The 259,719-nt window shown below is 41.0% G+C and overlaps 7 protein-coding genes and 1 non-coding gene across 15 annotated transcripts; 6 read left to right on the plus strand and 2 right to left on the minus strand.

Annotated features, from left to right (window-relative positions):
• The first annotated feature begins 15,223 nt into the window (after positions 1-15,223).
• tm4sf21b (transmembrane 4 L six family member 21b) lies at positions 15,224-24,017 on the plus strand. Its single transcript, XM_054753055.1, has 5 exons — positions 15,224-15,415; positions 21,579-21,644; positions 21,725-21,876; positions 21,980-22,166; positions 23,915-24,017. The coding sequence occupies exons 1-5, from the start codon at positions 15,224-15,226 to the stop codon at positions 23,915-23,917; spliced, it is 600 nt and encodes a 199-aa protein (XP_054609030.1). The 3' UTR covers positions 23,918-24,017.
• A 19,295-nt stretch (positions 24,018-43,312) lies between these two features.
• gal3st4 (galactose-3-O-sulfotransferase 4) lies at positions 43,313-70,306 on the plus strand. Of its 2 annotated transcripts, none has more exons than XM_054753405.1 (4): positions 43,313-43,475; positions 50,544-50,660; positions 55,799-56,105; positions 62,245-70,306. In XM_054753405.1, the coding sequence occupies exons 2-4, from the start codon at positions 50,545-50,547 to the stop codon at positions 63,142-63,144; spliced, it is 1,323 nt and encodes a 440-aa protein (XP_054609380.1). In that variant the 5' UTR covers positions 43,313-43,475; position 50,544; the 3' UTR covers positions 63,145-70,306. The 2 variants fall into 2 exon arrangements, with proteins under 2 accessions (XP_054609380.1, XP_054609378.1); XM_054753403.1 differs by lacking the exon at positions 43,313-43,475 and adding an exon at positions 48,571-48,843.
• A 2,459-nt stretch (positions 70,307-72,765) lies between these two features.
• Positions 72,766-93,791, plus strand: LOC129167874 (trafficking protein particle complex subunit 14-like). 4 transcript variants are annotated; one of them, XM_054752516.1, is made up of 11 exons: positions 72,766-73,387; positions 79,610-79,693; positions 79,859-79,991; positions 80,087-80,173; positions 80,245-80,365; positions 82,504-82,651; positions 82,722-82,783; positions 82,854-83,026; positions 83,096-83,229; positions 86,753-86,913; positions 88,212-93,791. In XM_054752516.1, exons 1-11 carry the CDS (start codon positions 73,022-73,024, stop codon positions 88,378-88,380), a joined length of 1,638 nt encoding a protein of 545 aa, XP_054608491.1. In that variant the 5' UTR covers positions 72,766-73,021; the 3' UTR covers positions 88,381-93,791. The 4 variants fall into 4 exon arrangements, with proteins under 4 accessions (XP_054608491.1, XP_054608492.1, XP_054608493.1 ...); XM_054752517.1 differs by having other exon boundaries at positions 86,834-86,913; XM_054752518.1 differs by lacking the exon at positions 79,610-79,693.
• A 2,237-nt stretch (positions 93,792-96,028) lies between these two features.
• Positions 96,029-184,619, minus strand: LOC129195021 (IgGFc-binding protein-like). The gene is made up of 84 exons (XM_054800713.1): positions 184,570-184,619; positions 183,378-184,519; positions 183,016-183,063; positions 173,394-173,543; positions 173,060-173,325; positions 169,332-169,416; positions 168,669-168,821; positions 168,432-168,599; positions 167,999-168,099; positions 167,852-167,930; positions 167,215-167,316; positions 166,940-167,133; positions 166,722-166,863; positions 166,392-166,636; positions 166,162-166,310; positions 165,957-166,085; positions 162,839-162,977; positions 162,622-162,763; positions 162,346-162,542; positions 162,136-162,274; positions 161,883-161,927; positions 158,712-158,905; positions 158,498-158,639; positions 158,126-158,412; positions 157,889-158,037; positions 157,687-157,815; positions 157,478-157,616; positions 157,262-157,403; positions 156,985-157,181; positions 156,775-156,913; positions 156,451-156,531; positions 156,180-156,373; positions 155,966-156,107; positions 155,594-155,880; positions 155,357-155,505; positions 155,155-155,283; positions 154,946-155,084; positions 154,730-154,871; positions 154,453-154,649; positions 154,243-154,381; positions 153,477-153,581; positions 153,207-153,400; positions 152,977-153,118; positions 151,925-152,169; positions 150,380-150,528; positions 150,172-150,300; positions 149,896-150,031; positions 149,680-149,821; positions 148,126-148,322; positions 146,630-146,768; positions 146,440-146,556; positions 145,441-145,565; positions 144,480-144,625; positions 142,158-142,301; positions 141,866-141,973; positions 138,554-138,723; positions 136,946-137,148; positions 133,773-133,917; positions 132,143-132,390; positions 131,822-131,999; positions 131,623-131,731; positions 131,054-131,148; positions 130,189-130,365; positions 129,895-130,103; positions 129,686-129,830; positions 127,517-127,614; positions 125,919-126,065; positions 125,669-125,827; positions 120,312-120,439; positions 119,964-120,235; positions 118,952-119,160; positions 117,587-117,731; positions 114,486-114,733; positions 114,288-114,417; positions 114,033-114,222; positions 111,370-111,531; positions 111,162-111,292; positions 109,284-109,486; positions 109,050-109,185; positions 106,846-106,986; positions 104,204-104,297; positions 104,057-104,101; positions 99,295-99,338; positions 96,029-97,593 (listed from the first exon to the last, which is right to left on the minus strand). Exons 1-84 carry the CDS (start codon positions 184,617-184,619, stop codon positions 97,535-97,537), a joined length of 13,620 nt encoding a protein of 4,539 aa, XP_054656688.1. The 3' UTR covers positions 96,029-97,534.
• A 2,906-nt stretch (positions 184,620-187,525) lies between these two features.
• trnas-uga (transfer RNA serine (anticodon UGA)) lies at positions 187,526-187,607 on the plus strand. The gene has a single exon. It is a non-coding gene; the product is annotated as a tRNA-Ser (tRNA).
• Positions 187,608-195,216: 7,609 nt separating this feature from the next.
• On the plus strand, positions 195,217-202,749 carry serpine1 (serpin peptidase inhibitor, clade E (nexin, plasminogen activator inhibitor type 1), member 1). The gene is made up of 8 exons (XM_054799804.1): positions 195,217-195,484; positions 197,229-197,473; positions 198,410-198,634; positions 200,541-200,735; positions 200,815-201,013; positions 201,101-201,201; positions 201,440-201,526; positions 202,457-202,749. Exons 2-8 carry the CDS (start codon positions 197,230-197,232, stop codon positions 202,579-202,581), a joined length of 1,176 nt encoding a protein of 391 aa, XP_054655779.1. The 5' UTR covers positions 195,217-195,484; position 197,229; the 3' UTR covers positions 202,582-202,749.
• A 702-nt stretch (positions 202,750-203,451) lies between these two features.
• LOC129194617 (tetraspanin-5-like) lies at positions 203,452-215,805 on the plus strand. Of its 2 annotated transcripts, XM_054799806.1 has the most exons (11): positions 203,452-203,831; positions 206,651-206,701; positions 207,757-207,903; positions 207,985-208,155; positions 208,675-208,800; positions 210,236-210,283; positions 211,195-211,311; positions 212,089-212,150; positions 212,435-212,488; positions 212,865-212,905; positions 213,031-215,805. In XM_054799806.1, the coding sequence occupies exons 1-10, from the start codon at positions 203,751-203,753 to the stop codon at positions 212,875-212,877; spliced, it is 870 nt and encodes a 289-aa protein (XP_054655781.1). In that variant the 5' UTR covers positions 203,452-203,750; the 3' UTR covers positions 212,878-212,905; positions 213,031-215,805. The 2 variants fall into 2 exon arrangements, with proteins under 2 accessions (XP_054655781.1, XP_054655782.1); XM_054799807.1 differs by lacking the exon at positions 212,435-212,488 and having other exon boundaries at positions 213,031-215,804.
• On the minus strand, positions 211,163-236,219 carry rap1gds1 (RAP1, GTP-GDP dissociation stimulator 1). 3 transcript variants are annotated; one of them, XR_008573771.1, is made up of 16 exons: positions 235,807-236,219; positions 231,733-231,840; positions 231,527-231,649; positions 230,488-230,613; positions 228,395-228,541; positions 227,554-227,682; positions 226,705-226,830; positions 226,140-226,283; positions 225,939-226,070; positions 225,730-225,864; positions 225,460-225,585; positions 225,248-225,387; positions 223,423-223,549; positions 221,790-221,918; positions 216,348-220,040; positions 211,232-211,726 (listed from the first exon to the last, which is right to left on the minus strand). XR_008573771.1 is itself a non-coding variant. In XM_054799801.1 (15 exons), exons 1-15 carry the CDS (start codon positions 235,808-235,810, stop codon positions 219,913-219,915), a joined length of 1,824 nt encoding a protein of 607 aa, XP_054655776.1. In that variant the 5' UTR covers positions 235,811-236,219; the 3' UTR covers positions 211,163-219,912. The 3 variants fall into 3 exon arrangements, 2 of the variants coding, with proteins under 2 accessions (XP_054655776.1, XP_054655777.1); XM_054799801.1 differs by having other exon boundaries at positions 211,163-220,040; XM_054799802.1 differs by lacking the exon at positions 228,395-228,541 and having other exon boundaries at positions 211,168-220,040; positions 235,807-236,217.
• Between the last annotated feature and the right edge of the window lie 23,500 nt (positions 236,220-259,719).

Consider the following 259,719-nt stretch of genomic DNA (forward strand, 5'->3'; position numbering starts at 1 on the left):
TGGGTATATAATACTCCAGCTTGGCAGTCAAATTCATTCATTCAGCAGAGCATAAAAATATCTTGAATGCAATTGACTTTTTGCTAGCTAGTGCTGCTGCTGTCAAAACCACCCCCCAAAAACACTGGCTTTTCCTCTATAGAAGCAGTGACAAGCACCTTCCAGCTCATGCACGCCTGACCTTTTCAGGATGTAGCTGTATTGCAAGTGCTACATGTGCCATGTTCCAACTCATTGTACAGTGTGATGCGACAGCCTCACTTGATCAGAAAATGAGCAAATTCAGCCATTTTTACTTCAGGCAATATTAAACAATTGTACTCATATAGAAAATACATTTAGAATACAGTTGAATGGACAAATATTACTACTTGTTTTATCTTATCATTATTCTTTTATTATTCTCTGTTATTCTATTATGTCGTCATGTCAACGTATCCTTGGGCAAGATACGGAACCCCCCGGTTGCTCCTGATGCTGCGTCATCAGTAGGTAAATGTGCTAACAGTGTCAAAGCGCTTCGAGTGCCTTGGAAGTGGAAAAGCGCTATACAAGTAAAAGACCATTTGCAACTATGTCTAAAATATGTCCATTTTTATGTATGTATGTATTAACAGCTCCAAATGAACCGAAAATTGAAATCAAGCTAAAAAGATAGCACATCTCTGAACATCGATTTAATAGTAGCATAACATTTGAATTGCACAAAGAGATACAAAGTGACTTATAAAACTTTTCTTTGTATTTTTGTTTATTTAGACAACACATGCACGCATAATAAAGACGTTGTTATGATGCTTAGAGTGTCCGTGAACGCATCTCGCGCCTAGTGACAATGAGAAAGTGTCGTTCCGATGACCAAGTCCTAAATATGCCTCACACTCTTATTAAATGCATTTGAAGTATTAAATGTGAAGGTACTCACCACTCATGAATGATAGTGAAAGATCATGAGCGAACAGGTAGAAGCTGAGTCACCGTGTAGCCCAGGGTGACCAAACATTGTGTTTTCCCAGGACATGGCTTCTTTTCACATCCTGCCCTGGCCTTCCTGTTTTGTTTTTTTTTAGAAAGTGATGAAAATGTCCTGGTTATAGTTGTTTTTCATTCGTTCGGCCATTGTGCCGGCATTAGGGCACTCAGCTATATAATATTATTAACCATTTTTTGTTTAGTTTTTAGTAGCGGGCTAGAGAAAGTGTTTCTCCAAGCCGCGTCTACACAATCCACACGCCTGTTCCAGTAGCGACTTACGGTCATACGTTAACTTGTTTTGAGATTGGATGTTGAAGCTAGTGCTTCCGTAGCCTGGCAAATGTTTACGTCTCACAGCACACAGCTACAGTACGTTCAAAGACCGCTGAACAAAGTGCAAAATCTCAAAAGCTTGACAAAAAAATCTGTGGAGTATAAAGACATAAACGTGTAAAAACTGCAGGCTTTCTAACAGTGGTACATTACACGTATGCTGTACGAGTGACCTGTATTATCGCGTATTTATTAATTATTACGGTGAATGTCTCTTCTGTTATTGTTGCTTAATTTATTGGTACATATGTTTCTTATTTTCTTATTCTTTTCTTGTGTTTTCTTTTTTTTCTTGGGAGAATGAACAGAAGAAGAATTTCATTTGCATAGTATAACTGCCTGTTTTACTATGCATATGACAATAAAACTCTTCGATCTTGAATCTTGAATGAGATGTTTTCTGCTGACAATTTTTGCAGCAAAAAATTAAATTAATATTTTGTTGGCCAAAAATTGCAAATTTGCAGGGTCATGAATGCTAAATCGCAAATGTATCCATTCTATAACCAAAAATCGAGCAAGGAAAATAAAGAAAAATGATCCATTATTATTATTATTATTATTATTAAAGTCAAGGCCAAAAACAAAGCAAACAGCATTAAAAATAAACGTTCTCACGGAAACAAACAAAAGTGAGCCTAAACTGATAGATGTCCTTGTGATCTATAGTCCACACAGACAATAAAGATAATTTAAGATAAAACAGATAGACAGCCCATTGTGATGATAATAAGTTGACCTTTAAACCTGATAAGAATGATTAAAACTGGCTGTGCAGTGTCGCCGAACAGAAAAGCATAATGTAATGTAATGTAAAGCATAATGACCACATATTAATTTACATAATAATGAAAGTGAGCAAATGAAGAAGAAATTGGAAGTAAAGTAAGTAAAAAGCTACCTGCCTACCGTCACATTGCACACTGAGTTGGATCATGACGCCGACCGGTTTCTGTTTGCTAGCGTGTCGCCGATAATGTAATGTTGCAGAAACATTTATTTCATACAGTGGCTTTCTACAGCCTGTGTAATGTCTTTAATGTAAGTGTGACATCATTATTCTTGCTAATCGGACAATAAAATACACAGAAATGTCATACAGGAGGCACTTGCAGTACCGCTGCAGCCTGAAGATGTCAGGCGTGTGTGAGCTGGAAGGTGCTTGTCGCTGCCATTCTTCCATAGCGGAAAAGCCAACGTTTTTTTTCCCTTTTTTTGACAGCTCTAGCTAGCAGAAAGGCAAATGCATTCAAGATATTTTTATGTTCTGCTGAATGAATGAATGAGTTTGACTGCCAAGATGGAGGATTATACAGTGGTGCCTTGGTTAACGTCATTAATCAGACTTAAACCAAAACAGACTGTAACCAAAGCAAATGTTCCCATAGGAAATAATGTAAATCCACTTAATCCGTTCCAGACACCCACAAATGTTAACACAAAACACAGTTTCTAGTCAATAATTATACTTTTACATGCAGAAAATGATGGAGAAATATTTACAAATGACAAATGAATGTACAACTGAAAATTTAACATCACTTTGACCTAGTTTTGTTGGAAAAAAAATGCACTTTTTTGGAATTTTGCCCATCATCCACAGTCCTTATGTGAGACATGAACACACGTCTTTTCTGTGCATTTTAAAGACATAAAACAGCTAAAAAGAGGCAGCTCATTAAGGCACGTAATGCGACACACCTATTCCGCCTACCTCCAACTTTCGTCTGCAGAAACGATGACCCATCGTAAACGGAGTCATGTCTGAATTGCAAATAAAGTTTTCATTTTTGCAGTCGTTCTTCATTAATGATTTATTTTAATGATATCATTATTTTGCTTTTTTTATTGTTTAAAATACAATTTCCACAAATTTTATATGATTTTATATGATTTGTTTGTGTTGTTGTATATTAGCTTGGCTACTTTAAAACATTTCCACACTCAAAAACAAAAACATCGTGAGTGCAGCGCTGAAGCGCTGCGGGCGAGTGTGTGGTGACGCTAGCCGGTGTGGTGTGACGAGGTGTCACTACGCCAGTAACGCAGCTGTTTGGCTTGACAATGTTAATAACAATAATAATAATATGCACGTCACATTATATGCAAATGGTGCATTGTTGGCGTTTTTTCAAAAGGCTTTATAGACAAAATAGGTGCATCCTATAACGTGTATTCTCACCTGCCTTTTTTTTTTTTTAGCTGTTTTTATATCTTTAGAACGCACAGAAAAGAGAAAGACGTGTGTTCATGTCTCACATAGGAATTGTGGAAGGTGTAAAAAAAGATGTAACCCCCCCCCCAAAACAACATAAAAAAACTCCAAAAGAGTCAGTGCCTCACCAGCCACGAACCCTGCATGTCACTGGGTAAAAACTAGCTGTACTAGCTAATTGGATGCTGCCTGTTACCACCTTGTGCAGAAGCAGTTGGTATTACACTCGGAAGAGGCTATCTAGAATTAGCTTGGAACGCTGTGTCCAGCAAATCACCAAATGAAGCCGCTACATAACATAACATACCATAACATTATATGATAACTGTTATCATCATTGTCAGCTAGGTGGAAGTATGTCAACACCGGCAGAAGATCGCTAACCACACCGACAGCCAATGTTCCCTCTAATTGTTCAAGTATCTGAGTATACACAAAAACGACCTGATCATTCCTTGGACCTCTGTGAGCGGCATCAGACGTGCACACTGTAGTATCGAAAAACCTGAGTATGTTCAAAACCTGACAAATGAGAACTTGGATTCTGTTCTATTTTGTCTATGAGTGGCTTCAAGCAGACGGCAAGGAGGATTCCACAATGTAGCTTTCTTTATTCTATACCTCAGACAAAATAAGCCATGGTCTCATACAATTAACCATCGGAATCTTGTAGAAAACCCCTAGTTTATTATTTAACTTTCAACGTATTAACTTGTTTCCCATTTATATTGTTAAATAGGTATGCTTGAATTTCCTTATCTGTTTTAAAGCAGCCCGCTGTGGCACTATTTCATCCTGGAAATGTACTTGAAATTGATGCCATGTTTGTTGTATATGTTTACTTTTGTCTATAGTAAAATAAAATCAAATTAATTCACAACCGACCCTTCGGCGTAACACTTCCTGTATGCGGCACGTCCGGCCATCAAAATAAAAGCACGGCAGTAGTAAAACATGCACGGTTCCGCCACACATTCAGTCCACACTTTTCACTTAAAAATTGGCTTGCTACTTCGGCTTTGCAGCATGTTTTAGAAAGCAACGCTTTTGCAGACGGTGTCGCTCTGTTCGTTTTTTTCATAATACAGTGTTAGCAAGCAGCATTAGCTACAGTATATGCTAACCTGCCATAAACAGCTGCATGTACCGTGTACACGTACGCGCTGTTAATAGATTAACAGGCTACCACAGGCTGTGGTAGTAAATACGTGCGAACAGGATCTTATCATTAGCTGGACAGTGCTCATCAATGTGTTATATGTTCCGCCCGCTTCTTGTTGTTTCCTGGCACTCACTCCTCTGCATTGCAAAATGCTACACACTTCAGGTTGGATTGTATTTTGCGCGCAGCGTGGTTTTGCGGTGAGCAGAGAGCTCGAGAGCAGTGCGCGATTGCGCACGCGCGCAGTTTAGAGGGAACACTGCCGACAGCCCGCAACTTTTTAGCAGACTGAAAAGGGTGTTGAGGTCTTTTTGGGTTTGTTCAGACTGGTGTCGTGTCGTCTCATTAGAGCCCACATGGACAATAAGCTGGCAGTCCAGCAAGCCAGGAAGAATATTAACAATGTCCATGATTGTGTCATCGTGGCTGGTAACTTTCAGAGGATAAACACCTCCTGGGGCACAGACTTAAAGGTAAACTTCACCCCATCCACTATCCAGTGTGACAAGAACACACGTCTTTCCCTTTCCTGTGCGTTCTAGATAGCCGCCTCGTGCTTCCAGTTTTTCACAAAGAACGGCTGTAATTAGAATTCACTTATTCCAACTATAAAGCCCTCTAAAAAGATGTGATCATGCATCAGAATATACTGTATCAATGTCATGGTGACTTACTCAATAAGCAGTTGTCCGTCTGGTACAGCTGGCCTGGGGCGTCCTTTTCAGTTGAGTTTTGGAGGAGGGAAAAGGTTTATACCACTTCAGGGTTTGTTAGTGCTAACAGTTCTTCTTTGCGATGCAGTCTCTTGGAGCAGTGTCCTCCACACCAGATACACAAAACCTTTCCATCGTGAATAAAAAAAAAACATTTTTGGTGTTAAAATACTGTTTGATACAACTGCCCCCTTGTTCGAGAACATTCTGACACTTATTAAACCAGTAGGTTTCCATTGTATCCATGTACTTAAAAAAATAATGACTTATTTCAGCTTCAGCATCTCATATTTGTCTTCTTGTTGATGTAAATAGCACAACAAGGATGTGCTTAGGTACCATAACATGGTATAGATTTTAAGCGAATCGGTATTCAGGTGGTAGGCCTACCTATAAAAGTACTGAATTCGGAACCCATCCCTAATTTGGAGTCATTGTGTTATGAGTCATTGTGTACATTCAATGACGGCCAATGATTTGCCCTGAAAGCATTTGTTCATAATATTTCATATTTCATTGTTATTTTTTCTCTTGTACATATTAACGTGCAATGCAAGATATTGTGACTGTAGTAGTTTAATTTGTAGCTAAACGTATTTTATTTTGCAGCACTGTAACGCGAAACTATTGTAAGGAATGACGTCACATCCGCGCGATCACTTTCTGTTAGTGCTTTCTGATTCTACCTGGCAAGTGTGGCATCCAAGGTGAAACATCGTAGAGGCAATGCCGCAAGGTCATTGTAAGACGGTAGTTTGTTGTTGGAGATGTTAAAAGCAATAGTGGTGTTATGTGACAAACTGTGTCGATCTATGCACACTATATACAAGTTAACTGGCCGAGGCGAATGCCCCCCTCTGCTGGACATTAACGGCACCGCAGCATGTTAAAGTAATGGAAGCAATAGTCTGAACTGTTTTATTTACAATGTGAACTACTTTACCAAATATGTACACGAACACCAAGTATTTTTGAATCACTTTATTTTTCAGTTTTTACTGGTATGTCTATGAAGAAATGTTGAAATAAACGGTCAATCTTGCAACAACTGTCTTTATTGGCTCCGGTTTCATTTGGTGTTAAGTCGGCGTTCCAACACGTTCGAGAACACTAAAGCTAACGTTAACACGAAGGAAGCAAAATTTTGCTTATTAGCTGACAACATACTGTAGCTATGCGCATGCGTGTGTGATCCGTGGCACCATAGACATTGATAGACGCCGCATCGAGCGCTGAGCCGTACGTCAACGTCGCCGCCATATTGGATGGTCAAGGCTGCGCCGTAAATGAATATAAGTAAATGTACTTACTTTCATAAAGCGCCTTTCTACAAAGAAATTTAACTTAATTCCTCTCGTTTATACATTCACACACGCACCAATGTACTCGGGAAACAGTTAGGCACCAAAAACAATGTGATTGTTTTTGTTTTTGTACAATGTGATTGTTTTTGGTGTCTGTTTCCCAAGTGTATTGGTGTGTGTGAATGTATAAACGAGAGGAATTATTTAAATTTCTTTGTAGAAAGGAGCTTTATGAAAGTAAGCACATTGACTTGTATTCATTTAAAGTGCAGCCTTGACCCATCCGATATGGCGGCGACGTTGATGTATCGCAGCAGTGGACAAATCCAGTCCATGCGGCGTCTATCTATGTCTATGGATGGCAGTACCCAACCAAGAGAGACATTACTACCATTAAGCAAACCGTACCGCAAGCATAATTGGTTCTATGCATTTGCATAACACGTCTACATCCAGTCGTTCTATTTTTCAGCAGTCACATATTCGGCATGTTTTTTTTTCACGTTAGGCATATGTAACCTATGCCATTTGTTGATCTATTTTACAACAGTGTCACCCCCCCCCCCCCCCCCACTCCCAAAAATGTTATTAAGATTTGAGAAATGACAACATAATTGATGTTTTTTTTCTTATATCATATCCATGGTGCAAGTGGATAAATTAGAAGCCCTCTTTACTTGGTTCCATACATTAAATGAAGCTTTTTTCGCCACTGAAAAAAAAAGACAAAAGCATTTGCCAGCAAGCTGTTAGGATGGATGGTATTCTCCGTTTAGAAAAAAACTCTAGCTCAGTGGTCACCAACCTTTTTGAGACCAATATCCCTGGTCTTAGCGTGAACATGCGCAAGATCTACCCAATCCCGCACATACTGTACATACTGTATATACACACATACTGTATATATATATATATATATATATGTGTGTATATTTATTTTGTAGAAAGTAAAGTGATAGGTATTTAAAGCTTTTGTGTTATTATTGATTGTTGGCATCAACATTTCAGCCTTTTCTCGTTGTGCCTTTTGCTGTATTATTTTTTTTAATATTTTTGCTGTTTTTTACATTTTATTTTGTTTCTGCGGTGATGCAATGACAAATGAGCCACGGGCCTCACTTTGGCCACCCCTGCTTTTGTGGATCTTCGTCGGGGTCTAGCTTGTGGCGTGGGCTCTATGAGCAAACTACACCTCAGTTTGTCGGCTCAGTGTCGTGGGCGAGCGATGATGAGGAGAGAGAGACTGGCCAATGCAACCCCATCGAGACGCAGCTGTAAGGTTTTTTTGGAGGCGCATGTCTATGGAGTTATATTTGTGCCTTTAATTTTGAGGTTGCAAAGGACTGTTAGTCGCTCTCCGGGAGGGGAGGGCACTGATGCAATAACACATTTTTGCCCCACTATTCTCGCGATCGACCGGCAAAGTCCCATACGAGGTATGATTATTGACCATTTATGTTCATACATTTAAAAAATAATAACTACCACAGCACATGACGTCGCAGAAGCGCTGTTGTAAAAATTTGCTAAAGGAGGAAGTGACGTAGGTCTCGCGCATTTGCAGAACCGATTGCATTTCCGGGACGAACTGCGTAGTGACAAGCACCATTAAGATTATACAGGGCACCAGGCTGCGACTAAATGGTCCCATTTTGTGACTAAAATTTGAGACATTGTGAGTACATTTTTCATCAGTGACCAGTTAATTTTCCAATGTTATTTTATTATTATAGAATATTATTTCTTACCAAACTTCTGCTCCACACTTCAGCCCAGTAGTTGACAGTAATGCGCAAATGAGCTAGTTTGCCAACTGACATTAACTCCAAAAAAAGAAGAAAGGAGAGAAACACCAAAGAGGAAGAAGGCAGGCCGATATGTGTGCGGGAGAGGTAAGGGGGTATGATTGTCACTACACAATCGGTACCGGAAAACGCAATCGGTTCTGCAGAAGTACAAGACTACATCACTTCCTCCATTCACAAATTTTTACGGCAGCGCTTCTGCGATGTCACATGCTGTGGTATTTATTATTATTTTTTAAATGTATAACATAAATGCCAATTACCATACTTCATGTATGTAATACGTTGGGGGATTATTTTCTCAGTAAACGTAAACGTCACATCTGGTCACGTATAATATACATGAATAAATACAAATACAATAAACCAATAAACCAACATCAAATACAGTGATATTTGAACGTGAACAACCATAAGCAGAGTGCAATAATGGATTCATCGAGAGCAGGGGTCGGCAACCTTGAGCATCAAAGCCATTTGGGCCCGTTTCCACCAAATTAACATCCACTTGGAGCCACAAAACCTATTTGAGCAATAAATTGTAGGTAACGCTACATATACACTCCTGATCAAAATCTTAAGACCAGTTGAAAAATTGCTAGAATTTGCATTTTGCACATTTGGATCTAAATGAGGTTTTAAGTAGAGCTACAATATGCAAAAACAAGAAGGGGGAGTGAGACAAAAAACATTTGGAACTTGTAATTAAACCCCCCCCCCTAAAAATTGAAATAGGTTGTTTATCAGCCGATCAAAAGTTTAAGACCATCACTCAAAAAATAACAAAAAACTCTCCAAGCCAAAACAAAAAATGTTCTCAGTAGGACTCAGTAATGAGGAGCTCTGCCGTTTTTGATAATCACATCAAAAATTGCTTTGGGCATGTCTAGGCAGTCTTGATCATTACACTGATTGTTCTGTCATGCTCGTTTTTTTTTGTTTTGTTTTTCTATTTTGTTTTATTTTTTTTACTGTTATTTATTATTTATTATTACTCTGATTATTATAGAAAATATGAGATGGAAAGAATTAAATAAGCGTTGCTTCTTCCTACTCCTTTTGGACATGTGGAACTGTGAATGGATGATTCATGAGATTCCATTGTAACCTTCATGTTCAAATAAACTAAACCAAACCAAACCTCTCCGTATTGCTTTAGTTGCCATTGTTCATTAGCAACAAAGGACGCTAACAAGCCAAATAGTTGACCAGCGTGATGATCTCTAACCGAGTTGACTAACCAGGAAATACTGCCTATAGCACTTGGGCAGAGAATTGGGGCGGGTGCCGCTGGGCCTCATACCTTGGCATATGAGTGTCCCAACTCATGAGTGTTTTTTAGATGCGAGCCATGTCTCGGCTGATTTTTTCCTTTGAACTGCGAGCTAAAATTTGCGCTATGAGCTGCCAGTTAACGGCAGGCAGAGCTGAGGATTATTGGGGGCTTGTGTCAATGTGACCACAGCAGAAGACAAGAGAATAATAATGGATTATATTTTTATAGCGCTTTTCAAGGCACCCAAAGCGCTTAACAACCATTATTCATTCACTCCTCACTCACACACACTGGTGGTGGAAAGCTACATCTGACGGACTATGGCCTACGGCCTCTCCGATCACCAAACATTCCTTCACCAGTGTGGGCAGGTGGCAGGAGGCAAGGTGGCTGAAGTGTGTTGCCCTGGGACACAACAACAGTGACAGGGGAGCGAGGACCGAACCGCCAACCTTCAGGTTCCTGGACAACCTGCTCTACCTCTCTCCTGAGCCACTGCCGGCCTCCAGAACGGCTGTAAATAGCATTACACGAGCTACTCACCAACACAACATATAACAGACATTGTAGCGATCTAATTTATTTTGTTTTTTTATCATTGCGCCTGAACGTTTCTCGCAGTCAGGTGGTTGGGGACCCCTGCCTCACAGCATGCTTGGGGATATGATTTTACACATTTGAAAATAGCGTAAGAACGCCACTGTTAATGCCTACATCAACAAATGTAACCGTTGAATCGTATCATTTGTATTGAATCATCGATTCGTTCCGGTTTTAAAATATGTCGTTTTTGAATCCTATCTTAACCCATGGCCGAGTGGTTAGCATGTTGGCCATATAGTCAGTAGATCGGGAAGACCTGGGTTCCAATCTCCGATTGGGCATCCCTGTTTGCTTGTTCTCCCCGTGTGTGGGTTTTCCCACATTCCAAAAACATGCATGTTAGGTTAATTGGCGACTCTAAATTGTCCATAGGTATGAATGTGAGTGAATGGTTGTTTGTCTATATGTTTGTCTATATGTGCTATATGTGATTGGCTGGCGACTAGTCCAGGGTGTACCTCGCCTCTCGCCCGAAGTCAGCTGGGATAGGCTCCAGCATACCCCCGTGACCCAAATGAGGATAAGCGGCATAGAAAATCAATGAATGGATGAATCTCGACCTGTGTATCTAGTAACAAAGTATCTAGTAACAAGCAAGTAAATGTAAATATGAATGAAGGCATGAAAGTGAAAATGCCACAGCCCCAGTGTGGGAGTACGTTGGTTTTAAACTGCAAGAACAAGGTAAGCCAATGAACACCGACGAGCTGATATGTCGCATTTGTTGGAAAGTTGTGCCGACGAAGAAGGGGAATACGACCAACATGCATGCGCACCTCAAACACAACCATCCGGTCCAGTTTTCCCAACTGGGAAAAAGAACTGCCGCTTGAGGTGCAGCGGAGTCTTCGTCCCGACACTCAGAGCCTACTGAGGTGTTTGGTGGGCAAAGCAAACATAAACAAAACAAGGCAAAATGGTGCACACTCACAGACAGTGTCCTTTGCTACATGTTAACCATTCCTGTTCGTTTATTACACTGCGATACTCCATTTTATTTATTGGTTTTAATAGTTTTTTGATTGGAGTGTATTTTTTGTTTTCTTTTTAGGGGTGCACCCCTAAATTTTCTGCTTGTGCTCCTAAAATTTAAAGTTAGGGGCCACGGTGTTCCTAGTAAAAAAAGGTTAGTCTGGAGCCCTGATTACATCATCACGGTCACATGGTATTCGTCAGAGTGGTAGAGCCAGGCACAAAGAGAGACATGTTTAATAACCTCATGGTCAATATTATCTTCTTTGCCTTTTAAACCCCTCATAAACCTCAGATGGCACACTCACGTTAATTATGTAAGCTAACATTAACCATAGCTGTCCAGTCCCCCGTTTTCCCTGGTGAGCTACCGGATTTTGCCCTTTCCCGTCGCCCTCCTGTGTGAATAGTCTCCTGTATTTCAACCTTCATTAAAAAAAGCAAAAATCCTCCTGTGTACTGAAGGCGACAATGGTGAGGCCAGGCTAGAGACAGGGAGTACGAAACCCTGGTTATGCAAGAGTCGCGTGTGCGAGAGAGATAAAGTAGATGGGCATGAAGACAGAGAAGGCATCCCTGCTAAAAGAAAAACACTGATACAGAAAATAGGATGTCGTTTGTGCTTAGCTTTACTATCGTGGAAAATCAACAACTCTGGCGTCTGGGGACAGTGGCTAGCTATGGGCCACATGGGCAACTGCCCAGGGCGGCGTTCTCTGGGGGAAAGAACAAAAAAATCCTATTTACTAATCCTCATTAAGTCAGCGCATATGTGTGGCAGATGGGCGCCCTCTACAGGCGCCATACTCACACCCCCAACTAGTAGCAACTCGCTGCTCAAACCTAATCAAACGTCCACCACGTGATGTGGATCAATCCAAAGGAGCAGGGAGGGGGGCGGGTGCTACTGGGCCTCAGTCCTCAGGTTAATTACAGTACAAGGTAAAAAATGTAAATGACTACAGTATTTGCTAAAATATACAACATATTTAATTGCTTATATTATATTATATTAATTATATCAGAGACCAAGAGTCTCAAACATGAAAATGTGAAATAAAAAGGAGGGAATTGTGAGTGGATATGAGTTGGTTTCGCCTTGACTGCTAGTTGGATGAAGGTGGGAGATAAGAGTGCCGTTAATTTGTGTCAACAAAACATGGAAAAGACAAAGTCAAAGCCATCAGGTGCACAATTTAGCAGAGGAGAGAGACAGGTGTGGGGCTCCAGCATCACTTTAGCTCCACCACATTAACGAATGTGGCATAGACTGCTGTTCATTTGTTTTAATTGTGTAAATGTGGATTTAAGTCAATAAGGCAATTTAAGGGGAGCTTCTTGTGAAGTATTTTGGAGCACCTTTCTGTAGTTGGAAAAAAACATTTGTTAACAATTGTGGGAGGGTTTGTTGAGGTGGAGGGAAGCGGGGCTGGGAGGGGTTATACTTGAAGGATTTGTGCACTGCAAAAAAAGAGTTTTCCATTCTATTTATTTTGTTTCATATATTTTTTTTGCTTATTTATTAATATATTTTGTGGCAATTTATCACTTAATACATATATTTTTTTATTTCAAAAAATGTCTTCATAAAGTAAAACTAGTCGTGGGAATTTGTGTCAGTGGGGGTTGGGCGAAGGCGATGGGTTTGGGGGCGGCACAGCTTTGTTTCCGCCCAAGGCGTCATTCAAGCCAAAACCGCCACTGTCCCGGGATGTACCAAATCTCTTTGTGATAGATGATTCGATTCAAATCTAGATACACGATTCAAAAATGCTATATTTTAAAAACAGAACAGTACAGTGCACAAACGATACGATTCGATTTGATTCACTTCTACGGTTAATGTTTGTCGATGTAGACATTGTAAAATAAAGATGCCAAATATATGAAAGTGGCATTCTCAGTAGGGATGAGCCGGATACTCGTTATAAACGAGGATTTTAGCGTTTCAGCCATAGACATAGACGCCGCATCGAGCGCTGAGCCCTATGTCAACGTCGCCGCCATATTGAATGTGTCAAGGCTGCGTTGTAAATGAATATAAGTAAATGTACAGTACTTACTTTCATAAAGTGCCTTTCTACAAAGAAATTTAAGTTAATTCTTCTCGTTTATAGATTCACACACACACTAATATACCTGGGAGCCAGTTAGGCACCAAAACCAATGTATTTAATCATCTCAAATGGATTATATATTTATGAAAATAAGGACATTTACTTGTATTCATTTACAGCGCAGCCTTGACACATCCAGTATGGCGGCGACGTTGACGTATCGCAGCAGTGGACAAACCCACTCGATGTGGCGTTTATCTATGTCTATGGTGTCCGTCTTTCATCCACACGGAAACAACATTCCGGGTGCCCTGAAACTGTATTTTCTAAAAACGGGAAAATCTGAAAACGTTGGCTTGTCGTTGTCATGTCAACAAGCAAGCCGCTGCTTTCTGAAAACGACGTCACCGCCCACTCACCGTCACGTGACCAGAAGTGACAAGCCGACAAAACATCTGAATGCTTCGACCGGCATGACTCAACCCAGTCGACATTCTCCTGATAATTTTTGTCTTTTTTTAGTCCGTAATGACTCGCAGAAGTAATTCCACTTTGTCGTCAGTCTCGACAAACCAGTGAGTGGTTTCAATCATCATTTCTAATTTATAACTAGGATTAAATTACTACATAATAATAATAAATGTGAAAGAAATTTAATAGAAATAAAATGCATTAGAGCAATTTGCTTGATCAAATATACAGTAGTAAAAGGACTACGATCGAGCACAGCGGTTAATTGGGTAGGTATGACAAAGACGATAACGTTTATAAGGCAGATTTCAACAAAGAGGGCTCACATGGAAAAAATGAATAAGATGGTGTGCTTATCACACTAATTTGCCAAATTTACCCTTTAGCACAGTGTGTGTGTGTGTGTGTGTGGGTGGGTGGGTGTGGACGTTGACACCCCCTCCATAGCTCCATAATTCATAGATAAGGTCATCAAACCACAGCAATCAGATATGTACGCACGCACACACGCACACAATCACTGCTTTGTTATCGAGCTATTCACTATTGAGCAATAAAAAGCCATATCGTTATTTAATATTTCACAGGGTTACTACAATTAGGACCCGCTATACTTTGATCATTTAGATAGTTGAATTGAATTTCATTTAGCACAAGTGTCAAATAAAGAGCGGGAAAGACAGATTTGTTAGGAAACTAAAAATGTAAACTAATGATCCAAGGAATACCACCTCCTCAAGTACCACAAAAAGCTGCAAAAGCTAATAAAATAAAAATAAAATATATATATATATATATATATCCTCATAAATATTTTTTAGAGCAAACAAGCGTAAATAAATACCTCCTTAGAGAAATGCTATTATTATCATAAAAAATATATTTCCTTATTTTATATTGTTACATTATTTTTGATTTTTTATTATTATTTTATAGGATTTTATTCTAATTCTAAACCGAGTAGTTTTCTGTTTTCACGTTTTCACACAAAGCCATGATCCAAACCTTATCAAGTCATACAAACAAACAGAAGCAAAAATGAAGTAAATAAACAAATAAACTAAACTTGAAATGGAAGGAAAAATGAAACGAGGGACTTCTAACCCCTGAAAGCAGGTGGTACCCACCCTAGAAAATATGTGAACTGTTCACAGTGGAGTCCAGTTGGTTAGCAAACAAACATCTTTTACGACTACGGCAATCGTCCTTATCAACGACACCCCACCCACGGAAAGATCCAACATATATATTTCAACGTGTTTTGCACTCCCCTTTGTTCACATCAGCAGATTCAACATTTCCCATTTTAGCTGTTTGTTTTTCCCCTGCTAGCAAACATGTGTACGGGAGCGTGTTCCAAGGTGATAGCAGTGCCTCTCTACATCCTGGCGTTGGTGTCGGTCATCTGCAACATCATGCTCTTCTTCCCTGACTTTGACACAAAATTTGCAGCTGAAGAGCGGGATGGACAAAAACGCATTACCGAGGAGGTTAAATACATGGGGGGATTGATAGGAGGCGGAATCATGGTATTGTATTATTTATTTCTCTATTTACACACGTATATATCTGCTAATATTTAGGGCTGTCAAATGATTCAAATTTTTATTCAGATGAATCACAGTTTTAAATTAATTAATCATGATTCATCACATTAGCAACTATGTCTGAAATATTCCCATTTTTACTGTATTTAATTAACAGAAAGATAAAAGGAGACGGACAAGATTATATATATTTGTATGTATTAGCAGCTCCAAATGAACTGAATATGTCAATCAAGCTAAAAGATAGCGCACGTCTAAAAATCTCTTTGCCGAACACCAGTCTCTTTAATAGCAGCAGAGCATTTGAATCATACTTTAAACCATGTTATTATGAGCAATGAGGGGTTGCATTCAAAGACATCACGTAATTCAAGGGAAATTTACTTGTTTTCAGTGTGTTTTTCAGCATACTTAAATGCATCCACTTTATGTTTTTCTTTATCTTCCTGTTTATTTTCACACACGTATTATAACGCTGTTTTTGTGATGTTCAGAGTGTCCTTGAACGCATCTTGTGTTCTTTGAGAATGAGGAAGTGTCGTTCCCAGGATGAATGGACTGTGTGTGAGTTGTGAGTTATGAGATACATTCAGTATACGGTTTTGGAATTGTACTGCTGTTGAAGTGTTCAGGTCAGAAGGAAGTTAGAAAAGAGCGTCACACTCGGTGTGACTGTGGGGACGCAATAACCGTCTGCCGTCATAACAGGCGTGCTTCCTCTGGTCTGCATTAATTACACAAAAAAATGTAACATAATTAATTAAATAAATTAGTTACCGCTTTTAACGCGTTATTTTTGACAGCCCTACTAATATTACAACTTTATTCACCTTTATAAGTTATCTTTTGTGAATGAATAAATAATTGAATTTTGAATTAAATTTTTATTCCCTATTCTGACTTCATTTACGTAATTGTGAGGTTTGATCTAATAATATTACGACTTAAGTCTTGGAAAATGGCAAATTATAGTCAACTAATATGACTACTTTTTTGTGTAACTCAACATTTATTTCTTGTAATTTGACGGGTTAAATTTTATCTTCTAACATTCTGATTTTATACATGCAAACGACACATTTTAAAATCGAATATTTAACAACTTTATTACATGACTTTTCATGTAATATTATAGTCATCCCACACTCTAGCGTGGTTTTTCAAAAATGTATTGAATAATAAATGTAATGATAACTGTTTGGTGTGAATACAGCCTATTATTAGTCGAAACACACACACACACACTTATATACATACAATGTCCTTTTTATATATATATATATATATATATATATATATATATATATATATATATATATATATATGACTTTTGTTTTTGTCCTTTATACTGTATATATATATATATATATATATATATACTGTATATATATATATATATATATATATACAGTATATATATATATGACTTTTATATATATATATATATATATAAAGGACATTGTACGTATTCCTGGCACAAATTAATCATTTTCAATCATAAAAATGGCTAAATGAACGTAAATACAAATATAAGGCATTTAGAAGATGTAGTGTAATATCTGCGACGTTGTGTGCCCCTTTAAGAGGCAGGTTCTGGGAAGGGACATGTGTGACGTCAGCTAGCTACTGTAGAGTTGCTGAGTGTTAGCATGGTTAGCAGAGTGGAAAGTGCCAGTGATTGACGTGAGTTGTGGCTGACAGCAGCTCCTGTGTGAATGTTCTCTGCACCATTGCAGTAGTATTGTACTACACTGGTTACTAGGTGTCAGGAACGTTACATTGATGAGACAATTGCCACCAAGTGTCCTGTCAATGATAACGTGTGAGTCTATGTAATGTCTTATTTATGTCTGAGATGTCTTATTTTCTATTTTTATGTCAACTACATTGGGTAATACAAGTGTAAAAGTGACTATAGGAGTGTTAATTTATGTCTAGAAGGCTCTAATAATGCTATAAAAAACGTATTTAAAATGTCTTAAACAGGTTTTCTATGCTGTGTTTTGACAATTTAGTCACATGGTCGATGTACAGTATTTAGCCAGTAAGGGTGTGTCATGCATTTATTTAGTAATTACATACAAGTAATCAACAAAGGTGAAGTGTCCACAAGCAGGCGAGCGGGAGTGAGCGCCACCTCCGTAATGCTGTTTAATGCACATCTGAAAGTTGTGAAAAAACCCCCCCACAATGCAACCCAGCCTCTGACCAACATCGCCAAGAAGGTTGAGCTTGGACACACTCGCCTTCCTGGCAAAACACATATGGGTGTCCAAAGTGTGGTGCAGGGGCCATCCTGGATTATGGCTCGTTGCAGAAATAAAATAAAATAAACAAAAACCTAGCAAAAGTGGAAAATCGAGCAAAAGGGCATAATGTAACTAGAAAAAGGTAAAATGTTGATACTAATAACCACAGTAATAAAAACACAAAAGATTTGTCTTTTTAATTATAAAGATCAAAGGACAGCCGGACAGCCCTGACATAAAAAGACAAAGCAGACCAGAGAAAAACAGTAGGCTGTGTTATTCTTCTTCTTATTATACAAGTAGTATCATAACAGTGGTTTATTTGGTCTCCAAAAATGTTGACAATAATATCTTTGAGCGTCAGTTTGTGGGACAATAACCATTTCAATACACATCTGCATTGTTTTGTGACTCAGTCAAATAAAAAAGTTTGTTTGTCCAGTCATACTTTTTCATTGTGGTTTTCTTAAAATGAATGTTAAAATGTCATCTTGTCTCGATCTCCTGGACACGATCTCAGGCGTCTTCTCGTCTCGTGAGTTGGGTGTCTTGTGACCACCCTACTAATAACCATATTTAGAAGGTCTTACACTGTTTTTTATGCTCTCACTGCAAAATGAGTTAATTAAAAAACAAGGAATCTTACGACGTGAAAATTCACTTTCCAATTAACCGAGACAAACGAGGGACGACTGTACAACTTAATTCACCTAACTCAAGCATTGCTGCTCGTAATAGGACAAATTTAGAAACAAAAATAAATTACTTCTTGTAACATTAAGACTTTATTCATGTTATTTCTCTAAATAGTCCAACTTTACTTTTGTAAAATTACAAGTTCTGTTATTATAAGTGCTGACAATAATGTGGGAGTGCTTACTAATTTGACATTTATTTCTCGTAATTTGACGAGTTTAAGTTTATCTCCTAATATTCTGATTATATACATGTAAATGACACGTTTTAAAATCTAATATAATGACTTTATTGCGTGAATTTGCTTCACTCCCAATTTGCTGCCCGTAATATGACCACTTTAGACATAAAAATAAAACAAGACTTTGGACTCGTAAAATTACGAGTGCTCCAAATATTATGGTTTTATTTACAGTATGTGAATTATACAGTATTTTATGATCTAATGTAAGTAAATTATATATTTTTTCAGAATTACACAGTTTCCAAATTTATTTTTGTAAATTATTATATTACGGCTTTGGTCATACTACAACTTGTACTAGTCTTGTCAAATTTGTACAAAAAATTTGACATTCACATAACATACCATTTATTTCTTGCTTAATTATGACTTTAGTTTTGTACAATCACATTTTTTATCCGCTAATCCAGCCATCCCTTCATTTACTTGCGCTTCTCCGGGTCCGGGTCGCAGGGGAAGCAGTCTTAGTTGGGAAGCCCAGACTTCCTGGTCCCCGGTCACCTCTTCCATTTCCACCGGGAGGATACCAAGGCCAGCTCTGAGACATAATCCCTCCAGCGTGTCCTGGGTCTTCCCCGGGGCCTTCTCCCGGCTGGGCATGCCCGGAACACCTCAACTGGCTCCTCTCGATGAGAAGGAGCAGCGGCTCTACTCTGAGCACCTCCTGGATGACTGAGCTCCACACCCTATCTCTTAGGGTGAGTGCAGCCACCCTACGGTGGAAACTCATTTCAGCCGATTGTATCCGCAATCTCGTTCTTTCGGTCACAACACAAAGCTCATGACCGTAGGTGAGGGTGGGAACATAGATCGGCCGGTAAATTGAGAGCTTTGCCTTCTGGCTCAGCTCTCGGACTGGTACAGCGACTGCATTACTGCAGACACTGCGCCGATCCACCTGTCGACCTCACGCGCCAACCTTCCCTCACTGGTGAACAAGACCCTGCGATACTTGAACTCCTCCACCTGGGGCGAGACCACATTCCCAATCCGGAGGGTGCAATCCACCCTTTTTCAACTGAGAACCATGGCCTCGGTTTTGGAAGTGCTGAGTCTTCTCCTAGATGCTTCACACTCAGCTGCAAACTGCCCTAGTAAATGCTGAAAGGTCACAGCCGGATGAGGCCATCAGAACCACATTGTCTGACGAGACGAGATCCTAAAGCCCGCAAACTAGATTCCCTCAACGCTTTGGCTACGCCTACAAATTCTGTTCATGAAAATTATTAACAGAATCTGTGATAAAGGGCAGCCTTGGCGGAGGCCAACGATCACTGGAAACAGGCTCGGCTTACTGCAGGCAATACTCCCGGAGTATCCCCCACAGGACACCACGAGGGACATGTTTTCCAAACCCACAAAGCACATGTAGACCAGTTGGGCAAACTCCCATGTACCCTCCAGTATCCTTGCAAGAGTGTAGACCTGGTCCAGTGTTCTGTGACCAGGACGAAAAACACATTGCACCTCCTGTAGCCGAGGTTCGACTAACGGTCGTACCCTTCTCTCCTGCACCCTGGAATAGACTTTCCCAGGGAGGCTGAGGAGTGTGATCCCCCAGTAGTTGGAACACACTCTCCGGTCACCCTTCTTGAAAAGGGGGACCACCACCCGGTCTGCCAATCCAGAGGTACTGTTCCTCACTTCCACGCAATGTTGAAGAGACGTGTCAGCCAAGACAGTCCCTCAACATCCAGAGCCTTGAGGAATTCAGGGCGAATCTTACCCACCCCCTGAGCTTTGCCACTGGGGAGCGTTTTGACTACCCCAGATACCTCAGCCACAGTGATGGAACTGTCCGAGTTCATGTCTTCAGACTCTGCTTCCTCTATTGAAGGTATGTCAGTGGTCAAACAGGTCCTAGGTGACGGGCCAGATCCGCTAATCTTATGTCTTAATTCACAAATTGTCTTCAAATTAAATCGAATTATCGAGTGGATATTTGAGTTGGCCACCGTATTCACAATATAAAGCATACAGTAATTTGTTTGCTGCCTCAATGTCGGCATAAGATCGACGTAATTTATTGCTTTATTTACCTGACTGGTTGGAAGAAGTCCGGTGTAGCGAGCCAAAAACACCGTGAATCTGTAGGTGATTAATCATGTTACTGGCGCACCCTCCTCGGCATGATATGATGACGTTGCAAATGTTGCACTGCTCCGACCGTTAATTTTTCTTACAGAATTTCAGCATAACTTTGAGCGCCGTTGCACACTATCCATGGCTGAAATTGATGAACACAAATGCTTCCTGCTGTGTTCGCCGACTTCTTCTTTGTTGGTGTTATGCAGCCAATTTTTCCGGTCAGCGGGCTGGTCGATCACCAAAAGTAGGCGTCAAAATTTTTTTAAATGACCGGTCCTGGGAGAATTGGAATGTTAGTCCCGGTTCCATCGATGCTCGATGCCCAACCATAGTTACGACTTAATTTACTTTGAGTACTGCTGGCTATTTCTCATAACTTCAGACTTCATTGGCATAAAATTGTGGTTTTTTTGGTGTATCATTACGTTGCTGTCCTAAAATGATCTAATTATCTACTAGTATGATTATATTTACATAAATTACGATGGGTTTCACAACCAGTCCAGGGTGTGCCCCTCCTCTTGCCCAAAGGTTAGTTGGGATAGGCTCCAGCATACCCCCGCGACCCTAGTGAGAACAAGCGACATAGAAGATGGATTGATGGATGGATGGACGGACGATTGGTTTCACAATGTCACATGAGTTTTGATCGAGTTTTTAACTTTAAATACTGTTACAGTTTTAGTCAGTTAAATTCCAAGTTATTTTCTCCCAAACATTATTGTTTCAGTCCGAATTTATTGTACTTTTGCATTATTATTTTTTATCCCCACAAATCTTGCCATTTATTTATCTTTAATGGCTTTAGTCTCATAAAATTACAACTTTGTTTGCGTCAATTTGTACGAATGATTTTCCTCTGTGACAGGCTTTTATTCCTGCCATCCACATTCACTTGACCAGTTCTGGAAAATGCTGTGCTAACCGCTGTGGGGTAAGCATTAATATATTTCAATATATATTATTGTAAATGTATTTTTCCTTTGTTAACACTGTTAGCTGTTGCCTGTGCAGATGTTCCTGTCTATAGGTTTTGCCGCATTAGGCGTGGCGGGAGGCGTGTACAGTCTAAGCGTGGCCGCCCTTGGCCTCGCCAACGGTCCATTGTGCTACTGGAGTAATCTCCAAAACCCCTTTCCCAAATGGGGCGTTCCCTTCGCAAACAGGTGCTCATAACCATAGAAAGCAAAAGAGAGACCACAACAATGTGCTATGTGCTACTGTAAAATGGTGATGCATCATTTCATAAGATGTCATTATTTCTTGCAGTACTGGAAGCTACCTGAGCGACAAGAACATGTGGAAATGGTGTCTGATCCCTGAGAACGTGGTTGAATTCAACTTGGGACTCTTCTCCACTTTGTTAGTGGCGGCGTGTCTTCAACTTATCCTCTGTCTCATCCAAATGATCAACGGACTCTTCGGATGCATCTGCGGCACCTGTGCTGGGAAGGAGGTAAATAAGCAATAATTCATGTATTTGCCACCATTAGGGGTCGAAATTACAGAAGTTACGCTTCAATGCTGCGATATTTTGCGAATACTAATGATAGCAACAGGACATAGCGATTGTACAATACTTGACATATGGGAGGAAAACATGTACGAGATAAAATGTTAGCGGACTATTTTTATATTTCTAATAACGACTAATAGACTCACGATACAGCGTTATTGTGGGAATTAATATTTTTGGACAAGTAAAGCTACGATACTGTGACATTGCCTCATACCAGGAAATCACGTAATAACTGCCAATAATATTTTGTTACAATGTTTTTGCTTACAATTTCGATAGTATAATAATACAGCGATTTTGCAATAATCCATATACTGGATGAAAACCATGTACTGTATGATATGATTCATGGCAGGGAATTGCAGAGTAACATTGTAATAAAATATTATTGCAATATTTTTACAAGAGAGCAATTTTACATATTGTAAGAAACTATGTACAAAGTTTTTGGTAATAATAATGACGGTATCGTATGATAATCAATATATCAAAGGAAAATATAGACAATGCAATATTTTGCTAACAATATCGATGGCATTACGATACAGTGATTTTGCGATAATCGACATATTAGAAGAAAACATCTATGAGACATAAAATCACAGAGTAACATGCAATACACTGTTAGTGCCATGTGATACATTTTATGGAAGGGAATAGCAGAGTAACTGGCGATATAATAATAATGCTATCATGATACAGCAATTTTATGTTATAATCGCTTTATTGGAACACAAAAATCTACGATACATCATGAAATGGGGGAATAATTACGACAATATCTTGCGAACAATATTGCGATAGAGCCATTACGCAATACTGTAATTACAGACAGAACTGCACTGTGCAAAAGTAATGGGTCAACGCAAGCATATTCTCCCTGTATGTTTGCTCATATTGCGAGGTATTATTAGGGCTACACTGGAAAAAAAAAATCGGAGATTTTGAGAATAAAGTCGTAATATTATGAGAATAAAGTCGTAAATTTATGACTTTTTTCCCGTAAATTTACAACTTCATTCTCGTAATATTAGGAGAAAAAAAGTCGTCATATTACCAGCATAAAGACGTAAATTTACAAGAAAAAAGTTGTAAATTTACGAGAATAAAGTGGTAATATTTCCTCTTGCTTCAGGCAAGCTTTTATTTATAACGTGGCAGCAAAACAGAGCAGTTGAGCACAAACAGATTAGCATGTCTAGCCCCTCTCACTTCCGCCTTCCTTACCCCGCACCCTCCACATGCCCAAGGCCAAAGGTCACATAAGTTCCCCCTTTTTGTAGCTGTCTCAGGCAATGCCTGTAACATAAAGTTACAAGTTTTTCTTGTAAATTTACGACTTTATTCTCGTAATATTACAAGTTTTTAAATATTTAAATATTACTTTATTCACGAAATCTCATTTTATTTTAACACTCCGTCGTAACAAGCATTGCCTGAGACAGTTATGAAAAGGGGGGACTTATGTGACCTTTGGCCTTGGGCAAAGGTAATATTCCAATTTTTTTTCTCGTAAAATTACGACTTTTTTTTCTCTTTTAGGATTTTATTCTCGAAATCTCAGATATTTTTTTTCAGTGTGGCCCTAATACTGTGTCGTACTCACATGATTATGTGCTGTAAATGTGAAAAATATTCAAATGTAGTGCTTCAATGTGTAGTCTTTTTTTTTTTTTTTTTAACAGTGAGTCAAAAGAACCACCTTTGAAGACCACCTGGATCAACACATGTCCAATTCATTATTATTATTAATTATTTCTGCATTCTTATTATGTCTGTTCACGCATATTTTTTAATAAAGTAAAGAATGTTGTTGAAAAGAAGTGCTTTTACTAGGACTTATTTATACATGTAAATAGCATGGCGGTCAAGTGCAAATGCTATTATTGCTGGCTGCAAGTGGTCCACAGGGCAGCACGTTCCACACCACTGCTATCCTACTATCGATAACATGTAAATAATAATGTATGTCTAAAACATAAATAAAAATAAATCCATGCTTGGAAGTGTTCGCTCATTTTTTTTTTATCAGAAATATTTTTATTGAATTTTGACAAAGTAAAAAACAAATGCACACAATGTTTGCTGGTAGTTTAGGCAGAGAACGAGAGTGTGAGAAAACAAAAACAAAAACAGCAAAATAACAAACAAAAAACCCCAACACAAAAACACCCACAATGTAAGCCACACACAGCCCAAAAAGACAGAGGTCCGAGTTTGGTAGGACAACCAAATGCAAAACAACCAAAGCAAATACACAAGTGAGTTAAACGACAGATGACAGCAAATAGGCCAGAGCGGGAAAGCTATTGGGGAACTCAGGTAAATTTAAAGTTGTGGAAATATACTAAGAAAGGTCCCCAGACATTTTGGAATTTTTCTTTGGCATTACAAATTGAGTAATGAATTTTCTCCAGATTTAAACAAGACATGACATCTCTCAGCCACTGAGCGTGAGTGGGCGGAGTGGCATCCTTCCACTTTAACAGAATTGCCCGTCTGGCCAAGAGGGAGGCAAAAGACAAACTTCGTTGTCGTGTGGGGGTCAAACGCAAGTCGGGTTCACCTGTGGTGCCAAACAGTGCTATTAAAGGGTTGGGTTGCAAGGGTAAATTGCTAATTACAGAAAGTGTCTGAAAGACTTCCCTCCAATACTTCTCCAGACTAGGACAAGACCAAAACATGTGGATAAGTGTGGCATCCTCCCTCTTACACTTGTCACAACAGGGATCCACCTCTGGATATATACGGGCTAGTTTGGATTTTGACATATGAGTCCTGTGTACAACTTTAAATTGTAGCAAGCTATGGCGGGCACAAATAGAGGTTGAATTGATCATTTTAAAGATTGTATGCCACATGTCACCTGTCAAAGACATATTTAGGTCTTGCTCCCATGCTGTTTTAATGTTAGTAAGAGAGGTCTGTCTTATGTCCAACAGTTTAACATAAACAGTAGAAATTAACCCCTTGTGTGATGGTTGCAAGTCCAGAAGTGCATCAACAATGTTCGTACCAGGAATCTCAGGGAAATTTGGTAATCGACTGTAAACATAGTGCCTAACCTGAAAGTACCGAAAGAGATGGGACTTTGGAAGATTATATTGTTCCATTAATTGCTGGAATGACATGAACGTATTATCGATAAACAGGTCTCGGAGACACAATATGCCTCGTCTACGCCACTCCCGGAACCCCAGATCCAGCAAGGAAGGTTGGAAAAGATGATTGTCTGAAATGGGGCTAAAAAGGCAGAGATCTTCAAAACCAAAATGTCTCCTAAACTGGGCCCACACCCTCAACGTATGCCAGACCACCGGATTATCAATACGTTTGCTTGACGGAAAAGGGAGTGCAGATCCAAGTAACGCTAGAATAGAAACATTTTTAGCCACATTCAACTCCATCTCCACCCATAAAGGCCGGTCTGGACGGTACTGATAGTATGACCAGAATATGACCCATCGAATATTGGCTGCCCAATAATAACAGCGAAAGTTAGGCAACGCCATCCCACCCTCTTGCTTAGGTTTTTGTAGATGAATTTTATTCAACCTAGGACGCTTGCCCTTCCAAATATAGGAAGATATGACCGAGTCCAAAGTATCAAAAAAAGACTTTGGGATGAAGATTGGGATGGATTGAAAAAAATATAGAAATTTGGGAAGAATGGTCATTTTAATGGAGTTGATTCGACCGGCCAAAGTAGTGGAAAGTGGCGACCACTGCGTCAGACACTGCCTCGTGTGGTTTAATAGACTCAAAAAATTTTCTTTGAAAAGACTCTTATGTTTTTTTGTAACTGTGATGCCCAAATAAGTAAATTTATTTTCCACAATCTTAAAAGGAAACGATGCGTACACTGATGCTGGCGCCCCCTCATTGACAGGTAAAATTTCAGATTTATTCAGATTAAGTTTATATCCTGAGAACTGACCGAAATTCTTCAGAAGCAGTAGCAAAGCAGGTAAAGATCTGTCTGGATGTGAAATGAAGCTTAATAAGTCATCTGCATATAGCGCCACCTTGTGCTGTACTCCATTCCTCCAAATGCCAGATATGTTGTCACAGCTGCGAATTGCTATGGCAAGGGGTTCTATGGCCAAATCAAACAATAAGGGACTTAAAGGACAACCTTGTCTCGTTCCCCGGTAAAGATTAAATGGTTGTGACACCTGAGAATTAGTGAGGACGGAAGCAGTGGGACATAAGTAAAGTAATTTTATCCAGGTAATGAAATTTGCACCAAAGCCGAATTTGTGTAAGACCGCAAATAAATATGGCCACTCTATACGGTCAAAGGCCTTCTCCGCGTCTAAAGATAGCACACACTCCATGGACCCATCAGAAGGGAGGTACAAGATGTCAAACAACCGGCGCATATTGAAATTAGAATATCGATTTTTTACAAAGCCCGTTTGGTCATCTGATATAACCAGGGGTAAAATGTCCTCCAATCTTTTGGCCATTATCTTGGCCAGAATTTTAGCATCCACGTTTAGTAATGAAATTGGCCTATATGAGGAGCACTCTGAAGGGTCCTTGTCTTTTTTCCCAATAAGGGTGATACATGCTTCATAAAATGAAGCTGGAAAGGTACCGCGCCTGAATGAGTCGGACAGCACAGTACTCAACTGTACGGAGAGAGATTGGGAAAAAGCCTTAAAGAATTCTGCAGGAAAACCATCGGGACCTGGAGACTTCCCAGACTGGAGTGATGAAATAGCTTGTGCAATCTCCTCCTTTGTTATAGGTCTGTCAAGTCTACTTTTACTATCGAAAGGAATCTTGGGGATGTCTAATTGGTTCAGAAAAACGTTCATGAGTGCCGAGTTATTTGATTCAGAGGCATAAAGCTGAGAAAAGTAATTTCTGAATGTTTGATTTATTCTTTCATGATCTGAAGTAAAATTCCCATCCTCCATTTTGATCTTTACAATGTGTCCCTTAACTTTAGTACCTCTCAACTGGTTTGCCAATAGCTTCCCTGCTTTCTCACCATGAACATAAAACAGAGTCTTACTTGCAGAAAGTTGACGCTCAGCGATGTAAGTTGAAGCCAGATTAAATTGAGTTTGGAGTTCTACACGCCTTTTGTATAAATCGGGATTCGTAGATTGAGAATACTGATGATCCAATTTCTTAATCTTATCTGCCAATTCTAGTCGCTCTTGGTGGGCCTCCTTTTTCATTTTAACAGAGTAAGAGATAATTTGACCCCTTATATAAGCCTTAAAAGTATCCCAAACTACTAAGCTAGATATATCTGGGGAGGAATTTGTCTGGAAAAAAAACAATATTTGCTCTTCGATAAATTTCACAAAATCGCTCTCAGAAAGAAGAGTTGAATTGAAGCGCCAGTGCTTGTTAATCCGAGGGCGATTTGGGAGAGCAAGGGAAAGTACAACTGGGGCATGATCTGATATTACTATACCCTGGTAGGTACATGAGCGAACACATTGCAAAAGATCATTATCAAGGAAAAAATAGTCAATCCTGGTGAAGGTATGGTGAACGTGAGAGAAGAATGAATACTCCCTTTTGTTTGGATGGAGGAGACGCCAGACATCAGAGACACCAGAATTTGATAAAAAGGACTGAATATATGAGGCCGATCTACTGTTTGAAACCGGGTTAGGAGAAGAACGATCTAGCACTGGATCCAAAAAACAATTAAAATCCCCACCTAGTATGAGAGCGTGTGAGCCCAGGTCCGGAAGAAAGGAAAAAAATTGTTCAAAAAAATTCACGTCATCCACATTCGGAGCATAAACATTGGCTAGCACTAACATTTTGTTATAAACCTTCCCTGAGACGATAACGAAACGACCATTCACATCTGATATAACATTGTGATGCACAAAAGGAATGTTTTGGTCAACAAGGATTGAGACCCCCCTGGCCTTTGCTTGAAATGAAGAATGAAAATGCTGGCCCCTCCACTGTGCCATTAAACGTGAACTGTCAGAACCACGAATATGAGTCTCCTGCAAAAACACAAATGCTGCTTTAAGTTGCTTTATATGTGCAAATACCCTCCTTCTTTTAACGGGATGATTTAAACCCTTGACGTTCCAGCTAACAAAATTTAGTGAATCATCCATTATCAATCAAAGGTGCAAGATGGTTAGTATAAAAAGTGCAATACTTGGAACATACAAGGTAAATTAAAACAAAAACTGGCTGTGTGTGGCATATGCAAGTTAACCTCTTCAAAGTAAAACAAAAATCCCACCCCACCTCCCCCAACACGGCTGCCCAAAAACAAAGCAGCAAGCTCTTCAAAACAACCATACTTATTCCAATACAATCTTCCTGTCACTCACGAATCTTCAGCTCCTCTGTAAATTATTAAACAGCACTCAACACTCCTAGGAGCCGGGTCCCTGAAAACCGTCTTGTGTACCTATACAATTGTAGCGGTATGTAAACAAGGTAATACTGGAACTTGAGGTAGAAACTTCCAACGTGAAACAAGGCACTAAGATGTTTCCTTCATAACCAAGTGCGAAAGGGGAAATTCCCTGAAACAAAATAGTGGGACATACTCACATTACAGTGACATCAAGTATAACAAGAGCTATGAAAAAAAAATGTCCTGTGAATAGCCCGGTAACGGTTACGTCGCTACCAATCACACGTAGGGCACCGTCCACAAAAAAAAGTACATTTTAAGATGACTTAGGAAGTCCATCAAGGTATTTCTGCGCCTCGTTAACCGAAGGTAGCCACTTTTTGTCTCCGCCGGGAAGTGTAATACGGAGCCGTGCAGGATACAGAAGCGATGGTCTGAGGCCTCTGTTGTAGAGCTCCGCCATGACATCCCTGTACTCGGCTCGCTGGCCCAGAACTTCAGGACAGTAATCCTCCACCACTCGAATTTGCTGGCCACGGTACTCGAGCTTCCCTCTGCGTCGTGCCTCACGGACCAAAAGGTCCTTGGTTTGGTAGCGGTGTAGACGAATAATAACAGGTCGCGGCCTCTGCCCCTGAGCTGGCTTAGCCATTAGCGACCGGTGGGCTCTGTCAATCTCCGGCGAAGACGGTAGAGTCTCCTCTCCAAAGACCTCGACCAGCAAGTCAGCGAAAAAGGTTGTAGGTCGACCACCTTCCACAGACTCGGGTAAGCCCAAGATTCGAATATTTTGTCTTCTACTTCGGCCTTCGAGGTCAACGACTTTAGCCGAGAGCTTGGTATTGCTCTCCTGCAGGCCAGAGCAAATATTTTCCAATTCCCGCACACGCTGGCTCAGGTCATCTGCTGCCAACTCAAGGGAAGACAGCCGCTGGCCATGTTCACTCACGGTGGCACAAACTTGGTCAAATTTGTTTTCCAGCTGATTAAACGATTCTTTAAAGTCTCCTGCTAGCGACTGTCTGTGTTGGTCAAGTAGCTCGGAGATCGCTTCCATCGTCAGGCTAGTAGGCGAGTCTTTTTTTGCCGCTAGTTTGCCCCGCTGTGATGCCATTTGAAACAAGCCCGGGTAAAGTAGATGTAAACTCTCCAAAAAAGAGCAAAAAGAAACGTCGGAATGAGGAGTGAAAGAGTGAAAATGATAAAATAGAAGCGGAGCTCTCGCTCTTGCGTCTACTCCATGCAACCGTCGACCGGAAGTCCAGTGTTCGCTCATTTAGGAACAAAGTCGACGAGCTGTACTCATTACCAAAAGGATTTTACAGACTGCTGTATTCTTGCCTTCACGGAGATGTGGCTTACAGAACACGATGTAGCCGACTGGATCGAGACACTCACACCACGGGAAAAACCCAAAGAGGCGGGTGTGTGTATACATCGATAAGAAATACTGTAAATCCATGACTGTTTGAGGGTGCGCCTGTACTCCTGGCATCATGGACGGACTTACCATTAGGCCAGGGGTCGGCAACCTACGGCTCCAGAGCCACATGCAGCTTTTCAGCCTCCTTGTTGCGTCTCCCGTTGCTGAGCTTTATCTTTATTTTTAAGCCGAAATAGGTGAAGTGTGCATTCTCTAAAAGAATGTCAAATATCCGACTCGTCATAAGTCCATGAATGCATCCAGACTGCGTTCTGACTGCTGATTGGATGAGCAAGGGAAGGGGAGGCAGGCTAGTGTATGCAGTAAGTCTCACTGGAGAGAAAAAAGCTGAGGGAGCTTTGAGTTAAGCCTGAAGCAAGTTACTGCGTGATAAAGTATAACTAATTAACAAAAGCATAGCAATATCTTTTATAACGAGAAGCATGCTGTAGCTATGTGTTCGGAGCCCGTCACATGCTAATTGCTGGGATGGTGACGCCGGGGGAGGCAGATATTGTGCCACGGGAGCTGACTGTGACTGCTCTGAGGCGGGGCGGACCTCTCGGCAGAAACAGCAGAACAATACACTCCTGATCAAAATCTTAAGACCAGTTGAAAAATTGCTAGAATTTGCATTTTGCACATTTGGATCTTAATGAGGTTTTAAGTAGAGCTACAAATGCAAAAATAAGAAGGGAGAGTGAGACAAAAAGCACTTTGAAAAAGTAATTTATTGAAAACAACAATTAAACTGAAGTAGGCTGTTTATCAGCTGATCAAAAGTTTAAGACCACAGGCAATAAAAGCCAAAATCTGCTCAAAATTTAAATTTTCTGTCAGGCATTCACACTGTCATGTGTTGTTGTCAAGACTGTCTCCATTCTCGAGGATGTTATTTGTCTATTTTGCTAGTATAAATCTTTTTTTTCTTCTTTTCCCTGTCCTGTCCAGCCTTTAAAGCAGATAGAATTGTAGTTCTAAATGCCCTCAAGTGCTCAACAGATTTACTCTGCCAGGGAAAAGTGTGAGCTCCAATTCCCCTGTTATACAGAATTTATTTGACTTTCATGCTTGTTATTATGCAAATTTGGAGCGGCCGGACCGGAGCAGGAGAGGACAGAGAAGAAGAGAAAAGAAAATAAGATAAGAGGGGGACAAAAAAAAGACAGACAAGGACAACAGCAGCAACAACAATTGTGACAACAATAACAGAACAACAGAAACAAACAGGACTACATCAGCAAATGGCTGACGATTATAAAGACCCTTGAAAGGACAAAATAATATCAACAACCACAATGACAATACTGCATTGAAACAGTAGTCATGAAATGATGAACTATGATAGTGATCACAATGACAATACTGCATTGAGACAATCACACATAATAGCAGTCATGAAAGGATGAACTATGATAGTGATCACAATGACAATACTGCATTGAAACAGTCACACATAATAGCAGTCATGAAATGATGAACTATGATAGTGAACAGAATGATAATTACTGTAATGCACATCATTGTAAAAACTATAATCATACTGCTGACATCACCGTCGCTGTAATAAAACCAACAACATAATAACACCCTGGTTAACTCAGTGAGTAATGTGGGGAAGTACGTATGTACTGCAAGTGTACACATGTACGTGTGTACAGGTATTGCTGTATGTGTGCAAGTCCTCATATATATAAAGGTGCAAGAATGTATGAGCGCGTAATTGTCACTGAGAATGCATGAAAGGAGAGGGCCCCCCCCCCCCACCACCACCACCACCACCACCACCCAGAGAGCCCCGTCCCAAATAGCCAGGCCGAGCCCCAACCGCCAGAAAGCCACCAGGCCCACAGGGGCAGGCAGCACAAAGATCAGCCCCCCAAGAGCCAGCCCAGAGAGCCCTCCCCCTCCCCGGGAAGACCAGCAAGGGGCCGCAGAGAGGCAATCCCAACCAAAAACAGGGCACCGGCGGGCCGCAGGACAGCCAACCCCCGAGACCAGCGAGAGATCACACCCCACAAAGGCAGACGGGCACTGGGGGCCACATACCGGCAGGCCCAGAGACACCCCCGCAACTGGAAAGAAGCCCGCCCCCGCCGGAAGCGCCAACTAGAGTCCCTTCATAGAGAGAGTTACGACATGACAAGTCGAAAAAATACGGTCACGTGACTCATGGAGCCATCTTGGGGCCAAATTTGCGTTTGCGTTCGCCTTTTCTTTTTCTGCAAATATACCAATTGATACATATATTTCGGGACATCGGTTCGACTAAATCTACAACAGTATTCTTGGCCGTATTCTTGTTTATTCCCCAAAAATGCCGGGTTGTTGTGCATTTGGATGCACAAATAGACACGACAAGGGTTTCAAGCTGAACAGATTCCCTTCAGATGTCAACAGACGGACAATTTGGGAGAATAAAATCAACCGTTTGGGCTGGAAGCCGAACTCGTCTTCAAAGCTGTGCGAGGTAGGTCAACTGAGAGTGTTTGGCCCCATGTGTTGTATTTGGTGTTGTGAATTTCTGTTTAATGAGAATTCCACAAATACAAACTACAATGATTGCTTATGGTTGCAAAAAGTGACATGTAATACAAAAATATTTAACAATTGTTCATTGCTGGGACTGGCCATTCACCCTTTGTGATACTGATACATCTAAATTAATCAACAGTCACTCTTTCAGATCATATAATAAGGCTTAATTAAGCAATGCCAGTGAATTATTCTGAAAATGAAATTATTATCCTACTAGTACTAGATCTAATACTAGTCTAATTAGACTACGTAGATCTAATCCTGAATAATCTGAAGTGAGGAAAGAACGTGCTTTCAACTTCAAGGTGTGGTGAAACAAGGTGTGTGGCAAAATGATTACTCAAACAATTTTTGAGCAATTTTAAAGAGATAAATCGCCTGTTTTTTGGGACTTCTTCCTGAGGCTGTGGCTCTGTATATGTTCAAATTTGTAATGTCACAATTGTAAAGGATCGGCGTGATGCCGGGACGCGGACCCCAAGATGCGAGAGCACAAAGAGGAATTTATTACAGGGCTAGGTAATAAATAACAAAAATACAAAGTACAAACAAGGAAATAAGTTTAACAACACAAAATCACACGGAACGTACACGGGGAAAAAGAACTGCTCCCACTTTACCCCCTCTTTTTTTCTCTATCCCACTGTATGTATGCACAGCCTTTCTTTCCTTTTTTTCTTTTTTTCTTCTCTTTCTTTCTTCCTCTCCCCATCCTCACTCTGTGTCACCCTTTCTCCCCTTCTCATAATGTCACATATCCTCTTGTTCTGCCAGCTGTCTCCTTCATCAGCATCTCTTCACAGTGACATCATACACCCTCAAAGTCCAAACCCAACCAAATTCAAACAATTCACACAAATACACACACGTGCACGCACTTTCATACACATACACATCATATTCTACAATTGTTATTGATATCACCCCCACTCACAAGCACGCTCATCTCACATATGCAGGATTACTGTGTTACACTTGGCCTATGTACAAATTAAGCATACATTTAAATGTATTGTATATATTCCCATGATTTTTACTTCCAGGTACACATACTTCACATTTGATCTCGTCTACACACGCATCACCAAAAGCTAGTCTAGGATGAACTCACTACAGTTTGTCACTTGCAATGTCAGGGGAGTTGGGTCGATAGAAAAAAGACAAAAAAAATTTTATCATTTAAAGAACATCCAAGCATACATTGTCTTATTACAAGAGACTCACATGTCCAAGTCAGCTGTCCATACACTTCACTCACCACAGTTCCCACACACATATTTAGCAAGTTACAACTCCAAACAGAGAGGCGTAGCTATTTTAATTAACAGGCGGGTGAATTTTACATTCCACAACACTATTACAGACACAGAAGGGAGATATATAATATTGAACATATCTGTTGATAATGTACATTTCTGCATTGCCAACATATATGGTCCTAATGTTGACGACCCCTCCTTCTTTCATACCTTCTTCTCGTCTCTCTCTGCACACTTGGATTCAAGTATGATCTTGGGAGGGGACCTCAACTTAGTATTTAACCCAGAAGTGGACAGGTCTAGCCCAGCTGGGGGACATCGTGAGTCTCAATCAACATCAATACTGAAGAAATACATGAATGATTTTGGTCTTTGTGATGCTTGGCGCTCTTATCACCCTTCTCACCAGTGCACCACACCTACTCTCGTATTGACTACTTTTTGACAAGCAACTCAATCATATCAGATATTTCAAACATTCACATACACCCTATCACCATTAGTGACCACGCCCCAGTCTTTCTTTTTCTCACTAACCAAACTATAAGTGCACCTACTAGATGCTGGAGATTAAATACATCATTACTAAAAGACTCAGACTTCCTAAAATACTTTGAAAGAGAGTGGACAATGTTTTTAGACTTCAATGACCAACCCGGGATCTCTGCTAGCGTTCTGTGGGAGACAGCAAAAGCACTAATGCCCGGAAAAATCATTTCATATTCATCTTATAAGAAAAAGAAAGAGAAATTACTAGATCAGAGTTGGAGAAAAAAATCCAAATCCTCGAAGCAGCTCATGCTGACTCACAAGATGAGCATATTCTAAGTAACCTAAGGAAACTGAAACTAGACTTAAAAGAAATTACTGACAAGAAAATTCAGTTCCAACTGCAGAGACTACGTTTGGAAAAGTTTGAGCATGGCAATAAACACGGAAAATACTTAGCTAACCAACTTAAAGTCAATAAAGAAAAAAGCTCTATCTCCTCCATTAGAGACTCAGGAGGTCACATCACTCACCTCCCGGAGGAAATTAATTCCGTCTTTAGGAGCATTTATAAAAATCTATATACACCTCAGATTAAACCATCTCTCCCAGATATCGAAACATTTCTCAACAACATAGAAGTACCGAAATTAAATGACGAACAGGTGACAAACTTAGATGTACCTATTTCATTAATAGAACTCCAGAACGCTCTACACCGGTTGCCGAATAACAAAGCACACAAGAGTTTTATAAAGCATTCTGGTCATTACTAGCCCCAATATTTCTTAGAATGGTTTTGGAAATTAAAGACAGTTCATGCTTGCCTCCAAACATGAACTCAGCTACAATCAGTCTCCTGCTGAAACCGGATAAGGACCCAACACTACCTTCCAGTTACCGTCCAATTTCACTAATTAATGCAGATCTTAAAATGATATGCAAAGTGTTAGCTATAAGACTAAAAAAAGTTACCCCTCATATAATACACCCTGATCAATCAGGATTTATCAAGGGGAGAAACTCAACTAGCAATGTACGCCGTCTAATCAATCTGATTGATTACTCTATCATCCATAATTTAGAAACCACAATTGTTTCATTAGATGCTGAAAAAGCATTTGACAGAGTAAACTGGAAATTTCTCTTTGCAACACTACAACAATTTGGTTTTGGAGATTCATTTAGAACATGGATTTAAATACTATATAACGCCGCGAAGGCCTCTGTTCGGACCAACAATCACATCTCTCCAGAATTTACTTTACAAAGAGGTACTAGGCAAGGGTGTCCACTGTCTCCCTCACTATTTGCTATCTTTATCGAACTTCTTGCAGCTGCAATTCGACAACATATAAATATTAAAGGGATCCACACCAGAAATGTTCATCATAAGATAAGCCTTTATGCTGATGATGTATTACTCTTCCTGGATAATTCACATTCTTCACTTCACGAATCTATCTCACTCATTAACAATTATAGCACCTTCTCAGATTACTCCATTAACTGGTCTAAATCCACAGTACTGCCCATTAACTTTGGTTTCCAGAGCACCCCCTCTATACCACTGTGTTCAGGGAACATTAAGTATTTGGGTATTAACATTTCCTCCAACCTGTCAGACCTGATCCACTTGAATTATACTCCACTATTGAAGTCAATAGAGGATGATCTTGCACGTTGGAGAACCTTGCCCATCTCACTTACAGGCAGAGTATCCACCATAAAAATTATGATCTTACCAAAGGTTAATTATCTGTTTTCCATGATCCCCACCAAACCATCTATAATTTGGTTCAAGTCATTAGATTGATATATAAATACATTTCTTTGGAAAAATAAGCCAGCACAAATAAGTCTCAAAACGTTACAAAAATCTAAAGAATATGGGGGCTTAGAACTCCCAAACTTCTCCAACTACTTCCTTGCAAACAGGCTACAGTATATCTTAAAATGGATCAACCCTAACCCATTGCATTATTTATGGCTAGACATTGAACAATCACTTAGCCATGAAATCCCAATTTGTAACCTGCCCTTCATTAGCCAAATCCTCCGAAAAAATAATTGTTTTAAAAGTATAAATATAAGCAACACTCTGACAGCTTGGTGGGAATTTCTAAAAATAACTAAATTCTCACTCACTCCTTGCCAATACACTCCCGTCTGGAATAATCCTGACATCTTGCTTAAAAAGAAACCATTAAATCTCCCAACATGGCACGAAGAAGGAATAAGTTGTATGAAAAATATAATTATAGGAAACAACTTTATCTCATTTAACGACCTTGTTACACAGAATGGAATAAATCATAACAAATTTCTTGAATACATACAAATTAAATCTATAATTAAAGCAAGTTTCAGGACTATATCATGGGAAAGCAATACCACCATTGACCAATTTTTAAAAATATGCCCCTAAAACATTATCTAAATTATATGTTCTACTTTCAAAAACGACAACACAATCGGCGTTCCAATCTCCAAATGGAACTTAGATTTATCTACAAGCTGTGACCCTGAATTCTGGAAGCAAATATGTCTCAATGCTTCCCGGTTAATCAAAAATCCCAACCTACAGCTGATTCAGTTTAAAATCCTTCATAGAGTACACTACACAGGACATAGACTGTTTAGAATGGGCTTAACTGACTCTAACATCTGTACACACTGCTCAGACCATAGAATAGATGACTACTTACACTCCATGTGGACCTGTGCTCCCATTAAAAATTTTTGGCACGGAGTGTGTGAGTACCTATCTTTGGAACTTGGGTTCTCCATTCCTACCTCCCCTTTACTATGCCTGCTGGGCGATCTCTCCACAATTGATGTAGAAACAAACCAAACACAGCTTCTCATCACTGCATTAAGCATCGCCAAGAAAACCATTCTCATCAATTGGAAATCAAGGAAGAAACTGAACATAGCTCTTTACAAAAATCTTTTGTTAGATCATATAGCTATGGAGAGAATGTCTGCTCAATCTAAAGAACAAATGTCAGAATTTCAGTCTATGTGGGCACCAATAATTAATTCCCTGACCTGACTCTCGAGAGGCTGAGGGCGTCTGGCTCTGCCCCTGAGAATCTCGCTCATCTGGCATGGGGTGTGGTCCTGGTCACTGGGTGGCCCTGGTACTTCGGGGACAGGCGGGGGCGGGCTTGGTGTCTCGGGTCTTCTTTGCTGGGCTGCCTGCCTGTGGGGGCTGGTGGGTGTGGGTCGGGAGGGGTCCGGGTCGGGTGATGGGGCAGGGGCGGGCTGGCCGTCCAGGGGGCGGCGTTGGTCGGCCTCCGGGATGGTGGGTGGGCGGGGTGCTGCATCCTGCGGGTGCCGGGCGCCTACTGCTGCTGGGGCCCGTGTGCGGCTGGTGGCGCTGGCTCTCCCTCGCCTCCTTTGCCTCTGGGGGTGGGGTGGGGTCTGCTCTGGGCCCTCCTGCTCGGCTGCTGTTCTTCTGTGTGGCGCTGGCCGGGATCGGCGAGGGGATGCTTGCTCCGGGGTGGGGCGGTCGGGGGTGGCTTTGGTGGGGGGCTTGGGGGTGGGGGTAGCGGGGAGCTGGCGGGCGGTCCCAGGATAATCAGGATAATAATACATAATAGATGACAGTAAGACCAAAAAAAAAAAAAGAATGTATAAGTTAAATATGAATAAAGAAAGAATTTTTCCTTTTTTCTTTTCCCTTCCCCCTTTTTTTCTCTTTTCTTTTTCTCCACCCCTTTCCTTAAAAAAACAAAAGCAAAAAAAATATATATATACGTATACATGTATATATACAGTATATATACAGTATATATATATATATATATGCACATGTAACGAACCAGACAGAACATCATTGTGATGATCAAGACTCTTCTGCCTTGTATTTAACAAACATCAACTGCTTGTATTGTTTTTTGAATTTGCTAATCTCTGTACATTGTTTGAGTTTCTTGCTCAATCCATTCCATAATTTGATTCCACACACTGAAATTTGTGTGTGGCCGTGCTCCGCTCTATGTGGGGTCCGGTTCTCTTGTGGTTGCCGTAGTGTTGCTTCCTTGCCGGCCGTGGTGGTATGCGGGGGCTGCGTGGGCGCGGTTCCCGCTGTTCTGGTGGCGGTCAAGTCTGCCTTGAGGTGTATGGCTGGTCCTTGGTGTTTGGCGGTTTGGGGATGGCGCTGTGGACGCTACCTCCGGTGGGGCTCCGGTGTTGGGGGGCACTGGGGGTATCGCCTCTGGGGGGTTGGGTGGGCCGGACTGGGCATCCTGGCGGGCCGGGTAGGGCCTGTGGTGTGTCCGGCGGCCTGTGGCTCACCCAAGCCTGGGCTGTGGTGGGCTGTGGTGGGTGGTCGGTCATGTGTCCTTGGTCCCCCCCTGCTCGGTTTGGGCGGCATTGGGGTGTGGGCATGTGGGGCCGCCGTCCTTCCTGTTCCACTGCACCACCTCACATACATATAGGACTTTGTGGGGTGGCCTACGGTCGGGCCTGCTGGGGGGGGTCGTGCTCTGCCGGGCGCTTGGGCGTTTGTCGCCGCTGCTCTTTGTGCTCTGCTGGGCCGTTGTCTGTGTCTTCGCCTCCCCCGGTCTGTCTGCGGGCTTGTCGGGGGTGGGGCTCCGGTGCGCGAGTGGTGCGCTGTCAGCTCTGGTGGCATGTTACTGGTCTGACTTCTGGTGGCTGGTGGGGTCCGTCGGCTGGTCTGCTGCTGGTCTCGCCTTCTCGGCTCTGCGGCTTGGGGTGTGGCACTCCTGCTCCCTCTCCGGGGTTTGCTGCCCCGCGGTTGTCGGCTGGCGGTGTGTGGTGGTTTGCCTGGCTGCTCGCCCGTTTGCCTGCCCGCTTTCCTCCTCGCCGGCTTCTCTGTCTGCCTTGCTGGCGGCGTCCTACCGTTGGGATGGGGTTGCCTGGTGTCTTCCTGCTCCCCGGCGGTCCGCGCACTCCGCGCCGCGGGTTCTGGGTTGTATGTCTGGGACCCCGGGGTCCCCGGCTCCGCTGCTCCTCGGGTTACCAACGGGGATAGAGCGAGGCTTCCGGGTGTCGGGCAGTCGACCACTGTGTGTGTGCGCGTGTGTGTGAGTGCGTGTGTGTGTCCGTGTGTAGGTGTGCGCGTGCGTGTGTATGTGTGTAGGTGTGCGCGTGCGTGTGTATGTGTGTGTGCGTGCTTATGGGTGCGTAGGAGTGTGTATGTGCGTGCGTATGTGTGTGTGCTTTTATTTATTTATTTATTTTAGTTATTTATTTTTGGTGGGGCGGGGGCATACAGGGGTTTGCTCCGTGGGGTCAGGTGCTGGGTGATACATCTCTGCCGACCGTGCCTCGGCCGGGTGGGTGGGGGGTGTGCCTCCTGCATCCCTGGGGGACGGTCCTGTGTCGGGGGTCGGGCGGGGGCTGGCCCGGGGCGGGCCGGGCTCCGTTCCCTTGGGGTAGGGGTGGCGGTGGGGGGGTATTGGCGCTTCCGGCGTGGGCGGGCTTTTTTCCGGTTGTGGGGGCGTCTCTGGGCCTGCCGGTGTGTGGCCCCCGGTACTCGTCTGCCTTTGTGGGGTGTGATCTCTCGCTGGTCTCAGGGGTTGGCTGTCCTCCCGCCCGTCAGCGCCCTGTCTTTGGCTGGGATTACCTCTCTGCAGCCACTTGCTGGTCTGCAGCCACTTGCATATTGGAATCCAAGTCCCGGCATAGCCGTTCCTAACAGAACAATCCGGCCAAAGCATGGATTCCGCAGAGTTCGAGCAGTTTCGTTCCGCCTTGTCTCAACCACAAGCAATCTCTTAAAGAGATAATGGCGGAGTTGGCGGCGTTGTCCACTAGCGTTAACGCTATCTGTGAGAGCCTGTGTGCTACTTTTGCTCCGCTGACTTGGTCTCAGCAAGAGCCAAGCATTCCTCACCCCACACGTTAGACGGGTGAGTGAGTCATGTGAACTATTCTTACATCAATGTTCCTTGGTTTTTGACCAGCAACCCAGCACATTCTACTGATTCGGCCAAAGTAACCTTCATTATGAGTTTGCTTAATGGCCAGGCGGCGGCTTGGGCTATGGCGGTGAGCAAGGCCAAGCCCGCTGTACGTACTAATTTCCCCTATTTTTTGTCTGAGATCCAGACAGCGAGGCAGGCAGTAGACCTTTGGACATTAGACACGGGGGCCGCTCAGTTGCAGCTTTCTCCGTGGACTTTCGGGTGCTCGCAGCAGAGAGTGGATATAATGACGCGGCATTGCGAGGTATTTTTCGCAAAGTGCTACATGCTCGCATTAAGGACGAGCTGGCTATTAATGATACCACCTCACTGGACCAGCTCATCGACCTGGCAGTTTGTTTGGACAACCGACTAAGGGAACGAGACCGGGAGATTACGACGGTGGCTGATCAAGTGGGAGCGTCCAGGGCCCTTAAGCGTGGTCGATGGCCGATACCAGTGGATGCCTCTGCAGGACACCGTGAGAGCCCCATCCAGGAGTCACTGGAGTCGACCGTCGACGAGTCAATGCAGCTGGGGGGTCGGCGTTTGTCATCCGCCGAGTGTTCCCGCCGTCGACGACTTCATCTCTGCCTGTATTGCGGGGGGGCAGAGCACAGTATCGCCAAGTGTCCTGATCGACCTGCACAGCGCCCCAGATCACCCGCAGACTCAACAAAGCCATGCTAAACTAAGCTAACCCCGCTAGCTGGCATTCAAGGAGTTTCCGCCAACTGGTGTTTATCGACATTTCAACATGTTTAGGTCAGGAGGGGGCGGTTTAGTTTTTTGTAATGACATTCCGCCACAATTGAGCCATCCGCCGGGGAAATACACCCCCACCCAAACGTTCTCCTCACGATGACAGCATTCATTCACATTATGTCAATTTCTGCGATACTCCGTGTTAAACAGTAAATTCCGTTTTTATTGACCAATTCCGCGATTCCGACCACGATTCTGTTAACACATAATCATGACCCTGCTTCACAATGGGGAATATAGCCATGAACCAATTGTCCAGGATTTTGTGAAATGGTGTGACCACTTTTATCTTGCTGAAATGCAAACAAAACTAAATACCTGGTATTTGATTTTAGGAAAAAAAAAAATGCTACAGTGTTGACCCAGCGTCTATCCAGGCACAGGTGACTCAGCACAAATACCTGAGCACAATCACACCATTGTGTGGTGGGCTGTAAAAAGAGACACCAGCGCCTGCACTGTCTCAGGAAACTGTCCGTTTTTAACATTGACAAGAGTCTTATGATGATCTTTTACCGCACTTTTATTAAATCTATTTTATCTTTTTGTTTACTGTCTTGTTTTGGAAATGGGTCTGCAAAAAATAAGACCACCCTCAATCAGATTGTCAAATTTGAAATACTGATATCTATTCATTTACAGTATCTGTACTGGACAGACTAAAGTCGAAACAGAAATCAACGAAAGGGAGAGCAGTGAAGCACGCAAGCGTATTCACGAGGTGAGCTGTCTCTCACACCCCGCCTGAAAGTTCACCGCTCTGGAGTTGCTTATCCTTCAATTATTAGAAAGAAACGTACAGTATCACTGATCACGCATACTTTAAACATCCAGCAGCAACGGATTGTCATGACTACTTTTTGCTGAAAAATCTACTGAACTAAGTTGACGATCTACCTCGGGAAAGACTTTGTTTACGCTGCTTTAGCGGAGAGGTGTTACCCCGATGACGTCACTTCCGAAAATGAGGCTGAGCTGCGAGTTCACAATGAACTATAAATCAAATTTTTGCAAATTTACCGTTCGCATTTACAAATCGAACAATATACAACATAATTACAAACAATATATAACACATTTAAGCAAAGTTGACACTCATGTCAGGGACCCTTTTAAAGACAAATCTTAGTTTTTTATTATAAGTATCAGCATTTTAGCTTTTTCTTCTTACATTATTCCTTTTTGCTGTATTTTTCCACTTTGCTGTGTTTTTTAATTTCATTTCTGCAATGAGCCACGTTTGACAGATGGCCCTTCGCCCACATGGAACGTGTTTAAGCACGAAGACGAGGTGTTGCCAGGCGACGAGAGTGTCCAAGCTCTGCCTTCTTGGCTCTGTCGCTGGTCAGTGGTTGGACTGCATTGGAGAGGGGTGTATGCAGCTTTCAGAATTGGAGGTGGAGCTCCACTCCTGCTCGCCTGTGCATTAAATTACCAAATAAATGCATGACGCAAGAAACACTTCCTGTTTTTCAATTTTAATGCACACCCCACTCACAAAATAGAGCGACCATGTCGCTAAACTGTCAACACGGATCTCTTCTACGTATGAGGCGTTTGGTGAAGTGCCTTTAGGATCGGAAGGAAGACACCCCTAAACCCTTTATCTTCCAATACGATACGCCTGACTTTTATTTCCGCTACTAACTTGGAGCAATAGTAACTTCTACCGGGTGATCGGCGGTCTCTGTAAAGTTAGAGCTCAGCCAGGACAGCAGACAAGTCCAAACATCTCCGTGTTTTGATCTATCAAATCCTAAGTAACTTTGATCAAATATAGAATTACTACAGCTTCTGCTTGGACATTAACACGGCGGCAGCTGTTCCCCTCGTCACTCGTTGACGCTGGGAACACCAAGGTAGTTGGATTGCAAGGTTTATAGTGTGCGTAAAACACAATGTCTTCCATATGACTGTATTATCATATGCCATATCTTTTTTTACCCCACCATATACAGTGTGTGTGTGTGTGTGTGTGTGTGTGTGTGTGTATATATATATATATATACACACACACACACACACACAGTATAAATAAGTATATAAGTGTGTGTATTAAAATATATATAGTTTATATATGAGTAAATATATAAATCATTATTTACCATCTGCAACAAAAATAATACTAAAAATGGCCAAAAATAATAAATATTATCTTTTTAGATTTTAAAAAGGTGCTTGATTATTTAGCCAATGACAAAACCATAAAGTGTTTTATAATGATCAACAGTATAAATAAAAAATGACCCGAGGAGGAGGGGGGGGCGGTATCATGTTGTCAGAAGAAGAGGGAGGGATTTTTCAATCCTGCACTCAGGTTTCAAGTGCTTGTTGGCACCGTTGTGCAGCAGAGTCTTGCTAACCAAACTGAATGGACTAGAAAGCAACATTTATCTATTTCAATATTTGGATGTTTGGAAGATGAGCCTTAACTCACTGCAATTTTCTTCTATTGTAATTAACGCTATTCACCAAGACGAGGTAAGGATTGAATACTTATTCATACCTGTTGGAATACTTATTATTTCTGTTGGAAGTAATAAGTGACAATGTCGTGGCTTTTTGTTTGGGAGGGATTACGACAGACGTGCTGAAATGTAACAGTACATCTAGTTTGTAAATGTCGTCTTCTGCTGTTCTAATTCCCACTTAGCAGCTTATGCTGCAGGCATTAGGTCACAGCAATAATCTTGTTTCACTCAGCCTGCAACCACTCAATTGGCCTCAATGGGGACCGGGTTAACGCTCCCATAGTTCACTATTAACAGTTTACGCTTTACTGGATGGTGTGGTCCGTATTTTATTTTATTTTATTTTTACAATACAGAACAACAACAAACAAAAAAAGGGAACATTTGAAGTCAGACAGTCATCGTAACAACCGGGAAGATGGGTTAGAACAGTTTTTCTTAAGAATCCTATGGTCATTTTGGTATCTAAAGAAAGACGGAAAGCCAAAAACATTTCTACATACACAAAGTACATACCCGGTATGCTCCGATCAGGGTTTTATGCTGCCGATTCCGAAAATCGTGAGTGAGAGAGGCCAATACCGACACCAATCGCATGGATTAACAGTCGATTTTTCAATTTATTTATGAGGAGTGGTATTGGCCAGGGCTGCAGGGCAAATAGGTAGTTGTTAAAAAATAAAGATTTGTACGGATTGTCTTTTTTTTCTTTTTGCCTGTGTTTGTGTGTAACCATTTTTCTACTATTTGACACAAAACTGAATTTAATTTGATGCATGTTTCGGAGTAATGCATTGGAAATAAATTGTTCAATGATTTGTTTCTTAGTTTAACATAACAAAATTAACAGAATAAAAAAATACAAATACATGTCTTTTTTAAATACAACTCTGAGCTGCTTAAGTTAAAAGAGAATAAACTGAGTGTGCGGGTTGCATGGGTGTCCATCTTTCATCACTATTGGAGCTGTCCACTACAGAGGTGTGAAAAAGTGTTTGCCCCTTCCTGATTTCACATTTTTTTGCATGTTTGTCACACTTAAACTAATTTAAATATTAGTCAATGACACACAACTGAACACAAAATACAGTTTTTAAATGAAACTTTTTATTATTAATGGAGAAAAACCTACATGGCCCTGTGTGAAAAAGTGATTGCCCCCTGTTAAAACATAACTTAACTGAAATTAATTGAGATCTATCAGTCTGGAAAAGGTTATAAAGCCATTTCTAAAGCTTTGGGACTCCAGCGAACCACAGTGAGAACCATTATCCACAAATAGCGAAAACATGGAACAGTGGTGAACCTTCCCAGGAGTGGCCGGCCAATAAAAAATTACCCTGAGCGCAGCGACGACTCATGCAACAGGTCACAAAAGACCCCACAACAACATCCAAAGAACTGCAGGCCTCACTTGCCTCAGTTAAGGTCAGTGTTCATGACTCCATCATAAGAAAGACACTGGGCAAAAACGGCCTGCCTGGCAGACTTCCAAGACCAAAACCACTGCTGAGCAAAAATAAGATTCGGGTTCTTCTTAACTTTGCCAGAAAACATCTTGATGATCCACAAGACCTTTGGGAAAATACTCTGTGGTCTGACGAGTTGAACTTTTTGGAAGGTGTGTGTCCCATTACATCTGGTGTAAAAGTAATGCCGCATTTCAGAAAAAACATCATACCAACAGTAAAATATGGTGGTGGTAGTGTGATGGTCTGGTGCTGTTTTCTGCTTCAGGACCTGGAAGACTTGCTGTGATAAATGGAACCATGAATTCTGCTGTCTATCAAAAAATCCTGGAGGAGAATCTCCGGCAGAATGTTCGTGACCTCAAGCTGAAACCAACTTGTGTTCTGCAGCAGGACAATGATCCAAAACACACCAGCAAGTCCACCTCTGAATGACTGAAGAAAAACAAAATGAAGTCTTTGGAGTGGCCTAGTCAAAGTCCTGACCTGAATCCTATTGAGATGCTGTCACTTCATGCTGGAAAACCCTCCAATGTGGCTGAATGACAACAATTCTGCAAAGATGAGTGGGCCAAAATTCCTCCACAGTGCTGTAAGAGACTCATTGCAAGTTATCACAAACGCTTGATTGCAGTTGTTGCTGCTAAGGGTGGCCCAACCAGTTATTAGATTTAGGGGGCAGTCACTTTTTCACACAGGGCCATGTAGCTTTGGATTTTTTTTCTCCCTTAATAAAAAAAGGTTTCATTTAAAAACTGCATTTTGTGTTCAGTCGTGTTTTCATTGACTAACATTTAAATTTGTTTGATGATCTGAAATATTTAAGTGTGACAAACATGCAAAAAAAAAAAAAAGAAATCAGGAAGGGGGCCAACACTTTTTCACACCACTGTATGACTTATGACTCGACATTAAGTTGTACACTACCTTAGCTAGAGAACAGTGTGCTCAATGTCTGTATGCTATTTTGTCTTCTATGATTTGTCATTATATAAAGGCATAAAGTCTGAATTCAACAGTTATAGAGTTGAAGCAAATATTCTTTGACTCTGGTGCACTACTCAAAATCAGCTGGCGAGATAGGAGCCCCCTGTGATAGTGTCACCATCATAAGTTTTTGTTTATGTTCATTAAACAATCACACACAAATAGTGTTTTGAGGACAAGACATAATTAGTATAATAATTAGTCGGAAGACCAGATGCTAGGCGGATAACTCTAGCTAGCCAGCTGCCGCCAATGTCAGGTGCAGCCAGTGGCAGCTAGGCAGAGCGTGTAAATAAAGATGCACGATGCAAGATGCAAGAAAAGTCGAACGTCAATAGGTTTGATAAGGGAATGATCAAACACGAAGTATCGATTGGCGTAGCCAGTGTCAAGCTGTGGCAGTGATTAACACAGAAATGTGTCAACATGCTACCAAGGAGAATTTGCATTTGTCATGCACCCAAAAACAGTGTGAAAATTTGTGGTTGCTTTAATTCAGCAAGTGTAAAATGTATATTTTTCCCATAGATACTGGGAAAATGTAAAAGAATATCATGCAGTGGGGGCAACATTCAGGTGGAACATCAGTTTTTTAACTAAACTCATATAGTGCTCCTCATCTTACAGTGGAATGCAAAAAGTTTAATAGTGTGGCGCTCACGAGTCGTAAGGAAGAGATAGTGCTTTAATTATTCAAGCAGAGTAAGAACAGACCTCACAACCCATTGAAAACCCGGGAAGGTCATCACCCAAGACTCACAGTCACAGTCACAAAGAAAAACTAAAAACATCACACAGCAACGCAGCAAAATCTCACCCCGTGAGGTTAAAACGATCATGAGAACGGTGAGCAAAAATCCCAAAAAACACAGAGGGACCTAGTGAATGACTGAAGAGAGAACAAAAGCTACCATCAGTAACACACTACGCTGCCAGGGACTCAAATCCTGCAGTGCCAGACGTGTCCCCCTGCTTAAGCCAGTACATGTCCAGGCTCGTCTGAAGTTTGCTAGAGAGCATTTGGATGATCCAGAAGAGGATTGGGAGAATGTGATATGGTCACATGGAACCAAAATAGAACTTTTTGGTAGAAACTCAACTTATCGTGTTTGGGGGAGAAAGAATGCTGAGTTGAATCCAAAGAACACCATACCTACTGTGAAGCATGGGTGTAGAAACATCATGCTTTGGGGCTGTTTTTCTGCAGAGGGACCAGGACGACTGATCCGTGTAAAGGAAAGAATGAATGGGGCCATGTATCGTGCGATTTTGAGTGAAAACCTAATTCCATTAGCAAGGGCATTGAAGATGAAACATGGCTGGGTCTTTCAGGATGATAATGATCCCAAACACACCTCCTGTGCAACGAAGGAGTGGCTTCGTAAGAACCATTTCAAGGTCCCGGAGTGGCCTAGCCAGTCTCCAGATCTCAACCACATAGAAAATCTTTGGAGGGAGTTGAAAGTCCTGGTTGCCCAGCGACAGCCCCAAAACAACACTGCTCTAGAGGAGATCTGCATGTGTGAAAACCTTGTGAAGACTTACAGAAAACGTTTGACCTCTGTCATTGCCAACAAAGGGTATATAACAAAGTATTGAGATGAACTTTTCTTATTGACCAAATACTTATTTTCCACCATAATTTGCAAATAAATTATTTAAAAATCAGACAATGTGATTTTCTGGATTTTTTTTTCCTCATTTTGTCTCTCGTAGTTGAGGTACACCTATGATGAAAATTGGAGATCTCTCTCATCTTTTAAGTGGGAGACCGTGCGCAATTGGTGGCTGACTAAATACTTTTTTGCCCCCACTGTAAAAAGAAAAAAAAAGTTATAGTTTCCTTGTATGACGGGAGATAAATGTGAAGTTTATGGTGGGTTATGGGAAGTTAAACAGGTATAACAATTACTAGGGATAGCGCCAGTTTCCTGTGTTTTTTTTTTTTTTTTTTTTTTAAAGGGAGCTGTGGTGTAACCTTATGTTTGCTGGTGTGCCTTTATTTTGAAGACCGGCTGTTACCGGAAGAGGGAACCAGTTGGTTGCGGGAGTTTGACGTGTGGCGTGATATGCATGTGGAAAATATCTTGCCGTCTGTTTGAGCCCACATATTAAAAATACGACACCACTGTATAAAGTCGCAAGAAAAAAGTCCCATAGTAGCTAAAATAAAATTGTATACTTACGACAAAAAAGTCGGAATGTTGCAAGACTAAAATTAATTTTTACTTTAAAAGTTAAAAGAAAGTCAAGTTCTTGCCACTTGAAAAGGCTGAGAAGATTGTAGTATTCAGTAGATTTTTAGTTTTATTTCCCACTTAAACTATTTACAGAAGCTTGTGAGGTTAGCTTGATCACCTAAGAAGTAGCCAGGAGGAATACATCAAAAACTACTCAGACTAACCACGGTTGTATCTTGGAAGCAGCGATACTTGTTAGCACTAGTATCATAACCAGCATAAAAATAGTGATACTCTTTGATGAATACAAGTACAGTCATGCGGTGCTTATTCATAAGACAAATTCCATCGAACAGTATGTGTTTATACGTCACAGCAGTAGCTGTGATTTTGGAGCGACATCCTTATACAGGAAGTAGTTGAAGCCACTTCCGGTATTACGGAATCTTATTTTGGAAGCTACCGGATGTCTTGTACATCGTTGTCTTCGTCGCTGCTCTTCGTATGAGCTGGCAACCTTGGCGCAGATGCACTGCAAAAAAAAAAGAATAATTTTGTTGTCGGGTGTGTGACCTCTCACCATGGCTTAATAATCTTTGCACCGGCGGACCGCTCGCTTCAAGCTGCCACAATAAGAACCCTAAAAAGCGAGATGCTCCGAGGTCCCTGCGGCTCCAAACGAACAACACCGCCGCCGATACCGGTCCGGGGATATAGCAATGCTTTTCAAACGGAGAGCCAGGTAGCACTTGCTTGCTTGGAGGACAAAAACGGGTGCGAAATGGAAAAATGGCAGATATGCAATGCAGGGATTGTGTAGCGAAGCGAGGGCGAGAGGGTGTGGGTGGACTCCCTCTCACGCGAAGGCCTTTCTCTAGGATTTTTTGGCATTTCTTGCTAAAATGCATTGTTTCTAATATTTTCCTCTTATCCTTCCTTATATTCCATCTTTGTGTTACTAAAATACCTTTAAGATGCGATATTGTAATAATGCATGTTGCAAAAGCACACAAGACAATAGAGCGATTGGACAAAAATATTTGGACAGATGATATATTCTCATTTATATTTAACATTCATGAGTAATTTGATCATGATGTCATAAAAATGTAGACTTTAAGTGTTCATTTGTGAGGTTCCACAAAATAATCACACTTAGCATTCAGAAATTATGGACATTTTTGTAGGTGCTCACCAGTATTTAGGCATCATTATCCAGTAAGGAAAATCTGCCAGTTATACGCCAAGTGGATTTTACACAGAAAAGCGAGTTGTGTCCGCTTTTGCACAGTGACAAATTGTGTGATCAGATCATTAGGAGAAAAATCGCCAGCTCGACTTGGTCTGACTGAAAAGTGGCGAAAAAAAATCCTGATTTTAATAGTTGTGAAAGGGGCAAAAGAGATCATGCAACACTGCTGCATCAGAGCCATAACCGCACATTTGATATTTATCTTCCTGTGCCTTTTTACGTTGTTACAAGGTTATAGTTATAATATTAGAAAAAAAACCTCTGAGATTTTGAGATTAAAAGAGCAATATTTTGCGGTAAAAAGTTGGGGGGGGGGGGGGCGTTGCGAAAAAGTGACAAACGAGTTGTAATCGAGGAAAAGGCTTCTTGAGACGTCATCTGTACTTCTGTGAACTTCACAGAAGTACAGATGACGTCTCAAGAAGCCTTTTCCTCGATGGACAACTCCTGTACGACTGAGAGCCTACACAGACGAAACGAGTTGTAAAATAACTCGACAAAAACATGGCAAATTAACACAAAAAAGTAATATTCTGGGGAAATGATGAGAAGTCCTGAAAAAAGCAAATAGACTTCTTGAGAACACAAGAAAAAAAGAGGCAGATTTAGGACAATAGTCATAATATGGTGAAGAAAACAGCTGTTATGAGAATCAAGCTATAATGTGAAAGTAAAAAGTCAGATTTTTCCAGAAAAAGTCACAAACGAGATTATAAAGTCTTCATATTATGACAACAAAGTTGGAATGTTTTATGAAATTGAGCCATAATAATTTAATGAAAAAGTAATCGAAAAGTTATAGCATGAGAAAATGTTGATACTTAAGCCGCAGCATTCCAAAGAAAAAGTCGCAAATGAGATGTAATATAGAGTCGTAATATGACCAAAAAAGTTGTAATATGAGAGAAATGTTGCAAAGATAGGAGAAAAAAGTCGTAATGTTATGACAATAAAGCTGTAATGTTTCAAATAAAAGAGCAGATTTTTCAGAGAAAAAGTCCGATGCTTTCAGACAAACTTGCAATGTTAAAAGAAAAAAAGTTGCAAAGTTTCACAAAAAAAGTTATAATGTGAGAAAAAAGTCAGCTTGTTATGACTGTTGGGCACCGTAAAGACAACTACCGCCACTGAGTGGGGTCAGGTCACGTGACGTTCTTTGAACGCTGAACTCATGTGACTCTTCCCATCAGGATGTTGGGCTGGGTGATGTGTCGTCGTGTGGGTCCTCTATGGATGTGGAACACGTTGCTCGTCTTCGGGGTCATCGCGTTCGCCAGCCAACTGCTAGGATACATCTTCAACAAGAGGTAAAGCAACGATATTATTCTTTCTTTTTGTTTTGATTCACGTCCCAATCAATTCCCATCATAAAGTAGGAACAAATAAATGCTACAGGGCCATCTTTGTCTTGTAATTCCCTTTTTTGCAGTCGATATCTTTATCACAATGTTTGTTGCTAGCCAGCATACAAGACACGGTATCTGTAAAGCTGTAGTTTTTTTCATTACTACCAGGCCTGTCACGATAATTGATAAAACAATTAAATCGAACGATAGAAAAAAAGCAAGCAAACGCGGTCAATAATTTTGACGCCTTGATAGACATGTACGTACTGTATGTCTTTTCCATTTTCTCGTCTTGCTCAAGAAGTCCCAAAGGAGACTACTGTGCATAAATAAAAAATAAAAAAAACTCTTGAATCTTGCTGTAGCACACAGGCTGGATGACAAGAGGGTTCACTCTGCTTGTGTCTGAGCACATTGGTTGTATAGGTAAATTAAGGGAAAGAGTGAGCCTCCTGTCAGCTATTCAGCGTCGCTGTCACAGTACTGGAGGCAGGGGCTAACTACGTAGTGGTTGAATACACTGCATTATTGCTAGCTAGCAGTTAGCAAGCAAAGGCCAAGATGAATGAAAGCACAAAAGCTATAGTTTCTAAGACAAATGCCACAGTTCCAGTGTGGATGTGCTGTGGGGCTTTCGTCCCAGCGGTTGGTGCTTGCTGGGCCGTTTGAGCGGCGAAGTGAATACGTAGTGCCGGGCCGCGCGAGCTCGGGATACCCAGGGTATGTGAAGTGGTGACGCCACACGATAAGTGCTATAGTAGGCATCTTCTGTGCCTCACACAGAAACACTACACTTGAATACCATCTAGTGGCTCACATGTGACACAGTGGCCATTGAACGATAAACGTAATGATAGTATGGTCTAAATAAAATCGAAATTATCGATTATTGGCGATAATTTACAGCACAATTATCGACCAGAAAGAGTCGTTATCGTGACAGGCCTAATTACTACTTCACTTCTGCAACTTGCAACTTTTTTCTCAAAGAAAACTGGGAATATTTGACTTGTTACTGAGTGAATTTTTTGGCAAATTTATGGCGTTATTCCTTAAAGGAAAACTGCACTTTTTTCCCCACAAGCCTTGTGTGAGACTTGATCTTGAATGCACTTGAATGCAACTACATTGGTCTGAAAAAGTGTTTGCCCCCTTCTTGATTTCTTTTTTTTCTATATTTGTCACACTTAAATGTTTTAGATCATCAAACTAATTTAAATATTAGTCAATGACAACACAACTGAACACAAAATGCAGTTAAAACATAACTCTGGATAATCACACGTGTGTTCAGTTTGTTCTCAATCAAGAAAACACTTGCATAAGAGGGTTAACAGGGTTTCCACTCTATGTAATTGATCGTGGCGGTGTGCCAAAATAAAAGCCACCACACTTTTAAAATGAGTTTTTTTTAAACTTGAAAACAATTTTAAGTAATATATTGTTAGAATGGATATATATGCTATATAGATACAGTATATAGCTTATTATTTTTGCACATATTGACCACAAGTAGTTTGAAAACTATTTAAAACATCATAAAAATGTTTCACTGCATTTATTTTGATAAGCGTGCACCGGAATCGCCTGCCTGCCTTGCTGACACTTGCGCATGTCTGACCAGATAGACCAGATAAAGTGTCGACTTTCACTGTAGTTCTTATTACGAATGAACAATAGCCCGCAAAATGTGTAGGCAGTTGGCGACAGCTTGTCACACGCTAAGCCTGTCTATGCCAACGTGTGTGATTGCTCGATCATTGATCAGTCCACTTTCTGTCATTTTTGTTTACATGCCTGGCTGGTGGGATCTGGCTAGCTCATTTTTGTCCCACAAGCGAGTTACGAGCTACGATTATCATCACACCGTACTTTTTTAAAGTGTCGCTTAACAATCTTGCTTTCTTGTTATTATGATCATACCTGTGGCTTGTCTTCAAAACACTAGTTGTGTAGAATATTTGCTTCGCGTTGTAGAATTTTTATAAGTGTTCTATTTAATGACAGATGAGCACACTGAGTGGAGATGTGCTTTGTAAATAAAGTGCACTTTAAATGTCGGCAGTGTTCTCAGCAACTTTGCCATTAAATTAACAGTTTTGCTATATTTTCGGTTCATGTTCTGCTAGCTGTTGAAAAAAAGTTAAATAAGTTAATAAATATATAAAAGTCATAAAAAAATGCTATTTGTCATTAAAAAAAAATTGCAGACGCAGGAGCGGCACGACACAGCGACGGCAGTCCGCCCTCCCTTGCAGCCCTCCACTGAGGCTTTAAAAAACCCTGTTGTGTCGAGATCTAAAGAAATTCAGAAATTGCCATTATAGCTGGTGTAAAAGTAATGCTGCATTTCAGAAAAACAACATCATACCAACAGTAAAATATGGTGGTGGTAGTGTGATGGTCTGGTGCTGTTTTGCGGCTTCAGGACCTGGAAGACTTGCTGTGATAAATGGAACCATGAATTCTGCTCTCTACCAAAACATCCAGAAAGAGAATGTGAATGTGTGTGTGTGTGTGCGCGCATTAGGGCTGTCAAAAATAGCGCGTTAATTAACTAATTCATTTCATTAAATTACGTTAACATTTTCAGCGTAATTCACAACAATATTTGTATTGTGCGTGTATGTGGAGGGAAAAAAAAAAGATCATTTAGGATAATCCCTAATGGTGCGTATAGAGAAACAAACAAATCCTCTATTTCTGAAACGACATATTAAAATTCGCTGATCTCGTAAATTTTTTCAAACAGCTAAAACTATACATAAAGCAAACAATAACCTATTACCCAAAAATGTCAATATTTTTCAAAAAGAGAGGAGATGTATGATCTCAGGGAAAAACTAAGCTTAAAACACTTTAACGTGAGAACGCTAGAAACCCACAGCATTGTCACAAAATGGCGCGTTGTATATTGGACTCACAATGCAGACAAGGACAGGAAACAGTTGTGTAACAAAAAATAATTTAATAAGAAAACAGAAAGTACAAAACAATAACTCAGAATGACCACGAGGGAAAAAAATACTAACAACAACACCGGACCGAGTCGCGGGGAAAAAAAAAAAACTAAAAAGGTGCTGTACACACGGGTAACAGGTAAACAAAGTACAAACCAAAAGTCACTGCTACAAAAAGGTAACAGGAGAAGCTAAGAGCTGAAGAAGGTAAGACTAGCAATACAATGTCCACTGCTACACCAGCAGAAAATAACAAAGTGTCCACTGCTATACCAGCAGGAAATAACACGATGTCCAATGCTACACAAGCAGTCAAAAAATACAAAGTCCGATGCTACACAAACAGGCAGAAACACAATACTCACGGTGAAGACAAACGAGACCGGAACAGGGTACAAGAGACAATGGGAATCAGGTGTGCATAAGGTGAAGACGTTCTGGCAACTCGGTGAAGTTGCTGCCTGGTCTAAATAGTCCAGCGTTAATTGGACACAGGTGTGCCTGCTCCACCTCTGATGGCTGAGTGTGCTGTGACGGAAAACAGACATTAGGTGGCAGCAGAGCAGCACACTCACTCATGACAAGCATTCCAGTATGTGGAATCAAATGATGGAACGGATTGAGTAGGGAACTCAAAGCACCAAGATGAGCGATTTCAAGAAACAATACAAACAGTTGATGTTTGCAAAATACAGGGAATAAGAGTTTGGAACCACCACTTTACCATTACCATATATAAGGGATGAGCAAGTACACCACTATCTGTATCTGAGTCTGTTCACCCATCTAAATGATCTATATCCTATCAGTACTCGGAGTGGGCGGGGCATAAACCGGAAATGGGTGGGGCTTACGTCGGTACATTATTTTAAATCTGAAATTGATTGATCAGAAGCTGCTATATTTATTATTATTCAGCTATATGTGTACTGTTTATTTGTGTAAGTGATCTGTAAGACTTCAATTATTTTTAACAATCTGTATGAAGTTGGTGATTCATGCAAACATCCAGTGATGGCAAACAGGGAAATAATCTGTCAGCATCGTTCACTGTAGTTTTCTCACAAGCACCGTGTTCAGTACTACAGTTTTCCAACTGACTTTATATCACCAGCCAAATTACAAGCAAACAGACAAAAAAACTTGTTTTCAACTCTGTCTTGTCAAATGCATCGCGTACTCCTCTCTCTGGCCATAGGTAGTCTGTCTAGGGAGGGGCGGCCGCTGTGTGTGACTGGTCAACCACAGCGCGTTACCCAATGAAGATTTTCCTTCATCACGATTTCATGCTCATACTCAGTAAAAAAGCATTATCTGTTAACGGATCCAGCTCATCCCTACTATATATCTATCTATATAACATACAGTATATATCCATTCATACAATATATTACTTAGCATTGTATTATCATACAATATATTACTTAGCATTGTATTAAAGTTTTTTTTTAAAATCATTATAAGGTGGGGGTAAGGGGGAGAATCACTTTTTCACACAGGCCCATGTAGGTTTTTTTTTTCTCCCTTCATAAGAAATAAAAAATTTCATTTAAAAACTGCATTTTGTGTTCAGTTGCGTTGTCATTGACTAATATTTAAATTTATTTGAGGATCTGAAATATTTCAGGGTGACAAACATGCAAAAAAATAAACACTTTTTCACACCACTGTGTAATGTAATATATACACTCAACAAAAACAGAAACGCAACACTTTTGTTTTTGCTCCCATTTTTTATGAGATGAACTCACAGATCTCACAGATTTAGACAGATAAGTGAACAATATTTGAGAGAAATGGTGATATTGTGTATGTGGAAAAAGTTTTAGATCTTTTAGTTCATCTCACAAAAAATGGTAGCAAAAACTAAAGTGTTGCGTTTCTATTTTTGTTGAGTGTAATAAAAATAAATGTAAATTTATCCTCACACCATGTTACTCAAAATCGTTTACAAACTTATTGTCAATATTACAACTTTTTTCTCATAATGCTACAACTTTTTCTGTAAAATATCACATCTTTATTTTGATATCATTTTACTTTGAATGTATTACTCGCAATATTGCAACTTTTTTCCACAATTTTACGACTTTATTCTCATAACTTTTTTTCTTGCAACATTTTTTATGTTCTGTTCAGCTCCAGCAGCATCCAGCTGGCTGCCCACGCCATCTTATCGTCCTCTGACTCCCAGGGTCCTTCCCTGGGCTCGTGCAGTCCCCACACCCACATCATGTTCCTGAAGACCCACAAGACAGCCAGCAGCACCGTGACCAACATACTCTATCGCTTCGGGGAGGAGCACCACCTCCGCTTCGCCCTGCCACTTGGCTACCAGCTGGGCTACCCCCTGCCCTTCGTCGCCAACAGGGTCAAAGGTTACCAATCGCCCGGTGCTCAGGAGTTCCACATCATGGCCAATCACCTGAGGTTTAAGAAAACTGAGGTCAGTGCACTGAGGAGCAAGGCCACGAAAGTGAAGTTGAAAAAAAGTCATGAGAGCAAAGTCACAATATTACAAGAGAAAAGCTGCAAATTTGGTTTTCGTCATTAATCCATTCCAAAAAGTCAGCCGAAAACCAAAACATAATCAAAACTGAATCAAGTTTTACCATAAGAAATAAAATAAATCCAATTAATCCGTTGCAGACACCCAAAAATACTAACACAAAACACTTTTGATAGAGAATAATTATAGCTTCCATGCAAAAAAAACAATGTAATATACATGCAAATGGATAAATGAACATTTAACACCACTTTTACCTTTATTGAAGATTCTTGGTGAGTACCGCAATGACTGGAGGGAGGAGGGGAAAGGACGGAAGAGCCACGTGCATGCTTTCTCACTCCAGTCCATTACAAAAATTCACTTTAAAGAGTGGACGGTTAGAGCGGTATACTTGCTCACTTGAACTTACCCACCTGTGCGCTGACTTTCTGTAATATCTCCCTTAAACCGTTTCCTCTGCAACCTGTGTTAACGTGGAACCTTTACATTACAATCCTGTTGCACTTTGCTATAAGTTGTTTCTTGAATTCAATAGTTTCTCCCCTTCTTTATCAAGGTTCTGGCACTTGCTACTTTTTTGTGGCCATACTCAAGCATTGTGCTTATTATGAGAAAGAAATGAGACATATATGAAATTCTTTGTCGTTCTGTGTGCATTCTATGAACAAATAAACCACACACTCACACACAATAAAGGATTGCCTGGTCAGAATCTTTCGATCGTGTCCCAACTCGAAAAGAACCATGACCACTAGTCACCAACGGGCGGATGTTTTTTTGGGCACTTGCTTTGATACGTGGGCAGACTTTATTAATCTCCAAGAGAAATTCACATTTCTAGCAGCTCTGCAAATATGTCATAATGAACTTAATCACTCGATCACAAAATAAAATAAAACAACATGACAGACAAGAAAATAGAATAAGAATAAATGAACACATAAATAGGAAACAGATCATGTCAAATTTGTAATGCAATAATGCATAATAAATAATAATAATAGTACATAGGGTAATAAGTCCAGTCCTGTGTGTGTTTTTATTGCTCTCTCTGTTGTGTTAAAAAGCCACATGGCGTTGGGGAGGAATGATCTACTCAGTCATTTGGTGGAGCAGGACAGTGATAGTAATCTGCCACTGAAACTGCTCTTCTGTTGGGAGATGATGCTGTGCATTGGTGAGGCGCACTGTTTGGCCTGTAATTCTAGCAATCATTTTTGTAATCGAGGCGTACGAGAACAGAGGTAGCACTGTATAACGTCACAAAGTAACAAGAAAAAAGTTTGACTATTATAAGAAAAATGTTTCATTCGAAAACAAAATTGCATACTTTCAAGAAAAAAGTTGGAATGGTACAATAATAAAGTCATGAAGTTTCAACAATAAAGTTGTAATTTTGTCAGAAAAAAGGCAGAATGTTGCGTGAATAAAATTGTGGTATTGAAGCTATATGAATAAAGCTTCAATATTTTGATTAAAAACTCTTATTACGAGCAAAAATTGGCACTGTTATGAGGAAAAATGTGTAATGTCATAATTGTAATGAGAATAAAATCGTAGTATGACAAGGAAAAAGTTTTGAGGAAACAGTTTGATTTTCCAGTATTATGGGGCGATAGTAATTGAAAAATTGTAGTCGTAGCAGAAACCATTTGCAACGTTATTATTAGTATAGAGTATTATTATATAATAGTATATAATAGTATTATGACAAACAAGTTGCAGTGTTATGATAATAAAGTCGAATTGCGAGAAACAAGTTGTAACGTTATGAGAAAAAACAGGTTGCAATGTTATGAGAATAAAGTCGTATGATGAGAAGCAAGTTGCAATGTTATGAGAATAAAGTCGTATGATGAGAAGCAAGTTGCAATGTTATGAGAATAAAGTCGTATGATGAGAAACAAGTTGCAATGTTATGAGAATAAAGTCGTAATATTATGAGAGTAGAGTTGTAGTATACGAGAAGCAAGTTGCAATGTAATGAGAATGAAGTCGTAGTATTACGAGAATCAAGTCATAGTCTCCAAGAAACAAGTGGCAATGTTATGAGAATAAAGTTGTAATATGAGAATGAAGTCGTAGTATACGAGTAGCAAGTTGCAATGTTATGAGAATGAAGTCGTAGTATTATGAGAAACAAGTTGCAGTGTTTTGAGAATAAACTCGAATTGCGAGGAACAAGCTGTAACGTTTTGAGAATAAACTTGAATTGCGACAAACAAGTTGCAGTATCATGAGAAAAAACAGGTGCAATGTTATGAGAATAAAGTCGTAATATCACAAGAATAAAGTCGTAGTATACGAGAAACAATTATACTGCACAAGAAGCAAGTCGTAATGTTAAGAGGTTAAAGTCGAATTGTGAGAAACAAGTTATGAGAAAAACAGCTTGCAGTCAACGTTCCCTCTAAGCTGGGCGCATGCACAATTGCACACTTATCTAGTGTTCTCAGCGAACAAGAAATCCTTGCTACGCAGCAAAATAAATGTAAATAAAATAAAGACATAATGTATTCTGTACCATTTTGCATTCATTAACAGCGCGTTACTTACTGTAGTACATGCCGCTGTTTTGCAGGTTAGCGTATAGCTACTGGACAGGGGCGCTAAATGCTGCTTGCTAACCCTGTATAATGGTGAAAGAAACGGGTAGTGCGACAGCCACACACCAAGCTAAAGTAAAAACAACAAAAAAAGTCCTCTAAGGTGCACTGGCTGTCGGAGTATGTGGGAACAAAAGAACAAGAGTTGAGTTCTTTTTCAAATGAGGGCTGCTGTGAGCCAGTTTTCTGAGTGAAAAGTGTGAACGGTACCTGTGCATGTGGTACTTTTATTTTGATGGCCGGATTTACAGGATACAGGAAGTGTTATGCCAAGTTTGCACGAGTGATGCTGAAGGGACCAGAAGTACATTTCCAGAATGAGATAGTACCAGAGCAGGCTGCTGCAAAACAGAAAGGAAATAAGGAAATAACAGTAAACATAATTGACAAAATAAATGGTAAAAATAAAAGAAATGGATATAGGGGCCCAAGGCGGGAACCTTGGCGGTACGATCCTCGGCTGCAGAAACTAGCTCTTTGCACGTGGAATGTCACCTCTCTGGTGGGGAAGGAGCCTGAGCTGGTGCGCCAAGTGGAGAAGTTCCGCTTAGATATAGTCGTACTCACCTCGACACACAGCACGAGCTCTGGAACCAGTCCTCTCGAGAGGGGGCGGATTTTAGTCCACTCTGGCGTTGCCAGTAGTGAGAGGCGGCGAGCAATGCTGGCAATTTGCGTTGCGCCCGTCTCAGAGCTTCGGGTGGGGGGTACGGGTCCGGACTGTTTGCACTTATGCGCCAAACAGCAGTTCAGAAACCCGCCCTTTTTGGACTCCTTAGAGCAGGGGTGTCAAACTCATTTTCACCGAGGGCCACATCAGCATAATGGCTGTCCTCAAAGGGCCAGATGTAACTTATAAATGTAACTACTACTTAATGTTAAATAACTCATTATTTATTATAACTTATTCAAGTCACAATTACAGTTGCATAGAAAACATACAAGTATGTTCGCTTGTTGCTCTGACATAAATCCTTTTAATTTTTGTCAGCTTATGAAAACCCACATAACTCCATTAATGAAGGATCAAACTGTCCAAAGTGAATAAAGTTTTCCTTTACTCTGCATAAAAAGAGCAATGTCTTCCCTGAGCTCAAAAAATCGCTTGAGGACTTTGCTCCTACTCAGCCACCGTACTTCTGTATGGTACGGCACATCCCCGTGTTCCGAGCCCATCTCCAGCAAAAACTGCTGGAACTGACGGTGATTCAGGCCATGCGCTCGAATGAAGTTCACTGTTTTCATGACTGTCACAATGTCCTCCATCCCCAGCACCTTCCCACACAAAGCTTCTTGATGGATAATGTAATGATACGTTAGCAGAGGCGTGTGGCAGTTCATTTTTTGCATTTTCCCCTTCATTATTCCAACCAAGCTCACTTTTCCTCCACACATTGCCGGTGCACCGTCTGTAGTTAATCCCACCAAGTTTTCCCACTGCAATGCATTTTCATTTACGGACTTTTCCACCGCATCAAAAATGTCCTGCCATTACTTGCCACATCTAGCACCTCCTCAGTGATAGAGAGGTCCGACTTTACGCCTCTAAAAAAATTGGTAACTGCGCTGTGTCTGTGTTATCTCTGCTTTCATCAACAGCTAATGAAAAAGCTGTGTAGCAGCGTGTCTCCTCAGCCAGCTGTGTTGAAAGATTTTCTGCTCGTTCCTTCACTTGGTCCGCGATGGTGTTTCTTGATAAACTGACATTTTTAAAAGTCTGTAACTGGTCGGGACACACCTGCTCACAGACCTTCAGCATGCACTGCTTCAAAAACGCTCCCTCTGAAAAAGACTTGGAAGCGTGGGCGATTCCTTCAGCCACAAGGAAGCTACCTTCCTTGTGGCTTCACTGCGGCCTCGTTTTTGGCTGTGGATTTCATGAACAAACTCTGCTGCGACCGCAGTTTGCCTTTTAATTCTTGGGCAATTTGTTGTCTTTCTTGAAGGCTAGCTTTAGCGTACTTAGCTCTGTGTTTGGTGTCAAAATGTCGACGCAGATAGTACTCTTTGACAACCGACACCGCCTCGTAACACAAAAGACATACCGGTCTTTCTCCTTGAAGCACAAACAAGGACCTGCCTTCCCATCTTTTTCGAAACAGTCTTCCGTCTACGTCAACTTTTCTCTTTCTGGACATTTTGGGATCATTATTTATATCTCAATTCCGCTCGTTGGCATGGATGTGGAAACACTGCCGTGGCTACCGTAGTCGAAAGGCATTGTGGGAAATGTAGTTTTTGGTCAAAGCACGCTCTTAATTTATTTTTGGTATTTATTTTTAAACACTCAAACTTTTAAGCTCTCGTGGGCCACATAAAATGACATGGTGGGCCACATGTGCACTTAGCACTAGGACATCCTGGACCACAGTTCAATGATTGACTTCGTAGTCGTGTCGTTGGACTTGCGGCCACATGTTTTGAACACTCAGGTGAAGAGAGGGGCAGAGTTGTCAACCAGCCGCTGATGGTGGGGGAGGACACCGGTTAGACCTGGCAGGCCCAAACGCATTGGGAGGGTATGCTGGGAAGGTCTGGCAGAGTCCCCTGTCAAAAGGAGTTTCAACTTCTAACTCCGGGAGAGCTTCAACCGTTTTCCGAGGGACATTGAGTCAGGCGTTAGGAGCCTCCATTGCCGTTAGTAGGTCACTGCCTGTCGTGGCGGTAATCCCAGAATCCCATTGGTGGACACCAGTGGGGAGGGATGCCGTCAAGCTGAAGAAGTCCTATCGGGCCTTTTTGGCCCATGGGTCTCCAGAGGCATTTGACAGGTACCGGCAGGCCAGTCATTGAGGCTCTGGAGGTCGCTGATGCAAAAACTCGGGCATGGGAGGATTTCGGAAAAGGCATGGAGAACGACTTCCACGGCTTCAAAGAGATTCTCGAGATTCTGGTCTCTCCCTTAGAGATAAAGTGAGAAGCACTGTCATCCGGGGGAAACTTGGAGTAGAACCGCTGCTCCTCTGCATTGCCAGGTGAGGTGTCTCAGGTCTCTGGTCCGGCTGCCTTCTGGACACCTCCCTGGGAAGGGCACGTCCGACTGGTAGGAGGCCTCGGCGAAGACCAAGGACACACTGTAGAGACTATGCCTCTAAACTGGACTGGAACGCCTCAGGACCTGCTGGGAGGAGCTAGACGAAGTAGCCGTGGAGAGTGGCCGTGGCTTCCCTGCTTAGGCCGCAGCCCCAGTGACAATACCTTGGATAAACGGAAGAAGATGAATGGATGGATATTACTAGAAACAAGTTGCAATTTTTTGAGAATCAAGTTAGAATATTATGAGAATAACATTATTATAACACTAATATTACAACTGCTTTCTCAATATGACGTTGTTACATTTTGTAAAATTACCACATTTTCCCCACAAAAGTGCTACTTTTTTCCTCGTAACATTTCATTGTCATGAATTGTCGTTGTAGAACTAAAAGCGACTTTGCCTTTTTTTCCTACTTTGTGTGTTCCAGGTGGAAAAGGTGATGCCTGCAGACACCTTCTACTTCTCCATCATGCGGGATCCTGTCGCAATTGCGGAGTCCTCCTTCGATTACTACAAAGCAACCACCCCTGCATTTTGGAAGGCTAAAACGTTGGGCGATTTTGCGGACGATCCGTGGAAATACTACAACCCGCGTGCCAGGAACAACCACTACGCCCGCAACTTGCTGTGGTTCGACTTTGGGATGGACCACAATGCAAATTTTTCTGTTAGCCTGGCACGTCGCGGCGAGGCGCTAATTCGCCACACCTTCAAGTTAGTCCTGATGACGGAATTCTTTGACCAATCCATGATCCTCCTCAGACATGCCCTCTGCTGGCCTCTGGACGCCGTTGTCTCGTTTAGCCTTAACGCTAGGCAGCGGAAGCTGGGTGGACGAGGCGGTGGTAGTGGTCGTTCCCAAAGCAATCCGGTTCTATCGGAGGATCAGCAGGAAAAGCTCCGCCAGTGGAATGCCTTTGACTGTTTTATATACGACGCCTTCAACCGGACCTTCTGGGAGAAAGTGGACAAGTTCGGCAAGTCCCGCATGGAAGAGGAAGTGGGTCTCCTCCGGAAGCGTCGAGAAGCGCTCACTCGGTTGTGTCTCAGGGACGGAGGTAAGCCTATAGAGGCCCATCACATCCGGGATAAAACCATACGACCATACCAGAGTGGACTTGTGAAAATTCTGGGCTACGAGCTGCAACCGGGTCTAGACAATTCTACCAGGATAGCGTGTCTGAGGATGATCCGACCTGAGCTCCAGTACAAGGACTTGCTGGACGCCAAACAGTTCCCACGAACTCGAGGACAACAGTCGGACCACCGGATTCAGACGGATTCTGGACTGATGAAGGCCGGAAGAGGAAAGTCTGAACCGGTTTGAGCCAAAAAAAAACAAGCCTCTTTTGCACTTCCACGTTGTAGTTGTTTGCCTCGCGTCATTCTTGTCCTTTTGGGATGTTTATGAGACGGAGTGACGGTTTTACGGTACTGTAGGTTATTATTGTTATTGCACAATGTTGTTGTTATGCTACATCCTCAGCCAGAGGGGTGTACTGTGAAGCGAGTTTAGTGGGTTAGCAAGGTCTGTTCCGTGGACTACGAAGGTGGCTCATCTTTAAAGTGGCTTTTTCACCATGGTAACTTTGGCTAAACTCATAAACTGGAATATTCTGGAATTGGAAGATTCTCACAGTTAGAGCAGAGAAAACCTGTTTATGACTTTCTAAATACGGTTTTTAACATTATTAGAGCCCTGTAGACATGAAATAAGACCCCTATCGTCACGTTTTCAGCAGAAAGCTGAAAGAATGGATGATACCTGGTTGGGTGCACGGAAATTCACAGTTGGGACTGGAACCAATTCACCGCGATAAACAAGGGACTACTGTAGACCAGTGGTTCCCAAACTTTTTACAGTGGCGTACCCCTTCAGATATTTGACCTGAAGCCATGTACCCCCTACTCCTGCACAGTTAAAAAACATCTACCTTTTGATCTTAATTCACTTGAAGTATTGAACATAGTGAATTGGTTAATTAATTTTACACTCTTAATTGTGAGTTTTAGGTGCTAATTGTTTTTCATTTTTATTCATGTACCCCCTGTGACAATTGCTGTACCCCACTTCGGGAACCTAGGCTGTAGCCACATTTCAAAGATGAAAAAGACAGTTTTTGCTCCAGTTTATTTTATTTTATTATTTTATTAAATTGATAAGTGTTAATATGTAAATGTTGCACAATGTTGAGCTTTCAGAAATGAAAACACTAAAGGATATGCAGTTGCGAAGTCGCGGTTCCAACATCACTCCCACACTCTTTCAAAAAATAATAAATGATTGCTGTTTCGCAGTTGACTATGGCCTCTTATTAGTCAAGAAATATTGAAATACAAGTTATATATAGTATTCTGGTCACTAGGCGTCAGTACTGACACAAAACATTGATGGGACATGACATTACATTACATTACTTTCACACTGCATGTGGTCAGCCGTGGCATGTCCAACATGATAGAGTGAAAAAAGTTCTCCTGTTTTGTGTGGAAAAGGTACATTTTTGGCTTCTTACCTTTTTCCCCACTCTGTTTGAAACACTAAGTTTCGGATAAGTAAATTTCAGAGGCTAACTACTGTGGTTAGCTTGGTAGCTTCCTATCTTATGTCCCTGCAGTGATCCCATAGCCTGCGCAATGTGGTGTAAACAAAGAATAATTTGAGTAGAAAGGTGACTCTACCGGTGTTATGTCATGTCTACAGGGCTCTAATAATGGTAAATATTGTATTTAGGAAGTCATAAACAGGTTTTCTATGCTCTTAACTGCAAAAATATTCCATTTGATCCTAGTTCTTGGTAATTCACTATCGCGGTCGGGTCTGGAACCAATTTACCGCAATAATCGAGGGATGACTGTACGGGGAATTTAGGTTTTGTTGAGCTGCATGAGTGCAAAGCGCCCGTGTACGTTGAGCCACTTTCGCAGTACAGGCCTCAGGGCTATTCAACGACATAACAAAGAGAGCCACACTTTCACACACTTCAAGGCCCAGGGGCCGAACACGCGCTGCCCCATTAAGCTCACTTGACACGAGTAGCCCCATTTTGAATGCTTTTATTTATATAACTTTAAAACATAGAATTCCACAAACACTGAACTCTGTATTTTAAAACGAAGCAGTTTGAGTACAACAAAAGTGCATTTAACAAAATAAGGTGCATTACCGCGATGTTTCAAATGAAAAATAAGTTGAATCACACCAGTATTTTACGTAAAATGAACATTGTCTAGTAGGCGTAACTAAGGTCTGACACAGCACACAAATATACACATTTGGCCAACAAAACAGCATCTTTCTTACAACGGATATGACTGTTGATGGATGCCATTACTTGGTTTTTGAAAGGCTTTTTCTTATTAGCAAGCATCCATGCTATCCAAGCTATAGTTGCCTTCTGTTGTGTAGAGCAGGACCAAGACAAAATAATCCGGCTTTCAAACTTCTACATTTCTGTGTGCGTGTATATGAACCGAGGGGATGGACTGTGTCAAAGTTTTGATGTTTGCTCTGAAAGTGCCTCCGTGGGTTTTGTTCCTGTGAAACAGCGTTTACTTCGCTACTAAGTAAAGACATCGGCTTTCCCACTGCATTTTCGATAAATGCATATTTTGTAGTCGAGTCGCTGTGAAAAGTCCCAAATTTCAATAGCTACTTTTCTTCTTCTACTGCTTCTTCATTGTGATGCGTGCGCCTTGCTGTTTCCCCCTGCAGAGCGGTGGAGGTACTGCATGAATGAGCCCTTCGACTGTAGTTTGAATGGCTTCATTATTTGGGTGATGTTTGGCGGCACAAATTCAAAACAAGATGTGGCCGCCAGTCGAATATCTCTGTCCTAAGCTTTTACTTCAAGCGTAATAATACAGCAGAGCCTCTAAAAAGTCAGACAAAGTCAGAGATTGCTCAAGAAAAAAATGATTATGCTGGACATCTTACGAAAATATTAGGGCCACACTGAAAACAAGGAAGAATGGGCAAATGAAAAGGAAAAAAATGATTTTTTGAGAGACAAAAAAAATAATGCATTTGCAAGAATAAAGTCACAGTATTACAAGAAAAAAATTGCAGTTACGAGAATTATGTGGTCAATGGAAATGAAAAGCTACAAAGTTAGGGGGATAAGGTTTGTGATGTTACAAGTGGAAAGTTGCAAAGTTAAAAGAATAAAATTGCAATGTGAGAAAGTTGCAATATGATGACAAACACATTGTAGTTCCGACAGCAAAGTCGTAGTAATGCCAGAAAAATGCCAACAAGTTGTTGGAATAAAGTTGTAGCGACACAGGAAAAACGGATACAAAGAGACAGCTCATTACTGCACATAGTGGGAACAACTTAAAGTATTCCACCTATAAAGCCCTCTGAAAAAGCCTCCAAAAAGCACCAACAATGCTACATTTTCAAATCCTGTGACGTGCATATTCACCAAGCTACAGCGACATTGTTATTATTATTATTATTGTTAACACGGTTACACCAATCGAACTACGTTACTGGCGCCTTGACACTTACTGTAGCTGTAACTCACCAGCTGGCCAGCGGGCTAGCAACTAGCTTCACCACAGACTCACAATGCCTCAAACCACTACAAAAAAGGTAAGGATACATATTGCACCTGACACCACTGCTGCTGAGTTTTTATTTCTCAGTTTGGAAAAGTTAACGCTAGATATAGGTGTTCGTTTCTATATTGCTATGTGAAATCAATGCTTAAATGCGGTAATGCTTAAAAATGGCCAAAATGCGCAAAATGCTGGAAGTATTACATGTTATTATGAATGTGGATATGGTCACAGCATAGATATAAAACCATAAAACCTTGTTGGAGGAGGTGTTTTAATAGCGGTCTTTATAGGCAACCTACAGTGGTTTAAAAGAGGGTTTGCCCCCTTCCTGATTTATTTTATTTTTTTGCATGTTTGTCACGCTTCAATATTTCAGCTCATCAAACAAATTTACATATTAGTCAATGACAACACAACTGAACACAAAATGCAGTTTTAAAGGAAACTTTTTATTATTAAGGGTGGAAAAAAATCCAAACCTACATGTCCCTGTGTGAAAAAGTGATTGCCCCCGAAAGCTAATAACTGGTTGGGCCACCCTTAGCAGCAACAACTGCAATCAAGCGTTTGTGATAACTTGCAATGAGTCTCTTACAGCGCTGGAGAGACATTTTGTCCCACTCGTCTTTGCAGAATTGTTGTCATTCAGCCACATTGGAGGGTTTTCCAGCATGAAGCGCCTTTTTAAGGTCATGCCACAGCATCTCAATAGGATTCAGGTCAGGACTTTGACTAGGCCACTCCAAAGTCTTCATTTTGTTTTTCTTCAGCCATTCAGAGGTGGACTTGCTGGTGTGTTTTGGATCATTGTCCTGCTGCAGAACCCAAGTTGTTTTCCGGACATTTTCCTTCAGGATTTTTTGGTAGACAGCAGAATTAATGGTTCCAATTATCGCAGCAAAACAGCCCCAGACCATCACACTACCACCACCATATTTTACTGTTGGTATGTTCTTTTTCTGAAATGCTGCGTTACTTTTCACCAGATGTAATGGGGGACACACCTTACAAAAAGTTCAACTTTTGTCTTGTCAGAGTATTTTTCCAAAGGTCTTGGGCATCATCAAGATGTTTTCTGGCAAAATTGAGACGAACCTTAATGTTCTTTTTGTTCAGCAGTGGTTTTGGTCTTGGAACTCTGCCATGCAGGCCGTTTTTGCCCAGTGTCTTTCTTATGGTGGAGTCATGAACACTGACCTTACCTGAGGCAAGTCAGGCCTGCAGTTCTTTGGATGTTGTTGTGGGGTCTTTTGTGACCTCTTGGATGAGTCGTCTCTTGGGGTCATTTTGGTTGGCCGGCCACTCCTGGGAAGGTTCACCACTGTTCCATGTTTTCGCCATTTGTGGAGGGGTTTGCTAGAGTCCCAAAGCTTTAGAAATAGCTTTATAACGGTTTCCACACTGATAGATCTCAATTATGTTTTAACGGGGGAGCAGTCACTTTTTCACACAGGGCCATGTAGGTTTGGATTTTTTTTTCTCCCTTAATAATAATAAAAAAATCATTTAAAAACTGCATTTTTTGTTTAGTTGTGTTGTCATTGACTAACATTTAAATTTGTTTGGTGATCTGAAACATTTAAGTGTGACAAACATGCAAAAAAATAAGAAATCAGGAAGGGGGCAAACACTTTTTCACACCACTGTAGGCGGATCCCATTACGTGCAGTCACGAGCTTTTGCTTTTTATCAGTTTTTATATCTTTAGAACGCACAGTAAGACATACAGTGTGTGTTCATGTCTCACATAAGGCTTGTGGTTTATGGACAGAATCCCCCCCAAAAAGTGCAGTTTTCCTTTAAGAATTAAGTCATAATGTTACAAGTAAAAAATCCTGTTTCGAGTTTAAAATTGCAAATTCGCAGCATTACCAGAAAAAAAGTCAGTGTTAAATGAACTGTGTAAAGTTGAAATGTTGCATAAATGTATGATTATTATGATAGAAAACTTGGAAAAGTTCAGAGAAAAAGTTGTATTATTGTGAGAATTACAAAAGTATAAAAAGAATGAATGTCATAGTGTGCTGATTGCGTGTAAGTCACAATATTACGACAAAAAGTCTTCATTCGCAGTGTTCCCAAAATAAAGTCAGTATTACAGGAAGCAAGTCGTAAAGTTAAAGTTGCAAGAAGAAATCGTTTTTTCTTGTAATATCAAATCTTTATTCTTGTAAAATGTTATTGTTGAACTTTTTTCCATGTGAAATGATTGCGTTTGTTCTCATAGAATTTTTGTTTGTTTCGGTGCGGGTCTATAAGCTTGCTTTTTCTTTTTCTTTGGCTTTTATTTTGGTGATATTTATTGTATATATCACAGAACGGTTCCACTGAACAAGAAAAGTGTGATGATGGCCATAGAACTGTAGAACCAAAAATTTCAACATCAGAGGTTCTGTGGTATTTGTATTACTTTCCTTATTGTTGATCATGGTACTTGAAATGGTACGTTTTCTTTCAGCTCATATTTTGTCTACACTACAAGTGTATTTGACGTTTTTAGGGAAAAAGGTACTTTAGGTTTTTGGGGCTTTTAAAAAATATATTGTACGTGATTTTAGATTTGCATGCCAAGGTTTTTTTTTTAATAGAAAAATGGTACTCTTTAAAATTAATAAAAATGAACGATAAGAATTTAATTAGGGCAAAATAATGGGATATTATTTTGTGGGGGATGATGTAATGGATACTGCATAAAGTATTTCCTCAAATAGGGTCTTTTTTTTTTAGATGCCGCGCCTAAATTGAATCACTTTTTTCTCCTTTTTTATTATAGTATTATATGCATTATTACATGTATCATTTAAAAATGTTTTAAAAATATACATTAATTTATAATTTGTGATTTTCATCCAAATGTTATTTCTTTAACATGACTGATAAAAACATTGAAATATGTTTTTTATAGTAGTATTATTTTAATTAGGCATTTATTGTGCAAAAAAATGATCACAAATATATATAATTGTTTGTAATATTATATAAATGTCTCACGTCTGATATATTTTGCCTGGTACTCTTTGCGGTTGAGTATTACCCCATTTGACATCATTACAGCATTATTTGATCTTAAATTGTAATAGAAAAATAGTAAAAAACAAGTCACTCACGCATATTTCACTCCTGTGACTGTGCATTTTCGTCCTGGCGTCGTTCCGCGGTACTATAGCGTTTTTGGATCCTTGTTAAAACATATTGCTGCAGACGAACCGAAGATTCATTTGCAAGCTAGCATGCTAGCAATGACACTGGAGACATGGCAGGATGACAAGAAGGAGGTTGATTGACAAAGGTCTACAGCCAATCAGGGCCCAGAAAACAGTGGGCGGTGCAGACAGACAAGAGGGAAGAGAGAGACACTCAACTTACCACAACGCAATTCTTCTTAAAGGGCCAGTCTTGGCCTGTAACAGTGTTCAAACGCTGTAAACATTTTTTTTTAAAAAAACACTAAAATTCTGCAAAAGGTGAACCGCAATAGAGCTAGGGAACACTATATACCAATTTATTATAATACATACAATGATGTAATATACCATTTTAATTTGGTATTTGTGTACTAATTATTTTTAAAATATGTTCTCATAATATTATTTGGGGAAAAAAAGTATTCCTGCAGGCATGTAATGCTTGGTACTCTCTGCAGTTGAGTAAATAAAAAGAGGTCCCTATTTGAGGAAAATATTTTACAATTTGAGAATTGCTGTCAGTCTGAAATAAGGTTTTTTTTTAACTCAATTTAATAATTAGTAAAACAAACCTTAAATGAAGGGAACGTTGCTGTTTTTGGGAGGTTTTTTTTTTTTACTCTAATGAATGATAAAACAAAGTTTAAATGACGGGACGTTGCTTTTTTTTAAGCTTTGCTTTACTGACAGTGGGTTAGAAAAATATTTTTAAAAATACTAAAAATAACCCGTATTTTTCCTATACAATACACTACAGACATTCCTTATATCATAACAAATGTTGCAATAAATTTAAACAAAATAATTGGAAATTATCCCCAAATGACTATATTTACAAAAGAATGATATCAGTACATACTAAATTATAATAACTGTAATTTTTGTAACAAAACATGGAAACAGTTCACCATTGTTTTGTTATTCTTCCCGATACGGTCCAGTATTAAGAAAAAATACATTTTTTGTAGCATCCTCATGTGAATATGAAATGATTTGTTACATTGTCTGACTGACGAGAATTGTTATAATAATGATATTGTTATACAGCAACATTGTATGTACGAACAGCATACTGAAGGCTTGAACCTTACTTGAAACTTCTTGTAGAATTTTGGAGTAGATTAAAACTTTTGTGTGCATCATTTCAGTTTCTTGTACAAAATAAAAGGCAAACCACTTTGCAGTCTTCTTTTCTTGATGCCATCATGTTTACATTAGAGCCCGCGGTGTAATTTTGCCAGAAAACATCTTGATGATCCCCAAGACATTTGGGAAAATACTCTCTGGTCTGACAAAAGTTTAACCTTTTGGAACGTGTCTCTCATTACACCTGGCGTAAAAGTAACGCCTCATTTCCGAAAGAGAACATCATACCAACAGTAAAATATGGTGGTAGTAGTGTGATGGTCTGGGGCTGTTTTGCTGCTTCAAGACCTGGAAGACTTGCTGTGATAAATGGAAGCATGAATTCTGCTGTCTATCAAAAAAATCCTGGAGGAGAATGTCCGTCCATCTGTTGGTGACCTCAACTGAAACCAACTTGGGTTCTGCAGCAGGACAATGATCCAAAACACACCAGCAAGTCCACCTCTGAATGGCTGAAGAAAAACAAAATGAAGACTTTGGAGTGGCCTAGTCAAAGTCCTGACCTGAATCCTATTGAGATGCTGTGGCATGACCTTAAAAAGGCGCTTCATGATGGAAAACCCTCCAATGTGGCTGAATGACAACAATTCTGCAAAAATGAGTGGGACAAAATTCCTCCACAGCGCTGTAAGAGACTCATTGCAAGTTATCACAAACGCTTGATTGCAGTTTTTGCTGCTAAGGGTGGCCCAACCAATTATTAGCTTTAGGGGGCAATCACTTTTTCACACAGGGCCATGTAGGTTTGGATTTTCAAGATTCAGAGTTTTATTGTCATATGCACAGTAAAACACGTAGTTATACTATGCAATGAAATTCTTATTCTGTTCATTCTCCCCAAAAAATAAAGAAATAAAAATAATGAAGTTTCTTTCAGTTGTGTTGTCATTGACTAATATGTAAATGTATTTGATGATCTGAAACATTCAAGTGTGACAAACATGAAAAAAAAAAGAAATCAGGAAGGGGGCAAACACTTTTTCACACCAATGTGTATGAAATTCTTTGTCGTTCTCTGAGCACTCTGTAAACAAATAAACCAATAAAGCACAGGCACACACACACGCACACACACAATACAGGAATGCCTGGTTAGAATTTGTTGTCTTTGTTTGTATATTGTCCCAAATGAACCACTACTACTAGTCGCCAACAGGTGGATGTTTTGTTTGGGCACTCGATTTTGTGGAATGATACGTGGGCAAAAGACTAGTTTGTTAGGCGCACTGTTTGGCCATACAACGTGCATTTCTGGCAATAATTTTTGTCAAAAACCGGGGCATTCGAAAACAGCCGCAGCACTGTGGCTCTACGCTTTGTAAATGCATTTTGCGTTTAAACTTTTGAGTTTAAACTGTTCACGGAGTCACTTCTTACATTCATGTTTCATAGTATCAAGCCTAACAATTGTGTTTCATGTGTACCGTAAATGTTCTCAAAAGTATGACAAAATTTGGTATTTCATGTCAGTTATGCTAATTTGTGTTCTCAAAACCCAGAGGGTGTTCAGCAGCGTCAGTCAGTCACAGGCACGTGTCAAAGTGATGTACATACTGTACAACATTCAAATAAATATCTCACCATAGCATTGTGATTGTCCTCTTGTGTTAATCGTAGCTGTAAGATGGTCCATTTCTTCAGAAATGCTACAACAGCTCTGGTTATTCTTCTTCTTTAGAGCAACAACGTCAACAACCCAACAAATAGCATGCAAGCATTACAATCATGCATGATGATTGCACTTTTAAGAAATAAAGATCTAGCCACAGTTAACTTTTCAGTGTCATGTGTTTTGACACAAAATAGATTATTTAATTTTAAAGAAAGAATTCAAATTTAAGAAGTACCAAATTGAGAGGTGATTTAGCAAAAGTGAGCGGGTGTATGCGCCCTCTCATTTTTTAATGTGTCCACAATAGTAATTTAACTCTGCACAATATTATTTTTACCTCTTCACTTTCAGTTTCTATGCAATTTATCCCTAATACATTAAGACAAATCTAACTCCATACAATTGGCTCCCAGCTACGAGAGCCGGCTTTTAGAGCCGATTCGTTCGCGACCGACACACCACTAATAGTAGTAGTTGTCTGTCAGTCAGCCACTTTTTCTGTTTATCTAGCTAACTAACATCCCAACAAGCCTAACTAGCTTTTAACTAACTAATTTATCTTGCGTTTTTTTACGTATTTGTGACAATTGGGCTTCTTTGGTAACTCGCTATAATTGGCACTCTACTTCCCTGTTCGCTGCTGTTTACATGGCAACAAGCTATGGCTAGCTAGTTAAGATAACATATGGCTAAAAATGGAATCTCTTTTTGAACATTTTATTTATTTCCCCGTCTCCCCGGTTGCAATTGGGACTGGGACGGAGGAGTTGACGACTCTCCCTGGCAGAACGAGCTTCTATCTCGGAGAAACGGTGCACTTGTTGCTGGTGTTAAAGTTCCGGAGGGAAGCTAGTTGGATTAAGCTAGGTGAGCTGTTCGCTGTGGCGAGCGTTAGCCAGGACGACGATGGCGGCGGGAAGAGGAGGACAACATTTGAAAACAATCTCCATCGCAGCGATGAGGACGAAGAAGACCAAATCCAAAGTAGAATAAGGACATTTAAACACTGTAAGCTGCTACTGAATCACAGCAATGAACGACATAACATGGAACCAGTCAAGGTACAACTTTTTTAAAATTACGTATCTGTGCTGTGGGAAAACAAATCGATCCTGACAAAGAAAGAGAATGTCTGAAATAATGACATAACCTGAGCAGGTTATCACCTTTGCAAAGGGATAAGATGGCAAGCATTGTGCATAGCGGTCTGCAGATAACTGGCCAACAGTGGCTTCCTAACACAAACTTTTACCTCCCATCAGAAGCAAATGAATTGCATTACTAAACATCAGCAAAATCATCAGATCAGCCGTCTCAGAAAAATAATTACTCTAAAAAGGAGATTCAATCTTTGACCACTGAATGCAAATACCCAGACATAGGGGACAGACAAAACATGAGCAGGAGATGATCATCAATTGCTTGTTACGTCCATTGTACTCAGACAATCCCATCCATCCACCCATCCATTTTTTATGCTTATCCCTTGCTTTGTCATACACAATTGTTGTGGGAGAGCATGTAGTAGGCATATTGACTGCAGGGATGTCCAGTAATGCTATTGCCCTGTGAAATTCATTTTCTCTCCCATAAGCCCTCACCAAAGGTGTCTCAGAGAATTTGGCAGTACATAAAACCAGCCTCAAAACGACAGGCCATGTGTAGCCACTCCAGTCCAGAACCTTTACCGTCCAACATCTTCACCTCCAAGATTGGCTGAGACCAGCGACCCGGACAGCTGCTGCAACAATCGGTTTACATCACCAAAGAATTTGTAATGTCAACGCGGTGGATCGAGTGGCCCATGGTGGCGGTGCAGTTGTGGCAGGGGTGTCCAAAGTTTGGCCTGTGGCTGTTTTTTTTTTTTTTTTTTTTAATTTGCCCATTCTAAAAATAGAATTTATCAAGAAAACTAAAAAACAATAACAGCAAAAATAGAAAAATCAGCAGTAATTTTACAAGAATAAAGTCAAAATATTAAAAGAAAAAGTTGTGATCTCATGAGGAAAAAGTCCTAATTTTACTAGAATAACGATATATTATAATATTATGAGGAAAAATAATATCATTTTAGTAACAAAAAGTTGAAATATTAAAGAAAGATGTTTTTTTTCAGTTGTAGTATGAAAAAGCAAAAGTTTTGGGAAAAATAGGTTGGGGGAAAAAATTTTCATGTTCGGAAAATAAAGTCAAAATAATGTAGGAATAAAGTCATGATTACGAGAAGAAAGTGTATTAGAAGAAAGTTGAAATAGTTGGAAAAAACTGCGATAATTTTAGGAGAATGCTGTAAAGTGAAAATATTAAGAGAAAAAAGTTGTAATCTCAAGGCGCAATTTCACTAGAATGAACTCATAAAATTATGAGGAAACATGTAATTTTAGTAGCATTGAGTTGAAATAATAAAATGTTTTTTTTTTAAGTCGGAATTGTAAAAGAAACAAAACAAAATTTTGGAAAATTGGGTTGGGGAAAAAGTTCTAATATTACGGGAATAAAGTGCAAATTTTGAAGATTTACGTAGATTATTTAAGCAAATTGTCAAGTTGATTGTCAAGGCGATTTCACCTACAGTATATCACAAAGCTGAGATGCATTTTTTTTCTTGAAATGTATACTGTAAAACTTTTTTAGCATACCGTATTTTCATGACCATAAGGCGCACTTAAAAGTCTTACATTTAAATTAAAACGACTTATAATGCGAAGCGCCGTATGTGTGTACCGAGTTCCAAAATCTGTAAGTGTTGCTGTGCGACTTTTATGAGCGCTGCGCTCGACTGATTAGGAGCGTCTCCTGCCAACATGCTGCTTGTATGGAGGAAAGGGACGTGGACGTGACTGAGGACGCTAAAGGCACGCCCCAGTAGTTATATAAGTATATTTTATGAAATTACTCCATCTATCCATCCGAGCAAGGACTACCGTGGCGTAGCAACATCCAGCGGATTACAAGGAAAGCTGGCTATCTTCCGCTCCTACTGTAGTAAAACATTGCAGACAAATACTACCCAACTACATCACCAACATGGACGACGTGCCGCTCACTTTCGACATCCTGGTGAACCACACTGTAGAGGAGACCAGCACGGTAGTGATACACACAACGGGGTACGAGAAGTCGGCTTTTACTGTTGTGCTTGGTTGCCATGGTAATGGACAGAAACTGCTACCTGTGGTGATTTTTAAGAGGAAGATGCTGCCTAAAGAAATGTTTCCAACCGGACCAATCAAAGGGGCTGGAAGGACAAGGAGAAAATGGCTCAGTGACATGTACGGAAAGAGACCGGATGTTTTTTTCACACGCGTCACAAGTGCAGCAAATGAACCTGGAGCTTAACATCATTCCAGGAGGCTTGACGAATGAACTCCAACCGCTGGACATCGGTGTAAACACGGCGTTTAAAGTGAAGTTGCGAGCGGCGTGGGCGCGATAGATGACAGCTAGTGAACACAGCTTCACTAACACTAGGAGGCAGCACCGTGCTAGTTTCGCCACAATTTGTGAATGGATGTAAACACGGCGTTTAAAGTGAAGTTGCGAGCGGCGTGGGAGTGATGAATGACAGCTAGCAAACACAGCTTCACTAATGGATTGTGGATGCTTGTGCTAACGTGTCTGATGCACTGTTGTTCGAGCTTTCACAAAAGCCAGCATGATTTCTGAGGTGCCGCTCGGCAACGAGACTGACTGATAATGACGACAGGGAACCTGGCGTGTTTGATGGAGAACTTGCCCCGCTGTTCATTTGTGATACAAAAGATGAGGACTTTGATGGATTTGTGGATGAGGATTGATCAAAAATAACGTGAGTACATTGTTAAATACTTCAATAAAGTACAACCCAACTCAGTTTTGCTCTCACTGGCTTTTTAAAAACATACAATAGCATTCATGCTAGCGTATTGTAGCATTTCTGGGAGCACTTCTTGTTCCCTAGCGTGCTTTGCGGTAGTGTTTTGGTGCAAATGCACTTAAAGTTACATGTTTGAGCTACATAGTTGTTATTGTTCTGCAAAAATAGAGGTAGTGTCTTGTCTGTTTTTGCGTTGGTGTGTGATGTTTTTAAGTTGTGCACCATGACTGAGACTGTTGTGTTGAGCGATGACCATCCTGATTTCAAGGGGGTTTGATAGATTAAGAGCAGAACTCTCATTCAGTTTGTCTAAAGCAGTGGTTCTTACTTGTTGGGGGTACCGAACCCCATCAATTTCGTATTCCCATTCACCGAAGCCTTCTTCAGTGAAAAATAAAATATAATTTTTTTTCAAATTCAAGACATAGGTGTATGTTTGTTTGTAGGTATATGTTTGTTTATAGGTATGTTTGTTTACAGGACGCTGACTCCCATCACGGTTCGTGATACATGTGAATCCATGCTGTACATATTCGTCGGACCACTGTCTTTTTTTGCTCGACATAGTTACGTAGTATGGATTAAAATATTAAGAACGAAATCACACGACGTACTACCACATCAGTCACACGTTGACTACTTGATGGTGCGCTTTATTTGAACTCGGAACTAGGAAGTCGGAATGAGAGTGACGTGATCTCCGAGTTAAAAGCGTTCCAGTTGCCAAGTCAGAAAAAACTTCACACTGCAGCAATATTTTTTATAAATTATTTATTGATTATTTATCGTTTACACACAAGGCAGCCATCATTGATTGTTAACTAGAGGTGGTATGGATGCTCTGACTTCCAAGTTGAACATTCCGACTTCGGGGGGCGTTTCAGTCGGGTGTTCCCGCTAGGAACTCGGAAATTCCAACTTCCAAGTACAAATGGAACGCACCATGAGCGCGCTAAATTCTTCGTAGCACTGATTGGCCAAGGCAAGCAATGTAATGTGATTATCTGCAGCCAGTGATGGCTAAGCGTTGGCGAGTCATCACGACTTGACACGATGGGTCCGGTGAGTTTTAACCTCCGTGGCGGAGGCTCCGCCGAACCCCAGGGACTGACTCACCGAACCCCTAGGGTTCGATCGAACTCAGGTTAAGAACCACTGATCTAAAGAAATAAAGCATTGTCGCTTCCTCACTGACCTCTGAGCGACACGGTATGTTTTAGCGTGCATACCTGCGCCCAATAATATGGTGCGCCTTGTGTATGTGTTAAATACAAAAATAGCACCTGTACCTGAGACTGCGCCTTTTAATATGGTGCGCTTTATGGTCGTGAAAATACACAACCTCGAGTTCGAGCATCGATGGGAGGCGGGACTAACATTCTCCTGAAATCGTTGCTCACTTTACAAATGAACACCAATGAAGAAGAAGCCGGGAAGCACCAACAAAGAAGAAGCGGCTAAAAAGCTTGGCTTACCTTTACAACATTTGCAACACAATATCATGCAAAGGAGGGTCAACATGATTAAACACCTCCGTATTCACGGTGTGGAAATAACAATAATACCTCGTCTTTGATGCGCTACGTCGGACTTCCTTAGAACAGTCAGAATCAGGGAAGTCAAACAATAAATGACGACTGTCTCATGCTAATGTAAACGAGGGTTTCAGGGTACCTGCTGATGTGGAAGTTTGGTGGAAATAAAGGACGATGCCCAGCCCTACTCAAGAGCAGGTTTTGTTCCAACAAAATTCAATCCAGGGTCTGACCACAGTTTTGTGGGTGTCCTCTCAATGATGTGAATCTGTGATAGGCTAGAAGAAAAGCCTCTGATGACTGGTTAGTCACAACACCAGAATGTATAGCTCTTGAGGCCATACAACAGAATATGACTCCCCACACCTTGAGTTTGACTCTCATTTTTACCACGTCCCTGACTTCATAAGGCCTAAACAGGTCGGCAGATGTCAATTGAAAGGGAGAAGTGAGGTTAGAGTGTTCTGGGGGAAGATCACCCATGATCTGCTGGCACAATTTCTCTTTCTTTTCCCTACAACCAATTAAGTTATCTACTACCTACTTTGCAAGTCTACGGCCTTTTATGATCCATGCTCTTTTTCTTATCCTGAGGAGGGTTTCTGCAATGCCTTTGTGGTTTATATGTGTGGGCTTCATGAACTATCAGCGTTGAAATCCAATTCTAATATGCCAAGATTGAGACTGCAAGCTTGTCTTTGTTAAATGCCTGAGTTCTGCCTCCACACATCAAGAGAACAGCCCTATTTGTCCTTGAAAACTACTACTCTATGGAGAGTGGTGGTTGAAATTTCCTTGCCATCTTGGACAGAAAGGAAGAAATCTCTGCATTTTTCCATTCTTCTACTGTTGATGTGAAATTTAGTTTTTGCTATTTGAACATATTCTTCGAACAGCCTAATAGCTTCCTCTCTTAGCCTGGTCACATCCATTTTGTCTGAAAGTCCATTTTGGATATTCATGTTTGGATAGATTATCCTCCATCTTGGCAGTCAGATTCATTTATTATTCAGCAGAGCATAAAAATATCCTTATTGCACTTGTCTTGTTGCTGACTCTAGCTAACACATTGACGCTGTCCTGCTGTTTCAATAAAGTTGAAATTCTAAAAAAAAAAAAAAGAGAGAGAGAGAAAAAAAAAATCTGCCGCCCTTGCTTTTCCTCTCTATGGAAGGTTGGGGGCGATAAGCACCTTCCAACTTATGCACGCCCCTGCACCTTCACAATGAGGAGGAGTGCTGTGTATGACATTTCAGTGTATTTTATTGCCCGGTTAGCAAGAATAATAATGTCACACTTACATTAAGGACATTACACAGGCCATAGAAAGTCATAGTGTACAATAAATATTTCTGCAACAAGATGAGAAGTGAAACTCTGGTTTTTGCCCTGTATTTCGTCAGGAAAACATGCACATATCTTTACTGAGGAAAACGATTCAAATCCATACAGAAAATACATTTATAACGCAAGACAATGGACAAATATTAATATTTATTTTATGTTATTATTCTGTTTTATTTTATATGATGACTGTTGTATCTCACTTTCCTTCCTTGACTGCATGTCACTGGTTAGCTGTCATTGAATGTAGAGCCTATTGCAACAACAGCATGACTGAAATTTGTTGGTCACTTCTCTGAGGCTGCTTTCACTTCCAACGGACAGGTACTTGAATACCAGACAGAGTGAATGACCAGTCATCTTATTCAGGCCGAATGACGATTTCCGACGAATTTTAATTTATAATGATGTGAAAAATAATAAAATATTTGTTCCTTTAAACCACTATTGGGAACATATCCTAGCCCATGGTGGCTTATATTCTTTGGTTGGGAAAAAAAGCCGGTGACATACACTGATTACATGATCTTCTTCTGTCTGTGTTTTAGTCCACAGTGTTGTCTGATAAGCAAGTTTGCTTCCATCTTTCTGTTTCTTTGGACAAACTGCCAGTCAGCGCACTACAAGCCAAGGTCAGACACATCACAATATACTATACAATGTATGTGTTGTCTGCATTTTCCTGTATTTTCCTGTATTATTTGATCTGTATTCAAGGCAGCATGATAGCATCTCATCCTCGAATCAAAAATCACAATTTCTGAACTTCTTGTCATTGTCTTGTCTTTGCGTATCAGGTTGCAGTGACAGTGTGGGAACAGGATGAAGACTCGATGGAAGCCAGGGAACATGGCTACCTCAATCTCCTGCAGCTGTACAACCCCATGCACACCTTCAGAGAAGATCTCCACCACACATTTAAGACACAAGGTATTAAAAAAAAATATATATATATGCACACACACACACACAGAGTAGAATGTACATTCTGTGTCTGTCTCCTGCCACCTCTTTTCTTCTTACAGTTAATGCCACTTTGAAGGTTCTGCCACCTCCTAGTGTTCAGTGTCAGCAAATGACAATCTCCGGAAAATATGTAACTTTCCTCAAAGGTATTTTCAATCTGTGTGGGCCTTAAAAATGAGTAATAGTTGAAGTCTACCTACCTTTTCCTCCCTCTCAGTGTTGAACTGCAGCTCTCAGGAGGAAGTTTGCATCACAGATGTGAAGATCCTCCCCAACTACAACTTGTCGTACCTGCCCATAATGCCGGATGGTTCAGTTCTTGTTGTCGACAATGTCTGGTAAGAGTGTCTAACAACATAAAAAAACATGTTTTTGTTACTACGTCACCAGACGAGGGCATGTATTACAACTTTTAACTTATACCACCTTGACACTCGCAATGCTTGTCATTTTCATTGTACCTGTGCAAAGCGTCAAAGACTAGCATGCGCACTGTTTGCGCAGAATTTACGCACTTGACACGCAATTTGTGCTCGAGAATGGTGTGCTCTGGCATGAAATGCCACTGTCCTGCGCAACTTCTTTACATCAACTATCCTTATGTGGGACATGAATACATACTGTATATCTCTTTCCTGTGCGTTTTAAGATATAAAAACGGATAAAAAGAGACAACTCATTACGGCATGTAACACTTATTCCGCCTATAAACCCTTCTGAAAAAAACTCCAAAAAGCGCCAACAACGCTCCATTTACATATAATGTGAGGTGCATATTAACCAAGCTACAGCGACATTGTTATTATTATTATTATTATTATTATTATTATTATTATTAACATTTTTACGCCGATCGAACTACGTTACTGCCGTATTGATACCTTGCCACACCACACTGGCTAGCTACTACCCGGCTTAACCACACATTCGCCTGCAGCGTGTCAGCACCGCGCTCTCAATGCCTCAGACCACCACCAACAAGGTAACGATACATATTGGAGCTGCCGCCACGGCTGCTGTGTTTTTATTTTTAAGTTTGGAAAAGTTAACGCTAGGTGTAGCGTTCGTTTCTATGTTGCTATGTGAAATCAATGTGCCTAGGAAGGAAGTTCTGATAATGCTTAAAATTACCAAAATATGGCAAATGCTGTAAGTATTACATGTTATCATGAATGCACCTGTTACTACATGGTCACAGCATGGATATAAAACCTTGTTGGAGGTTTTTGGAGGTGTTTTAATAGCTGTCTTTGTAGGCGGCATAGGTGTGTCCCATTACATGCAGTAATGAGCTGTCTCTTTTTATCTTTTTTTACAGTTTATTCTTAGAATGCACAGAAAAGAGTAAGACGTGTTCTTGTCCCACATCCCTTAATAATAAAAAAATTCATTAAAAAACTGCGTTTTGTGCTCAGTTGTGTTGTCATTGACTAATATTTAAATTTATTTGATGATCTGAAATATTTACGTGTGACAAACCATGCAAAAAAATGAGAAATCAGCAAGGTATGTCCAAAAACATGTCCAAAAACATGCACGTAAGCTTAATTGGCGATTCTAAATTGTCCATAGGTATGAATGTGAGTGAATGGTTGTTTGTCTATATGTGCCCTGCACTTTGCTGGTGTACCCAAAGTCAACTTGGATAGGCTCCAGCATACCCCTGTGACACTAGTGAGGATTAAGCGGCATAGAAAATGAATGAATGAATTTCAAAACTGTGATTAATTTGATGAGAATTTGTAATCATTTAGCAGCCCTACTTTTTGCTACTTTTTATTACTAGTGTTGTCGAGATTTAAAAAAATTGAGGTTAATTAATTTTGATAAGTAATTAATTGATGTAATTAATTTCTTTATAATCTCACCTAAAAATTACTGACAAAAGCCCTCACCTTGAGGTATTTTCATTTAAATTAATTTCATTATTGTGGCAGAGCACAATATTGATAAACAGTAATCCCTCGTTTGCTGCGGTTAATTGGTTTCAGACCGCACCGTTACTAGTGAATTTCCGCAAAGCAGGATTTCTTCTTCATAAATGGTATATTTTCGTTGTTAGAGCAGACAAAACTTGTTTACGACCTTCTAAATAAGTTTTTTAACATTATTAGAGCCCTTTTAGATGCAACTCAAGCACAAGAAGCACGTATAAAAACAGATTTTATAAAAAAGGCAACTCGCACACAGGAACAGTAAAGTTAGAGTTTTAAAAATTTGATTAGCACAATTTAGCACATTAGCACAAAACAACGCACTAAATAGGGCTAATTAATTAATCACAGTTCATCTTTTAATTTGACACTCCTAATTATTACGTCACCACATGAGCTCATATTTACAGAGCGATCTCAGATCTCAAAAGCCATAATCAAGATGTTTGAAGTCTGACACAATACATCTCCAGTCATTTTCTTAAATTGGTTTCAGATGCTCAGTGAGATCCTCTTATTGGATATGTTTGTTTCCGTTGAAGCCACCAGTCGGCCGAGGTCACCATGGCGTCTTTCTACCGAGTGGACAGCCAGTCATCGCGCCTACCCAGCATGCTCAGCACCCTGGAGGAGCACAACTTCCTGTTTCGGTTGCATCTCCAAGACAAGGAAGAGGAGGACTCTAGCGAGGTACAATGATTTTGTGTTTGTTGTATACGGAATCCTTATTAATAATAACTTCATAATTTATTGATTGTAGGGTCTGGAGGTGCCGCTTGTTGCTGTGTTACACTGGTCCACGTCAACGCTCCCTTACACCAGGTAACTCTTCCAAAAAGAAAAAAAAAAGTTGCTGGACGTTTTCTTGATTTTACCAAAATTTTCTCCACAGGTACATCTCCACTTTTTATTCGTTGCCGAGCATCCGTTTGAGTCGCCCCCGTCTAGTCATGAGCGCTACCTGTCCAAGCGCCGTCAAGCCTCTGGAGAACTTTTGGGTGAAGTACACCGTGCTCAACAACCTGCACGACTTTCTGTCCATACGTCTGGTGTGGAATTTGGAAGGTGGGTGACCTAGTTAGCATTTTAGCATGTTAGCATATTCAAGTGTCTCACCATTCTGCGTTCGTGCAGGTCACAAAGGAGGCCACCAGGGGGACCCCATGGTGGTGTGCCAGTCTCCCTTCAACAACCTGGGTGGCTGTAGGAAAGGCTCCACTGTCTCCTTCACTGTCGCCTTCCAGATCCTTGGTACTGGACTTTTTGAGGTACCTATTTTACTTTTTATTTTATTTACATTTTTTATATTCTATTTAATTTTTTTTAAATGTATTTGTTATGTTTTAAAAAAATATTAATACTATATATTAAAGTTAATATTCTACTTTTTGTGGAACAGTGGAACCTTGGTTTTTGAATGCCCCAGTTTTTGTATGAGTCGGTTTTTGGTCCAAATTTTTGACAAACATTTGCCCTGGTTTTCGTACAATGCCTTGGTTATTCTACAATATTGCACGTAACAAAGTAGTACATTTTCCCTGTACTGTATCATTCCGCGGAATCGAATCCCCAAACAAAGCACCGTATCAGTGGTGACGCGCTGTCCATGCATTTTTTTATTGTGTGAGACTGCTAAATAACCTGTCACAGAGATGGGAACTATACGTTTATTTGCTGCAGTTTTTTTGTTATCCTTACGGCTAACAACTTACCTGGCTAGCTTTATCATCGCTTTTTGGTGCCTGATTGATTGTCTATGTCCTGCTTCCGGTGACTCAGCATTAGGATTGTCAAGTGTCTGGCTTGGATTCTGTCCAGCAGACCACTTCTGCTCATCTGCCAACTCACCGATGACAAGACAAACACCAGCTGATTAGCCACAGCTGGCAGCGCACTCACTCCAGTAGCGCTTGGCAATATGTTCAACTACTCCGTCTCTCATCTGCTGGGTCTCAGTGGTTACCTCCACCTTGTGTCCCACTCATAAGACAGCTTGGACTTCTGCGTTTGTTTACATCCACCATTGTGCCGCTAAAATCCCCTCTATGCTCGGCGATGTTATCAGAGCACTGGCAGCATCACGACAGTGTGACATGTTGTACCGTAAAGCATTGTGTCTAGCGCAGTGTATGTGATTGCGTCAGTCAATGTGAATAAAGTCGTGTGAGCACAGTTGTTGATCTTGGATATAGCAATGTAGAGAAGTTGTTGTTGGTGTGATTCAAGTTAAAGGAAAACTGCACTTTTTAAAAAAAATTTTGCCCATCATCCACAATCCTTATGTGAGACCTTTCTCTTTTCTGTGTGTTCTAACGATATAAAAACAGATAAAAAGAGACAGTTCATTACTGCAAGTAATGGGAATCACTTATTCTGCCTATAAAGTAGGCATGTGAACGACAAACCGATGCGACCAGATATCCGGTTTGAGGAGCGAACGATTCGGATTCGCCGGTAAAAGATTCCTGTATCGTTAATAATCTGCCATAAATCTTTACATTAATTGATTGTGGATACATTCACGGGGTATCGCGAGAGAAACAGTTGGTTGACAGTGTCTTATGAACAATGTGAGAGCCGGTGCTAGCTAGCTAGCCGGCGTTTGAACGCCGACGTTTGGAACGTCTTTGGGTAAATTCCAAGAAGTGTGCAGAACTTGAGCAGCCAGATTAACAGAGGTGAGTATGCTAGCTAGCTACCCAGCGTTTGAACACCGACGTTTGTAACGTCTTTGGATTAATTTCAAGAAGGGTGCAAGCAGAATTCACCAAGCGTTGGATTGTTCCCCCACTAACAGGGAACGTGATCTGGGTTTAGGCTGTTGTGAGACAGGTTAGTTTTACCCTACGGATGATGTGTTGTTGCTTCACCAGCCAGACCAACAGAGGAGAGTATGGTAACTTTTCAGCTTCAGCTTCAGCGACATTGTTGTTGTCATTATTATTATTATTATTATTGTTATGCTCATCGAATTACTGTATGTTACTGGCGCATTGACACTTCGCCACACAAAGATAACGCTATGTGTAGGCGTTTCTATGTTGCTATGTGAAATCAATGCGCCGAGGAAGGAAGTTCCGGTAATGCTTAAAAGGGCCAAAATACGGCAAAATACCGTAAGTATTACATATTATCATGAATGTGCCTGTTGCTACATGGTCACAGCATGGATATAAAACCATAAAAACCTTGTTGGAGGTGTTTTTAAAAGCGGCCTTTGTAGGTGTGTCCCATTACATGCAGTAATGAGCTGTCTCTTTATTGTCTGTTTTTATATCTTTATAACGCACAGAAAGGAGAAAGACATACAGTACAATTGTGGATGATAGGCAAAATTCCATTAAAAAGTGCAGTTTTCCTTTTAAGTCAATGGATCCTCCCCCCTCCTCCCTCTCTGCTCTGGCTGCTTGCCTCACCGCCGAGTCCTCAATAAGGGCACAAGTGATGTTAAATGTTTATTTATCCACTTCATTTGTTAATTGTAATTATTCCACATTGTTTTCTGCATGTATCAATATTACCTGTAAAATGTATTTCTTCTTAACATTTTTGGGCGTATGGAACAGATTAATTGGATTTACATGATTTCCTATGGAAACAATTGTTTTGGTTTCATTTTTTGTCTGACCTTTTAGAATGGATCAATGATGAAAACCGACGTTCCACTGTACCCGAATATTACTTTATTTTCGTAGATTAAAAACTACCATACTACGTTTTCAGATTTGTATTTTATTTTATCTGAATTTAGTGTTGTAGTTGAGTGTTTAGGTATACGTAAACATATAGGTATATAGTTTACTTTTTTTGTTTAAAAAATTATAAATATTTATATATGTAAAATGTATTGTTTTTTTTTCTAAATACTAGAGATGCTCCAGTCAATCGGCCACCGATCAGTATCGGCCGATTTCCTTAAAAAATGGCATGATCGGCATGTGCCGATAAATGCCTTTCAACGGCGATCACAAAAGCCGATCACCTGTGGCTAGTACTATTGCACTTTGCAGCGACCGTTTCGTGCAGTGTAGTGCCGTGCCCTAACTAACGTCTTGGGCAGTGTCGTCCTCCCACTTTCCTTCAAAACAAAAACAATCATGTCTGCCGTGTGCAACCTAACTGCCAACACATGCCACGAAAACTATCTTGCGGGGGTAGCACGTTAAAAAGTTTGAATGCGGCATTTGAAGAACAACATTTGACCGAGTACAGTGAGTTTTGGAGGCTCACAGTGTGATCATCAGTCAAACGCAAACAGCTAACACTCACCCGTATGTGTGCGACAGTGAGACGGCTAAGCTAATAACCCCAAACGTAATTGAATTAATCGGCTGAGAGCAGCCTTTCTCAGCGGTGGAATACACCAGGTTCGCCAGAGTCTCCTTAAAGAAGGCATCTCATCCTCTGTAAGTTTCACCAGTGATATATGTTGTCTTCAAAAAGTAAGTCAAATATGTTTTTGTCTAAATTAAGTTGATTTTATGGTTACTATTTTCATATCATATAGCCAGTAGCAGGGGTGCAACCAGGGATTCTGGGCCACCTGGCAGTCAAGGGAACTTGGAATTGTCCGACTTTTCACCTTTTATACGGCACCCCTGGCCAATAGCACTCATCATAAATAAATTTGAAAAATGTAATCGGTATCGGCCGATCGGCAGCATAAAACCCTGATCGGAGCATCCCTACTGAATATAATTCTAAATATACTTTTTTAACATTTATTTTATTATTATTATATCTGCATATACTTGTATGTTTGTAACGGTGAAAGTGGTATAACACGTTCAGCTGAGCCAACACATGAAGATGAAGCTCCAGTTTACGACCTCTCCGGTTTACGGTCCTCCCTTTGAACCCCGGTCACCCCAGAAAACCTCTCCAGAAAGAACCAGCCTGGGACGATCCGTGAGCTTCTCGCACCAACAACCTTCGGTAACGCACCATGTCAGGTATGAAACACTATTGCCACCATTAGGTGTGCCCAGCTAGCTCATTGCTCATTGTTTGTGGCATACAGTGACAGCTCAGTTAACTCTAATTTGCACTTAACTAGCAGAAAGCGCTAACTAATAGTTAATGTTAGCCACTAACAGCTTTTAAATGAAAGTATTTCTTAAGGGAGAAAAAAATCCAAATCTACATGGCCCTCTGTTAAACCATTAATTGAGATCTATCAGTCTGGAAAAGGTTATAAAGCCATTTGTAAAGCTTTGGGACTCCAGCCAACCACAGTGAGAGCCATTATCCACAAAGAATATATCGTGATTTTTTTTTGTTTTTTATTTTTTATTTTTTTGGCCACATCGCCCATACTTAATAGACAGCAGTAATAACCACTGCTTATTTTTAATTAAATATTAATGATTAATTCTTTAAAAAATGAGCAAAAAGGCTGAAATGGTGACACTAATAACACAAAGCTTTGTCTTAAAACATACGTATGTATAATTTTTTTGCAGCATTTTTACAAAATTGCAAAAATACATACAAATATCAGTGTGGCAGCCCGCATCCTTTCATTTGTCAGTATGTGGCCCTCAGTGGAAAAAGTTTGGACACCCCATACATGTATGGCTAACGATCAGCTAACATTAGTTAGTGGAAAGCACTAACATGCAGCTAACTCTTAGTAGCAACAAACACCAGATGGTGTTTAAAGGGATAAAGTAGTTCAGATTTTTTGACATGAGTTTGTCAGCAGTGTAGTGCGTCAACAGTGTGTTACCCCCCACTTGGTCCCGTGAGACCAGTTCTGGTTGGAATTCGGTGATGAGGAACGGAGTTTCGGGTAGTTGCTGAGCCACTTGAGGGGCCACTTAAGCTTGCATCGCAGCCATCTTGTTTACGTATGTGTTCCACAGCGGCTGAAGATGCAAGCGTTGCAGCCATCTTCATCACATACACAACAATGTATGCGACAGCGCGCATTCATACGACGGGAGAAAAAGTAATGCTGAGCGCTTTCTGAGGTCTGATTTTTTTTCTGAGGAGGCAATTTTGTGATGCAAAGTATTACTCTTTTGAACGCATATTGTTTTGAGAAGCCAAACTCTTTAATTAAGAGGCCCTAGCAACTAACCAGAACTATGTTCCTCATCACCAAAATCCAACCAGAACTGTTTATGCACTACAGTGCTGATGGGGATGTCATTTAACTTCATGTCAAAAAATCCAAACTATCCCGTTAATGCTAACTAGCAGCTTACTTTTTATTTAGCAGCTAACTATGTTCTGTGCTTGCTTCCAGGACAGGTAGCATGATGGAGTATCCACCCAGCAGCAGCAGTAGCAGCACTCCTATTTGCTCCCCTCAATTGGTCAGAGGCCTTTATGTGTCGCCTCCTGAGCATTCCCTCATTTCATTGGACAAGGTTGTTAAGAGAGAATGTCAAGTGTTTGTGTTGGACAGCAGGTAAAAACCAACCACTACTTTTTACATTACCTGCTGTTCATATAGTTTGTTACCAATGTCCAGCACAAACAAATGGTGTTTTATTTTATATCATTATTTTGAGGGGGTTTTTGCTTTTTAGCCATATTGCACTGAGCAGCCAGGACAGACATGTTAGTGGTTTCTTACGTTGTGAAATCCTAAAGGTTTGCCTGTTTTGGATTGGAATGGTGGGCAAACATTTCAATTTTCTTGTTTTATCATCACTTTTGTCATATCATGCAGATATGACAAAAGTTACTATTGCAAGGTATATTTCCACAACCGTTTAAAAAGTATGTGAATATTTTTCCTAGAAAATGGTGATTAAGGATTCTGATATTTTTTGTTTATTATTGTTATTATTATTATTATTATTATTATTATTATTATTATTATTATTAATGAGGACTTTATTCGTTTTGATCGTATAATACTGCTCAGCCAGGACAGGGACATTTTAGCGCTTATGCTGTTGTAATTCCTGTTTTTGCAACCTATTCATGAATTGTTTTTCAGATTTTTAGTTATTTATTTTCTGAAAAACTGCTGCAATGCTACGCTAGTACTACGTCAGAATAAGTTTCATTTCCAATTGTGTGGATATCCTTGTATTTACCACCCTTCTGTGGCTAGTCAAAGATCTTCTTATGCCAGAAGTGTTTAAACCTACTACCAAAATGCTAGTGAAAGAGCCTCATACAACTGGAGTGCTCTAGTGTTTTTGCAGTCGGCCCTTAAAACAGGGAGGACTTTGTCATATATCTGCAAAGGATTTTTCGCTTGCACTATTTTTTAATTTTTTATTTTTTTACATAAAGATCTTTGACTAGTGTTTTTGCAGTAGGCCCGTTACAGGGTCCCTGACATGATTAATCAACTCTGCTTAAATATGTTATATATTGTTTATAATTATGTTCTACATTATTTGATTTTTTTTAACGCAAACGCTAAATTTGCAAAAATTACATTGAAGTTCATGACGCTTTCGCAGTTCAGCCTCATTTCTGAAAGTGATGCTATCGGGTTACGATTATTCAGGTAAACAAACATAGCGGTGTATGAGAGAGGATATTTACAATGATCATAGCGAAGATTTGAGTGATTGTGTCAATAGCTGGAGGAGGAAGAAACATTTCGAGTTGAAATTTTAAAAAATGAATTTTTAATTTTGCCCATCATCCACAATCCTTATGTGAAACATGAGCATATGTTTCCCCTTTCTGTGCCTCAAGAGAGAAAAACAGTTAGCGCGAGGGAACTAACAATGCGCATCATTGGACACACCTATTTCGACTATAAAGCCCTGAAAAAAAAACTCCAAGGTTTTATGGATTTATATCCATGCTGTGACCGTGTAGTAACAAGTATATTCATGATAACATGTAATACTTACAATATTATAATGTATTTTGATCATTTAAAACAGTGATCCCCAACCCTCGGGCCACTGCCCAGTACCGGGCCGTGGGTCATTTCGTACCGGGCCGCACAGAAGCAAAAAATAATTTCCATGATGTTTTATTTTGAAAAGTGGCTGGATTCTCTCCGTTACATTCGTCTCACTGGACGGATGTCCAATTGTGCGTGTGCTAACTTTCTCTCTACAGCTGCTGTATTTTTGCCATTTTTCTTTCACCTCATATTTGGTGTCAAATGCTGATACTTTGTGGGAATGCATAAAGGTAAGTTTGGAGGATTTATTGAGTGCTAATGTGCACATTTGTCTCAAGTTTAAGTTTATTCATGCTAGCTCACTGCCTTTTACCACACACGTCAAACGGCGATATAATAATGTTTCTGGAAAAACTCCAGGCTTGAACTGGTGGATGGTGGGTTGGCATTCATTTTGTGCTTTTAATTTGATGTTATTCATGTCTTAGTTTTACACAATACATCATAAATTAGATCGCTGTAATGTATGTTGTGCTATAATGTACGTAATGTACGTTCTTTGTATTTGCTGCTACAATAACCATGCCGCTGTAGCTTGGTTTATATACAGGTCAGTTATATAAATAGAACATTCTTGCCATGTTTTTGAGTTGTTTTTTTTTAATGGCTTTCTAGTCAAAGTTGGTGTGTAGCGTTATGTGCATAGTTATCTCACACATGCTAGCTGATTTTAAACAGTTTTTCTCTCTTTAGAACACGCAGAAAAGAGAAAGATGTGTGTGGTCATGTTTCACATAAAGATTGTGGATGATGAGCAAAATTCCCCCCTAAAAAGTGCAGTTTTCCTTTAAGACAGAGGTGGGCAAACTGCAGCCTGCCAAGTGTCTTAATCCGGCTCACCGGGCATTTCCAAATTCCTTGCCCACACCTTGTTGGAATATTAAAATTCAAAGGCTGAATTTTGTACCTGTTCACCCCTAGTGGAGAGACTCAACTGACATATTGATTCAATGACCTACTGTATACAATAATATTGAAATGATTGTATTATTTTATATCTCTAAAATATATAGTCGATAAATAATAAGGGTGGACGTGTGTCATAATGTGGAAATCAAAATGAAAGTTGTGAATGGGATGTTGCTTTTGATACCAGTTCTCCAGCTTTGGAAAACGCACGTTGGCATGGGGCTGAGGAGGCTGGTGTGCATAAAACCTGTTGTGACGGTCGGAAGAGGTTTGGATACGTGTGTCGGTGGTTGTGCCAGTATTTTAAAGGGGCCTGGGATCTGGGAATGTTGGTTTCTGCTAGGTACCGCTGGACCTCAACAATTGCATTAGCTGTTGCGTTGGTGGTCTGCCTGCCAAGCTCTTCATCCAGCGGCTGCCGAAGGTCTAAAAAAACAACATATTGGTATTTTAGTTTTAGTCGTCAATTACAAATCATATGTGATTTGCAAGCAAATAAATTGATACATTGAAAACTGAAGGACACACCTGAAGTGGGTGCCAATAACGCTTGTGAAGAAGGTCCAGGCTGCGACTCAGTGTGTGTGCGCCCATTTACAGCAGCACATTCAGACTTCAGTCTACTGACTGCTTCAGTACAATATGAGGAACTTTGAAAGCCGAGTGATTTAAATCTGGGGTCAAGAAGTGTCGATAGGGACTCCAGACTGTAAGCAGCGTCTGTGACATGTCGCCTAAGATGTTCGTGGAGGTCTTTCGCTGTCTGTGTGTCCAAATTAGAAGCCATTCGCATTTTCATCATCGGGATGACCTTTGATCCTGAAACCCTCTTCTCCTCAGACAACACTGTAGCCTCATGAAAAGGCGCCAGCACAACAATGTTTCTGCTATGATCAGCTGAAAGTGGAGTCAAGTCTGTTTTTAATACCCACACTGGTTCCTTGCCATCATTTGATAAGTGCTGTTCCGACATGTTGGTTCGTCATTTATGAGTTTCAGGGTTGGCCGCCCCCATCTGTTGCTGCACTTGGGCTACCGTGTAAATGGAATAACGTATTTGGCGAGTTTTTACTGATGAAATCATGTTTGGTGCTGCGTCGGTCACAAGACACTTGACTTTGTCAGTTATTGCCCAGTTAAGGCTGTCAAAATAGCGTCTTAACGGCGGTAACTAATATATTTCATTAATTACGTTACATTTTTTAGCGTAATTATGACGACAGATGGCAGCACAGTGTATCTCCCCTCGGAGTCACACAGTGTGGGATTACTGTACTGCAAACAAACACGTCTCTAGTCCATTCGTCATTGTAATGACAATTCCTCATTGTCACGAGACAGACCGCGAGATGCATTCACAGACACTCCGAACATCACAATAACGTCTTTATCATGCGTGTATGGGTGGTCTAAATAAACAGAAATGCAATGAAAATCAATAAGTGGATATTCCTTTGATAGCCCTTCTTTGTACTCCTGCCTACTTTCCTCATCCGTCTTTCCATCCCATTTCTTCTTTGCTGGCCTTTCTTCAGCTATACATTCTTGGTTTTATGGTCATGAGCTTTGGGTAGTGACAGAAAGAAATTGCGGGTACAAGCGGCTGAAATGAGGGTGGCTGGCTCTCCCTGAGAGATGAGGTGAGAAGCACTGTCATCCGGGAGAAACCCTCTGCATTGAGAGGAGCCAGATGAGGTGGCTCAGGCATCTGGTCAGGATGCCTCCCGGACACCTCCCTGGGGAGGTGTTCAGGGCACGTCTGACCAGTAGGAGGCCTCAGGGAAGACACACGACACGTTGGAGAGACTACTGTATGTCTTTCAACTGGCCTGGGAACGCCTCGGGATCTGCCGTGAGGTGCTGGAAGAGTAGCCGGGCAGAGGGATGTCTGGGCTTTCCTGCTGAGGCTGCTGCCCCTGCGACCCAAGCGGAAGATTGACGGATGGACATTCTAGGACACTTTTGTTCCACCAGCAAGTCTCCTTGTCATCTTTTCTCTATCAGACACACCTAGCACCTTCCTGTTTACCTGATCACTTTTGCTGTGGTTGCCCCATTATCTGGCAGATCCTCAACTCTCAACTTCTTCCAGAAGTCCTCAGAGCAGCTCCTGTTCCTCAACTTCCACCATTTGGTCCTCTGTTCTGTCCTTGTTCTTTGCCTCTTTTGCACAAGTCATCCTACATACTATCACTCCATGCTGTACAGTTTCTTTCAGCTTGCATTTTCTGCACAAAATGTGGTCTACCTGTGTGTCCCTGACTTAAGATGCTACTACCAGGGTTTTATGTAGCCGGTTCTGATGCACTCCTGCTATTGGCTATATGATATGAAAAAGGAAGCCATAAAATCACCTTCATTTAAACTACAAATAACTTACTTTTTCAAGAGAACATATGTCACTGGTGAAACTTACCACACCCGAGGGTTAGGGAGACTTTGGATGTGAGAGCACATAGTTTAAGGACTTCCAGGTATCATGCAGCAGGGCTCCAAGTGAGAGAGCAGTCAGCAAACCCACTGTCTTCCACCGCTGAGAGACGATGGTCATCTAGTCCGATGAATTCCATTATTTTTCGGGTTATGTGCTTTAGACTTCTGTCCCGCACATACAGGTGAGTGTTGTCCAACTGTGGATCACATGAGCCTCCGTCAAGCTTGTTCTCCAAATATAGCTTTTTAATGTGCTACAACGGCGAGATATTCTTCGGGGCATGTTTTGCAGGGTGCAAATTTATATCACTCACAAATGACAGGTAAGTTCCACACGGCAGACATGATGGTTTTGGGTTTGGCACACCTGCGCAGTGTGAAGGCGAATGGGCAGGAGACACTCGCTGCAGGCTGCATGTTCCACTTGTACAAGCCACAGGTGATCCACGTTGAAAGTCATTTAGCGGCATAAGCCGATCACATGCTTTTTCACGGGAATCAGCCGAATTTGATTGGTGGCCAATCGACCGCAGCATCCCCACTGCTCCCTCGTCTGGAAATAAGTGTTCACCACAGTCGTTTTCATTCGTTTTGCTAAAATCTACCGCCATCTGTCCTTCCACGTCCCTGCCTTGAACGCCATACCTGAGCGTGACCTCCCCATATTTCCTTCACCAACATGGCCATTCTTTTGGTTGTTGTTTCATCTTTTTGGATTCAAATAAAACGGAAATACCCAGAACTTTCCACAGTGGATGGAAGACGTTGCCATTCCCCACACGCATCAAACCACGCTCTTATTGTACTGATGCCAAGTCAGTATTCATTTGGTGGTTTTAATTTGATGTTCTTTGTGAGGTTAATTGGAGACTCTAAATTGTCCATAGGTATGAATGTGGGTGTGAATGTTTGTTTGTATACATGTGCCATGCCATTGGCTGGCGACCAGTCCAGGGCGTACCCGGCCTGTCGCCCAAAGTCAGCTGGGATAGGCTCCAGCATACCCGCGACCATAGTAAGGATAAGCGGCATAGAAAATGGATGGATGTTTTACACATCAGTAAATGACAATAGCATGATACTGTGACTATATTCAACTACAAAACATCTCCCCACGATTCCAGAATCGCCGTCCCTGCCTCCTCCCCAGTTGGGCCCTGCATTGCTTTACAGTATGCTAACAGTAGGCAAGCCAAGTTTGTATATGGAGCACACAAGGTAGTTCAAAGTACCTTACAGAAAAGGGTAAAATCACTTCATAGAATCATTCCATAAAGTTCCATAAAACAAAAAAAGATGAAAGAAATGAGTGTAGATAAAATACTGTAAGCTGTCATACACACAGTTGAATAGACGTGTTTTCAGCGTGGATTTTAACATTGCCAAAGTTGAGGATTGTCGCACATCTTCTGGAAGATTGTTCCAGATTTTGGCAGCATAAAACTGAAACGCAGACTCACCGTGTTTAGTCCTGACTGTGGGTACCGGCAGGAGGCAACCACCTGAGCTTCTCAGAGCTCGAGACGGTTTATGTGGCTCTGACATGTCGGTGGTGTACTTTGGCGCATGAAGAGACGTACACAAGCAGAACTGTTTTAAAAGTCTATTCTCTGAGCAAAACAGGAAGCCAGTGCAGAGACCTGAGTACTGGACTAATATGGTCATATTTCTTGGTTCTAGTCAGGACTCGAGCAGCAGCATTCTGCATGTACTGCAGCTGTTTTACAGCTCGTTTAGAGAGCCTGGTGAGAAGGCCGGTTCAGTAGTCTAGCCTGCTGGAGACAAAGACATGGATTAGTCTCTCTAAATCTGGTTTAGACACTATTCCCTTGATTTTGGCAATGTTTTTAGGTGGTAAAAAGCTGACGATGTTATTGATTTCATGTTGGCTGGTTTTAGAGAGAGTCTCAAGGTGACTGATAACACACTCTTGTTTCTATGGGCCCAAGAGAATGATTTCACTTGTGTCTGTGTTTGTCTGGAGGAAGTTGTTTTGCATCTCCACACTGATCTGTTTGATGCAGTGACAAAGTAAATCTGAGGGCCTGTTCACCGGCTGTCAGTGACACGTAGATCTGAGTGTCGTCTGCATAGTTGTGGTAGGACACATTGCAACTGCGTATTAGCTGGCCTGAAGGAAGAATGTACGGATTGAACAATAGGGGTCCTAGGATTGACCCATGGGGAGACCCACAGGTCATAGCCATTTGCTCTGAGACACAGTTACCAATTCCAACAAAGTACTTCCTGTCCTCCAGATAGGACTTGAACCAGTTTAGATCAGTACCAGAGATTCCCACCCAGTTTCCTAACCTCTGTGATAAGATCACGTGGTCAACTGTGTGAAAAGCGGTGCTCAGGTCCAGCAGAACTAAAAGTGAGACTTTGCCTGCATCTGTGTTCAGACGGATATCGTTTGTCACCTTGACCAGAGCTGAAAAAGATCACTTCTGTTTTGAAGAACCACCTGCAAAAATGCTAGTCAATTCTAGTCTGTACACTGGTTTATCTATTTATTTTTTGGATTCCCTAATATTTATTAAGGTCTTCTTTTTTTGTGAAATAATTTTAAAGTATTGTTTTTGTCTGTTGCTTGCCATGTTTATCTATTTCTTTATAGTTATTTTGTTTAAATTTTAGATTACATAAATTCCATTGTTTCAATCCCATTTTCAAACTGTGAAGTTTCTTTTTTAAACACCTCAGCAAAAGTGTGAAATAATAAAATAATTATAACAAGTATGTTGAATGTTTGCAATTTTTGGGTTTAAGTAATAAATAAACATTTAAAAAAATACAGCACAAGCACGTTGTGATGATGTAATGGCATATTTAATTGGGGGCAGAAAACAACGCTCTAAGACACAGGAAAAACACTTTATTTAGAACACATCTGATTGGCTGTAATTAGAATAACTTAACATACATACATATACATAGCATAGTACAGTAGATCCCTGCTATTCAATCATACACTACGCCAGCTCGCTCCTTCTCCTCCAAACTGTCCTGCTAACTTGACATTGGCGTTTTCCGAGTTCAGCTCAGCATTTGCAATAAAAGTGAATGTTTTATTTTATATCTCCAGAACCCTCCTCATCTCTCGTCAACTGCCGTGGTTGACTCGCGACAAAGGAAGCTAATGAGCTAAATGCATAACACTTCAATTAGGTTTAATACCTGAATCAGTCCCTCCAGGATTTCGTAGGCTTTTTTTTTTTTTTGTCAATGTTGCGACCTAAAATGCACTTCTTTTTTTCAATAACATTGCATGAGCTTGTGATTGCATTTGTTATCAGTGTTTTAAGTGTCCTTTGTAACTTTAACCCCAAAAATCACAGGAAGGATTTTGCCAAATCTAACCAAATATGCTTTATTTGCAAATTTTGGGACTTTTTCCCAAAAATGGTTTTAGACATTGCAGTCAGTGTTATGATAATTCGTTGCGATGTTCACTTACTGTAATTATAATAGGGAAATTTGTTGAACAATAAATAATTCATGAAGAAATATAAAAAAAAAAAAAAAAAAAGACTGAGCCATTTGCCAACATGGCATGCAAAAATGTGCAAAATAGGCTTCATCCAGCCACAACAAAATACACCTGTATTCCTGTAAGGAAAAGACTAAAAATGACATCTCAGCCTTCACCTGAGAGGGAAAAAAAACCAAAAAAATGTTCACAGTTAAAAAAAGATACTGAAGACGATTAAACAATGCAAATACTCTCACGGGACATTCTGACAGAAATGACACTTCCTATAACAGCTGTACACAGACTACTCTAAAGTATATTCCAAGCTTCATTTCTAGTATTCTCCCTTGAAAAGATGTATCGTCATAAAAATGGTTGAGGGGTGTACTCACTTTTGTGAGCTACAAATGCCTACTACAGTATATTTCAACATATCCTTTATTCACAACATGTATCTTGACACATTTGATTGGTTGATGACTGACGGCTGAGCGCCGCTGAGGGACAAATGCGATTGGCGAAAATGATGATTGGCCAAAATGTGTGCGGACGTTGCACATACTGGAATTCACCGTGAAATCCTGGAGGGTCTGCTAACTGTCACCAATGCTGTACTGTATGCTAGATTACGACGCTGTACATTTTATGCTTTATTATCACGTCTTACTCACTTGACTTGAATGAGATGATGAAGAAACGGCCCATTTTTGAACAAAAATGTGCGGCCATGCATGAATGCTGGCTGGAGAATATGTGGGGATCTACTGTATGTACATATGAACAGTACTATGACCAGACTACTTGTTCTATTTTATTTATGCTGTTGAATAAAACTGCAAATCAAATTCCAAAAGGCAGCCAAGTGTTATCACATAGTGGTCATGCTGTTGGTGGTTCTCCTTGTATCCATGTTTTCATACGGCACACCTAAAAAATATACACAAAAAACATCCATACGAGATCAATATAACACACCGAATTATAAACAAAAAACATAACACACTCAACAAAAATTCATCCATGAGCATCACCTCATGTTGCAGCATGATAATGCACGGCCCCCCAGTTGCAAGGAACTTACACAATTCCTGGAAGCTGAAAACATCCCAGTTTTTCCATGGCCAGCATACTCACCCGACATGTCACCCATTCAGCATGTTTGGGATGCTCTGGATCGACGTATTTGGGGCAAAAGGTGGTCACACCGGCTGCTGGTTTTGAGTCGTTTATTGTTGCTTAACCGTGAAACTTGCATGACGTTTAACTTTATTAAATAAATAGAATGATCCTAAAATTTAAATACAAAAATCAATACTTTTGATTAATACATACTTTTAGTTAATACTAACTTTTTAGTTAGATAATACACTCCTGATTTAAAATTTTAAGACCAGTTGAAAAATTGTAAGAATGGACATTTTGTACTGTTTGAGCTTAAGGAAGTTCTAAGTAGAGCATTCTAAGTAAAACATTTTTTGAGGAAGCAATTTATTGCAAACAAGCATTAAAGTGAAATAGGCGGCTCATCAGCCATAAAAACCCCGGAACACTCCAATAATAGAAATAAAGAAGTCATGAGGGATGCCCCCTGCAACATCTCCACATAGCCATCTGCCGGTTGACGCCCCTGCACAACCTGAAGCTCCATTGTTCCATTGAAGGATCATGATGGCGCCCCCTCCACTGTGCCGTGTGGGAAACATCTCAGGTGGGATCTCCTTGTCATGCCAGTAACGTTGGAAGCCATCAGGAGCCAGGTTAAATTTTTTCTCAGTGAATAAAACTTTCTTCCACCTTTTCAATGTCCCATGTTTGATGCTCTCATGCAAAATGGGCAGATTTGTGGCGTTGAAGGAGACAAGGCCTTTGAACTTTTTTTTTCTTAAACGCCTTCTCTTGCAGATGCCGTTGTTGGACTGCACTCGGCACCAGTAACCTTCCTTCCAATCTTCCCGTGTCTTGACAGCTCGGCTTCTCCAGCTCGGTGGGGGGGGGGGACTTTTTTGACTTTTTGTTCCATAACCCTCAGGATGATTGAAGAAGTTTCAATGACTGTCTTACTGCGTCCAACCTCAGCAGCAGCGGCGCCACAAGAGGCCTTGCTTATGCAGCTCAACAATCCCACCACGTTCAAAGAGCGAAATCTTTTTTTCCTTTCGGATTGCCAAGAGATCAAGAGTGTGAATACTTGACAGAAAATGAATTCAATCTGCATTTTTGCCAATATTTTGGCTTTTCAAAGCTGTGGTCTTAAACTTTTGATCAGCTGATGAACAACCTATTTCACTTTATTGCTTCTTTGCAGTAAATTGCCTACTCTATTTTTTTTTGTCTCACTCCCATTTCTTCTTTTTGCATTTTGAAGCTCGACTTAGAACCTCCTTAAGATCCAACAGGGCAAAATGGTAAATTTTTGCATTTTCAGCTGGTCTTAATATCTGGATCAGAAATGTATAACAGTACAAAAAGTCAAATATATTACCTTGGATTTCTGCAAATTTGACAAAGTATTGTATCAAATTAGAAAATATTTTCTAAAAGCTAGATTTTAAGGCATGATCATTTCCAATAAATACCAAGACATTCATGTTATATGATTCATATTAAAAGTACATGAACGAGACTTACTTGTTGATTTCATGCTGAGAGCTTGTTCTCTTCTCTTGTTTTTCCTGCATAGAAAAAAAGGGGGAAAAACTTTATTAGCACACATTTTATAAATAAAAACAAGAAAGAAAGGACAGTAAACAGTGAATTAAAAAGACTTCCCGCCATCCCCGTGCCGATGCTCAAAGGAAAGAAGACGACCGTCAAGGTGATGTTTTTACGTCATTTGAAATGAGACTGCTTCCTGTCGCTAACTTCTGGTTTGAGAATGAAACTCCTAACCTGGGCAGCGTGCTAACGAAATGCAACGCTAGCAGTGCTGGTAAAGGGTTACCGACTCCCTAAAAACAAATAAGCGACACACGGGGTGTTGACTGGGATTTTTTGCTGATGTTGCCGTTTTTAGTCGTGTAAAAGGATTTTCATCCTATTTGACTCAAACCTGAATTGATTTCGACGCATGTCTGGAGTCAACAAACACATGAAAATAAATTCCTCATTTGGACTCCGGATCGTCCGTTGTGGTGAAGACGGAGCTCAGCCCAACGGCAAAGCTCTCAATTTACTGGTCGATCTACGTTCTTACCCTCGCCTGTGGTCATGAGCTTTGGGTAGTCACCGAAAGGACAAGATCGTGGTACAAGCAGCCGAAATGAGTTGTCTCTGTAGGGTGGCTGGGCTCTCCCTTACAGATAATCTGGGAGAAACTCGGTAAAACGGCTGCTCCTCCGCATTGAGAGGAGCCGGACGAGGTGGCTCAGGCATCTGGTCAGGATGTGTTCAGGGTTCGTCTGACCGGTGGGAGACCTTGGGGAAGACCCAGGACACGTTGGAGAGACTATGTCTCTCATCTGGCCTGGGAACACCTCGGGATCCACCGGGAGGAGCTGGAGGCTCTCCTCCAGCTCCTCTGGGGGTCTGGGGGTCTCTGCCCCCGCGACCTTTTTTTTTTTTTTTAATTTCCCAACTATTAAAACGTACTTCTTGTAAATTTGCATCATAATTATGACTTCATTACCACGCTATTTTGGCTTTATTCTTGTAACTACTTTTTCTGCAAACTAATGTTCCAAAAATGTCAACTTTGTTTCTCATAAGATTAAAAAAAAAGACCTAAAACTGGACCTCCCGGTGGAACTGGAAGAGGTGGCCAGGGGAAGTGTTCTTGTTAAATTCTATTTTTAGAATGTGCCACAAGCAAATAAAAAAACAGCCAAGGGCCACAAACGGCCCCCAGGCTGCACTTTGGACACCCTTGGTGTAAAATCACTGTCCCCTCAAAATGACTCAACACACAACAATTCATGTCTAAACAGCTGACAACAAAAGTGAGTACACGCTCGGGTGAAAACCAACTCCATGGTTTGAGTCCAAATCACCATTTTCCCTCTCCGGTGTCATGTGACTCTTTCGCGTTACAAGGTCTCAGGTGTGAATGGGGAGCGGGTGTGCTAAATTTGGTGATATCGCTCTCATACCGGACACTGGAAGTTCAACATGGCACCTTATGGCAAAGAACTCCCTGAGGATGTGGGAAAAAGGAACTGTTGCTCTACATAGTTGGCCACACTTTTTCAGACTGCGAAAATGACCAAGTCCCAAAGATGTACCTCTACTACGAACACAGAGTATTTATGTATACTGTACATGTATATCAGCCGTGTACACACTTTTTCAGCATGCAAGTTACAAGTCTAAACGATCTACTTCTTATGATAAAACATTGAAGTTTTAAGAATTTCAGCAATGGGCATATTTTCCAGTTCATCGTGAAATAATTGTACAACAAACAAACATGTAGAAAACACACATTTCTATAGTGGAAGTATTCCAACGTGGTAACGACCCCAAACGCACCTCCAGGAGGATGTTAGGTACGAGCACTGCGCTGTTTGTAGTGATAGTACTTTTTGCAGAAATGGGAAGAGTGTACTCACTTTTGTAAGGTACTGTACATACACACACACACACACACACACACACACACACACACAGTCTACTGTACATCATGTTTGAAAAACAAGTCATACTGTGCTCACATCTGCAAGATGTAAGGCTATCATGTCAGATATACAGCATGTGTAACTACTGGATACATCGTGTACCAAAAGCGATACCATCCGTCACGTCCTAAAAGGCTACATCATCCTGGCTACACGGAATTTTTTTGAAGTGACTGGAATTAATCGCAAGAAAAACAACAGAATGAGATATCAAAAGAAAAATAAACTCCTGATCAAATGTTGAGACCAGCTGAAAAATGGCAAGAATTTACATTTTGGCCTCTTAAGGAGGTTCGAGGTAGAGCTTCAAAATGCAAAAAGATGAAATGGGAGTGAGACCAAAAAAAAATTTGAGTAAGCAATTTATTGCAAAAAAAGTGAAATAAAGCTAATCCAAAGTTTAATACCGCGGCCTTTAAAAGCCAAAATCGTGTGGATTCAGTGTCATTTTGTGTCAGGTATTCCCGCTGTCAGGATCTCTTGGTGGCAAAGGCAAGAGAACGTGATCAGATTGTTGAGCTGCATAAGCAAGGCTGTCACAGCGCGCCATTGCTGCTTTTGAAACTTTGAAACTTCGTCAAAGATCCTGAGGGTTATGGAAGAAAAAAGTCAAGCGGTAGACACGAAAAAATGTCACCGGCCCTGAGCAAGGGGATCCGAACTGCTGTCCATCAAGACACGGGACCATCCTCAGCCCAAAAGAAGGTTGTTACTGGTGCCGAGTGCAGTCTAAGAAGCATTAGATGGCATCTGCGGGAGAAGGCTTTTATGAAGAAAACATGTCTTCAAAGGCCTCGTCTCCTTCAATACCACAAAACTGCCCGTTTGGAATTTGAACAAGAGCATCAAACATGGGACATTGAAAGGTGGAAGAAAGTTTTATTCTCTGATTAGAAAAAAATGGAACCTTGATGGTCCTGATGGCTTCTAGCGTTACTGGCATGACAAGGAGATCCCACCTGAGATGTTTTCCACACAGCACAGTGGAGGGGGCGCCATCATGTTCCTTCAATGGAAAAATGGAGCTTCAGGTTGTGCAGGGGTGTCAAACGGCAGCTGGCTATGTGGAGATGTTGCAGGGGGCATCCCTCATGAAGGCCCTCATCTGTGTGGTGATGACTGGCTTTTTGAACAGGACAACGCTGCACTTGACAAAGGACTTCTTCCAGAGGGATAAGCTCACTCTTTTGGGCCATCCTACGTGTTCCCCTGATCTAAATCCAATTGGGAACATTTGGGGATGGATGGCAAGGGAAGTTTACAAAAATGGACATCAATTCCAGACAGTGGATGCCCTCCGTGAAGCAGCCTTCACCATCTGGATCAACAGTCCCACTAGCCTGGACACACTGGCATCAAGCATGCCCAAACCCATTTTTGGAGTGACCAACAAGAATGGCGCAGCTACTCATTACTGTCTCCTTTTATGAACATTTTATTTCTATTTTAGGGGCGTTTCGGGTTTTTTTGACCTACGATCGTAAACTTTTCATCAGCTGATGAACAACCTATTTCACTTTATGCTTTTTTGCAACAAACTTCTTACTCAAAATGTTGTTTGTCTCATTCCCACTTGTTCTTTTTGTATTTTGAAGCTCTACTTAGAACCTTCTTAAAGGGTCCCTGACATGATTCATCAGCTTTGCTTAAGTATTTTATATATTGTTTGTAATAGTTTGATTTTAGAAAGCCAACGGTAAATTCGCAAAAATGCCATTTATACATTTATAGACAAACTAGCCCGTGGCTCAGCATAATTTCCGGAAGTGACATCATTGAGGTAATATGACTCGTGTACGCGACAGAGGACATGTAGTGAAGATTGTGTCAAAAGGGTTCGTAGAGGAAGAAACATTTGGAGATGAAATGGAGAAACTTGCAGAACAAGTTCGCCAACAAGTTAAACTAAAAAAGTTAACTAAACAGATCGCTGTCAAAAGATGTTTATCTAACGTGTATAAAGCATTGCAGCCTTGTCGCTATAGTGGAATAGTGTTTAGAAGATATTATGTAAACAAGACATGACTTACTCTCTTGTGACAACTTTGAGTTAGTGGTCGTTCTTCGTTGCCTTGTTTTGTTCCTGTGTACCGGGTAATAGCATCTCTTTTCAAAACGCGTGTACACCGTACTTTCAAGCCAAATGCTTCTTGTAAAGGTGTCCCTTTGAAGCAGTCACAAGTGAAATAATCACTGCAAGAACAGAACTCGAGGTGGGCGGCCACCTGTCTCTCATTCTCTGCACATGCCTCATCCATTCTTATCCTAAACTTTCTTTTGGAAACAAAAACAAATTTACAGTGTCACTCGGAGACTATGAACATCCAGCAGCAACACAACATTTTGGCACGACTATTATTTAGATGAAAAATTTACTGAACCAAGTCGACGATCTACCTTGACAAGTGTTTGTTTACTCTGTTTTAGCTGAGAGGTGTTACCCTGATGACATCACTTCCGGAATTTTTGCGAATTTACGATTGGCTTTCAAAAATTTAACAATGGAGAACATAATTACAAACTATATCCAACATATTTAAGCAAAGTTAATCATTATTAGTTAATCATGTCAGGGACACTTCAAGATCCAACAGTGCAAAATGTAAATTCTGGCCTCAACCGGTCTTAAAATCTTGATCTGGAGTGTATGTAAAGAAGAAGTAAAGTATGAGCAATAATAAGATGGGCTGCATTGCTATGCAATCAGCACTGCATCATTAGAGGCTTCTATTGCTTCGCAAGCAGACCCATAATAATATTCAGTATATGTTTTCTCTCACCTACTGTGAGATGACGGTAGCTTCTGAATTACATAAACGTGTGACCTGGAAAAACAACAGTGGTCACACTCTTTGATCTTTGAACAACAACAACAACAACAACAACACTGAGGCCAAAGGAAAGAAAAAAGAGAGAGAGACACTTACTTTGCATGTTTGCAAACGCACACGATGGTCACCACGACGACCACAATGACGGCCAACGACACCAGCACAGCAATCAGGATGATCCATTTGGTTTCTAAAAGATAAACAAGTTCAACAGTCCAATTAAATTACGACAAAAAAAGCTTTTGTGTAACTTTCTTGCAACTATTTGCAACAAAAAATTTGTTTAATTATGTAACTTTTTTCTCATAAAAGTTTCATTTTTAGTTGAGTATTATGACTTTATCATCTGTATATTATATGTTTATTTTCTTACAAAAATACTTTTTCATCACTTTCTGACTTTTGCATAACTGCGACTTCATTTTCCGAAATTTACGGGTTTTTTTTTCTCGTACTCATTTTACTATTAAGTCACATAATTCTTGTTAAATTACAACTTAATCTCATAACTGCGCGACATCATTGTTTTTTTTTGTAGTAGTAGTTGCAATTAATTTAAATGTACAGCCATCGCTCGTTAATAGCGGTTAATTGCTTCCAGACCCAACTGCGTTAAATTCATTTCCGCTATATAGGGTTCAATAGGGATGTCCCAATTCGATGTCCCGATTGCTGCCGATCCGCTGTATTTGTGAAGATCGGATCATATCGGCTTCCGCCACGAGATCGGGCTGATCCGGTTGACGTATGACGTTCATAACTCTGAGCCACACTCCAGCATGGTAGGTCCAGTAATGCGCCTCAAAGATGGTTGCCACTCGACTCCCGCCAACAGCAGGAAGAAAACAAAGTTAGAAGTTAGTTTCACGTTGGACGTTGGACATTCGGCTCGGTAGCCACAGCGGTAGTTCCCTCTCACTGTGCCTGGACTGCTGCATCATGGTGTGGGGAGCTTGCATTGGAAGTGCCGCTCTGGTTGCTTATAATAGGGACCGCACAAACACTACTAAACATGTCGAAAAGGCGGCGAAAAACCTTGGAAACTCCTCTGTTACGGGGCGTGAATGGAAGGTAGCAAGGTTTGCTTAGTTTAGCTAGTGCAGCTGTGTGTGTGTGTGTGTGTGTGTGAATGGGGCTGGATGAGTATATTTTAACTGTGTTGTGTTTTACTGCTTCAATGTAAGGACCATTTTACAATGCCCACTGACGACGTGCAGGTTCTGAGTGGAAAAAAAGACGAGGGGCACATTTATTCTTGCACCCGCAAGTATCAACCGTCAATTGCCAGCACACACACAACACATTCCGGCCTTCAAAATAAGAGCGCGGTTTGTCACATTTGTCTAATTGTGTAAACAAAATAAGGGTGCCATTAAAATATCTTACATTAATAACACGATTGGAATGACATCTGTGACTACATCTCCCTTAATCACAAGCACGGGCATTACAGTTTGTTGAGGATTTTGTATCAATATGTGCAGAGGCTGACATCCCATTAGAAAAGTTAGCTAAGCTACATCCATTTCTCAATTACTGGACAAAATGGGCCACTGATGTATTGCATCAGTAAATGTGAGGATTTTTGCATTTTACTCACTAACCCAAATAGCACACACTCTAAAATAAGTGAAAAGGTAAAAAACTGAATTCTAAAAAATTTAAACCAAAAAAAAAAAAAAGGATTTGGGACAAAAATAAAACTGATTTCATACGGCCCTAAGAGAGTTTGTTAAAAAAAAAAAATCACACCACAAATTGATCTAGCACCATGTCAAATAGAGTCCTACCCTAAAAGTAGTTTGCATGCCCATTTTTTCCAGTTTTATCTTTTATTGGATGAACCTTTCTTGGATCTTTTATTTGATTAGGGACCTGACTCACAGAGGTTTGTTACAAAAGCCAAACAATATTGTTGGTCATGTTATGTAATAAAACAGTAAATTCAGAAATACTTCAGTTACATTATTTTTAATGCTTTGAAGAGCTGTTTTCATAACCATATTCCATTCTACAAATTTATGTTTGTAACAAAAGCTTATTATTATTATTAAGAAAACAAACACTCAAAAGGTATGCCTGAGAAATATACAAACATGTACCAATAAGAGATTAAAATGAAAAAACAACTCTTTTAAAGTTTTCCAATAATGCAATGCATTCATTGGGGCGCTGCAATGACGTCAGCCTCCCTCTGGTGTCTGGGCTCCTCTGGTGAACAGAGCATTGCAGCGCCATCTATCCATCCATCTGTTTTCTATGCTGTTTGCCTTCCAATGAAATGCTTTGCTCAGACGAAATTATGGGAAACCTTTTAAACTTGTATTGGTATATGTGTGTATATTTATTAGGTATACCTTTTGAGTGTTAAGTTGCTGTGTGATGAGTTTAGAATTCTTTGTAAGATGACACTGAGTCAGACTGTTATTAAGTAATGACCTGCTGCAATTTCCTATAGGTTGACAAGCTCGGCGTGACTTTTTTCATAGCTCATGATTGGCTCCTGTCAAAAGAGCTGCCTGGTCCTCACGGACTCATGCACGCCACAATATGCCATTTTATGACATGGACATGTGCGGCTTATATATGTACAAATCTGTTTTTCCCTCTAAATTTAGTGGGTACGGCTTATACACTGGAGCGGCTACACCGGAATTTACGGTACATCTAAAATGCTGACTGATGCCTGGCGTTGCTTCTGAGGAGATGTAAGAAAAAGTTCAAAGGTGAGTGGTTACCAAGTCCTCCAGTGTCGGGGGTGATCTCAATCTCACAGTTGACTCCTTGGTAGCCTTCAGTACAGACACACGTGTAGGACACGTTGCTCGCCTCTTGACAGAGTCCTCCGTTGAGACAGGGGTTACTCAGGCAAGGACTCGCTGATGATGGCAAAGCATAACTTTCATCAACAAGGGGCAGCACAGTGCACACAATAATACAATACACAATACAACATGACAAACAACCTCAACAGTTCAAAACAACAAACTGTACTGTTCTTCTTTAATTACCATACAAAAATGGAGAGGTGACTTTTTGTCGTAAAACTGCCACTTTATCTGTTAAGTTTGTGACTTTCTTCTCACAATAATGTGTCACAGTCTTGTAAAACTGTGACGTTGATCTCATAATATTGAAATTTCATCTCCTTTTTTCTCATGATACTGCTACTGGCATAAACTTTCATTTTAGATGCACAATACAATACGGGCTCTGGATATTCATACGACTTGAAAATGTAAAATTCAGACTTATTTCATAACAGCCTTTACCATTACAACTTTATTCATGTGAAATTGAGACTTTTTCTGTAAGAATTACTTCATTCTTGTCACGTTCCAACTTAGTCTCCTGCAATGTTTTTCTCGTCATGTTGCATCTTTGTTGTTACAAACTTAACTTTCCTCGTAATATTATAACTTGATCTTGTAACTATACAACTTTTTTTTTCTCGTAATATGTGTTTCATTATTCTTTCGATTGTCGACTTTGGGCCACACGGTGGCCTTATGGTTAGCATGTTGGTCACACAGTCAGGAGATCTGGAAGATCTGCATGTTCTCCCCGTGCGTGCGTGGGTTTTCTCCGGGTACTCCGGCTTCTTCCACAATTGGCAACTTTAAATTGGTTAGTGTGAATGGTTGGTTGTCTATATGTGCCCTGTGTTTGGCTTGGGACCAGTCCAGGGTGTACCCCGCCTCCAGCTAGGATAGGCTCCTACATATTTACGACAGTTCTCCTAAAATCTTGTATCTTTTGCGACTTTTGTGTCACTTTATTCACGTGAAAAGACTTATTTTATTCTTATTATATTGTGACTCCCTCCCATGAGTGGTGCTGAAAGCGGGGAGCTTGGCGGTCCGATCCTCGGCTGCAGAAGCTCACTCTCACGATTTGGAATGTCACGTCTCTGGTGGGGAAGGAGCCTGAGCTGACGCGTGAGGTGGAGAAGTTCCATCTAGGTATAGTAAGATTCATCTCTACGCACGACAAGGGCTCTGGAACCAGTCCTCTCGAGAAGGGCTGGATTTTATCCCACTGTGACGTTCCTAGTAGTGAGAGGCGACAGGCAGGGGTGGCAATTCTTACTGCTCCCCTGCTCAGGGCCTGTAATTCGGAGTTTAACCCGGTAAAGAGAGGGTAGTTTCCTTCCCGGCAGCAGTTCAGAATATCCACCTGTTTTGAAGTCCCTAGGGGAAGTACTGGAGAGTGTTTGTACAGGGAGAGCTTCGACCGTGTTCCGAGGGAGGCAGCGGACATTGAGTCTGCATGGGCCATGTTCTGTGCCTCCATTGTCGAGGCGACTGATAGGAGCCGTGTTCGGTGCCTGTCGTGGCGGTAATGCCAAAACCCTTTGGTGGACATCAGTGGTGTGGGATGTCGTTAAGCTGAAGGAGTCCTATTGGGCATTTTTGGACAGTGGGACTTGGAGGCAGCTGACAGGTACCGACTCTGCATCGGTCTGTTGTGGTGAAGAGGGAGCTGAGCCAAAAGGCAAACCTCTCAATTTAGCGGTCATCTACTTTCCTACCCTCACCTATGGTCATGAGCTTTGGGTAGTGGCCGAAAGGACAAGCTCGCGGGTACAAGCGGCCAAAATGAGTTTTCTCCGTGGGGTGGCTGGGCTCTCCCTTACAGATAAGATGAGAAGCCCTATCATCGGGGAGAAACTTGGATTAGAGCCGCTGCTCCTCCACATTAAGAGAATCCAGATGACTTTTTCGATACGATATGACTTAATTGTCATCAAAATAATTGAGTTTGGTAATATTGCGAAAAAGGTAGTAATATTACAAATCTTAATTCTCACAAAACGGTGACGTTTCTTTCCCCCTTTGTAAAACTAAAGCTTTATTCTCGTAACAGTATGTGTTAGGATGGCCACAGTTTTATACTGGAACAGATGATTTTCTTTTTCTATTGTTATTGCTATGATACAAACCTCTGTGGCAGTCGCGTCTGTAGTCGTAGACAGTGCAGACGTATCCCTCCTGGCATACTTTATCCTGGCATGCGGCGCCGGTGGTGGTGCATTCACACGCCTGAGAACAATCTTCTGTCACGAACGTTTCCTTCAGCTGGAAGTACAGAAAAACAGGGATGTGACTAATAACGTACCAGTATATAATAATAATAATAATATTAATAATAATATTAAAAATAATGAGGTGCTTACGGGGTAGTATCGGTCAAGGAACATGCAGCCGCACTGCGCATACGGCACGCAGACGCCCTCGCTCATAACGAAGCCAGCGTCGCACTGGCAGCCCTCCACGCAGGAAGTGACATCGCACTGTGAGGGGGCTGCCAGGTCTGCACAGGACGGGGGGCATGGCGTCATGCAAGGCGAGTAGCTGCTGTTGCCTTCGCACAACAACGCTGTGGAGGGAGGGGGAAATGAATTAATATGACACCACATATCATATCATCACTAGCAGCACGATTAGCAAGCGCTAGCCCAATTGGTCTCGCGCAACAAAATGTAAAATTTTTAAAGTGGGACTTTTTTCTCCTGTAATTACAAAATTACTTAACTCATTCAATACCAAAGACACAGTTTTATGTTTTTATAAACCCCAACGCCCGATCCCAACAACGTATTTATATGTCTTTTAAGTTGTTTTTTTGTTGTGCAAGAGGCAAAAAGAGGTGATGATGCAACTCCCCACTAATGCATTTGGCTTCAGCGCAATTTTAAGCCATAAAAACCGCCACTAGGCGGCAGAAGTGCATTTGATAAGAGCTCGGCCGAGAGCATGTGGACGCACGCGCAGACGTACGAGCATGTTCCAAACACATGTTCCAAATGTGAAAATTGTAAATATTTCATTCATATTTGTAAATAAATTGTTTTTTTGATGTTAAAAAAACTTTTTGTGTTGTTTATGTAGGTATAGTTGTTTCGATATTTGAATTGTCACAAAGCAAAACATATTTGTGTCAAAGTGAAAGTTATGCTTGAAATGTTTCTTTTCACAAAAAGCTGGCTCTCCCTTTTCTTGTTGGGAACTGATATTTTCCTGAGACTGATTACTAAAGAACGGAAAAAAGTAGGAACTAACTAATCTCTCAATCTTTTGGTAGGTTCCATGTTTATACTGTACACAGTAGCCATAGAGTACAATATTCTGTGTGCCTTGGAAGATCAGTCAACATCGTCTAAAATGGCCGCTACTGAAGCGAATTTTATCGCATAATGTTTTCCATGTAGTATTGCTACGCTAGTTTTGTAAAGTTAAGGCTTTCATCTCGTCATGTTCTGACTTCATCAAGTTACTCTGCAACTTCGTTTTTGTAAAAAAAAAAAAAAAAACTTCCTATGACAATCCTGTAACTTATTAAAAGTACAATTTCTGAAGCTGCTTTAGTCACACATTTCTCCTGTGAGTTTTGTCTTCGACCGTATTGTTTGACTTTATTGTCGTAACTTTACATTAACATTATCTAGTAATTGTAAAGCTTTGTTTTCGTAAATAACTTGTTTTGGAACTGTACGATTTTCTCGTACAACTTTATTCTCATAAAATTTCCAAAAACTTGTTGCAACTTCATTGCTGTAATATCGACTTCATCTGGTAAACGTTTTTTCTCTCAAAGCTACAACCTCATTACATAACCGCATGTCATTTCTCTCGTAATCTTGCAGCTTCATTATTCATTATTATAACTTTATTTATGACATTTTTCCTCACAACTTTGCAACTTTATTGTCGTAATATTACATCTTTATCTTTTCTTTTTTTTTAACATAATATTACAACTATCTCTTACACCTTTGTTTCCGTAGAACAACTTCATCTCATAACCGGATGACATCTTTCTCATAACGTTGCAACTTCATTGCTGTAATATTGTGACTTAATCTCTTTTTTCTTGTAACATTGCACCTTTATTCTTTTTAGCAAATCACAAATTGACTTTCTGCGCTCCGCAAAAACACTGCAATATTTTTGAATGAATAGGCTTAAAAATGCGATTTAAATGCATTAAAAATCATGAACAAATGGTAGGTTAGCGAAATTGAATGAATGAAAAATCAACATTAGCACGTTACCACAGGATAGTTGTTGCCTCCATGGTCCCAGGATGACTCCTGCTTCCTGACAGGCAGCAGCATAAGCTTCGTAGCTAGCACAGCGTAACTCTTCACTGCCACGCTCAGCACACAGGTCATATACACAGTCACTATAATGGAATGATAGTAATCACCATTATTATTATTATTATTATTGTTATTATGTTAAAATGACCATTGTACTAACTCCTGGTAGCTTTTTGGCGGTAAGATGGCATGACAGGCAGCAAACAGTCCGTTAGCCTCAGTAAGAGCTCCACATTTAGCGACATCGTTGTAGTCGCTCAGTTCACTGTCGGAGCAGTCAGACGTCTCAAAGCCTGAATCTGGATCTGTGTCCACTTCTCGCCTGGACAGGACAAAAAATGCATTCATTTAGAAAAGTATTAGTTGAAACTTATCTTGTGCCTTTGTAGCTTTTTTCTCGTAACACTGCAACTTCATTCTTGTAAAGTTACGTTCTCAGAAATGTGGGGCTTTATGTTTGTTAAGTTACAACTTTCTGGCTTTATTGATGTAAAATTCAGTTTTTTTCCGCCGGGATAATGTTAATGAAATATACCGTACTCAAAATTTTAAGACCATTTAACAAATTGCAAGAATTTACATTTTGCACTGTTAGATCTTAATGAGGTTCAAAGGAGAGCTTCAAAATGCAAAAAGAAGAATTGGGAGTGAGATAACAAAAAATGTTTTGAGTAAGCAATTGCAAACAAGCATTAAAGTGAAATAGGCGGTTCATCAGCTGATCAAAGGATTAGGGATCAAAATCTTGCGCAAAAATGTGAATTCAATGTTATTTTCTGTCACGCATTCACACTGTCATGATCTCTTGTCGGGAAAGGCAAAAAGCTTTCTCTCTTCGAACACGTTGGGATTGTTGAGCTGCATAAGCAAGGCCTCTCGCAGCGGGCCATTGCTGCTGAGGTTGGATGTGCTCAGATGGTTCAAAACTTCTTCAAAGATCCTGAGGGTTATGGAACAAAAAAGGTGGTACACCCAAAAACATGGCACCAGCCCTGAGTCGAAGGATCCCATTGGCTGTCCATCAAGACACTGGACAATCATCAGCCCAAATGAAGGTTGTTACTGGTGCCGAGTGCAGTCCAATAGCCATCAGACGGCATCTGCGATAGAAAGCTTTTAAGTACACAAAACGTCTTCAAAGGCCTTGTCTCCCTCAGTGCCACAAAACTGCCTGCTTGGAATTTGCACGAGAGCACCAAGGTGTGGGAAAGTTTTATTCTTTGATGACAGAAAAATGGAACCTTGACGGTCCTGATGGCTTCCAACTGTACTGGCATGACAAGGACCTGAGATGCTTTCCACACGGTACAGTAGAGGGGGCGCCATCATGATCTAAGGTGCAATGGAGCTTCAGGTTGTGCAGGGGCATCATATGGCAGCTGGCTATGTGGAAATGTTGCAGGGGGGATCCCTCATGACTGAAGGTCCTCGTCTGTGTGGTGATGGCTTTTTCAACAGGACAATGCTATACAAGTAGTTCACAAAGCACTTCTTCCAGAGGGATAAGCTTACGCTTTTGGACCATCCTGCGTGTTCCCCTGATCTAAATCCAATTGGGAACATTTGGGGATGGATGGTAAGGGAAGTTCACAAAAATGGACGTCAGTTCCAGACAGTGGATGCCCTCCGTGAAGCCATCTTCACCACCTGGAGCAACATTCCCACTAGCCTCCTGGAAGCACTGGCATCAAGCATGTCCAAACAAATTTTTCAGCTGATTAACAAGAATGGCGCAGCTACTCATTACTGGCTCCTTTTATGAACATTTTATTTCTACTTTTGATTAGCTGACAAACACCCTATTTCACTTTAATTGATGTTTGCAATAAATTGCTTACGCCAATTTTTTTGTCCCGCTCACATTTCTTTTTGCATCTTGAAGCTCTACTTAGAACCTCCTTAAGACCTAACAGTGCAAAATGTAAATTCCTGCATTTTTTAATTGGTCTTACAAGTTTGATCAGGAGTGCACGTACGTCTCGTTAACGTACCACAGCTGAAATACAGTACAGTAAACCCTCATTTATCACGGTCAATGGGTTCCAGACCTGACTGTAATTAGTGATATTTCCGCAAAGTAGGATTCCTTCTTTATAAAAGAATACTTTTGTAGTTATGGCATGTAAAGCCCATTTACGACCTTCTAAATACGTTTTTTAACATTATTAGAGCCCTCTAGACATGAAGTAACACCCATATAGTCACTTTTACATTTGTATTACCCAATATACAGTAGTAGATATAATAAGAGAAAATAAGCCATTTAAGACACAAAACTTATGCTCGTGTGTGTTGCAGTAAATGTGCTCCATATGGAGAACGGGAAGTGTTTTTCAGAGTTTTAGGTTGTTGTGGGTTACGTCCGCAACAGTAGCCCATGTCATTATTAATATTATTATGTGATTATTATTGTGCCTGTTGTGAGATAAACATGCAATAAAATCCAGCGATCAAGTCTGATGCTTGTCTCATTGAACAATTACTGACACTGACCAATGCAGAATACTACATTTACACTTAATTACAACATCATGGCTTATATTTGTATTTTACTTCATTTAGCCATTTAATGCTTGAAAATGTTTCATTTACGCAAAAAATAAGTACAATTTGCTGAAACATGCATTTTTTTTTTTACTAATAATAGGCCATATTCAACTACAAAACAGCATGATTTATTAACTAATGTATATTTGAAAAACCTTAGTAGAGGGAGGCCGCAAAATTCGAACCGTGATGTGGCAAGGGACGACTCTATATTAAAAAAAATTAAAATTTAAAATTAAAATTTAAAATTTAAAATCAAAATTTCGAATAACGTACCTGTGAATGTGTATGCCATTGCTCTTGGGGCCCTCATCTAATCTGTCACTAACCCGCCAGCTTTCTCCAAAAACATTCAAGTCCCTGACTAGCGTCCCATCTGGCTTCATGTACTCGTTTCTGGTAATGCCGTCGTAGTTTCCACACAGTCCTCTCACAGCGTTCTTATAGGTGCTTGGCAGAATGATCTCTGATACACGGAGAGAAAGGTTACTATTCAAGCTACAGAGTAATTGATGTTTTTTTGTGCTTTACCTCCGCGACTTTTCCCGTCGAAGAGCACAGTAAGTCCAAAGTCGGTTGCTAACTGAACCTGTCTGGTGTTCATTGTGATGGTTAATCCGTCAACTGGCGTGAGAGGAGGCGAAACTCTCTCCCTGTTCACCTAAACAACACAAAAAAAGTTATATTTCACCGTTTTTAGCATAAGAAGCATCAAAGACAAATACCCACCAGAACTGCCTTCCTCTGCAGGAATTGAACGTTGACGCCGTAAACGTCGACATACATCTGGTCCAGGAAGGAAACCTTCTTATTTCCACCACGTCGGATGTTCCTACCACGTACAGTCAGCGGCACTAGCGAGCCTTTCAGGTCATGATCCCGAGTCAGGACGTAAGTATACGGGCCCTGGAAGTGATGCGTGAAACTGTCGAAGGTTCGGTAGTGGGGATCCCCAGACACACTGCACTTGTCAAACTCTGGAAAGACAAGGGTATATAGAAACAACATTACTGTAGTACCATTGGAAATTGATCTGGTCATCTTTGTCTTATAACTTAGCATCATATTTATGCTAACTGAAAATTTCACAGAAAATTATGAATTTTTCAAGTAATATTGGTATTTTATTCTTGTTAAATTAGGACTTTTTTGCCTCGTAACTTTGTGTCTTTTGCCTTGAAGGAAAACTGCACTTTTTAAATTTTTATTTCGCCTCCAACAAAATGGTGCATGCACGCTGTGACCATGATAACATTTAATACTTACAGTATTTTGCCATTCTTGGTTCATTTTAAGCACAGCTGTGCAGGTCACATTATGTAAATGGAGTGCTGTTGGTGGCTTTTGGAATTTTTTTTCAAAAGGCTTTATAAGCGGAATTGGTGCGTCCTATTACGTGCAGTCTTAGCTGCCTCTTTTTGGCCGTTTGTATTAGGGATGCTCGCATCAGGGTTTTATGCTGCCGACTCCAATACCGATCATCCATCCATTTTCTATACCGCTTCTCCTCATTAGGGTCGCGGGGGCATGCTGGAGCCTATCCCAGCTGACTTCGGGCGACAGGCGGGGTACACCCTGGACTGGTCGCCAGCCAATCGCAGGGCACATATAGACAAACAACCATTCACACTCACATTCATACCTATGGACAATTTAGAGTCGCCAATTAACCTAACATGCATGTTTTTGGAATGTGGGAGGAAACCGGAGTACCCGGAGAAAAGCCACGCAAGGGGAGAACATGCAAATTCCACACAGAAATGCACAGAATCAAATCCAGGTCTTCCCGATCTCCAGACTGTTACTGCGTTGGCCAACATGTTCGATACCGATCATCCAGGACTGAAATCATGCGATATCGATAACATGGATTTATGATGAGTGCTATTGGCCAGGCGTGCCGTATAACGGGGAAAAGTCAGGACAATTCCAAGGTCCCTTGACTGCCAGGTGGCCCAGAATTCCTGGGTGCACCCCTGCTACTGGCCATATGATATGAAAAAAGGAACCATAAAATCACCTTGTTTAGACAAAAATATATTTGACTTACTTTTTGAAGAGAACATATATGAGTGGTGAAACTTACAGAGGACGAGACGCCGTCTTTAAGGAGACTTTGGATGTGAGAGTACATTGGTGGAGCTCCGGGTAATTGAGAGAGCACTCAGGCTGGTCATCTCGTCCGATGAATTCAATTATTTTTCCGGTTATTATCTTAGCCTTCTGATTGTCACACACATACGGGCGAGTGTTGTCCACCATTTTGGCTGCGTTAGCCGCTGTTTGATGATCACACCGTGAGCCACCAAAACTAACCATACTACATCAAGTGTTCGTTCTTCAAATGCCGTATTAAATGAAAGCTGTTTAACGTGCTACCCCTGCAAGATAGTGTTTGTGGCATGTGTCGGTAGTTAAGTTCCACACGGCAGACATGATTGTTTTTGTTTTGGCACTGTGAAGGAAAGTGGGAGGACAACGCTCCCCAAGACATTAGTTAGGGTAAGACACTAAACTGCACACATGGATCTCTGCGGACTGCAATAGTACGAGCCACAGGTGATTGGCTTTTGTGATTGGCATTGTGAAAGGCATTTATTGGCATAAGCCTATCACGTTTTTCCCATGGTCGATCGATAGGAGAATCCCTAGTTTTTATATCTTTAGAACGCACAGAAAGAGAAAGACGTGTGTTAATGTGTCACTGTAAGGATTGTGGATGATGGGCAAAATAAAAAAAAGAAAAAGTTTCCTTTAGTATTGCAAATATATTGTTTGATTCCATGATCAAAATGATCTCATGATTTAAAATGACTTCTAAAAGTGGCATAGCAACATAGGATGCACAGTTGGGAATATTGTGACATTAGCGCTAACACCAGAGGTAGAAGAAAGTCAGTGTTTTGCAAGTCTCAGGTCTTAAATCTCAATAAAACACGTGTAAGTCAGTCTAAAGTCAAAACAAGGCTCGTCGAGTCATACTGAAGTCATAGACTTGAAATTTTTCAGTCCCTACAAGTCATATGCACTGTTTAGTGTCTCTCAAATAAATTTAATTTTAACAATGTAACAATCTATTACATTTGACAAATAAAATGAATGCAGTTTTATTTTTTTAAATAAAATACGACCAGTGTGACAAGACTTCGTCACAGAGTGCTGACATAGCGTTCAGGATTTAGTCAGCGCACAGAAAAGTAATCCACACCCTTGTTGTATGTTCTTAAACCTGATTGGATGTTAATAGATGCATTCAATGAGGCAGATTCAGAGGGAAAATGTGTTTTCTTGATGGAAAAGACATAATAACATAATCACATATTAGTTCAATACTTTAAAAGGGGATACATTTTACTCCACACATTCACCGAAAGTATTTTCAAGTCATCAGGCTAAAGTACGAGTTAAGTTCTGAGTCATTGACGACAAAGTCCAAGTTGAGATGATATTGTCAAGTCAAACCAAGGTCATCTAAATTGTGACTCGAGACACCTTTGGCTAACACAATGTGAGAGGTGTCCAGGCTGAGCCATCAATATTATAGAACAGTGGTTCCCAAACTTTTCACGTTCGTGTGCTCCTGAAAGTACACATTTGACTGGAAGCCGTGTACCCCTTTCTCCTTCACACTTAAAAAAACATTTCAACTTTTTAAAAAAATCTTCCTTAACTTCAAATATTGAACATGATGAATTGGTTAATTAACTTTATAGTAAGTAAGTAATTCTGGTTCAAAAATGAAATGTGTATTTAGCACAGTCAAATTTTGACAAATGTTTTACATGAGCACTGATAAGCATAGCAGCATAGCATACACCCTCAGGACTTACTGGCAGGTTGGCAGTAGACGTCTCCATGTTTGTCCAGGGCGCACACTGAGTTGGAATCACAGCTGTGGTTCTTGCACGTGATCTGGCCTCCCAGGTTACACATGCACTTCTCAACGCATTTGTCCGTCAGCCACGAGTCTCCCACCTGCAAAAACCCCCCAGTTTTTTTACATTGTTAGAGTTTTGAAAATTATTTTATTACCTTAAAAAAGACAAACAGTATACATTAAAAATGTTTTAAAATTCCAGTTATTTTAAACCGATACAGGTAACTTTCTGCATCTCAAGACTGATATGATACCGATAACCTTTTTTTGTCTACATTTTTAAAATTTAGATGTTCAAACTAAAAATTGGTATTATTTGCGGATGATACTACTCGCCTTTTGTTCTGGGGAAAGCACACATGAGCGAATTAAAAAGGTGGTTTGATAAAACAGATTATCCTTGAACTTAAGTAAAACTAAAATAATGCTATTTGGTAATAGCACAAAGGACATGAATGACCAAATACAAATAGACGGAGTGGACATTGAAAGGGTGAATGAAAATACATTTCTGGGGATCATTATAGGTGAAAAAATGAGCTGGAAATCTCTGGAAATTATACAACATAAGGTGGAGAGAAATACTTCAATATTGAATAAAGCTAAATTTGCTCTTGATCAAAAATCACTCCACACTCTTTACTGTTCTCTGGTATTACCGTATCTAACTTATTGTGTGGAGATATGGGGTAATAAAACTATAAAAGCAATCTTCACTCGCAAATGTAACACAAAAAAGATCAGTGACAAAAATCCATAATGCCACGAATAGAGAACATACAAATACCTTCTTTTTAAAATCACAAATATTAAAATTCTCAGATTTTGTAAATTTTCAAACAGCAAAAATATGGATAAAGTAAACAATAACCTATTACCCAAAAATGTGTGCTCAATGTTTTTTTTTCCCCCTCATCGCGAAGCATTTGGTACAAACTAGCATGTGAAATGTCTCTGAAAGTGGAAAAAAATAGTAGCGCTTAATTTGCTCACCCTCACAGTACAGGTAATCTCGCCTCGTTGGAGAGTTATCTGAGAAATTTTAATGTAAACAGATTTATCAGTATGATGTCATAATTCCCTCATATCGGCCCGTGCACCCCTATTTAAAATATATTTTAAGATATTTTTTCTTTTATTCAATCTTAATATTTTTTGTAAATAATTACCACTTACACAAAGCTGAACTTATAATACATATTGTTAGAGATAATTGTGATAAGTTGAAATAATTATACAAAACATAGAGTATGATTTTAAATATTATCATAAAATAAATTCATTTGTTAAAAAAAAAATTGAAGTTTTTAATACTCACATCATAGTACTCTCCGTGTGAATCCAGGCAGCCACATTTGCTGAGCGGCACACATTTGCCGTCGCTGAGGACAAAGCCGGCATCGCACTGGCAGCCTTCCACGCAGGCCGTCGGCGGCAGGTGGCAAAAGATTGGGAAAAGATTTGAGCAGGTCGGTGGGCAGGGGGCAGTGCAGTCGGAATAGTGGCTGTTAGGAGGGCAGGGCAAGGCTGCAGAGGAAGATCAGAATTAGTCGATGTTGGCATAGAAATTGGTCGTTTTGGATGCAGAGCAGCATATCATGCACAGTTGTGTCTGTTCTAGTATTACACTTTATAGCTACAACGATTCTGATCCGCTTCAAAGCTAAGTAATGTTAGCAATGACACAAAAAACAAACACAAAACATTTACCGCCGTCATTTTTCCTGACGAAGCGCAGAAAAAAAATTCAGAGGCGAAGCAGCATATCATGCACATTTGTAACTAGTCCAGCACCAACGACAACTAGTTCATACATGGTCGTGACTAGTCCAACATCAGCATCATTTAGCACCAACACAAAAAAAAATTATATTTCAGTGGCAAGGCAGAATATCATGAATAGTTGTCATTATACCAGCAACAGGTGCAACAATTCTCGTCAGAATAATTTAAATAAATAAATAAATAAATAATTCCCAAGGCAGAGCATTACAGAGCCTCCGTTACAACTCTTGATAGCGCTGTAGCATGTAAAGTTAGTATTAACACAAAAAATAGGTCGTTTGTGTTTGAGGCACAGGAGCATAACATGCACAGCTGTGACTATTCCACCATAAATTCCATAAAAAACATAAATTCTATTAAAAAAAAAGATTTTTCAAAGCAGCGCAGTTTTCACTATTCCACCATCAATTACAACAATTCTCATCTAATTGATAACAGAAATGTTAGCACTAATACATGAAAACACACCAAAAAATGTATTTTTCAGAAACAGACCAGCATATCATGCACAGTCATTAAAATAGGTAAACAGATAAATGACTTACGGCAGAATGTTTGGTTCCTCCAGGTGACGGTCACGCCGGCGCTGTGGCAAGCCTGAGCGTACGCCTCTACATTGTCGCAGAGCGTGGCCTCCATGCCGTCGTACTCGCACATGTCATACACGCAGTTCCTTAAGAAGGCCTCAGGGGGCACCACAGAGTGGCAGGGCTCGAAACGATCGGACAGAATGACACGAGCACACTGGTCCTCGTATTGCTTCTCCTCCTCTGCCATGCAATTGGGGTGGACATCCGGTCGATTGTCTGGTTGACAGCTGAGACAAAAAAATAAAGAGATGAAAATGAAGTAAAAAATAAAGTAAAATCAAGTAATTGATGTAATATACTGACCCAGGGTCACTGTCGCCCGCTGCCTTCCAGCTGTTCCCCAGTTGAATGACATCCTTGGCAGGTTTCTTGTCAGGCATCAGGTTGTCGTCAGACGACTTGTGGTTGTAATTGCCGCACATGCCGCAAAGCTAAGAAAAAAAACAGTATATTATCATTTATTTGTATTATTTTATTCTACATTTTAAAATTTTAATTACTATAATTCTTTCAAAATGTATGACTGTTAAATGCATATTACAATATAATGCTGCAAGGATTATGAGGCATGTTTAATTTACTAATAACATGTATTATACTCTCCTCCCTCCTCCATGAATCACCACCTTATCGTGGTGGAGGGGTTTGTGTGCCCGAGTGATCCCAGGAGCTATGTTGTCGGGTCTCCCAAGGCAAACAGGTCCTAGGCAACGGGCCAGACCAAGAGTGATTCAGAAGACCTTTATGAACAAACTTATGAGGAGGGACCGCACCTCGCCCGGACATGGGATACCAGCCAGGCCTGGGGGAGGGCCTCGCAGGAGAGCGCCTGGTGGTCGGGCTCTCACCCATGGGGCCCAGTCGGGCTCAGACCGAACGAGCCACACGGGATCTCCCCCCCATAGACCTACCACCTGCAGGGGCAACCAAAAGGGTCCGGTGCATTGTGCTTTGGGTGGCGGTCAAGGGCGGGCGCCTAGGCGACCTGGTCTTTGGCCGCCAAATCTGTTTCTTGGGACATGGAATGTCACTTCTCTGGCGCAGAAGGAGCCCAAACTTTGCCCAAAGTTTGGGTTCTGGATCCGAACTCTTGGCGAGGGGCTGGACCTTGTTCTACTCTGGAGTTGCTGCAGGGGAGAGGCGGCTAGCTGGTGTGGGCTTATTAGTAGCCCCCCGGCTTGGTGCTTCTGTGTTGGAGTCATCCCCGGCTAACGAGAGGGTCATTTCCCTATGCCTTCTGATTGTTGAAAGGGTCCTACTGTTGTTTGTGCGCATGCGCCGAACGGCAGTACTCAGCGCTCTTGGAGTCAGTCAGAGGGGTGCTGGAGAGCACCCCAACTGGTGACTGTTGTTTTGCTGGGAGACTTTAACGCCCATGTGGACAATGACATTGTGACCTGGAGGGGCGTGATTGGGGGGGAACGGCCTCCCCAATCTGAACCCGTGCAGTGTGATGTTGTTGGACTTCTGGACTTCGGGACCGGGACCGGACGGCATCAGCCCAAGAATCATCAAGGACTGTGCTGACCAGCTCTGTGGAGTGTTAAGGCATTTGTTCAATCTCAGCCTGAGCCTGGAGAAAGTCCCGGCCCTGTGGAAGACCTCCTGTGTGGTCCCGATACCAAAGACACCACGTCCCAAGGAGCCTAACCACTCCAGGCCTGTTGCCTTGACCTCTCACCCGATGAAGACCATGGAGAGGATTATCCTGCAGCACCTGCGACCCCTGGTGGGCACTCAGCTGGACCCCCTGCAGTTTGCTTACCGGCCTGGGATAGGAGTGGCCGACGCAGTGATCTACCTGCTGCACAGATCACTGCTACACCTGGAGGACAGCGGGAGCTGTCATGTTTTTTGACTTCTCCAGTGCCTTTAACACTATCCAGCCGTCACTGCTCAGAGTGAAGATTGAGAGTGTGGGAGTAGACCAACAACTGACTGCATGGATTATAGACTACCTCACCAACAGACCACAGTATGTGAGGCTCCGTCACTGTGTGTCTGACATGGTACTCTGCAGCACAGGTGCCCCTCAGGGTACGGTGCTCTCCCCTTTCCTCTTCACCCTCTACACCTCGGACTTCACACACAACTCCACACAGTGTCACATCCAGAAGTTCTCCGACGACACAGCCATCATTGGTTGTGTTTCAGAGGGGAATGATCTGGAATACAGGACGGTCATCAGGGACTTTGTCAGCTGGAGTGAGCTTAACCAGCTACAACTCAACACCAGCAAGACAAAGGAGATGATCATTAACTTCCAGAGGAAAACATCCCACTTCACACCGGTGAACATCCAGGGAGCGGACATAGAGTTGGTAGACAGCTACAAATTCCTGGGTGTTCACCTTAACAACAAACTGGACTGGTCCGTCAACACCCACGTCCTCTACAAGAAGGGCCAGAGTCGCCTCCACCTGCTGAGGAGACTGAGGACCTTTGGTGTGTGCAGGACTCTTTTACGGACCTTTTATGACACTGTGGTGGCCTCAGCCATCTTCTATGCTGTGGTCTGCTGGAGAGGGGGCAGCACGGACAGGGACAGGAGCAGGATCAATAGACTGATCAGGAGAGCGAGCTCTGTCCTGGACGGTCCTTTGGACTCCGTGGAGGAAGTGGGAGAGAGAAGGCTGTTGGCTAAGCTTACATCCATCATGGACAACACCTCTCACCTCCTACATGACACTGTGGGTTCCCTTAGCAGCTCCTTCAGCAGCAGATTGTTACACCCCCGGTGTAAGAAGGAGAGGTTCTGCAGGTCCTTCATACCGACCGCTGTCAGGCTCCACAACACCTGCACCACCTGAACCATGTTGTATTCACTATGTCACTATGCATTCTTTACTTGTGTATCTTGCTTGCTGCTGTAACAAGTGAATTTCCCTGCTGTGGGATTAATAAAGTACTACTACTACTACTACTTCTTCTTTTCCATCACAAACACCATGTTCGAATATAAGGATGTCCACAAGTGCACATGGCACCAGGACACCCTAGGCCGCAGGTCTATGATCGACTTTGTAGTGGTATCATCAGACCTGCATCCGCATGTTCTGGACACGCGGGTGAAGAGAGGGGCTGAGCTGTTAACTGATCACCACCTGGTGATGAGTTGGATTAGATGGTGGGGGATTATGCCGGACAGAACCGGGAGACCCAAACGTGTAGGCAGAGCTTCACCTGCATCCCGGGAGAGGACGAGAATACTGAGTCTGAATGGGCTCTGTTCCGTGCCTCCATTGCTGAGGCAGCCGATCGGAGCTGCGGCCGTAATGGTCGGTGCCAGTCGTGGCGGCAAGCCCCGAACACGATGGTGGACACCAGAGTTTAGGGCTGCCGTCAAGCTGAAGAAGGAGTCCTATCGAGCATGGATGGCTTGCGGGACTCCTGAAGCAGCTGATAGGTATGGGCAGGCCAAGCGGAACGTGGCTTCGGCGGTGGTCAAGGCAAAAACTCGGGTGTGGGAGGAGTTCGGTGAGGCTATGGAGCATGACTTTCGGTCGGCCTCGAAGAGGTTCTGGCAAACCGTCCGGCGCCTCAAAAAGGTGAAGCAGTGTCGGGTCCACACTGTTTACAGTGGGGACGGAGGCCTGCTGACCTCGACTGAGGATATAGTCGGACAGTGAAAGGAATACTTTTGAGGCCCTCTCAATCCTAATGACATACCTTCCATAGAGGAAGCAGAGTCTGAGGACACAAACGTGGACAGTTCCATCACCGTGGCGGAGGTATCTGGTGTAGTCAAAAAGCTCCCCAGTGCCAAAGCTCAAGGAGTGGACGAGTTTCGCCCTGAATTCCTCAAGTCTCTGGGTGTTGAGGGACTGTCTTGGTTGACATGTCTCTTCAACATTGTGTGGAAGTCGGGAACAGTACCTCTGGATTGGCAGACTGGGGTGGCGGTCCCCCTTCTCAAGAAGGGTGACCGGAAGGTGTGTTCCAACTATAGGGGGATCACACTCCTCAGCCTCCCTGGGAAAGTCTATTCCAGGGTGCTGGAGAGAAGGGTACGACCGTTAATCGAACCTCGGCTACAGGAGGTACAATGTGGTTTTCGTCCTGGTCGCGGAACACTGGACCAGCTCTACACCCTTGCAAGGGTACTGGAGGGTACTTGGGAGTGTGCCCAACCGCTCTACATGTGCTTTGTGTACTTGGAAAAGGCATTCGACCGTGTCCTTCGCGGTGTCCTGTGGGTGCTCCAGGAGTATGGGATTGGTGGCACGCTACTACGTGCCATTCAGTCCTTGTACAACTGGAGCAGGAGCCTGGTTTGCATTGCCAGCAGTAAGTCAAGCCTGTTTCCAGTGAACGTTGGCCTCTGCCAAGGACGCCCTTTGTCACCGATTCTGTTCATAATCTTCATGAACACAATTTCTAGGCGCAGCCAAGGTGTTGAGGGAGTCCAGTTCGGGGGCCTTAGGATCTCATCTCTGCTTTTTGGGCAGGAGCTGCAATATTTGCATATTGGATGCATGGTCGAGGGTACAGACACGTGTGAGTGTGGAGTTATGTGCACAAATGCCAAAAATGGTCCTATCTCACAATTCCCTCCTTTTTATTTCACATTTAATAGTGAAATCACATGTTTGAGACTCATGGGGGGTATACGGCGAAGCGAGTTTAGTGGGTTTGTGAGCTGTGTTGAGTGGAAAGCCGGACTTGCCTGTTGAGCGAAGGTAGCTCTCTTTTAAAGCAGCTCTATCACCATGGTAACTTGTCCAGGCTTTCAAGTTAAAATCAGCTATGAAAGTGCCACTGTTTCACTGTTCAACTAATTCGGAGATGGCGTCACCCGAGGGTACATGGAGGAAAAAACATGGAAGAAACGAACATTCCCTGATGATATATTATCCACCTATAAGTGAGATAGATTTTCAGACAAGGGGATACGCTAGATATGCTCACAGGAGCACCAGGAATAAAATGCACTATGAAATATTCATAATTAGGCCAACATTAGCAGACGTAAACGTTACCTTGTGTGAGTATTCACGTCAACACTGCCATCTAGTGGTCAAAACAAAATACAACAAGAAGACATCCTGCTAAGATTAAAAAAAAAAAAGGTTTTTGCACCAAATTATTTATTTTGTAAATGGATAAGTGTTAAAATGGCAATGTTGTGCAATGTTGAGCGTTGATAAATAAAAAGAAGTCTTAACTTGCCCATTACATGCTCTCAAGCATTATTCTGTCAGCGGTCCTTCCTCACTCTATTGGCGGCGGCAGTGTTGCTTTTAGTCGTCATAATCTTTTGGGAACTCCTCATAACGCTCCGTAATAATTACGTACGCACGTTTTGTAAAATACAATGGCTCGGATCGCTTCACTTTTTAGCTAAAGTAGAATAACATGACGTTAAACGCCCTCTTTCATGTGAACGCGCACTTAGCACCAAGACGAAAATCGGACTTGACAAAGTATGTTGAAATCCACCTTCGTGGGACCAATTAAGTCTGATTGCGGATGTCTTGTCTAGTTGCATTTTGAGCACAAAGCCTGGGTTTGTTGAGCCACTTTCACCGTATACCCCCTTGGTCTGCGATGTAATGAATATAATATAATAAACACGAAATATGTTTTATTTTGGAGCAATTACTGTTGTAATTTACTTTTTTTTAAACCGTCCTGTGCGCTGAGGTACAGTGGTGACGCACCTTGTCAAAGTATTCGCCGGGCACGGTGATCTCCAGGTGATGAACGCCGTCAAATTTCACTTGCAGACCAAAGTTGGCATCCAGCAGGTTGTACGCTCCGCTGGTTATCACCTTGGCGCCACTAACCGAAATCGGCGTTCTCACACGACGTCTGTTGACCTACACGAGGGGGGGGAGGGGCAATATAACAGTGAGTTGCTGTTGTTATTTTACATTATTTGATATTACATTCATGAAAATTGTTACCCACCAGTACTCTGCGGCCTTTCTGTAGTTCGATTTCCGTGTCATGAGGGAGGTAAACTTTGACTGAACGAACGTACGAGGCCTCTGGTTGACCGCGCTCCTCGTTTTTCGCCACTATCTTGAAGGGCGTTACCCTCGTGGCGTTACATACCTTGGGAGAGATGGAAAAAAAACGTACAAAAGAAAATCGGACCGTGAAGAAAACCACAAAAAAAAAATCCAAATTGTAAAAACAAATATATGTATGATAAAATGTACTTTCAAATACATTTACAATTCAGTGAATACAAAAAATACAAAAAATTACCAAATAAAATTTGCAAAAATGTAAAAATAAAAATACCAACAATTTCCCAAGTATAATAGTTTAAAAATGTCATAAAATAATAAGCTTTTAACTTTAAAGTACATTTACATTTCAGTAAGTCATGAACACCCCAAAAATAAAATCTAAAATAAAATACCTAAAATGCAAAATAAAACTGTAAGACAGTCATGAAACAATAATTCAATAATATTCAATATAATATAATCAATATAATATTCAATTGAATATTCAATTGAATATTATTGTCACGATCTATGGGTTAGCCTGCGTGACAGTTTAGTGTGTTTACACTTTTATGCCTTAGTTCCTGTTCTATGCTCTTATTTTGGTAGTACTTCCTGTTTTGCCTGGTTTGTGTCTGCCTGCTTTGCTTTCTTCTTTATCTCTTGCACCTGTTGCTAATTTGAGTTGTCCTTCTATTTAGTTCAGGTGTGTGCATCTTACTTGGTTGTTGCATTGTCTGTGTTTGTGTTTGTGTAAGCCTGACGTGCTACTGCAAAGCTTTCTTTATTGAAACTTATCATTAAAAGATAAGTTTTTCCTGCAACGACTGCCTGCTTTCTGCATACTGGGGTCATCGCCACTATGCCAAAAACAAGACGTGACAATTATATTTTTATTATATATATGGCATGTTCTCCGAACCTGCTGATTAAAAAGGGAGTCAAAATTTTAAGTTGAGCTGAACTCAAAGCTTATATTTCAATCATCACTGCACATTATAAAAAAAAAAACATGTAAAAAGACTGTACAATGTTAAGTTCATGAAAAATAAGGGCAAATAAAACCTCGCATTCACAAAACATTCAAGTCAGTGATAACAATGTGATGATTGAACACCGCATGATTTTTACATATCAATACATAATTAGTTAATAACATTTCATTCACGTGGAGTAATTTGGCCCCATAACGGCTTGTTGCCTCCAATTTACCCGTGAGCCTAATGAGGACATAGAAAATGGAAGGATGGATGGAACAACCCTTTGCTCCACAACAGTTACAACCAATTTCCAATTCGCCTAGGACTAACAATTACAAAATATACCATACATAGAATAGAAGACTCTTGTAAAGATCTCTGCAGGTTTGGAGAACATGATTTATATGTTTTAAGTTATTTTTTTCATGCAAATGAAAATGACATGAGTATTTACTACAATATAATAGGCTATAGCTATGTATATAATTATTTGTTGTACAGCCTATAATTATTTGTACTAAAGCATTTTTCAGTTGTATATTATATGAAATATTAAATAGTAGAACGATACCTCGACAAGAGTGTATGTGCAGGTGCCCATGAAGGTGTGCATCACGCCATCAAATGTGTAGTAGTGAGGGTCTCCAGCAACGTGACATACTCCTTTACCTGAGGAGAGAGTTCGCCTTTAAAGGTGCCATGTCTAACACACAGTTTATCAGCAGTCATTGTTAATATGTGTGTAAGACATTTTGAGGCTATTGTATTAAGGCCACATTACGACAATTTCTATAATACTAAAAGTATATATTGCATTATGTTTATCTTTTTGGGGGGGATTTTTTTTTAGATGAAGTTGTATGACATCCCCATCAGCAGCGTAGTGCATCACCAGTGACTTTTCCCCAACTTCGTACCGTGAGCAGAGCTCTGAGGGCCTCACCTATTAAAATGTGCATGGAATTCTGACTAAAAGTCTGCGAGCGACAGAAACCCAAAATGTGCATATGGACAAAAATATTCAGAGTAACTGAGGCAATACTAAAAAATTTAAAAAAGCAGCCCGATATCAAAGCACACATTACCATTTTTAGAGAGCACGTTTCTACATTTTTCCTAATTGATACCACATTTTAGATGAATATGAGCTTAGCAAAATCTGTTTAATTTAAAGGTGGATGCCAAGACTCAAAACGGGGCTGAAGTTAGCTCGAAAATTGGTGTTCCCGACGTATATTTTTAGAAATATTTAACTTAATGGCGACATACACCATCAAAATATTAGGTATATAATAATTATTTTATGAGGAACCAATGTTGTGTCTTATTTCAAAGCACCAACACAAGAAAATCCCATCATTTGTGGAAAAGGAAAGAGTAACACGGCCCTCACAAATAAAGGCTGTGCATAGTAAATAAATATTACTAGTGATGACATACTTGACATATGCAACGTATGCAAAAAACTTACTTTTTGATAAATTGTCTAAAGAAAATGGAGAAACGAAGCACTGAGGACATATTAGCTCTATGTCTTGTAAACTTAAACCCTATCGAAGTATTTCATTGATAACCTGATATTTGTTACAATTATTATTAGCATTATAATTATAATTATTAAATCAAACACATAATATTAGTATGATTATAAAATGTTTTTTATATATATTTTAGTCCGGATACTATACACTGGTGCGTAATGGTGTTTACGATAAATGACAAATAATATCCATCAATGTCATGTAAAATAAGAACTTTCCACAAATGTTTCAAGGCAATAATGGTGTGATGTTTTGCATGCAATGCTGGATAAATATGATTTCACTTCACCATTAAAATGTGCGTCGCCTTTTTGCCATGTCTCCAAAAAGTGCGTAGGTCAGCTACAAAGGTGGCATACCGGTGCGCACATTCTCACATCAGGTTGCGTTTTTATAGATCACATACTTTGCGTGGAAAGCGGTGCACGCAACTTTTTAGCCCTGTTTTGTGCGTACGCAAGCTTTATAGATGGTCAGTTTTTGGTGTTGAAGAAAGTAGTTCCTTCTCAAAACAATATACATTCAAAAGAGTAATACAATCAACCCTCACAACTTCAAAAACCCCTTAAAAGTCATGTTTTCTGATTACATTTTGCATATTTTTTATTTATTATTTGTATTTAGAAAAATGTTATTTATTAAAAATGGTATTGTCGGAGTGTGACAAATTACCGATACACAAACTACTACGATATGTAAACTTATGATGGATCATCAATACGCTATTGTTTTTAAAATATAAATGAATCAACTATAACTGCTTTAAACATCTTTCACCGTTTCTCCCCAGTACATCCAGGAGATCCTCCTTGTGCTAGTGGCACAAAATTGGGCGGAAGTCACAGAAGAAGAAAATGTAAACAACGGCATCGTGGTGGACGCGAGTAGCCAAGCTAAATTGAAAGGTGCGCCAGCGCAGTTCAAATCAAAAGTGTATATTCACTTTGACTTTTACAGCGTGGATGGGACAAAGCTGGAGAAGGACTTTGCAGTATGTAAGAAATATCCCAGGCCATCCCTGTATTGTCATCAATACAATTTCATTGATATACTGTACAATATGAAATACATTTGAGGTTACAGTATTTATAGCTTAGAAGTTAATTTGTCTATTATTGAAATAGCATATGTATGTTAATAAATGTTTTGGTTTATATTTTTTCAAAGTTCAGCTTTATAGATGCCAAGGCATCACATACCAGTAGAGTGGCAGTCCAGGACGCCCTCCAGCACTTTGCACTCCTGTGCTGGGCTGCACTCCCATGGCTCACAGGTCACATTGCGGTTGTTGTTACACTTACAACGCTCCGAGCAGTCCGTCTCTGTAAACCAGGTATCTCCCACCTACAAACATTGTACATAAATGACCCTACAAAAACAGTGGCGTAGAAAGTAGAAAGCTACTTACCGGTCTGTATTTTCCGTTGTTGTCCGTGCACCCGCACTCGCTTAGTGGCACACATTTGTCACCGCTCAGGATGAGTCCAGTGTTGCAGATGCAGCCTTCCACGCAGGGTTGGTCACAGGTGCCGCCCGGCCCTGCAGGATCCTGACAGCTGGGTTGGGGGCAAGCGGAACCGCAGTGGGTGTAGTGACTTCCAGGGGGACACTTCAGAGCTACATTGGTGGGCAGAAACAAAATAGAATATCATGCCAGGGGCCCTAAGAAAGGGGGACGTATCTCAGGGTGCCTGCAACTCACGGCAAAAGGTGGTGTTCCTCCAGGAGATGGGGACCCCAGCCACAGCGCACATGTCTGCGTAGCTCTCCACGGCTTGGCACAACGCCACAGTCTGCCCCCCGGTGGCGCACATGTCGTATATGCAGTTTTCTAAGAAGGGCTTGGGGGGTACGACGGAGTGACACAGTTTGAAGATGCCTGAAAGACGAAAAGACATTTTATCATGAAAATACATCCAATGATAACAGAGAGGGAAAGACACAACTTTATCATAAGAATATGTCCAGTGATAACTGAAGGATGAAAAGACATCACTTTATCATGAAAATACGTCAAATGGTAACTGAAGGATGAAGAGACATCACTTTAGCATGAAAGTATGTCCAGTGATAACGGAAGGATGAAAAGACATCGCTTTATCATGAAAATACATCAAATGCCAACTGAAGGACGAAAATACATAATTTCATCACGGAAATATGTCCAATGATTACAGAAAGAGGAAAAGGCACAACTCTATCATTAAACTATGTCCAATGATAACTGAGGGAGGAAAAGACACAAATCTATCATGAAAATATGCCTACTGATAAATGAAGGATGAAAATACACCATTTATCACGAAAATACGTCCATTGATCACTGAAGGACGAAAATACATCATTTTATCATGGAAATATGATAACTCAGAGAGGAAAAGACACAACTCTACCATGAAAATATGTCTATTGATAACTGCAGGATGAAAATAGGTCCAATGATAATTGAGAAAAAGCCATGACTCTATCATGAAAATACATCCAATGATAACCAAAGGAGGAAAAGACATCACTTTATCATGAAAATATGTCCATTAAAAATCTGTGAATGTGTGCTGGGGGGCTACCGTTGACATCAGTGATCATGCCGCAGCTCGTTGGTTTCTTGGCGTCTTCCTCCACCTTTTCATCACAGTCCTCCTGGCCACCGCTGTTAGTGCAACTGTATACAATACAAGTGCAAATAAAAGAACTAAAACTATATATTTTTATTTTAGTATTAACAAAAGTTGCAATAAAATGAGAATAAAGTTGTAATATTCTGAAAAAGTAATATCTTCATTAAAATATTTTGACAAAAAATGTCCTAATATGTAGAAAATAAAGCAGTAAAATAATAAAGTCGGAATATTAGCAGAATAAAGTTTTCCTGTGATAAAAAAGTCGGAATTTGTCAATAATCAAGCTGCATAAAAATATAATGGTGATGTAACGAGAATAGTCTTAAAATCACAGCAATGAAGTCATACTTCTGCAAAAAAATGAAATAAATCTAAGCAATTCTGATATAATTTTAGCTTTTATGCTCCAACATTAAGTTTTTCATTTAAGATATTTTTTCAGTTATTATCTTGATGTATATGTATTATCTTGATTTTCAACGTTAATTACTGTAGCATATGTTAGCATTTCTCACTCGGGTCGTGGGTCAGGAACCTGCCAGCTGTCTCCCAGTTCGTTAGTGTTAGCAGCAGGACTCTTGTCCGGCTTTAGGTTGTCATCATTCGGATTCCCGTTGAAATTTCCTTTCCCAAAACAAACAAAAAAAAAGTGTAAAGATCACAAGTCGATTAATGAATAAATTAGCGTGTTAACTGCTTGTCAGCACTTCTTACCGCACATTCCGCAAAGCTGCCCATTGTAGGAAGTGGGAACCTTGACGTCGGCGTGGTGGTTGCCGTCAAATCGCACCCTCAATCCAAAAACCGTCTCCAGGATGATAAACTTGCCACTGAAGTAGATTGTAACGTCGCTGACGGTCTTGACGGGCGGGACCACCACTGACCCGTTAACCTGTCAAGTGCAGAAATAGTATAAAGTTGTGGTTGCGGTTACTTCAGCCCCACTCACCTGTGGATGTTTGGGGCCGCATGTTACGCCGCCCCCCAAATTTTGCTTGCGTGGGTGACCCACCCCGGACGCCCCCAGTAACCCACCTGGACCGTGCGTCCCTTGCCCAGGATGACCGTTACGCCATTCACGTTGACCACGACAGCCCTGACGTAGGAAACCTTCTTGTTACTCCCCCTGTGCTCATTCTGGGTGTCCACAGTGAAATAGGGCATGTTGTTGGAAGAGTTGCAGAGCTTGGTCAGCGTGTAAGAGCAGGCCCCCATGTAATGGTGGATCCGCTTGTCAAACGTGGTGTAGTGGGGGTCTCCGGACACCGAACAGATACCGTTTCCTGTGGTTGGACATAAGAAGCGAGAGACTTTTCATTCATCATCTAGGAGTTTGTAAGACACCGGGGGGTGTATGGGGGTTGTGGGTATAAAATAAGGGTGTCCAAAGTTCGGCCTGCGGCTGTTTTTTTTATTTGCCCACGACACATTCTAAAAATATAATTTAACAAGAAAACTACACACAAAAAAAGACAACAGCAAAAATTGAAAATTCAGCATTCATTTTACAAGAATAAAATTAAAATATTAAGAGAAAAAAGCTAAATAAAATGTAAGGAAAAAAAGTCGTAGTTTTACGAGACCTATGGTGTAATATTAGGAAATGTAATATTATGAAAAACAAACAAAACAACAAATAAAATTTTAATTTTCGGAAAATTTGGGTACAAAAAAAGTTCTAATGATACAAGAGTAAAGTCTAAATTTTATGGGAATAAAGTCATAATTACGAGGAAAAAAAATACAAAAAGAAAGTTGGAAAATTAAAGCAGAAATGTAAAAAACAGCTGTAACTTTACGAGAATTAAGTCAAACTATTAAAAGAAAAACGCATGCTAAAGAGAAAAAAGTTTCAATTTTACGAGAATAAACTCATATTGTGAGAAAAAATAATGTCATTTTAGTAGCATAGAGTTGAAATATTAAAGATTTTTTTTTAAAAGTTGTAATATTATGAGAAACACAAAATAATGATGTCATTTTTGAAAATTTCGTAGAGAAAAAGTTAAAATATGGGTATACATTAAAAATATTATTGTAATAAAGTAATATGACAAAATTTCAAAGATTATTTAAAAATTAAGTTCAAATATTTAGAAAATGAAAAAAAATGGAAAAATGGGAAAAAGATAAAACAGCCAAGTTGATACTAATAATAGGCTTTTCACTATCACAAAGCTGAGGTGCATTTTTTTCCTGAAATACATATAAATTCTTAGCATATCCACATGTGTTGCTTTACAAAATATCAAGGTGGCAATGTTGCACATTTTTATTTTTCACTACGTGGCCCGAGCTGAAAGAAGTTTGGACTCCCCTGGTATAAAAGGTAAAAAAGTTGTGCATAAAGTACAACAATAAAGTCGTAATATTGCAAGAAAAAAAGTAAATAAAGTTGCAACGTTAGAAGTATACAGTCATAATGCCAAATGAAGTTGAATGTTCCAAAAAAATTCCTCATATTATGAGGAAAAAAAATGTACGTTAGTCTGTTGTGTTATGTTATTGTATTACAAAAAATGCACAGTGTTTGGAAAATAAAGTCTTCATTCTGAAAAAATGCTCGGAGAATGAAAAAAAACCCAAAGTTGGTAAATGTTGAGAATAAAGTACAAAAATCAAATTGTGTGTTGTTACAGAAAAACTGTATGGTAATTAAACGTACCTAGGGGGCGACATTGGTACTCTCCTTGGTGAAGCTGACAACTTTCAGTGTTGTCTTTACAGCTGCTGTTGGTGCACTGCAGCAGCGATCCGCTTTTACACCAACACTTCTCTTTGCAACCCTCCAAGAGCCACTCATCACCCACCTGACACATACATATACAGTACAGTATAACATATTATATACTGTATATATCATTACAATCATTTATGACACTTTACGGAATAGTACAGGATTACAGACCTCATTTTACCACAAAAATGTCATACACTGTATTGACCATAAACTACAATAAAGTTGTAATGTTATGAAGAAAAATGTAGTTACATGAATAGTCAAAATACTATGAAAATACCATGAAAAAAGTAATTCTTCTAAGGAGACTAAAGTCCCTTATGACAACGAAAAAGTCATGTTAATAAAATACTACACTCAACAAAAATATAAACGCGACACTTTTGTTTTTGCTCCCGTTTTTTTATGAGATGAACTCAAAAATCTAAAACACATACACTGCCAAGGAGATGTGTTGCACTGCATGAGGCAAATGGTGGTCACACCAGATACTGACTGGTTTTCTGAGTTTCTAGACACCTCCCCACCAATAAAACAAAACTGCACATTTCAGAGTGGCCTTTTATTGTGGGCAGTCTAATCAGCATCTTGATATGGCACACCTGTGAGGTGGGCTGGATTATCTCAGCAAGAAGTGCTCACTAGCACAGATTTAGACAGATTAGTGAACAATATTTGAGAGAAATGGTAATATTGTGTATGTGTAAAAAGTTTTAGATCTTTGAGTTCATCTCATAAAAAATGGGAGCAAAAACAAAAGTGTTGTGTTTATATTTTTGTTGAGTGTAGAATAAAGTCAGTCATGTTTGGGAAAATATTGCAGCTACAAGAAGTAAGTGGTCATATTATGTAAAAAAATGTAATGTTACAAGAATATTTAATTTTACCAGAGTGAAGTCATAACATTATGAGAATAAACGTGCATTATAACAAAAAATAGTTGTAATGTTCTTGACATTACAACTTTTTTGCTGTAAGTTCAGAAGATTAAACCGTCATAGTACAATAGCCATCCATCCATTGATTTTCTATGCCGCTTATCCTCATTAAGGTCGCAGAGGGGTATGCTGGAGACTATCCCAGCTGACTTTGGGAGAGAGGCAGGGTACACCCTGGACTGGTCGTTAGCCAATCACAGGGCACATAGAGTATAGACCAGTGGTTCTTAACCTGGGTTCGATGGAACCCTAGGGGTTCGGTGAGTCGGTCCCAGGGGTTCGGCGGAGCCTCCGCCACGGAGGTTAAGACACACCGGACCCATCGTGTCAATTCGTGATGACACGCCGCCGCTTAGCCATCACTGGCTGCAGATAATCACATTACATTGCTTGCCTTGGCCAAGCAGTGCTGCGAAGAATTTAGCGCGCTCATGGTGCGTTCCATTTGTACTTGGAAGTCGGAATTTCCAAGTTCCTAGCGGGACCACCTGACTGAAACGCCCCCCGAAGTCGGAATGTTTTACTTGGAAGTCAGAGCATCCACACAACCTCTGAGTTAACAATCAATGATGGCTGCCTCGTGTGTAAACGATAAATAATAAATAATTTATAAAAAATATTGCTATCGTGTGAAGTTTTTCTGACTTGGAAACTGGAACGCTTTTAACTCGGAGATCACGTCAATCTCACTCCGACTTCCCAGTTCCGAGTACAAATGAAACGCACCATCAAGTAGTCAATGTGTGACTGATGTGGTAGTACGTCGTGTGATTTCGTTCTTAATATTTTAATCCATACTACGTAACTATGTCGAGCAAAAAGAGAAAGTGGTGGGACGAATATGTACAGCATGGATTCACATGTATCACGAACCGTGATGGGAGTCAGCGTCCTGTCTCTGTCATTTTGTGCACCAGTAAACAAACATATACCTATAAACCAACATATACCTATGTCTTGAATTTAAAAAAAATATATATTTTATTTTTCACTAAAGAAGGGTTCGGTGAATGGGAATATGAAATTGATGGGGGTTCGGTACTCCCAACAAGGTTAAGAACCACTGGTAGAGACAAACAACCATTCACACCCACTTTCATACCTATGGACAATTTAGAGTCGCCAATTAACCTAACATGCATGTTAGGTTTGGAATGTGGGGGGAAACACACAGGGAGAACATGCAAACTCCACGGAGAGATGCCCAGCAGAGATTCAAACACAGGTCTTCCCGATCCCCTGACTGTGTGGCCAACATGCTAACCACTCGGCCATAGTACAACAAAAAATTGTAATAGGTCAAGAATAAAGAGTCGTACTGTTACTACGATAAACTTTTAACTTTTAAAAACCTTTTTTCCTTAATATAGTGTATTTATTGTTGTAATATTTCAACGTACGTGTCACAACACCATGACCTTTTGCCTAATATTCCGACTTTATTCTTGTAATGTTACCTTTTTTTCAAACATCATTCTCGTAACATTACGACTGTATTCTCGTGTGGATTTATTGACAAATTAAAACGCATGAGAGTGGAAACTCGGTTTTCGCACGCCTCGGTTTTTGTAGGACTGAGTTTTCGACCAGAATGATTTCATACACTGTCTGGGTTATCGTACAAACAGTGCGCCTAACCAACTCGTCAAGTCACCAAACAAATCATCCATGCATTGTTGACTCAGTCTGAAGAATTAAAGTGGTTCTTTTACAGTTGGGACACTATAGACAGATTCCATCCAGGATATCCTTTAATCATCTATTATGTGCATCTGTGCGGTTTATTTGTTTAGAGAAAAAACACAGGAGGATGAACACTATATCTGTCTCCTTTCTTCCTCCTTGTACTTTTACCTTCATTCAGTGAAGGCAAAAGTAACCTTAAATGTTCATTTATCCCTTTCATTCATCATTTACATGTATTTATATATATTTTGAATTGATTTTTGCATGTAAAACTATAATTGGAGAACTATAAAAATGTGTTTTTGGCTTTCTGGAACAGATTAATTGGATTTAAATAAGTCTGACCTTCTGGAACTAATCAATGATGCTAACCAAGGTTCCACTGTACTTTAATATTACTATAGTATATATATATATATATACATGGTAACCTTAATATTTGTTTATCATTAATAGCTATTGGAGGACTCTTACAGGATGGTACGTCCCTGCGGCATCCAAACAGCCACAGTCTTTGAGGGACACACACTTGTCGTCGCTGAGGATGAATCCAGGGTCACAGCGGCATCCTTCCACACAAACGTCCTGACAGCCCGGGGGTCCCACTACCCCCAAACACGTCTCAGGGCAGGAGCTTACGCACAGAGAGTACGAGCTGTTGGCGGGACACTCCAACGCTAAAAACCAAGAAGAACCAGATATTATTTGTTATAGCTCAAAAAATGGGGCCACTACATGTTTAATATTCTCACTATACTGTACCAGTTTTACCACCACATGTTATATCGCTAGATGCATCTCAATGGCACACCGTGTGCTATACTGTATGACGTATATTGTCCAATTTACCCTATAACCATGACTACCTTACTGTATTATAGCCCTCCAGACATTTCTATTACCCAATATAGTAGATATAATCAGAGAACATAAGACATATTAGACATTATTAAGATAACAGACTTATATGGTTCTTGGGACAGCGTGCTTCCAACTATTTTGTCATCAATGTATTGTAATGGCGGCTTCAAATGGCTTTCCACTCATATTACCCAATATAGTAGACATAATAAGAGTAAATAAGCCATTTAAGATGTAAATAAAACTCCTGCTTGTGTGTATCACTGTAATTGTGTTCCCTGGGAGACCTTACTGGCGAGCGGACGGATGTGTGGAAGACAGAAGATGACGTCAGAGGTTCAGAGTTGAGTTTAAGATTGTTATGGCTCCAACCGTAGCCCATATTGTTATTATGATTATTATGTTATTATTATTGCGCCTGTTGTGAGATCATTTAAACCTGCAGTCAGTGTTGTCAACCTGGCGATTTTGTTGCTAAATCTGGTGACATTCCAGCCTGACTTGACATATTTTCTCAAAAGCGACTTGTGACAAATCTAGTGAGTTTTTCTGGCGTTGTTGAGGGTTTTTTTTGGTAACTGAGAACTCAAAAGTGAAAGCACATATTGTTCTGCATTTTGAATTCTCACTGAGCAAAAGCGGGTGCTGTTGACACGTCCGCCCCACCCAAAGGCAGTCACAAGTCGGCAGTGTAGCGTTAGCTTCCGCTACGAATCAAAAGTGCAAATGAATCACGCATGCACAAGCCGCGATGGTCTCTCCTACAAGGTTATGCTTTTTTCCTGCAGCATTTTACAAAATTATACGCAAACGGTATGCAAATTAGACAATGATGTCATCTAGCGACTTCAAGGAGAGCCAATAGCTAATTTTCTGACTGAAAAGTTGGCAACAGTGCCTGCAATAAAAGCCTGTTCTGGCGATCCCGTCTGGTGCTTGACTGCGCTAACAATTACTGTCACCTCGTGGCCAATGTAGAATACTACAGTCACAATGAGAACACTTCTGCTTCCATTTGTATTTTAGGTGATTTAGTTAGCTCATTTGGCCATTTCTATGATTGAAAACGCTTAATTTAGGCCAACAATAAGGACAATTTTCTTAAATATGCATTTCTTTTTTTACTAACATTAGGCCAAATACAACCACAAAACAGCGATCATTTATGTTCGAACCGCGATGGAGTGAGGGACTGCATATGATAAACAGATGATGTCTTACGGCAGAATTCTGGCGTCCTCCACTGGTGAACTTTGACTCCAGCGCTGTGACAGGCGTCAGTGTAGGCTTGTAGTTGGTCACACAGGACCTGCTGTTGACCTTCAAACTGACACATGTCGTACACGCAGCTCTGGAAGAACGTGCTGGGGTTCACCACGTTGATGCACTCCCTGAAAACATTCAAAAATAATAAAAAATTCTTTGACATTGACATGTTTAAAGAACAAGCAATGAAGATAAAAACTGTAACACTCCAATAATGTAACAGTCATGTTGTACCTCACAAAAAGACAGCTAAAACAAGACTCTTAAAATTATATAATATAAAGTTGAACCTCGGTTAGCGTCCACCCCGGTTAGCAATGTTTTTGGTTAACATTGAAAATGTACGCCACAATTTTGCCTCAGTTTGCATGCATTCTTCGTTTAGCGCACAGTATGGCACGCATCTTGTCGTGTTAATAAACTGCATGAGTCCATCTGCAGTAATATATTCCTTGCTATTCCTTGTTATTAAAACATCCTTCCTTGTTTGCATCTTGGCATCCAAACAAAATGGCAACTGGAAGTTACGTCATCCGTCATCAGCGGTTCACTCTCAAAAATGTTACACAGAACACCGTTTTCATAGTTTTATAATTATAGTTGTACATGCATGAAACAACTTTAAATACAGATAAATTATATATGAAAGGGATAAAATGAACATTTTAGGTTACTTTTACCTTCACTGAACACGACTGTTCCCAAAGACACGATGTGGCAGCGAGACACCCAGCGGACACTCTGTTCCTGTTTTGTCATGAGTTATTTCTTGAATTGATAGTGTTTCTCATCTTCTTTATCAACTTTCTTTGGCTCCATTGTGGGTTACAGTATTGAGGTGAGAAACGCTACTGAATTCAAGAAACAACTCATGTCAAAACAGGAAGGTGGTGTTGGTTGATCTTGCTGCCACGTTGTGTCTTTGGGAACAGTCATCAGGAATCGTGTCTTAAATGAAGGTAAAAGTCAACTTAAATGTTCATTTATCCCTTTCATTCATCAATTACATGTATTTATATGCATTTCCAGTTGATTTATGCATGTCAATCTATATTTGTAAAACAGTGAAAATGTGTTGTGTTCATATTTTTGGCTTTCTGTAACAGATTACAGTTATCCCTCGCAATATCGTGGTTTGATTATTCCTACCTCACTTTCTGTTTTTTTTCAGAAATTAATTAATTGGTAAATGATAGCTGTTGCATGGTAGACTATGGTCGATTATTATTTAAAGTAGGGCTGTCAATCAATTGAAATATTTAATCGCAATTAATCGCATTGTCCATTGCTAACTCATAATTAATCACAGATAGAAATAAGTTATTATCTATAATAAGCTATAAAAATGTATAAAAATCTCTTTGTGGTCAACGATTCGATACGTATCTAGATACACGGGTTAAGATATGATTAAAAAATGATATATTTTCAAAGCTATTTGATATGATTCGATACGATTCAACGGTTACCTTTGTTGATGTCAACATTAATCTTACATTAGAAACTAAAGAAGCCAATTCTATAAAAGTGGCATTCTTGCAGTATTTACAAATGTGTAAAAGAGCACAACCATATACCCAAGCATGCTGTAAGGCACCGGGCTGCGAGAAACGTTCTGGCGCAATGATAAAAATAAAACACTTAAAAAAATAAAATCATTTGGAAATAACAACATCAAATTATATGTCAAGGGATATAAATTTTGGAAATATGGGCCATTATTTCATTTAAAAAAATAATATACAGTTAGAAATTCCACAGTTTTTGCATTTTTAATGCGAGCTGCAATTTCTCCCACTTTGTTCAACGGCCCTTGAACACACCTAACTTTCTTCCACACTGCACTGATAGACTACTATACTTTATGGTATACTACACTACTCCCTCTTTTCTTTCAACTCATATTTGGTCCCAAATGCTGATACTATGTGGGAATGCATAAAGGTAAGATTTGATGACCTTATTGAGTGCTAATGTGCATATTTGGGCGTGCACCTCTCTGAAAAAACAAACTCCAGGCTCGCACTGGTCGATGGTGGCTCTGTATTCAATGAGTGCTTTTAATTTGATGTTGTTCCTGTCATAGTTTTACACAATACATAATAAATAAGATAAATCAGATTGCTATAATTTGCGTATGTTTTTCTGATGTGTTGAAAATCTCCTGGTGGCTAGCTAGGGCTGCTAACGCTAGCGCCGCTAATGCTATTTACATCCATTCTCGTCTTCAGGAGGCGGCTAGTATCTAAAAAACACTTGTTAGTTCGGACACTCGTATGCCAAGATACCACTCCATAAATGACAATACAAGACCGGCCGTACTCCAGTAACTTCTCTCATCTCTCTGGCAGGTGACATACTCCATGACAAGTCGAATCACAGCCACAGTAGATACAAATAACTTTGGTCTTGTTGCAAGAGCCATCTGCCAGGGCTTTGAAGCTAAATTTACTAATCAAAATACCCTTTTTTTGTCCATTTCTGCTCAAATTTTTGTTCCCGCTTGTGGCTCCACATCCACCGCTGTGTTTCCTCAAACTACAGTGTGGGCCCAGGGTCAAACAGGAGACGTTTCAAAGGAAACTTTGGTTATCTTGTTATTAACACGTTAACTTTGACAGCCCTTGTCAAAACATATTGAAATACAAGTGATATGTACTGTAGTATTCTGGTCACTAGGCGGCAGTAGTGACACAAAACATTATGTTACGTTATAAGTCAGCCATTGCATGTCCGACGTGATAGAGTAGAAAAACGTTGTCCTCCCATTTCGTGTGGAAGTGGTAAGTTTTTGGCTTCTTACTTTTATAAGAAATAAATTCAAGGCTAACTGGTTAGCTCACTAACTCGCTAGTTTGCTAGCTCGCGGCTGTGTCGAGTCCCCGCAGCATAAGAGTTGCGCAATGTGTTGTAAAGAATGAATATCAGGAGTGTAAAGGTGACTATAGGGGTGTTATTTCATGTCTACAGGGCTCTGACGATGTTAAAAACCGTATTTAGGACGTCATAAACAGGTTGTCTATGCTCTAACTATGAAAATATTCCATTTATTAACATTGACTCATGGAAATTAATTTATTGCAGCTGGTCTGAAACCAATTGACCGCGATAAACGAGAGACGACTGTAATTGGATTTACATGATTTCTTATGGGAAAGATTTATTCAGTTAACGTTAATTAACTACACCAACCAAGTTTCCATGCACAATTTATATATATTTTTTGCGTATTATAGAATGTGATTTGATATTTATTTGAATACTTACCGGAAGACTCCAGCAGGATCTTTGATTTTACCGCATTTTTCCGGTTTCATCACCTCAGCCTCAAGTTCAGGACTGCAGTCCGGATCAGGTTTGGTGCCCGGTGAACATCTAATCATACAAAAGATGACAATAAATAAATTTGTATTTTTAAAAAAATCTTTTTTTTCATGTTGATAATAAAATAATATTTATTAATATCACTTATTTTTTATTGACTGTGCTTTATTTGGCTTCTCTGGTTTATACTTTATTATAATAAAAGACATTGGGGGCTTATCATAAAAGAACTCACGAGTCGTCCTCGTCTTCTTCAGTCTGCCAGCTGTTGCAGAAGTCATTGACATTGGTGACCAGAGCGCCGTCTGGTTTGGTGAAGTCGTTGTCGGGGCTACCGTCAAAGTCACCGCAGAGGCCACACATCTGGTTGTAGTACGAGCTAGCAAACACAGCCATCCGTTAATCATACAGGACAAGCAAGAAAGGGCTTCAAATTTATTGAGAGGAAGAAAGTAATATTACGAAAAAAGGTCTATCTATTGAGACAAAATGTTGTAATATTACGAGTATTACAAGAAAAAAGTTGTAATAAACACTAAAATTACAAAGTTATGAGAGTAAAGGCGTAATGTTTTGCATATAAAGTTGTAATAATACAAGAAAAATAGCATGTTATGAGAATAAAGTCTCAACTAATAAGTTGTCGTGTTAAATGAACAAAGTCATAATATAACAAAAAAAACCTTATGCTATGGAATAATCCTAATAGTTGTGGTTCAAACATAACACCCACACTTTATTGCAGTTTTTTTTGTTTAATAATTAATTATCACTGGTGGTTGAATACAGCCTGCATATTTACGGTAGTTTTACGGATTTCCTGCCTAAATGAAGAATTTTCATGCATAAAAATGGCAAAAATATAAAGCATTCAGGAGATGTGCTATATAGCGTAATATGACGCATGTGATGTCAGTTAGCTAGAGTGGAGTGCTAGAGTGTTAGCAGTGTGGAGAGTGCAGTGACTGGTGTGAGTTGTGGTCAACAGCAGATCCTGTCTGAATCTTCACTGCATATGTGCTCTCTGCTTGTTAATTCATTCAATACCAAAGACGTATTTATATGTTTTTATAAAGCCCGAACACAAAGACTTTTACGTTTTTTTGTGCGAGAGGCAAAAAGAGGTGATGACGCAACTGCACACGAAAAGATGTCACTTTTAGAGCAGTTTTAAGCCATAAAAACGGCCACAAGGTGGCAGAAGTGCATTTGATAAGAGCCAGGCATGTGACTTGAAATGGAAAAAACTTACATGACAGCAAGGAGGAAGTGGAAGAACATGGAAGAGTGTAGCGTACAGAACGTTATGTATTCGAGGGACATTTTAGCGCATGCACACACAGTTCATTTCCAAACGTAAAAATTGTAAATAGTTCATGGTGTTATATTTGTTAATAAATTGCTATTTTGATGTGTTTTTTTAGGCATGGTGGTTAGCATGTTTGCTGCACAGTCAGGAGATCGGGAAGATCTGGGTTTGAATCTCCGTTGGGCTGTGTGGAGTTTGCATGTTCTCCCCTGCGTGGGTTTTCTCCGGGTACTCCGGTTTCCTCCCACATTCCATAAACATGCATGTTCGGTTAACTGGCGACTCTATAAGGTAGGAATGTGAGTGTGAATGGTTGTTTGTCTGTATGTTCCCTGCTGTTGGCTGCTCCAGGGTGTAGCCCAACTCTCACCCGAAGTCAGCTGGGATAAGCTCCAGACCCTAATGAGGATAAGCAGCATAGAAAATGGATGGATGGACAACCCTTTTTTGTATTGTTTATGTTGCGGTATTCTTGTTTAGATATTTGAGCTGTCACAAAAGCAAAATATTTGTGTCAAAGTGAAAGTTGTGCTTGAAATGTACCTTATCACATAAAGCTGTTTTTTTCCCTTTTTTAGTCGGCAACTGAAATTTTCCTGAAACTTACCTATGTTCTACTGCTGATTACTAAAGAACGGAAAAAGGTAGAAACAAACTTATTTTTCTGATGAAAGATGAGAGTGTAATCTTTCTTTTGGTAGGTTCCATGTTTATACAGCCATTGAACACAATATTCTGTGTGCTTTGAAAGATCAAAATCATTTCAAATGGCCGGTCCTGAAGGGCTTATCTTTTGAAAAATGGCTGGGATTGAATGAGTTAAGTGTCGTAACATTACAGCGTCTTTCTCATACTACTACGATTTATTGTTGTAACATTATGGTGTCTGTTTCGTAAAACTATGACTTAACTGTCATGTCATGTTACACTGTCTTTCGCATAATACCACAACTTAATTGTCCTAACATCTTTCTCGTAATATTACGAATTCACTGTGGTAACAGTACAGCATCTTTTTTGGAATATTACGACTTAATTGTAATAACGTTACGTATGTCTTTCCCGTACGACTACGCCGTAATTGTTGTAACATAAAAGCATCTTTCTCGTAATACCACAACCTGATTGTGGTAACATTCGAGCGTATTTCTGGCGACGACGACTTGTTGTAACATTACAGCGTCTTTCACATGATATGACAACATTATTGTTGACGTTAAATGGTAAAGGTGGTGTTTCCATAATTACCTGGGTACAGAGATTTGGGCATGATGCTTTCCATCCCAGCGGACTTGAAGACCAAAGGACGTCTGCACGGTGACGTACTGACCAGCGAGACTGACCGTCACCTTAGGAGATGGCAAATGAGGCAGCGCTACACGTCGTCCATTCACCTAAATGAGACGGTATAGAAAAATTTATTATTATTGTTATTATTGCTACAGTATAAATAAATAAACAAGTCGTAAAGCATTAAAACGTAATTAGAATATTAAGATTATAAGAAAAACATGATGTCATTATGAGAAATAAGTTGTAACATCACATGAATAAAGATATATTACCAGAATAATGGTATATTACAAGAAAAAAAGTCATGATGTTACAAGAATAAAGTCAGAATGTAACAAGAAAAAGGTTGAAACATTAAGAGAAAAAAAAGTCATATCATACCTGAATAAAATTGTAACCTGAATAATAACAAAATAAAAAACGAAAATTGAGAAAAAAAAGTCATTATGTGACTTTTGAGTACATTTAGAATATTATGAGAAAAAAAACTCACAATGTTACGAGACTAAAGTCCAAATATTACAAGACAAAAGGTGCAAAGTTGTAATAAAAGCTGTAACAAATGAAAGTCTTACTTTTAACACAACAAAGTCATGATATTGCGCTAAAGTAATGAATGATGTCAAAACATCAGGTAGAAAAAGAGCGTTATAGGTGGAGAATGATCATGTGGAGGCAATCCTTGACCTGGATTAATTGCAACAGAGTGGTGGTGCTTGGTGGAGCAGGCTGCGAAAGAGGTGAAGAATGCAGACTTTCCCTGTACACAACTTCTGATTTCTGGAGTATTGTACCAAAAGTATTTCAAGAAACTTACGATCGTGTCCCATTAGGATCCAATATAATTAAAAAAAAAAAACAAATGAGCAGAATAGGGCCCCTTTGAATGTATATAATAAAATTATGTCCAACAAACCAGTGTCCTCCTGGCTTTCATTAACGTGAGTGTTATTCCATCCACAGTGATGTAGAGTTTTCTCAGGTAGGATACTCCCGAAACTCCTCTTTCCTCATTCTTGCCCTCCACTGAGAACCAAGGACCTGCAATGTGACACAATACCACATTAATATAAATATTTACTGTTTCTGTACATCTATACAGTGGTGTGAAAAAGTGTTTGACCCCTTACTGATTTCTTATTTTTTTGCATGTTTGCCACACTTAAATGTTTCAGGTCATCAAACAAATTTACATATCAATGACAACATAACTGAACACAAAATGCAGTTTTTAAATGAACCTTTTATTACTAAGGGAGATAAAAATCCAAACCTACATGGCCCTGTGTGAAAAAGTGATTGCCCCCTAAACCTAATATAAAAATAAGTGGTTGGGCCACCCTTAGCAGCAACAGCTGCAATCAAGTGTTTGCGATAACTTGCAATGAACACTTAGGTTAGAACACAGGTTAGAATTCTTTTTTTCTCCCTTAATAATAATTTTTGTGTTCAGTTGTGTTGTCACTGACTAAATTTCAATTTGTTTGCTGATCTCAAACATTTTAGCTTGACAAACATGCAAAAAAATAAGAAATTAGGAAAGGGGCAAACACTTTTTCACACCACTGTATGCATACACACACACATATACATATACAGGACATATACATATATATATATATATATATATATATATATATATATATATATATATATATATATATATATATATATATATATATACATACATATACATATATATATATATACATACACATATACATATACATATATATGCATATATATATACATATACATATATATACATACACATATACATATACATACAGTATATATATACTGTACATATACATATACATATACATATACATATACATTGTATTAACAATATGTTTCCCTAAAAATGCTGTATATACAGTATGCCTGGCTCTTTCTGCAGTTGAGTAGCACTTACCTGTGTTGTTCTGGCATGTTCTGGCCAGTGTGTAGGTACATGTGCCCATAAAACTGTAGAACTTCTTGTCAAAAGTATTGTAGTGCGGATCTCCGGAGATGATGCAGTCCTTAGAGCCTGAGAGCATAGAGACATTACTTTAATACTGTAGTAGTATACAGTACTAGTATTAGTGTAATGAGTCACTTACTGGTAGGATAGCAGCCCAGTTGTCCTTCCAAAAGCAAACACTGGTGCATTGGGGGGCACTCAGATGGCTTACAGCTAACAGAGGGGGCGTCGCATCGACACTTCTGTTTGCAGTCGTTATCGTAGAACTCCTCACCCGGCTGGCACACAAAACGTACAATCAGTCAAAGTGTATGAGTTGTCTTGTAACGTAACATTGAAGTTGTACTTTGTAATACTACGGTAACATTATTTTTAACAATGCTAATATTACACAAAAGCAGTCGTAATGATGCTAAAGATTTTGTAATACTATGAGAAAAATTACGAGAAAAAAGGTGAAGATTTTCAAGAATAAAAACATACAGCAATAACGTCGGAATGTTATGAGAAAAATATTTAAACCTTATAAGGAAAAAAAACAACTGTTACCAGAATAAAGTTGTAATATTACGAGGTAGTCCTAGTATTACAGGAAAGTAGTTGATGTGAAAAAAATTGTGGTGTTTAAAAAAAACACAGTATTAGAAGAAAAAAGGTCATGAAAAAAAAGAAAAAAGTCAAAACATTTACAAGAATAAATTTTAACAAGAATAAAGATGTAATATTACTATTATTATGAGGATAAAAAGCCATTTTACAAAAAGTATTATGAAAAGGTGCAATATGTCAAGAATAGAAAGGACAAAAATTAAGTCCTTGAGGACCAGGTTGCTCTTTCTTTGACAGGAGCCAATCATGAGCTATGAAAAAACTCACAAACTTGTCAATCCATTGGAAATTGCAGGAGGTCATTACTCAATATAAGTCTGACTCATGGCGTCATCTTACAAAGAATGCTAAAATCGTCACACAACAACTTAACACTCAAAAGGTAGCTAAGAAATCTAGTACCAATACGAGTTTAAAATAAACAACTGTTTTAACGGCTTCCCATCATGCATTTCATCCCAGCAAAGCATTTCATTGGACATGGCTGCCAGGTGAGAGGGAGCCAGAAGTTAAAGTTAAAGTTGCAATAAGGAAATTTAGCTTACTAAAAATAAAACAATCACTTGTTCTATTTAGACCACACATACACGCGTAATAAAGACGTTGTTGTGATGTTCTGTCTAGTGACAATGAGGAAGTGTATGACGAATGGACTAGAGACGTGTTTGTTTGGAGTCGAAGATACATACGTGGTGATGGAATTGCACTGCTGTTGATGTGTTCAGGTCAGAATAAAGTTACAAAAGAGCATCAGACTCTTTGTAACTGTGGGAAGCTACACTGCGCCGCTGTCTGTCATCATAACAGAGAGCTGTGGCTTGCCATAATGCATACTGTATGCGTTATGCTAAAAAAATGTTATGTAATTAATTTCAATAAATTTGTTACCGCTGTTAACGCGTGATTTTTGACAGCCCTAAGCATTACTAGAAAAAAGTAATGATTTTACGAGAATAAATCCCTAATATTACAGAATTGGTGCGTGTACAATTTTTTTCATAGCCTGGGGTAGCATTGAAGTAGTACCTGGTAATACTGGCCGTTGGTGTGGTGGCAGCCACAGGAACTGTTGTCCACGCATTTTCCAGCACTCAGGATGTAGCCAGGATTGCACACGCAGGACTCCGTACACGGTCCCTCGCAAGAAGGGGGCTTTCCAGAACATGTTTCCTGACAGGGGTCCGCACAGGGATCGTAATGGCTGTTGGGGGGGCAGCTCAAAGCTAAGCAGAAGGAAGCATACATTGTAACATCACATGAATAAAGTTGGAATATTACCAGAATAAAGTTGTAATAAAGGGGGGAAAGTCCAAACATGAGAAATCAGGATAATTTGAGAGATTATGTAATGTTACATAATTTAAAGAAATTTTAAAAACCGCACGGTGGTCTAGTGGTTAGCATGTTGGCCACACAGTCACAGTCTGGAGATTGGGAAGACCTGGGTTCGAATCTCCGTTGGACATTTTCTGTGTGGACTTTGCATGTTCTCCCCGTGAATGCGTGGGTTTTCTCCAGGTACTCCGTTTTCCTCCCACACTCCAAAAACATGCATGTTAGACTCTAAATTGTCCATAGGTATGAATGTGAGTGTGAATGGTTGTTTGTCTATATGTGCCCTGCCATTGGCTGGCAACCAGTCCAGGGTGTACCCCGAATGGATGGTAAAAAAAAGTTTTGATATTAATTAAAGGTGCTATCCCTAAATAATGGTGCTGTGACAATACCAAACAAATACAAAGCAAGTCCGTAAGTGTGGCGCAGGGGCCATCTGTTGCTCATTGCAGACGTAAAATACCCCAAAAAACAGCAAAAGTGGCCGAAAAAATCTAAAATGTTGACCCTAATAACTAATAACAACACAAAGACAGTCCTGACATAAACAGACAAAGACAAGTAGATAAGACAAAAACAGTGAGCTGGCATTGTTCAACTACAAGCTGGAACTACTAATGCTGCACTTCAGCCAATAAGGAACTTACATATACTACTTCCCACTTATGGATAAGGAGTTCATTTTTTTAAGTGTCTGATTGGTGTGCTGGGTAACAACAGGGGGCTGTAGTTTGAATGGCAGTCAGGTTAAATGGCAATGTATGACAATATATATTATTATTATCATCATTATTTTTTAACAGTACTGGTCCTCACAGTGTTTGCCAAGAAAGCATTTGGCTGGTCAAGTCCCCATGGAAGGCCTCGGTACCAAATGCACCACCCACCACTGACTATGGGAAATAAGGCATAATATGTCAAGAATGAAAATGTATGTGAATTAAGTCGGAATGTTATGACCAAAAAATCGAATGAGAAAAAAACCTTGACAATTTGAAACAATACTATACTATCGTAACATTATTTTAAAAAAGTAAATCGTAAAAGAAAATCTTTACTTTGGCTGGTAAGGTTGTAATGACAAAATAAAAAACCTTTAATCATACGAGGAAAAAGTCAAAATGTTACAGAAAAATAATTCTTAACTAACACAACCACCTTGACAGTTATTAATGGTAACTGCCATCTTTCATAATATAAATAAACAAATGAGTGACAACATATTTTTAATTCTTTAATACTTACGACAGAAGGTTTGGTTCCTCCAGGATCCGATTTGGACCCCACGGTCCTGGCACTCGTCAGCAAAGGCTTCGAGGGCGTCGCACAAAGCAGGCTTAGCGCCATCCAGTGCGCAAAGATCAAAGACGCAGTCCTGGAAGTAGTTCTGAAAAAAAACAACAACATAGGTTTCAACTCCAAAGACTAAAAAAATGTTTGTTTTTTTTTCTGATGACTTACATTGGGGTTCACTTTGGGGTGACACACAGCGAAAGGTCCATTCTTGTCCAATAGAAGGCCGCAGTAGGCAGAGCTCTCATACAGTTTCTCGTCTTCCTCGTTGCATTCGGGTGTGGTGATGTTGTGTTTCTTACAGCTTTTTACAACAACAAACATGTTTTATCTCTCTATATACAGTATATCATTTTTGTTTGTTTAGGAACAGTAACACTATAGGGAGTATTTTCCTTGCCGACATCGCCAAAGGGCTCCTTGACTTTTTCTCAAAGTACTCACTCTGGATCGACGTTCCAGCTATGTCCAAAGTCGTTGATGTCACCAGTCAACGACCCGTCTGGCTTGCGGAAGTCGTCTTTGGCGATTCCGTTGTAATTGCCACACATTCCACACAATACGTTCTTATAGCTAAACAAAAAAACAATCTTTTAATCCAGATTCCATCGTAGCAGAAACAAAAATACTCAAGCGTTCAGCTTCAACTCACTCTTGAATCAATTTGATGTCCATAAACTGAATGCCGTCGTAGCGCACAACAACGCCGAAATCCATCGACACTGTGTAGTGTCTTCCCGACTGGAACACCGAGACACCCGGCGCCGGAGACACCGGCAAGTTGACTTTGGACCCGTTCACCTGCGTAATAAAGCGACAAATTAGTATAGTATAATGAGAAAAGTCATAATATTAAAGGAAGTGTTATCATAATAAACTGACAAATAAGTTTTATATTAAATGAATAAAGTCGGAACATTACCAAAACAGTTGTAATGTCACTCAAAAAATTGTAGTGTTGAAAGACTAAAGTCCTCGTATTTCAAGAAAAAGGTGTAATATAACGAGAATAAAAACCTAGAGGAATAATGTCATCATGTTAAGGTAATCAACGCCATTAAGAAAAACATATTTTGGACTACGAAGGGTGAGAGCTACAGCGGTGTTTACGCTTGCATGCATTTTGTCTCGCAATGCGTGTCCATTTATTGTCACGCCTTGTGAAGACTAGTTTGTGCACTGTTTGCGTTCTGTTTAAACATAAATTATGCACTTGGCACGCAATTTGTGTCAGGGCATTGCTGACAAGAAGGCATCGCTTTGGGCATTATGATCAGTTATCAACAAATTAACGAGGAAGATCCAAGAGGCGACAGAAATTACTTGGGAATTCTCCTCGAGTTGCTCCAAGAGGTGGGGGAAATTTTAACCCATTCATGTGAATGAGACATGCTTTGATACGTAACGCCCACATTGTTTAGGAATAGGCTATGGTGCATTTGCGGTGCGTTCTTGTTGCGTTCACAAGTAGTTCAAGGAAATTATGCATGCCACAGATTTTGAACATTTCAAAATTGTCTTTGCGCACCATTTACATATACTTCACACCTGTTTACGACCAAATTTACTCACTGGCATGCAAAATTGCGTACCACTTAATGCGTGCAAGAGTAAAACCATCTTAAAATAAAGGTCACAATATTAATCGAGATTATGAGAAATGTCATCACAAAAAGTAATCACGTTATAAATAAAATGACTTCAAGGCGCTGTCTTCCTTGGCTAGGTACTGCATGGGGGCTCTAACCCTCGAAACCTCTATATGCCGCCCACTACTGCTGAGACGCTGCAAGCCACGCCCCATGTTTGTTGTCAGCTAACAATAGCGATTTGGCAAAATTTTGCTACTAAAATTAGTTATCATTGAATGTTTAACCACACAATGACAAATGGTCAGTCGCTTCTCAAAGACTGCTTTTATGAACCAGACAGCGGTGAGTGAAAGCCCTTCACATCAATCCTCTTTACTCACAAAATTTGTACAATGTTTAACTTCGAATTGAGACAAATATAAACATTTATTTGTACAGTCTGTTCTTTTAAACTACTACTGGTAAGATCTGCTGTTCTTATATTTTGTGGTTGAAAAAAAGTGTACGGTAGTTTGGAGCCTAAGAGGAACGGCACGTGTAATATTAAAAGAATAAAGTCGTAACATTACCAAAAAAATGGTGTAATGTTACGACCGTGAACTTACATGGACGGCACCGTCTTTGAGGATAGACACCTTGACCTGGCGTGCATGCACGTGCACAGCCTTCACGTAGGAGATGGCGAGGTTGTTGTAGCGGTTTTCATTGTCGGCATACACCTCAAAGTTGGGTAACGCTGTCACGTTGCAGACTGCCGACATCAGGTAACTGCAGTTGCCCATGAAACTGTACTTGTGGCTGTCGAAGGTGGTGTAGTGCGGATCACTGTGTGCGACGCATGTGGCAGAACCTTAAGGGAATCACAAAAAGCCAGTCAAGTAATATACATTTTTCAACTATCATACCTGCGTATCTTTGAGCCACAATTACAAACATACACAGGAAGTCAGCCATTTGGGCTTGAATAAAACAAAAAAAAACAGCACCAGCACTTCTGTCCAACAGCAGCTCTTCTATTCAGCATACAGAACCCACTTGTTCACAACAGCGTGTGCTAGCGTGTTCAGCAAACAGTAGGAATGATCTCAGCCGTGTGGCTGTGCTTTTCATTACAGTCCGAAAAACACCTTGCAGCTGAGTGCAAAACTTGTCATGCACAAGTTTCCCGTGGTGGCACAGAAGTTTAATCGATCGTGTGGGACTTCTTGCCAGCATTGCTCCGACGTGGTTTGACAGCCTAAGAAGATGCCAGTGCTGCTAAAGAAGCAGTCACAAAGCTGTGAAATGTTGAGTTTTCTTCACTGCATGTGGACTGAGCATGGTGCCCAAGTTTTGATGAATGCAAAAAAAACACTAACATCCTGTTTACGTCTGAAAGTGGTACGGGAATTTTTTTTAAAACATCCCCCCCATGCCAGTTTCACTTAGCCATATGCTTGCCTGTTTGCTTGAAAACCAACTACCGGTATTCCAAAATGCCATTTTGGTTTGAAACATACAGTTTTCTAGGAACTTTGGGCCTTTTTCAAGGGTTGTCCCAGAAATCTTGTCTGAGTGCAGCCGAATATGAACTCCAACTACGACACCGATGGGGCATGCTAAACTGTGAAACCAGTTATTGACAAGTGAAATTTTCTGAGCCACAAATGCAGGTTACCTTTAGAGTAGCATCCCAAGATGCCATTAACCTCGCGACACTCCTCAGTGGGACCGCAAGAGCTATCCTCACATTCAAAAGTGTAGTTCCCGACACAGCGACAGAGCTTTGAGCATCCGTCTCTGTATATGATTTGTCCAGGCTAAAAAAGAAATCAAAGTTAACACAAATAGAACTTATGGGTGGTTTGTAATTTGGACAAAACTTTTAATACGTTGAGCTATTCTGACCTTGTAATAGTTGTTGTGGTCATCTAGGCAACCGCACGTTTCCAGCGGCACACAATGTTGTCCCATGAAGACAAAGCCTGGTTTGCAAAAGCAACCAGTGATACAAGAGCCACTGCAGTTGCTAGAAGGTTCCATGCAGGTGGGGATACAAGCCGGACCACATTCTATGTAGTCTGCATTCGGAGGGCACTGAGCTGCATGACAAAAACAGTAAACGGGTTGGGGAATCAGGAATTAGAATGAAAGGTGTCATGAAATGATATGCCATACTTGGTGTAGTCACTCCGGGAGTTGTTGGTTGTGGTGTAGAAACAACTGGGGATGTTACATCAGGTGTAGTCTCTGGTGGGTATGTTGGTAGAGGTGTTGTTGATCCTGGTATGTAAATAAAAGATTCTCAGTACATGACAAGATCATTCAGACAGATAACTCCTCGAAAACATAAAAAATAGAAGCATCCAGCCGAGTGGGAAAAATGCAGCTCTTAACGAGAGGAACAAGATGGCTACAACCAGATGTATCCCTGTAAGTTGTGTTGCGCATTGTTTGAAGCTAGAGATAAAGAAAAATGTCAATGTGTATTTTTCTTCAGACTGAGTAATGAGAGAATTCCTTGTTAATGTTTCTGAAAATGGTGCAGCTTGTGTCTCTTGTGTCTCCATTCAAACTACAAAGTTTATTTTTTAAGACAAAAGAACAGCTGGCACTTTAATTCCAGGACGGAAATAGGGGTCACTTTTGATATTTTTTTACTAAAAGAAAAGCTTGTTTTGAATTAACTTGAATATTTTGAAAGAAAAATCTTAGATTTTATTTTTAGGCCCAGCCCTACGCCAGGGGTTAGTCACGCGAGAGGAGCTATGTCTCACAGATGGTTATGGGAACAGATCTATGCTACCATGGTAAAACTGGAGGGGATGACAGGGTGTAAAAGAAGTCTGTACTTCCAATCACTACTCGCATAAGCAGAAGACAATGGATGGATATTGGACATAATACTCCAATAGAACTCGAAGAGTAGTGTAAAAGATTTTACCTGTGGGATAGCAGCCTAACTCTCCCTCCTGGACTTGACACTCGTGGGTTGGTGGGCATCCAGATGGCTTGCAGACAACAGAGGGGGCTTCACATCTACACTTCTGGGTACAGTTCTCAGTGAAGAACTCCTCTCCAGGCTAAAACGACACATAGAATCAAAACAAGTGTACAATATCTATTATAGCCTGGGGTAGCATTTAAGTAGTACCTGGTAATACTGGCCGTTGGTGTGGTGGCAGCCACACGAACTGTTGTCCACACATTTTCCAGCACTCAGTATGTAGCCAGGATCGCACACGCAGGACTCGGTGCATGGTCCGCTGCAGGCAGGGGGTCTCCCAGAACACGTTTCCTGACACGGGTCCGCACAGGGCTCATAATGGCTGTTGGGTGGGCAGCTCAAAGCTAAGCAGGCGGTAACAAGCGTGCTACAGTAAGAAAACCACCTATGTCTCCTCAAGGTCCACTGTGGACTATATACTCACGACAGAAGGTTTCGTTCCTCCAGGGTCCGATCTGGACCCCGCGATCCTGGCACTCGTTGGCATAGGCTTCAATGGCTTCGCATAAAATGGACGCAGCGCCGTCCAGCTCGCAAAGATCAAAGACGCAATCCTTGAAGTAATTCTAAAGAAAACATAAAAATGCTAACATCCAAATATCAACTGTTTATGATCATGAAAACTTGCATGGTAACTTACATTGGGGTTGACTTTGGGGTGACAGACGGCAAAAGGACCATTTTTGTCCAACAGAACACCACAATATCCAGAACTTTCATAAAGCTTCTGCTCGTCTTCCTCACATCCAGGAATAGTGGTGTTGGGTTTAGCGTTACACCTTGTGCAATAAATAAACGTTAGTTGTCATCTTTACCGTTCGTCATCTGAGCAAATAGAGTAACCCTCACTCTGGATCAAAGTTCCAGCTGTTTCCAAACTCATTGGGATCACTGGTCAATGATCCATTCGGGATGCGGAAGTCGTCTTTGGCGTCCCCGTTGTAATTTCCACACAGTCCACACAGTAAGTTCTTATAGCTGCGGAAAAAACATCCAGAATGCATTTTAACAGAACTTCTAGTGGAAATGTAGTTGTTCCGTTTATACTCACTCTTTAATCACTTTAATGTCCATAAAGTGGTTTCCATCGTAGCGCACTGTCACACCAAAATCCATGGACACAGTGTAGTGCTTCCCTGATTTGAACACAGAGACACCTGGAAACGGACTCAGCGGCAGGTTGACTTTGATGCCATTTACCTGGACGGGAAGAGCAAGTTAGTGTGATAAGTGACTAAATGGTTTTGAAAAGTTATCAAAAAAGAAGTTGAGGAGCCAAGGTTCTTACATGCACGGTGCCTCCTTTGAAGATAGAGACGTTATGTATGGTGCCCGACTGGAAGATGGAGGATGCCCCATGGGGATACAATACAAACACATGAACCGCCTTCACGTAGGAGATGGTAGGCCTGTTGTAGCGGTTTTCGTTGTCAGCATGGACCTCAAAAAGTGGCAAAGCTGACGATACGTTGCAGACTCCGGCCATCATGTAACTGCAGTTGCCCATGAAGTTGTACTTGCGTTTGTCGAAGGTTGTGTAGTGCGGATCGCCAGAAGCTATGCATGACGATGTACCTTTGTGGAATTACACAAGAACGGAACATTTGAGTCCCAGAATCTGACTCGAATTAGGAGAAGTCCTGATTCCCTGACAAGTTACCTTTAGGGTAGCATCCGGAAACACCATTAACTTCACGACACTCCTCAGTGGGATCACAGGAGTTATCCACACATTCCAAAGTGTAGTTCCCTGCACATCGACAAAGCTTTGAACAGCCGTCTCCAAATACGATCTCCCCAGGCTACAAAAAAACCAAAATCAACTTAGTAAGGGTGCCATTCTTGTAGCTACGTTGGGATTGGAGCTATCCAACCTCGTAATAGTTGTTGTTGTCATCCAGGCAACCGCATTTCTCCAGCGGCACGCAATGTTTTCCCTTGAAGACAAACCCTGGTTTGCAAAAGCAGCCGGTGATACAGGAGCCACTGCAGTTGCTGGAAGGTTCCATGCAGGTGGGGATACAAGCCGGACCACATTCTATGTAGTCTGCATTTGGAGGGCACTGGACTGCACAGCAAAGACAATAATAACGGCTTTAAAACTCGTAAGTGCGTAGGAAAAATGTTGTATAAGCTATTCCATACTTGGTTTTGGTGTAGTTGGTCTTGGAGTTGAAGGTTCGGGTGAAGTCACTCCGGGACTTGTTGGTTCAGGTGTGGTTGATCCTGGAATGTCATCAAGACTTTTAGTACATTAGACATGATCATTTAAAACCATTAAGTATTTTAAGATAACTTGTAATGAGCTAAAGTTAACAAAACTGCTAACTCAGAGAAGGAAAGGAATTTCACCAGAATACATCAAGGTTCTGGGTATAGTGGATGGCTCTCAACTCGGATAAGCAAAAGAGAATGGATGGATCTCAAGAACCATGATCCAATAGCAGAGAGTCCCAGAAAAGATTTTACCTGTGGGATAGCAGCCTAACTCTCCCTCCTGGACTTGACACTCGTGGGTTGGTGGGCATCCAGATGGCTTGCAGACAACAGAGGGGGCTTCACATCTACACTTCTGGGTACAGTTCTCAGTGAAGAACTCCTCTCCAGGCTAAAACGACACATAGAATCAAAACAAGTGTACAATATCTATTATAGCCTGGGGTAGCATTTAAGTAGTACCTGGTAATACTGGCCGTTGGTGTGGTGGCAGCCACACGAACTGTTGTCCACGCATTTTCCAGCACTCAGTATGTAGCCAGGATCGCACACGCAGGACTCGGTGCATGGTCCGCTGCAGGCAGGGGGTCTCCCAGAACACGTTTCCTGACACGGGTCCGCGCAGGGCTCATAATGGCTGTTGGGTGGGCAGCTCAAAGCTAAGCAGGCGGAAACAAGCGTGCTACAGTAAGAAAACCACCTATGACTCCTCAAGGTCCACTGTGGACTATATACTCACGACAGAAGGTTTCGTTCCTCCAGGGTCCGATCTGGACCCCACGATCCTGGCACTCGTTGGCGTAGGCTTCAATGGCTTCGCATAGAATGGACGCAGCGCCGTCCAGCTCGCAAAGATCAAAGACGCAATCCTTGAAGTAATTCTTAAGAAAACATAAAAATGCTAACATCCAAATATCAAGTGTTTATGATCATGAAAACTTGCATGGTAACTTACATTGGGGTTGACTTTGGGGTGACAGACGGCAAAAGGACCATTTTTGTCCAACAGAACACCACAATATCCAGAACTTTCATACAGCTTCTGCTCGTCTTCCTCACATCCAGGAATAGTGGTGTTGGGTTTAGCGTTACACCTTGTGCAATAAATAAATGTTAGTTGTCATCTTTACCGTTCGTCATCTGAGCAAATAGAGTAACCCTCACTCTGGATCAAAGTTCCAGCTGTTTCCAAACTCATTGGGATCACTGGTCAATGATCCATTCGGGATGCGGAAGTCGTCTTTGGCGTCCCCGTTGTAATTTCCACACAGTCCACACAGTAAGTTCTTATAGCTGCGGAAAAAACATCCAGAATGCATTTTAACAGAACTTCTAGTGGAAATGTAGTTGTTCCGTTTATACTCACTCTTTAATCACTTTAATGTCCATAAAGTGGTTTCCATCGTAGCGCACTGTCACACCAAAATCCATGGACACAGTGTAGTGCTTCCCTGATTTGAACACAGAGACACCTGGAAACGGACTCAGCGGCAGGTTGACTTTGATGCCATTTACCTGGACGGGAAGAGCAAGTTAGTGTGATAAGTGACTAAATGGTTTTGAAAAGTTATCAAAAAAGAAGTTGAGGAGCCAAGGTTCTTACATGCACGGTGCCTCCTTTGAAGATAGAGACGTTATGTATGGTGCCCGACTGGAAGATGGAGGATGCCCCATGGGGATACAATACAAACACATGAACCGCCTTCACGTAGGAGATGGTAGGCCTGTTGTAGCGGTTTTCGTTGTCAGCATGGACCTCAAAAAGTGGCAAAGCTGACGATACGTTGCAGACTCCGGCCATCATGTAACTGCAGTTGCCCATGAAGTTGTACTTGCGTTTGTCGAAGGTTGTGTAGTGCGGATCGCCAGAAGCTATGCATGACGATGTACCTTTGTGGAATTACACAAGAACGGAACATTTGAGTCCCAGAATCTGACTCGAATTAGGAGAAGTCCTGATTCCCTGACAAGTTACCTTTAGGGTAGCATCCGGAAACACCATTAACTTCACGACACTCCTCAGTGGGATCACAGGAGTTATCCACACATTCCAAAGTGTAGTTCCCTGCACATCGACAAAGCTTTGAACAGCCGTCTCCAAATACGATCTCCCCAGGCTACAAAAAAACCAAAATCAACTTAGTAAGGGTGCCATTCTTGTAGCTACGTTGGGATTGGAGCTATCCAACCTCGTAATAGTTGTTGTTGTCATCCAGGCAACCGCATTTCTCCAGCGGCACGCAATGTTTTCCCTTGAAGACAAACCCTGGTTTGCAAAAGCAGCCGGTGATACAGGAGCCACTGCAGTTGCTGGAAGGTTCCATGCAGGTGGGGATACAAGCCGGACCACATTCTATGTAGTCTGCATTTGGAGGGCACTGGACTGCACAGCAAAGACAATAATAACGGCTTTAAAACTCGTAAGTACGTAGGAAAGAAGTTATGTTTTCAGAATCAAATTTACAAATTGATAAATGCCATTTATTTCAAGAAGGTAACGGTGCAACTTTGCACCGGTACAAGAAAAGTTTTTTTGCAATTGTACAAGATAAAGTGTTAGTGTTACAATAATAAAGTCAATCTGATAGATAACATGAGTTTATTATCATTAGATAATTTTTTTTTTTCTTATGGTACAAAACAAGTTATCCATCTATCCATTTTCTATACCGCTTCTCCACATTAGGGTCGCGGGGGTATGCTGGAGCCTATCCCAGCTGACTTCGGGTGACAGACGGGGTACAACCCGGACTGGTCGAAAACAAGTTCTGTTTTTCATAAAATAATATAATTTTTCCTTGTAACAGTGTGACTATTTCTTATAATGTAGTGCCTTTTTTATAACATGTTGACTTATTGTCTGGATATATTAATATAATTTTTATAACTTTTTCATGAATTATGATGACTTAATTCTTGTAAATTTGTGAATTTTTCTTTGTTATAAATTTATTGTCATACAACCAATATTTTTTTTCCTATAACATATTTCTCATAACATATTTCTCTGTAACATATTTCTCATAACATTATGATTTTTTTTCCTGTAATTTTACAACTTTTTCGTAAGATTTTAACTTACACACCAATATTTTTTGTCTCATAACATTATGACTTTTAATATTACAACTTTATTCTTGGGACTAAGATTTTGATTCATTGTCATACAATGCATTTCTTTCCGTGTTATCAGATTGGAGTCATAGTATTAAAACTTTTTCTGGTTATATATATATATATATACCCCTGTATATCCATATTTGGATTTTCCAGTATGGACCCTTCATTTCAGTACAGCTCTGTACCGGTTTTACACACTACACATTTCAAGTGAAGGACAGGAAGTAGTCTGCCTAAAAGCGGATGACAAGGTGAAGCATTCAACGTGGAAGTGGAGATCTAGGCCTCGTGCATGTAAGTGGAGGTGCCCCGCCAGACGTGCATAAAGGTGGATGCAGAAGAAGGTCAATCTCGTCAGTGCACGGCGGCCATCCATCTATCCATCTCCTTCCGCTTATCTGAGGTCGGGTCGCAGGGGCAGAACCCTAAGCAGGGAAGCCCAGAATTCCTTCTACCCAGAGATGGCACTCCACTCTTTTCCGGGTGAGAACCATGGACCTGGATTTGGACTTGATTTGGATTTGCTGATTCTCATCCCAGTCTCTTCACACTCGGCTGCGAACCGATCTAGTGAGACTTGAAGGTCACAGCTCGATGAAGCCAGCAGGACCACATCATCTGCAAAAAGCAGAGACCCAATCCTGCAGCCACCAAAACAAATCCCGTCAACGTCGGTGACAAGGGGCAGAAATGTGGACCAAACTCTCTGACTGGTTATACAGGGAGCGAACCGGCTGAATTAGATGGACCAGGATACCCCATACTCCCGGAGTATTCACCACAGGATTCCTCAAAGAACAAGGTCGAATACTTTCTCCAAGCCCACAAAACACATGTGGACTGGTTGGGCAAACTCCCACCTTCAAGGACCCTGACAAGACTGTAGAGTTGGTCCAAAGTCCCACGACCAGGACGAAAACCACAATGCGTCTCCTGAAACCGAGATTCAACTATCCAGCGGATATCCAGAACCCCTGAACAGACCTTACCAGAAAGGCTGAGGAGTGTGATCCCACAATAGGTGGAATACACCCTTCGGTCCCCCTTTGGGTTATAAAAGGCGGACTACCACCCCGCTCTCCCAATCCAGAGGTACCGTCCCGATTTCCAGGCAATGCTGCAGTCGTGTCTACCAGACACCCCCACAGCACCCAGGGCCTTAAGCAACTCCGGGCGGACCTCATCTACCCCCGGAGCCTTGCCACCAAGGAGCTTTTTGACCGCCTTGGCAACTTCAGCCCCAGAGATAGGAGAGCCCACTGTTGGAGTCCCCAGGCACTGCTTCCCCATTGGAAGAGTTGTCGGTGGGATTGATGTCTTCGTAGTATTCCTTCCATCAGTCCACGACATCTCGAGTCGAGGTCAGCAGCACACTATCCCCAACATACAGGGTCTTGACAGTGTACTGCTTCCCCCTCCTGAGATGACAGATGGTGGTCGAGGATCTCTTTGAAGCCGTGTGCGCAGGCAACTCTGATTAATGAGATATATTATTAATGAGATACATGTATATTATAATATATTACATTACGATGCTTTGTCATTATAACACAAAAACTTAATGTAATATATTGACCAACTTTGTTGCTGTGCATCTTCAATGCACAAAATGTACACCCTGCACATCCTTCAGCTTTTCTGTATGCTATATGTGTATTTTTATTTATTATTTGAGAATTTTATTTATTGGAGAATTACTTACTTGCATATTGCAATTACATTTTTATGCTTAATTTTAAAAACCTTTGTAGTGACATTACATTCTTGCAATGATTTAACTTTATTATCGTACCACCAAGATGTTTTTTTCTTCATGTTTTACTTTTTCTCGTAATATCATGACTTTTTCTTGCAACATTATGACTTTATTATCATTTCTTATGATAGCACAAAGGGGCTAACCACACGGAAACGTTTTCAGGTCAAAACGGGAAAGTATTTTAGTGTTTAGGCCTTTCACGGCATTCCGAGTGACCAGAAACTGTATTTTTTTAAAATGGCTTCTAGTGTGGGAAAATCAGAAAACGCCAGCTTGTTGTTTCTGTTTCTGTGTATTTATTTGTTTTTGCACAGTGTTAAATTTTTAGCAACTATTTTTCATGTAATTTTTTATTTTATTTTTTAGATTTTGACACACTGTATTAACCCGAAGCTTTTTGGTCATAACGTTCAGCGTTTTTCTCATAACATTGCATTACTCATTGCATTTTTTTGTTTGTTTTCATGAGGACACGGCTTACTTGGCTTTGGTGTCGTTGGTCTTGGAGTTGTTGGTCCTGGTGTTCCTGGTATGACAAAAGGTATCGGTTATATCCTCTCGTTGTTGATTTAGTTTGCAATATATTTCCATACTTGAACCCTCAGGTTTCCAAAGCCCACTTGAGATCCCACTTTTGACACCATAGGGCACAGGTAGTTCACCCTGGGAGGGACTTCTTTTTTGGGCTTCGGAACCAGTTCAGGTCTTCTTTAAATCAGCACCAAAAGACTTACCTGTGGGATAGCAACCTTGAACTCCATCCTGGATCACACAGTGGTGCATTGGGGGGCACTGAGTTTGCTCACATGAAAAAAAGGGAGCTTCACATCGACACTTCTGAGTACAGCCGTCAACATAGAACTCCTCTCCTGGCTAACACAACACGCAAAATCAATAAAAATGTCCTATTTATTTCATAGCCTAGCATAGTATTGAAGTAGTACCTGGTAATACTGGCCGTTGGTGTGGCGGCAGCCACACGAACTGTTATCCACGCATTTCCCAGCACTCACGATGTAGCCAGGATCGCACACGCAGGACTCGCTGCATGGTCCGCTGCAGGCAGGGGGTCTCCAAGAACACGTTTCCTGACACGGGTCTGCGCAGGGCTCATAATGGCTGTTGGGTGGGCAGCTCAAAGCTAAGCAGGCGGAAACAAGGGGATACAATAAGAAAAGCACTTTTGTCACCTCAAGGGCCATTGTGGACTAGATACTCACGGCAGAAAGTTTGGTTCCTCCAGGGTCCGATTTGGACGCCGCGGTCCTGGCACTCGTTGACGTAGGCTTCAATGGCTTCACACAGAATGGACGCTGTGCCGTCAAGCTCGCAAAGATCAAAGACGCAGTCCTTGAAGTAATTCTGAAGACACCAAAAATAAGCTAAAAATCCAAATATCAGGTGTTTATGACCATGAAGGCATGCATGGTGACTTACATTGGGGTTGACTTTGGCATGACACACAGCAAAAGGAGCATTTCTGTCCAACAGAACGCCGCAATATCCAGAACTTTCATACAGCTTCTGATCGTCTTCCTCACATCCAGGATTAGTGGTGTTGGGTTTAGTGTTGCACCTTGTGCGATAAAGACATTGTGGTTAATATTCTTACGGCCTAATAAAACGCTTTTTTGAGAGCTTTCCCATACTCCAAATTAGAGATATTGGCTTTCTTACCAATAGCCAATATACCGAATTTTGTCCGGCACTTTATTACCAATACCGATATCAGCCCATACCGATATAGGCAGCAGCTCTTCCCTCAAACTACAGTAATGTCAGGTGACATCTTATGTAATGAATGAACACATTATGCTTCTTTTACAGTGATGCCACTGGATGCATTTCACAAATGAACAGTTTGTGCAAAGTAAGACAAATAATGCAATATGCAAAGTAAGTTATGGAAAAAGTGCCATATTTATTTTCAACATTTTGTCTCAACAAAACGGTCGTTAAAAAAAATGAATTCAATAATTTACATTTGATAATGCTGGCAATGATACAATTTGTAAAACTGCACATTTCTGAGTGCCACAAACATCTATCTGTGTAAGAACAGAGTAAAGTGTCAAGTATGAAATGCTGAACTAATACAATAAGCGAAATGATAAACTGGGCTCAGAAATGACTTAAAGGAAGTCGCCTTACTCCCCCTCACAGCGTTTTACAATTATCGTAAAGTGCATATTTACAATCCGAAGGTAATAATTTGAAACCGCAGACATACTGAGCTAGCAATCTTGTTGCTTTGTGGAGCACAACGTCATCACTCAAGGTCAAAAAACTATACCGATATCAACCGACTTCTCATTTTTATGGCTGACATTATCAGACATCCTTCCTAAAAATACCTCCAAATTCTGCAGGCGTGTTCATTTTGGTGAAAATCTACGCCTGCAAGCGACATGAAATTTGGAAGGCACATAATGAGGAGAGCACGGATGTGCGGTCAAGGGAGGAAGGTGAGGCTCATGAAAAAAAACAGAATAATGGTAATATAAAATATTTGTCAATTGAACTGTGTGTTGTAAATGTATTTTATGTATGATTCCAATCGTTGAACACATTTTTGTAAGTAAAAATCGCTGGATTTGCACATGTCCTGATCAAATACATGGCAGAAACCTGAGACGAGGCCTTTTCTCTCCACGTAGTGCACAGCCAAGCTCATCATCTGAGGATCCACAATCCTTCATAAACGGATTGTGTTGGTCAGCATGTCACCAGTGTAATGTTTGCCGAAGCATTTATTATACACCATGACTTTCTACAGCCTGTGTAATGTCTGTAATGTAAGTGTGACATTATTTTTCTTGCTAATCGAACAAAAGATGTGTTTCCGTTTTAACGCTACTGGAGTAGTTATTATGGATGTAAATCTCTTTGTGATGGTTGGTTGGAATCTAGATAAACAGGTTACGATGATTCAAAAATTCGATACGATTCAATACAGTGTACAAAGAATTCTACAGTTATAGTTTGTTGATGTAGACATTAACCTTAAATTATAAAATAAAGAAGCCAATTCTATAAAAGTGGCATTCTTACAGTATTTTCAAATGTGCAAAAGAGCACATATCCCCAAGCATGCTGTAAGGCAGGTCCCCGACTGCCCAAACTTTACGGCGGAATGGTTTAAAAAAAGCACTGAAAAAAATAATGTGTACATAACTACATCAAATTTTATGTAAATGGATATCCATTTTGGAAATATAGGCCATTATTTTATTTAAAAAATAATACACAGTTAGAAATCCCACATGTTAACATATGCAAACATTGTTAAGAGGGGCAACATGTCCCACTTTGTTTGACCGTCCTTGAACATACCATCTAACTTTATCCCACGGTACACAGATAGACTACTACTGTATTTTTGCCATTTTTCTTTCACCTCATATTTGGTCCCAAATGCTGATACTATGTGGGAATGCATAAAGGTAAGATTTGATGACCTCATTGAGTGCTAATGTGAATATTTGTTTGTGGGATTTGTGCACAACCTGAAGTTAATTCATGCTAGCAAACAGCGACATATAATCTAAACTCCAGGCTCGTACTGGTGGAAGGTGGCTCTGTATTCATTGAGTGCTTTTAATTTGATGTTGTTCCTGTGTCAGTTTTACACAATACCTAATATATGATAGATTAGATCGCTATAATGTACACATTGCTACTATTTACATACATTCTTGTCTTTAGTCATGGTAAGCTACGGCGAATGCGCGACAATCCTTTAGCCGGCAGCCCAGGCTCTTGTGTTGTTTAAGAGACGGACTGTCAACCGGTTGCTAGCCTTGCGATACCCGGTGCATATCTCTACAATCCATTAATCTAAGGATTCTTCTACCGGTGCAACCGTCTGGCTTGCTTGTCAAACCAGATATCCGTTTGCATCGGTTGATTGTTCACAACCCGAGTAGATATGAGTAGTTAGTTGACAGTAGTTATATTTTGGCAGTGTTACATTTGAGCACTGTCACTGTTTTTTTTATGTTTGACCTGTTTGTGTTTGTATTTTTTGCAGGAAGCAGCTGATTGGCCCCACCCTCTCTGGAGCATATCAATATCTGCTGGTGTGATTTGCTCTCTCTCTGCTCCCTGCTCTGCTTGTGCTGCCCTCGTCCGCTGCAGGCTTGTCTCCACCTCCTCGCCATGCTCCAGGGTCATTCAGCTGCTTCTTGCTCTGGGCACGGGAGGGGGTTTTTCGTCTCTTTTTTTTAGTTTATTCATTAATGAATACAGTGACTTGACTTTCCCGCCTCCTGCGGTTGTTATGTTCCCCTGGGTCATATAACAGGGACGCTGCTTTGTGATAATGATGACAGTAACAATACTAAGACACAATTTTTCATAGAAATTAGAACTTTGAGTGTCAAATTTCATGTTGACAAAGGCTGACGGCCATATGTCAACGCCGACTTAAGCTGGCACTTTTTAGTAGCAAGCAGAACACGATGAACCAGGACCTGATGAGGTGTTCCACATAGACGGGCCGTCGACAAAAGCTGGTTCCACTTAATTCTGTTGTTTTTGTTTTTAAAATACTCACTTTGGATCAATGTTCCAGCTGTGTCCAAACTCGTTGGGATCGTCAGTCAACGTGAAATTGGACATGAGGAAGTCATCTTTGGGGTCTCCGTTGTAATCTCCGCACAGTCCGCACACTAAACCCTTATAGCTGTAGGTGAACAAAAAGATGCAATTTATGTTAAAATAACCCCTTAACTATCAGAAACAGATGGAAGACGACTCACTCTTTAATCACTTTAATGTCCATAAAGTGGTTTCCGTCGTAGCGCACTGTCACACCAAAATCCAAGGACACAGTGTAGTGCTTCCCTGATCTGAACACAGAGACACCTGGAAACGGACTCAGCGGCAGGTTGACTTTGATGCCATTCACCTGTATGAATCACAATTAGCATAATAATAAGCGACTAAGCAGGGAAGACTACTTGGTTTAAAAAGTCAACAAGGTTCTTACATGTACGACGCCTCCTTTGAAGATGGAGACGCTGCCGGACTCTACGAACACATGAACTGCCTTCACGTAGGAGATGGTAGGCCTGTTGTAGCGGTTTTCGTTGTCAGCGTAGACAGCAAAGTTGGGCAAAGCTGATGCGTTGCAGGTTACGGTCATCGTGTAACTGCAGTTCCCCATGAAGTTGTACTTGCGTTTGTCGAAGGTTGTGTAGTGCGGATCGCCAGAAGCTATGCATGTTGATGTACCTTTGTGGAATAATACAAGAAAGGCACGTTTGAGTCCCAGAATCTGACTCGAATTAGGAGAAGTCCTGATTCTCTGACACATTACCTTTAGGGTAGCATCCGGCAACCCCACTGACTTCACGGCACTCCTCAGTGGGATCACAGGAGTTATCCACACATTCCAAAGTGTAGTTCCCTGCACAGCGACAAAGCTTTGAACAGCCGTCTCCAAATACGATCTCCCCAGGCTACAAAAAAAACAACAAAAATCAACTTAGTAAGGGTGCCATTGTTGTAGTTATGTTGGGATTGGAGCTATCCAACCTCGTAATAGTTGTTGTGGTCATCCAGGCAACCGCATTTCTCCAGCGGCACGCATTGTTTTCCCTTAAAGACAAAGCCTGGTTTGCAAAAGCAACCAGTGATACAGGGGCCGCTGCAGTTGCTGAAAGGTTCCATGCATGTGGGGATACAAGCTGGACCGCATTCTATGTAGTCTGCATTTGGAGGGCACTGGACTGCACAGCAAAGACAACAGTAAAGGGTTGGCAGTTAGCAAGTAAGTAGATAAAAATGTTGTCGTATAAGCTATCACATACCTGGTTGTGATGTTGTAGGTCTTGGAGTTGTAGGTGTTGGTGTAGTCACTCCAGGAGTTGGTGTTGGAGTAGGCCCCGTTGGTAGTGGTGTTGTTAGCAGACCTCAAAATCAAATAGTTATAGTTTATCAACTGAGGAGTGGTAATTTGACACGGCAAGCGCTAACCCTTAACCGAACCCCGAACCATTGGAGAAGACACTGGTGGCAGCAGCGTCTTTAGCAGACTTTAAAATGAAAGATTTATACTTTGTCACGTGAGGACAAGTTGCTGGAGATGCAAGGAGCCTACCCGAACACTACGCTACACTGAGCCCTTGACCATTGGATTAGACAGTGTTGGTCGTGCTGTCTTCAGCAGACCTTAATGTAAAAGCTTAAAATGTGGCTTAAAGTGCTGATTCTAACTGCTACCGGATGCTGTAGTTGGTGCCGGAGTAGACACCAGTGGTCGGCGCCATGAGTGAACCTTAAAATGAAAGATTCATTTACACCCTTACCCATATAACCAAACCCCTAACCACTGCAGTAGACACTCGTTAGCGGACATTAACGTAAAGATTTTTAGTTTGCTACATTATCGGTAGCTTGAGGGACCAAGCCCTAACCCTGCCCTCGCCAAACTTGCTGGTTTCTTACCTTGACAGGCCATGACACACACAGCATCCACAGCAATATCAGTCAGAGAGGTCTCTCCATAGGTACCCACAATTACAAACTGCCAAACGGGGAAAGAATATTATGTTAACGGTACATGCAAACTCGTACATAGAGGGCATAGCTTACCTGGACGGCTGTGGCTCCAAGGTAGCGCACTTCTGCAGGCTTCCAGGCTTGACCTTTGTTCCCCCTCAAAGTCAAGATGGCGGGTCCGAGGCTTCCGCCCTCTATTAAAAACATAAAATCAGTAAAATGCGTTTTTCTACGATGATGAGAAATGGTGAACCCAGACTGAGATGGTTTGGACATGTCCAGAGGAGAGATAGGGAATATATAAGTAGAAGGATGCTGAGTGTGGAACTGCCAGGCAGGAGGCCTAGAGGAAGACCAAAGAGGAGGTTTATGGATGTAGTGAAAGAGGACATGAAGGTAGTTGGTGTGAGAGAAGAGGATGCAGAAGACAGGGTTAGATGGAGGCAATTGATTGGCTGTGGCGACCCCTGAAGGGAAAAGCCAAAAGGAAAAGAAGAAGAGGATGAGAAATGGTGAACCCGCTAACCGTTAATGGTGTGGACGCTGAGCTCCACCTTTGCACTGGTGCCATACAGATAGTAATAAAACGTGAGGTCCAGGCATTCAGAAGAAGAAGGGGTGATGACAGGACTTCTTATTTGACTCTGATCTCCAGGGTTAGCATCAACAGAAGTCATCAGCATGTAGGCCCCCACTAATAATGAAGAATTGGAGGAATCAATCACCATTCATTATTCATCAGCGGTGTTCTTTAGCGACTTACATCCAGGCCTGGAGAAGTCATCATCGGGTCCGGTTCCTACGGTCTCGCCTGGGCCGACCCACTGCTCGAAACCGAATATGTCTGGGTTGTCTGTGTGAGTGGACCACCCGCAGAGGTCACCCAGGCTGTCAAAGTCACAGCTAGCAACGCAAGCTGTGGACACAAAAGCATCATTAGCCAACAGCAAACTGTTGTGTTGAAAGCAATTGCTGCTATTTGCAAAGTAGCCACACTGTCATCTAATTATCATGCTAATTAAATCATCCTTAAACACAATTCTTAAACCCTAACCCTAAATCTTAACACTAAAAGGAACCTAAATCCTAATGCTAATCTGAACCCTAACCCATGACCCTAACCCCAAACTCTAACCTCACCCCTAACTATTAACACTAAACCTTAGCTTTAACCCTAACCCATAACCTTACTCTATTATATATAACCCTACCCTTTGTCTAACCCTAATTTTAACCCCTAACCGTAACCCCAAACTCTAAATGTAACCCTAATCCAAAATCATAACTCTTAACCGTACATCTAAACCTAATCTAAAACAGCACCTTAACCCAAACCCTGAACCCTACACCCTAAGCAATTCAGTGGGATTTCGGTATGAAAGAAGCTATTGCGGGATGTGGTCATGCTAGCAGCTGCTCTGCTTACCGGGACATGCTCCTTCCATAATGACGATGTTATCCAGCGCTGAGTCACAGGAAGCGCTGAGGCCTCTCTGAGCCTCAAACACAATCTAGACAAATCAAGAACCATACGTTCATTAGCGTCAAACCTGAGCAACTTCAACCGCATACTGTGACCTCAGCTTTATTTCCTGTTGTGTAAAGTCAAGCTCATACTGCTTATTTCCGTTGTTTCATGATAGTGACTCTGATGAGAACTACTATCTGCACTGATTACAATGTTTGATGAGTGTATACCTGCTAGTTCCAGCACTATTTAAAGTCATGGGGGGGCCTGCCCATTGGTCATTTTCTACCACGCTGGACAGAAAGAATAACTTCATGAAGTCGTGATTTCATTGCGACGCTATTTTATTTTGAAAAATGACTAGAATTGTCCAGATGCCGATCCGATTTTTGCCTTTTTCCATTAATCGGAGATCGGAGGATCAATTGCAACATTCAATAAAGTACTTCATGGCAGCTGCTGTAAAGTGCTTTGTTTTTGCATCAGGCCGGAAAGTAAACAACACCATGTCAGCCGCGTGAAAGTACTTCTGCATTGTAAATGAAAATAACACTATAGCCACTTGCAATGTCTGCAAAATGACAATTTCAAGGGGTGGTTGTAGCAGAGCTGCATTCAATACCACAAACTTGTATGGAGCAGTTAGCGAGGACAACTGACGGAAACGCTGCTACGCCAAAGCAACAAACTCTGGACTTTCGCAGAAAAGACATATATCCAAAAGACCGAAAAGGCAAAGTGTATCACTGAAATGGTGCATGTTAGATCCACGCTGGGTTCTGCAAGCACAACACTACACGGCGGACACTGCCTTACCGCAGTTGTATATCAAAGTACCGTAAATCACGGTGTATAAACCGCACCCGTGTATTAACCGCACCCCCATTTTCAGGCTCACGGCGGGGAAAAAAAAAAAAAGTTTAGTTCATAAATGCTCGCCAACTCTTTCATCTCAAATCAACATGCGTAAAGGTACTAAGCAATTTCAAAAAGAAGTGTGAATTTGAATAAACTCCAACATTGTGTTGTATTTTACATCATCTGCAATGTTTTAATGGAAGCTTAGGTTAGCTTCAGTGTATATAGAGATCCTTTCACTGTGTGAAAATACAGACAGCAGCCGTCAGATAAGTTAGAAAGAAATTGCATACACAAGCATTTTCAGCAACTGTACAGCAGAGGGTGCTAAAGTCAAAGCAACTGTCTGACCCACAGACGGCTATTCACAAATGGGCTTCTGGTCAATTTCTCCCCGTATTTATAGCCAAATTCTGGCTTAGCGGACCCAAGCGTCCACGAACTTGCGTCTAGCGGCGCCAAACTTTGACTGGGCGTTGTTGGAGCGGTGATGAACTTTGCCATGGCGGAAAAATGGCCGCTCCTTACCGCTGGCAATATTTTGTGCAGCTCAAAACTTTCGGAGCGGTAGCAGGGACCATCAGCGGTGGCCAAGCGGATACGGCATTGCCTTAACGGGGGCCAACTTCTGTTAAACGGTGGTGAACGGTTACGAGCGGTGATGAATTTTTTTCACCGCTCCAGGAACGCTACAGCAAAGTTCAGGCGGTGTGACCGGGCTTGTAGTACGAGTGATCTTCCGCTGAAGCGTTGTAGAAGCGTTGTCTGATATTATTTTTCAGTCCGAGTCTGGTCACAGACCTGTCATTGTGTATAAACCACACCCCGATTTTTTGCTTCTTACCGGTCGAAAAAATTGTGCGGTTTATACACCGTGATTTACGGTAAATTTTTCTCAAATACCGTAAATTCCGGTGTATAAGTCGTACCCACTAAATTTAGAGGAAAACCCAGATTGGTCCATACATAACTCACACGTGTCCACGTCATAAAACACCATATTGTGGCATGCACAAGTCCGTGAGGACCAGTCATCTCTTGATTTGACAGGAGCCAATCATAACTTGCGACATAAACATACATAAACATAAACTTACAGCGAGCTTGTCAACCCATTGGAAATTGCAAGAGGTCATTTTCTCAATTTCTGTAGTATCACACCTGTCCAAAACCTGAGAACTTCCAGTGGTTTCAAACAGACGGCAAAGTGGATTCCACAATGTCGCTCTCTTTATTCTATACCTCAGACAAAAGAAGCTAATGCATCTTGAATCTTGTACAAGACTCCTAGTTTGTCATTTCATTTTCCATTTCTTTTCTTGTTTACCATTTATATTGTTAATTACGTATACTTTAATTTCCTAATTTGACTTTCACTTTCTGTTTTAGGGCCGCACGGTGGCCTAGTGGTTAGCATGTTGGCCACACAGTGTAAACGCGGTGTAACACTTCCTTTATCCGGTACAACCCATCAAAATAAAAGTAAAACAGGAAAACATGCAAAGTTACGCCACGCATTCACTCTAGCTTGCTACTTTGGGTTTGCAACATGTTTTTTCGAGACCTTTCTCAACAGAAAAGAAAAAATCTCACCCAGTTTTACCTCTTGTTCTTCTGTTTGCACATACTGTAGTTCGACAGCCAGTCCACATTAAAAGAACCGCTTTTTTTTTACTTTGGCTTGATGAGTGGATGTTGCATAGTCTCTTGGTTTCGCCATACTACAGGGTTAGCAAGCAGCATTTAGCTTTTGTAACTGCACTGCAGCATTAGCTACATGCTAACCTACAAAACAGTAGCATTTACTATGTAACGCATTGTTAATGAATTGAGAGGTCTGATGTTTTCAAGGAGGCATTTTTGTAATGCAAATGTATTACTCTTTTGAACGCATATTGTTTTGAGAAGCCAAACTCTTTACTACAAAATCGGACCAGAACTCGGCTCACGGGACGAAGTGGGGGGTAAGTCACCGTCACACTGCTGACGTGGATGTCATACAACTTCATGTAAAAAAATCCAGACTATCCCTTCAAGAAGCGTCTGTGACGTGTGTGATCTCAACTGGCTAGAGTTGACTGTTAGCTGAGTGCTAGCAGCAGGTCAGCAGTGTAGAGAGTGGCCGACAACAGCTCCTGTGTAAATGTTCACTGCATATGTCTTCTCTGATTGTTAATAAAGCAATTGAATTGCATGTCTCCATAACTCTCTCCATAACCAATAGCCAGCAAGAAGTACGCTGTCAATGCTAACATGTGAGTCTCTCTTATATTATTTATGTCTAAGATGGCTTATTTTCTATTATTATGTCTACTATTTTGGGTAATAGAAGTGTAAAGGTGACTAGAGGGGTGTTATTTCATGTTTTCAGGGCTCTAATGATGGTAAAAACCGTATTTAGAAGGACATAAACAGGTTTTCTACACTCTAGTGTTAAATTGAAAATATTCAATTTATTAATATTGAATCCTGCTTTGCTGAAATTCACTTATCGCAGTCAGGTCTGTTAATTAACTGCAATAAATGAGGGATGAATGTAGGCTAAAAAAAACGCCTGGGCTTCCCGTGCTGGTGTGAAGTATACATTTAGCCACCTTTGTAAATGGTCAAAGGCCAACGCTAAACCTACAATGCTAACTATACTAACATTGTATACTGCGATATCAACATACAGTGTATGCATGTTGATCATGTAACATTTTTTCTTTATGATTATGTTACTTAAACGGAAACTGGCGAGCCACTAAAAAGTGACTTCTACCTCTATTTCAGGGTAAGTTTTTGGAGTCCGGACCCTCAGGTTGGAACCCCGGGTAGAGAACACTCACAGTGACTGCATCGCTGGTTGGTTTGGATACTGTGGTGGCGCCCTTCAGCCAGGATGGACTCTGGATACCGGTCTTGCTCCATGCCTCAAACTGTGTACCCGAAGTCACTGCCAGAACCCTCAACATGTTGTTACTGTCAGATCCGTACATGTAGTACCGGAACTGAATGCAGATCTTGGAAGCCGTCGTCGAGAGCGCGGGACTCAGCAGACGAACTTTCCGGTTGTTTGCCACGTTGTCACACTCATGGTAGATGTAAAACCCCTCTGAGAAAGATGTTTGTAGTATGAGCTATACTTCACAGTTTATCGCAATTAGCTATCACAGTACTCACTTCCATCGGGGTAGTCTCCTGGGGGACCCGTGTCGGCTGTCGGAGTCGGACCCCTGTGTCGAGTCCAGTCGCCATCGTCCGTCGAGTCCTGCTTGAACTGGCAGAATGGTTGGCTTTCGTCGTTAAAGTCGCAGGAAGTCAGGATAGAGCCTGGAGGGAGGGAAGAGGAAAAAAAGGGTGTTTAGTGTGTTAGCCAAATAACGCCAAATAACCAATTATTGCTATCTAACAACAACAGTTTCACACTGAAACATTTCATTAAAAGCTACATTATTGGACAGCTTTTTCGCATTTTTTTTAACTGACAGATTTCACCAAATGGGCAGCGCGGGTGACCGAGTCGCTAGCATGTCGGCCTCACAATCAGGAGACTGTTTGAATCTCTCTGTGGAGTTTGCAAGTTCTTTGCGGGCATGAGTGCTCCAGCTTCCTCCCGCATTCCAAAAATATGCATGTTTGGTTAATTGGGACTTAACTGGAGACTTGTCCATAGTTGAGGGTGAATGGTTATACAGCAGGGGTCACCAACGTGGTGCCCGCGGGCACCAGGTAGCCCCCCACGACCACATGAGGCGCCCGCAGGCCTGCTTTTCATTCAGGTTTTCAGTTAATAATGTGAGAACACTAGAAAGAAAAGTATTCTGAAACATAAAATGTGAGTTGTGGATACCAGCATTTTGTGAATGTTTTGGTAAAACAAGCATATTTGATCTGTTTGGGTTGAAATAAGCTGTGAAAATCATTTCTACAAAAATTAGTGGCTCGTGGCCATTTTCTTTTTCCTGAAAGTAGCTCTCACAAGAAAAAACGTTGGTGGCCCCTGATATACGGTAAATACTGAACAGTATATGTGCACGTTGATGTCGTACCAAAATGTACCAAAAATTTGCTGCTGCCACCAAGGGGCAACCAACAGATGCTCAAAAACAAACAAAACAACAAAGAATTTCCTGGGATGTCCCGATCCAGTCTTCAGGATCGGGATCGGCTGCCGATCCCGTGTATTTTGAAGATCGAATAATATCGGCTTCCATTGCATGGCAGAACTACCTGTTCTACTCTGCATATGACAATAAAACTCTTGAATCTTCAATCTCGAATCTTGGTTGTTTATACTAGGGGCCGTCAGTAAATTACTATTGCGTTAGTCCTACCCTAAAAGTATTTTGCATACCCATTTTTTCCAATTTTATCTTTTATTGGATGGACTTTTATTGGATTAGGGACCTGACTCACAGAGGTTTGTTAAAAAAGCCAAACAATATTGTTGGCCATGCTTTGTAATAAAAAAAGTAAATTCAGCAATACTTTGGTTGCATTATTTGTAATGCTTTGAAGAGCTATTGTTTGTAATAAAAGCTTGTTATTTAAAAAAAAAAAAAAAAAAAAAAGATGGACCAGTACCGGATTGGATTGGCAAGACTATAAAAAAAATCGGATCGGAAACCAAAAAATGTGGACATCCCTAAACGTTTCTGCAAAACGACCCAAAACTGGCGAGCTGGGGTGCATGAGCTGGAAGGTGCTGGTCACTGACCTCCTTTTTTTCTTTCTGCTCGCGGCAGCAAATGCAACAATAAATAACACATAATTAATAAGAGGTTTACAAACAGTGAATTAAAAGATAGCAAACTGTAGACAAATTCAAATTGGATGAAGCTGAACAGACACTGACCAATTGAATCCTGTTGCCAAACTTATAAGAACAAAACTCCTGGAGCGAAACAAGATCCAAGAGTATTCCATGCAAATGGGGCAGCAAAACGGAATGCTCTTTTCCCCAAATCAGTGCGAACCCGAGCAACAGAGGGGTGGACAATGACAGCATGACAGGAGCAAAGAGCATCACGGCTTTTGGTCCTTTGAAGGTAAGAGCTCAAATAAAATGGCAACAGGCAAAGGAGAGCCTTGTAGATCCGCGTCATCCAATCAGTATGCCTCCGGACACTCAGAGAAGGCCAGCCAGCTCGGGTGTAAAGTTCACAGGGGTGCGTGAGCCGAGCACAGCCAGTACAAAACCTCAGAGCACCCTGGTAAGCAGCGTTCACAGACTGCAGACATTTTGTCGATGCATTCATGCACAAGACGTCGCCATAATCAAGCAACGGTAAAAAGGTTGCCGAGAAAAGACGCTTCTCTGAGGGAAAAACAACATTTATTTTGATGACAGGAGCCAAGTTTTACCCTAACTTTGCGGACTAAATTTGCAACGTGAGCCTTCAATGAAAGTTCACGGTCCATAAGAAAGCCCGGACGCTTAAAACTGTCCACCAGTTCAATTTGTTTGGCCTGAGCTGTTACAATTTGTGGGATATTCTCAGGTGACTCACGAGCGACAGAGACAAACATGACTTTGATTTTCTCCGCATTAAGAACCGGTTTAAGTTTCCGCAGACGAGACTGTAGAAGATCAAAAGCCGACTGTGTGAATTCAAGGGCTTGGGTGTGTGAATGTGAACATTAAACTGTATCATCTGCATAAAAATGATCAAAAGCATCTGATAGATTGTCGCACGGATTATTATAAACACAAAACTAAATGGGTCCTAAACTTGAACCCTGAGGAACACCATTAACAACCTCAAAGAAACAACCACCAATTGAACACACCGTGTTCTGTTGGCCAGATTGGCTGATTGGCTAACCAGGAGATGGCCTAATTTGTGCAGTGAGTTCATTAAAAGTTTGTGATTGACCATATCAAATGTCTTTGACAAATCAGTAAAAACAGCAACATTCACTGAAATGATTCAATAAAATCATTGAAAGGTTTCAGTGCAGCAAAAAACAGTGCTATGTTGCTTCCTAAAACCGGACTGAAATGTGGACAAAATGTGATTTGTGTCTAAAAAAAGGCTTCAGTTGATTGCTCATTATTTTTTCAAACCCTCTTGTTTTGGAGTTTTTAAATTGGTCTGTAATCATTTACATCAGAAGGTTCACCACTTTTTAACAGTGGAAGAACAAATGCTGATTGCCAGGTTTTAGGTAAGGCTCTATATGCAATCCATTTGAGTTTTTCCCAAACTTTCATTTTTTTCATTAATTCAGTTTTTTTCTTTTCACACTTTATCACCATAGATTGTGTGCTTTCGTGTGTCTGTGAAAAAAAAAATGTTGCACGAGAGGCAAAACGAGGCGATGACGCAACTGCACAATAAAAGATGTAGCTTTTTGAGTGGTTTTAAGGCATAAAAATGGCCACCAGGTGGCAGAAGTGCATGCGATAAGAGCTCGGCATGGATCTTTTGCATGTAAAAACACACTCGACAGCAAGGAGGAAGCGGAAGAACAGGGAAATTTTAACGCATGCACGCAGTTTACGGTGTTATATTTGTAAATAAATTGTTACTTTGATGTAAAATAACCCCTTTTTGTGTTGTATGCGCTGCTCTTATTTTGAAGGCCGGAAGTGTGGTGTGTGTTGAAAATGTACTTGGTTGCTAAGTGCGATAGCTTTTAACGTTAGATTTCGTTTTTATTGGCACATTCCGCGATTGCGTTGGCGTGGAAACGATAGGGCCCACTTTAGGGATGTCGTTTCTGCTGAGACTCAAATTTGAAAATGTTCACCAAGGACTCAGCTATAGAATCGGTCGCTCTCTTTAATAAAAAATAGATCCAACTCTTTTAGAGCTGGTTAGCTAAATGCTCAACGCTAACAAAACTCGTAACACGCCTTGAAATAAACATTGTCAGATCATTTCAGCGTGGCAGACAAGTTCGTACGAGCGCTGAATGACGGCATTAGCGCTGGTGCTAACACTAAATGTTTTATCAGGTAAATGACGATTACCTGTTGTTAGCGCATAAAGTTAGCTGCCAATAAATGTAATCAGCGTCTCGCAACATGTCAAGGATACTCTCACGTGTTTGCTGTGAGCTTTTTGAGGTATTGGTTCCTGCGCGTTAGTGCTATCGTTGAACTTACCCTCGCTTTGCATCTGGAGGCTGCAAGAGAAACAAAAGAAATATTAAAAAAAGATTAAACGTGTACAGTAATTGTAAAAGCACAGATAAATGACTCATTTTTGAAATGCTATCCAGTATGAACTCAAAGGCGCAATGTAAGCAATGCATGACTGGTTGCATAACGTCTGAGAATATAAAGGAATGATTGATGGATTTGCAGAAATGAGGAAAGGAAAGTGGTGAAGCACGATCAATTGTGATTATTCTTCATATCGACAGACTAAAATGTGTCCAAAAAAAGGTTCAAATTTTAAATAGTAAACATTTTTGGCTACTATTTTTGGATGCCACACAAGGAGAAACCCCATATAAAATGTAACAAATTTAAAGGTATTAAATCTTTTTTTAAATAGAATTATGCAAGTAATTAAAAAAAAGCAGGATGATTATTTTATTGTAACATTTTTTTAAATATTTAATAAATACAAATAATTTGTTATTTTTATGACTATTGTGATATACATTACAATATTAGGAAAACTCTATTTGAAATATAATATCTTTTACTCTCATGAAACAATCATAAAAATATAAAACGTACATATGCTAGGTTTCGTAATCATTTCAGCTGCGGTATTCTTTATTATTTCAAAAGGAGCTCACCTTTGCTGCTGTGTGAGTCCTGCGCTGGCACACATCCATAACAACAAAATAAGACCCCTCATGGCGTCCATGTTAGCCGGAGGACACACGGACACACTGGGTCTACTTTCTCTACGTCTGTGTGTTTATATATATATATATATATATATATATATATATATAAGGTGTGGACAGTAGATGATGTTGCGAAAACATGTCAATAAGTAACAGTGCTAGGCGATACGGACAGGGTGTGTTCTGGCTTGGGGAGTGTATTTTGCTTTTTGACCCCTTAAGAGTACTTCACGCACTGGGTGGGGATGCCCGTCAATGATTGTTATTGTTATCGTTATAACCATGCCACTTCCTCCGCCATGTAGAGTTCAAACAAAGCTAAACGTCGATTTAGACTTCCCGGTCCCCGGCCACCTCTTCCAGTTTCACCGGGAGGACACCAAGGCGCTCCCAGGCCAGCTGTGAGACATAATCGACAGCTCATTACTGCACGTACAGGTACACACCTATCGTGCCTACAAAAACACCTCCAAAAACCTCCAACAAGGTTTTATGGTGTTATGTCCATGCTGTGAGCATGCAGTAACAGGCATATGCTAGTATAACACGTAATACTTACAGTGTTTTGTCCTGTTATGGTCCTTTTAAGCATTACCGAAACTTCCTTCCTGGGCGGATTGATTTCATATAGCAAAACATAGAAAGGAACGCCTACACCTAGCGTTAAGTTTTCCCAACTCAAAAATAAAAACACAGCAGCAGCTCCAATATGCAGCGTTACCTTTTAGTAGTGGCCTGAGGCATTGTGAGAGAGAGTGTGGTGAAGCTAGTCGCTAGCCGGCTAGTAGCTAGCCCACCTGTTGTGGCCAGGTGTCAATACGCCTGTAATGTAGTTCGATCGGTGTAACACTGACAATAATAATAATAACAAATAAGTGTATTTGTTACGTGCAGTCATAGCCAAGTCTTTTTAGCTGTTTTAATATCTTCAAAACGCACAGAAAAGCAAAAGACGTGTGTTCAAGTCTCACATAAGATTGTGGTTGATGCGCAGAATTCCAAAAAAAAGCGCAGTTTTTCTTTAAATGTTCATTTATCCCTTTCATTCCTCATGTGTATGCATTCAGAGTTGTTTTATCCATGTAAAACAATACAAACGTGTTTTGTGTTAACATTTTTCAGCATTAACCGCTGGGGACATCATAGACGGGCTACGGAGCTGACTTCTGGTCGCGGTTGCCATTTTGTAACTTAGCAAGCTAGCTTCATGTTAGAAGCTACGGACGTTTTGTGATAAAAATACACAAAAAACACAGAGGTACTCACTCAGGGCCTTAATAACACAACAAGACCTACACCGTAATGCCCGCTGACTGGAACATGTGTGTAAACTGAGGCAAAATTTTGGTGTAAATGTTTGACGTTAATGGAAAAACACGCTAACCTGGACGGACGCTGACCGAGTTTCCACTGTATTATAAACTACTGGCTCACGCGCTGTTTAAATAATGAGCTGCAAAAACGTCCTCAGCCTTTATTTGGTCTCTTTATCTTAAGTGACCTCCTGAAATCAAATACATTTCGCACCATATTTGTACAAAAGTTCATTTTAAAACTCCCATGGGCCATCGACTGCAGGGTCCCTTACATTTTTCAGCCTGCGAGCTACTTTTAAAATGAAGTCCCAAACATTACCTCCTACTATAAACATAGCATATGTATGTATTTACTATAAATATGAGTATTTATGTACGTTACACTTGGATACCAGGGGTGCACGCACTTTTTCAGCATGCAAGTCACAAGTCAAAATGATCTACTATACCTCTTACGATAAAACATAGAACATACATATAAAATCTCATCGCTAAACTTTAAAACCACTATATTAAATACTCATGATTAGTATTTCACATTCACAGTCATCCAAATAGTTGATTAATTCACAATTCCGTTAAGTATGGCAATAAAGATAATTACAAATAATTCCTCAATAGTTGCGTACATAACCCGAGTAGTATGTCAGATATGTTAATTGTACACACACGTCACATATTACATCCAGTTAGCATTCGCTATCAAACATTACAGATATACAAGAAATGAAAATGATACTGCAAAAGACAACGCTGCCGAAGTCAAGGCAACATATTCAAAAAGCAAGCACATTTTCCAGCTAATCATGAAATACAGTAGAAGCTTAACAGGCGGAAGTGTAGAAAACACGCATTTCTCTAGTGGAGTTCAGGATGCAAAGCAGCGCCGTCAAACTATTCTGATGGATATTATAGCATATTACCGTTGAGTTAGCCTCTCCGCAATCAGAATAACAAAGATGAAAGATGCATCTCCGTTGTGTCGCTGAGACGTCTGTTCGCCACTTACAGCAGCGAATCAGCAGGGGAGCTTAAAGTCAGCTGACTGATGTCACATGACACTTGACACACGATCGACCCAAACTACCTTTGCAATCGATCGACGTGACGGGCACCCCTAGTCTACTGGAATCTGCTGGATTGCAGACGACAAGTGTTGGCAGCTCTGGGCATGTGAAAGTACTTGTCTTCGTTTATAGACTTTGCATGATTATTTCATTTGGCCTTTGGTACTGGATATTTCCTGACTTCTGTAGACTTCTATGTTCAAATTGTTGATATGATGCGTGTTGCACACAATTTCTTATAATAAAAGTATTAGAGTCACAGTGAAGTGTTCTCCCTTGAATTTATAGTTTCGGAACGAGTGCTTAGATCTACATTAGAACTACAAAGCAGGTACTTTGAAAAATGTAAACATTTCATTGGCTGATGACCAATGACTTTCTGTTTTATTCCCTCGTACTGCAATCGCCATTGGCCCCCTCCAAAAACAATCAGTCTTCGCCGGGCCCTCGTACAGTTCCCAATTTGCATTATAAACTCAGCATGTATGCGGCCTATTTTGTTATGTGTCGCTGAGGTCGTACAATTTTAAACACGCAATTAAACTAAGCATTTTTCTCATTGCAGTTGGTTTTTTCCCACAACCTTATCCCGTCAGGGCTGTTTAGTCTGTGCATACTTCCTTTATTTGAGTGTTAGGGTGTGTATTGTGTGTTTGTTTTGGTTTTTTGGGCTTTTATTCATCTGATAAAACATGGCTGTAATGTTCTTTTCTTCACACGTCCTTTTATCTTATCGACGTCCACATCCGTGGCACTGACAGCTAAATCCTGATCTTTACTCATCATTTCGAAAAAATGTCATTTTCACCACAACATAAACTTTATCGGCGGTGATTGGACTTTCAGCATAACAGAGATAACATCGTCATAAACATGACTCATAGCAGTGGAAACTCAGATGGATGCCGCCGCAGCAGAAGACGGTGGACAAACGTGCCGCTGAGTACAATGTGAGTCCGACGTGAGCGAGGAATTCACAGACATTCCTGTCCACTCCACACTGTACAACGGGCGTGTCCGAACGCCCCGACGAAGATCCACAAAAGTAGAGGTGGCCAAAGTGCGTCTTCTTTTGCCGTTGCATCAAAGCAGTCACAAAATTTTTTAAAAACTGCAAAAAATGGTAAAAAAAAAAATAGAGCAAATGAACGATGAAAAAAGGCTGAAATGTCGACGCCAACAACCAATAATAACATGAGGCAGGGTTCACCCTGGACTGATCATGAGCCAATTGCAGTATATAATTACAAAATATATATCAAATATAAATATATATTGGATATACTGTATATAGATTGATTTTAATTTCTGATTATTCAATTATTGAATTAATTGCAATTATTATGATTTATTTTGATTATTTTTTATGTTGATTGTTAAGTGTTGGTATTACTGGAAGGAAGGAAAAAGTTAAAGAAGCAAAAAGTTTCTTTTATACTGATCAAAGTCTACGCTCAGTGTCTAAATTTATTTTATTCTCAGCTCAGAGCGAGTTGTCCGCCTTAGGGTCCTTTCATATAGATCAGGGGTCACCAACGTTTTTCCTTGTGAGAGCTACTTTTACAAAATGAAAATGGCCAAGAGCTACTCATTTTTGTAACATTTCTTTTCAGATCTTAATTTAAACCCAAACAAAGTGAATGTGCTTGTTTTACCAGAACATGAACAAAATGCTGGTGTCCACAACTCACATTTTGTATTTCAGAATGCATTTCTTTCTACTGTTCTTTCATTATTAACTGAAAACCGAATGAAAAGCAGGCTTGCGGGCACCTCATGTGGTCGTGGGGGGCTACCTGGTGCCCGCCGGCACCACGTTGGTGACGCCTGATTTAGAGAGTTGCAACATGACGAGTCGAAAAAATACGGTCACGTGACTCGTGGAGCCATCAATTCACGTTTGCGTTCGCCTTTTCTTTACTGTATTCTTGGCCGTATTCTTGTTTATTCCCCAAAAACGCCAGGTTGTTGTGCATTTGCATGCACAAATAGACATGGCAAGGGTTTCAAGCTTGACAGATTCCCTTCAGATGTCAACAGACGGACAATTTGGGAAAATAAAATCAACCGTTTGGGCTGGAAGCCGAACTCGTCTTCAAAGCTGTGCGATGTAGGCTCTGTATATGTTAACATGTTTAATGTCACAATGTTTTAAAAACTTGACAGCCACCTTGGGCTATGTTGCTAAGTTTAAGGCATCTCTTGATGAGCTGGGCACGTTTTGGAGAGAGTGTTTACCTAAATGTTGTGTTCTACTTAATTGTTTTGATATAAGAAAGCAGCCTAAACGTAAAATAGACTATAAAAAAAAGAAAAAAAAAGGCAGTCATGGATGCTTAGAGTTAAGAATGATCCTTGTGTAAATCACCTCTGGTTGCAAATAAAGTAATCCATGATGTCCAGCAAACTTATCAAACCACATGTCACACCTTGGAGAGGCAATGTGGGTGAATCCCAGGATGCAGACACAGGAGAGTTCCAGCAGTGAGAATGGTTTAATAATTAGTCCAAATAAGTGAGACAAAACCGCGACTGAAGGTGACGGCGCACAAAAACAGGAAAAGCACCGTGGGTACTCAAGAGGCACAAATAATCTTCGGCTGCTTCTACCGTAGGAGCTGGACGGGCTACTGGGCTGCAGGACGGCAGCTGAAGGACCTGAACGGAGGTGAGTCCAGAACATGAAACACACATGCAGTAGCAGTAGCTGACAGAGGCAATAATCCAGCGCTGACCAGGAGCAGCTGAGAGGATAATAAAGGGTTCTTAATGATGAACAGCTGCATGAAACCAGTAGCTCCGCCCAGCTCAGGTGTCTGCTTCTGCAAGACCAGCACACAAGGCATGAGGAGACAGGACAGTATTGTGAATAAGCATAAAGCAGACAAACAAAAGGTAACAAACCTGTGTCACCGTAGAGTGTGACAGTATCCCCTCCCCCCCCCCCCCCTCTGGTTTTTCCGGGAACTTACTGTAAAACTCTGTGAGGAGCGACAGGTCAAGGATAAGAGACCACGCAACCCATGACCGATCCTCCCAGTCCACTAGGTACTGGACACCCCTGCCCTGTCTCCTGCCATCCAGGATGGCTCTGGCAGTAAAAGCAGGGTGACCCTTGATCAACAGAGGTGGCGGAGGGGGCACTGGGGGGGGGCTGAACTCACAAGAGGTGACCGGCTTGAGGCGAGACACGTGGTATACCGGGTGGGACTTGATAAAGGCCAGGATTTTCAACTGGGCCGACACCGGGTTCACCATCTTCACCACTTCATATGGGCCGACAAATCTGGGTGCCAGTTTCCTGGACTCCACTGCCAGGGGGAGGTCCCGGGAAGACAGCCACACTTTCTGTCCCGGTTTATAGTCGGGTGCCGCCTTCCTATGGCGATCGGCCAATCTCTGGTTGCGTTTGGCTGTGCGGGCGAGGGCGGCTCGGGTGTTGCGCCAGACCCAGTGGATATGACGGATGTGGGAGGTTAGTGACGGTGCGGCACCTTCTGGCATCTGGGATGGAAATATAGGAGGCTGATAACCATAGACTGCTTGAAATGGCGACACGCCCGTGGAGGAACACACTAGTGTATTATGAGAGTACTCCACCCATGGAAGAAAGACGGACCACGAAGTGGGGGTTTGATGAGTCACACACCGAAGGGTAGCCTCCAGGTCTTGGTTGACCCGTTCCGTCTGGCTGTTGGACTGGGGGTGATAACCTGAGGACAGGCTGGCGGTGGCCCCCAGGGCCTTACAGAAGGCCTTCCAGGTGGAGGAGGAAAATTGTGGATCCCAATCGGACACAATATCGCTGGGGATGCCGTGCGGGCAGACCACATGTTGAACCAGAAGCTTGCGGAGGAGGACAAAGTGGGTGAATTTAGAAAACCTGTCCACGATGGTCAGAATGACTGTAAAGCCTCTTGATGCGGGGAGTCCGGTGACAAAGTCAAAGTGTGACCATGGGTGGGGGGCAATGGGGAGGGGTCGCAGGAACCCAGCTGGGGCCTGGTGGGAGGACTTGCTTCGGGCGCAGATGGAACAGGCCGCCACAAAGCGCTTGGTATCAGCATGGAGCGTGGGCCACCAAAAACGCTGTGAAAGGAGGAACGCCGCCCGCCTGGCTCCGGGATGGCAAGCAAGCTTAGAGCTGTGACCCCACAACAGTACCTCTGGGCGCAGGGCGCGGGGGACGAACAGTCGGCCGGCTGGGCAACCATGCAGTCAAGTCAGTCAAATTATACCATATTACACATTGGGAAATATAGATCTATGAATAATTATAAAACAGACATTTTGCATGCAGAGACATTGCAATTTACATGCATTGTCGTACTGTGCACGCAAGCACATGAATTGGCCCCAACATGGCGGCGTAATCGCAGTTGTCGTAACTCTCCATATGAAGGGACTCTAGTCCGCCTAGCCCCACCCACCTCTCTTGCTCACCATCATGGCGGACTTTCTACTCCAAAGCGTACTCCATTCTGTTCCATTTATTTGCGGTGGATAGCCAACCCTATTTTTAACTTTAGACTCCTTGGTGTCAGCCGTGAAGACATTGAGCAGAAGCGTTGAAAGATCACTAGCAACTCATGGCGAAAATAAAGACCCAGCGTTATCCTCAGCTTCGTTACCAGCTGCTGTACAAGCAATGTGAAAGTGAGGGAGAGTCATCAATTAAGACACCTAAGTATTTGCATTGGATTTGGATTTTCTTTTTTATGAATTTACGCAGCAGTCACATGTAATCAAATTGTAATCGTGTTTTGTTTAAAATGGTATTTTGTTTGTAATTAAAAGTAATGCTTTTTATTTTATTATTTATTATTTGTATGTTGTTTGTTAGTTTGTCAGCGTTGGTAACAGCGTAAGGTACGAAACAAAGTAAAACAAGTTTCTTTCATACTGCTGTTCAGGTTTTTATCGACATCTACATGTATGTATATATATATATATATACTGCTCAAAAAAATTAGAGGAACACTTGGTCAGATCTAAACTGGGGGAAAAATGATCTTGAATATCTTTCCTGATAATAAGTGGGTGATGTATTAGTAACAAAATGATGCCACATCATTTGATAGAAATGAAAATGATCACCCTATAGAGGGGGGAAATCAAAGACACCCCAAAAATGAAAGTGAAAAAATGATGCAGCACACTGGTCCATTTAGCTAAAATGTCATTGTAGCAACTCAAAATGATTCTCAGTAGTTTGTGTGGCCCCCACGTGCTTGTACGCATGCCTGACAACGTCGGGGCATGCTCCTAATGAGACTACGGATGGTGTCCTGGAGGATCTCCTCCCAGATCTGGACCAGGGCATCAATGAGCTCCTGGACAGTCTGAGGAGCAACATGGCGGCGCTGGATGGACCTAAACATAATGTCCCAGAGGTGTTCTATTGGGTTTAGGTCAGGTGAACGTGGGGGCCAGTCAATGGTATCAATTCCTTCATCCTCCAGGAACTACCTGCATACACTAGCCACATGAGGTCGGGCATTGTCGTGGACCAGGAGGAACCCAGGTCCCACTGCACCAGCGTAGGTTCTGACAATGGGTCCAAGGATTTCGTCCCGATACCTAATAGCAGTCAGGGTGCCGTTATCTAACCTGTAGAGGTCTGTGCGTCCTTCCAGGGATATGCCTCCCCAGACCATCACTGACCCACCACCAAACCGGTCATGCTGAATGATGTTGCAGGCAGCATAACGTTCTCCACGGCATCTCCAGACCCTTTCACGTCTGTCGCATGTGCTCAGGTTGAACTTGCTCTCATCAGGGAAGAGCACAGGGCACCAGTGGTGTAGTTGCCAATTCTGGTGGTCGATGGCAAATGCCAATGGAGCTCTACGGTGCTGGGCAGTGAGCACAGGGCCCACTACAGGACGTCGGGCCCTCAGGCCACCCTCATGGAGCCTGTTTCTGGTTGTTTGGTCAGAAACATTCACACCAGTGGCCTGCTGGAGGTCATTTTGTAGGGCTATGGCAGTGCTCATCCTGTTCCTCCTTGCACAAAGGAGCAGATACCGATCCTGCTGAGGGTTGAAGGACATTCTACGGCCCTGTCCAGCTCTCCTGGAGTAACTACCTGTCTCCTGGAATCTCCTCCATGCGTCCAGGTACCGCAGTCCAGATCTGGGAGGAGATCCCCCAGGACACCATCCGTAGTGTCATTAGGAGCATGCCCCGACGTTGTCAGGCATGCGTACAAGCACGTGGGGGCCACACAAACTACTGAGAATCATTTTGAGTTGCTACAATGACATTTTAGCAAAATGGACCAGTGTGCTGCATCATTTTTTCACTTTCATTTTTGGGGTGTCTTTGATTTCCCCCCTCTATAGGGTGATCATTTTCATTTCTATCAAATGATGTGGCATCATTTTGTTACTAATACATCACCCACTTATTATCAGGAAAGATATTCAAGATCATTTCCCCCCAGTCAATGTATTTTCGAAGTGTTCCTGTATTTCTTTTGAGCAGTGTATATATATTCAAGTGTACGCAGTGGAAGTTACACGGGAGGGCGAGGAGAAGGAAACGCAAAATGCAGTAGAGCCGTTTGGACTTGCTGTCATACAGCATTATTTAATTGGTAGCTAAACTGGACTGGATTCTCCAACACGTAGCCGTTCAAACTTAATATATAATATAAGAAACACACAGACAATAGATGCGATTATGCAACAATACGACGAGACAAAACATTTACGGTGTTAGTTTTCAACTGGCACCTCTGAAGGCAGCAATAAATAGTAATATCTGCTGCCCTCTTGTGGATAAAGTCAGTCATGACAGTTGCACTAACTAGGAAATGGCAACGTTAACGGCAAAACCAAGAGCGATCTTTGTCATCCCACGTGTATGTAAATCGACACAAAAAATGGCCACTTTCGTCACTCCTTAACTTGTATTGTAGCTGTTACATGTTTAACGACTGTTAAAAAAATATCGTTTCATTATTAACTTCGTAATTTATCGTAAATTTGCATTATCGTGTTTTATATGTAGGACGAGCGGTATACAAAATGGTTGGATCTTGTCTATATAATAAAGTGGTTCGTGATAGGTTGATCCAAACGATGAAAAGACGTAATGGTGCCATACCGTAATGGCAGCTGCGATGGCCGAGTGGTTAAGGCGTTGGACTTGAAATCCAATGGGATCTTCCCGCGCAGGTTCGAACCCTGCTCGCAGCGAGTTGCATTTTTTTTGTTTGAAATACTGCACGAGAGCCATCTTTTGAGCGTTATCTTCCACCCTCTTCCTTGCATCGACATTGTAAGCGAGTGATGACGTGCTTCACAAAGCAACAAGCCTCCGAGCTCAGTATGTCCACTGACATCTAACAAAATAAGGGTCTCTGAAAAACAGCTTCAATTCACAATGTGCGAGGGGTAGCAAGCTGGTCCTATTTTTTTATGACACAAAATGTTTAAAATAAAAACGTCATTTCTATAACGTAAGTTGCATATTGTATTGCAGTATTTGTCTTATTTGCACAAACAGCGCTTATTTGTGAAACGCATACAGCGGCATCACAGTAAAAGAAGCATAATGCGTTCATTCATTACACAACTTGCGCATTGACATTAGCTTAGCCTAGTTTTATTATTTTTAAGCATAATTTATGTCTTAATGGCCAGGGAGGGTTAAAGCTCTGTTTATTGGCATAGTGTGTGTCATGTTCAATGTGAAAGTGCTGTCTGTATAGAGGCTGACTGTGAACTAAGGATGTGTGCGCGCGTGTGTTTGTGTGGAAAAAAAAGGTGATGACACTAAATGTTTTAGTCAAGTTAGATCACTCTTCTATTGAGAAGCAATGGAAAGGATGAAGTGTTGCTGAGTCAGCAAGGAGAGGCCAACTTTACTTATGTTACTCATAGAAACTTTTATTATGTTATGTCAGCGCTTGTATGGAGTGGACTGTCGCCGTGGTAACTTACCTTACACTCTTGCTTCCAAGCTACTACACGGAAAGAAAGCTTGACGACTGAAATGATAAAGTTGTCACTTTCAGGTTAAAATGAAGAAACATTTAAATTATTACAAAAGTCACAATTTTGCAGGCAACACACATAATTCTAATATTATGAATTGAGTCTCCACATATTACAGCATTTTAGATGCTGTTATTGTACAACTTTAGTTTGCGAACAGTTTTCTTGTAATATTCTCACTTTAGTCTCCTAACATTATAACATTTTTCTTGTAATAGTACGACTTCAGTCCACAAAGATGACAATATTTTTCTTGTGATATTACAACTTTTGTCTCCGGGCATTACAACTATATACTCCTAATATTCCGACTTTAGTCTCCTAACATTACGACATTTTACACGTAAATTATGAATTTAGTCTCCTAATATTACAACATTTTTGTCATACTGGTACGACATTAGTGTCCTCCCATTTCAATTTACTCGTAAATTAAAAATTTTGTCTCATTACAATATTTTTCTCGAAATACAGCAGCTCGACTTCAGTCTCCTAGCATTGCAACTATTTACTCCAATTACCAATTTAGTTTCCTAACATTACAACATTTTTCTCTTTTTCTCATAATGGTGCAACATTAGTGTCCTAGCATTACAACTATTCACTCATAAATTACGAATTTAGTATCCTAACAATACGACATTTTACTCGTAAATTACAAAACATTACGAAATGTTTCTCTTTTTCTTGTACTGGTACAACATTAGTGTCCTATTTACTTGTAAATTGAAAATTTAGTCTCAACGTTAGAACATTTTTCTCGTAATAGTATGACTTGAGTTTCCGAACATTTCAACATTTTTCTCGTCATGGAACGACTTTACTCTCTCCAAGTCTTGACTTGGAAATTACGAATTTAGTCTCCTAACATTTTGCTTGTAATGATACGACATTGGTCTCCTAGCATTACAACTATTTACTCCTCAATAACAAATTTAGTCTCCTAACATTATAATATTTTACTCATAAATTACAAAATTAGTCTCCCAACATTACGACATTTTTCTCTTTTTCTCGTGCTGGTGCGACATTAGTGTCCTAGCATTACAACTATTTACTCCTAAATTACAAATTTAGTCTCAGAACATTATGACATTTTTCTCGTACTGGTACGACATTAGTGTCCTAGCATTACAACTATTTACTCGTAAATCACAAATTTAGTCTCGGAACGTTACGACATTTTTCTCATAATAGTATGACTTTAGTCTCCTAACATTACAACTATTTACTCATAAATTATACATTTAGTCTCCTAACATTACGACATTTTACTCGTAAATTATGAATTAAGTCTCCCAACATTACACATTTTTTCTCGTACTGGTACGACATTAGTGTCCTAGCATTACAACTATTTACTCCTAGATTACAAATTTAGTCTCGTAGCATTATGACATTTGTCTCATTATATTATGACTTTAGTCTCCTAACGTTACAACTATTTACTCATAAATTACAAATGTATTCTCCTAACATTACAACATTTTGCTCGTAATGGTACAACATTGGTCTACTAGCATTACAACTATTTACTACTAAAATAACAGTTTAGTCTCCTAACATTACGACCTTTTTCTCGTACTGGTACGACATTAGTGTCCTTGCATTGCAACTATTTACGCGTAAATTACAAATTTAGTCTCAACATACGAACATTTTCTCCTAATAGCATGACTTGAGTCTCCTCACATTACATTTTTCTCAGAATGTGATGACTTTAGTCTCCAAACATTACAACTATTTATTCATAAATTACAAATTTAGTCTCAACATGGCAACATTTTTCTCATAATTGCATGACTTTAGCTTCCTAACATTATGAAATATTTCTCAGAATGGTACGACTTTAGCATTACAACTATTTACTTGTAAATTACGAATTTAGTCTCCTAACATTCCGACATTTTTCTTGTACAAGATTGGTCTCCTAGCATTACAACTATTCACTTGTTACAGTTTTCTCGTAAAAGTATGACTTTAGTCTCCTGGCGTTATGACATTTTTTTCCGAATGGTCCGATTTTAGTCTTCTAGCATTACTAACTATTTACAAGTAAATTACAAATTTAGTCTGAACATTGCAACATTTTTCTCGTAATAGCATGACTTTAGTCTCCTAACATTACAACATTTTTCCTTTACTGGTATGAGATTAGCGTCCTTGTACTACAAGTATTTACACGTTAAATTTTTCTCGTAATAGCAGGACTTTAGTCTCCTAACATTACAACATTTTTCCTGTACTGGTATGAGATTAGCGTCCTTGTATTACAAGTATTTACACGTTAAATTTTTCTCGTAATAGCAGGACTTTAGTCTCCTAACATTACGACATTTTTCCTTTACTGGTATGAGATTAGCGTCCTTGTATTACAAGTATTTACACGTAAAATTTTTCTCGTAATAGCATGACTTTAGTCTCCTAACATTACGACATTTTTCCTGTACTGGTATGAGATTAGCGTCCTTGTATTACAAGTATTTACACGTTAAATTTTTCTCGTAGTAGCAGGACTTTAGTCTCCTAGCATTCCAACTATTGACTGGTTAATGACACATTTAGTCTCAACATTACAACATTTTTCTCGCAATGGTACGACTTTAGTCTCCTAGCATTACAACTATTTACAAGTGAATTACAAATTTAGTCTCAACATTGCAACATTTTTCTATAGTATAGAATGTAGTATGACTTTAGTCTCCTAACACCTTTAGCTTTATTAGCATAAGAAGACATGAAGTGTAGTTGTGTTCCCAGAAGCACTACATTACAAGTAGTGTTTCCATGTGTTGCCGATTATGGGATGTACCGTACTGCAGTGCTCTAATGACAAACACATGTATTCTTGTGTATTTTTGTCCCACATCTTTGTCCCATGAGACACCTCCAATCCTCCTCCCACACATACTACACCACTCTCTCTCGCTCATGTTTGCTTATAAAGTTAGATAAGGCATGACTTGGCTTTTTCGAGTGTTGCCAAAGGTTGTACATACTGGAAAAAACACGTTATTATTTCCCCCCACAAGAATTTGGTGAGTCGCAGGACAGGGGATACCAGTATTCCCTTGATGTCCTGTTTTCATGTGTCACGCTCCCAAATGAATGACTATATAAAGACAAAGAAACAATGATTCACGTTGGGTTCTTGTCATCGTTAGCGAGTCCCGTGGCATTCACACAATGTTCTGGAATGTGTATGTTACAGTGCATGATGATCCGTTCATCTGATCCTGACACTAAAGTCGTCGTGCGAAGCGAATAAATGTCATTTTAGGACACTGAAATCGTAGAAAGAAACCTGTCGCAATGTTAGGAAACTAAAGTTGTACTTTTACAAGAAAAAATGTCATCAAGTTAGTGTGTGCCGCCACCAGCGATCGGCATGTTCCACTAAAGAATAAAATGCAGTTTTATCAGAAAAATTACGTAATCTTAAAAGAATAGTCGTAACAGTACATGAAAATGCTCATAATGTAAGAAGACTTCAGTTGTAATATTACCAGGACAATGTCGTGATATTAGGAGACTAAAGTTGTACTATTATGAGAAAAGTATTGTAACATTATTAGACTAAAGCAGCAACATTACAAGGAGAATTTCGTAAAGTCCGGATTATGACGCCCTCAATAAAGTCACATGTGCATGTACGCGTGTTTGCGTGTCTGCTCGTCTCTCTGTGCCGCACAGGCTGGATGACAAGAGGGTTCACTCTGCATCTGTCTGTGTGCATTTGGTTCTATAGTGGAATGAACGGAGAGAGTGGGCTCTCATCTCATTCAGCCTCTGTGTCTTTGGTGGGGCTACTCGCTGCTACCCTACTACCCCTAGCAGCAGTTAGCTTCGTGAGCCAGCGTACGCATGAATGACGGCACAAAAGCGATAGTTTTTAAGACGAATGCCACAGCCACCGTGTGGGACTATTTCGGTGAGCGCATGAACCCCGACAACCGACACGGACAGTTTTCTCAACTGAAAAAACTACCGATGGTGGTGCTCGGGCAGCGGAGCCTTCGTGCCGACAGTCAACGCTTACTGAGGCCTTTAGTTTCTCATTTTGCACAAAACAGTGCAAAATGGAGTGCACTCACAGACAGTTTTTCCCTAAATGAAGCATTTTCTGGCTAAAACTGGCTAAATGAACTAAAATACAAATATAAGGCATTCAGAAAATGCATTGAAAGACACTGTGACTGATATGTAGTATTCTACATTGGTCACTAGGTGTCAGTAATGTCACACACAACAGACTTGATCGCCAGAACCCACAGACTCTTATTGCAGGTTTGAATTAGCGCACACCAGGCACACTAATCCCCAATAAAAATCTACTGTTACGGCCGTGACCCGCGACAAAATAAAACTGAGCTCGGAGCCCCCGACGTCACTTCCTGTCTGCCCGCCACTCAACCCCACTAGGGAACACATTTATAGCAACACACATGAGCACAAGTCTTATTTATGTCTTATTTTTTCTTATTATGTCTACTATAGTGGATAACACACATTTAAAGGTGACTATAGGGGCGTCATTTCATTGTCTAGATCGGGGGTGTCAAACTCATTTTAACTGAGGGCCACATCACAGTTACGGCTGCCCTCAGAGGGCCACTTGTAACTGTCAGTTTTTATGAATCTAAATCTGAATATAACCTCATAATATTATTACACAGTTGCCCATGCATTAGATTATTATATTTTTACTAACAAATTGATGGATAACTTGCTTTGAAATGAGAAGTGAAGCAGGCATTCAAGTATTTGTTTTTGAAAAATGCCTGGAATATCTTGCTGCATGATTAGACAATACTGACGTTTAGAAGAACCACATGCAGTGCAATTTTTCTGTCAAAATGACAAATACATTTAAAAGGGCAAAGGTGAAATGCATTATTGACATGCATTATTACGGGCCGCATAAAATGATGTGGCGGGCCACATCTGGCCGCCGGGCCTTGTGTTTGACACCTGTGGTCTAGAGGGCTCTAATAATGTTAAAACCCGTATTTAGAAGGTTGGAAACAGGCTTTCTCTGCTCTAATTACGAAAACATTTTATTTGTAAATAAGGAATCCTGCTTCACAGAAATTCACTCATCACGGTTGGTTCTGGAATCAATTCACCACAATAACTCTTATTTTCTTTGTCTCTACTATCCAGCCTGGTTTGTTTTTTTTTTTATGTGAAGTTTATTATCATCATCAATCAATCAATCAATCTATGAAATGAGGGATTACTGTCATATAAGTCAAACGTAGTAATCTTATAACATGAACGTTGTAACATTACGAGAAAAATGGAAATGTAAATAAACTTTATGACAGGTATGTCCACGCGGCACATTCCAAAAATAAAATTTTCACAAAAAATACGAAAAAAATCCCAGCAAAAATTGAAAAATCAGCAGTAATTAAGAATTAAGTGAAAATATAAACACGAAAAAAAAGTTGTATGCTAATGAGAAAAAGTCATAATATTATTATTAGTACAATATAGTTGAAATATTAACGAAAAAGACATAATTTTTGAAAAAGTCATAACAGTATGAGAAACAAAACAACAAATAAAAAGAAAAACCGAAAAATGAGATGGGAAAAAAAGGCTGTAATTTTACGAGAATAAAGTCAAAATATGTAAAGAAAAAAGTCATACTCTAGTGAGAAAAAAAGTTGCAATTTTGCAAGAATAAACTTATGAGGGCAAACAAATGTCATTTTAGTACCGTACAGTCAAAATAGTAAAGGAAAAACCTCATTTAAAAAAAAAAGTCTTGATATTATAAGACGCAAACAAAATAAAGTTGTCATTTTTGGAAAATTAGGCTGGGGAAAAAGTCATAATATTATGGAAATATATATTACATAATATTACAAGAAGAAAATTTAGGGACATTTAAGAAGATAGTGGAAATATTTGGGGGTTTGGGGTAGGCCAACAGCAACAATGGTAAATGTTGCTTTCCAAAATATACAAAATAATGAAGTTGCTTGCTTTTTAACATGACTAAATAAATGACTAAATGATGGAACGTTGTGTTTCTGTAAAAGGAGTCAGTTTATGGAACAATCTAAATAAAGAAACTAAAGAATCCAAGTCTGATACCATATTAAAAAAAATGGTTAAAACGAGTATGTTGAGGAAATATGAACTATCCCAGATATGATTGGCTGTCATGCTATGGTTATTTTTGTTGTGGGAAATGGCATTGCTTGAGTTATAATTGAAATGTGTAACCTCCTGTGCGGCTGGTTACTATAGGTATATTTTTTTGTTTTTATTGTTTTTAAATATGATTTTGTTTGTGGCTGAAAAAGGGCAGAGATAATAAGACTTGTCTTCTTTCAGCTCCCTTTCATTCTGGTTTGAAGAGTGTTTGGTTTTATGTTACAGTGTTTTAATATTGTTTGTTTTCTTCTTTTTGGAACGGAATAAATGTTTCAATCAATCAATCAATCAATCAAAATTTGTCTCGTCATGTTATGATTCTCCTCTCCTCACATTATGACATTTTTTTCACCACATAACATCAACTTCTGTCTTGCAGTACTTTGTTATTCTTTTAATATCACCACTCTTTCCTCCCCCCTGAATAATAATCATCATAATAATAGCATAACTGTAATGATGAAAAAATGTGTCACTGATCCTTTTTAGACATTTTTCCATCGTTTATCACAATTAGACATTTGGGGAACACTTTCCGCTGTGGAGGGGGGGGGGTTGCATACCACAGCCGTGTGTGAGTGCGTGTGTGTGTGTGTGCGTGACTGTTCATGTTTGTCCATTGACGCTGTCAGACGTCGGAACGGGTGGGCGGATGTGTGTGTGTGTGTGTGTGTGTGTGTGTATTGAAAAGAGGAAGCTTTTCCAGACACTGCCAAATGACATCATCGCCATTGCAAATAACCTCTGTATGCGCAAGGGAGGGAGGCTTGTGTGTGTGTGTGCGTGTGCGTGTGTGTGTGTGTGTGTGTGTGTGTGTGTGTGTGTCTGTCAAGGCTATAAAAGCAAAGGAAGTCAAGCAAAAGTTCATTTTACATCCGAGCAGCAGAAGACCAGCATCACGACAAAAGGTAATACCTTCCTTTTTTTTTAAGGACTTTTGTTCATTATTTATTATTTTCAATTCTTACAAGTCAGGGGTGTCCAAACCTTTTCCAGCGAGAGCCACACAGTGAAAAATGAAAGGATGCAAGGTCCACTATGATATTTGGGAAGCAACACATGTATGATATGCCAAGAAGCTATATTTATATTTTTCAAATGTGTAATGTTTTGGCTTTATTCCCATAATATTAGAACTTTTTACCCAACATAATTGTCCAAAAATTACATTATTTTGTTGTTTGTTTCTCATAATATTAGGACTTTAAAAAAAAACAAACTTTTTCTTTAAAATTTGTAATCTATGCTACTAAAATGACATTATTTTTCCTCATAATATTACAAGTTTATTCTCGTAAAACTGCGCCTTTTTTCTTGTAATATTTTGACTTCATTCTCATAAAATTACAGCTGTTTTTTCTCATTTTTTTCATTTTTCTTCTTGAAATTGAGTTTATTCCCATAATATTGTAACTTTATTCTCATACACATTGTAACTTTTTCCGCAAATCTTTTGTTTTGTTGTTTTCTCACGCTGCGACTTTTTAAACGCCTTTTTAATATTTCAACTTCATGCAACTAAAATGACGTTATTTTTTCCTCATAATATTATGAGGTTATTCTCGTATCTTTTGTTGTTGGATTACGACTTTTTTCTCTCAGCATTTTGACTTTCTTCTTGCAAAATTACTGCTGATTTTTCCATTTTTGTTGCTGTTGTTTTGTTTTTTTGTCAAATTATATTTTTAGGATGTGTCAATGGCCAATAAAAAACAGCCGCGGGCCACAAATGGCCACAGTTTGGACACCCCTGTTATAAATTATGTTTTTATACATTTTTTTTAAAATGTAAAGCATTTTTGTGTTCTTTTAGTTTTTTTGTGCATCACTGATTTAAAGAAATGACAACTGGTAATTTATTCCCTTAGGTTTTTTTTTTAATTAGTGATTTAACTGTGGTTGTTTATAAGTATTTTTAAATAAATGAAAACATTAATTTTAAAACAAACTTTTGGATTATTAATATCAATATACGTATAATAAGGATATTCCTGTATTAAGCATTTTTTTATTTTTTTGTTTTTTCTTCGCTGGTTTCACTGATTTATATGGTAGGGTACTGTTTACATACTGTATTATCTGATACTGGTGCCAAATCGGTGCTTAAACGATGCCAGAACCGGTACTTAAAAAAAGGAAAACATTTAGATTTATTCCAAAAACAATGCTTTTTCATTTTTATGGAATTTTGCAAATGCAAGTTCAACAGAATAGTAATTTAATTACTTAATGTATAATTATTTTATATAAATACCAATAGCTAGTTTTTCACGCTGCCATTACGATACAGAGTTCATTATTTTCATTATTATTTTTTAATACACATTTTAAAAAATAATTTATTATCATAAAATTAAGAATATTCTTATGCTATATTTTTTTTCACTATTTTACTTTTTTCCTAATCGCCGATTTAACTGTAGTTGTTTACGAGTATGTTTAAATAAATTAAAAATAACTTTTAAATAATTTTTTCGTACACATTTTTTGTTTAAAAAAAAATAAATAAATACATTTGGGATTTTTGCCAATTTTTTATTAATTTCTTTTAATGGTTTACTTTTTTAAATCACTGACTTAGCTGAATTTGTGCAACTGCTGTCAACGTGATTGACTACCATGAAACTGAACAACTGAACTTTCTCCACGCAGGATGTTTTGTGTGTACTTTCTCCTCGTCTTCCTGCTGAGCGCTAGCAGAGACGGGCTAGCATCGCTGCAGGACAAGCACACTGACTTCGGCCTGAGGGTCTTCTCCCACTTGGTGAGGGCCTCTGGGGACGACAATGTGGTCTTGTCTCCCTACGGCGTGTCCTCCGTGCTGGCCATGGCTCAGCTGGGCGCAGCCGGGAACACCCGCAAGGCCATGACGGCCGCCATGGGCTTCAACCTGCAAGGTGAGACATATTCACCACTTGAACTCGATCAAACTCGGCTAGGACTTTATTATTATTTAAAAATTCCATGATTTGAATTTATTTCCAAAATGCATACAGTTTACATTGAATGCTTCATGTTACAATTCACGATATGTATCAAATAGAAGATTTGCAAAAATGCGTACTTAGCTATTGCAGCTAATTCTGTCATACTTACTTTTGCTCACATGCTAATATGTACTGTCCTAATCAAATGAATAAACAAACAAATGTTACACTAATGAGACAATAGCCACCAGGAAGTACTGTGTCAATGCTAACATGTGAGTCTATCTTATCGTACAGTATGTCTAAGATGTCTATTATTACGTCTACTATATTGGGTAATACAAGTGTAAAGGTGACTATCGGAGTGTTATTTTATGTGTAGAGGACTCTAATAATGTTGAAAACTGTATTTAGGAGGTCATGCACAGGAATGAAAATATTCCATTTATTAATATTGAATCCTACTGTACGGAAATTCACTTATCACGGGTCTGGAATTAAGTAACCGCGATAAACGAGTTACGACCATATGTACCAATAACATGTTTAACTATGGCAGTATATTTAGATATCTTTTAATATTATAACTATTTTTCACCAAATTATGACTCTTCCTTATAAAATTGCACATTTTTTTTGGTTTATGTAACCGCAACATGATTTTTTACAAATATTCTGACATTGTTCTCGTAAACAATGATTTTTTTCCCGTATAATTACTTTTTTGTCGGTATATTCCGACTGTTTAGTTGTCACAGTTCAGCTTCATTCTCATTACTATTTTAATCTGAAGTTGGATACAGTATGGCCCCCTACTTGCTGGTTGTTGTTTTTGTGTTATAAGCGGGGATGTTGCGAATGTTTTAATCACTATTCCTGTACTATTAAATGCTTGTTGTTATTCAGAGCGTGGTGTGTCCCGGCAGCAGCGTATGTTGCAGCGTGACCTCCACAGCGAGGAAGGTTTGGACATGGCGAGTGGCGTGATGGTGGAGAGGAAGATGATCCTGAAGAAAAGCTACCGTCATGCCCTCCTCAAGGCCTTCAGCAGCCACCCTCACCAGGTGGACTTCACCAGGCCCGACCAGGCGGTCAGCGTCATCAATGCCTGGGTCTCTGACCACACCGCAGGTACTTAAAAACATGAATCATCATAAGAATATTATTTAAAGTTGCCATTTTTACCGGGTCTACCAGAAGAAAAAAAAAGTCACATTACCACAATAAAAAGGTTGCTGATTTTCTAAAATGTTCCGAAAACATTTTTTCAAGAATGACGTGGAAATACGAGACGCTGAGGCTGTAATTTTTCCTTGAACAAAGTGGAAATATGACACTGAAATGTGAAGTTCATATGAAAAAGTTGTAATATTTCGAGCAAAAGAGAACAAAGTTGTAGTTTCATATGGGAAAAGTCGTATTATCATGAAAAAAAAATGTATTATGAGCACAAAGTTGTAACTATGAGAGTAAAATGGAAAAATCACAGTAATACGTGATCGTTTTTATTAGTGAGGCCATTTTATGTACATAAAGGTAAAAAAAAAATTAAAAAGGGGCTTCAAGGGTTGATATAGTTAGATATTAGGGGTGTCACAAGATCATTTCCTTCAGAAAAATAAAAGTTTTGTGGGCACTAAGCCTGGGACCAAAATAAATTAATTAATCACGCAAAAAATGAAAATGAACTCAATATTTTTGCCGGCCTCAGTACAGCACATTGCCATGTGCATGTGTGTCTGTTTTCCTCGCCTCTCGCCTCCAAACCTTGGCACGTTTGTTCCATAGAACAGCGCCATGAACGGAGTGAGCCCTTGAGTCAGTCGTACAGTCTCTTTTGTCTCGGTGGGTGGAGGCGGGGCCGCTAGCATACACACAGAGTGCGGGAGGAGTAGAAACGTGGTAGAACTTTAACTAGCAGATTGCAATATGTCGTCATCATTTTTTGTCATTCAAAGTAATGTTAAAATCTTGTCTCGTCTCGTTTTCACAGAACCAATCTCATGTATCGCCTCGTCTCGTGTGTCGGGTGACACGCCTATCAGATATCTTTTAATATTACAACAGCTTTCATTCTCGCATATGTCAGCAGATTTCTGAGATCTTTTTTTTTCCTTGCAAAATTCTGACTTATAGACATCAGCAGGAGAGTTCCACTTCACTCTCGTGATATTCTAACTTCATCCACAGCAGCAATATTCTTTTAATGTGGTCACTTCTTTTCTAGTAACACTCTCCAGTACCAAGAAAAAGGTCTGGTAATGTAACGTTATTCTTATTCATTATTATTCTTTCAATAGTTACACCTTTTTTTTCCCCTTAATTCATTTTTTTTCACTTTATTCCACTAAAATGATGTCTGCTTTGTTGCAATTTTTTCTCAGTTTATTCTTATGATTACGTCATTATTCTTTTAGTGTCGCAACTTACTTCTGGTAATAGTTCAAGTTCTGACTTGTAATTTGTTCTTTTAATATCGCAACTTTTTTGTTTTTTTTGCATAAAATTTCGACTCCCTCCCCCCCATCATAGCTCAAATTTATCATTTTTATGGTATATTATTGTATATTCTTTCATATGATGAGGACATTTTTCTTGTAATAGTTCAACATTATTCCTGTAATTTACAATATTCTTATAATAGGACTTTCTTCTCACAATTAAAACTTTTAGAACAATTAGAACAAATTTCACTCAAATCTCGTCTCTGCTATTTGCAGACGATGTGGTCCTGATGGCCTCATCGGGCTGTGACCTTCAGCGTTTACTGGGGCGGTTTGCATCTGAGTGTGAAGCTTCAGCACCTCCAAATCCAAGGCCACGGTTCTTAGTCAGAAAAGGGTGGATTGGTTGGAAAGGGACAGGCTGGAGCGTGAGGTTGACAGGCGGATCGGCGCAGTGTCTGCAGTAATGCAGTCGCTGTACCGGTCTGTCGTGGTGAAGAGAGAGCTGAGCCGTTATCGTTATGACAACTTTGTTTTTTGTAAAATTAGGCCTTCTTGTCAACTTATTTGTTCACTTTCATTTTTTTCCACAGGAGCCATTCCCAAGTTCTTGGTGCCAGGATCGGTGTCGGACGAGACACGCCTCGTTCTCCTGAACGCCCTCCACTTCCAGGGGCTCTGGAAAGTCCCGTTCGACCCCAAGCTGACCCATGAAAGAATGTTCCACTGCGCCAACGGCAGCGCCGTTCCCGTTAGCATGATGACGCTAACCAACCGCTTCAACTACGGTTAGCGTCAAGTCAGTTATGTTGGCTATGCCGCGGTCACCTACGAACTAGCTCATGAAATCTCCGTCCGTGTTGACAGGTGAGTTTGTGACGTCCGACGGCGTGGATTACGACGTCCTGGAGGTGCCGTACGAGGGCGACTCGCTCAGCATGCTGCTCGTGTCACCCTTCGAGCCCGACGTGCCGCTGAGCTCGCTCAGTCGCGAGCTGAGCAGCCAGAGGATCCAGCAGTGGCGACTGGAACTACGGAACGTCCGCAGACAGTTATCCATGCCCAGGTAAAGTGTACGCTAGCTGTATTGTCGTAACTGTTTGCGCTATATTGACTTGTTATTAACATTGTTGCGTTTCTTTTTTTTTTTTAGGTTTACGCTCAACTCCGATGTGAATTTAAAGGACGCTCTTGTCAACATGGGCATGGGAAACATCTTCAATCTGGCTACAGCTGACTTTAAACGCATCACTGGTTAGTATGTCAGCATTTTACCATGAAAAAACACAATATGTCACGGGAATTGTAAATTATAATCATAAAGCTTGTTGATAGAATTTCATACCTATTATGACATCCAATTGGATGGTGGCATTGCTAGCTGTGTAGCCACTTGTTGCTGGGCAGATCTCATGAAACTCAATCGAAAAGTCAGCTTTACAGATGCCACGTGGTTCAAAGTTAACCTCGCATTGTTTCTTGAACCCTTCAGGCGACGACCGGCTTTGTGTGTCCAAGGTTTTTCAGACGGTAAAGTTGGAGGTCAACGAGCGAGGAACAAAAGGAGCATCAGCCACAGGTAGACCATACTAGCAGAACGGAGCACATACGTACATACAGTGGAACCTTTGTTAGCATCGTTCATTCGTTCCAGAAGGTTCTACTCTAACGGAATCAATTATTCCCATAACAAATCATGTAAATCCAATTCATTTGTTCCGGGAATGCCAGAAATGTTAACACAAAACACAGTTTTATTGTTTTAAATTATATTTTGACATGCATAAAACAATTCTAAATAAATAAATGAATGTTGAAATTGACTTTTCCCCTCATTGAAGACTTGATTCTTCACGTGACTGTTCCCAAAGACACACGTTGAGTGTGACAGCGAGATCAACTATCACCGCTGTCCTGTTGTGTTGCGAGTTATTTCTTGAATTCAATCGTGTTTCTCACCGCAATAACCCAAAATGGAGCCAAAGAAAGTTGCAAGTGCTAGCTTTTTCATAAAGAAGGAGAGAAACGCTATTGAATTCAAGACATAACTCATGACAAACCAGGAAAATTGTGTCTGTGTGGTGTCTCGCTGCCACATGGTGTCTTCACAAACACTCACATCCTCAAAACTGTTCATTTATTCCATTCATTCATCATTTATATGCATTTAGAATTGTTTTATGCATGTAAAGCTTTTGTGTTCACATTTTTGAGACATCACAGACATAGCTGACCTTCCGGTTCCGGCTGCGGTTTTGTTAGCAACATATGCTAACAAGGATGTTTGTGATAAAAATACTTTAAGAACACAGTTGGACTCACGCAGTGTATTAACAACGTAATAGGACGTGTGCCATATTGTACGCTAACCGGAAAATGGACGCCTAACCTCTACTGACCGAAAAACATGCTAACCGGGGCGGTTGCTAAACAAGGTTCCACTGTACTTGATTTATTTCAACTTTTACATGTAAATATATATATACTGTATATATATTTTTACTTGTAGGTGCTGTGATGTTCTCTCGAATGGCTGTGGAGGAGATCACGTTGGATCGACCGTTCCTCTTCTTTATTCAACACAAAGAAACCGGAGTCATTCTGTTCATGGGACACTTTAACCAGCCTCTTTGAATTTGTTTTCCTTTTTACTGACATGACACTGATGCACTTCACAAAACAAAGGAGATATGTTACTATGCTTTATTTTTATTTTTATTTTTTTTTACTAATTGTGTGTTTTGCAACGCTGTATTTGTATTTATATTTTATTTATTAAGAATTAAAACACTGTATTTTAAATAAAGCCTTCAGTTTGAGTATTTCTGACCGGTTTCATCATTTGAGGTAGAAAACATACATTTTGATTGATATTTTTATTTTTTAGAAAATGTTTTATGTCAAAACGTCACTGAAAATGCACTTCAATTTTGTGTGGATAGGACCCCCACATGGCATCATTCGTTACCGTTCCAATAAGTTCATTTTAAAAATGTGGTTATTTTTTCATGACCATAAGGCGATGTAAAAGTACACATGTGGGTAATTAACTTGAAGTATTTACACAATGCAACCAGTAACGGCATTGTTAATACATTCGATAGACTATAACCTAAATCATCATCATCACTGAGTTGTCATGAATTCCGCTAATCACCCGGAGAAACTGAGTATCTGAAGCTGTATTGTGTGGGACTACACTTTGGCCACGGTCTTGTTTATTTACAACTATACATCTACAACGTTTTCATGACACATACCTTTCTGGTCTTTTGGACCGACTGTAAGCACAATTAATGTCTGAACACTGTGCCGAGGACATCTTCACACTGCAATGTTTCTGGACTCTGCCATCTTCCGTCATGGCGGCCAAACCGGCTGCCGAGTACCCAGTCTTATCCTATCTAGCGTCTTTGATGCAGGCCCCGAACGTTCACCTTGTGCTCCGATTGGTTCGAGGCGCTATCCGTCAATGACTTCAACTAGCCAATCAGAGTACAGAACCTGCCTCGTTAGTCCCGCCTTACACGAGTGGTCGCTGTCGCATTTGTTTGATTGAGGTCGAACAAACAAAAATCGTCGTAACGTGGAATGTAAAACGTTATCACGTCAGCATGATGTTAAATGATCAAGGGAACGTTCTTACTATTTAAAGAATATTCGATGTACGATGGATGAACCTACTCCACAAAGCCCGTAAAGCAGGCCGTCTTGTATTTTATTATTATTACTAGTAGTAGCAGCAGTAGTTTCATCGTATTATTATTTTAAGGTTTAGCTCCAGTCGATGATGCTTGTTAAGCATGTCGGGGAATCACTACAAAGGCCACGAAGTCAGCTGCTGCATCAAATACTTCATTTTTGGATTCAACATCCTCTTTTGGGTAAGACTGCTGGATGGGAGCCTTCTAACAAGGTCGACATTTTGTTTGCATTTGCATTTAAATACCATTTAAATCATTTGTATTGCCTGATAATCCTACTGATGTGGATGCTAGCAGCTGCTAATCGGCTTCTTGGTGGTGGCCTTCAATGTCAGCCTTACATTCAACATAAACACACAGTCTTCACTGTAGACCGTTATTTCACATTAGTAATGCATGCATTAGTAATCACATTCACTATGCAGGGACATTGCAATGTGTGACCTACTTTTAAATGCTAAGTACTTCCCAATTTGTTCTCAAATAGTATTTTACTGTATTTTGGAGGAAAACAATCTTTTTTTTAGGAAAAACTCTTATTTTTTTGAGAAAATAGTGTAATTTTTTACAAAACTAGCCTTAGATTTTTGATAAAAATGTTTATTTTTCAAAGGAAATAGATGTGTATTTGAAAAAAGTATTTTCAAGAGCAAGAATCAGAGAAAAGGAAATTTTTTTTTAGGAGTAAGTCAGTCATTTTTTCTTGAAAAAGTTGTATATTTTGCATACATTTAAAATATTAAATAAATGTAATATTTTTTGAGAAAATAGTGTAAAAATAGTGTAAGTTTTCATGTTTTCTTTTGTTGAATGGAGAGGACCTACATGGCAAGAGCTTTGCTATCGATGCTCACACCCTCAACTTATGCGAGGTACAGATTCCTTGAAATAAACAAGTTACAAGTGCTGACAGCTGCTAGCAAGCCAAGCTAACCGGTTAACTGCTGAATTTACAAGCGCTTGCCTAACAACAATGCAAAAAACTAAGCAATGATGCCGGGCCTGGAAATCAGGGTCCAAAATCAGAACCAGAGCCTGTCTGGCTGTAGGAGGATGACTCCTCAAATGGAAAATCAGTTCCAGAATTCCACAAACTTATCAAGAGTAACAACGTGACGTTATTTCACACCTTGAAGTGGGACATGAGGGTGCCACAAGAGGAAACTGTAGCACAAACAAGGTGAGATCTAAGAGGCCCGCTAACACAGATTGGAGATAGACGTACAATCACAGAACATCAGCCTCAACGAAAAACTGAAGGAGATCCACGATGAAGTCGCAAGCCTTAAAGCGATAGATAGCTACTTAAGTAAAGAGTTTGGCTTCCCAAAGCAATATGCATTCAAAAGTGTAATACAATTGCATAACAAAAATGCCTCCTCGAAAAAAAATCAGACCCCACGCATCGCTTGGGCGCTACTTTTCTCTTACGTCCTAAGACTGCACGATGTCTGAATTATGTCTTGTCTTTTGAGAACTTTTTTTTTTTTTTTTTTAGAAAATCTAATTTTAACAAAATAATCTTGACTTTTTGGAGGAAAATGTTGTATAACACAAAAGTCAAGAAAAAAGGTACTATTTTTCACAGACAAATAGCTGTATATTTTGACAAAACACGTAAATTCCGGTGCATAAGCCGTTTGGAAGTCAGTGGAGGTCATTATATATACCAGTATAACAACATAACAGTCTGACTCACGGTGTCATCTTTCAAAGAACACTTTGCTAACACTAAATTCATCACACAGCAACGTAATACTCAACGGTGTATATACAAAATATACAAACATATCCCAATATGACTTAAAAAAAACCCCAACATTTTAAAGTTTTCCCACAAGTCATTGCATCTGAGCAACACATTCATTGGGCGCTGCAATGATGCCAACTTCCTCTTTTTGCTTTGGGCTACCGGTCCTTTCGCTCCCTCTAGTGGACAGAAGCAGTATTGCCGCACAATTTTCTATGCTTTCTACGCTGACTCCTCCAAGTTTTCTTAAACGCAAGGCATTATCTGAACCCTTTTTTTTTTCATATAAAATTTGTATTGATACATGTTTCTATATTTCTGAGGTATAATGTTTGAGTGTTAGTTGCTGTGTGAGTCAGACTGTTTATATATGAGTACTGACCACCTGTGATTTCCAGTGACTTGATGAGCTTGCTGTGAGTTTGCTCATAGCTCATGATTGGCTCCTGTCAAATAAAAGAGCTGCCTGGTCCTCACGGACTTGTGTGTGCCACAATATGCCACTTTATGATGTGGACACATGCGACTCATACACTGGTACATCTTATATAAGAAAAAATCAGTTTTTTCCTGTAAATTTAGTGGGTGCTACAAAAGGAGAAGTAGGGTTTTTTTTCCCTTTTTAAAGCTAGCATTTTTGGAGAAAAACTGAGCTAATGTTTTGAGAAAAAATATGATTTCAAGAAAAAAAAGTCATTTATTAAAACACAATTCTCCAAAAAAAAAAGTTCAGACAATTTCTACATGCTTTTTCAGTGATATATTTTTTAAGAAATAAAAAAGTATGGTAATTTCCGGTACGCTCTGATTGGCTTCTGCCAAATGAAGATAAAGCTGTAGTTTCCTCACTGACTCGCGAGCGGCACAGGAGTTAAATGATGAGTAGTAGTTCTGAAATAAAGGAGATGTCACGAGATTAGAACGTAGCCATAAATTGGCCGCACCGCTGTATAAGCGGCAGGGCTCAAAGTTGAAGAAAAAAAGTAACGGCCTATACACCGGAAATTACGAAGTTTTGTTTGAGAAAGCAAAAGATTTTTTTTTTTATAAAAAAAAAGTTAATCCTGTGAGTGAAAGTATTTTTTTTAAGAAAAAAGGAGAAAAAATGTTTATATTAGAGAAAAAAAGCTGTTTAATATAGAGAAATACAGTTAAGATGTTTTAGAGAAATGTCTTCTGATATTCAGTATAAAGTGGTATATTTTTGAGAATAAAAAAGTTTGCGATGTGGTATGTTGTTATTTTTCAGTTGCTGGGGATGGCCTTGGTTGGCATTGGATTGTGGGCATGGAGTGAGAAGGTGAGTTTTATTTTATTGACGACTAACCTTAATTGTATTTTCTTATTCATTAAATATGGCAAAAATACTTTAAAAACTTTTTTTCTAGAAAATACTTGTCCGGTAATCCCTCGTTTATCACAACAAATTTATTCCAGACCCGACCCGAATATGTGAATTTCCACAAAGTAAGATTCCTTCTTTATAAATGGAATATGTTCATTGTTATGGCATAGAAAACCTGTTTACAAATGTCTAAATACAGTTTTTAACGTTATTAGAGCCCCCTGGACATGAAATAACATGCCTATAGTCACCTTTACACTCCCATTACCCAATATAGTAGACATACGTGTAAATCAGCCATTTTAAGACATAACTAAGACTTGTACTTGTGTTTCTCTAAATATTTTTTTGCCTGTACCTGCAATAAAAGGTTGCGACCCCCGGTGACCAATGCAGGAGACTACATTCATTTAATTTAATTTGAACGTGACTTTGTAATGCCTTGTGTTTGTATTTTAGTTCATTTAGCCATGTTGCCATGTTTATGCTTGAAAATGCTTAATTTAGGTAAAAAATAGGGGGAAAAAAGGCAGCACGGTGGCGTAGTGATTAACATGTTGGCGACAAAGTCAGGAGATCTGGAAGATCTGCGTTTGCATCTCTGTTTGTGCGTGTTCTCATCGTGAATGCACGGGTTTACTCACACATTACAAAATATGCATGTTCGGTTAATCGGCGGCACTAAATTGTCCATAGGTATGAATGTGTGCGAATGATTGTCTGTATGAGTCCTGCGATTGGCTGGCGACCAGTCCGGGATATACCCCGCCTCTTGCACAAAGGTAGCTGGGATAGGCCCCAGCATACCCCTAATGAGGACAAGCGGCATAGAAAATGAATGAGTGAATGAAACAGTGATGGAGTCGCTAGCCTCTTTTCAATAGCATGAAAAATAATAAACATTGTAAAAAGTAAAAGGTAAGAAAAATAATATGAACTGTATTTCTTAATGAAATACCAGAATAAAAATGTCATTTTTGTTGCGTTAATGATGTCCTTGTGTCTTCTAGGGGGTTCTATCCAACATTTCATCCATTACTGACCTGGGGGGTCTGGACCCGGTGTGGCTCTTCATGGTGGTGGGAGGGGTCATGTTCATCTTGGGTTTTGCAGGATGCATCGGAGCACTGCGGGAAAACACCTTCCTGCTCAAATTTGTACGTGTCACTCAGTTTCGATTAGCACCGACAGACAGACATAATGTTAAAAATGTACATGTCCGCTAACTGTTCCTGCAGTTTTCCGTCTTTCTGGGAATCATCTTCTTCCTGGAGTTGACCACCGGGGTCCTGGCGTTCGTCTTCAAGGACTGGATCAAGGACCAGCTCAACTTGTTCATCAACAACAACATCCGGGCATACCGCGACGACATTGACCTGCAGAATCTCATTGATTTCACGCAGGAATATGTAAGCGTCACACCTCGTGCCAAGCTAGCTACGTAATCCTAAAAACATAGTTGTAGTGTATAATGTTGACATTTATAGTGCTGTGAAAGTGTTTGCCCCTTCCTGATTTCTTTTTTTGCATGCTTGTCACACTTAATGTTTCAGATCATCAAATTTCCACAACTGAACACAAAATGCAGTTTTTAAATTAAGCTTTTCATTATTTAGGGAGAAAAAAAATCCAAACCTACATGTCCCTGTGTGAAAAAGTGATTGCCCCCTAAAGCTCATAACTGGTTGGGCCCCCCTTAGCAGCAACAACTGCAATCAAGCGTTTGTGATAACTTGCAATGAGTCTCTTACAGCGCTGGGGAGGAATTTTGGCCCACTCATCTCTGGAAACAGTTTCTAAAAAAATAACAATTTCAGGGGACCCAGAGCACCACTGCTGTGTTTTTTTCCACCTTGCATCTGCATGAAGCGTATTTTAAAATAGCTGCCATTAATCATTCAGTGTGTGTGTTTTTTTTTTTTCTTCAGTGGGAGTGCTGTGGCGCTTTTGGAGCGGATGACTGGAACCTCAACATCTACTTCAACTGCACCGAAGGGAACCCTAGTCGGGAAAAGTGCGGTGTTCCGTTTTCCTGCTGCACCAAAGACCCAGCGGTGTGTAGGCTTTAAGACCAGTTGAAAAATAGCAAAAATTTACATTTTTGCACTGTTGGAGCATAAGGAGGTTCTAAATGCAAAAAGAAGAAATGGAAGTGAGACAACAAAATGTTTTTGCAAACAACCATTACAGTCAAATAGGCTGTTCATCAGCTGATGAAAAGTTTAAGGCCGTAGCTCAAGACAAACCTGGAACACCCCTAAAATAGAAATAAAATGTTCAAAAAAGGAGTCAATAATACGCTAGATACCAGTGTTTCCAGGAGGCTAGTGGGAGTGTTGCTTCAGGTGGGAAGATGGTTTCACGGAGGGCCTCCACTGATATCCATTTTTGGATTTAGATCAGGGAAACACACAGGATGGTCCAAAAGAGTGAGTTTATTCCTCTGGAAGAAGTCCTTTGTCAGGCGGGCATTGCCAAGTGCAGCGTTGTCCTGTTGAAAAAGCCAGTCATCACCACACAGACGAGGGCCTTCAGTCATGAGGGATGCCCGCTGCAACATCTCCACATAGCCAGCTTCCGTTTGACGCCCCTGCACAATCTCCCATTATTCCATTGAAGGAAAAAGCAGCACAGATCATGATGGCGCCCCCTCCACTGTGCCATGTGGAAAACATCTCAGGTGGGATCTCCTTGTCATGACAGTAATGTTTGGGTTCCATTTTTCCTCACCAGAGAATAAAACTTTCTTCCACCTTTCAATGTCCCATGTTTGGTGCTCTTGTGCAAATTCCAAACGGGGAATTTTGTGATGCTGAAGGAGACAAAGACGTTTGAATTTTTTTCTGATAAAAACCCTTCTGCCTCCGGCTCTGGACTGGTGACATCTTTTTGGGTTCACCACTTGTATTTTTGCTCCATGACACTCAGGATCTTTGAAGAACTTTCAAATTACCGTCTTACTGTGTCCAACCTCAGCAGCAATGGCACGCAGGCCTTGCATATGCAGCTCAACAATCCAACCGCTTTCAAAGAGAAAGCTCTTGTGCCAACATGAGGTCATGACTGTGTGAATAACTGGCAGAAAATGACATTGAATCCACACTTCAGCCAAGATTTTAGCTTTTAAAGGCTGTGCTCTTAAACTTTTGATCAGCTGATGAACAGCCTATTTCACTTGTTTATTTGCAATAAATTGCTGACTCAATTTTGTCTCATTTTGAAGCTCTACTCAGAACCTCCTTAAGATCCAACAGCGCAAAATGTAAATTCTTGGAATTTTTCAACTAGTCTAAAAATTTTCATCAGGAGTGTGCAATTGATGGTACTTTTCCAGCGCATACAAAAGTTGCAGTAATTACAAATAATAAAATCATTTCAAATTACTTTTACAATTAAAACGTAAATGAGTACATCTCTAATACAAACACGTCATACTAAACACTTGGAGTAGTTAGATTTTCGGCAAACTGACATTTACTGTTTGTTTAGGAGGACGTAATAAACACTCAGTGTGGATACGACATTCGAGCAAAACTGGTAAGTAACCTAATTGCCTTTCATGCACTGTTGTGACTATTAAAGTGTCATACCACCGTTGTCCTTTATCTTTTTCTTCTGTTTACTTCGTCTGTCGGTTTTGACCCAAAATGCGTTAAAATCTGCAATCACTCCAGAGAATGTAATTTGTGGCAGTAAGCAGCATACCATGCACTGTTTACTATTCCAGTGTCTGGTTTCCCTCCAGATTTTGGGTGAAGTTTCCCTGCAGATCTCGATCATGACAAATTATCCTAGAAGTGGCAAACAGCATAACATTGAGTCGTGATTATTGTAGCTTAATGCAACAAAAGGCCTTTCATCACCTTTTGTTAGCTGTCTGTCTGATTTTTAAACACATTTTGGGTCAAAATCTTATCGGTCAATTTTTCGACTTTGTCATGCATTGTCAAGATTATTGAGGCGTGATGCTGCATTCCACTTTGCTTTAATTTGTCCGCAGTTTGAGTCAAACAGTAAAACTGATCCTGTTTTCAGCATGCCACACACAGTCGTGACTATTCCCGTATAATACTACAGCTTTTCGTCACCATCTTTTGCGTTTTATTTCCCTGTGTTACCGCATTTCAAGATAAAACTCAATCCAGATTTTCACTTTCTTCGCAGCCAGCAGCATACGATGCACTGTCGTTGACTATTTCAGCATAATAACTGTATTCTGCTTTAAGTGCTTTATTTGTCTGCAGATTTTCGGTCCAACTCGATCCTGACGAACTATCACGCTATTCTGTTTCTGATGTGGCAAGCGGCATTACTTTCAGAGTCATGACTACTCAAGCATAATACCGCAAATGGCTTTCTTTGGCTTTCGTCGTCTCTATGTCCACAGATTTTGACAGTGTTTTTTTGTGCAATCCTGCAAAATAAGTTACAATAAATCAAATCGGCAGGACTCGGAGCAGAAGGACCACATCAATGTGAAAGGCTGCGTGCCGCAGTTCGAGAAGTGGCTACAGGACAACCTCAACTTGGTGGCGGGGATATTCATTGGAGTCGCGCTGCTCCAGGTTTGTATTGGTAGCTAGCAACAGGGCTGCAGACTGCCACTAAAATTTGAGACGTTGTGAGTCAATTTTTCATCTACTCGTGCATGTGCGACTGATACGCCGTATTGAGTTGACAAGGGACGCACTTTGTCCCTTATTACAGTGAGAATGAAAAAATTGTGTATTGTAACATGAAACATTCAGTGTAAACTGCATGCATATTGGAAATAAATTCAACCATAACCAACTGACGACAGCTTGTCACAGGCTTATGGATGCCAGCGTGTGTGATCGCTCACCTTTCAATCTCATTGCCTTTTGACTTTTCTGGCATCTTTGTTTACACACTTTGCCTGGCTGCCACTCTGCCTCACTAGCTGGGCGACTAGTTAGACAGTTTTCCGCCTAGCCTCTGGTCTTGGGACTCCAAATGTGACTTTGTTTTTAGGTAGGGACAGACAGACAGGGTGGTTAGAGAAGACACTTGCCATTTGTTGTTCAAGTATTTATCAGTAATACAGTTAAAATGACAGGAAATGAGAATATTTAGTTTGTAAAGGTGAGTTCACTGTGCTTGTAGCAAAAAAAAAAGTTGAGTCTGGAGCCCTCGGTAAGTTACGGTGGTAAGTTACCTTGGTTAGCATCATTAATTCGTTCCATAAGGTCTGAATCTTAATTGAAGTGAACGTGAACTGCAAATTGGAACCAAAAAGCATACTAACCGGGGCGGATGCTAACCAAGGTTCCGCTGTTATTTTGATGAGCCATGTATTTACAGACTTCCGTCTCATTTCACAGATCTTCGGGATTTGTTTGGCCCAAAACCTAGTGAGCGACATCGAAGCCGTGCGGGCAAGCTGGTAAGATTATTAGAATTTTTTATCAGGATAGGGTAACGATTTTTAACATTTTAAATTTGTCTTATCGTACATTTTAGTGCATTGATTTTTTGCTGATGAGTTGAATAGCTAGCTAGCTTTGTGGGGAGAAGTTGATTTTCCCCCCCGGTTTTAATTCAATTTTGGCATTTTATAGCTATTGCTGGATGTAATGAACCACTTTCGGCTACATGCTATTTTTAAGTTTGCATCAGTTTTTGTAAAATTCATTTGCAGTTTTGATGATAATGTCGTTACTCCATCAGGGTGCCCGCTACCCTTTCCGTGCGGCGACTCCCACCGCACTCGAGCAAGAAAGGGTACTATTTGTGAGACATTGTACGTGTTTTTAGTTGGTGGGTGCGATAGATTCGAGAGCTAGCTGTTGCTTTTGTTGCGTGTCGTGTGTAGTGTTGCAGTAATATTTAGCTCTTGGATGGACATTGTTAGGAGTGGACCTTTTATTGTGTTGTGGTAGCGCTAGCATCAGTGCTAATGTTTAGGTGTGAGATGATATATGTGACGATAAAGTATTAAAATAGCTGCATTAAATTGCTACTATCCTATTGTACAATATCGGTGTTACTGCTTGGACATTATGTTCTGTTAGCGCGAGCATTCGTAGAGTTTACCTAGTGACTTGGACGTTGGAGTTTGTAATGTTTACTAATACAGTAATTGTCTTGTCTTTACTAGTTTCTTCACCTAAAGGTGAGACAGCACTTTAATTTCAACAGGTAAGCAGTCGATTTATTAAATCTTTTAAACTGACACGACCACTCCCTACGATTTTGCCGATTTCACTGCAATGATGTACAATCGCTAAAAAAACGGCTTCACATTTTTTTCTTTTTTGGTTTAGTGGATTTTTATGAAGTCAGCTACTGGACTTGAGGCCTCCGTGAGGACGTCAAAAGTGCGACGAAGGACTCCACCGCTCACCTGCACCACTTCGTGTATGTTTATATCAATATTCACGGTGATCGGAATGGATCGCAATGCACTACACGCAGATTGTAATGTTTTGATAGCTAGTTTTTTGATGTAACGATCCACGTTTATAACAAAGTAGCATAGTTGTTTTTTTCAGCAGTGCACTGTTGATTGTTTTATTCACTACCATGCTACTGTGAAGCGGCGTGGTACGTCTCACTCGCCAGACAGTCCAGTAGTTAGCGACAAAAGGTTAACACAGTGCTCATTTGTTGTGCTTACCAACAACTAATTACGTGAAAAGGACATTCCAATACTTTACAATTTCTTCAAATTTTCCCTTCTGACATTAGAGGATATGTAAAAATGCACATGCAACGTCATCAATTAAAGACAGATGAAATTGTTGTCCCACGTCAAGATCTTCAATACTGTTACATCCATCTTCTCCCGCTTATCCGAGGTCGGGTCGCGGGTGCAGCAGCCTAATCCGAGAAGCCCAGACTTCCCTCTCTCCCCGGCTACTTCATCCAGCTCCTCCCGGCGGATCCCGAGGCGTTCCCAGGCCAGTTGGGAGACATAGTCTCTCCAATGTGTCCTGTGTCTTCCCGAGGCCTCCTACTGGGTGGATGTGCCCTGAACACCTCCCCAGGGAGGCGTCCGGGGGACAACCTGACCAGATGCCCGACTCACCTCATCTGGCTCCTGTCAATGCGAAGGACCAGCGGTTCTACTCAAGAGTTTCACCCACACCCAATCTCTACGGGAAGGGCCAGCCACCCTACAGAGAAAACTCTTTTCGGCCGCTTGTACCTGCGATCTTGTCCTTTTGGTCACTCCCCAAAGGGTCGACCGGTAAATTGCTAGCTTTGCCTTTCGACTCAGCTTACTTCACCACAACAGACCGATGCAGAGTCCACATCACTGCAGACGTACACCAGACACCCGGAGGTACTTAAACTCCTCCACGTGGGGCAGGAGCTCACCCCTGACCCGAATACTGTTACAAACATGCATTTGTAAAATTGTAAAAAAAATGTCCAAATAAGTGCAACCGTGAGTAGTGTTACAGGCAAGCAAAATTTCAATGTGATCCAAATAAAACCATAAATGCTGTTCCGCTCACAAAGAATGTTGTAGCTGTTTCAAATCTGAAGACAGAGATACCATTTTTCCCTCATGTAAAGCTCTCGAATACCATTATAAACACGTTACCCCAATTAAAATGTCAGAATCTCATCAAATTCACATGGAATTTGAACAGCTACAAGCTACAAAAACGCATTGCTACTTCTGTTCTGCTCCGACAAAGTCTTAATTTTGGTCAAAATTGAGAGGGACACTGTTTTGTCCCATGTCAAAATCTCAACTACTGCTACAAACCTGCTAAATGTGACCATGACCAGTGTTCTGCTCACACAAACAAAGTCGTCTTTCATTTTTGTGCGGCCGTTAGCGTTGGAACACGATATCCAGACCTGCCAACCTTCAAGACATTTTACCAGTACTCTTATTATACTTCTGCGTAGTCAATATGCTGGCCCCTCCATCGCAGTCTTGATTCTTTTATACAGGGGTATCCTAACGTTTTCCACCGAGGGACGCATACCCAAAAATCAAAGGATGTGGAGGGGCCGCTTGGCTTACACGGCATAGACAATGAATGCATGAATGAATATACGGGGTGTTAAAAAAAACTAAAACGTACACACTAGTTTAGTTCGCCTGCCGTCATTCAATTCATTGGGTTTAATTATCAGCTGCTAAAGGGTGTAGACATTTTTTGGGACACCCTGTATATGACACATGTGAGTATGTGTGTTTAATCGGAGAAGTCTGAGCCAGTCGTACACACGCAGGAAATAATGTACTCCAATCCAAGCAGCCAGATTTGTTTTTGGAGGTGCACATCCCCTCGAGTTTGCCGGGGGAGGACTGAGCAGGTGTGGTGTACGCTGGTGCCTCAACACAGGAGCATTATCCAAGTTTCAGAGACTGAACACAGCGAAAATGCGTACCTGGAGAGCAGCGAAGCTTACCAGCGTATTCAAGGGTTTAAATTGCATGCGGAGCACCAAAAATGCGAACACGTTGGCAGGTCTGTACATGGTATTTCCTCCATCAGTTTTATTTATGGCGACGCGTGCCCACATTCCACCATTTTACCGTTAAAAAAAAGAGTATTTTGACTAAATCTAATCTAACTAGCTGTCCTTTTCCAAGCAGTTTCTTTCACCTGTATATGCTATCTAATGTTATTATTGTTTCTTTTATTATTTACGTTACAGCACTGTTAAAAATGTGTAAATAAACAAAGGCTTCCTGATTTTGATTTCTTTTTTATTTAATTCTTCAAAGGGAACATTTCATTTAAAAAAAAGTTATTCAGGTTATAGGTAGCTGTGCCATTATCATTACGCTTATAACTAGCCAAGGATTAATTTATTGTCCATTTTTTCCCCCACCCTTACATGCACTTGAATGAAACTTGGCAATCCTGTTTTTTTTGTTTAAAAAAATGTTAAATTCTGTAAAAAATTGCACTGGACTGGATGTTTTCCACCGTTGTTTTTGGATGTTAACATTAGGCTGTTACTATATGTCTCGCGAAAAATGCTATTTATGTTACTTATTGTTGCATTGTTAAAAACGTTTGACTGGTTTTGAAACTGGTTTTGAAATAAAAGTGGATTTTTCCAAACATTATTTCTATGTTAAGCTATCTTTTTTTGCCCGCATGTAAAAACTGACAAAGGTCTGGTGTGTACGTACGTTTCGTACCGCGCGTCATGCGTGTTATTTGTTGAAAAAAAAAATTGTTCAAGCTTCAAGATGTTTCAGAAACGGTTGGAGCCATCGGCAGCTAGCAGTTGTGCTTTTTGCTCAAATTTGCTACTATTTATGCGTTAAGAAATAATACATTTTGAGGTGCAACATTAACGCGATAAACAGTTAATACTGTAAAAAGATGTTTTTAAATACAACCTTGGTTAGCGTCATTAATTCGCTCCAGAAAGTCTGACACTAACTGAAACGGACGTTAACTGAATATATTTTTCCCAAAAGAAATAATGTAATTATTTCGGGTCCAATTCATCTGTTCCAGAAAGCCAAAAATGCTAACACAAAATACGTTGTCATAGTTTTAAAATTCTAGTTTGACATGCATAAGACAATAGGAAATGCATATAAACACGTATAAATGGCGAATGAAAGGGATAAATGAACATTTAAGGTTACTTTTACCTTCGTTGAAGACGTGATTCTCGATGGGACTCAAAACAGGAAGGTGGTGGTGGTTGATCTCGCTGCCACTTATGGACCATTATTAGTCAAAAAATATTGAAAGGCAAGTCATATGGAGTATTCTGGTCACTAGGCGTCAGTAATGTTACACTGATGAGACATGACGTTCTTACATTACCTTCATCTTGCATGTAGTCAGCCATTGCATGTCCGACATGATAGAGTGAAAAAAGTTCTCCTTTTTTGGCTTCATTCTTTGTCCTTCTTCACCACTCCGTTTGAAACACTTTTTAAAAGTTTAGAACAAATTGGAGGCTAACTAGTTAGCTCGGCAGCTTGCTATATGCTATGAGCAATTTGCTAACTACCGGTAGTTAGCTCGGTAGCTTGCTATATGCTATGAGCGATTTGCTAACTACCGGTAGTTAGCTCGGTAGCTTGCTATATGCTTCTTATGTCCCTGCAGTGATCCCATAGCCTGCCCAATGTGTAAACAAAGAATGTAAAGGTGACTATAGCGGTGTTATTTCATGTCTACATGGCTCTAATAATGGTACACGTATTTAGAAACTACAAAAATATAGCGTTTATTACTATTGAATCCTACTTCATTGGAATTCACTTAACGCGGCCGGGTCTGGAACCAGTTGACCGTGATAAACGAGGGACGACTAATTGTGTTGGTGTTTTGTGTTAACATTTTTGAGAGTCAGCCGCTGATAATGACATTAACAGGCGACGTAACTTCCGGTTCCGGTTTCCATTTTGTATAGCCAGCTAATAAGATGCTAACAAGGAAGGACGTTTTGTAATTGAAAAATACATTGAGAACACAGTTGCCGCCAAGCAGTGTATTAATAACAACACAAGACACGTGCCATATTGCACGCAAACCAGAGAATGTGACACCTTTTTTTTTTACGTTAACCGAAAAACACGCAGAAAACTGAGGCGGGCGCTCACCGAGGTTGCACTGTAAACAATCCTCTAAAAATTGTCCCTTTATTCCCATGTGGAAAAAGTCCGGAAAATGAAGAAACAAAGACGGCCCCGGCTAGCTATCATATTTTTAATTATCTGTTGTGTGAGTTTACAATCCCCCAAATGTACAACTTTTTTCTTATTTTGAACATTTACAACAAACATTTAAGAGTATTTCATGGTAGTATTACGATGGATCCATCTCATGTCACTGATAAATAACCATTCATACAATTACGTATATTTGACCGTTGCGTCTCTGGTGCGCATACACTTACCTGTTAAGACATGTCATATGTTTTGTTTTTTAATATACGAACACTTTTTTTTTTAACATTAACATTCCACAAAAATATAATTGGGTCTCATCTTACGCTGAAACATTAACTCACATAATAATAAAGATCATCTTGTCCCAAACATTTATTGTATTTCCTCAAATAGTGGCCTGTAATGGCCGCCTGGCATCTGTAAAGCTGAAGTTGAAGTTGAACGTGACATCTTCATAATAGTCATATAACTGTCACGGTAATTGATAAATCGATTAATGAAACGCAAAAAAACAAACAAAAAAACAGGTCGATAATTATGATGCCTTCGATAAACTTACATGTGCATGTACGCGTCTGCTCGTCTCTCTGACAAGAGGGTTCACTCTGCATCGAGCTCCGCATTGATTTTTAATGAACGGAGAGAGTGGGCTCATCTCATTTAGCCTCTTTGTGGAGGTGGGGCTACGAGCTGCTACCCTGTTATCCTAGCAGCAGTTAGCTTTGTGAGCCAGCATAGGCTAACATGAATGATGGCACAAAAGCGATTTTAAACATTTTTAAGGCGAATGCCACAGCGGGGATATTTTGGTTTTAAACAGAATGAACACGGTGAGCGCATGAAAATGATGTGCGCCCACAGACAGTGTGGCTGGCTACATTGCAAAAACAAATGGGCAACTTCTGTGACAAGCTAATGGCTCACACAGGCACACCATACACTATACTTGAGTACCATCCAGTGGTTCAAATGTGAATTACACCTTATGACATTAATGAAAAAAATGGTGGCGATAATATCGTATATCTACGATAATTTGTGGCACAATTCTCAACCAGTAAAATGTGTTATCGTGACAGGCCTATATATGACAAAAATCTTGTTTCTCCAAATAATTGTTTTTTCTTCCCGAACAACACAAAAATTGGAGATACATGATTTTTATTACTTTGCAATTAAATATGATTCATTTGAGAAAAGGTGTTGAGCATATCTGGATTATAATTTTATAGAGTACTTTTAATTAATTGCAATTTATTTGTGAAACTAAAAAAATAAAATAAGTAATGGTACAAAATAAACTGGAGATGCTAGGGTTTTTTGTTTTTAATTACTTTTGGAAAATAATCAAATTAATTAAATATAAACAATTTTGGGAACCATTTTGAGATACACGCTGTTATTATATATATATTTTTAAAAAGGTGTTATTAAATATTCACTTGAGAAAAACTAATCTATTAATATTATTCAGTGTCCAAACATGGAAAAAATGATTAGACCACCCTTGTTTCTTCAGTTTATTCATCCATTTTAATCCCTGGTACAACTAAAGGTACATTTGTTTGGACAAATATAATGATGACAACAAAAATAGCTCATTAAAGTTGAATTTAAGAGCTGATATTTCAGCCATTTCCATGGTTTTCTTGATAATATCCAAAATCACTTACGTTTTTACATCAATATGGCACTGTACTGCCAAAAAATAAACTCTTGTGAGCTATTTTTGCTGTCATCATGATATTTGTCCAAAGAAATGTACCTGTAGTTGTACCAGGCAATAAAATGAACAAAAAACATTTTGTTGGACAGTGATAAAGTAATGAAATCAAATTTCAGACACCCATGACATTCTTGTAAAAGTTTTTGTTGGACACGGATATATACTGATTAATTAGATGTAATTCATTTGGGAAAAAAATAACATTTTTTTAAAGTAATATTAATTTGGTGATATAAAAAAAATCCCCAACAGACGCCTGCTACTCTCTGTTGTGGCCACTATATGAGGTAACACGGTAACCAGACATGACTAATCAACTTGTGTTTGGCTTTCGCACTTTCTTCCAATAAATCTGTAGACCCTACGTCAGTTGTTTGGATTTTTTTTTTTTGAAAAAGAAGAAAAAAAGAACATACACAGTCGTATATTTAATGTGGAGACACAACGAGGCACGTCATCCATGGCGGATTTTGCGTAAATCACCAAGAGAGCGTTTGGCAAGATGGCGTCACGGCTATGGTCGTCTATGTTGCGTTGCATGCACGAGTAAAGAGAGACTGACTTTTACGTAGGACCCTTAAACACATTGCCCTAATAAATAAACCTCATTATTATGGCTTTCAGTGTAGTGGTGGCCCTATAGCTCCTAATTTCATTCATTTGTTCTACATTATATATGAAAGTGTCAGTCTGGTTGGCAGTTATGCAACATGGTACCTTGGCACATGACGACGACGGGGTGGAGGGGTGGGGGTTACAAGGTGATTTGGGTGCAGGCATTCGTGGGAGTGGAGCTAGGGTAGCATTTTAGCTCTGGGCGGTTAGCCGCTGCTCGGTGAGCGACGCCTGGTGCGACACAGTCTTGTTTTCATGCGAGCGGAGCTTGGACACCACGTCGATAAACGCCCGACTCTGGACTTCTTTGTGGAGAGGCTCTGGAAAGAAAAAGAAGAAAACGAGTGTTTATAATTTATCCAAGAGGAGACTGAGGGCAGTATAGTGGAGACTGTGGACTATCATATGGAAATGTGTCCAAGGCTAATGCAATGCAACTGTGTGAGCCAAGGTTTAGCGTGTGTTTATTTTTGGTATTTATCCAAGAGGAGACTGAGGGCAACAAAAAAATGGACCGCTGCAACAAACTGGATATTCAAAGCATCCAGCAAGAAAACTGGGTAAACTAACATTTGCATATGTGTTTATTTTTGGTATTTATCCAAGAGGAGACTGAGGGCAACAAAAAAATGGAGCGCTACAGTGAAGTGGAGATTCAAAGCATCCAGCAAGAAAACTGGGTAAGCTAACATTACCATATTTGTTTATTTTTGTGATTTATCCAAGAGGAGACAGAGGGCAATAAAGTGGAGACTGTGGACTATCATATGGAAATGTGTCCAAGGCTAATGCAATGCAACTGTGTGAGCCAAGGTTGAGCGTGTCTTTATTTTTGGTATTCATCCAAGAGGAGCCTCAGGGCAACAAAAAGCTCTGCAGTGAAGTGGAGACTCAAATAAGCTTCCAGCAAGAAGATTTTGTGATTTATCCAAGAGGAGACTGAGGGCAGCAAAGTGGAAACTGCAAAGAATCATATCTAACCGTCCAAGGCCAAAACACACACAGCAACCGGGTGAGCTGATGTTACCATGTGTTTGTTATTTATCCAACAGGAGAATGAGGACATTAAGAAAACCGAGCGCTGCTGTAACAAACCAGACTGTCAACTCTCAGCATCCAGAGCTAACGCACAGAAGTGTTTGATAAATAGCAGGAAACTGAGGGTATCAACAAAATGTAGTGCTGCGGCAAAGTGGAGAATGTGGAGTGTAAGGCACGGTGACTGGCTGAGATAACATCAGTATATACAGCCGTCCCTCCTTTACATCAATTAATTGGTTCCAAACCTGACCGCGATAAGGAAATTTACACAAAGTAGCATTATTAATAAGTATTTTTGTAGTTAGAACATAGAAAACCTGTTCATGACCTTCTAAAAACAAATTTTTAACATAATTAGAGCCCTGTAGACATGAAACAACGCCCCAAAGGCACCTTTATACTCGTATTACATAATATAGTAGACATAAGTGAGAATAAAGACATAACTCACACTTTAGCACTAGAAAAGCTCCTTCTTGCAGTATCTTGAACACAATGTGGGTCAATCTCATGGCATTAAAAAAAAAAAAGATCCACATCAGCCCTTCCGTCCTCACTATGACGTTTGACTGATATACAAGGCTATCTGTTACACCACAGGCTAGGGGATCTCTGCAGGGACACGAGACGACCGCCGCTTTAAGCATAGCAAACTACCAAGCTAACAAGTTAGCTTCCGATTTATTTATTCTGAACTTAAGGAAGAAGCCAAAAACGTACAACTTCCACACGGAATGGGAGAACTTTTTTTCACTCTGCATCCATATCAGACTCCATGCAGAGCAAGTTAAGGTAATGTAATGTAATGACACATCAATGTAACATTACTGGCGCCTAGTGACCACTGTAGAATACTGCAAATGACTTGTTTCCATAATTGTGACTAATAACAGACCATACAGAAATTGTTTAATAATTAAATTGTGAGAAACCGTGATAGAGTGAGGGGGCGACGTTAGACCCGTAAAGTGGCGAGGGGGGCTGTACTGTGAGAGTATATTCAAATATCTAATCAAAAGCAAACTCACCAGAGCCCATGACTGCACAAATCAGGATCATGGAGTTATATTTAATTTCAGGCGCACTCCTTTCATCGGACAAAAGCTTGTGAAGAACCGCTACGAGGTCCGCTCCCACGAAGTCCTTCTCAGCTGCAACTACAAAACAAAAAGTCGCCCATACTGTATGTGTACATGTCACATGGGTACATATTACAAATACAGATGTACATATGTCATTATACAGTGGTGCGAAAAAGTGTTTGCCCCCTTCCTGATTTCTTATTTTTTTGCATGTTTGTCACACTTGTTGTTGTGTATCAGTTCATCAACAAATGTAAATGTTAGTAAATGACAACACAACTGGACACAAAATGCAGTTGTTTTTTTTTTTTAGATTTTTTTATTATTAAGGGAGGAAAAAAATCCATACCTACATGAAAAGTGATTGCCCCCTGCTAAAACATAACTAAACTGAGATTGAGCTCTATCAGTCTGGAAAAGGTTATAAAGCCATTTCTAAAGCTTTGGGACTCCAGCAAACCACAGTGAGAGCCATTATCTACAAATGGCAAAAACATGGAACAGTGGTGAAGCTTCCCAGGAGTGGCCGGCCGAACAAAATGACCCCAAAGCGACATCTCATCCAAGAGGTCACAAAAGACCCCATAACAACATCCAAAGAACTGCAGGCCTTATTTACCTCAGTTAAGGTCAGTGTGGGCAAAAACGGCCTGCATGGCAGAGTTCCAAGACGAAAACCACTGCTGAACAAAAAGAACATTCAGGCTCGTCTCAATTTTGCCAGAAAACACCTTGATGATCCCCAAGACCTTTGGGAAAATAAACTCTGTGGTGTGATGAGACAAAAGTTTAACTTTTTGTGTCCCCCATTACATCTACCGTAAATGTAGTGCCGCATTTCAAAAAAAGAACATCATACCAACAGTAAAATGTAGTGGTGGTAGTGTGATTGTTTGGGGCTGTTTTGCTGCTTCAGGACCTGGAAGACTTGCTGTGATAAATGGAACCATGAATTCTGCTGTCTACGAAAAAAATTCTGAAGGAGAATGTTCGGCCATCTGTTGGTGACCTCAAGCTGAAACCAACTTGGGTTCTGCAGCAGGACAATGATCCAAAACATACCAGCAAGTCCACCTCTGAATGGCTGAAGAAAAACAAAATGAAGACTTTGGAGTGGCCTAGTCAAAGTCCTGACCTGAATCCTATTGAGATGCTGTGGCATGACCTTAAAAAGGCGCTTCATGCTGGAAAACCCTCCAGTGTGGCTGAATGACAACAATTCTGCAAAGATGAGTGGGCCAAAATTCCTCCACAGCGCTTTAAGAGACTCATTGCAAGTTATCACAAACGCTTGATTGCAGTTGTTGCTGCTAAGGGTGGCCCAACCAGTTATGAGCTTTAGGGGGCAATCACTTTTTCACACCGGTAGGTTTGGATTTTTTTTCTCGCTTAATAAAAGGTTTCAATTAAAAAGTGCATTTTATGTTCAGTTGTGTTGTTATTGACTAATATTTAAATTAGTTTGATGACTTGAAACTAACTTGAAATTTAAGTGTGACAAACTTGCAAAAAAAAAGAAATCAGGAAGGGGCAAACACTTTTTCACACCACTGTATATAGTCAGTCATTTTTATCGTACCCAAATCGAGCGCGGCGATGAGGCCCAGCGCCACCAGAGCTTCGTTCTGCATGATCATGTGCTCACTGGTCGCCATGGTGACCAAGTGCTTGACTCCGCCTGCCTGGATGACCGTCCTGACCACTTCCTGAAAGCAGATGTCCAATTAAAGTCAAGGAAATGAAGATCTGGAAATTCGGGCCGGGCGATTATGTGATTATGGGATCGTGATCAGTGATCGCAATAAATGTTGGGTTGATTGCGGTGATCAGCTGGGAGCATATTTACAACAGCCAATCAGAGTCTACCTTTTTGGGCTCCATTTCAGGTTTGTAAGCTGCCAGAAAAGTGAACAGAATGACCAAACGTGGAGCTAAATGTTGAGCTAAGGGAAGAGAAACAGATGTCACTCAGCCGTGACTTGTAATTATCCTCCAAAAATGAGAAGATTACTGAGAAGAGGTTGTGTGGCAGTGGTTTGAGTATCTCCAAAAATCAATGGCCAGTTTGAATCAAAAAGTCCAGGGCCGAATATTTTATCCCAGTCCACCCCTGGAGTCTGTGTGGCCTGCCATTGCTGACAGCAAATGTAGCAACAGTGCAATCACTACTAGCGGTCAGGCTGTTGGCAATCTTCTCTGTACAGCAACAATTCTTTTTCACATCCTCGAGGGATGCCATGAGGTGCTGTGTTGAACTTCCAGTGAGCAGTACGAGAAAGTGTGAGAGCAATAACACCAAATTTGACATCACACCTCAGATCCTGGAAACACTCATGAGTCACATGACCCCAGCAGGGGCGTATTTAGTCATTTGGGGGCCCAAGGCAAACCAGTCATTGGGGCCCTCCACATCCTTGAACTGCAAAGTTTTATTCAACGGTTTAACTTTAATCGATAACATTAAGCAAAATTTAATATGGTCTACTTTAAATACTCGCTTTAATCCTCACATCTTTGTGATGAAAAGCGTCACTCTCAGCTTCATCTCTAGTACGACTGCATTCTCCACGGCTGACTGTAAAAAGGGTTGACACCTTCGGTGGTTTTGTTAAAATCAGTTTTGTTTTCCCCTCGCCTTCTCCTCTTCTTAGCTCTACTGGGGTAACTGCGCTTCATTTTTTTTCCAAACAGCGCCAACAAGTTTGTTTCCTACCGTCTTCCTTAATCAATCTGGGCATGCGCAGTAACATGGAGTAGTCCATTGCCCAAGATGCGAGGGGGGAGTGGTCGAAACAATCATGATAGGTTACGCATTTTGATGTAGTTTTAAGTACTTGTCTGCAATGTTTTTACTGCAGTAGGAGCGGAAGATGGCCAGCTTTCCTTGTAATCCGCCGAATGTTGCTGCGCCACGGCAGTCCTTGCCCGGATGGATAGATGGCGCCATTTCATTAAATATACTTATATAACTTCTGGGGCGTGCCTTTAGCGTCCCCAGTCACGTCCACGTCCCTTTCCTCTGTACAAGCAGCGTGTCAACAGGAGACGCTCCCAGTCGAGCGGAGCGCTCATAAAAGTCACGCAGCAACACTTACAGATTTTGGAACTCAGTACACACATACGGCGCTCCGCATTATAAGGCGCCCCGCCCATTTTGGACAAAATTTAAGTGCGCCTTATGGTCGTGAAAATACGGTCCATCTATTCTACAATACCACTACAACACCAAAGACTGGTGAACAGGAAGATCTGGAAACAGACACACATTATCGACATTCGGCTACAACAACAATACAAAACTAAGATTTGCTGAACAAGGGGATCTTGAAATAGGACCACATTCAACAACAAGACTACAATACAAAGGATTGCTCATATGAGGTTGCCCGCCTCTGGTGTCTTACCTTGGATTTGCTGTGTCGAATAAGAGCAGAAAGAAGCCGATTGGACTCTCCCATCACCCCAGCATGATCTTTAGCTTCACACCACTCCACCAGACGCTCCACCAGCTTCACGTTCGTGCCCAGCTGGTCCGCTGCCTCTACTAATAGAAAAATAAGTCACACATTTAGCACATTCGTTTTGATTTTGTTGTCAACTGCATCACAATTTCTACCTTGTGTGTCGATGAGCATACGTAAAGTCCCCAAGAGTTTAAACTGGACCGGCGGCATCTCCGACTGCAAGAACTTCAACACTACGTCAGCCACGCCGGCGGACAGCATCTTGGATTTGTTCACAACTTAAATGGACACAAACAAAAAAAAAACAACATGAAATGGATGCACGCGCATATAAAAAGGAAAGTGTACACAATATTGTGGAGCAGCTATATGGCTAATCTAGCCTATACTGTATATAGAATATAGAATATATTGACATTTACCAGGTATGGCCAGATTCCGTAGCGCGCTAAGAGCTGCGTGCTGCACTGTAACATTGCCTTCCACAATATGGCGGTCCAGCAGTTCTAGAAGCTTCTGCACAATGCCAGTGTCCACCATATGGATGCAGTTACCATCTGTGTAAAACAAACACAGCGGTCAGGAGGTGAAATAGTTAGCATACCAGCAGAAACGTAAAGCCAGATCTTACCGTTACGGGCAAAATTAGCAATAGCAAGAGCACCAGCAAGCTGCAGCTGGTGGTTATGAGACGGTATCCAGGAGAGAACTCTCTGGAAAACGCTCCCCTTTCCGCCCTCAAACAGCTTCTGCATGGACTCATCTGGACAAGACAGTCAAATGACATGATCGTGCCAAGGACGCCCCCTGTGGACACTATGAACCCCCTTACCTCCCAGCAGCAGGAGCACCATGAGGTCAGAGGCGGTCTTCAGCTGGGCCACATCCTCCTCTCGGTCTCCATCCACAGTTTGGGCCACCACCTCTAGGAGACACTCCACCAAGCCTGCCTCCACCAGCTGCAACTTGATCACGTCTGGACAGGACAACAATAATAATAATAATAACAATTAGGGGTGTAACAATACGTGTGTGTATCGAACCATTCAATACTGTACACGTGTACCGAACCGTGACCCCTGTATTGAACAATACGCAGTTTCATATTTATTTTATCAACTTCTGATGGCGCTCTGTGCTGAAAGCTCAGTGCATCTGCGATCAAGTCCTCTGGCTTAGGTTGCATTGTCAAGCACAGAGCCACTGAGCTCCGCCTCTCACATTCACACCATGCTGAAAATGTTGACAAATGTTGGCAATTTCAATAAAATTCAAATTAAAAAAGGCAAGGTCATTTATTTTTTGTATCAAAAAAAAATATCGAACCATAACACAAACGTATCGAATTGAACTGAACCGTGAATTTTGTGTATCGTAACAATAATGATAATATTTACCGTTTTCTGCCAGAGGAGCCAAAACCTCAAAAATCATTTCTTTCTTCTCGTGCTCCGTTTGCTTCTGAAAAAGGCGAACCAGTTCTTCTGCAATGTTGGTGGATGCAAACTGCTCTTTGCTCGACTCTGGAGGCACAAATGGAAGACATGTTTGTTAAAGCCATACTAAGAATAGTGTGTGTGTGTGTGTGTGTGTACACACGGTGGACCGGAGCTTGATGAGTTGAATGACAAAGACGGGTTGTTGACATAAAAGGGAGTTACTTAAGCAAGTTCCACTTTACAATTAAATGAAATTAGTATGAATAAATAAATTTGATTGAAGACAATTAGATCAAATTAATTTCAAACAAGTAGGCCGCACAGTGGCCTAGTGGTTAGCATGTTGGCCACACAGCCGGAGATCGTGAAGATCTAGATTTGAATCTCTGTGTGGAGTTTGCATGTTCTCCCCGTGCGTGTGTGTGGGTTTTCTCTGGGTACTACAGTTCCCTCCCACATTCCAAAAACATGCATGTTAGGTCAATTGGCGACTCTAAATTGTCCATAGGTATGAATGTGAGTGTGAATGGTTGTTTGTTGTTTGTCTATATGTGCCCTGCCATTGGCTGGCGACCAGTCCAGAGTGTGCCACACCTCTCACCCATAGTAAACTGGGATAGGCTCCAGCATATCCCCGCGACCCCGAGTTAGGATAAGCGGCATAGAAAACGGATGGATAAAATCAGTATATAATAAGCACATGCATTATTTAGTTGGTCATACATCTAATCTAATGTATGATACCTGCCACTTGCCATCATTTAAAAAAACGCAAAAAGAAAAAAGTCATTAACTCTAACGACTCACCGAGCTCGGCTAGGTTCCCAAAGGCAATGAGACACATTTCGGTCAGGGCAGTGTTGTGAGAATGGACACCGAGGAGCTTCACCAGGGTGGGAATGACACCCATGCTGATCAGCTGACCTTGTAAGGAATCTAAAGACAGAAAAAGAATTCAAAATGAACCAACAGCAACAATTACAGCGAGCAGTTTTGTTGTTGTTAGCATGAGCATAAGCATCTGACTGCTAGTAGGATATTAGGAGCACCTGGAAAGGAAGGAAAAACATTCAAAAGTCAAATAAAACCACCACAAAACAAGACTTAATGATCAGATATTGCCATTTAAAAAAATGTATCAATTTTCCTATTAAGCCAATTAAGTCAGTTAAGAGTCAATAATAAATGTTTTCTAAAGCAATATTTTCGGACTAATTAATTAAATTGACAACATTTAAAATACAAAAATATTAACATATTAAATATTTTGTAAATAATTAATGTGATATCAGAGGCATCTGCATTCATATGTCATATGATAATATTTTAATATTTCATAACATTTAACAAATCTATGAATGTGTATTCATATTTAGTTCACATTTTGATTTTTTACTTCAAATGATCATCATTATAACATATTGGGTCTTTTTACGTGACAGGCTAATGGCTTTATTTGTTTTAAAAAAGTCCCTCAACATTAATCGACAGTTCCACCAAAGGGAAAGCTGAAAAAAATAGCAAAGCATGGCAACAAAAACAGCAAAAAACACTCTTGTGTTTGTGAAAAAATGCAAAGTTTTAGAGTGTATAAGGAGAGAATAGCCCGCTGATTAGTGCTATCATACTAGATGTCGGCCATTATTACCATTATCATTGCTATAGTTCGTCAGCATGCCACAAAAGACTGTCAAGAGCTTCTCGTTTGCCACTTGGGTATTTTGGGAGAGGGTTTTAATGTGTTCAGCTACTATTTGAGCCCCTCCTGCCAGGTCAACCGCAATCCTGCCCTCATCTGCAAAACAAAAGAGGCCGGGACACAAATCAAGCACAAACAAAAGAAGGGAAAATAATAATGTGGGAAAAATAACCAGAACATTTTATGAATAATACATGGGAAACTATTATTTTATAGGGTAATAAAAACCAGGAAAAGTGCATTTAAGAGTCTCTAATCTTGAGTACAAGTAAGGAAGCCTTTAGCCTGTGCTAAAAGAAGAAATAAAATGTTTAAAAGTACACATAAAATAAGAATGAAATGTGCCAGATGTTGTAGCCTCGTTCAAACATATGACATCCCGATGGATTCAGACGACCAAGCTTTCCAACACCAGAACGCGACAGCTGGCATTTAAACCTCGACAAGCAGGCAGCAATTTAATCTGACTTTAAAACGCAGTTACTCAAATGAAACGTAAATCTCAGAGAAAAAAAAAAAGTTAGGCAGTGGTGTGAAAAAGTGTTTGCCCCCTTCCTGATATCTTTTTTTTTTGCATGTTTGTCACACTTCATCAAACAAATGTAAATATTAGCCAATGACAACACAACTGAACACAAAATGCAGTTTTTAAATGAAACTTTTTTTTTTATTAAGGGAGAAAAAATCCAAACCTACATGGCGCTGTGTGAAAAAGTGATTGCCCCCTAAAGCTAATAACTAGTTGGGCCCCCCTTAGCAGCAACAATCAAGCGTTTGTGATAACTTGCAATGAGTCTCTTACAGCGCTTTGGAGGAATTTAGTCCCACTCAACTTTGCAGAATTGTTGTCATTCAGCCACATTGGAGGGTTTTCCAGCATGAAGCGCCTTTTTAAGGTCATGCCACAGCATCTCAATAGGATTCAGGTCAGGACTTTGACTAGGCCACTCCAAAGTCTTCATTTTGTTTTCCTTCAGCCATTAAGAGGTGGACTTGCTGGTGTGTTTTGGATCATTGTCCTGCTGCAGAACACAAGTTGGTTTCAGTTTGAGGTCACCAACAGATGGCCGGACATTCTCCTTCAGGATTTTTTGATAGACAGCAGACTTCATGGTTCCATTTATCACAGCAGGTCTTCCAGGTCCTGAAGCAGCAAAACAGCCCCATACCATCACACTACCACCACCATATTTTACTGTTGGTATGATGTTCTTTTTCTGAAATGTGGCGTTACTCTCATGCCAAATGTAATGGAACACACACCTTCCAAAAAGTTCAACTTTTGTCTCGTCAGACCACAGAGTATTTTCCCAAATGTCTTGGGGATCATCAAGATGTTTTCTGGCAAAATTGAGACGAGCCTTAATGTTCTTTTGTTCAGCAGTGGTTTTGGTCTTGGAACTCTGTTTTTTCCCAGTGTCTTTCTTATGGTGGAGTCATGAACACTGACCTTAACTGAGGCAAAAGAGGCCTGACGTTCTTTGGATGACCGACACTTGCTCACACAGGGCCAAGTAGGTTTGGATTTTTTTTCTCCCTTAATAATCAAAAGTTTAATTTAAAAACTGCATTTTGTGTTCAGTTGTGTTTTTATGGACTAATATTTAAATTTGTTTGTTGTTGGAAATAAAAGCAACAGCAACAAAAATGGAAAAAAACTGCAGTAATTTTACGAGAATAAAGGCAAACTCTTACAAAAATCGAATCTGTACATCTAATATCTCACTACATTGATGAATAGAGGCCCTATAATGCACGGTCAAGTCAGCTGTGTAGCTTTTTCAGGCTTCTGATTGGCCAATATGCGTATGACAGCCGGTGAACATGTTTGTATGTGGAGAGACATTTTGTAGATTTTTTTTTAAATACCAGAATAAAATTACGACCTGTGTTCTACGCACAAAAATGTTTGCATGAAAATATCACTCACACGTCAAAGCACACCATGCTCATAATAATCAGGTGGTGGAAACATGCACTCAAAATTAGCCTCATGCCCATTAAGGCCCAGTGTTTTTGCAACAATACCAAATCCTACTTACGACTATCATAACAGATGTTGCCAAGGGCACGTCCTGTCTGAAGCAGAACCTCTTGATCGGTGGAGTTGAGCAGCTGAATGAGAGGCGGGATGAGACCAGCTTCGACGCAGGGACTCCGCATGAATTCTACGGAAAAAAAAACAGGCTAGCAGTTAAAGGAAAACTGCTCTTTTTTTTTATTTTGCCAATCATCCACAATCCTTATGTGAGACATGAACACACGTCTTTCTCTTTTCTGTGTGTTCTAAAGACATAAAAACAGATTAAAAGAGGCAGGTAATTAATGCATGTAATGGGACACACCTATTCTGCCTACAAAGACCGCTATAAAAACACCTCCAAAAACCTCCAACAAGGTTTTATGGTGTTATATCCATGCTATGCCCATGTAGTAACAGGCACATTCATGATAACATGTAATTACGGTATTTTGCCGTACTTTGCTTGTTTTAAGCATTACCGGAACTTCCTTCCTGGGTGCATTGATTTCACAAAGCAACATAGAAAGGAACGCCTACACCTAGCGTTAACTTTTCCAAACTCAAAAACAAAAACACAGCAGCGGTGGCGGCAGCTCCAATGTGTAGCGTTACCTTTTGGTAGTGGCCTTACAGGTGAGCACATGTGTTGTGAAGCTAGTCGCTAGCCAGCTGGTAGCTAGCCGGTGTGATGTCGCGAGGTGTCACTATGCCAGTAGAGTAGTTCTTCGATGTAACAATGTAAATAACCACAATCATAACAATGTCACTGTAGCTTGGTTAATATGCAGTTCACATTACGCAAATGGAGCATTGTTGCCGCTTTTTGGAAGTTTTTTCAGAAGGCTTTATAGGTGGAATAGCTGCATCCCATTATGTGCATTCTTAGCTGTCGCCTTTTATCTGTTTTTATATCTTTAGAACGCACAGAAAAGACAAAGACGTGTGTTTAAGTCTCACATAAGGATTGTGGATGATGGGCAAATTTCCAAAAAAAAAGTACAGTTTTCCTTTAAAAGTTTTTTGTTGCAAAATTGAAATGTTGGCAATAAAATTGTTACCGTTTTTTGCCATCTCCGCGATGATGTTAGCAACTTTTGGGGTGCAGGATGACTGTGGGGAAAGCAGGGTGGGCAGCAGAGGAAGGACACCCATTTCCTGGATCTTCACGCTAGTCTCTGTGTCTGGAGAGAACACCGTTGTCGTTACTTGGACAAAGTTAGCGTTAATAAGTGCATCAAAATGGAAAAAGTAAACAAAAAAGTACTATTGTTGATGAGTGCTTTCAGCAGGCAGTCCAGGCAGCTCTCTACGCTGTCCGACGTGCTGTCCGTCGACGCAAGTTTCAGCTTCTCCAGGACGTCACTCAGGTTATCTGGAACACCAACAATAAGAAAAACATCTGGAAAGCTGAAGGTGGAGATCAAAAGACACTGACATTATATTTTATTGTACCGTACATTATAAAGTGGTGTGAAAAAGTGTTTGCCCGCCTTCATGATTTCTTTAAATTAAAACACAACAACTGAGATTAATTGAGATCTATCAGTCGGGAAAAGGTTATAAAGCCACTTCTAAAGCTTTGGGACTCCAGTGAACCACAGTGAGAGCCATTATCCACAAATGGCGAAAACATGGAGTGGCTGGCCAATCAAAATGATCCCAAGAGCACAGCGATGATTCAACCAAGAGGTCACAAAGACCCAACAACAACATCCAAAGAACTGCAAGCCTCACTTGCCTCAATTAAGGTCAGAGTTCATGACTCCACCATAAGAAAGACACGGCCTGCATGGGCGAGTTCCAAGACCAAAACCACTGCTGAACAAAACGAACATTAAGGCTGTCTACCAAAAATCCAGAAGGAGAATGTCCGGCCATCTGTTGGTGACCTCAAGCTGAAACCAAATTGTGTTCTGCAGCAGGACAATGATCCAAAACACACCAGCAAGTCCACCTCTGAATGGCTGAAGAAAAACAAAATGAAGACTTTGGAGTGGCCTAGTCAAAGTCCTGACATGAATCCTATTGAGATGCTGTGGCATGACCTTAAAAAAGCGCTTCATGCTGGAAAAGCCTCCAATGTGGCTGAATGACAACAATTCTGCAAAGATGAGTGGGCCAAAATTCCTCCCCAGCGCTGTAAGAGACTCATTGCAAGTTATCACGAAGCTGCTAAGGGTGGCCCAACCAGTTATTAGGTTTAGGGGGAAGTCACTTTTCACACCACTTTATATGTATTTATATGCATTTCCAATTGTTTTCCGCATGTCAAACTATAATTGTAAAACTATAAAAAACATATTTTGTGTTCACATGTTTGGCTTTCTGGAAAGAATTAATTGTATTTACATTATTTCTTATCGGGAAAATGTATTTGGGTTACACCCGTTTCGAAGTCGGTCCTTCAGGAACGAATTAATCACGCAAACCAAGGTTCCACTGTACTTTCCTTAAAAGGAAATATTAAAACAACATGCACATATTTCTCAGGGAATTGTGCGCTATCTTCAGAAGAAAAGGCGCAACAGGGTACAGTGTCATGCAAACCCTGAAAAACCCTTCCCCAATCAGCAACTTTAGCAAGTGATGCCTCATCCGTGGACACTTGGCAGTCGGGGTCAAAAATATTGTTTTTAATATTTAATAAAACAATTAATCAGTATTATTTGTTTATTATTACATTTGGGGAAATATTAAATACAAGTACACTAGGTCCCCAACTTACGAGCATCCGACTTGCGAACATTCGGAGATAATGGGACCAACAGGAGAGGAAGATGAGAGAGAGGACGGCTAAGTTGTAGCTGTATGATACAACCCAGCAGAGCTGGTAAATAAAGTTTATGAAGAGTTAATAGGCCTGCTTAATTCTACACCACCCACAGAACACTACCTCTTTTAGAAGAGTCTAACCACCACCACCATTTGTCCTTTTTTTCCCAATATCTCCTCCTCCACCACAACGACGTATGCTCGACCACTCCTCTTCAAAGGTAAATAACATTTATCATTACGTATTATTATATCATTTTTATTATTGTTTTTTTCACTAATTATCCTCGTTTAATATTACTACTACATCCATAATATTACATACATACATACGCATATACTGTATATGTATACACGTACATGTAGTACCTATATCATTGGTAATATTACCTTTTGTTCGACTTACGAACAAATAGACTTGCGAATGGTCGTCTGGAACCAATTGTGTTCGTAAGTTGGAGACATAGTGTATTTATTTTGAAATCATATTACCAATTTAAAATGCCTACCCCTAAGGCAGGGATGTCCTAATTTTTCCAGGGAGGGCCACACAGTGAAAAATGAAAGTGAAAGGGCCACTTTGATATTTTGTAAAGCACCACATGTAGTTATGCTAAGATGTTAAATATATATTTCAATAAAAAACTGCTTTCTGATATTGGTGAAAAATCTTATTATTAGTATGAATTTCCATCTTTGTTCTTTTCTTCCCCATTTTTGCTGTAGTTTTTTCCAAATATTTAAACTTTCTCCTTAAATATTTTCTTTTTCTAATTTCTTTATCCCCATAATATTATAACTTTTCCCCGACCTAATGTTCCAAAAATTCCAACTTTATTTTGTTTTGCTTCTCATAATATTACGATTTTTTTTTTATAACATAACACATTTCAACGCTATGCTACAAAAATTACATTATTTTTTCTTTGTAATATTACTAGTTTATTCTCATAAGTTGTGACTTTTTTTCTCATTAGAATATGACTTTTTTCTATAATATTTTGACTCTATACTCTACTACTTTTTCCCGCAACCTAATTTTCCAAAAGAATACAACTTTATTGGTTGTTTTCTTTGTTTTAATAATTTTACGACTTTAAACCATTTTTTTCTTTAACATTAAAAAAAACTTTATTAATATTTCCACTTTATGCTATTAAGATGGTGTTTTTCCTCATAATGTTACAACATTACTGTATTCTGGTAATTTTGTGACTTTTTCTCTTTGATTACAACTTTTTTTCTCTTAAATTTTTGACTTTATTCTTAGAAAATTACTGTTTACAGTGTTTTTGCTGTTGTTGTTTTTTTTAAAGTATTCTTTTAGAATTTGCCACGGACCAATAAAAAAAGATTGGATGGTACTCTCTGCAGTTGGCTTTTTTTTCACTTTAAATAAATATTACATTAAATAAAAACAGCCCCACCTAATAGCCTTAATAATGCAATTTTTAAAAAGTATTAAATGAAGATATATTTGATTAAATGAAATACTGTTATTTTCATATTTTGTATTTAAGTGACAGTATATTATAATGCACATTTGAAGCTGGAAAAAAGGCCCCTTTCCCCCGGTAGAAGCCAGGTAGCAACTCTCTGCAATTGATTATTATTATTATGGAATAATAACATTAATTTTTAGCATTATTTTCAAAATAAATAAATACCTAAAAAATATTATTTTATATTAATATTATTAAAAATATTCCCGTGAATATAACATATATAACAATATATTGATGCAATATTTGAATTGTGAAAAACCTATGAAAATGCATTTGTGCACAGTAAAGGCCCGTTTCTCTCCTAAAAGACACCTGGTATGCAGTTGATTAAAACAATATTTTTGCATTTATTTGTATTCCTCCAGATAAATAAATATATTTTATTTTAAAAAATGTCAGTAAATATAGTTTACTGCACACTTATAACACAATAGTTGTATATATTATTTAACAATGGATAAAAACACATTTGTGCACAATGAGAGCCTGCCTTTCCTGGAATAGACATCTGGGACTGTCTGCAGTTGAACAAATAAACAGCCATCATCATTTTGAAGCATTTCTTACCGGGGAACACATGTGTCAGCATAAATAAATAACCAAGTGAGTGTTTGCAAGAAGAAGCAACAGGACCAGGCTGCTTGCTTGCAGCTTGTGTTGCATAACAGCTGTAATTTAAAGATGGAGTGCCATCTGCACCATCAACAGCACCGAGGCGGCCGCTGCCATTTCAGAAGATGGAACCTCAATTAAACATTAAAATAAAGGGATACAAATAACAACAATAATGATACTACTTACGATAAAGGGAAGACGAAAGCAAGAGGGGAAGCTACCCCACCCTGTGTATGCAGATGCACTAAACCCATCACTAAAAGCACGTTATAGCAGAGACACCGTGAGAGAAAATGAATGACTGGAGCTTTATTTTATGTTGAATTTAAGTGTTCACGTAGATTCACGTAGAGGGATAGCTGCAGCTAGTTGTTTGAACGATCCATACACTGTCAACGCCGAATGAATGGAAAAACATGCTAAGCTAGCTAGCATGGGCGACTCACCCATCTCGACAGGATGTTTGCACCAGGGAATAGACGGTAGTGGGGGTGTTGAAGCTCTCCAGTGCGGTTGTTCAGGGGGAAAAAGGCAAGAGAGCTGAGCTTCACTCCGCTCGGTTCGGATCTGATCGGGTCGACTCGGCACGCCCCTCGAAGTTGGTCGCTGAGTTCGCTAGCCTAGCCTGTTAGCATCCACGGCTATCCGCGGCTTCCAGTCAGCTCAGTATCGAATACTTCCTGTAAAAAAAATAAAAGCACCCGCTACGTAAAAGTGTATTTAACACCTCGGTCGCCCTCTCATTTTCACATAAACGGCGACTATTCTTCTTAAACAATATGAGCCTATTTAAAGGTCCGGCTGGTTAGGTATTGCATGGGGGACGCTAACTTTTCGAATGTGTATACATTACACACTTCCTGCTCCAACGTCCCGAGCCACGCCCCGCATAACATACACGCATGCGCATTAGTTATGATCGTTGTCAGCTAATAATAGCAATTTGGCAAAGTTTAGCTGCAAACGTTAGCAGTTACTGAATGTATAGCTATAGCCCATCATAACCACACACTTCAAATTGACTCCAAAGAGAGTCTGAGACTGATGGTGTGTATACAGGCATGTACTGTATGTGCAACACATTTACTTGTAGACGAGGAAGTGGTGAGTGAAAGACAATGAATGACAATGACACTCGTTTTATTCAAGTCGAACGAAAGCTTTATGGTTAACTCCCAATTCTATCAAATGTAGACTTTTAATTGTTCAACCTGTTCTTTTAAACCACTATTGTTAACATATACTAGATATTTTTTTGTTGAAAAAAGGTGTCATTTGGAGCCAAAGAGGGACCTTGGTGCTGTCGGTCAAGCTTAGGCAGGAGTGCCTAAAAATTAGGACAATTCAAAGTCAGGGGCTCCAAAAAATGGAGACGTGGTGACAGCTGCCCGGGGGCGAGGCCCAGATTTCCAGATAAAACAAAAACAAAATCTGTCACAAATGTCCCTTAAACTGTTCTGAGCACAGTTTAAAGATTGCTGGCCGGCATAAATAAAATAAAAAGTCTGTAAAACTATGTGCTTTGTATGTATGACGAAGTGAGTGTATGATGGGGTGCCTGGGATGCTCCGAGGAGGTAGCTGGTGTCCTCTTCCTCCACTATGGCCTCAGGGAACAGCAACAGCCTCTCGCATCCAGGAAAACAGCACAGTGTCATGCGGTGATGTATTGAGCAGACAGGCCTAGCACACACGCACTCCTATACACTGTCTGACCATATGCGAGCCTGTGCAGCTCTCACCAGGGCCACCATGGTAACCAACTGACAACTGTCGTAAAACTGTCGTAATGATGTCAATACTTTTTTTTAAGCCAATCACACACAATTATAATAAAACGACAAATGTGTTAAATGAATTAGTAGAATAATACTGAAATGATGTAATGGTGGCATTAATCCCTGAACATTTTTAATCACACAAACAGCTGGGTTACATCCTCCCCTGCTTAAAATGTGACGTCCCCGTCACTGCCACTGGCTAACAACTGCACTAACCCAGCAATTTGCTGTTGCAAAGATATAAGGAAACTGGAACGATGTCTGCTGAGTTGGGGGACATACTGTAAACTGTTGTCTGCGATTAAGCCTTATATCCAAGCTGATAATCACTGAGCTACTTTGGTGGTACTGTGTTTATTTGAGGCCTAACTTGTTACAGGGCTGGACTAGCCACTGTAGCCACATCTGACAAATTTCCCTGGTCTAAACAAAACTCCGGGGCATCAGGATTCAAAGAAGATTGTGATGGATAAATAGTTTGCTCAGGGACATCCTTAGTTGTGTCATGGGCTTCCCGTTCCATGTCAATTTCCACAAGAGATTGGTCACCCCATCGTCCCTCTCATCCTCTCTAAGTGATGCAGGTAAGAACCCACATGGAAGAAGCATGTCACGATTCAGGACTCTCTCTCTGCCCTCACCTTCTTCAGGCTTGACAACATAGATGGGGATGCTCTCATCAGGCTGTTTAACAACAACATGAACAGTTGCTTCCCACCTGTCAGAGATCTTGTGTTTCTTTCAGAGGCCCGGGTTCCTGATCAGGACTCTTCCAATAGTAGAGCAGTCACTTTAGCATCCCAACGCCTTTTATTCAATAGCTGCCTCTTTTCAGCATTTCCTGACCCCAACTCATAGGCATGTTTGAGTCTTTTCTTGAAGTCTCTCACATACTGGGAGTGTGTTCTGGGGTTGTGACCTCAGGGACTAAGACCAAAGCAAAGGTCAATTGGGAGACGTGGTTCTCTTCCAAACATAAGAAGAAAAGTAGCTTCACCTGTTACATCATTTTTCGTACAATTATACGCATGTACGAGTGGCCTCACATATTTCCTCCACTCCTCCTTTTTCTTGTCCTCCAAAGTTCCCAGCAGGTCAAGGAGAGTTCTGTTGAACCTTTCCACAGGATTTCCCCCTTGGATGGTAGGGCGTTGTGCAGGACTTGGATATACAAGCATGCTTAAAAAACTTCACTACAAGTTCAGACTCAAAACAGGCTCCTTGATCACGTGTAGCCTGCGAGGAAAGCCATATTGACTGATAAAATTCTCCCACAGCACAGTGGAAACAGTCTTAGCAGTCTGATCTCGTTGGATAGGCTTGTGCATATTTTGTATAATGATCAGTTACAAGTGGTATGGTTCTGGTGTCTCTTGTCTCTTGTCTGGTGTTCTAATGTCAGAAAGTCGATACAAAATAACTCGAGGGGACCACTAATGTTGATGTTGACTGGTTTAGAAGCTCGTTGAGCTCTAGCTTTTTGTCTCACATGTCTCTCACGGCTTTTACATTTTGCCTCAATATATTTTGGGCCAGTAAAATCTTGCTCTGGCTAGTTCCACAGTTATTTCAACGCCCATGTGGCCGAACGCGTCATGGACACCATGGAATGCTTTTTCTCTGTGACTACTGGGCATGACAAGCTGATGAAAAAAAATCCCCTCTTTGATTATAGACTCTTGGGTGCAACACTCCAGTAGAAAGTAACTTTGACCGCTCTCGTAGTGGTCGAGCTACTTCGGACTCCTCACACCTCTTTTCTAATGTCTCAGTGTCAGATTGTGTCTCCAGTATGTCAATGACTCGTGCCAAGGACACATCCTCTCTCTGAAAACAATGCCAATGCTCCATAGACGTTTCAGGCAAGGAAGATTGACTTCCAAGTCATCTGGAACGGCACTGTCATCATACAAAAGTGTTTCCACTGCAGGTATCACACTGTCAGCATCCTGTTGTTCGCTTTGTGAGACTGCATCGGCACTGATACCGTGGCACATACGAAGAGTGTTGACCGTGTCTTCACTCCAGACCTGGAACCCACTGGGTGATATTAACACGATCTAGTATGCTCGAGATTCATCTGGTGATGGTTCATGAGGTCTCCTGGAGTCTATCAGCATCAACATTGTGCTGACCAACCTTGGAATTAAGAGCTGCGAGCCACCGGTGGCTTGTGGCATCTAACTTTGCACTGGTCAACGCGTATGCTAAAGGATTATTATCTGTCCGTACTTTGAAACTAGCCCCATGTAAATAATCGTGAAATTTCTCACTGACTGCCAATTTAAGGGCGAGAAACTCGATCTTATGCACGGGGTAGTTTTTTTTTCACTTTTAGAAAGACCACGACTAGCATAAGCCACAACAGTGCCGCACCTAAACCAGTCAGGCTGGCATCAGTATGGAGCAAATATGGAAGCTGCCAGTTGGCGAAAGCAAGCACAGGTGCTGATGGTAATTCACTGACGATAATGTCAAATGCAGCTTGATTTTCAGGGCTCTATTTTTCCCCAAGTGACTGGGACTGTTTTCGTGGCCAAGGATTCAAACTTCTGTACCTGGGGGCTTGGTCTCCTTTCAACAGGTCATTTAAAGGTCTGACAATACTGGCTTAATCTCTGGACTACCCAGTGAAACCTAAGAATGACCAAAGTTGCTTGACTGTTTGGGGCCGGGGCCATTCTTTTACAACGGTTGGATAATCTGGTTGGATCCCCTGAGCAGAGATAACATGCAAGTATTTCACTGACGTCTGAAAGAATTTGCATTTGGAAGGGGACAACTTGAGACCAAAATCGGCAAGGCGTTTGAGAACCTTCATCTATCTCTCCTGATGTTCTTCAAGGCAGATTGAGAATATTATGAGGTCAACAAGAAAAGCAACTACTTCTTGAAGATTAATGCCTCCATCACCTTCTCCATGGTTCGCTGGAAAGTGACTGGAGAGTTGGGCAAGCCTTGTGGCATCCTACGACACTGCCACGTACCAAAAGGTGTGGCGAACGCTGTCTTTGGTCGGTCGGCTGGATCAACATCAAGCTGGTATTGCCCCCTCTTAAGGTCAAGTACAGTGAACCATTTAGAGCCTGGCAGCAAGGTGAATGTCTCCTCTACACGAGGTAGCGGGTAGGCATCTTTTGTGGTCAGGTTGTTCAATCACCATCCGCAGATCTCCATTTTTCTTTCTGACAAGGACAACTGGAGAGGCATAGGGGCTCTGTGATTCCTCTATGATGCCTGTAGCCAAGCGGTCCTGAAGATGCCTTTTCAAGTCATTCAAGTCTGCAGGTGAGACACGCCTTGTTCGTTCTTTGAACGGTACGTGATACTCCAGTTCTATGCGATGGGTGACCCCTGCAATACTGCCAACATCCAAATCATGTCTTGCAAATGCAGCGGGTATGACTCTAGCCTCTATGTGCTCCTTCAGCTGTGGGGATATGGGGCTGTCACCGAAATCCAGATGGAGGGCATCAACAGCTGACTTGACCTTTTCATCCTGGGACACCAGCAGGGAATATGCTTGCAGCTCAGACATATCTGGCAGGGTGTTCTGGTCAGAGGGCACAACCGGCACAGCCCAGTCAATTAAGAAACACACAGCAATGGTTGTCTTTGGATATAGTGTGATATCACGTTGCAACATATTTCTTACAGCCTGTTTATATTTGTTGTGGGATTCAGATTTTACGTCCACTATCTGGTTATACAACACCTGGTGTGGGAACGTCATCTGTGCCACCAATAAGCCCCTGAAGCCCCATATTTGATTTAGTGTGGCAGCTGCCTTTTACTGTCCGAAGCTCGCTGCGCTTTAGGCGTACAGGGACTTTGCTGCTCAGAGTCACACGCAGAACTTTGGCATCTTTTGTTTGGGAGTCAGTAGCTTTAAAACAGTCAGCCACTGCCCAGTTAGCCTGGATAGGAAGAACTTCCAGGAACTTTGTTCCACCCTGCTTTTGGCAATTCCTAACCATCGGCTGCAGTGTGTTTGTGCCAACAAGAAGAGGATATTTGTTTTTGCATGACTGATCTGGGCTTACTAATGTTAGAGTGTGAAACCATTTGTATGTGCCACATGCACCTTTAGGGAACTGAATACCCACTTCCACATAGCCCTCATAGGGAATTCTTTGTCCAGCTGCACCTCCAATGTCAAGCAAAGATATCGGGAATAAAATGACGGTGATATAATTGTCACTCCTGAACCAAAAATGCAACTGCACTCGACTCCATCCAGCCATGCTTCACTATCACAAGGCTCTCCCACAAGGCTCTCATTTGAGGGATTACGTGACTCAAAAGTTGGGCACTTGTATGACATTGATCTCCAGCTTGCCCCACAGCTGGAGCTCCTACTGGTTTAAAGAGAGATCTGGCTGGAGGTTTTGCTGTTGAGAGGTTAGGGAACGTCTGTCCCGTCTGATTTTGTGCCTCTCACAAAGCCTCTTTTGCAACAGCACATCATTTGTTGGTTTAGCACACTGTGGCAGCATATGTGAGTCTTAGCCACAATTGTAGCAAAAATTCCCAACCTTTGTGAAACTCTGGGTGGGAACTTCCAAGACTGTTGGCGCTGTGGTGCAGCTTTTAGCCCGAGTGTGAGTGGCTCACTTGAAGGTTTGGGTGGACAGTACTTATCGACCTGAATAACCTCCCAACATGAACCCTCAACCTGATACCCTTCGTCTAATAGCATCTTAGCCTTTTAGTGATTTTCATTGGTAAAAACATACATCGATACTTAGCGCTATCTTGCTAGGTGGTGGAATGCTAACAGTTAGTAATTTAGTGCAGGGGTCACCAACCTGTTGACCACGAGCTACTAGTCTATCTTTGGGACTTTGCCAATTGATTGGGAGAATATTAGAAAAAAATGTATTATTACATCAGTGCCCTCCCCTCCCAGAGAGTGACCAACAGGCCCACTGAACACGCCCGTACGCCTTGCCGCTCTCCAGGCACACAACCCGCAAGCTCCAGCCAGGAGCTCAGTCCCCAAAACCCGACCGGAGGTACCATGACGGCACAGGTTGCTCACAGGTTGAGCGACAAGGAGAGGGAGAGTGTCTGCGCGCAGCAATCTGCCTGCTCACGCCACAGTAATCATTAGGGCCGATAATACCTGATATTGGCATAAAAATGTAATATCGGTCAATATCGGTATCGTTTTTTTCCCTATCATGAAAGTCGATATCGCGCTAAAAGCGCCAAAGTCACAACATTGCTGAATACGCTACTAATATGCCTTGTGTAGTTAATACTTTGCGCCAGGAGATGGCGGACTTCAATCTAAGAGGCATTTGTGGGCGTGTTTCTGAGCAGATTTAGAGTTTGTGGACTTTGTGGCCACGTGTGCGTGCGGCGGGGAGTCCGCTCGCGGTGGCAGTCGGCATGCAGCGCGTGCTTGAGCCGATGCTTTGCTCGGCCATGTTCAGGGTGGCAGGGCGCGGTGGGTTGTCGGGGCACCCCTGGTGGTGCGGGATGAGGTGGCGGTAATGTGGAGGGTCGCGGAGGTGCTGGCGTGCGGTCGCGGTGCTGGACTCCTCGACGGAAGGTTCACCGGGCTTGTGGAGTTTTGGCATGGGTATTTCTCTGGTGTTTGCTTGCGCGAGTTGTGCAGTGTTGTTTGCGGCCAAGGCAAGACAAGACAGATCAGAAAAATAAGAAAACAGAATAAGAATAAATGAATGAATAAATACGGAACAGATCATGTCAAATTTGTAGTGCAATAATACATAAGTAATAATAATAATACATAATAAGTCCCGTCCTGTTCAGTCCAGTCCAGTCCTTCCATGACAGGAGATACAGTATGTGAAGTTACACATATCGGTATCGGTTGACATTGGAATCGGAAATTGAGAGTTGGACAAAATCGGCATATCGGCAAAAAAAGCCAATATTGGACATCCCTTGTAATTATTGCACGTTGTGGCTGAAAGCAGCCTTTGCTACCTCAAAATGAAGGCACTAATATAACTCCATAGATGTGCACCTCCAAAAAACGCTGCTCATTAGGCCTGACTGCTGTCGCGTAGCCCCTCTCCCCTCAACCACCATCGCTTTGCTCGCCCACGACACTGAACCAACAGGCCAATTAGATTTGTAGTTTGCTCATAGAGCTGATGCCACAAGCCCGACCCTAAAGAAGATCCACAAAAGATGGCCCAGTGGCCATCTGCAACTCTGCAACCGTGGCTAATTTGTCATTGCATCACTGCAGAAACAAAATCCATCCATCCATTTTCTATACCGCTTCTCCTCACTAGGGTCGCGGGGGTATGCTGGAGCCTATCCCTGCTGACTTTGGGCGACAGGCGGGGTACACCCTGGACTGGTCGCCAGCCAATGGCAGGGCACATATAGACAAACAACCATTCACACTCACATTCATACCTATGGACAATTTAGAGTCTCCAATTAACCTAACATGCATGTTTTTGGAATGTGGGAGGAAGCCGGAGTACCCGGAGAAAACCCACGCGCACACGGGGAGAACATGCAAACTCCACACAGAAATGCCCAAGGGAGAATCGAACCCAGGTCTTCCCGATCTCCAGACTGTTACTGTGTTGGCCAACATGCTAACCACTAGACCACCGTGCGGCCCCAGAAACGAAATAAAATGTAAAAAACAGCAAAAATGAGAAAAATAGAGGAAAAGGAACAATGCTCAAAAGCTGAAATGTTGACACCGATAATAACACAAAGCTTTGTAAGTAAATACAAAGCTTTAAATATCTATCATTTTTAAATTTATGCCAAATATCTACATAAATCAATAGATATGTATAATTGAAATATATATACTGTATATGTATGTATGGGGGGGTGTACTGTAAATCTTGCACAGGTTCACGACTGAGACCAGAGATCGGTTTGAACTATTTTCGTACATATAACCTTACATAGCTGCTGACTTACAGTGATCCTCCTACCATTTGTTGTGTCTTAAGCTACTTGCGCCAGCTGCTAGCATGCTAATAGTTAGCATGTTAACATTGATGGCATGCCAACAGCATGTTAGCATTTTACCTGTTAGCATTGTTCATGGACATGAACGTACATATGTTACGACAAGTCATGGTGTAATGTTGCGACGACTTCAGAATGCAGAGATCGGGACCCAAGTGCGGATAAAAATGATTTATTTTATCATGAGCGCGACTCAAAATCAGCGATCTGGCGGCAGAACCACGCTAACGAGCATAATGCGGCAACAGAGAACAGAGGCCAAAGGCAGAACTAAATAATCAGCACCCAAATGAGCCACAGGTGTGTGAAATCAAGAAAAGTAAAAGCGGCAGAAAACAGCACAGAGCAACACGGAAGTAATACAAAATAAAGGCACGAAACCGAAACTAATGCATGACAGTGAAAATAAACAAACTGAGCAGAAGCACAGAGCATGACAACATAGATACTTAGCACTGTCATGCTACATGCAAGCATGTTCACTGTTAGCATGTTAGCCTTTTACATAGGTATGGTTTTCATGTTCACATGAAACTAACTGATTTTGTTTGTGTTTCCTGAACTTTTATTTGCATTTCCAGAAGTTTTTTTTTTCAGATCTCACAGCTTTGGTTGCAGATCTCATAGTTTTGGTTGCGAATTTTATCTGCAAGTCGGTGGTTCACGTTCACTGTTGTGGGCGGGGCCTCCTGTGAACGATGTTGGAAGCCTTTTTATGGGTCAGTCTCGAATGCTGGCTGACAACTTCCACCCTTTGTTGCACAGACGACTGAAAAATCTTTCAACATGGTGGTGCAACACGGAGAGGAAAGAGTGACTTTGAAATGTAAGTGCAGCTTTTTTTACTCCTTAGAACAGGGGTGTCCAAAATGCAGCCCATGGGCCATTTCTGACCCGCAGCACATTCTAACAATGTAATTTAATTAGTTTTTTAAAAACCCAGCAAAAATGGAAAAATCAGCAGTAATTTTACCGCAATAAAGTCAAAATATTGAGAAAAAAATGTTGTAATCTAACGCGAAAAAGTTTTGTGAGAATATGAAACAAAGATTGAAACCGTAATAGTATAAGAAACAAACAAAACAACAAAGAAAGTTGTACTTTTGGAATATTAGGTTGCGGAAAAAGTCGTTTTTCTGAGAAGTAAGTCAAATTATTATACCAATAAAATCATAATTATGAGAAGAAAATGTGCAAAAAGAAGTTGAAATACTTTGGTAGAAAACTGCAGAAATAAAAAAAAAAACAGCTGTAATTTTACAAGAGTAAAGTCAAAATATTAAGAGAAAAAAGTTTATCACTCAAAATTAATTACTCAAAAATAAGATAAGATGTATGCGTAGATGTATTTTTACACCATATTTCAAAATATATATAATGTAACATAATATCGTAGAATTTTGATACAGTAAAGGTTTCTTTTCACCCACCCAAGGTATCTTGTCACATTGATGATCTGGAGGTAGTCAATGACAACACAGCTGAACACAAAATGCAGCATTTAAATGAAACTTTTTATAATTAAGGGAGAAAAAAATCCAAACCTACTGTCACGAGTGGCAGAAGCCACAGCAGGAAAATTAGGATCCCAACGCAAGACTAGGACGACTTCAAAATACAAAATAAAGTTTAATAACAAAAAGAGTCCAAACAGGTAAAGTACAAAAAAGGAAAATCCACTCTGGGTAACAAACATAAAACACTGACAGCAGAAGGCTGTCAGGAAAAAACTAGAAGTAACAACAGAAAAACGCTGAAGGCAAACCAACAGGAAAACACTAGTAAATACTGAGCAAGCAAGTACAAGTACAGGTAGCGGGCCAGAAAGCAGGGAAAAGGTAGTGGAGCCGGACTGAGCGGTAGCAAGGAACGGGAGGTCAGGAAGTACAATCTGGCGATGATCAGAAGCTGCTGCCTTGCTTAAAAGGAGTCCTGATTGCAGATTGCCCGCAGGTGCGCTCCGGCGTCTCCGCCCACACCGGCTGAGGTGCACTGCGGACAAATGGCAGACAGGCGGCAGCAGAGCGACAGGCAAAGTGTGACAGTATGTCCCCCCCTCATAAGACGCCTCCTGGCGGCTTACCTGGCTTGTTAGGATGGAGACGGTGGAAGTCGCTTATGAGTGACGGGTCCAAGATAAGGGAGCGGGAGACCCAAGAACGCTCCTCAGGGCCGTAACCCTCCCAGTCGACCAGGTACTGGAATCCCCTGCCCCTCCTTCGGGAGTCCAAGATGGCCTTCACTGTGTACGCTGGATGGCCATCGATCAGGCGCGGCGGAGGAGGCGACTCGACCGGGGGGCACAGGTGACTGGAGGACACAGGCTTGAGGCAGGAGACGTGGAATACCGGGTGTACCTTGAGTGCTGGTGGTAGTTTGAGTCTGACGGAGGAGGGACTGATGATGGAGTCGATCTTGTACGGTCCCACAAATCTGGGTGCCAGCTTCCGGCTGGTTCCGGCCAACGGTAAGTCCCTGGATGACAACCAGACTTCCTGGCCGACCTGGTAGACGGGTGCCGGGATCCTGTGGCGGTCGGCCAGGCGTCGATTACGGTCCGCCGTGCGGTTCAGCGCAGCTATTGTCTCCCGCCATACTCTTCGGGCGCGGCGCAGGTGGACTTGGACCGATGGCACCGACACTTCCGCCTCCTGAGACGGAAAAAGAGGAGGCTGGTATCCATTAGCGACTTTGAAGGGTGACATACCTGTGGCCGAGCTGACAAGAGTGTTGTGCGCGTATTCCACCCAGGGGAGGTGGATGGACCAGGATGACGGGTGTCGGTGGCAGACGCAGCGTAAGGCCGCCTCGAGGTCCTGGTTGGCCCGCTCTGTCTGGCCGTTGGTCTGTGGATGGTGACCGGATGATAGGCTCACCGATGCCCCGAGTAACTTGCAGAAGGACTTCCACACCTTGGAAGTGAATTGGGGTCCTCTGTCGGAGACGATATTGAGTGGAATGCCGTGGATGCGGAAGACATGTCTCACCAAGAGGCGAGCTGTGTCCAGTGAAGTAGGTAGTCCAGGTAATGCTATAAAATGTACCATCTTGGAAAACCGGTCAACAATGTTCAGGATTGTGGTGTTTCCTCTGGAAGGGGGTAGTCCGGTAACGAAGTCCATCGCTATATGTGACCAGGGACGGGTCGGGATGGGCAACGGTTGTAACAAGCCCGCCGGAGGTCGATTGGACGACTTATTTCTGGCGCAGACAGAGCAGGCCGCGACGAACTCCTTTACATCCGCCGCCATGGAGGGCCACCAAAACCTCTGCGCCAAAGCCAGCTGGGTTCGTCTGGTTCCTGGGTGACAGGTAACTCTGGATGCATGACCCCACTGCAATACGTCCGATCTTAGTGTCTCTGGGACAAACAATTTGCCAGCCGGACAACCCTCTGGAGGCTCCTCCCCTTCAGTTGCCTCCGACACCTTCTTCTCCACCTCCCACCGAACCGCGCCTAACACCCGGGCCACAGGTATGATGGTCTCCGGCGCTGTTCCCTCCTCCGTGGAACTGAAGACTCTGGAAAGGGCGTCGGGTTTAATATTGCGTGATCCGGGTCTGTAGGTGATGGAAAAATTGAAGCGTGTTAGGAACAGTGACCAACGGGCTTGTCTGGCATTAAGTCTCTGGGCGGTTCTGATGTAGGACAAGTTCTTGTGGTCGGTGATAACTATAAATGGATGAACTGCACCCTCCAGCCAGTGCCGCCACTCCCGCAGCGCGAGAACGATGGCCAACAGCTCCCTGTTGCCCACATCGTAGTTTCCTTCAGCCTGTGTGAGGCGACGCGAGAAGAAGGCGCAAGGATGCAGTTTCTGGTCGACCGGGGACCGCTGGGACAGGACGGCTCCCACTCCCGTATCAGAAGCGTCAACCTCAACAGAAAATTGTAAGTTAGGATCAGGATGTACCAGAACCGGAGCGGATGTAAACAATGTTTTGAGTGTGTTAAACGCAGAATTAGCCTCTGGGGTCCATACAAACGGAATTTTTGGTGATGTAAGCCTAGTCAGAGGTCCTGCTTTGCTGCTGAAATTACGTATGAATCGCCTGTAGAAGTTGGCGAACCCGAGGAACCTCTGCAAATGCTTCCTTGATTTAGGAGTAGGCCACTCGACCACCGCCTGGATCTTGGCGGGATCGGCACGCAGCTGACCCTTCTCCACAATGTACCCCAGAAATGGCACCGAAGTGGCGTGAAAGTCGCACTTCTCTGCCTTCACATAGAGCCTATTTTCCATTAATCGCTGGAGAACTAGTCGGACATGAGTGATGTGGTCTTGCAGATTACTGGAAAAGATAAGTATGTCATCTAGATATACAAAACAGAATTGATTTATCATGTCGCTGAGGACGTCATTAATGAGGTTTTGGAACACCGCCGGGGCGTTCGTGAGCCCAAAAGGCATAACCAGATATTCGAAGTGCCCCAGCGGTGTGTTAAACGCGGTCTTCCACTCATCTCCATCCTTAATGCGTACCAGATGGTAGGCGTTGCGGAGGTCTAATTTCGAAAAAATGCGTGCTGAATGTAAGGCGGAAAAGGCAGAATCCATGAGTGGCAAAGAGTAGCTATTGCGGACAGTAATGCTATTGAGCCCCCGGTAGTCGATACAGGGCCGAAGGGATTTGTCCTTTTTGGCGACAAAGAAAAAACCCGCCCCAAGTGGCGAGGAAGAGGGTCGAATAAGACCGGCTGCTAGCGAAGAAGATATATATTCCTTGAGCGCCTTTTGTTCTGGAGTGGAAATGTTATACAATTTGGCGCTCGAAAAGGTGGCGTTAGGCAGTAATTCTATGGCACAGTCGTATGGTCGATGAGGGGGAAGTGTCTGAGCACGGTCCTTGCTGAACACTTGCTTTAAGTCGTGGTATTCGCTAGGAATACCTGTAAGATCTATCTCCTCCTCTGGGAAATTGAAAGAGGGAACATCGGACCGAGCCGAACGGAGGCAGTTAGCATGACAAAAGGGGCTCCAACTGGAGACGTGCAACTTGTTCCAATCTATGAGGGGATTGTGAAGCTTAAGCCAGGTTAGCCCCAAAACTAGTGGCGCGGACTGGGAGGGCATGACGTAAAAGCGGATGGTTTCGGAGTGATTACCTGAGAGATGGAGAGTAAGCGGTTCGGTTTGGTGTGTAATGGCCGCCAGGAAGCGCCTATCCAAAGACCAGACCTCTTTACTAGCAGGCAACTTAATCATACTGATATTATTTTTGAGAACAAACGCTGTGTCCAAAAAACAGTCATCAGCGCCCGAGTCAATAAGGGCGGCTATGTCAATGCTACTACCCTTGTTAATGACTATTCCCTTAATTAGAAGTCTCTTGAAGGGAACTTCCTCTGCTGTAGTGGCTGAGTTCTGGAGATACTCACAGCTCCCCATGACTGGGCTGTCCTCCGGAACAGGTTGGTTGCTCCTGGGTTTAAGCTTCGGCTCCGCTGCTGATCCAGGAGTCGATCCCTGGTGACGATGGGGTCGAATAGGGCATTGGAGGAGTCGATGCCCCGGATTACCGCAGTAGAGGCACAGGTCCAGCTTGCGATGACGTGCTCTTTCCTCGGCGGCGAGGCGTCGTCCTCCGAGTTGCATAGGAACCTCTGGCGGTGCGGCCACAGCGTCCCCGATGCCTGGTTCGAGCGTCTGTCCCTCCGGAGGAGGAAATGGTATCCTTGTCGGGATCGACACCCTGCCGTAGTATCCCTCCTTGGCGTACTCTCTCACCCTTTCCTTCATGCGATTCTCTAATTCAATAGCCAAGTTAATAAGGCCGTTGAGGGAAGTAGTGTTGTCCTTGGCGACTAACTCATCCTTAATGTGTGCGTCGAGTGCCTTGCGAAAAATACTTCGAAGGACGGTATCGGGATACCCACTCTCTACAGCGAGCACACGGAAGTCAATTGAAAAATCCGCCACTGGGCGTCCTCTCTGCTTCATATCTAATAGCTGACTAGCTGCTTCCATTCCCCGAATGGGGTGATGAAACACACATCTCATTTCTTCTAGGAACATAGGTAAGGAGGTGCGTATGGCAGGCATAGACGTGCTCGCAACCATAGCCCACGTAGCGGCTCTACCCGAGAGTAAAGTCATTATGAACGCTACCTTAGATTGGTCCGATGAGTACGTGGTGGGTTGCTGGTCAAACACGAGGGAACACTGGTGTAAGAACTGGTTGCAGGAGTCCGAGTCTCCAGAGAAGCGAGAAGGGTGAGGAATATTTGGCTCACGCTGCTGATGAGGCACAGGTGCGTGTGCAGCTGCGCCATTAGGTGTATCCAAGGTGTGTGGGGACGTACCGACCTCTGGTGGCGGGTGAGAGGAGGTACTGGCAAGGCGCTGGTTTAGGGCATCCATTCCAGCGGATAGCACCGATATGGCCTCCATGATGCCTTGGAGAGACTTCTCGTGACCACCGACTAGTTGGCCTTGATGCGCCAGGGCCGAGCGGAAGTGCTCCATGTCTGCGGGATCCATCTTGGCCAGATTGTTCTGTCACGAGTGGCAGAAGCCACAGCAGGAAAATTAGGATCCCAACGCAAGACTAGGACGACTTCAAAATACAAAATAAAGTTTAATAACAAAAAGAGTCCAAACAGGTAAAGTACAACAAAGGAAAATCCACTCTGGGTAACAAACATAAAACACTGACAGCAGAAGGCTGTCAGGAAAAAACTAGAAGTAACAACAGAAAAACGCTGAAGGCAAACCAACAGGAAAACACTAGTAAATACTGAGCAAGCAAGTACAAGTACAGGTAGCGGGCCAGAAAGCAGGGAAAAGGTAGTGGAGCCGGACTGAGCGGTAGCAAGGAACGGGAGGTCAGGAAGTACAATCTGGCGATGATCAGAAGCTGCTGCCTTGCTTAAAAGGAGTCCTGATTGCAGATTGCCCGCAGGTGCGCTCCGGCGTCTCCGCCCACACCGGCTGAGGTGCACTGCGGACAAATGGCAGACAGGCGGCAGCAGAGCGACAGGCAAAGTGTGACACCTACACGTCCCTGTGTGAAAAAGTGATTGCCCCCTAAACCTAATAACTGGTTGGGCCCCCCTTAGCAGCAACAACTGCAATCAAGCGTTTGTGATAACTTGCAATGAGTCTCTTAAAGCGCTGTGGAGGAATTTTGGCCCACTCATCTTTGCAGAATTGTTGTCATTCAGCCACATTGGAGGGTTTTCCAGCATGAAGCGCCTTTTTAAGGTCATGCCACAGCATCTCAATAGGATTCAGGTCAGGACTTTGACTAGGCCACTCCAAAGTCTTCATTTTGTTTTTCTTCAGCCATTCAGAGGTGGACTTGCTGGTGTGTTTTGGATCATTGTCCTGCTGCAGAACCCAAGTTGGTTTCAGCTTGAGGTCACAAACAGATGGCCGGACATTCTCCTTCAGGATGTTTTGGTAGACAGCAGAATTCATGGTTCCATTTATCACAGCAAGTCTTCCAGGTCCTGAAGCAGCAAAACAGCCCCAGACCATCACACTACCACCACCATATTTCACTTTTGGTCTGATGTTCTATTTCTGAAATGCGGCGTTACTTTTACGCCAGATGTAATGGGACACACACCTTACAGAAAGTCCAACTTTTGTCAATTTTCCCAAAAGGTCTTTTGGGATCATCAAGGTGTTTTCTGGCAAAATTGAGATGACCCTTGAGTTTTTACCCAGTGTCTTTCTTATGGTGGAGTCATGAACACTGACCTTAACTGAGGCAAGTGAGGCCTGCTGATCTCTCTTGGATGAGTCATCCCTGTGCTCTTGGGGTCATTTTGCTCCTGAGAAGGTTCACCACTGTTCCATGTTTTCGCCATTTGTGGATAATGGCTCTCACTGTGGTTCACTGGAGTCCCAAAGCTTTAAAAATGGCTTTATAACCTTTTCCAGACTGATAGATCTCAATTAATCTCAGTTAAAATATGTTTTAATGGGGGGGGGGAACAATTACTTTTTCACACAGGGCCATGTAGATTTGGATTGTTTTCCTCCCTTAATAATAAAAAGTTTCATTTAAAAACTGTCGTTAACTAATATTTACATTTGTTCGATGATCTGAAACATTTAAGTGTGACAAACATGCAAAAGAAATACGAAATCAGGAAGGGCACACACACTTTTCACACCACTGTAACACACTACCTGACAACTCCAAGGAAATTTGAAACCCCCACCATTTAAAATACAAAATAAAATACATTTTAAAAAATATTTTATATAACAAAGTATGTATCTCTAAATATGGCTGGGTTTTATTTGAAGATCCAGGCTTTTTGTGCAATGGATAGCAAGCACAAGCTGATTTCTAAAGCTGTTACAAGCTATAGTATCATTATTCGTAGAAAATAAATTAATTTAATTTACTTTACTTAATTTACTTTGGTTAATTCATTAAGTTAGTTCATAAATATTTAAATAAGACTTTTTTTCCTATCCAGTTATGGCAAAATGTTGCATTTTCTTGTCATCGTATGACAGATTCTGTGACAATTAAAAAAAGAAGAAATTTTAATAAAATAAAAATAAATAAATAAATAATATTGATAATAAATAATACAAAATACATTAATGACATAAAAATTTGGTGAAATGAATATAAAATTATAGGATTGCTTCCTAAATTGTCTTTGCTGTGTGGGGGGCCTCGAACAAAGACGTGGACACTTCCACTTCCAAGTCCATTTGCCCTTGCTCTTAAAAAGGTAAGACGCTAAAATCCAATACAAACTAACAATTCTTTCATGTAGATCCTCTAATACAGCGGTCACCAACCACTGTCGTTGGGGAATTTTCTGGTATTTGGGGACTCAAACGTGAAAACACGCATTCTTCTGCATTTTGTGTTCTCTCTGAGCAACAGCGCGTGCTGTTGACAGGTCCGCCCCGCCCACAGGCAGACACAAGCGAGCAAATGAATGATGCATGCGCGAGCTACGGTGCCGCGGGGATGGAATTTGCCGTGTTTTACACAGGTAGAGAACGCAAATGTTTCTTCATCTTCAGTAAGCCTGGATAAAAGAGGAGGGTGTGTTTATATTTTTATTGTTAGTCTATTGCTACTCTTTATTTGTAAAAAGAAGTGGATTAGCTTACAATTCTTCAGGTAAAAGTAAGTAATTGATAAGCCTCCTGTATTGCGGATATATGTGACGCTCAGCTGCTATTACATATATTCACCAGAAGAGTGTGCTACTCACAAATCACAGTGAGTCATGTTAATGTGAGCCATAGAATAAACACGTCATAATCTGTTATTTGCTGCTCAATTGTGCTAATTTAAAACTGTTCTCAATTGCCAGCGTGTGATGGGAGAAGTTTGAGAGACACTGGCCGAGATAAAATATGAAGTTATTTTATTTAGTAGTAGTAGTCGTAGTACTTTATTAATCCCACAGCAGGGAAATTCATCTGTTACAGCAGCAAGCAAGATACACAAGTATGTACACAAGTCAAGAATGCATAGTCATAGACAATGCATGCAATGCATAGACATAGTGAAATACAAAATGGTTCAGGTGTTGTAGAGCCTGATAGCGGTCGGTATGAAGGACCTGCGGAACCTCTCCTTCTTACACCGTGGGTGTAACAGTCTGCTGCTGAAGGAGCTGCCCAGGGAAACAACAGTGTCATGTAGCGGGTGAGAGGTGTTGTCCATGATGGATGTCAGCTTAGCCAACATCCTTCTCTCCCCCACTTCCTCCACGGAGTCCAAAGGACCGTCCAGGACAGAGCTCGCTCTCCTGATCAGTCTATTGATCCTGCTCCTGTCCCTGTCCGTGCTGCCCCCTCTCCAGCAGCCCACAGCATAGAAGATGGCTGAGGCCACCACAGTGTCATAAAAGGTCCGTAAAAGAGTCCTGCACACACCAAAGGACCTCAGTCCAGCTTGTTGTTAAGGTGAACACCCAGGAATTTGTAGCTGTCTACCAACTCTATGTCCGCTCCCTGGATGTTCACCGGTGTGAAGTGGGATGTTTTCCTCTGGAAGTTAATGATCATCTCCTTTGTCTTGCTGGTGTTGAGTTGCAGCTGGTTAAGCTCACTCCAGCTGACAAAGTCCCTGATGACCGTCCTGTATTCCAGATCATTCCCCTTTGAAACACAACCAACAATGGCTGTGTCATCGGAGAACTTCTGGATGTGACACTGTGGGGAGTTGTGTGTGAAGTCCGAGGTGTAGAGGGTGAAGAGGAAAGGGGAGAGCACCGTACCCTGAGGGGCACCTGTGCTGCAGAGTACCATGTCAGACACACAGTGACGGAGCCTCACATACTGTGGTCTGTTGGTGAGGTAGTCTATAACCCATGCAGTCAGTTGTTGGTCTCAATCTTCACTCTGAGCAGTGACGGCTGGATGGTGTTAAAGGCACTGGAGAAGTCAAAAAACATGACCCTCACAGCGCTCCCGCTGTCCTCCAGGTGTAGCAGTGATCTGTGCAGCAGGTAGATCACTGCGTCGTCTACTCCGATCCGAGGCCGGTAAGCAAGCATTTAGATGCCAATTGTAACTTAACAACCCCAGAATCCAAGTTTATTTATAGTTGTAAATGTAAATTACTCACTTTTTTTGTGTCTCTACTACGAGGTTATGCTTTTTTCTTACAGCATTTACAACATTTTACGCAAATGTATACAAATTAGGCGATGAGGGTCTTGCTTTGTTCGACTGTCCTGGAACGCACCATTGTGGGTGTGCTAACTTTCCCCCACGCTACGATACTATACTGTATTTTTCAGTCGCCTCATATTATGCTGATAGTTTGTGGGAATGCATAAAGGTAAGGTTTGATGACGTTATTGAGTGCTAATTTGCATATTTGTTAATTCAAGTTAATATATGCTAGCATACTGCCTGTTAGCACACACTTCATCAACAGCAACGATAATCTTCTCTCTGAAAAACAAACTCCAGGGTCGTACAGGTGGATGGTGGGTCTGTTTTAGTTTGATGTTGTTCCTGTCTTAGTTGTACATATATATAATAAATAAGATCAATTAGATCACTATAATGTACGAACCGGTCCGTGGGTCCAAAAAGTCCAAAAAAAGCACTCATACATGTGCATTTGTTTTTTTCATCCCGCCAGAAAACAACCACCTCATCACCTTATCACTGTAATCTTATAATGCTGTTATTATTTTATTGACTAAACCTTCAAGTTCCTTTATTAATGTTGTTAAATGACCGCAAGAGTCCTTGTTTAAATCATACAGAGACCATTAAAGGCAAATTGTATTTGTAGAGCAATGCGACACAATGGGAGCTAACTACATAGGGCCGTAAATCGCAGAAAATAAAAACGATGAGGCGTGACGCAGGAACATTGTGATGTATCGTCCATTTTGTGCTGAAACACGCTTCTATTTTTGGTGTACCTGAGTGTGCGTTGTGTTAAAGTGATGTGGTAAGTGGGATGGGTGTGCTGTTACTTTTTCAAAGAAGTCAAAATTTTGTGTTTCCATTTCCAGTGAATAATAGTTAACCTTTTTTTGTCTTCAACCCTCATTATCACCACCATTGAACAACAACATGTGACGCATTTTCAGGGTGGGTGTGCTTTTACTTTTCCATAGACATTGCATTCCATTCCATTTTCTTCCGCTTATCCGAGTCCGGGTCGAGGGGGCAGCAGTCTCAGTAGGGAAGCCCAGACTTCGCACACTCCCCGGCCACCTCCTCCAGCACCACTGGGAGGACACCAAGGTGTTCCCAGGCCAGCTGTGAGACATAATTCCTCCAGGTCTGTCCTAGGTCTGCCCCGGGGCCTTCTCCCGGCTGGGCATGCCCGGAACACCTCACCAGGGAGGCATCCGGCCTAGATGCCCGAGCCACCTCAACTGGTTCCTCTCGATGTGAAGGAGCAGCGGCTCTACTCTGAGCTCCTCCTGGATGACCGAGCTCCTCACCCTATCTCTTAGGGTGAGTCCAGCTACCCTACAGAGGAAACTCATTTCAGCCGCTTGTATCCGCAATCTCGTTCTTTCGGTCACAACACAAAGATCATGCCCATAGGTGAGGGTGGGAACATAGATTGATCAATAAACTGAGAGCTTTGCCTTCCGGCTCAGCTCTCTCTTCACCACGACGATCCGGTACAGCGGCCGCGTTACTGCGGACCTCATTCCCAACCCAGAGGGAGCAATCCACCCTTTTCCGACTGAGAACCATGGCCTCAGATTCGGAGGTGCTGAGTCTCATCCCAGAAGCTTCACACGCAAACCACCCCAGTAAACGCTGCAGGTCACAGCCCGATGAGTCCATCAGGACCACATTGTCTGCAAAAAGAAGAGACGAGATCCTAAGGCCCCCGAACTGGACTCCCTTGACTCCTTGGCTGCGCCTAGAAATTCTGTCTATGAAAATTCTGAACAGAATCGGTGATAAAGGGCAGCCTTGGCGGAGGCCAACGTTCACCGGAAACAGGCTGGACTTACTGCTGGGAATGCAAACCAGGCTTCTGCTCCGGTTGTGCAAGGACTGAATGGCACGTAGTAGCGCGCCATCAATCCCGTACTCCCGGAGCACCCCCCACAGGACACCGTGAGGGACACGGTCGAATGCCTTTTCCAAGTCCACAAAGCTCATGTAGACCGGTTGAGCAAACTCCCAAGTACCCTCCAGTACCCTTGCAAGGGTGTAGAGCTGCTCCAGTGTTCGGCTACAGGACGAAAACCACATTGCACCTCCTGTAGCCGAGGTTCGATTAACGGTCGTACCCTTCTCTCCAGCACCCTGGAATAGACTTTCCCAGGGAGGAGTGTGATCCCCCTATATTTGGAACTCACCCTCCGGTCACCCTTCTTGAAAAGGGGGACCACCACCCCAGTCTGCCAATCCAGAGGTACTCTTCCCAACCTCCACGCAATGTTGAAGAGACGTGTCAGCCAAGACAGTCCCGAGCCTTGAGGAATTCAGGCCGAAACTCGTCCACCCCCTGAGCTTCGCCACTGGGGAGCATTTTGACTACCCCAGATACCTCAGCCACGGTGATGGAACTGTCCGCGTTCGTGTCCTCAGCCTCTGCTTCCTCTATGGAAGGTATGTCAGTGGGATTGAGAGGGCCTCAAAAGTATTCCTTCCACCGTCCAACTATATCCTCAGTCGAGGTCAGCAGGCCCCCGTCCCCACTGTAAACAGTGTGGACCGGGCACTGCTTCCCCTTTCTGAGGCGCCGGACGGTTTCCCAGAACCCCTTTGAGGCCGACCGAAAGTCATGCTCCATGGCCTCATCGAACTCCTCCCACACCCGAGTTTTTGCCTCGACCACCGCCGAAGCCGCGTGCCGCTTGGCCTGCCGATACCTATCAGCTGCTTCAGGAGTCCCGCAAGCCATCCATGCCCGATAGGACTCCTTCTTCAGCTTGACGGCAGCCCTAAACTCTGGTGTCCACCATCGGGTTCGGGGCTTGCCGCCACAACTGGCACCGACAATTGCGGCCGCAGCTCCGATTGGCATCTGTCCGGCATCCTCTCCCGCCATCTAATCCAACTCATCACCAGGTGGTGATCAGTTGACAGCTCAGCCCCTCTCTTCATCCGCGTGTCCAGAACATGCGGACGCAGGTCTGATGATACGACTACAAAGTCGATCATAGACCTGCGGCCTAGGGTGTCCTGGTGCCATGTGCACTTGTGGACATCCTTGTGTTCGAACATGGTGTTTGTGATGGACAATCTGTGTTTTGTCAGAAGTCCAACAACATCACACCGCATGGGTTCAGATCGGGGAGGTCGTTTTCCATAGACAAAGCACTCAAAATTCCTTGATGGTCAATAGCTTGTCATGATAGATTGTGCATAATAGCTTTCCTTTTTTTCTTTCCCGACGTTTATCAAGTCATCCACAGAACAAAGCGCGCAATACTGTATGTTTGGGACAGGTGTGCTATGACAAAATTGACATTTTGCCCATAACTGACACCAGCAATATGTACGAAAGACACACGTTGGCCGTATGGACAACGCATAAAGACGTACGACGTACTTAAGTTTGTCTTGCAACGTGGAAAAAAACGTAAGAGGCGAGTTTGTTTGACATGACAAAGAACCTCTGCGGCTGGCCTGCAGCTCGAAAATCAGCACGTCACACGCGCTCCCCTCCCTCCGTGCGTTTCTTGCATTTTTTTGCACGTGGACCGGCCATAGGAAAACATACGACCGGTTGTGACTAGGGGTGTCCCGATCCGATCTTCATGATCCTTCCTTCGGCTGCTGATCCGCTGTATTTTGAAGATCGGATAATATCGGCTTGCCCCACGAGATCGGGCCGATCTGGTTGCCGTATAACGTTCGTAACTCTGGGCCACACTCCAACACGGTAGGCGCGGTATTACGCCTCAAAACCGTTTGCAACTCGACTCCTGCCACCCCCAAGAAGAAGAAAACACAACACCACCATGCAGACGTGTCCGCGGTGTACCGTGGTGAAGTTAGTTTCACGTTGGTTGTTGGATATTCGACTCCGTAGCTACAGCGGTACTTCCCCCTTACTGTGCCCGGACCGCTGTGTCATGGTGCGGGGAGCACGCGCAGGAAGTGCTGCTCTAACCGCTGGTTGTTTATGATAGGGACCCTCAATAAATTACTATTGCGTTGAACAGAGTTTAAAAAAAAAAGTCATATATTCTAAATCACACCACAAATTGATGTATAACCATATCAAATGATAGTCTTACCCTAAAGGTATTTTTCACGCCCATTTTTTCCAATTTTATCCTTCACTGGATGGACTTTTATTGGATTAGGGACCTGACTGACAGAGGTTTGTTACAAAACACAAGCAATATTGTTGGTCATGCTGTGTAATAAAAAAGGTTTGGTTTGGTTGCATTATTTTTAATGTTTTGCAGAGCTATTTCCATAACCGTATTCAATTTATGTAACAAATTTATGTAACAAATGCTTATTATTGAAAAAAAAAAAAAAAAGGATCGGTATTGGATCAGAACGGCAAGACTATAAAAAACCCCAAAACGGATCGGATCGGAAGCCTAAGCTTAATAGCTAGGTGTGTCTCGAGACCCCCACACTTGCCTCGAAACTTGCCTCACAAGACAAGACGATACATGAGATTGGGTCCACGAGAAGTGGACAAACAAACTTGTTTTATTTAATCCAGTCATAAAACAATGCAGGTGCGTTTTGAAATGTTTGTTGTCGCCACAAATTGACGCTAAACGGTATTATCAAAATTTTTTGAGACAAAATAAACCACTGATATGATATATGAGTATATCATAATAATTAAATATTTTCTTTAATACTGTACTGTATGTCATCCAAGTTGCAGAATTTTCAGTATTTTGTTACGGGCAATTCGCACTGCCTGTCAAATGTTTGGAGCATTTCTTGAAATGCTGGCTTTTGAACTGTATTAAGGAGCAGCATTTCTTAAACTATAATTTCTGTGAACGCGCACCATTTTGCACTGTTCTGCTTGCATTTACTTTGCCAATCAAACGTCTCAGTGAGTGTTGACTGTCTGTGTGTAGTTTTTTTTTTTCCCAAGATGGGAAAACTGGGTCGGATTTACCGATTTACCGGTATGTTTTCACTGGGCAAGTTTGTTTCGCTTATGTTGCCACCACTTTTGAATACATTCA

This window comes from Dunckerocampus dactyliophorus, chromosome 15 (assembly GCF_027744805.1).
Source record: "Dunckerocampus dactyliophorus isolate RoL2022-P2 chromosome 15, RoL_Ddac_1.1, whole genome shotgun sequence".
NCBI classification, from domain to species: Eukaryota; Metazoa; Chordata; class Actinopteri; order Syngnathiformes; family Syngnathidae; genus Dunckerocampus; species Dunckerocampus dactyliophorus.

What these genes read in the sequence shown, in the direction of transcription:
- LOC129167874 (XM_054752516.1), top strand. Translation starts at nt 73,022, where the DNA reads ATGGAATCTCTTTTTGAACATTTTATTTATTTCCCCGTCTCCCCGGTT. An exon ending in ATATGTAACTTTCCTCAAAG is followed by an intron (nt 80,174 to 80,244) that starts GTATTTTCAATC and finishes CCTCCCTCTCAG; the next exon opens with TGTTGAACTGCAGCTCTCAG. An exon ending in TCGGTAACGCACCATGTCAG is followed by an intron (nt 86,914 to 88,211) that starts GTATGAAACACT and finishes GCTTGCTTCCAG; the next exon opens with GACAGGTAGCATGATGGAGT.
- serpine1 (XM_054799804.1), top strand. Translation starts at nt 197,230, where the DNA reads ATGTTTTGTGTGTACTTTCTCCTCGTCTTCCTGCTGAGCGCTAGCAGA. An exon ending in TGACTTTAAACGCATCACTG is followed by an intron (nt 201,202 to 201,439) that starts GTTAGTATGTCA and finishes TGAACCCTTCAG; the next exon opens with GCGACGACCGGCTTTGTGTG. An exon ending in AAAAGGAGCATCAGCCACAG is followed by an intron (nt 201,527 to 202,456) that starts GTAGACCATACT and finishes TTTTACTTGTAG; the next exon opens with GTGCTGTGATGTTCTCTCGA.
- tm4sf21b (XM_054753055.1), top strand. Translation starts at nt 15,224, where the DNA reads ATGTGTACGGGAGCGTGTTCCAAGGTGATAGCAGTGCCTCTCTACATC. An exon ending in GCTGTGCTAACCGCTGTGGG is followed by an intron (nt 21,645 to 21,724) that starts GTAAGCATTAAT and finishes TTGCCTGTGCAG; the next exon opens with ATGTTCCTGTCTATAGGTTT. An exon ending in GGCGTTCCCTTCGCAAACAG is followed by an intron (nt 21,877 to 21,979) that starts GTGCTCATAACC and finishes TATTTCTTGCAG; the next exon opens with TACTGGAAGCTACCTGAGCG.
- LOC129194617 (XM_054799806.1), top strand. Translation starts at nt 203,751, where the DNA reads ATGTCGGGGAATCACTACAAAGGCCACGAAGTCAGCTGCTGCATCAAA. An exon ending in TGTGGGCATGGAGTGAGAAG is followed by an intron (nt 206,702 to 207,756) that starts GTGAGTTTTATT and finishes TGTGTCTTCTAG; the next exon opens with GGGGTTCTATCCAACATTTC. An exon ending in ACGACATTCGAGCAAAACTG is followed by an intron (nt 210,284 to 211,194) that starts GTAAGTAACCTA and finishes TCAAATCGGCAG; the next exon opens with GACTCGGAGCAGAAGGACCA.
- gal3st4 (XM_054753403.1), top strand. Translation starts at nt 48,821, where the DNA reads ATGCTTTTCAAACGGAGAGCCAG. An exon ending in CTTTTCAAACGGAGAGCCAG is followed by an intron (nt 48,844 to 50,543) that starts GTAGCACTTGCT and finishes TCTTCCCATCAG; the next exon opens with GATGTTGGGCTGGGTGATGT. An exon ending in GGATACATCTTCAACAAGAG is followed by an intron (nt 50,661 to 55,798) that starts GTAAAGCAACGA and finishes TGTTCTGTTCAG; the next exon opens with CTCCAGCAGCATCCAGCTGG.
- LOC129195021 (XM_054800713.1), bottom strand. Translation starts at nt 184,619, where the DNA reads ATGGTTGCCCAGCCGGCCGACTGTTCGTCCCCCGCGCCCTGCGCCCAG. An exon ending in ACAACAACAACTATTACGAG is followed by an intron (nt 158,640 to 158,711) that starts GTTGGATAGCTC and finishes GTTTTTTTGTAG; the next exon opens with CCTGGGGAGATCGTATTTGG. An exon ending in CCGGCGAATACTTTGACAAG is followed by an intron (nt 120,440 to 125,668) that starts GTGCGTCACCAC and finishes TTTTTTTCTTAG; the next exon opens with CTTTGCGGCATGTGCGGCAA.
- rap1gds1 (XM_054799801.1), bottom strand. An exon ending in GAACTATAGCAATGATAATG is followed by an intron (nt 227,683 to 228,394) that starts GTAATAATGGCC and finishes TTCTGTCTTTAG; the next exon opens with ATTCCTTACAAGGTCAGCTG. An exon ending in TATGCTCATCGACACACAAG is followed by an intron (nt 225,388 to 225,459) that starts GTAGAAATTGTG and finishes TTTTTCTATTAG; the next exon opens with TAGAGGCAGCGGACCAGCTG.